We start from the raw sequence: 288,358 nt of genomic DNA, 5'->3' as shown, positions 1-288,358 counted from the left end.
AATATTTCAGTTACATATACTAGATGTAGACAGGATTCACACAACATCATTAACTCATTTTTCACAGAGATGGCGTTTAGGGGATTTTGCATCTGAACTCTTCATATATTCCGGGATATTCGAAGAGCATTCTAAAAATTCTGACTGCATTCCAAACATTCGGGCCCATCCTTGTGGCTGGCCCGAATGTTTTGCTCATGCTCAAAACAATCGAGGTGCATTTGAAGAGGAGAAATATCGAACGGCATTCGAAGTGTATTCTAACTGCATTCTGACTGCATTCTAAATATTCTTACAGCATTCCAACAGCATTCGAAACATTCTGATCATGTTCGCGGGAAAAATTGAAATGGCAAGCCACTTCAAATCCTGCCAGAATGTCCCGAATATGCCTTGAATGAGCCGGAATGCCGTTGGAATGAAAATTCTTCGTATATTCCGGGATATTCGAAGTACATTCGAAGTATTCGAGCTGCATTCTCTTTGAATTCTTAGACGTTCGAGACATATTTGGCGGCTATTCCGGGAGCGTTCTGACTGCATTCGAGATGAATTCGTACAGCATTCGAGGCACCTTCCGACCAGACTTGGGGTGGTATTCGGGCAGCAATCGAACCTCACTTGTACGGCATTCGAAGTGCATTCTTAATATTCTTATTGCATTCTAACAGCATTCTAGGTATTCCTACTGTGTTCCAACTACAACCCTGATTCCAAAAAAGTTGGGACAAAGTACAAATTGTAAATAAAAACAGAATGCAATAATTTACAAATCTGAAAAACTGATATTGTATTCACAATAGAACATAGACAACATATCAAATGTCGAAAGTGAGACATTTTGAAATTTCATGCCAAATATTGGCTCGTTTGAAATTTCATGACAGCAACACATCTCAGAAAAGTTGGGACAGGGGCGATAAGAGGCTGGAAAAGTTAAAGGTACAAAAAAGGAACAGCTGGAGGACCAAATTGCAACTCATTAGGTCAATTGGTAATAGGTCATTAACATGACTGGGTATAAAAAGAGCATCTTAGAGTGGCAGCAGCTCTCAGAAGTAAAGATGGGAAGAGGATCACCAATCCCCCTAATTCTGCGCCGACAAATAGTGGAGCAATATCTGAAAGGAGTTCGACAGTGTAAAATTGCAAAGAGTTTGAACATATCATCATCTACAGTGCATAATATCATCAAAAGATTCAGAGAATCTGGAAGGATCTCTGTGCATAAGGGTCAAGGCCGGAAAACCATACTGGGTGCCCGTGATCTTCGGGCCCTTAGACGGCACTGCATCACATACAGGCATGCTTCTGTATTGGAAATCACAAAATGGGCTCAGGAATATTTCCAGAGAACATTATCTGTGAACACAATTCACCGTGCCATCCGCCGTTGCCAGCTAAAACTCTATAGTTCAAAGAAGAAGCCATATCTAAACATGATCCAGAAGCGCAGACATCTTCTCTGGGCCAAGGCTCATTTAAAATGGACTGTGGCAAAGTGGAAAACTGTTCTGTGGTCAGACGAATCAAAATTTGAAGTTCTTTATGGAAATCAGGGACGCCGTGTCATTCAGACTAAAGAGGAGAAGGACGACCCAAGTTGTTATCAGCGCTCAGTTCAGAAGCCTGCATCTCTGATGGTATGGGGTTGCATTAGTGCGTGTGGCATGGGCAGCTTACACATCTGGAAAGACACCATCAATGCTGAAAGGTATATCCAGGTTCTAGAGCAATATGCTCCCATCCAGATGACGTCTCTTTCAGGGAAGACCTTGCATTTTCCAACATGACAATGCCAAACCACATACTGCATCAATTACAGCATCATGGCTGCGTAGAAGAAGGGTCCGGGTACTGAACTGGCCAGCCTGCAGTCCAGATCTTTCACCCATAGAAAACATCTGGCGCATCATAAAACGGAAGATACGACAAAAAAGACCTAAGACAGTTGAGCAACTAGAATCCTACATTAGACAAGAATGGGTTAGCATTCCTATCCCTAAACTTGAGCAACTTGTCTCCTCAGTCCCCAGGCGTTTACAGACTGTTGTAAAGAGAAAAGGGGATGTCTCACAGTGGTAAACATGGCCTTGTCCCAACTTTTTTGAGATGTGTTGTTGTCATGAAATTTAAAATCACCTAAGTTTTTTGTTTAAATGATACATTTTCTCAGATTAAACATTTGCTATGTCATCTATGTTCTATTCTGAATAAAATATGGAATTTTGAAACTTCCACATCATTGCATTACGTTTTTATTTACAATTTGTACTTTGTCCCAACTTTTTTGGAATCGGGGTTGTATGTTTGAAAGTTTACAAGTGAATTATCTGGAAAGTGATTGATTTTGATAGAGTTTTGAGGTTTTAAGTGAAAGATTACTAGTGAGTGTATTTTGGTCGGACTAAAATTCTGCATTCGAGTGAATTTCTTTGTGGAGTATATTTTGATAGTATGGTAGTATTTATAGTGCCATTTTAAAATTTTGTTTGAAAACTTTCAGTCCAAGTTTGCAAATGAGCAAATTCCTTTGATGCATTCCGACAGGATTTGGATAATATTTCTAGTGCTTTTTAAAAATTCTGTTGGGAAGTGTTTAGTGAGAGAGATGCGTTTTAGTCGTACTAAGACAGTGCAGTATTTATTTAATTGAGTTATTACTATTTTGGTCAAATCTTATTAAAATTATATGATGATATAGTTCTCTGTATTTTTACAGGAGCTTACAGAAGGAAAACACATTTGATGCAATCCAATAATCCTTTCATTCACTGTGACTATTTTAAGAAATGATAAACATTCTTCTAAAGCATCACTTGTTATTTTCTGTGGGTCCCTGTATGTAGACAACATTCAGGCATGAGATTTTTCAGCTAAGAATCTGATTTAAGACTTCCCTTTCATTGTTATATGGGTTGTTTTACAATCAGGGTACGCAAGCTAAAATCACATTTAACACTTATTATCTTCAATATCAAAAGGCTTGACTAAATAAACTTGGTTGTTTATTGTAGCCCTGTGATAGCTCTATTTACCATGCAAAAAAAATTTGGTGATAACGTTATTTTTGGTGAATGTATGGCAATATATGTCATATTTAGCAAAATTACTCGTGTCATTTAGAAAAAGTGCTTTTTTGACCACAGGTAGCTCCAAAAGGGATGCACTTAAATCATTCTTTATACCATAAAACAAATATTTGGTTCCATATCATTGGAAACATAGTTAAGTTTTAATGTTGAACACCAGTAAGTTTTCGGACTATTTTGATCAAATTGATTGATTGATTGATTCCGAACAGTAAAGAAGATATAAAAAAACAAAAAATAAAAATAAAAAATGCAATCATCAAAACAACATCATAAACAGAATAGCGTAGCCACAAGGCAATAACATAATAATGTTCGGAAAGGATTAGGAAGAAGTAAATAACTTATCAAATCTTAACCCTCAGGGTAAATAACTTATCAAATCTTAACCCCAGGGCTTTTCAAAGTGTGGGGCATGCCTCCCCTAGGGGGCGCGAGAGTTCTTCAGGGGGGGCGCAACATGAGGAAAAATAAACCAGAATAAGTTACTATTGCGGACATTTAGCGAACTTCAGCTAGCCTTTACCAGAGACAAAATGGATCGATTTTTAGTACCTAAAGCTACAGTGAGTGAGGAAACAGAGTCTGGGCCAAGCAAAAAAAGAAGGAAGTATGACCACGATTATTTAAAGTTTGGATTTTCATGGACTGGATCTGAAGATGCTCCACTGCCACAGTGTGTTGTCTGCCAAGAGGTGCTAGCTAACGATGCTATGAGATGTTTAAAATGTGTAAAACAAGATGTTTTTTTTTTTTTTTTTTTAAAGCACAGATGTTTAAAATATGTAAAAAAGATGTTTTAAAAAAGCACAGATGTTTAAAATGTGTAAAAAAAAAGATGTTTTAAAAAGCACAGATGTTTAAAATGTGTAAAAAAGAGGTTTTAAAAAAGCACAGATGTTTAAAATGTGTAAAACAAGATGCTTTTAAAAAAGCAGATGTTTAAAATGTGTAAAAAAAATGTTTTAAAAAAGCACAGATGTTTTAAATGTGTAAAAAAGATGTTTTCAAAAAGCACAGATGTTTAAAATGTGTAAAAGGAAAAAATAAAAATGTGTACAACAACCATTTTTTTAAATACGAATGGAACATTAAGTATAGCAACAACAAAAATTGTAAGGGGGGGCGCTGTTGTTTATTTGCTCTCTCCACCATAATAAACTATATATACACAAAAGAAAGCAAAATCAACAACAACAAAAAACATACCAAGACATACCAACATGGTATATATTCCCCAAATCAAATCATATATATACACAAATACTCATGCTATGCGGCGGCACGGTGGTGTAGTGGTTAGCGCTGTCGCCTCACAGCAAGAAGGTCCTGGGTTCGAGCCCCGGGGCCGGCGAGGGCCTTTCTGTGCGGAGTTTGCATGTTCTCCCCGTGTCCGCGTGGGTTTCCTCCGGGTGCTCCGGTTTCCCCCACAGTCCAAAGACATGCAGGTTAGGTTAACTGGTGACTCTAAATTGACCGTAGGTGTGAGTGTGAATGGTTGTCTGTGTCTATGTGTCAGCCCTGTGATGACCTGGCGACTTGTCCAGGGTGTACCCTGCCTTTCGCCCGTAGTCAGCTGGGATAGGCTCCAGCTTGCCTGCGACCCTGTAGAAGGATAAAGCGGCTAGAGATAATGAGATGAGATGAGATGTTATTGTAATTCCTCCTCCCTATACCAAATTAGTATGTAATTGTGTCAAAAAAAGTCCTCTCCGAGACAGCTAATTTTTCAATATAAAATAACATATCTAAAATGATTATTTTCATCCTAAAATGTGATCAAGATATTGGGACATAAATATTAGAGACAACTAACACAAAGCTTACAGCCTTATAATTAAAAGCACTATGGAAGTAGTGGATTCTGAATTGTCAAAAAAAAAAAAGTCCTCTCCGAGAATCACTTCATTTGTTTCTCCCAGCCCTGCTTAAAGCGACACTTAATCTTTATCTTATAGCAGATTACACAAAACTACCATACACATATGTCAAAAAATTACCTGAAATCTGTTCTTTAACTTGTCCTTCACTTAAAAACTGGTACAAGAACCAGTTTGAATCAATTTGAATGTTGGACCGTGACACAAACTTTGTACCCTGATTCTTTTTTTGTATTTTGATTTGTCGTTTTTGTTTGATATTTCAAAAGTATTGTATGAACATTTTGGCACAAAATTGATTCCATAAAACAACCCATATTAAAATTCAAGACTAGTATTATTTTAGATGTTTCACTCTGAGCTCTCTCATGCCTGATGCATGAATCCCATAACCTAGAGTAACTGATAGAACAATATCAACAATTCAAAAACTCTTTAATTGTATAAATTTCAAATGGGTTGCAATTAATTGGGATCCACTGTTTTTATCGTTTCAACCGCGCATCAGACCCTCGGCCAGTGGAAAATGTCGCTCGCGCACTTTTCTCCCCCATGAGAATTTTGAAAAGTTGGCAAGTATGCTAGTCATGTTCATACAATACTTTTGAAATATCAAACAAAAACGACAAATCAAAATACAAAAAAAAGTCAATTTTTTTAGACTGGCAAACAAATTATTCGTGTAATCGTGCAAAATATCAGTCTATTACTCTTCAGAAACCTTTTATTTTTGTTCCGCGTCTTTCTTGGTTTTGTTTGACGTAATTTATTTTGGTTGCGATTCCAGCTTTCTCGTTTGCACTCCCTGACTTTTTGCTTGCAGTTTTGGCACAAACTTCCCGTGTGGGTGGGCTGTCCAGGAATGCATTCCCATTGGCTAACTTGTGTTTGACTGACAGCTATGCTCAGCCATTCCCTACTCGGATTCTGGCGGACTGTTTGACGAGTGACCGATCCATTGACGGTAAACAAGCGGACCCGGCACCGTGGGGGGGCGAAAGGGGGCGTCGCCCCCTCGTGGCTACAGCCCCGCCCCCTCAACGGAGACTCAGATCTCATCTCATCTCATCTCATTATCTCTAGCCGCTTTATCCTTCTACAGGGTCGCAGGCAAGCTGGAGCCTATCTCAGCTGACTACAGGTGAAAGGCGGGGTACACCCTGGACAAGTCGCCAGGTCATCACAGGGCTGACACATAGACACAGACAACCATTCACACTCACATTCACACCTACGGTCAATTTAGAGTCACCAGTTAACCTAACCTGCATGTCTTTGGACTGTGGGGGAAACCGGAGCACCCGGAGGAAACCCACGCGGACACGGGGAGAACATGCAAACTCCACACAGAAAGGCCCTCGCCGGCCCTGGGGCTCGAACCCAGGACCTTCTTGCTGTGAGGCGACAGCGCTAACCACTACACCACCGTGCTGTCCTGAGACTCAGATCATTTAATTGTTTTTTTATGAAAATATAATGTATTATAGACGTATTAATAATTTGCATTTTCAAATACGAAATATTAGAGTGGGGGAAACAGCCCCCCTTAAGGAAAATTCAGTTTTTCTCCAAGTTGAAATGAACCATGTGTTTAGCTTTATCATAGTTTTTGACAACAGTGACATGAACAATAATGCCACCTAAAGTTTGCCTAAAGTTAATACTTATTTTTTTTTTTTTAACAAAAACAAACATTGTGCCAAGGGGGCCTTCCCCCCCCCAGTGGGGTAAAAGGCCCCCTGAGGTGGGGCAATAGGCCCCCTCACTCAAAAAAAGCTGTTTGGATAGCAAATGTGTTTACTTAAGCCTATAATGTGAAAGAAACAAGAAAATATCCCTGAATTAATTAATAGATGCATTATTTTATTATATTTCGCATTTTAATTTCAATATAATTTTGTGTGGATTGAACATGAATTAACAAAGAACAAGTGCATCAATAAATAATGCTAATATTATTTTTTTTTAATATTAAGTTCAAATTACTTGCTTTACTCAACCAGGTAAGCGAGATGTTATTAAAAACTATGTATCTGCTATTCAGAAATGTATGAAATACAGTAATTATGATAAAAGGAAACGATGCCCCCTGGGGGCCATTTACCCCGCCATTAAGGGGACGTTTTACCCCACAGACTACACTTTTACAAAAAAGGGTCTTACTTTCAAAATGTGATTCAACTTTTTATACCTAATGTATTTTTTTAACGTACTGACTTGTCTACTCATACCACATACACAGCTGTGATATCTGATGAAATAGCAGCTATCTAAATACAGTTTTACTGATATCTGAAAATTATATCACTTACCATGAAATTTGATTTCTCTCTGCTGTGTTGCTGATATGCGATCCACAGTGGATATTTGTATATCCCGGTTGTCAAGCCAGTCCATAGCAACAATAGAAATGTAACTTTGCACCATCTGGTGGTTATTTTGGGTAAAACAGGCCGGGGGCGTATTACCCCACGGGGGCGTATTACCCCACTCTACTCTACAAGTGCACTGTCTCTGCAATATCCTGTAATATGCAGTCAAGTTTACGGGAGTAGTCTTTCCCCCACCAAATTAAACGAATTCAATCACAATATTGTGAATCCATTTTCTTTCTTTGTAGGCTAAGTTTATCTCCGTTTATGTTGGTGTATGTGTTCATATATGGTCCGCTTTGTGCGCAAATAGCGTAAGAATATGTGTCGTTGACGTCACCCCCCCATGCAGCGGGGGTGAAAATTCATCACTTCAGAGTGTTTTGTCCCCTACACGCCTAAACTGGGATCGCGGATTAAGTGGTTAGCGTTGACTCGGTGCGAGTCAGGAAGGCTATTACTGGTGCAGCCGCGGGGTCTGTTGATTTTTTTAAATTATGATTTTGGCCGCCGAGCCAAGTACCTTAGACTTGCATTGATGTTTTGTTTTCATGCCGCGGAGCTATTTGTATGTATTTTAAATTTAAAGGACTTGCCTGTAGGTTTGTGTGTGTTGTTTTATGTTTGGCATCTTTCCGGTTGTAACGTGTGTCTGTGAGAAAATTGGAGGGGAGGGTTAACAGGTGGGCACAGGAGTTGATAAAGCGCAACTGCCCTGGTAATATGTCACATGATTTTCCCGTACTAAAGCAACCTTTGGGGCCGTGGTTTTGTGGTTGGCGCAGTTCAGTGGCGTGCACAGATAGACACGAGGTGGTGCTCAAGCACCTGCCCCTCTGCCCTCTGTCCAAAAAAGTGCCCTTTTGAATTTTTTTTTTTTTACAGTTTACTGAGGCCAATGTTGACATGATCTTTTAGAAAAGCCGCGGCATTAAAAGCGTGTGTGAAAATAATGTCCCGATGTGTGCCCCCTCCGCACACACACCGGACCTCTGTCTCTCTTGCTCTGTCACGTGAACAAGCGTGCAGTGCATTCAATGTGAGGTTGCAGCAGCATAGCATCCTGGAAGCCACGGCCTTGTCGTAGCGCAGACAACACATCGGGCAGTCAGTCAGCTCTTCCCCTGCCCCACCAGCCAGGTAACACATGAATCGAGTGAAAATGTATTGTTTGCCCTCTAAGCCCAACCTGTAATTATTTTGTCGTGAAGTAGCCCGTCACATACAGAAACAACTGCACATAAGTATTATATTTTTTGCTAGACCATTTTCAGATTTAGGAAAACAAAAATTTCTTTTTCTATTTTGTTCAACTAGAGATTCCTGGCAAAGTCAAAAAGCCTTGATGTAATAAATTAACATTAAGTGGTTGTTTTACATCTTTAAAAACTAAAACGGGTCAGTGGCGACCCGAACACAAGAGGAGGGTTAAATCTCAGACTTTTATAATAAGGTGTTCCACATGTGCAAAAAAGTGCCCTTTTTCCCCCCAGAGCACTTGCCCCCCAAAATGTCTGTGCACGCCACTGGCGCAGTTAATTGTTTGAAACACGTTGTCAGACCGCCATCGCTACTACACACTATATGAAAAATAATTGCCCCCTTAGTAAACTGTTCCTGGCGCCGGGCCTGTAAACAAGGATCGAGTGGACTTAAGTGCCTACTGTGATATTGAATTAATTCAACAAAGTGTAAGTGTGGGACAAATGTGTTGTATGTGTTGCAGTAGTGCACATTATGCAGGCGTGTTTAACGTTAGCAAGACAGCTATTATATTGGGTGGTGGAGCTAAGGCTAACATTTGACTTGCCACTAAACACCTGCATAATGTGCACTACTGCAACACACAACACATTTGTCCCGTACTTACACTTTGTTGAATTAATTCAATAGAGGGCTCCGAGATGATGCTAAAAATAGTAACACTGCGCATGCGCGGCCATCTTGGAAGTCACTCGCTCCAGAGCGCTCATAGAGTACACATCATAGAGTACACATTTAGCAATTCGTTTCCGCGTTAGAGGGCTTAAAAGCTTGGATTTTTTAAAAAGAATTTAGACATCTGAAGTGATGGAGCACTACTGTGAAAGTTTGGATAAGCAGGCACGGGAGCGTTATGCTGAGAAGGTACTGTGGCGTGTACAAGGTGTGGGTGGAGCACAGAAGACGGCAGGACAGAGATCAGGATGACAACTGGGTTTTATTGCCAAACTTTTCAGTCTAACACACAGAATTCAGTCTAAGAGGCTGACGCGCACACACAGACTGTCGTCTCCTCTGGATCAACACTCCCCTCTGCTCTCACTTTCCCTCCTTAAATAGGGCGCGGTTTACTGGGGAGAACACACACAAAACATAGGTTAATCACACTCAGGTGAAGCGATTCTGCCACTTACCTTCCCTGACTCCGCCCTCCTGTCACAGACCGGCGCTTGACCACGCCCCCGCTGCCACATAGCCCCACCGCCCGACTCAGGCCGGGCGCCCGTCCGGCCCGCAGCCGACTCCCCCCCCCCCCCCCCCCTTGACGGGAGAGGAAGTCCGCCACGACCATCTGCGCCCCCGGCCTGTGGACCACCTTGAAGTTGAAAGGTTGGAGCGCTAGATACCAACGGGTGATCCGCGCGTTGGCATCCTTCATGCGGTGGAGCCACTGGAGGGGCGCGTGGTCCGAACAGAGGGTGAAAGAGCGCCCCAGCAGGTAGTAACGGAGGGCGAGGACCGCCCACTTGATCGCCAGACACTCTTTCTCGATGGTGCTGTAGCGCCCCTCGCGCACCGACAGCTTTCGGCTGATGTATAGTACTGGGCGATCCTCTCCCCCCACCTGCTGGGACAAAACGGCCCCCAGCCCTCTGTCCGACGCATCCGTCTGTAACAAAAAAGGGAGAGAGAAGTCAGGGGAGTGCAAAAGTGGCCCCCCACACAGTGCAGCCTTTACCTCAGAGAAAGCCCGCTGGCACTGCTCCGTCCACTGGACCGGATCTGGCGCCCCCTTTTTAGTGAGGTCAGTCAATGGGCTGGTGACGTCCGAATAATTAGGTATAAACCTACGATAATAGCCAGCCAGCCCCAGGAACTGTCTCACCCCCTTTTTGGTCTTGGGCCTCGGGCAGGCCGCAATCGCTGCTATCTTATTAATTTGGGGACGCACCTGCCCGTTACCCAAGTGGAAGCCCAGATACCGTACTTCCACCCGCCCAATCGCACACTTCTTCGGGTTGGCAGTGAGCCCCGCCCGCCTCAGTGACCTAAGGACGGCCCTCAGGTGTTGCAGGTGCCGCTGCCAGTCATTACTATAAATGATGATATCATCCAAGTAAGCGGCCGCATAAGTGGCATGGGGCCGGAGGACCCGGTCCATCAGCCGCTGAAATGTAGCGGGTGCCCCAAACAGCCCAAATGGAAGTGTGACGAACTGGTGTAAGCCGAACGGTGTGGAAAAGGCCGTTTTTTCCTGGGATAATGGAGTCAAGGGGATCTGCCAATATCCCTTCGTCAAATCCAGTGTCGAGTAAAAGCGAGCCGTGCCTAGTCGATCGAGCAGCTCATCAATACGAGGCATTGGGTACGCGTCGAATTTAGACACCGCATTGACTTTTCTATAGTCCACACAGAACCGGACCGAGCCGTCGGCCTTGGGAACCAAGACCACCGGGCTGCTCCAGTCACTGTGGGACTCCTCGACGATGCCTATTTCGAGCATGGCCTGAAGTTCTTCCCGAACCACCTTTTTTTTGTGTTCGGGTAATCTATAAGGACGGCTACGCACTACCACCCCCGGGGCGTCTCTATGTGGTGTTCTATGAGGTTGGTGCGACCGGGCAGGGGCGAGAACACATCTGAAAACTCGGCCTGCAACTGGGCGACCTCCGTGAGTTGGGTCGGGGAGAGGTGGTCTCCACAGGGGACCGGAGAGGTGCGAGATGCCAATGACCCTTTTTGAACCTCTGGCCCCAGCTCCGCCTTCTCCGGAACTACCGACACCAACGCCACGGGGACCTCCTCGTTCCAGAGCTTCAGCAGATTGAGGTGGTAGATCTGTAGCGCCCCCTCCCTGTCCGTTCGCCTAACCTCATAGTCGACGTCCCCGACTCGCCGTGTGACCTCAAAGGGCCCTTGCCACTTGGCGATTAATTTGGAGCTCGACGTGGGCAACAGGACGAGTACCTTATCTCCCGGAGTGAACTCTTAAGGCGCGTGCCCTTGTTGTACAGGCGGGTTTGGCGTTCCTGGGCCTGCCGCAAATTCTCCTGAGTTAAGTGGGTGAGTGTGTGGAGTTTTGCGCGCAGATCCATAACGTATTGAATTTCATTTTTGCTTTGCGAAGGTCCCTCCTCCCAATTTTCCCGCAGTACATCTAAGATGCCGCGCGGCTTACGCCCATACAATAATTCAAACGGGGAGAACCCCGTGGAGGCTTGGGGGACCTCTCGCACTGCAAACAACAAGGGTTCGAGCCACTTATCCCAGTTACGTGCGTCCTCACTTACGAATTTTTTGATAATATTCTTGAGGGTGCGGTTGAACCGTTCGACTAAACCGTCCGTCTGTGGGTGATACACGCTGGTGCGGATCGGCTTAATACCCAGTAGCCCATACAGTTCGGCCAGTGTTCGTGACATAAACGAGGTGCCTTGGTCCGTCAGAATCTCTTTCGGGATTCCGACCCGGGAGATGACGTGGAAGAGGGCCTCTGCAATACTACGTGCGGAGATATTGCGAAGAGGCACCGCTTCCGGGTATCGCGTTGCATAGTCCACCAGAACCAATATAAAGCGGTACCCTCGTGTCGACCGATCTAATGGCCCGACGAGATCCATCCCAATTCTTTCAAACGGGGTCTCGATTAATGGTAGGGGGCGCAAGGGCGCTTTTGGAATGGCCGCTGGATTTACTAACTGGCATTCGCGGCACGCCGCACACCACTTACGGACGTCGCCGCGAATCCCCGGCCAATAGAATCGGGCCATTATCCGGGCGAGTGTTTTATCCTGCCCGAGGTGTCCTGCCATGGGATTAAAGTGGGCCGCCTGGAATACCAATTCCCGGCGGCTCTTTGGAATTAACAACTGGGTGACACGCTCCTTCGTCTGAGTGTCCTGCGTCACTCGGTATAACCTATCCTTTAAAATGGAAAAATAGGGGAAGGTCGGGGTGGCATTCGGCTGGAGCGTTTGACCATCGATTACTCTCACTTGGTCAAACGCGTGTCGCAGAGTTTCGTCTCGCGATTGTTCCAGTGGGAAATCCGCGAGGGATTCCCCAATAGAAAGAGGAGGGGCCGGGGGCTCCTCACTCTGTCGCGGAGATGACGTAGACGGCTCTGCGACCGCAGCTCCAGCCAAAACGACACCGGGCCCCCCCCCCTGTTAACTGGCAGGACCCACTCTTTACTAGGTGTGCCATCAACCCCCGAAATCCCGGCCAATCAGTCCCCAAGATCAAAGAGTGGGTAAGGCGAGGATTAACCGCCGCCTTCACTATAGATTTTTCCCCTCTGAAATATATGTGGACCGACACCAACGGGTAGCAGTGAACATCCCCGTGCACACACAACACCTTCACCCCTTGTGCTCCCCCCAATGCCTCGTCTTGCACCAGGCTTTGGCGGATCGAGGTCTGGTTGCACCCTGAATCCACCAACGCCTGATATGTCGCCCCTTGTACACTTACCGGTATGCGATACGCTCCGGCCTGATCGAGGGCAGCCTCTGGCGCGTCGGGGATCCGCACCACCGCCCCCACCTCCATCGCGGCACACTGTTGCTGCAGGTGGCCCGGTTCCCCGCAGCGCCAGCAAACCGGCCCGGGCCTCCCCTCTGCAGCTGTGGATTGAGGGTCACTCACCTGAGGGGGGGGAGAGACAGACGCAGAAGGGAGAAACGGGAGGGCACCACGAGTGCGGCGGGCCGGCTGGGGTGGAGCCGGCCCCCGCCTCTGAGGTGGGGGAATGGGGCGAGGACGGGACACAGGAGGAGGGAGGAAAGAGAGAGAAGAGAAGATGACGTCCTCCGTTGTCTTGCCGCCGGGACAGCCGCCAGATGATCCTCCGCCAGTCCTACGGCCTGATCCAGCGACGCCGGGCGGTGGCACTGGACCCACTCTGCGGTTCTGGCGGGTAGGCGGGCGATGAACTGTTCCAGCGCCACCTGGTCGATGATCCCCTCGGCGTCGCGATCTTCGGCCCTCAGCCACCGCCAGCAGGCGTCCCGGAGCTGCTGGCCGAACACGAACGGGCTGCCGACTTCCTCCATTCGTAGCGTGCAGAAGCACTGGCGCTGCTGCTCCGGCGTGCGCCCCACGCGCTGGAGGACAGCCCGGCGAAGGTCGGCGTAGGCCAGCCGGCAGTCGGCGGGGAGCTGTAGTGCGGCTAACTGCGCCTCTCCCGTCAGGAGGGGGAGGAGGCGCGCCGCGCGCTGCTCCATCGGCCACCCCGAGGCTTCGGCGACCTGTTCGAATAACGCGATGAACGCCTCGGGGTCGTCCTGCGGGCCCATCTTAGTCAAGGTGATGGGAGATGGGCCCGCGGCCGGGGCGCCGGTGGATCCCGCCGACGCGAGGAGGCGCCGGAACGCCTCTCGGTCTTCCTGTTGAGCCAGCACCAGGGCTTTGAAGCGGCGCTCCTGCTCCTTCCGGAGCGTGACGAGTGCCTGGTGCTGGCTCTGCTGAGCCGTGGCGAGGGCGTGGACCAAGTCCGCGAACGGGGAGGATTCCATGGGGCTGCAGGACAGGTGCTCCACCTTTCCCGGGTTTCGGCACCACTGTGGCATGTACAAGGTGTGGGTGGAGCACAGAAGACGGCAGGACAGAGATCAGGATGACAACTGGGTTTTATTGCCAAACTTTTCAGTCTAACACACAGAATTCAGTCTAAGAGGCTGACGCGCACACACAGACTGTCGTCTCATCTGGATCAACACTCCCCTCTGCTCTCACTTTCCCTCCTTAAATAGGGCGCGGTTTACTGGGGAGAACACACACAAAACATAGGTTAATCACACTCAGGTGAAGCGATTCTGCCACTTACCTTCCCTGACTCCGCCCTCCTGTCACAGACCGGCGCTTGACCACGCCCCCGCTGCCACAGGTACGTTTCATTGGGAATGTAGATCCATACACGGTTAGTGAGAAGGAATGGAAAGCTGACCCCAGCTTGTTGCCACATGTGACATACATCGATCTTGTGAACTATCTAGTGTTTCACCCAAGTCCATTTTGTGAACTAAAGGATTTCCAGAACTACAAGAGCATGGAAGCATACGATAGATTTGTGTCCGGTTGGGTCCGCGATGTGTCGGTGTTGACTGCTGAAGACGGAGAGACAAAAGTGATCAGAGGGAAAGTGTTACACTCGCAGAGACTATCCCAGCCTAGTTTACACCCCTGGATAATATTTGACAAGAGACATGCTATTTTGTGTGCACATTGCAACTGGGGTGGCACGGTGGCGTAGTGGTTAGCGCTGTCGCCTCACAGCAAGAAGGTCCTGGGTTCGAGCCCCGGGGCCGGCAAGGGCCTTTCTGTGTGGAGTTTGCATGTTCTCCCCGTGTCCGCGTGGGTTTCCTCCGGGTGCTCCGGTTTCCCCCACAGTCCAAAGACATGCAGGTTAGGTTAACTGGTGACTCTAAATTGACCGTAGGTGTGAATGTGAGTGTGAATGGTTGTCTGTGTCTATGTGTCAGCCCTGTGATGACCTGGCGACTTGTCCAGGGTGTACCCCACCTTTCGCCCGTAGTCAGCTGGGATAGGCATCAGCTTGCCTGCGACCCTGTAGAAGGATAAAGCGGCTAGAGATAATGAGATGAGATGAGATGAGACATTGCAACTGCATTGCTGGACTTGGGGAATGTTGCTCCCATGTTGCTTCCCTGTTGTTTTATGTTGAAGCGGCCACGAGACTGAGGGAAAGAACGACGGTCACACAACAGCCGGCATACTGGATGCTACCGGTAACTATGATATTAAAATAACTATTTTAGTAACTATTTTAGTAACTATGAAATTCAAGACAATATTAACCTACCTGTCACAAAGTGATCAGAACAAATCCGGATACAGTCAAGTTGTCCTAAATTTGATCGGTTAATGGCAGCCAACCACTGTCGTCTCCTCCGCTCACTTTTCTCCTGTGCTGCAATTCCCTGGTTAGTCACGACTTTGGGGAGTCTGTGGAAGCTTTTGCCACCCTTTTCCCCTCGGTTACTACAGCCAACAATGACGCACGTATTCGGCATTGTCACCCCTTTTTGCTTTGCTGGACAACAACAATGCACTGATACAGCGACCTTTGACTTCCAATATGGCCGCCGCCGGGTGCGCGCTGACCTCGAAGCACTCTATATCATAGTCGCCACTGAAGTCCACTCGATCCTTGTTTACCGTCAATGGATCGGTCACTCGTCAAACAGTCCGCCAGAATCCAAGTAGGGAATGGCTGAGCGTAGCTGTCAGTCAAACACAAGTTAGCCAATGGGAATGCATTCCTGGACAGCCCACCCACACGTGAAGTTTGTGCCAAAACTGCAAGCAAAAAGTCAGGGAGCGCAAATGAGAAAGCTGGAATCGCAACCAAAATAAATTACGTCAAGCAAAACTGAGAAAGACGCGGAACAAAAATAAAAGGTTTCTGAAGAGTAATAGACTGATATTCAGACCCGTTGCAACAAGGTAGGCAGACTTGACAATTGCCTAGGGCTCCAGCCCTCGAAGGGCCCCCGCTGCCGAACGACTGGTTATGTGTTCAATAGCAATGACAACTTTTTGAGCGCGGCAGCGCAGCGCCTAATGACACTTGTTGAAATACCCTAGTTCCAAGGGGGGCCCCCTAACGGACAACAGCGCCTCCCTACATGCTTTGGCCGAAAAGTGCAATGACAGTCTGTTGTCAACCCCTCAGTGCCCATCTCCGTCCAGTCAAGTGGTTGCAGAGCTCTGCAGCAAAAAAACAAAAAACAAAATCAAATATGAAGCGAAATTACCCCTCAGGGAGCCAGAAGAGAAAGAAGAAAAGGGAAGAGGAAGACAGAAAAAAACAAGACACTGGTAAGTGAAAATGTACACACTCATTAATACCAAGCGGGTCGACAAGCAAATTTCTTACGTTAATGGTAGTTATCTTGTAGACAGTGTTTAACAGTGATGTAAACGTTGTCATGCACAACAGGCTTACAAACTTGCAAGGACTGGCTAAAAATTATAATATGTGCCACACAAATAAGTGAAAGACTGTCAACTTCTCCCAGATTAACTTATTGTGTTTATCAAAATGTCTTGCACTTTTCTGTGGTTCTTATTAAGATTCTTATTCATGTTTGTAATAATTTAATCACCATTTGAAGTTATTTCTACTGGTGTATATACTGTAAATATTTAGTGTTGTGTTATTTGCACATTCATATTACTTTGTCTTATTTTCATATTTGAGATATATATATATATATATATATATATATATATATATATATATATATATATATATATATATATATATATATATAATGTGTGTGTGTGTGTGTGTGTGTGTGTATTTTGTCTATTCTTGTGTTTAATTGGGTTTGATAATTATTTTTAATAATGTAAAGAGTTCATTTATTAAGTAAAAATCATAAGAATGATTACAATATGTGTGATGTTTATTTATTAAGTCTTCAGTGGGTAGGTGGCCATAAGGCCTTTCGTCGAGGGGGGGATAATTATGGGCCCCAGATCCCCCTTTGCCTAGGGCCCCCAAATAGCTTGAAACGGGCCTGCTGATATTTTGCACGATTGCACGAATACCGTAATTTGTTTGCCAGTCTAAAAAAAATTGACTTTTTTTTGTATTTTGATTTGTCGTTTTTGTTTGATATTTCAAAAGTATTGTATGAACATTTTGGCACAAAATTGATTCCATAGTCTACTGAGTAGTGATGTGTCGGTCGCGAACGATCCGGTTCAAAGAGCCGGCTCTTTGAAGTGAACGACGGGAGCCGGCTCTTCGGTGGGAGCCGAGTTGGGGAGCCGAATTAGTTTTTTGTCCTTAGGTGCCTCAGAGAGAGAGAGACTTTCACAAAAAAAGTTGCTGTCCGATTGCATCTTTGTGTTGTCTATTACCATTCAAAGGAAAAAAAGTAGCATGGTGTACGCCTACTTTTTTTGGTTGATGTCATTCACAGCTGCGAAAATACGAAAATTGGTGTAATGCTTAAAGCTGTGGAGCGCAGGGGAGAGGAGTCTGTGAGGCACCTGAGGAGGGGAAAATCAGCTGCGTATTTTATATTGGTAATATAACACAGTTTTGCATTATGTTTGTGAGAAAATAATTTATTAATTGGTAAGTAAGTTTTATTTCTATAGCTAGAACATTGTTACACTGCTATACTTTACAAAGCTTTACAATGGCTACAAAAACTAAAAAAAATAAAATGGAAAACAACCTATTGATAAAATATAAATAATAATGTAATTAATTAACTAGTTAATTGCAGCAGGCGGCACGGTGGTGTAGTGGTTAGTGCTGTCGCCTCACAGCAAGAAGGTCCGGGTTCGAGCCCCGTGGCCGGCGAGGGCCTTTCTGTGTGGAGTTTGCATGTTCTCCCCGTGTCCGCGTGGGTTTCCTCCGAGTGCTCCGGTTTCCCCCACAGTCCAAAGACATGCAGGTTAGGTTAACTGGTGACTCTAAATTGAGCGTAGGTGTGAATGTGAGTGTGAATGGTTGTCTGTGTCTATGTGTCAGCCCTGTGATGACCTGGCGACTTGTCCAGGGTGTACCCCGCCTTTCGCCCGTAGTCAGCTGGGATAGGCTCCAGCTTGCCTGCGACCCTGTAGAACAGGATAAAGCAGCTAGAGATAATGAGATGAGTTAATTGCAGCAGGCGGCACGATGGTGTAGTGGTTAGTGCTGTCGCCTCACAGCAAGAAGGTCCGGATTCGAGCCCCGTGGCCGGCGAGGGCCTTTCTGTGTGGAGTTTGCATGTTCTCCCCGTGTCCGCGTGGGTTTCCTCCGGGTGCTCCGGTTTCCCCCACAGTCCAAAGACATGCAGGTTAGGTTAACTGGTGACTCTAAATTGACCGTAGGTGTGAATGTGAGTGTGAATGGTTGTCTGTGTCTATGTGCAGCCCTGTGATGACCTGGCGACTTGTCCAGGGTGTACCCCGCCTTTCGCCCGTAGTCAGCTGGGATAGGCTCCAGCTTGCCTGCGACCCTGTAGAACAGGATAAAGCAGCTAGAGATAATGAGATGAGTTAATTGCAGCAGGCGGCACGATGGTGTAGTGGTTAGTGCTGTCGCCTCACAGCAAGAAGGTCCGGATTCGAGCCCCGTGGCCGGCGAGGGCCTTTCTGTGTGGAGTTTGCATGTTCTCCCCGTGTCCGCGTGGGTTTCCTCTGCGTGCTCCGGTTTCCCCCACAGTCCAAAGACATGCAGGTTAGGTTAACTGGTGACTCTAAATTGACCGTAGGTGTGAATGTGAGTGTGAATGGTTGTCTGTGTCTATGTGCAGCCCTGTGATGACCTGGCGACTTGTCCAGGGTGTACCCCGCCTTTCGCCCGTAGTCAGCTGGGATAGGCTCCAGCTTGCCTGCGACCCTGCAGCAATTAAATCAAAAATAAAATCTCAGGAGCCGTTTGGGAGCCGAAAGAGCCGGCTCCTTATAGTAAGAAGAGCCAAAAGAGCCGGCTCCCGAAAAAGAGCCGAAATTCCCATCACTACTACTGAGTCCTTCAGAAAACTCCATTTCCCATAAGTCTTTGCAGTGTCATTACGTTACCCATAAGGCTGTTCGGTCCAAGGTTGGTGAGAGAAGCTCAGTGAAGAGACGCGCTCACACTTCCGCTCACATTTGTCCTTAAAGTTAGCAGCAGCTCGAGCAGCATGTTTGGCCAAGCCGTGCGCAGATTCGCTACTTCCGCTGTCCGCGCGGGTCACTACGCTGAGGGCCCGGGACAGGTACCGACTCCTCACGCGCTTTCAACACCACACACCGCCGGTTAGCTTTAGCTACCGAGGCCTGCTCTGAGACCTGAAGCCTGTTTGGAGGTCATGTTTCGGAAGCACTTGGAGCTCGCTTTAGTGAAGCTTTTTAACCGATAATTGATTTATAACGACAGAACATATTAATTAATAACTAACTTTTTACTTACGTAACCAAATTATCTGTATTTAATCCAAATATCGCGAGAAATAACGCACACAGCGAGCTCACTTCCTCATCTACACCTAGCTAGGCGCCTTTATTACTGAAGCTAGCAGCTAATTTTAACGGTTTAAACCCGGCAATTGACTCTTACTCTGCAAGCGTTAACTATTATATCATACCATTTTGTTATTGTTTAACCTGAAAAAAATCAACTTTTGTTGAAAACAACTCCTTGTTATCTTTAACGGAAGTTTTGTTAGAGTTGTATAGCTAGCATTAACAAACCAGTTGTCAGCTAGCATGCTAATTCGCGAAAAAGCTCAAAAGGGACAAGTTAACGTTCGAGCATTATTGAACATTAGACACGAAATGAAATTATAATGATAGTCTAAATTAATAATGTATTCAGGTTCACTTGATTAGGACAGGTTTAGGTTCCCAAGGTTACTCGAGTTAAAGGTTATTTCTGACTGTTTTGCTAAGCCTGTATGGTCATACTAACAATTACATATATGTCATACCTGTCAACTTTGAGGTTTGAAAAAAAGGGATATTTCCCAGATTTTTAACTCAAAATAAGGGAAAATTTCGGAAAGTCATACCCTTCACCAAAAGTGGGTGTGTAGTTGAATGGGGGGCAATTTTCTATCTAGTATTTGTGATTTCCTGGACTCTGGTGCATGTTGGTGATAGCCAAGACCCAAACTCAATATGCTTATGGTTTATAGAGTGCATTTGTGAATAAACTATACATTTATTTTTATTTGCTTTCAGTGGTACCAGTTATTTCCCAAATTAAGGGCTAAAATATGTATCTTGCGTTAAAATAAGAAAGGTCATTATATAACCAGTCAATAAATTAAATTCCATTGCAATTTATTATGGTTTTACCATAGTCATGGCCTCGGAACGATAGATAGATAGATAGATAGATAGATAGATAGATAGATAGATAGATAGATAGGAGAGAGTAATACAAGATATTAAACCAAGAGTGGTTTAAAATGGGTAAGTTTCAGATAGAAAATAAAATGGACAATGAGTGGATAAAACAGTTAATACACCAATTATGGCCCTTTTCCACTACCCTTTTTCAGCTCACTTCAGCCCGACACGGCTCGCGTTTCGACTACCAAAAACCAGCACGACTCAGCTCGTTTCAGCCCTGCTTAGCCCCTAAAACTCGCACCGTTTTGGAGTGGGGCTGAAGCGAGCCAAGCCGTGCCGAGTGAGGTTGGGGGCGTGAGCAGACACTCCCCTGTGCACTGATTGGTGAGGAGGAGTGTCCTCACATGCCCACACACGCCCCGCGAGCGCGCTGGGATCTGTAAACACCGTAAACCCGGAAGGAGAATAATTACGAATTACGAGAATTTCTGAAGCCTTATGCGCCTCGCCTCATCTATACGCTCTTGCCAGTATCTGTTGGCGTTGTCGGTGACAACAAGCCACAGCACCAAGACCAGCAACACTAACGACTCCATGTCCTCCATGTTTATTGTTTACTATCCGGGTCGTGAGACTACCGCTTAAAAGCTCACTGAATCAGTGACATACAGAGCATCGTGGACGAGTTCGCGGAGCGCAAGGCTCATCGTATGCCCTTCAAATAATGCGCGCAGTAGGCTATTGATGTTTTATTATGAGCCATGTACAGTATGTCACCTAATGTTTTTTTGTTTCTGAGTTACATGTTCGTTTGAAGGACTTAATGTACAAAATAACATAGTTGCACCCCGTAGTGTTGAAATTGGTAAACACAGTGCATTCAGTGAGGTTTGCACCGCCCTCCTTTTATTTCTGACTCTTCCTGTCACCACTCTGAGCGCTCATTCGTATTCCCTTCAAATAATGTGCGCAGTATAGGCTATTGCTGTTTTATTATGAGCCATGTACAGTATCCTAATGTTTTTTGTTTGAGTTACATGTTCGTTTGAAGGACTTGATGTACTAAATAACATATAGTTGCACCCGGTAGTGTTGAAATTGGTAAACACCGCAGCTGCGGACATTTTGTAGCCTAAAATGATGTTATGATAAGCTTTAATAAAGGGCCCGGTCATTTGCCCCGCCCCCGGCCCGGCTCTGACTTGTTCCGCCACTGTCACTGATGTCACTGTTTGCGCTGCTTAACGACATCACGTGACGTCCACCCACTTTCGCTAACTCCACCCAATGTGTCCACCCACTTCCAGCCAGCATGGTTCAGCGCGGTTGTAGTCGAAATGCAACTCCAACAGCCCCACTCAGCTCGACTCAGCTCGGCACGGCACGGCTCAGCCGCGTTTGTAGTGGAAAAGCGGCATTAGTTTACACTAGGCTATTTATGAGGTCTTAGCCAGGACATACTTAATGTAAACATGTGTAGCTTACCTTTTGATTATTTGGGAGGCTTTCGTTTTCCCCATGGAAAATTTCTTTGCGATGGAAGAGTCTGGGAACATTCCAGCCACGCACTTGTTGAAATCATCAAAGAAAGAGAGGCTAATGTTTTTCTTAGCTATTAGCATCGCCATCTTCACCTCAGACCTAATCAGTGTTGCCAGATACTGTTGACGTTTTCCAGCCCAAATTATGTTCAAAACCTGCCAAAATGCACTTGAAACCGCCCAACTTGGGCGGGAAACCTCCCAATCTGGCAACACTAGACCTAATCACTTGTTCAGCCTCGCCTCCGGACGTAGTTCTGTAATTACTGATGCCTGAGAGGGCGGGGACGTGAATTCATGGCCCGACTTCCTGCTGTAAACTCCTGTCAGAGGCGCGTCATGAATTCTGGACCTACCGACTTTTTTATATTGTGAAAATACGGGACTTTTATATAATGTCAAAATACGGGATATTTTCGGGAAAATAAAAAAACGGGAAGACGGCGGGAAATAAGTCAAAATAAGGGATTTCCCGGGAAAAACGGGAGGGTTGACAGGTATGATATATGGTATGTATGTGATTTTTTTTTTTTCCTTCATATAAAGGTTTTTACTAATATTGTGTTTTCTTACAGAACCTGCCGTTCTCTGTAGACAACAAGTGGAAGCTGTTGGGGATGATGGTGCTGTTCTTTGGCAGTGGCTTTACATTTCCCTTCATCGTAGTCAGACACCAGATCCTGAAGAAGTGATGCACTTGCTTGTCTAATATGGTACATGTTTTCTCCATCACAGTTATTTCTAAACATGACACTGCAGGGTTCTCCACTTTTCAAAAATAAAAGATGGTGGTGGGGGTTTGGGGGCCACCTAGACCCCCAACGTGGTCTGGGGCGGAGCCCTGGTGAGGTGGGGGCCAGGGAGGGACAAAGTCCCACTGAAGCTGACTGACTGGGCTTTTTTTGACAGTCAGTGCGTTTACATGCACATCCAAATCGAGCTACTGTCGGTAATCGAGCTAAGGGTCCCAGCAGGGGTGCCAGAGAAATCCAATCCTACATGCACACAAGGAAATCGAGCTATTGTGTGAGGTACATTGTGCACCCGAGCCACAGGTGGCGCTACACGCCCCATCGTGTTGGTACACTTCCGGTTCTTGTCATGAAGACGAGCTATTCAAGAGTATAAACAAAGTTATCAGCAGTGTTGCCAGATACTGCTGACGTTTTCGAGCCCAAAACATGTTCAAATCCGCCAAAATGCACTTAAAACCGCCCAATCTGGCAACACTGGCAGTTCCGTGTTCACAAGTTCCGTGCTCAAGCTGTTCGGCTTGCTCTAACAGACTGTATGGCTACAGACTGCCCGGCGCAGACCACTGTTTTGTAAGACAACTTATTTTGCACAATTGTATATTTTTCTAAAGTCCATTTTTTGCTTACAAAAAAATATCTTTTTTTTTGCTTAGAATTTAACTTATGTCTTAATAAACACACAAAGTTCAGTTGTTTTGTTTTTGACATTCTTCAGATGTTGGATATATGTGGCAGATCACAGAATCCAGGGAAACATGTCGGCCCAGGGGCATTTTGAGTTATTGACAGATTCAGAAAGTACAGTTTCTAAGCTTTCCAATGATGCCTTCCATGTGGAGATCTGACAATATTTGAAGAATGTGTGGCCTTTTGAAAGTGTATACTTCTTAAAACAGAAAAGGGAGAAAATCACCCTCAAAGTTTTCCATCTCAGCTACTCTGGCTGCAGGGCGGGCACATAATGCTGCTCATTTACATGACATTAAGGAAAGCCCTACCCCCTACGAGCTAGCACGATACTACTTTCATGTAAACAAAGATCACCACGTCAATTTTCCTTCCATGCAAAGTATGCCCAACACAATTATGAAGTACAAAAATAAGTCCTAAAGTATACTTTAACGTTTTGTGGTTGAAAAATTACTCACACCGTGAGAAAGAAAGATAGCACGATGATGACACAGCTAACACAACACTAGTTTCATGTAAAGCCTCGGTCACAACCGGCCATATGTGCTCCTACAGCCGGTCTACACGCAAAAAACGCAAGAAACGCACGGAGCGCGCGCATGAAACGCACGAGAGCGCGCGTGTGAAAAGCACGAGAGCGCGCGTGTGACGTGCTGATTTTCGAGCCGCAGACCGGCCGCAGAGGTTCTTTGTCATGTCAAACAAACTCTACGGGCGCTTACGTTTTTTTCAGGTTGCAAGACAAACTTACGGCCAACGCGCGTCTTTCTCCACGAACAAAAAAAAACGCAGCGATTTGGGAAACGCCAAAAAATCGTACATCCGGTTGTGACCTAGGCTTAACCAAACCACAACACTCTCCGTTACATGCAAAAATAACCACACAGCCTTAGATTAATAAACTTGCCCCATCAGAAAGAGAAACGGCGCCTTGCACACACCAATGCCTCCGATGGAATGTAATCCTAGAACAGTCTGTGTATCATCCGATCATTCAAGTATTCCATTCAATCTGGAAAACGAGGTTGCGTTTTCTTTTGCTAGAAATGGTTATCTCCGATGTAAATACCGAGTGTTTGCTTCGCGGTGTTTGCTCCTCTGCGCTCTGTTTAGTAACTCATTCCATAGTGAAATCACACGCCTGTATGCAGTTAAGTAGCCATGCGCTCAACTCGGATCATACAGCTGATTCGCGGAAAAAAAAAACAAATGACTTAAATCATCATGTGAATGGCCCATATGGTAATTTACCCACACCCCCCAGCAGGCTACAGTCCTGACAAAAACGAGACAATTTGCAACAAAAATGTATGCTTTTCCAACAAAACAATCTATTATCTGAAATGCTGATTGCATTCTTCAAGATCTCAACTTGCACATGATGGAAAAAAACAAAAATCACAAATTTCGAAAAAAAAAATGCTTCTTTTGTGATTATCTCGGATTCGTTTCGTCCGACATGTGTCCCTGGATTCTGTGATCTGCCACATATATACACACACACAAAAATACAATGACTTGTTTATGTACACAATTCACAGCTATGCAACAGCTGTACAGATGTATTTGGTGATACAGTAAGTGAGCTAAATTTTAACAGTGCAAACAATGCCACAAAAAGAAAAGATGCCGTTGTCATGCCGACCGAGGCTGTTGTGTTTCCCGCTTGTGGTCTCGTCACTTCCGGAAGGGGCAGTGCTGAAGTAAGTAGCTCGATTAGGGTTTACATGCACCAAGTAGCTCGGCTAAAATCGCATAATCTAGGTCGCGTAGCTCGATTACGAGAAATCAAGTTCGGTTCGATTTCAGCCTAGCTAAGGTGTTTCCATGCCATTTAGAACTTCGATTTCAGTCGAGCAACGGCAGAAATTCGATTTTCTCTATGTGCATGTAAACGCACTGACTGTAACTCGCCAGAAATGGATAGGAAATGCTAAGTCATTATTAAAATCATTTTAAAAAATATTAACACGTTCTTACTATACGCATCATTGTCCATGTGAGACTCATTTGACAGTACACAATAAATGTGTACTTTTTTACAATACACACAATGTTAATTGAGCGAAACCATTCCAATCCATGCACGAGCTGGTGCACATGCCCGAGACTGGTGCTACAAAGCCACCCTGGCCTCCGTAGTTCGGGTCCTTTGACCCAGGATCCCGGAAGTCCTGCACAAATCAACCACAGTAAAACAACACAATCACAGATGTGTAAAATAATAGACCTGAACTTGGTGTGTGTGCGCTGTTATGATTACTGTCGCAGTGTATGGTCAGGAAAGACGATAGATGAGTGTAACTGTTGCACAATAACGCTACAAGCAATCTGCATGTGCACCCGAAAAGTTATTTAGCTGCTGGCTAGCTGCAGCTTGTAGCTTCCAGCGTTACTGTGTGTCAGTATAGTGTAATGTGGTGTAGTGTAACACAGGGATGGACCTCAGTCTGTAGAGCTCTGTGTCACAATCTGTATGCAGCCGGCCGGATGTTTTTCCATCACTATCGTGTGGCCACTTCAGGTAGCCCCGTATGCATTCATTTAATGGTCTTCTGCGTGTTAAATAGTTACAAAATTATAATAAAGTGAATACGATTTATTTGGTGTATACTGATCAGGTGGCGGACCAGAATTATAACGTGGTGGTGCGCCACTTTAAAAGCGCCCATGGAGAACACTGCACCTGCGTCATGGAGTTTCTGATAACTAAATAAAGGGTGTAGAAAGATTTTGACTTGTTGCTTTAATGACTGGATGGTGGTTATTCCACAAAATCGAGTCGTACATGAGCTGATAGCTGATGAGGTGCGTAGTGCAGAGTCGGCTATAAGCCACGGACGGTGAGATTGCGTGGAATAACTGTTATTCTATCCACATTGACTGGATTTTGAGGAATGGAGCACTTTTTTGCAAATTTGATAACTAACTTTGACAATCATTTCCACTTAATGTAAGCAAAACGGCGAAATGACGGGAGCAATTTGTGAAAAATGCGATAATTCTTGAAAAAGATATTCGTACCTTCAAATACTTTTTATTCCATGTTTTGTTGCTTTTTTGGGAGGTTTGTTTTTGAGTAGAGTTTTTATATTTCGTTCTTGATTGGTTCAGCGACACGCTCCGCCATTTTGTTTTTCTCTACTCAGTATACTTGCGTGTGACATCAAAGCAAAATAGAAACCTGGATGTCGGCCATGTTGGTGGGTATACAAATGCAGGGTCAAGCGACATTCCGTACAATGCAATCACGTGTCCGCAACTCTGTTTTTCCACTGCTTTCAGCGTTCTTTTAACTATGCCATATCTTTGTGCTGTATATGGTTGTGGTCAGAACAGTACTCATGACTGCCACACGTTCAGGTTTTTTAGAATCCCGTCCGTGATTCGGAAAGAGGGCGAGGAAACTCTAAGGCTTAGTACGGAGAGGAGACGAGGGGATCAGGACACTTCTTCCAGTGACCATTTCGTCCAAAGCCTTTTTCATACGCACTATCAATTATTTTATATTTCTGGTGTTTGTGAGCGAAAGCGCTGCTCCACACCTAAAGATTTAACATGATCCAGCTGGCTTTAAAAATTAATAACTCAGCCAGGAGAGCTCGCAGTGAAGTCAAATTTTACAGGCGCTTCCCTGTTTGAAAAAGCATGGTCTCTGGTCGGTAGGACCGTGCTTCGGCCTGGTATTCGCGAACAAAGCCCCCGTGAGAGCGCTGCTTCGTGCCTGAAGATTTAATATGATCCAGCCGGGAACATAGACATGCAAGCGGGCAGCCTGCAATGACAAGGGAGTTCACTCATCCCAGGGTCAGCAAGTGGCACGGGCCTACGTGGTTACCCCCCCAGTATGCTCTTTAGTGTCGAAGCGCACATACCATGGCACTCATTTGCTTTACAAAATGTGTTGCTTCAGTCAAATTCCATTGAGAATTCCTCCTTTTTTCAAATAAATACCTGAAACATAAAATAATTGATGCATATGAAAAAGGCTTTGGACAAAATGACCTGTATTTGATGGTTGGTAGAAGCATCTTCAGAAAAGTCTGACTTTTTTTTTTTTTTTAAATATGGGTCAAAACCACATGCATCTATCTTTTTGTATCAAATCTTTGCTCAACCGTTCAAATCATGGTCATACTGAGAATTCAGCCTTGGTTACAGACACGCCTTCGGTGGCTGCCATCCTAGTTGCTTTCTATATCCACCATCGTGGCGGATGCTCCTGACGTAGCACATTTTGATCACGTGGTTGCAAGTCATCTACATGAGCTGATAGCCCAGTGTTAGAGTAGCCAATCAGTGAACTGAATGTGGCTAGAATAATGTAGGTTATCCTTCAATCACACCAGCAAGGAGACGTGAGCGACCAGACCAAATGTGAATATATGTCAGTTCACCGAAGGGGACTTGTGACATGAAAAGAAATGTGCTTCTGGTAGTAATTACGTTTGCTTTGTGCTGCCCCCCCCCCTTTTTTTCCTCCCCTTCTAGGTGAGCAAGTGTTTGATCACGTGAGTCAGTAGAAAACAGGAAGGGGAAAAATGTTCTCTGCTTTCTAGAAATTTTTTGTTAGTAATTTTGGCACCTCTGGAGGTCAAGCAACTGTTGGTGATGCAGTGTGGGTGGAAGTGAGGTGAAAGGTTGTATGGACGTGAAATGACAGATGTTGTAAGAGAGAAGAAAAACTACTCAAAGAATCCTGAATAGAAATCTGTGAGGAAAAGCCATAAAGTTGGTAGTTTGCACACACATCCCACCCCTTTTCCCAGAAAGTCAGACATCTGCTTTATAATGTCTGAACTGGGAAATGTGTATTACACCAATTGTGTTTCTGATGCAAGCTCAGTTGTGTATGCCTAATAAACATATTTTGTGCTTGCAACCCCGATTCCAAAAAAGTTGGGACAAAGTACAAATTGTAAATAAAAACGGAATGCAATGATGTGGAAGTTTCAAAATTCCATATTTTATTCAGAATAGAACATAGATGACATATCAAATGCTTAAACTGAGAAAATGTATCATTTAAAGAGAAAAATTAGGTGATTTTAAATTTCATGACGACGCATCTCAAAGTTGGGACAAGGCCATGTTTATCACTGTGAGACATCCCCTTTTCTCTTTACAACAGTCTGTAAACGTCTGGGGACTGAGGAGACAAGTTGCTCAAGTTTAGGGATAGGAATGTTAACCCATTCTTGTCTAATGTAGGATTCTAGTTGCTCAACTGTCTTAGGTCTTTTTTTTGTCGTATCTTTCATTTTATGATGCGCCAAATGTTTTCTATGGGTGAAAGATCTGGACTGCAGGCTGGCCAGTTCAGTACCCGGACCCTTCTTCTACGCAGCCATGATGCTGTAATTGATGCAGTATGTGGTTTGGCATTGTCATGTTGGAGAATGCAAGGTCTTCCCTGAAAGAGACGTCGTCTGGATGGGAGCATATGTTGCTCTAGAACCTGGATATACCTTTCAGCATTGATGGTGTCTTTCCAGATGTGTAAGCTGCCCATGCCACACACACTAATGCAACCCCATACCATCAGAGATGCAGGCTTCTGAACTGAGCGCTGATAACAACTTGGGTCGTCCTTCTCCTCTTTAGTCCGAATGACACGGCGTCCCTGATTTCCATAAAGAACTTCAAATTTTGATTCATCTGACCACAGAACAGTTTTCCACTTTGCCACAGTCCATTTTAAATGAGCCTTGGCCCAGAGAAGACGTCTGCGCTTCTGGATCATGTTTAGATACGGCTTCTTCTTTGAACTATAGAGTTTTAGCTGGCAACGGCGGATGGCACGGTGAATTGTGTTCACAGATAATGTTCTCTGGAAATATTCCTGAGCCCATTTTGTGATTTCCAATACAGAAGCATGCCTGTATATGATGCAGTGCCGTCTAAGGGCCCGAAGATCACGGGCACCCAGTATGGTTTTCCAGCCTTGACCCTTACGCACAGAGATTCTTCCAGATTCTCTGAATCTTTTGATGATATTATGCACTGTAGATGATGATATGTTCAAACTCTTTGCAATTTTACACTGTTGAACTCCTTTCTGATATTGCTCCACTATTTGTCGGCGCAGAATTAGGGGGATTGGTGATCCTCTTCCCATCTTTACTTCTGAGAGCCGCTGCCACTCCAAGATGCTCTTTTTATACCCAGTCATGTTAATGACCTATTACCAATTGACCTAATGAGTTGCAATTTGGTCCTCCAGCTGTTCCTTTTTTGTACCTTTAACTTTTCCAGCCTCTTATTGCCCCGTCCCAACTTTTTTGAGATGTGTTGCTGTCATGAAATTTCAAATGAGCCAATATTTGGCATGAAATTTCAAAATGTCTCACTTTCGGCATTTGATATGTTGTCTCTGTTCTATTGTGAATACAATATCAGTTTTTGAGATTTGTAAATTATTGCATTCAGTTTTTATTTACAATTTGTCCTTTGTCCCAACTTTTTTGGAATCAGGGTTGTACATAGAGAAGTATAACCTGGAGGTGGGAACTCATTTCACACAAAAGTAACAAGACACTCTTGATGTTCTTTTCAATTTTAAGTGTGGAACGTTTTCTTTTGTCCTGGCTTAAACAAAACATGCAAGTGGCTTTTTTGACCATCAGATTATTTTGAATGTTTTGACAACGAAGATTATAATATAAATATTCATTAATCCATTGAGCTTTTCAGTACATTACGGTTCAATGGCCCTTCGACCTGTCGCAAAGGTTAAATTATAACCAGTGTAAAAATGCTGTATTACTGCAGTGCTAATGACCGTGTATTGTTTATCAGGGGTTTCAGTCTTGTGAACTGTGTGTCTGCAAGGAAAAGGTTTACAAGATGAGAGCCAGGAACCTGAGGGTGTGATGATGGGCCTAAACTCAACAATCTGGCATAATTGTTGCATTTTATAAAGAGAGAGAATTTTTATACAGATGAAACGGTTATGCTGATAAACATTTGAGGTGTAACGTTTTCATTAACAGGCTTGACCATTTAAATGTATTACTATGCCACAATTTTGTCTCCTCGCGATACTGAGACAGGGATGGCCAAGTTCTCCTAATGAAGCTTTGTATCTGCTGTTTAAATAATATGGCTGAGTGAGTGAGCAGCTATAACAACTCGTGATCGATTATGCTCGTTATGACGGACTCCATGATTCTGACAGGATTTTACAGATCCGGTATTAGTGAACATAAGCCTCCTTTCTGTTACTTTTTTTTTTTCCTCTTAATAAACATTCAGAAGAATAGCCATGTAGCTCACGTATTTCGCGGATGAGTTTCTCTTCGTTTTTTCGGTGCAGAAATGCAGCACAGAATGGATCCAGGGTGTCCATTAAACAGATGCACCGCCTGTTTTTCTCATTCTCACTCAGTGTTCCTGATGCTGCAGCACTGACCACCAGCTGTTTACACTTCCATTATAGAAGTGCTTTGGAGGAACAGTTTTAATTTGTTCTGATGTGGAAATGAGTTATATTTGGTCCGTCACGCCTGCAAATATTGAATAGTTGTACCTGAACAGGAGTAGGCTTCCCAGAGGCATCGTAGCACAAAGATCATTGTTAAATGGTAGTGCGAGCATCACAATACACACACTCCTAGTTAAGATGCTGTTAGCATTAAGAAACTTTTGGGAAACTCACCCCCAGAACAGTCCCGGGGTGTGTGTGGGTGTCATCTTCCTAATTAAAAAAAAAATCGCAAAGCAGCAGTGATTTCAGTAAGCAGGCTGGTTTATTCTGACTTGGTAAATAGTATAAGTTGACAAGATGCAATAATTTAAGTACTGGAATGAATTCAGTCATGAAACGGTGAGTAGTAATACCAATACAGCTAGCTCTCAAATTAATAATGTTGCTGAGGAACTTTCAGTAGTGTGTGTAGTGGTTATAGGTAAATCTATAACTTGTATAAATCTGTTAGAGTGGGCAACAGGCTAATGCTTTTATTACTAGCAGTTTGGTCTTGTTTTATGTCTTGGTGTAAAAGGACCATTCTATTAAAGTTGATGCCCCTTCTCCACACGTTGACCCAGTCCCCTGAGGTGTTAAGGAAATGTCTGTGACGTGCTTTGGTCAAAACGCAGCAACGACAGCTCCGTTTTCAGCCTGTCTAAACAGCCCTGTTCAGAACGGCAGATTTGTGTGCCTGTTCCTTTAAACGATGAACTACTGCTCATCCTACCCCCTATCTTACGGCTAATCAGGGAGCACTTTGCTTATGAATATTCATTCACAAAGGCAGTTCTCAGGCCATGAGTGGAGATGCTTAGATGAGGGGGTGGGATCTTTTGAATGAGCTCCCCTTGTGACACAAAGGGGAGGCAAATCTAAACATTTTCTGAAAGGGGCAGCCCAAAGGAAACCGACTCGCTGGGGTTTATTTCAGAGTTTGTGGGTTGGAGAGCATTCCTGATATCTAAAACGTACAAGCACTGAAAAAGTGAATTCCATTGCTGAGACCCCATGCAAACTTTGGCTACGGTTCTTCCCTGACTTTCCAGTAAACCAAACGGAGCCATGTTAATGCAGCTAGAAGCGGTGCGTGTCACTGTTTGGGCAAATACAAATATCACAGGATTGTCGCCTATGACTACTTTCAGACTGCACCCTGAAATGACCCATATCCGATTTTTTTTTTTTTTTTTTTTTCCCATATGCGACCTGTATCCGATTTGTTATTGACAATCTGAACGACACAGATCCGATTTTTTTCACATGCGACCCAGGCCGCTTGGATATGTGGTCCTAATTCCGATGCATATCCGTTATTTTCACATGCGACTGCAGTCTGACCGGACAGGTCGCATTCATGCGACCTACACGTCATCAAGAGACAAACGTCACTATTCTGCGTTGGCTAATCCCGCCTCTTTTGTGGAAACTTGAAGAGTGCGCTTTTTTTTTTTTTGTTTACGTATTACATAGATGTGCTTATTACGTGTCAATTTGCGCATGCGGGACACTTTTGGGTCGTTTTCCGTTCATATTGGAGATCGCATACAAGTCTCATAATTGGTAATGTGAACGGCCTAACAAAAAATAGGATTTCACAACAAATCGGATATGGGTTGTTTCAGGTTGCAGTCTGAACGTAGTGCAAGTCACACAACTGTTGTTTTTGGATGATAAATAGTTGGATCAAATCCCAAATGGCTTTCCATTCATTAGGTTTACTCGCTATGTAGGGCATTACAAAAGTGCACTCTATACTTGGTAGTCCACAATCTGTAATTCAGCAAGTTCTTGTGAAAGTTAGTACATCATGTATCCATTGCTCACACTGTTGCATGTCATCTTGTTTTGTGTGTTACAGGTCATTGTGAATACGTGTCCACAGCGGCTCTCCTCATTCTTCAGATGTGGTTCCCTTAATGCTGATTTGTAAATAAAATTATATAATGTTATCCAGTGTGTTCTCTCTTTTTTTTTTTTTTTTTTCTTTTCTCCCCTTCCCTTTATTTAGTCTGCTAATAGAAGTCAGTGCAGAGATTATAAAGAAGGAACTGTCTCACTGAAGTCTGAGCCTTTAACAAACAGGTGAGCTGTTGAACTTGTAGCTCATGTTTTTTTTAAATAAATCTGTGAGGGGTTTTAAGTCAATTTTGCACCAGCGGTGTAAAAGGCTCATGTTTTAGGCACTGGTTTTTAGCATTGTGCTTAAACAAAAGTGAAATCGCACACCTCAGACGTTTCCAGCCGAGCATGTGCGATAACACGTTTCAAAACTGAATAGGATTTACAACACGGGGTGTTTTTAAATATGCCTGTGGTTTCAGTTAAGTCGAGTTGAGAATATGAAACTTTTTTTCACATGGATGTTTTCCAGCTGCATGTTTTGACTTCATTGCTGAATTTCACTGGAAAACAAGTTCACATCCATTAACCTTCGACTGATCTGAGCTAGAAATATATTTAAAAAAACAATAGCAGACAAGAATGCTGCATGCAGTGGCACACAGGTTAGACTTTAAGGCTTTACCGCTGAATAGATCCTTACCTTTTTATTTGCAAGTTGTCTGCACGGAACATTTCTTGGTTCAGTTGTTAGAGGTCGGATTTAACTGTAGCTTGGTGCTGACTTTGAAAGATAAAACAGCCATGAAGTGCAGATGAGAAGTGTCTCTGTCTGTGAGAGAGAGCACGAGCTGGGGGGGATTGCAGTGTAGGAAGCGTGTTAAAGCAAAATTCAGTTGTCCTTTATATTTGGAGCCATCAGAGGAAGGAGACGACAAACGGTATTGCGTTATCAGGAAAGAGCACTGGCCAAAATAGGAAAAGTATTGGAGATTACAGTGCCATGGAACTGTACCTGAAGCAGAGGTTGGGATTAAAAGAAAGAAGCTGATCAATGTCTGGATTGGGTGGCGGGGGGGTGTAAAAGGGGAAGAACTGTGTGGTCCTGAAGTGCTGGAGTCCAGCACAATTTGGTGTTCTAATACCTAATACACTGGATCATCTTTAGCTTTAATTTATGGCAAGTATTCGCCATGGCATTGTCAAGTCAACTTTGTCAAATATGCTATACATGCTCGATATATAGCACAGATGAAATATCAGTCCTCTCTGACCCACGGTGCAAACAGGCAATGTAATCAATAAGAAATTGAATAATTGAAAAAAACAAACAGTATAAACACTCTAGATAAGAACTAGACAGACTAAACACTCAGACAATATTAACAGTGTAAACACTAGATAAGAACAAGACATAGACTAAACACTCAGACAATATAAACAGTGTAAACACTCAATGTAAACACTAGATAAGAACTAAACAGACTAAACACTCAGACAATATAAACACTAGATAAGAACTAAACACTCAGACAATATAAACAGTGTAAACACTAGATAAGAACTACACACAGACGAAACACTCAGACAATATAAACACTAGATATGAACAAGACAGACTAAACACTCAGACAATATAAACACTAGATAAGAACTAAACACTCAGACAATATAAACAGTGTAAACACTAGATAAGAACTACACACAGACGAAACACTCAGACAATATAAACACTAGATATGAACAAGACAGACTAAACACTCAGACAATATAAACAGTGTAAACTAGATATGAACTAGACATAGACAACACTCAGACAATATAGTGTAAACACTAGATAAGAACTAAAGACTAAACACTCAGACAATATAAACACTAGATATGAACAAGACAGACTAAACACTCAGACAATATAAACACTAGATATGAACAAGACAGACTAAACACTCAGACAATATAAACAGTGTAAACTAGATATGAACTAGACATAGACAACACTCAGACAATATAGTGTAAACACTAGATAAGAACTAAAGACTAAACACTCAGACAATATAAACACTAGATATGAACAAGACAGACTAAACACTCAGACAATATAAACACTAGATAAGAACTAAACACTCAGACAATATAAACAGTGTAAACACTAGATAAGAACTACACACAGACGAAACACTCAGACAATATAAACACTAGATATGAACAAGACAGACTAAACACTCAGACAATATAAACAGTGTAAACTAGATATGAACTAGACATAGACAACACTCAGACAATATAGTGTAAACACTAGATAAGAACTAAAGACTAAACACTCAGACAATATAAACACTAGATATGAACAAGACAGACTAAACACTCAGACAATATAAACACTAGATATGAACAAGACAGACTAAACACTCAGACAATATAAACAGTGTAAACTAGATATGAACTAGACATAGACAACACTCAGACAATATAGTGTAAACACTAGATAAGAACTAAAGACTAAACACTCAGACAATATAAACACTAGATATGAACAAGACAGACTAAACACTCAGACAATATAAACAGTGTAAACTAGATATGAACTAGACATAGACAACACTCAGACAATATAGTGTAAACACTAGATAAGAACTAAACAGACTAAACACTCAGACAATATAAACACTAGATATGAACAAGACAGACTAAACACTCAGACAATATAAACAGTGTAAACACTCTAGATATGAACTAGACATAGACTAAACACTCATATACACACACACACACATTGGTTCAAATAACCAAACAGTCAAGGGCACTTGAGGTATAGCAGGTAAACATGAAATAAGCAGTATAAACAAACTAGCAGCTGTTAAGGTGAGGTAGTGCGGAATAGTGCAAATGAGCGAGGAAAAGTGAGATGTGCCGTCCCTGAGTTCAGTGTGTTAATGAACGATGAGATGTGTGTGTTGGGGGGGGAAACTGTGAGGATGACATGTCAGATGCTGAAGGGGGGGTGCGAGCAGAATCTGTGGCAGGGGGCAGAACAGGGAGGGAGTTGAGCCTCCTGACTGCCTGGTGAAAGAAACTGTTCTTGAGCCTGCTGGTTTCAACAACCTGATGCAACATCTCGACTAACATTTCCACCTCAAGTTGCATTAATATTTTGCAAAGCTCTTGTGTTGACGATGGGAGAGTCGAACCACTCTGCAGAGTCTTCTCCAGCACATCCTAAAGTCTTTCAGTGGGGTTAAGGTTGGGACTCTGTGGTGGTTAAGTCATGTGTGAAAATGATTCCTTATGCTCCCTGAACTGTTCACAGTTTGAGCCCTAATTTTATGCCCATGCTATCGGGGGGGGGATCCATTGATGTGATAACCTGATCATTCAGTCCACTCAGGTAGGCAGAGGACTTTATTTTATTATCTCAATGTTGCTGAGTCTCGACCTGCTAACTGAAGTAACCCCAGATCATAACACTGCCTCCAGAGGCTTGTACAGTGGCCACGATGCATGAAGGGCACATCATTTTATGCATTTCCCTTTTTACCCTGACACACTCATCACTCAGGAACAGGGAAAACTTGGACTCGTCAGACCATGTAACCTTTTCCGTTGCTCTAGAGCAGAGGTGGGCAGTAACGAAGTGTACTTGAGTATTTTTTTAGGAAACTTACGACTTTAACTTCACTACATTTGAAAGGCAAATATTGTACTTTTCACTCTACTACATTTCTGTTAAGGTACTCGTTACTATGAAGCAGCTTTGAAAGTGGATGTTTTTTTTTTCTTTTTTCTAAAACATGACTTTTTTTGCAGGTGATACTGAGACAGCCCATCACTAATCACTAGGGTCACGTCACGTCACATCCATAGACTGGATAAAATCAAGTTCAGTGATGGCAGATAGTTGATGGCAGAATGGAAGGAGGCAGTTCTTCTGGGGAATTCACGCACCCAGGGCCATACCTAGAACCCATGTTTCAGTTTTTTGAAAGGATTATTCATTTCATTTTAAATGTTTGCTTTGTGCCCTGTGATGACCTGGCGAATTGTCCAGGGTGTACCCCGTCTTTCGCCCGTAGTCAGCTGGGATAGGCTCCGGCTTGCCTGCGACCCTGTAGAACAGGATAAAGCGGCTAGAGATGATGAGATGAGATGTTTGCTTTGTTTGCCAAAAACGAACCGCATCACGGCCTACAAAAACTCGCAGTCCAACCTGCGGAACCATATTGAGGGATGTAAACATTTTATTCCAAGAGAAAGCTTGCAACGAAGTTGTCTGTGCTTGTAGAGCTAGTGATGGTTACAATAGCTGTGCAGTCTGGTTAGTCAAATGGCTTTCTATGTATTTTCCCGCCAAGTTGCCTTCACCTTGTCCACGACTAACGTTAACACATAGCTAGTTAACTTGGACACAGTTAGCATGTAAAAACAGAGTTATGCTAACATGAATAACGTAAACTTACCTGAAGTCCTTTCAGAAATACGTTTTAGCATAATCTTGCCAAATAAAATGTAGAAATCTTTCTTTTCTAGTAGCATTAGCTACCCAATATGATTTTGAGTTTGAAAAGTGTTTGTTAGCATGTCAGGTAGAGTTCCACTGACTAGCTAGCTTAACGTTTAACCACCATGATGGCACAGCATGCGTTCATTTTGTGAATTCACATTTCTGTTTTTGGTAACGGCGTTAGGTTTTGTAAGCGTTATGGCAATAATACAATGATGCATTGTCAGAAAATGTACTTTTAATACTCAAGTATTTTTAAAAGCAAGTACTTTAAGTAAAAATTTGACTGGACAACTTTCACTTGTGGCGGCACGGTGGTGTAGTGGTTAGCGCTGTCGCCTCACAACAAGAAGATCCTGGGTTCGAGCCCCGGGGCCGGCGAGGGCCTTTCTGTGTGGAGTTTGCATGTCCTCCCCGTGTCCGCGTGGGTTTCCTCCGGGTGCTCCGGTTTCCCCCACAGTCCAAAGACATGCAGGTTAGGTTAACTGGTGACTCTAAATTGACCGTAGGTGTGAATGTGAGTGTGAATGGTTGTCTGTGTCTATGTGTCAGCCCTGTGATGACCTGGCGACTTGTCCAGGGTGTACCCCGCCTTTCACCCGTAGTCAGCTGGGATAGGCTCCAGCTTGCCTGCGACCCTGTAGAAGGATAAAGCGACTAGAGATAATGAGATGAGATGAGAACTTTCACTTGTATCGGAGTAACATTTGACCAGTGGGATCTGTACTTTGACTTCAGTAATGAAGTTGGGTACTTTGTCCACCTCTGCTCTAGAGCCTAATCTTTACGCTCCCCAGCAAACTGAAGCCTTTTCTCCTGATTATCCTCACCCAACAAGTGGTTTTCTTCTGGCTACACAGCTGTTTAGTCCAAATCCTGTGAGTTCTTGTCAGATTGTGTGTGTGGAAATGATCTTACTTTCAGTTCATTTGGTTTCAAATATTTTACGTGATCCCTGATCACACGTCATTAAGATTTTTCTCCAACCAGATTTATTCTGTGAAGTTGACGGTTCACCACTATCCTTCCAGGTTTTAATCACCTGTTGGACAGTTCTTTGCCCAATTCCAGTCATTTCATCAATCTCCTTCATCGTTTGCTTGGTGCAGGCACATCACACCTACGGGACATGTTTTTCCAACATGACTGTTAAATAAGAAGCTACTATGCATACAATGCATCAGTTAGGGTTAAAGGGATTGTTGGCAACTGAAACATATTAAGCATTGCAGTAATTATCCAGTCAAAGGCTCAGAAGCATTTGCTTATTTAAATCCAAATGGCGAATTGTTTTGGGGGGGATAGGCAGTGTCGGAGTTTCGTCCTTAGTTGAACGAGGCATCTGAACAGAACAAACTGCTAGGGCAGGCGTTGTCAACTCCTGCACCATGCAACATGATCAAACTGAACAAAATGCTGTCGGAGAAACAACCGACTTCAGGCATTTGGTTTCCTAAACTTGAACCTGTGCAGATTCTACAGCAGATCCTCTGTGGTCAATCACATGAATTTATATAAATTATTTGCATTTCATCTCAATGGGGAATTTAAGAGATTACTGGTGTCTATGTGACCTCATCTCATCTCATTATCTGTAGCCGCTTTATCCTGTTCTACAGGGTCGGGGGCAAGCTGGAGCCTATCCCAGCTGACTACGGGCGAAAGGTGGGGTACACCCTGGACAAGTCGCCAGGTCATCACAGGGCTGACACATAGACACAGACAACCATTCACACTCACATTCACACCTACGGTCAATTTAGAGTCACCAGTTAACCTAACCTGCATGTCTTTGGACTGTGGGGGAAACCGGAGCACCCGGAGGAAACCCACGCGGACACGGGGAGAACATGCAAACTCCGCACAGAAAGGCCCTCGCTGGCCACGGGGCTCGAACCCGGACCTTCTTGCTGTTAGGCGACAGTGCTAACCACTACACCACCAACCCCATTATTTAAATAATAGATAGATAGATAGATAGATAGATAGATAGATAGATAGATAGATAGATAGATAGATAGAAATATGGCACAAACTTGTAGATTCCTGTGACTCCTGCAGAGACCTTAATGTCTCCTGTGAAGATTAAGTATACACGAAACTTTTCCTCTGGCAGGCAACCAACCTGCAATGCAGTACAATGACTTATAAAAAGTACATGAGCTGGGCCTTATTTTTGGAGGATGTCTGCTGTACAAACTTTAATATGCATTACGAAGACAAATGTCCAAGACACTGACATGGTAGTTTTGTGAATCTTGAGAACAAGTTCGAGGAGCCAATGGGGGAAAAAAAATGTTTTATTGATTTATGTTATATGTTAGAACAGTAAAACAGCAAAGGAAGAAGTTGCTCATGTTTTTTATGTAGTTGCTTAATTTTCAGCATCTAATCAAATAACAAATTTCAGGAAGTTCAGCCGAATGTTTAGAATAAATGATATTAAAAAGTGTACGGGTATTAAAGAACAATTGACGTCCTTTAATAAAACCGTTTTGCTCTTCTTATATGATACGAGGAAGTACGCTGTCTAAGTAGGATGCAATTACCTTTGCCAATACCTTCACATCTGCATTAAAAAGAGACAATGGTCTGTAAGAACCACAGGAAGATGGATCCTTACCCTCCTTAAGAAGGACTGCAATAGTGGCCTGTGTCAGAATGGGTGGTGATCATGGGTGTCGCCACCATTAAATGTGAAGGGAACGTGTCCCTTTCACATTTCATAATTCTTCGTTTGGACCCCCCCACATTTAACATAAAATATTAGTTCACCCAGCGCCGTTTCTATGGCTTCGTGAAAGAATCCATTCTACTTGATTGATAAGAGAATACACATACCACTGAAAATCCACTACGGGTTTTCCGGGCGTTACCTACAACAGCTCACCACACGCAAGTGAAGTGAACCTCAGTGCAAGCAGAGACATTTTGGTGCAAGGTGCAGTTGCTCGAAAGTGGAGGAGGTAACATCCACCCCATTGCCACCTCACAATGTCTAGCTTTTGCTAAAACCTTATTCTTTTGTTATATGCCCTCAAAATTAACCCTAGGCCACGTTAAGTTAATGTTCAACTAAACAATGAAATAGGCTTAGCCTAATGGGGTATTCTTGGTTGATGATGAATTGTTTGCAATATTTGCTCCCTCGGGCGGCAGTGGTTAGCACTGTCGCCTCACAGCAAGAAGGTCCTGGGTTCGAGCCCCGGGGCCGGCGAGGGCCTTTCTGTGTGGAGTTTGCATGTTCTCCCCGTGTCCGCGTGGGTTTCCTCCGGGTGCTCCGGTTTCCCCCACAGTCCAAAGACATGCAGGTTAGGTTAACTGGTGACTCTAAATTGAGCGTAGGTGTGAATGTGAGTGTGAATGGTTGTCTGTGTCTATGTGTCAGCCCTGTGATGACCTGGCGACTTGTCCAGGGTGTACCCCGCCTTTCGCCCGTAGTCAGCTGGGATAGGCTCCAGCTTGCCTGCGACCCTGTAGAAGGATAAAGCGGCTAGAGATAATGAGATGAGATGAGATTTGCTCCCTCCCCAGACATAGTGGACATAAGGAAATTTTTTACAAAGAAGCGGAAAGTAAGTCAAAATTTCCCCACAGGACAGGGTTTTTTGTCCCAATGGAAATGTTAGTGCAGTTAGCCGGCTAGTCAATGTTAGGAGATGTATCAGCTAGCTTAATGTTAGCTATCATTTAATTCAAACCCAGTAGGCCTGCCTTACTGTAATGCCAAGAATGAGGTCAAGTCTGCTCTGATGATATGATATTTATCGATTCCCTGTTGTGATTTGAAGAACTTGTTTTGTCTGGTCTTTGCCAGTTTTCTGGAAAGTAAGATGGGAAATCAGTGTATGGGGAAGGAATAGTAGAAAGGAAAGCAATGGAGAAAGATGGATGTTATTCCAGGTGGATTGTGAAGGAAAGGGGGATAAAAGTTATGAAGTGGTAGAAATTGTGGTGGCACCAATGTAAGGAGTTATATCTATAAATCTATTTGTTATACTCATCTGTAAATGTTACTGTAGTACCACCATTGCATGTAGGTTGACAAAACTGCACTTGTTCATTGTGTGAAGTTCTCTTTTATGTGTCATTGCTTGACCCAGTGTAATTTTGTGTTATGAAGACTGCATGATGCCATGTCATTTTTGTTATGAGTATCACTAAATCGGAAAAAAGTCAAATGCACCCACTAAAGTCACTGTTGGTGGTGAACAAAATTGCACCTGTTCATTGTGTGAAGTTATTTTTTTTCGTGTCACCGTTCTTCGACACAGTGTGATTTTGTGTTATGAAGTTTGCATGATGCCTGTTCATTGTGTGAAATTATGAATATTCTTATTTTTAAACATACAGTTGAGTGTCACTTTTGCTTGGCACAGTGGCATGTTGTGTTACATCTAAAACTAAATAAAAAAGGAAACAAAATAAAAAGTAAAATGCACCCATAAAGCCATTCTTGGTGATAAATTGTGTCACATTCATCTCATTATCTTAGGTATAGCAGTGGGTTTAAAAACAGGATGAATATATGGACTAGTTGAATGAGGACTTCTTGTTGAGTCTCTAAAATAGTCGTTGAATTAAGTGACTTTTGTAGGTAAAATTAGGTGTTTAACAACCTGTTAAAAATACAACAGAATGCAGGAAATGGCATCTAATTAATTAAAAATTTTCTGGGGGGTGGGCGGCACGGTGGTGTAGTGGTTAGCGCTGTCGCCTCACAGCAAGAAGGTCCGGGTTCGAACCCCGTGGCCGGCGAGGGCCTTTCTGTGTGGAGTTTGCATGTTCTCCCCGTGTCCGCGTGGGTTTCCTCCGGGTGCTCCGGTTTCCCCCACAGTCCAAAGACATGCAGGTTAGGTTAACAAATTGACCGTAGGTGTGAATGTGAGTGTGAATGTGAGTGTGAATGGTTGTCTGTGTCTATGTGTCAGCCCTGTGATGACCTGGCGACTTGTCCAGGGTGTACCCCGCCTTTCGCCCGTAGTCAGCTGGGATAGGCTCCAGCTTGCCTGCGACCCTGTAGAACAGGATAAAGCGGCTAGAGATAATGAGATGAGATGAGATTTTCTGGGGGAGGACCCCCAGACCCCCTGCCAGTGTGCCCCCCCCCCCCCCCCCCCCCCACATTAAAAATGCTTCTGACGCCCCTGGTGGTGATGAACCACGTTCCAAGGACTCATTGAACATGGACAAAAGCAGTGGTGCCAATTTATCAAAGGTTTTAAAAAATTCCATCGGAAACCCATCCAGGCCAGGAGATTTACTGGACTGCAATTGCTTAATTTTAAATGGCCAAATTACACAAACCGTTTCATCATAAGTTTATATATTAAGAAAGTTTCAGACACGATACCTTCTTGTCACAGATCCCACATTATAAATTGGCTTTATTCTGGAAGGACATTACCTCCAACTCTTGGTGTTGGCAAAGATGAGCTTGCTCTCATGAATGTCTATACAACTGCCATGTCCTTGAGAAAGAAGATATTATCATATCCATTGAACATTACATTCACAATAAGCCTTGTTGATGAAAATGAACCCCTCCGCAGTCCAAAGTCTGTAGACACACTACTTGTGCATGTTGGCACTACTTCAAAATAATGTGGAGCCATTCAAAACCACAAACCTAATTACTTATGAGTTTTTAATGATTCTGACCTCTGATGCAGCTCTGCAGAGTTAATGTACCATCATATTCTCCTTAAGCCAAAGAAGCAAATGCAATAATAAACGGGCTTTGGCCGATTGATGTCAGGTGTCAAAACCAAGGCCTGCGGGCCAAATATAGCACTCCCTCATTCCATTCGGAGAGAAATGGTTTGAGTACTGGACAAATATTTTCACAGAGGAAGAGTATAACCTCGATTTCGCACCAGATATAACGACATCACATATATATTTTGTTTACACAAACAGCCCAACAGCATGCTTATTTATTATAAAGCAAACTAATGGGAAATAAGGACAAGTGACTTAGAAGTGTGACATAAAATAACGAGACAGTAAAAAAAAAGCATATTTGCATTTAGTTTGATGATCTATAGGCATAAGTATCATCATATACCATACCAGTCATAAGTTTGGACACACCTTTTAATTCAATGTTTTTTCTTTCTTTTTTTATTGATTAAAAGACACTTCATGTCTTAAAGCTAGACTGCCTTTCAGATTTTTCAAGTGTAGGTCATAAAAAGAAATTTTCCCTGACACCCAATTATTTTTGTTTAGTGGACCGAAAGCTACTGAATTCGAATGACGGACTTCCAATTTTATTAGGTTTTTAAAAATAAAACAATTAATGAATTTAAGGCCACATGGCTCTAAATTCTCCGCTATTTTTTCCTGCTTCACCATGACGCAATACAAGATACTACATCATGCATCACGTAGTGGGCTTTCCCCCTTCTTGCAAGGCATTATGGGATACAAATTTGGAACAGGAGAGAACACTGGAGGGCGTGAGTGTGAGAATGAAACGTGAAAGACTTACTACAGTAACGGAAAGCGAGAAGAAAAGACGTTATGTTGAAGGAAAGGAAATGCAGGACCAAACTAATAAATATCGGTGGTCAGCGAGCACCTCGGTGTGATCAGCTGTTCATTGAGCAACAGAATGATGTCACTGTCAGTGCACAGTCAAGGTAAACCTGTAGATGGCAGTAATGCAACACTGTGGATGTCAGCTGCCGTAAAACCCAAAAGAAGAAGAAGGTAAACCTGCGCATGTGCACGCGGACTTCCTCTGTCTGCTTGACTGCGTGAAGTGAGTGATTTCATGCACATTATTTGCTCAGGAATCCCCTCAAATTAAATAACTTCCCAGCCATAGAATGGCCTGTTTTTGTTTGTTTGTTTTTGTTTTGTTTTGTTTGAGACATTACAGAAATAAACATATATCACAATGATCAATTTTCAGAGGGAACTAAATTTCACTGATTTTATGGAATCGAAAGGCCGTCTAGATTTAAACTAATGATGGATGTCGTTTCCCTTTACTTAGTTGAGCGGTTCTTGACATAATATTCAACTGGTGCTTGGAGAGTCCAGTGGTGATGGGAGATTGGCGAAGCGACAGGTACCGGATAGTACTGGTAGTCATAGTCAAGAACCTGCACGTTGGCGGTCTGGAACAAGAAATGCAGCATTGCTGCCTGTGATCTCGCACTGAAAACAGAAAACCATCCACTGTGGAGAGCCACCATCTGAAAGGGGTTATCCACTTTTGAAGGAAAATCGAATATACCAGATAAATCAGGCCCGCCTAAGGAGAAAGGTGCCAGAAACTGCTGCCGCCCCCTTCAGATGCAACATCTGTTCAAGGCCATGTGCATCGGCTGCTGGCCTCGCTGCCCACACTCACACTATCCACCGGTCGTTGTCATCGAAATTACGACATGGTATCCATGATGATGGACTATACAACCCCAATTCCAAAAAAGTTGGGACAAAGTACAAATTGTAAATAAAAACGGAATGCAATGATGTGGAAGTTTCAAAATTCCATATTTTATTCAGAATAGAACATAGATGACATATCAAATGTTTAAACTGAGAAAATGTATCATTTAAAGAGAAAAATTAGGTGATTTTAAATTTCATGACAACACATCTCAAAGTTGGGACAAGGCCATGTTTACCACTGTGAGACATCCCCTTTTCTCTTTACAACAGTCTGTGAACGTCTGGGGACTGAGGAGACAAGTTGCTCAAGTTTAGGGATAGGAATGTTAACCCATTCTTGTCTAATGTAGGATTCTAGTTGCTCAACTGTCTTAGGTCTTTTTTGTCGTATCTTCCGTTTTATGATGCGCCAAATGTTTTCTATGGGTGAAAGATCTGGACTGCAGGCTGGCCAGTTCAGTTCCCGGACCCTTCTTCTACGCAGCCATGATGCTGTAATTGATGCAGTATGTGGTTTGGCATTGTCATGTTGGAAAATGCAAGGTCTTCCCTGAAAGAGACGTCGTCTGGATGGGAGCATATGTTGCTCTAGAACCTGGATATACACTACCGTTCAAAAGTTTGGGGTCACCCAGACAAGTTTGTGTTTTCCATGAAAAGTCACACTTTTATTTACCACCATAAGTTGTAAAATGAATAGAAAATATAGTCAAGACATTTTTCTGGCCATTTTGAGCATTTAATCGACCCCACAAATGTGATGCTCCAGAAACTCAATCTGCTCAAAGGAAGGTCAGTTTTATAGCTTCTCTAAAGAGCTCAACTGTTTTCAGCTGTGCTAACATGATTGTACAAGGGTTTTCTAATCATCCATTAGCCTTCTGAGGCAATGAGCAAACACATTGTACCATTAGAACACTGGAGTAATAGTTGCTGGAAATGGGCCTCTATACACCTATGGAGATATTGCACCAAAAACCAGACATTTAGTAGAATTTAGCTAGAATAGTCATTTACCACATTAGCAATGTATAGAGTGTATTTCTGATTAGTTTAAAGTGATCTTCATTGAAAAGAACAGTGCTTTTCTTTCAAAAATAAGGACATTTCAAAGTGACCCCAAACTTTTGAACGGTAGTGTACCTTTCAGCATTGATGGTGTCTTTCCAGATGTGTAAGCTGCCCATGCCACACGCACTACTGCAACCCCATACCATCAGAGATACAGGCTTCTGAACTGAGCGCTGATAACAACTTGGGTCGTCCTTCTCCTCTTTAGTCCGAATGACACGGCGTCCCTGATTTCCATAAGAACTTCAAATTTTGATTCGTTTGACCACAGAACAGTTTTCCACTTTGCCACAGTCCATTTTAAATGAGCCTTGGCCCAGAGAAGATGTCTGCGCTTCTGGATCATGTTTAGATACGGCTTCTTCTTTGAACTATACAGTTTTAGCTGGCAACGGTGGATGGCACGGTGAATTGTGTTCACAGATAATGATGTTCTCTGGAAATATTCCTGAGCCCATTTTGTGATTTCCAATACAGAAGCATGCCTGTATGTGATGCAGTGCCGTCTAAGGGCCCGAAGATCACGGGCACCCAGTATGGTTTTCCGGCCTTGACCCTTACGCACAGAGATTCTTCCAGATTCTCTGAATCTTTTGATGATATTATGCACTGTAGATGATGATGTGTTCAAACTCTGCAATTTTACACTGTCGAACTCCTTTCTGATATTGCTCCACTACAGGGGCGCAGATACATTTTTTGAACTGGGGGAGATAAAGCTGCCAGCAAACCAACCCCAACCCCACCCCCACGTAGCCTACGTGTGTGTGTGTAAAGTGTAAACCAGTGCATCCTGACTTTCTAACTATGCCTGTGTGTTGCATGAGCGGCAGTCAGTCAACAACTCTTCACAAAGTTTCCTTATGAAACAATATGCTCGTTGAAATTATGGCAGGGAACGCCAGATTAAACATTAAAACTGCCTTCTGAGCACTGTATCTACAGGCTACCACCGAAAGAAGGAGGCTACCAGAAAGGCATCTCTACTCCGTACGATTTTACTTTCACTACGACATTACTTTGAACAGACTATCAAAAAAATTGCAAGGTGATAAGATAAAGTAAGGCACAGTTTACTTACAGTCATTGTTTTTTGAAAAAACGATGCAATCGTTTTCTGCCTTTTCGGTTTGGCACCCTTCATCATGCCGTGTTGGGGTCCTGAACTAGGAGCTGTCCCCGATATGCCTGTCAAACTTGTTGTGGGTAACCATAGCAACCAAGCTCGAGCTCACAACCTGTGCAGTCTGCGCAGCTCAACCAACCAAATATCAGTCTTTGTTTTATGTGAGTTGTTGCAACTATGTATGTACTGCTGTGCACCTCAATAAACCGAATGGTAATTAGTCTTTTGATTTTTCCGTGAGGTTTGCCTTATGCAAAGAAAGACAGTATAGACGTTTTTTCCTCCCTATAAGTGGGGGGGACCGAACGAAGTGAATTTAAATCTGGGTGGGACGAATCCCACCCGTCCCACCCTCTATCTGCGCCCGTGCTCCACTATTTGTCGGCGCAGAATTAGGGGGATTGGTGATCCTCTTCCCATCTTTACTTCTGAGAGCCGCTGCCACTCCAAGATGCTCTTTTTATACCCAGTCACGTTAATGACCTATTGCCGATTAGATTAGATTAGATTAGATTAGATTAGATTAGATTAGATTAGATTAGATTAGATTAGATAAAACTTTATTGATCCCTTTGGGCGGGTTCCCTCAGGGAAATTGAGAAATTGACCTAATGAGTTGCAATTTGGTCCTCCAGCTGTTCCTTTTTTGTACCTTTAACTTTTTCAGCCTCTTATTGGCCCTGTCCCAACTTTTTTGAGATGTGTTGCTGTCATGAAATTTCAAATGAGCCAATATTTGGCATGAAATTTCAAAATGTCTCACTTTCTACATTTGATATGTTGTCTATGTTCTATTGTGAATACAATATCAGTTTTTGAGATTTGTAAATTATTGCATTTGCCTTTTTTTTTACAATTTGTACTTTGTCCCAACTTTTTTGGAATCGGGGTTGTAAATTCAAAATAGCACTAAGACACTACCACACTATTCAAATACACTCATCAAACAAATTCTCTGTCATGCAAAATTTCACTAAACACTTTAGAAGTTGTACAGTTTGTTTCTGAAACGTTTCCTTTGGTAGCTGTGCAAGCCAATCTTGGAGCGGCGTAGTTTTCTGTAAACATTACAAGAGAAGGCACCATCAGCAGATAGAGTTTGCTGCTGTACTTTTTGCAGCAACCTGTTTTCATCTCTCTTGGCATTTCTACTTGTGTCGAAGGTCTTACAACCCTGAGCCAAAGGGTTTCTCCATATCCTTCTGTCGACAGCAAGGCATTCAAAGTTGTCAGGGGATGCACCAAATCTTTGGAGAGAGACTTTGAGATTGTCTTTGTATCTCTTTTTGGGACATCCTCTATTACGAGTGCCTCTGCAGAGTTCTCCAAAAAATACCTTTTTCGGCAAACGTGCATCTGACATTCTGACCACATGTCCTGCCCATCGGAGTTGAGTTTGACTAGTGGCGGCTGGCTCATAGGGGGCGCTCGGGCGCCGCCCTCCCAGATGTGGAGGGGAAAAAAATATAAAATATATCGATATATATTTTTACAAATTTTATTATCAATGTCAGTTTTACTTAATGGGCGGCACGGTGGTGTAGTGGTTAGCGCTGTTGCCTCACAGCAAGAAGGTCCTGGGTTCGAGCCCCAGGGCCGGCGAGGGCCTTTCTGTGTGGAGTTTGCATGTTCTCCCCGTGTCCACGTGGGTTTCCTCCGGGTGCTCCGGTTTCCCCCACAGTCCAAAGACATGCAGGTTAGGTTAACTGGTGACTCTAAATTGACCGTAGGTGTGAATGTGAGTGTGAATGGTTGTCTGTGTCTATGTGTCAGCCCTGTGATGACCTGGCGACTTGTCCAGGGTGTACCCCGCCTTTCGCCCGTAGTCACCTGGGATAGGCTCCAGCTTGCCTGCGACCCTGTAGAAGGATAAAGCGGCTAGAGATAATGAGATGAGATGAGATGAGTTTTACTTAATAGTGTGTGCCTACATGCGATCTGAATTATTTAAACAACATTTCCACCAACTGACTCTCATTCAATGGTGAATTTCCACCGACAGACGCGTATCATTTCTCTTCTTGGGCGCTCGGCAAAGCGCCCCAGAAGTGCAGCGGAATAGCCAATCGTGTATGGTTGCTCGGGAAAAATCATAAATATTTGGCCAATCAGCATCGCCGAATTTAATGGTTTTGGGGCGCTGGAAATTTCGCCCCTGCTACAGAAAATGCATCTCTCTCTCTCTCTCTCTGTCTTTGATGTTCAAAACTAGACTTTTGGTTCATATTGGACAATAATCACACATCTTTCTTGTCATAGTTTGTATTCACAACAAGAGTGTCAACACTGTGTTTCGCTCCCCCTCTCACTGTCTCGTTTCACAGAAATACACCTAGCTCAGAACACACACACACACACCTCATTTCATAGTCACTCTCTCACACAGAAATCTTACACTCACCTTAGAATCAGACACACACACACACCACCTCACTCAGTCCCACACTCACCTTAGAAACCTTCCTCCCTCTCTCTCACTCACTCATTCACACACTCTCTCTCTCTCTCACACACACACACACACACACACACACACACACACACACACACACACACACACACAGTTGATTTGTATAGATTCAGCTGAAATCATACCCTTGCTGTAAACTTCTCTCAAGAACTTGAGTATTGTATTGTATTTGAAACCGTTCCTTTCCAAAGCATAAATGGAGCCTAATATAGCTGTAAATTGTTAATTTACTTTATCTGTGAAACTGCTGATTTTGAGAAGGAAATTAAATTATTATTGTGGAATTGTCATTTTCTGACTGTTCATTTGAATGCTTATACTGGACTAGGCAGGGAACTCTACTGGCACACACCAGCCCCACCAAGAATTTTTTTTCACCAGCCGCCACTGAGTTTGACGTATAATACCTTCAATACTAGGAATGTTTGCACATTCCAGAACTTTAGTAGTGGTTACTGGATCTTGCCATTTAATACCCAACAGCTGTCTCAGATGTCGCATGTGAAAAACCTCCAGTTGTCCCAGATGTCGGTGATACAGCACCCAGGCCTCACAACCATACAGCAGTGTGGATAGTACTACAGCACTACTTGTATCTTCATGTTGGTCTTTAGATGTTTGTTGTTAAAAACTCGGCTACAGAGTCGTCCAAACGCACTGCTGGCTTTCTTATATATACAAGTTCTATAAGATTCCTGTTGGGCGGCACGGTGGTGCAGTGGTTAGCGCTGTCACCTCACAGCAAGAAGGTCCGGGTTCTAGCCCCGTGGCCGGCGAGGGCCTTTCTGTGCGGAGTTTGCATGTTCTCCCCGTGTCCGCGTGGGTTTCCTCTGGGTGCTCCGGTTTCCCCCACAGTCCAAAGACATGCAGGTTAGGTTAACTGGTGACTCTAAATTGACCGTAGGTGTGAATGTGAGTGTGAATGGTTGTCTGTGTCTATGTGTCAGCCCTGTGATGACCTGGCGACTTGTCCAGGGTGTACCCCGCCTTTCGCCCGTAGTCAGCTGGGATAGGCTCCAGCTTGCCTGCGACCCTGTAGAACAGGATAAAGCGGCTAGAGATAATGAGATGAGATGAGAAGATTCCTGTTGTCCTTCATGTTTAGTGCAACCACTTGCTTGTCTGATACCAACATAAAACTGTCTCTGAGGCGATAAAATCAGATTCAGTCTGACAACTGTTAAACTGTTCTTATCAATGTTCTTTTAAAACTCTTCTTTTAAAACTCTTCTTTTAAAGCCACATGCAAGACATATCTCACCTCACCTCTTTCCAGTGTTGCTACATCTTATATATCAAACTTTCCATTCAAGTGCAGGTTGACTTGAAAAAAATCAAGTCTATATACGTCAACCTTTAGTTCCCCATGCCCTTACAAAATCTGTACTTTTCCCTGACATACACCCATGAGCCCTTATACACGAGAAAAAATTTCCAGTATATAATCCAAAGCACTGATTGTTTTATTCCACATTACACACTCCTATTGTAATAGGCATATTTATCACACTGCATCAAGTTAAAGGGATCAAATAATCATGTACTGAATAAAAAGAAATTTTAGATCCCAGAGAAAACAACTGAATTAAAAAGGACTATATGTACAGTCAAGTAAACAATTATCTACTAAAGAGAATGACTGAACTATAAACTTAATTTAATATACATTGTATCAGTAATACCAGAATTATTGATGTAAATTTTGTAAATAAAATGTATGAATATTAAATAGTTCATAAAAATTACACAAAGTTCTATTTGACAAGTGTTGACATCACCTACAATATTACATTCCACCAAAGAAAATTACTTGAAATATAACAGCAGTACTAAGTAGGTATGTTAATTAAAATAGTAGGTTACATGGAATAAATTATATATAATCATGTCAAACAGTAAATGAAGGTTAGTAAAAGTTCCATTTGAGAAAAAAGTGTTGACACCACAAGCAGTGTTAGATCCAACTAAAGATGACGGAACCACATCAAGTATATTATGTAAACAAGGAGAAGTGAAAATATTCATAAATTATGCAGTTAAATTGAAAATCTTCCCAGTAATTTATAACAAGAATTTAAATCTTATTCCTTTTTGGAGTGTTTTTTTTTTTTGTTGCACAAAGATGTTGCAGATTTGGCACTAGCTATAATATCACTGCTTGGGTAGCAGTTGTAGCTCCTCATCACAGTTCATTTTAATTTGCAGATATGCAGTTAATGTGTCTGCAGCCAGATTATTTCTGTACTCCGGATGAATTTTCCTAACCAATGAAAAAGCCCTCTCACTATCTGCATTGCTATGTGGGAGGCACAGCAAAGCAGTAAAAAGCTGTTTCAGCATTGGAAACCTGGCAACACCCAGAGCAGTTTTTACATCGTAGACCTTTCCCCAATATACATCTATTATTTTCCTTGTCAATAAAAAAAAAATCAGAGCACGGCAAACATGTAGATGGTGTTAAATTGCTTCCATCCCCTACTACACATTTTAGAGACAGGTTACCAACAGTCGTTACCACCCTTCAGGCTCTTCATTCAATACTTTTCCAGTTTACTGACGACTGATGGTAGTAACGGGTGTTGGTCATCTGTGTCTACATATAATGTCTCATCTCATCTCATTATCTCTAGCCGCTTTATCCTGTTCTACAGGGTCACAGGCAAGCTGGAGCCTATCCCAGCTGACTACGGGTGAAAGGCGGGGTACACCCTGGACAAGTCGCCAGGTCATCACAGGGCTGACACATAGACACAGACAACCATTCACACTCACATTCACACCTACAGTCAATTTGTTAACCTAACCTGCATGTCTTTGGACTGTGGGGGAAACCGGAGCACCCAGAGGAAACCCACAAGGACACAGGGAGAACATGCAAACTCCGCACAGAAAGGCCCTCGCCGGCCACGAGGCTCAAACCCGGACCATCTTGCTGTGAGGCGACAGCGCTAACCACTACACCACCGTGCCACCACATATAATGTCTATCAGCAATTAAAATGTTTTGGGAAGCGAAACCAGAAATCGCTGGGTAACTACAGTTGCCATTGTATAAACGGTGACTTCCAGTATCGCCTTCCTAAATTATCATGATAATGGAGGAAGCTTTCCTACATGCAAACAGTAAAAACATTTTTAAAAAACCCACAAATGCTTACCTGTGCAGTCTTTGAATCAGGAAATATTTCGCTAGCTGCGAAAAATGGTCTGCCACAGTCGGGGGGATGTTGTGTTCCATGAGAAATTGGCAGAACATAACTTCTGCAGCCGTTACAGAAGTCTGGGCAGTCCGAGCTGATGTACTTAAATGACTGAGAAAACCATGTGCAACTATAAAACCACATAAATCGAAAATAGTTTCGTTTCATTGGGCATGCGTGTTTGAAAAAATAAATGGTGGATGCTAAGAAAATTTTCTTGGAGTAACGGAAAAAATCTCTGATACAAAACGTAATTTTCCCGTATGAAAATCAGTGTACGCCGTATTAGCCAAAAAATTTCATTTTCCCATACAAAATATGGGGAAACCATATAACTTGACATGTATGAGTCTAGGTCCATATGTAGTCTTAGAGAATACTGTCACTGGTTAAAGTACATTGTATATCACTTAAAGGAAGACAGTATATGCAGCTGATCATCCAGTGCATACAAAGTACAAGAAAAAAGTCTGTATTTGAAATTTCAACTCCCAAGTGGAATTACAGGATCATTTCCGAAGTTTTTCAAGCTTGTCCTATCTACCTGTTCAGAGAACACTGCTACTATAGCATCACTATTTTTAGATAGAACATTGTTCATTTATATAGATATCACTGTCCTACTGTCAGAAACCACACTGGCATAACGATACTTAAGAACTGGACATGGCATAATGAGAGTGTGTGAGGATTTGGGTGCGTATTCAGTTAGTTGGCCTCCAGCTCTGCCTGCAGGCACTGTGAGGAAGTCAGTGTCAGAGACGTGGTGCTTGAACCCAGCTCCATCACGGCCTTCGGGGCAATAACAATGAGAGAACTGCAGAATTTCTTCAGGTTTTTTTGGTTAAGAAAAAGATCTAGTTTTGTCAAAGTTTCCTTCAGTAAAGCTGCAAATGCAAGACGTAAATCTATTAACTATCACTTTTGAGCTTACAAATCATTCTTTTGGTTGAAGCAAAATAAAACAAAATGAAAAACGGCTGAAAATATTATTTATGAGTAATTCAGTCGTTGAATCCCCGACACTATGTGAACTGACTCTTAAGTGTGTTTTACACTGCGAGTAGCAGAGTTCAAATCAAATCAAAGTCCTTCCCACGCTATGTGGCGGTGCTGATCTCCATTTCCGTCGCCCTCGGCCTCTCGCCTGTTACATAGCTAGGGTTACAGTGGGGGCCTAGTCCTCTGGTAACCGCGAGAGTTTGACTCCCCACTCACAGCTGTATTGTAGCGTGCCTTGCCAGACAGCAGTAGGTACCATTTTTATGATAGTCTTTGGTAAGAACCGACCGTGAGTAGAACTCGCGATCTCCCAATTGAGAGACGGACACGCTCACCACTAGGCCAACTCATGGTTAAAGCAGCAGAGTTAGCCAAGTTCAAATAACTGACTGTTGTATTGTTTTCTTCAGGTCAGATTCTATAAAAAGGATGCTCCAATGATAGAAAAGCAAGTAATTCAAGAAAATTCTTCTTCTTCTTTCAGCTGCTCCCATTAGGGGTCACCACAGTGGATCTGTTCCACATATTTGATTTGGCGTAGGTTTCATACCGGATGCCCTTCCTGACGCAACCCTCCCCAATCTATCCGGGCTTGGGACCGGTACTAAGTACACACTGTTTCGTGCAACCCCAGTGGCTGGGTATTTTACCTAATCTGCATGTCTTTGAACTGTAGGAGGAACTGGAGCACCTGGAGGAAACCCATGCAGACATGGGGAGAACATGCAAACTCCACACAGAAAGGCCCCCGTTGGCCATGGGGTTCAAACCCAGAACCTTCTTTCTGTGAGGCAACAGTGCTAACCACTACACCATTCTGCTTATGTCATCAGTCAGCCAAAAATGTGGTCACATTAACATAAAGCATTCTTCAGCGTGAGATATTGGACGTAATAAGATTATTTCATTTGCATTTCACCTTTGCCACTATGGTATTTGTCCAGGAAGCTAAGCATCACCCAGTGCAGTCCTATCGGTAGTTTTTAGGCAAGTGACATAGCAGCAGTCACACTTTGAGATATTAATCTGTCATTTCAGACACTGCCAAAGTTTGTCTTTGGTTGTAATGGCTGCAAGTGAATATATCACATTATAAGTTCCAAGACCTAAGACATCGGGTGGCACGGTGGTGTAGTGGTTAGCACTGTCGCCTCACAGCAAGCAGGTCCTGGGTTCGAGCCCAGTGGCTGGCAAGGGCCTTTCTATGTGGAGTTTGCATGTTCTGCGTGGGTTTGCTCCGGTTTCCCCCACAGTCCAATAACATATAGGTTAGGTTAATTGGTGGCTCTAAATTGACCGTAGGTGTGAGTGCAAATGGTTGTTTGTCTCTCTGTGTCAGCCCTGCGATAACCTGGCGACTTGCCCAGGGTGTACCCCGCCTCTCGCCCATCGTCAACTGGGATAGGCTCCAGCTTGCCTGTGACCCTGTAGAATAGGATAAGTGGCTACAGATAATGAGATGAGATGAGATAATGGATGGATGGACCTAAGACATCACATCATTACCAAAAGATTCCTTTATGATGTGCGAATTTTGAGCTGAAAAAAATTGTCCAGTGGAAACCTGGCTTCAGTTGTCAGTAATTGATCTGATAAATAAAGTATAAGGGCTGAAGCTGAGCCTAACATTCATAATGAACAACAGTAAGTAACAGTAAGAGCCATTTTGAGGGATGAAATATGAATCTATTTGTTGCTCAGACGCTGAGCACTGTTGTAGGATGATTTTAGGGGAAATGTGTAATTCTGTTGGGGGATTTACTGCTACATGTGATACAGATGGATGACTAGCAGGCTGGCACAGAAATTATTAGTGGCTTGCTGTTAAATGGCATACAAGTGGCTGATTAGCCAAATGAAATGTCTATGCTGCCCTTAATCATGGAGATAGTTCATCTGTAGGCCTCTGGAAAAGCCTTTCCTTATCATTTATCCTTATCATTTAAGTGTGTGCAAACCAGACCAAGAATAAACATGGGTCTGGAGTTGCAACATCCACCCATCTGCTTCTACAGTATTTGCAAGACAATTAATTACACAACACCGTATTTTAAATCAGGAAGAGTGATTAAAAAAAGTTAAGGTGAAAAGGTAAAACAGTGAGATTCTGAGGGTGCTGCCTGTAAGGCTATACATAATAATAATAATAATAATAATAATAAATAATAATTTGCATATTTTAAAAAATGTGCGACATAACAGAAAACATATTTTAGAAAATTCTGCCAACTGGTAATTATTAGAACTGAATCATAAATCATTATATATTTCTATTCAGATGTACGAGGAAATATCGAGCATTACTGTATTCTTTTATCAGCTTTGGAAGAAGGAAAAAAAACACTGCTAGAAAAGTAGTGCCATACATTTCTCAGATATTTCCTTTATGCTTTGTCATTATAATGTGTCAAGTTTGTTGTTTGCACAGGCAGCTTTGGAGATTGCACTGACCAGGGGTTTTGTTTGTTATTAATCATCCTATAATATCATATAATTCAAATTATTATACATACAGGCCACTTTTTCCATAGAATAAAAACATGTATTCTATTCCCCTCTAGTAAGTTTATTGATGGCATGCAATATTGTTATCATATCGCTTACCCTCCATGTATTACACTATTCTCCCCAATGGAGAATGAGCGTGCAATATTGTTATAATATTGCACGTTGTCAAGACAACATGATGTCACACACACAAATCCAGTGACAAAACTTTTCTGCTGTGCATGCACACAATCGTTTCTTTGTCAGCCGGGAGAGAGAGAAGACGAGGCTAATACAGTGCTCGGTTTAAGCACGAAATAAATAAACTGAAAACTGAAATCAAAGATGCGCTGAACAGCCGGAAGTCTACCAGAACTTCATTATATATTCTTCACGCATATTTACAAGAGAAAAACAGACATCGAAAAGCTGGAAAAAAGACATATCGGAAATGTAAATCTTCTGCACTAGTGAATAACTGACAATTTGTGCACAAACATGGCTGCGAGGTTTGCTTTGTTAAAAGCAGAAGATTTAAAGAGAAAGATGCACTGAACACCTGGATATTCTGGATATTCTTCACGCATATTTACAAGAGAAAAACATACCAACGGACATCGAAAAACTGGAAAAGAGATCAATAGAGGAAATATTGTCAAAGTTCTACTTGGAGGTGAGGAAAAGTGACGGAGACTTTTACAAGAGGACTTCACTCGTGGACTTCACTCAGCAAAGCCCTTTTGTTCTGAACAACTGCAATGTAACAATTAACTACGACCAAAAGTAACTTTGAACTTGAACTGTCAACCTGTATATAGCTTGTATATAAGTTGCACTGTTGTTCAGGCTTTTTGGACTTTTGTACCATTTTTATTGTTAGAACTTTGACAGAACATTGAATTACATTCAATCAGAATCAGCATTCAATATTGGTAAGTTACCGCCCTGTTCTTAACTTTTTGTAAAAGCTATAATTGTTCCATCGATTGTGTATGTATAATAATAATAATAAGATAGCGGCGGCACGGTGGTATAGTGGTTAGCACTGTCGCCTCACAGCAAGAAGGTCTGGGTTCGAGTCCCGGGGCCGGCGAGGGCCTTTCTGTGTGGAGTTTGCATGTTCTCCCCGTGTCCGCGTGGGTTTCTTCCGGGTGCTCCGGTTTCCCCCACAGTCCAAAGACATGCAGGTTAGGTTAACTGGTGACTCTAAATTGACCGTAGGTGTGAATGTGAGTGTGAATGGTTGTCTGTGTCTATGTGTCAGCCCTGTGATGACCTGGCGACTTGTCCAGGATGTACCCCGCCTTTCGCCCGTAGTCAGCTGGGATAGGCTCCAGCTTGCCTGGGACCCTGTAGAACAGGATAAAGCGGCTAGAGATAATGAGAGATGAGATAAGATAGCCTTTTATTATCCCACAAAGAGAAATTTACATTGTTACAGCAGCAAAATATATAAAGAGAAAGAGAATAATCATAATATTGGCTGACTTTTTTCATGGTATATCAGATATATTCCATTCAGCTACCCTTTCGTCCTCAACTCGTTCAATATCATGCTAGCTGAATGGAATAGATCTGATATACCATGAAAAAGCCAGACAGTATTATTTAATTATTCAACAACTGTAGCCATCAAATTGCTTGAAAGCTGCAGGCTCATTATAAAACAGGCCTAAGCACTTTGATAAATTAACCTATTGTATATATTCATACATTTTTTTTTTGCTCTTTAAAGTCTCACCTGTTCTTGGTTTTCAAATGACAATGAGTTTATTGAAATACCACACAAAATCATAGGTACTGAAGAAAAGAACATAAAAGTCATGTTTGGAATGAATTCCCAAATGAGCTTCGAAAGCTGTCATGTTTTCAGATTGCCCAGTCACATCGTAATCTGACATGCCATACTTCTCAATAGTGTCGTTAATTACTAAGTCATCATTATAACACATCCCAGATATGCAATTAATTATACAGTCATAGAAAGTTTCACTTTTTGTAGAACTTGTAGGGTTTTTTTTCTTCACTCTGTTGCCTACATCTGTTGTTGTAAAATCCAAAAAAGTGCAGGAAATAGGGAAAGACACTCTCTCTCTTTTTTTTTTACTCTTTCCTCACCTGTAATGCTGTGACCATCTGTCTCTGGCAGTCTGTGCGTGACCTGGCTGAGGTCACTCTGAAGCCTTCTGAGAAGTTTTTTAAACTTGCCTCGGAGAGTTCATCTAAACTGCCATTTCTCAGACAGAGATAATAATTCATGCACATCACAACAAATTCATTGTCATATACTTGACTATGTTTTCAACACTACACTATAGACCCTTTTCACGTGACGTCACGACAAACGCGGCCGCCATTTTGGACATGTACTACCAGTAGTTTACCACAGCCAACATTGAGGAATGGCAGCAAAGAAAGTTTTTACTTTCAGCAAGACTTCCATCATGCCACTATATTGTTGTGCACCTGGATGTAGTAACCATCAACAAACAAGGCAAGGTTTATCATTTTATCGGATCCCGACAGATGCTGACCGACGGAGAAGATGGATAGCGGCCGTTAACAGGAAAGATTGGCAGCCCTCGGCATACCAACGCTTGTGTAGTGACCACTTTGTTGGAGGTAAGACGAATAAAATTAGCCAGAAAAGGCATTACATTGCTGTTAACATTCTGTGGCGGCGAGTGTGTAACCAAATAGGTTAAAATAACCCATTGTAACCTCTTTGTTCTTCTGTAGTAGCTATTAGCTAATGACATTAGCTAACGTTGTGTTCCTTTGCTGTTGGTAGACTGTAGGACAGATCAGAGGTAATGTCCTACAAACAGGGCTTAATTTGAGGGGGAGCAAGCTGGAGCGCGCTCTGGAACCTCGGACGTTGGCTCCGGCAGCTATTTACACTGGATCCGGTGTAAATAGCTGCTGGATCATAATTACAGTAAACTAGTAAATCCAGTAAAGGAAAAACTTGAGACTGAAAGGTTTTAACAGTCATCCAAATGACTGAACGTAAACATTGCTACAGTAACATACTAGCTACTATGTTGTTGACATTAGCTAGTGCTAACAGCTAGCTGCTAGTACACTGCTACAACACAGACACTGACCCTAATAATACAGTTCTTGGTCATTGCCTGGTAACAGCAAATTTATAACGGGCCATGTCTCAACAGACTAAGAAGTTATTTCAATGACATTTAATAACATTTTGTTTATCCTGAGGACCGAAAGTAAATGAAAATGTGAACAAACCTTAGCTGTAATAAGATGGCGACCACCGGCTCCAGGGACGACCCGCTGATGTAGGCATGTTACCCAGCCTGACACAAAATATTTGTAGGCATCCAAACTCTTATACGCTTTCAGATCAATACCTGTGTATGGCGATGGGTTTTTAACGACATAGGTATACAGATCATGTGGGCCGAAGTCAGGTAAAGGCGAGGGCTTCGTGTACTTCCGTACATCAGTGAACAATCCTGGTGGAAGCAGGTAAACGTCGTTCTCTAAGCCTGCTAACTTCAATATTTGCAAATACCTCTCCCTCTGCTCGCCCTGTAAATGCCCTACGTCGCTGGATAGTGAAGGTGTTTTCTGCATCTCGCTCCTTTTTCTTTTATGTTTTTCGTTTGTCGGCTTCCTCACATTCAAACCGATTCGAGCCGAAGTCCACTACGTGTCCAAAATGGCGGTCGCGTTTACGAAGGTCACGTGACTGAAAAGGGTCTATACCAGCAACAAAATTCTGCACTGAGAGCTGGTGAAGACAAACCAGTATAAATGGGCCACTGGGCCAGTATAAGTTGCCTTTCAACTCAATGAACCTGGTTTACATGCAAAAGTCAAATGTCATATAAATCTTCAATCCGATCAATAAATTGTGCCAGGAAAATAGATGGACACAGTGGTCCAAAAACCTAATTATTAATCTGAAATAGTGTTGTAGTACTTGAGACCAGTCTTGGTTTGAAGATCTCGGTCTTGTCTCAGAATCGACTGCATTTTTACACGGTCTTGTCTCGGTCTCAGATATAGAGGACTTGGATTTTATTTCAAAACAGGTCAAGACCACAACTGCAGGGATTTCACTAAATTGTCTGTGCATTGTCTGATTTATTTGTTACAGTGTCATAGTCAAGTCACTAAACCTTGAGTCTGAGTCCAGTCTCGAGTCCCCACTGTTCAAGTCCAATTCAAGTCCAAGTCATTAAAGAAAATTTCGAGTTGAGTCCGAGTCGAGTCCAAGAAGAAGACTCCACCTGCACAATTTGACGATGGCTGTTGCTGCCTTTATGTGACCGTCTCTGTTACTGTGTTGGATTAACGTTACTGCTCGACTGCTCCATTTTAGTTAATAGACTACAGATAAAAAGCTTGTTCATCGCTCAGCAAGCCCCGCCCACTATCAACAGGGCAAATAACATGAGAGAGGGTTAACACTAGTTAGTTCATTGGTCAGCAAGCCCCACTATCAACAGAGCAATGAACGTAGCATGTCACTTTCTTCTCTGGGTGGAGTCTTGCCAAACGATGATTGAAGTTCGAGGTTGTTCCCGTCATCTCCTCGATAGTTCTTCTACACATGGAACACATAGCCGTGCATTTTTTCCCACTGCACAAGAAGTCTGTATAAGCAAAGTGGACAATCCTAGGGGCGTTCTCTCCAGGCATTTTAGCGCCATTAACGTTAGTTTGTTCCTGAACATGATGTATGTATGAACAGGTGAATGTGCATTCTCTTGCACAAAATTAGTATAAAAATTAATGTAGATATAAATACCTTATGCCAAATTATTATGGCATGTTAAAAAAAAATTAAGAAAAAAATCAGAGTCCTCGTCTCCAATTTATGAGTCCTAATGCAGTTAATGCATGAGTCTGAGTCCAAGTCCGAGTCATCAGTGCTCAAGTCCAAGTCAAGTCAACGAGTCTTTAAAATTAGGGCATGAGTTAGACTCGCATCCGATTCCCGGACTCGAGTACTACAAGCCTGATTTGTTAACATCGTTACTGTAATTGGATGTAAAATTTCCTACTTCAAATGCAACCAATAACATGACTCATTGCTAATTTGAAAATGTTCTTCCTGTTAATGGCTGTCACCCCTCCCCACCCCCCTTCACACACCCTGGTCTGGTTCTGGTCTTGACTTGGGCTTGCCCTGCCTTGGTCTTGTTCTTGACTTGATCTCAGCCTTGGTCTTGTCTCAGTCTCGATACACTCTGGTCTCGGTCATGATTTGTTTTCAGTTTATGGTAGGTAGTCCTCAACAGTTATTGTATGGAGAGCTATGCCAAGGCAAACGCTCATCTGGGGAGCAGAAGAAACGCTTCAAGGACAATTTCAAAGTGTCCCTCAAAACCCTAGAAATCGATCTCAACTCCTGGGAGTCACTTGCTCAGGATCGTCCAGCACGGCGAGCAAAGCTCACCAGTGGCGCACATGCAGCAGAGATGAAACGCATCGCCGAGGCCCAGAAGAAACAAGCTATGCAGGAAGCTCAAACTATCGCCACCCACACTACAGCACCTATCCACATGTGCCCAACATGTAGGCGCACCTTCAAAGCCCGGATCGGCCTCATCGGTCACTTCTAGACCCACAACTGCCATCCACGAAATTGTAGTCATGATCATCTTCGACCCCGAAGGATGAACATCATTAGGTGGTCTTCACTGCAACACTAACCTGAAGGTCTCTGAATCATATCTAAGCTATATAACATACTGTGCAAAAGTTTTCAGCATACAGTATGTACAAAAAAAAAATCTGTTAATTAAACTTGCCTTTTGAAAAGAATGAATTGAAACACTGCTATGTATAAAATGTGATTAGAAATAAGAAGAAAAACTCAATATTTGTCTTAAAGGTCCCATGGCATGGTGGTTTGTTGATGCTTTAAATGGGCTCGTGGAGGTTTCCGGATGTTATATCCGCAGCCTTTCTCGAAATGAACCCTCGGCACGTAGATATAGCCTCCTGGGAGAAAGCCCCATTTCAACGCTTTTCCCAGTGCGTCGTTTTGCTAATGAGAAGCAGGAGGCGGGGAAGGGTAGAGGGTGGGGGCGGGTCTTATCATTAATATTCATGACATGTAAACGTGTTACCTCTGATTGGCTAACAGCACTGTGACGCTACCTCCAGTGGGTCAGAACAAGCGGATGTGGGTGTCTTACTATGGCGAGAGAGAAGGAACAAACCGCGAAGGGAAAAATACCGTGCGCTGATGTCATTAAGGTGTGATGCGAGGAAATAAAATAAATTCAACAAATGTTTGGGTTTTTACTGAACAAACAAACAAATAAAATGAACGAGTGACTTAAAAAAAAGAATGTGGGTGTCTTTGTAAAAACTGTTTTGATTGGCTATTATAACAGAGCATGCTGCATGCTTTTTGGTTTTGTAGCGCAGAGTACCTGGCTAACTGCAGGAAGCGGTTAGCTGCACAGCTAATGTAGCCATTGCAAGGCTAACGTGGCACCGATTTTAAAACACGGCAAAACGACTTAACAGTTATACACTTACTTGTTCGGTGTTTGTTGCTGATGCGGCAGGGATGCTTGGTACGGACCCAGGCTTCAGTGACAGTTGATGTGCAAAACCTGCCCTGTACTGTCCCAAGTTGTGGAAACATTCCTCAGGAAAATGCTTCTGACAAACATACACCGTCTTAGGTAGACTCGACGGTGTATTATTGGAGTAAATAAAATTAAGCCACTGCGTCTTCAGGGGCTCTCCCGTTGGCAGTAAAAACAGACTCCTTTCTGTGTTGTCACATCCATGTACAGCGCAACTTCCATGTTTGGTGGCAACTTTTGAGCTGGGCGGGCAATCCATACAGTGGGTGGGAATCCGGGGGGGGCATGGGGATCATCTCCCTTGCTGACGTAGGCAAGGGAAGAGTTTATCAACGCGCCGTTTTGACGCGCCATTCTCAAATGTTGGGCATAGTTTGGTTTACACATTATGAAATTTCTAGCCACTGGGGTGACTTAAGAAGGTCAGAGGAACTCATTTTAACGTTAAAAAACCTCAGAAAGTGAAAATTTCATGCCATGGGACCTTTAAACCCTATATTCACAATCGCATTATCACTACTCGCTTGTAGTTTTGCCCTCTTGTGGGTGTATAACGACTGCTACTGTTATTTGAAAGAATCCAGTGGTTTTCATTTTTGTTTGTTTGTTCGTTTAGTTCAGATTACAAATAGTAGTAGCTGGATATAGCTTCTAAAGCTATCTAGTCAAACTCGTATTAAATATTGCACTAACCAGTGTGAAAACTGATTGGTGGATTTCCGTGCTAGCTTCGTTGGCAGATTAGCATGGCAAGCTACATGTAGTAGCTACACACGCTAGGCAGAGGCACTAATCTCTACCACTTCCTTCATAATGTCTCTATGAGGGTACATCAAAAAGTTCTCAGCCTCACCCGGAAACAAGGGGCGTAACTCCCATTTTGGGGCATAACTGTATACTATAAACCCTTATATCACTGTCCACAAAAACTCAAATGAATGAAACAATCGCAGAAAAAAGGACAAGAAAGCTTCGAGCTGGTGTGCTGTTACTCCAGGACAGTGCACCCATCCACACAACGCAGGTGACAGTGGCAGAAGCAGCCAAATTTGGCTTTGGACTGTTGCCTCATTTACCTTACTCATCCGACCCGGCACCGCCTGACTTCTATCCGTTTCCCAAACCAAAATCCAACTTGTTTGGTCGTCATTTCCAGAGTGGTGATGAAGTCATCCATGCTGCTGAGGACGATCTGGAGGCTCAAGACGTGACCTTCTTCTGTGAAGGGATAGCGAAATATGAACATCAGTGGACCAAGTGCATTGAAGTTAAAGGAGATGATGTTGAAAAATAATGCAAGAACAATCTTTGTCCTGTGACGTTTTCTGGGTGAGGCCGAGAACTTTTTAAAGTACCCTCGTATACACATTTAATGAGAGGTTATATATGACAGGATAAGATGAAATCATGGTTATATACGTTTTTGTTCCATTGTTATGAGTTTAGCAGATTTAAAGTTATAATTGAACGTAGGAACTAAAGTTATAACCAGGGAGCTGAAAGTGTCACTGAAATTGCAGCTCTGTATCACACACACAGAGGACATTGAGAAGGTTTGGTTATCAGTCACTTTGTCGCTTGCTAGTTAAGGCACACTCGTGCAGTTTTGTAATACTGTAAATTTAAAGTGTTGTGTTTTTTCAAGCGTGTGCTACAGTTCTTCTGGATATATTTGTCTCACTTCTTGTCTCGCTTCTCTTTATGTGGTTAGTACCAGACAGTCTCTGAGATGCTTTTATCTTTAACAGCATACTACTGGTGCAGTTATGTAGAAATCTATCGAAAAGATTTATGGTTCCTGAGACATGCACAGAACACTATATACAAGGAAATCCACCAACCATGTCAATAAATGTATCAACCAGAGGGGATTTCAAAATGTGATTGTTCCCATCTGTCAGTGGTCTCAAGGAGAGGCTTGTCCTGTGTCAAGCATTCATCTCAGGATAATAAAAAAATAATTTAAAAAAAAAACGTTCTGTGCTTGCGATACAAACCAATTAGGTACAATTACCACAAGCAGAGTGGCCCAGCAGGTGCATCAGATATTATTCAGCTAAGATTTATAAAGGCCCTTTTGTTAAATTTATTGCTCAGCACCAATAGTTCACTTACAATATCTTTCAAATGGTCTGTTAAACATTTTGGTTTGCGGCTGTAAAGAACAAAACAATTACAAATTGTTTATCCTTGACTAAGAAACCCGGATGTCGGCCATGTTGGTGGATATACAAATGTGGGGTCAAGCGACATTCCATACAAAACATAGTCACGCATGCGCAACTCTCTTTATTTTTCCACTGCTTTAAACGTTCTTTTAGCCATCTTTGTGCTGTATATGGTTGTGCTCACAACAGGACTCGTGACCGTGGCATGTTCCGATTTTTTAGAATTCCGTCCATGATTCAGAATGACGGCGAAGAAACTCTGAGGCTTAGTACGGAGAGGAGACGAGCACGGCTGAACAACATCGGCAGGGCTGATCTAACAGAGGCTAAAACCAAAACAGCTCGTGTTTACAGTAATCATTTTATCTCAGCTGAGGTTCAAAAGCTTTCTCGATAATATCATGGAAGAATTTTATTTTGTGTTGTGCTAGAATTTTGCTATAAAATGAGTGTTTTGTCGTGGTTCACTCGGTTGTTGTTATACTTTTAACATGTGTATTAGCATTTCACTTCTAGGAGCGCCAGCAAAATTATATGATAGAAACAATCCACACTGGGCACCCACTCAGAAAATGGGCTACGTTTTGTCCGAAGTCGGACTTGATTCTTCAGCAGCCAAACCAGATAGAGCACGATATCTGGGTACTCGATGGTCGGTAGAAGCATCTTATCTTCAGAAAAGTCTGACTTTTTTAAATAATATAGGTCAAAACCACACACATCTATCTTCTCTTTGTATCGAATCTTTGCTCGACCGTTCAAATCGTGGTCATACTGAGAAAATTCAACATTGTTTACAGACACGCTTTCAGTGGCTGCCGTCCTAGTTGCTTTGTAGATTCACCATCATAGCAGACACTCATGACATAGCACGTTTTGATCATGTGGTTGCAAGTCATCTATTGTGTGTACAATCTTGAAGAATGGTGACTATTGGAGAAAATTGTGGCACAATTTGTAGCAGTAAATAGATGTCAGATAAATATCTGTAGGTGAGGCTGGAAAATGGTTCAGTTTTTAACCTGGTTATAGCTTTAAACTTTCTGCAGGGTTTTCCCTGACGCATGATTCGTATGGAAATATGTCCAAAAAATAAATGATTGCGTCAGCTTGATGTGTAAAGAAACATACATTAGTTTTTATATATTAGTCACATTTATGTGTTTGGGTGTCTTTGTGTCATTATCTTTCACAAAAATCAGTAAATATTGCTTGAAATACTAATTCCGACATGGTGAGTTTGGCCATCTAGAGGGGTTTTCCCGTAACCTCATATTCAAATTAAGCCAAGTGACGACCAAACAAATTGCACAACTATATATAAGAGCCAATCAACTTGCACAGTGTGGTAGCCGGTGATCTCATTACTTCCTAGAGGGGTGAAAGAATTACTCGCACTGATTCAGTCAAAAAACTCGAAATGCAAAAGAACTTGGCGGCAGCTAAAGCTAAAGTTTGTAAGATGGACGAGTTGACTCGAACCAATGGACATGTCAAGCAACTTCGGACAGTTTATGTTATGGCCAAAAGAAACTGTATCTCAGTCATTTTCAACAATTTAATGGACTTATAGGTTCTAAATGGCATTACCAATCGTTTGCAAGTGAGATTGTCACTCATGAAGTGACTTTGGAAAGCCTCCAGTACACTACATGTATGCATCCATCCATCCATCCATCCATCCATCCATCCTCTGTAGCCACTTATCCTGTTCTACAGGGTCGCAGACAAACTGGAGCCTATCCCAGCTGACAAGTGGGGTACATCCTGGACATGTCACCAGGTTAACGCAGGGCTATTCACACTCACATTCACACCTACAGTCAATTTAGAGCCACCAATTGCATGTCTTTGGACTGTGGGGGAAACCGGAGCACCCGGAGGAAACCCACGCAGACACAGGGAGAACATCCAAACTCCACACAGAAAGGCCCTCGCCAGCCGCTGGGCTCGAATCCAGGACCTTCTTGCTGTGAGGCGACAGTGCTAACCACTTACACCACCATGCCACCCCTACATGTATACAGTGTAAGGTTATTTAACTGGTTATTTCAGTAGTATCTGTGCCATTTCTGCATCAAAAATGATCACAGTATTCCTGAGTTTTGCTAGAATACTAAGCTGGAAAAATAAAATTTATACAATGGTGTTTTTCAGAAGTTAGAAATTGAAATAAGAGAAACAAAGAACTCATGATTTTTCCATTCTTTGTTCAATATAATGAAATAATAACACAGAATAAACTTCTGGAATCATGACTCTCAAAAAAATTGGCTCTCAAAATAAAAACTTGGGAGTCATGTGGACTCTCACATAAAAATATCTAGGAGGAACCCTGTTTCTGGAATCTTGAGTAACCACTTGGATCCTGTGTGGCAGTGGATCAGAACCAGAACCACACTTTGGATAAGATGCTGGTCCATTTCAGGCCAACACAGAGAGAGAGAGAGAGAGAGAGAGAGAGAGACAGACAGACAGACAGACAGACAGACAATCTGTCTACCAGCATGTTTGGGGATTTGGGAGGAAATCAGAGAACCTGGAGGAAAACCACATGAACACAGGAAAACATGAGTAACTCCACACAGATTGTAACCCGAGCTCAGGCTTGAACCAGGAACATGGAGCTGAGTCAATTATGCTACCTGATGAACCCCTGGGGCATTCTGGGGAGAGCAAACATCCATAATTCTCTTTATTTGCAACAAAAAAACAGGAAAACATCCAACTCCACAGTTTTGGCAGGAGAGCAACACAGTAATTGGGTATGGGTTATATGTCAGTGGGATAATCAAGGACACAAATAACTTTTCCCTGGCTTTATTAAAATTGCAACTCAGGTTAACACCATTTATGGTTACTTTAAGTTATGGAGCAACTGATAAGTAAATTAATAAATTCCAAAGAGACTACCGCATTAGTATAACCTCATCTCATTATCTCTAGCCGCTTTATCCTTCTACAGGGTCGCAGGCAAGCTGGAGCCTATCCCAGCTGACTATGGGCGAAAGGCGGGGTACACCCTGGACAAGTCGCCAGGTCATCACAGGGCTGACACATAGACACAGACAACCATTCACACTCACATTCACACCTACGGTCAATTTAGAGTCACCAGTTAACCTAACCTGCATGTCTTTGGACTGTGGGGGAAACCGGAGCACCCGGAGGAAACCCACGCGGACACGGGGAGAACATGCAAACTCCGCACCTCGCCGGCCCCGGGGCTCGAACCCAGGACCTTCTTGCTGTGAGACGACAGCGCTAACCACTACACCACCGTGCCGCCCGCATTAGTATAACCAATATAACTAAATAACTACACTACCGTTCAAAAGTTTGGGGTCACCCAGACAATTTTGTGTTTTCCATGAAAAGTCACACTTTTATTTACCACCATAAGTTGTAAAATGAATAGAAAATATAGTCAAGACATTTTTCTGGCCATTTTGAGCATTTAATCGACCCCACAAATGTGATGCTCCAGAAACTCAATCTGCTCAAAGGAAGGTCAGTTTTATAGCTTCTCTAAAGAGCTAAACTGTTTTCAGCTGTGCTAACATGATTGTACAAGGGTTTTCTAATCATCCATTAGCCTTCTGAGGCAATGAGCAAACACATTGTACCATTAGAACACTGGAGTGAGAGTTGCTGGAAATGGGCCTCTATACACCTATGGAGATATTGCACCAAAAACCAGACATTTGCAGCTAGAATAGTCATTTACCACATTAGCAATGTATAGAGTGGATTTCTGATTAGTGATCTTTATTGAAAAGAACAGTGCTTTTCTTTCAAAAATAAGGACATTTCAAAGCCCATGTTTACATTAGACCGTATCAGCGGATCATCAGATTAACGTTTTTAAAACGATTAGCGTGCACACAGCAACACCAATACACGATTTGCGTGCACACAGCAATACCAATACACGGATACGCTCGGCTCTGCAGGCATCCTGCGCTCCAAATCACTCCGCCCTGAACAGCGAGTGCCCTCTGGAGGGTGCGCACTCTGGCCCTGCGCAGCTCACACAGCATGCGAGTGAAGTGAACAAGCAGTGATTCGGGACTGAGCCGCTGTGTGTGTGATCCCAGCGCACATCACTTACCACTTGCAAGTGGAAGGATGGCAAGCCTAAAGACAATCATAACTACACAATGGGCAGTATTTGCATCAGTATTTACAGTATTTTCATACTTTTATACTCTTTAATGAAAGGTGATACAAGGCGGAAGTCCGCGCCGTTTTTCAGCAGTCGCGTCACATGACCAACGCCAGCGAATCAGGAAGGTGGATGTCACAGTGACGTTGTCCAATGAGACGCCAGCTAGAGCTCAGCACAGCGTATCCGCGTATTCTGAATGTTTACACAGCACCGGAGCTGACACGATCTGGATTGAATACGTGGACGCTGGCGGATTCCCGTTTCCCGGCGTTTCCAGGTGGTTTAATGTAAACGGACAGTGCATCCGCGAAGAAAATGAGACAGATACGGTCTAATGTAAACGTAGCCAAAGTGACCCCAAACTTTTGAACGGTAGTGTAGTTATATGAGTAAATAAACAAAATAAATCTACAATAATTTTAGTAAAGATTAGTTGATAATGATCTTGCCATTACATCATTAAAATGATAATAATAATGTTTATATTGTACATGTCAGAGACTTCTGGTATTCCTGAATCCCATTTTCAGAATCCTCTCTATGTAGACTGCAAATTGCGTTACGTTCACGGCATTTGGCAGATGCTTTTATTCAGAGTGACATATAACATAGAGCAGCCTGGGGAATAGTTGGTGATTAGGGGCCTTGATCAAGGGCACTTCAGCCATTCCTGCTGGTCCAAGGAATCAAACCAGCAACCTTTTGGTCCCAAAGATACTTCCCTAACCATTAGGCCATAGCATTCCCCCATCCATCCATTATACATAACCGCTTATTCTGTGCAGCGTCATGGGCAAGCTGGAGCCTATCCCAGCTGACTATGGGTGAGAGGCAGGGTACACCCTGGACAAGTCACGAGGTCATCGCAGGACTGACACATAGACACAAACAACCATTCACACTCACATCTATGGTCAATTAAGAACCACCAGTTAACCTAACCTGCATGTCTTTGGACTGTGGGGTAAACCAGAGGAAACCCATGAAGACACGGGGAGAACAGGCCAACTCCACACAGAAAGGCCCCCATCGGCCACCGGGTTCGAACCCGGAACCTTCTTGCTGTTAGGCAACAGCGCTAACCACTACGCCACAACACAGCATTCCCCCATTACCCCTAAATGTTAATCTTTTATGTAAAAAAAAAAAACTTTTACATTGCACTCAGCAATATTATGCATGTGTCAATACACTACACTAAAAAGTCTCTTTTTAATCCACTTCTTTACGACACCCATGATAAGACACCTATCCCGAGGCATATAAGCTCTTGCGCCTACACATACACAAAGCACATAAGCTCATTTTCTCAGACTGAGGTCCTGAAGTTCCTGCTTCAATCTAAGTCCTGCTCCTGCCAACATGAGGCTTATATGCTTCTGTCTAATTCAAACCTTACTCCTGTCTCCCTGCTCTTATACCACCCAAGATCTCCCCCACCATTCTGAGGCTCACAAGGTTCTGCTCATCTCCTACGAGCTTCTGTCTTATTTGGGTTCTCCTACTTTTTGGATGCTAACTTATGAAGGTCCTGCTTCTCGCTTCCTGTTTCTCACTATAACCAACCCGTCTCCTTTACCTCCCTGATGCCAACTTGTATCTTTGTATCCTTATCACTAAAAATTATATTCCACATCAATATAAATATTTTCTTAGACTGATATGAGTCTTCTATCATAATGGAATGCCCCACCATACCCCCTTGCTCAGGCTTGGCTTCTTTCTTTCTTTCTTTCTTTCTTTCTTTCTTTCTTTCTTTCTTTCTTTCTTTCTTTCTTTCTTTTTACATCTAAGGTTATTTTATCCTCATCACTATAGCCATTGGTTTGCTCTCAGTGTTGTCAGTGAAGCTGCCTCATGAAATCTGTATTACAAAGAGAACTGTACAACATCAATATTTATCTATTCTTGAATAAATATTTCAGTACATTGATGTACTTTTATGATGTGATGTGTTTGATGACCATGTCACTCTTATTTATTTATTTATTTATTTATTTAAGAGTTATTCCATGAAATTGAGTCATACATGAGCTGATAGCTGATGAGGTGCATAGCACTGAGTTGACAATAAGCCATGTACGACGAGATTGAGTGGAATAACTGTTTTATTCTATCCACATTCACTGGATTTTGAGAAACAGAGCATTTTTATCTTTTGCAAATTCGATGAATAAAAACTTTATACAAAACATCCGACAAAATAATTTCTGCTCAGAATGTAAACAAACTGGCGAAATGACAGGAGCAATTTGTGAAAAATGCGATAATAATTCTTGAAAAATAAAAAGGATATGTTCTTGCTGTCAAATACTTTTATTCCATATTTTGTTGCTTTTTTGTGAATTTTTGGGGTTTTGTTTTCGAGTAGAGTTTTTATTCCATCCTCGGTTGGTTCAGCAACACGCTCCGCCATTTTGTTTTTCTCTACTCATGGTATATGCGCTGATAGCCTAGTAGTAGAGTAGCCAATCAGAGTGTGCGATTGCTCATATCCAGTGAATGTGGATAGAATATATATTACACTATATGTACTAGGGAAGTAAACAAATATTAATTTATTACTTGGAATAAACAGATTATTCTTCTTAACAAGTACAAATACATATATGAATAGGAGGTGCACTGTTTTTCGCAGAAAGCTTGTCAGAAAGGTTTACAAGGCATCTGGTTGAGACCAGACATGTTCAACAGGACTAGGATCCTGCCAGATGTAACAAAAAGACTGTATGAATAAGAGGTTTTTATTTTCAGATATAAAGCCTGCCGGACAAAGAAAGACCACATTCATTAACATGCATTTATAGCGTACATTCGTTCATCCTTAGTAACTTCCTGGTTAGGGATGTTGTGGCTTAAATTGGGATACTAGTTTGTTTATATTTTGGAAAATAGAACCAACTAAATTGGTTGGAAAATATTGTGGGCGGGTACAAACCAAAAATAATAACCGTGTGAGAAGAATTTCCAAAGGTCGCACATGCATCTCTCGTTAAGAATTTGTTGAACTCAAGTGATGTAGTTGAGGTTGAGGAACTGTCAGAGCCAGAAATTACAGACAATGCTGACAGTGTTTCTACTTCTGGGGGGTTTCCTCATTTTTCCAGGTGCATTATGGAGCGTTCATATTTAATTTAATTTAAGAGCTTCATTTAAAAATGAACCTTCTGGTGAAAGTCACACCCATTTCTGTTTTAAATCCAAATACGGATACAAATTTTGGTATTGCATTAACCTCCTTGTGTATATTTAGCCTTCTTTGACTTGCTCGAACAATCTTCAATATTAGCACATAACATATTTGTATAGTTGAGACTTCGTCGGTGTCTCAGTGTGAGTAGGCTGTATGTGTAAACATTGTATTCTTCCAGTTAATGTTAATTTGGTGAAAATTCTCTGCTTGTAGGTACTTCGGATAAAAGACTTGAATAAATGTCAAGGTTAATGCATATTATAAAACTTTTGTGCATTCTTCTTTCTGACAAAAACTACGTATGATGCTCGACTTCTAATGTGTTGAGGTGAAGGAAGCCATCATAACACCATCAGATGAGTGTGAAAACACCTTTCTTTTCACTTATTTCTGATTCTGTTTTTTCTCAATTAACACCAGGTCTCTTGGGAACCACTGTTTCAAATAAGGTGCGAGGGGATCTTAATTGGTGTCTGTGTAAGTAACCGTGAAAGTGAAGGAGAGTTTAGTGTGCAGAAATGTAGTGCTTTTTCCCATTTGATATATGACATTTCAATGTTAATAACAAGCTTAATGTATCTTTGAAACATGCCAGCCATTATATTTGAAATGGGCTCGATTTAGCAACTGTTCCCAGGCTGTGTTTCAATCATGTAATACTTCTCTTTCTTAGTGAAAAATCCTTCTGATTTTAAATAAGCGAGCTAATTTGGGCTTCCTATAAAAAGCTATGCAGGTTATATCACTCTGCACAGCTGCATGTGAGTTTCCCGTTCTTATAAAAGGCACGTGTTGCTGAAAAGGTGCCATATTCTTATTAAATGAAGGGTTTGGATTTCATTGTGCATTAAAATAGCAACTCACAGGATGCAGCATTGTGTGTTCAATAAAAGATAACACTTATAGGGTGACACTTTACTAAAGGTAGAGTTCATAGGGATAAATTACATCTATATCAACCATTCTTGACAGCCAACATAAACATAACTTTTATTCTATCTACATTCACTGGATATGAGCAATCATGCGCTCTGATTGGCTACTCTACTACTAGGATATCAGCTCATATACAGTACCATGAGTAGAGAAAAACAAAATGGCGGCGCGTGTTGCTGAACCAACCGAGGATGAAATAAAAACTCTACTTGAAAACAAAACCCAAAAAAATACAAAAAAAAACCCCCAAAACAAAACATGGATTGAAAGTATTTGATGGTAAGAGCATATCTTTTTATTTTCCAATAATAATAATAATAATAATTATCTCATCTCATTATCTCTAGCCGCTTTATCCTTCTACAGGGTCGCAGGCAAGCTGGAGCCTATCCCAGCTGACTACGGGCGAAAGGTGGGGTACACCCTGGACAAGTCGCCAGGTCATCGCAGGGCTGACACATAGACACAGACAACCATTCACACTCACATTCACACCTACGGTCAATTTAGAGTCACCAGTTAACCTGCATGTCTTTGGACTGTGGGGGAAACCGGAGCACCCGGAGGAAACCCACGCGGACACGGGGAGAACATGCAAACTCCACACAGAAAGGCCCTCGCCGGCCCCGGGGCTCGAACCCAGGACCTTCTTGCTGTGAGGCGACAGCGCTAACCACTACACCACCGTGCCGCCCATAATAATAATAATTATTATTATTATTATTATAGCATTTTCACTAATTGCTCCTGTCATTTCACCGATTTGTTTACATTCTAAGCGGAAATGATTTTGTCGGACGTTTTGTATAAAAAGTTTTTATTTATCGAATTTGCAAAAGACAAAAATAAAAATGCTCTGTTTCTCAAAATCCAGTGAATGTGGATAGAATAAAACAGTTATTCCACTCACTCTCATCGTACATGGCTTATAGCTCATTTACGACTCGATTTCGTGGAATAATTGTTAAAGGAAATACCTTCCAAATAAACAAATTGTGCTGAAAGTTGGTCTTTATGTCTGTCCTTTCTAAAAAAGCTGCATGTTGAATTTGTTCTTAACAATATAACTGCTAAAGTGATGAAAACAGACAGGACTAGTTTTTGTCAGGGAGGCTGCCATAACTCCATCGTGCGTGATGTTTATTTTCTGCGAGCGCAGCAGAGGTGTACAAGTGCATGCTATAGTAGACTATAGTGTAATATTATGATCTCGCGTGACTTCTCGGTCAATTTGTTTGCATATGTACACAAAAATTATGGCAATACAGTATTAGAAAAGGAATCAGAATAAAGTAGTGGCTAGTTTATTGCCTGTTTATTTAAAAATATATATATTTAACTGCTTATCTTCCATCCGTTTGATGTGTGACATGGCGGTATGCTATCGTGCTGCCGGTGTTTTGTGGTAAAACAAAGTCGGGATCGCGTCTGGCTTCAGTTATCGTTTCTGCCTCGTGTCTCGCTTCTTCCTGGTGATTTTTTCATACAAGTCCTCCACAAAACAGTCTTCTGTAAAATGCTTACTGCACAATTTGCTGCTTTTTCCAGGAGTAAAGTTTTCTCACTTTACTTGATGAAGCCACTCGGCCAAACGTCTCGGATCCAGGATGGAATGAAGATGACGTGCGGAATCCTATGTCACGCAGCGCCATCCTCATTTTCATCTCCTAATACATCCATGTATCTGGCTAATCCAGTATGGCCGCGCCCAGAGAAATGGCCGAACGGACTGATGTTCCAACTTTAACATGTTTTTTAAGTGAAAGTCTGCTTAATTTTTTTCATCTAGAACATCTTGTATTAATGTATAATGATGACCCCCATGATTTCAAAATTTCCTTGTTAATCACTTTAAATGTCAACAAAAATCTGTCAGGATTTGTCGGAATAAGCCTCTCAGATTTTATTATATAGCGTCAACAGTTTCGCATGTTCTCCCCATGTCCATGTGGGTTTCCTCTAAGGGTTTTCTTTTCCCTCCCTAAGAACATGCTGGTAGTTAAATTGGTAAGCCTAAACTGTCCCTAGATGCGAATGAGTGTGTGCACGGTGCCCTGTGTATTCTCACCTCACACCCACCATGACCTTGACCAGGATAAAGCAATCACTGAAGATGAACATTACCCTTTCATAACATCCTGACAGGAATCCATTCATACAGCATGTGGTGAAAAATAGTGGATTATATAGTAAAAATGGTCTGAAATGCAGCGTTTGGGGATAGATTTTCACCTGGGGTGTCCAAATTGCTGCAGGCGTAATGTTTAGTACATTTGTCATAGATCATAAAAGCTCTGGCAAAAACCTCCTCATCTTGCAATGTGCAATTTATATAACTTACCTACAACTTACTTTTTTTTTTTTCATGAGCGCCCCTGAGAAGGTCGAGGCACTTTTTCTTTCAGCAAGTTCCTCTATTATGGCTTTTCTCAGTTTTCAGTGCTTATGGATCTTTATTTGTTTTTCACCATGGCATATTTCTTCTGTATTTTTATGCCCAGACACAAAGACTTGACTATTAAAATCCAGCATTGAGATGCCTCCACTGAGTTCTCACCTACTAGCTTTTAAAAAAAAAAAATAACACCACACTTGTCTTTATAATGATGCTAGCCTCTGAGATGTTCCTGGGATGAAAAGAAACACCAGGGAAGTGCTGGATTTATTGGCTGGCTCTGACCTTTCAGTTGAAACTGAGCTCGGTTTACAACAATTTGTCGGTATGTGGGATTTACTGAGTTCTCAAGCTGCGGGGGGATGTGTGTGTGGGGTGCGGGGGGGGGGGCGGCTGAGGGTTTTAAAATCTTTTGAGAAAAACAAAACGTCTTGTGCTTCAAGATCCATCCTGGAAGCAGTCTCGACGGCTGTATCAGTTATCACCGCAAACTCTGTCCTTTTAGAGGGTGGTACAGTATGCGTTGGGTGTTTCTTCAGTAGTTACTCCTGTTACGTTCATTTCTCAGGAACAGCAATAATGCTCCTGGGTCAGTTTGATCCGAGGCATCTTTAATTATCCAAAAGTGTCAGAAACCAAAAAATCCCAATAAACATTGTTTATATCTCATTATTAACTCCACTACTAACAATTTCAGTCAATATTTAGTGCACTGGTCTTCTTTACCTCTCACAGATCGTGGTTCAATGAGGATAATTCACTCATTTTTCCAAAAAATGCATGTTAAAACTTTGTTTAATGTACACTGGAAAGACCTACATATAAAATACAATAGTTTTACATGAGGGCGGCACGGTGGTGTAGTGGTTAGCACTGTTGTCTCACAGCAAGAAGGTCCCGGGTTCGAGCCCAGTGGCCGGCGAGGGTCTTTCTGTGCGGAGTTTGCATGTTCTCCTCGTGTCTGCGTGGGTTTCCTCCGGGTGCTCCGGTTTCCCCCACAGTCCAAAGACATGCAGGTTAGGTTAACTGGTGACTCTAAATTGACCGTAGGTGTGAATGTGAGTGTGAATGGTTGTCTGTGTCTATGTGTCAGCCCTGTGATGACCTGGTGACTTGTCCAGGGTGTACCCCGCCTTTCGCCCGTAGTCAGCTGGGATAGGCTCCAGCTTGCCTGCGACCCTGTACAGGATAAGCGGCGACGGATAATGGATGGATGGATAGTTTTACATGACATTGATTTTTTTTTTATTTTATTTTACATTTTGAATTTTTTTTCTTTTTATGGAGTGATGTTGATAAATTAACACGAGACGCCTCTTCTGTTCAGGGTCCAATTGACCTGCTGATTTAAAATCAAGACAAATGAGTCATGAGGATTTGTATTGAAAGTAAACTTTATTTAAGCACTGTTTTTGAATCAGAAATGAACAAAACAACAAAATAAGAGATGAGCAATATGAACACGGTGCGTGTGTCTGTGAGTCTCCACAGCACACAAGTGACATGTCATCATGTTGTGATAGTAAGCGCTATGCAATGTTTAGAACCAGAAATACACAAAAATTAATAGGTGGAAATAAACCATTTTCATTTTATTTGTTGATTTCACTTATTAAAACCCTTTGGTGACTGACCCCTTGAAAATGGTTCCTCCAGGAACTATGACTTTTCAGTTGTCAAGACAACAGAAGAACTAAAATACAAAAACAGAAAGATACATCACAATGCTCTTGTGCACAAAACAAAATGCTCTTGTATTTTAGTTTTTCCGTTGTCTTGACGACTGAAACGTCATCGTTCCTGGAGGAACCATGTTCAAGGGGTCAGTCACCAAAGGGTTAAAGGTCCCATGGCATGAAATTTTCACTTTCTGAGGTTTTTTAATGTTAAAATGAGTTCCTCTGACCTTCTTAAGTCACCCCAGTGGCTAGAAATTTCATAATGTGTAAACCAAACTATGCCCAACATTTGAGAATGGCGCGTCAAAACGGCGCATTGATAAACTCTTCCCTTGCCTACGTCAGCAAGGGAGATGATCCCCACGCCCCCCCCTCTGGATTCCCACCCACTGTATGGATTGCCCGCCCAGCTCAAAAGTTGCCACCAAACATGGAAGTTGCGCTGTACATGGATGTGACAACACAGAAAGGAGTCTGTTTTTACTGCCGACGGGAGAGCCCCTGAAGACGCAGTGGCTTAATTTTATTTACTCCAATAATACGCCGTCGAGTCTACCTAAGACGGTGTATGTTTGTCGGAAGCATTTTCCTGAGGAATGTTTCCACAACTTGGGACAGTACAGGGCAGGTTTTGCACATCAACTGTCACTGAAGCCTGGGTCCGTACCAAGCATCCCTGCCACATCAGCCACAAACACCGAACAAGCAAGTGTATAACTGTTAAGTTGTTTTGCCGTGTTTTAAAATCGGTGCCACGTTAGCCTTGCAATGGCTACATTAGCTGTGCAGCTAACCGCTTCTTGCAGTTAGCCAGGTACTCTGCGCTACAAAACCAAAAAGCATGCAGCATGCTCTGTTAAACTGAGTTTAGTCTGGAAATTGACTGTAACTTATGAGCTTATGTTTTGCCGTGTTTTAAAATTGGTGCCACGTTAGCCTTGCAATGGCTACATTAGCTGTGCAGCTAACCGCTTCCTGCAGTTAGCCAGGTACTCTACGCTACAAAACCAAAAAGCATGCAGCATGCTCTGTTATAATAGCCAATCAAAACAGTTTTTACAAAGACACCCACATTCTTTTTTTTAAGTCACTCGTTCATTTTATTTGTTTGTTTGTTCAGTAAAAACCCAAACATTTGTTGAATTTATTTTATTTCCTCGCATTGCACCTTAATGACATCAGTGCACGGTATTTTTCCCTTCGCGGTTTGTTCCTTCTCTCTCGCCATAGTAAGACACCCACATCCGCTTGTTCTGACCCACTGGAGGTAGCGTCACAGTGCTGTTAGCCAATCAGAGGTAACACGTTTACATGTCATGAATATTAATGATAAGACCTGCCCCCACCCTCTACCCTTCCCCGCCTCCTGCTTCTCATTAGCAAAACGACACACTGGGAAAAGCGCTGAAATGGGGCTTTCTCCCAGGAGGCTATATCTACGTGCCAAGGGTTCATTTCGAGAAAGGCTGCGGATATAACATCCGGAAACCTCCACGAGCCCGTTTAAAGCATCAACAAACCACCATGCCATGGGACCTTTAAGCCAAGCAGAAGTTTCATCCTGAAAAAAATACTTTTAACTTTTTTTTATTTTTATTTTTTAGATTTTTTTAACTTTAAAATGGGTCAATTTGACCCGCAACATAACTGTAAGTAATCTCCAATGTAAAATGTGTAAAAGTATTCACAGTGTATTTCTGCTTCAAGGGAGCGTATCATGGGCATTTCTAAATGGCAGGTTTTAAGCTGTGAAACCCTTACTCGAAAAAATGAGTCTGTGGTGAAGGCTAAAACCTGATGCATGCTTGTGGAAGAAAATTGCCATTCTCCTCCTTTATGCCTTATACATACTCAAATACTTGAGCAATTTCTTGTTTACCTTGTGGTGGAAAAGTGTAATAAAACCCAAGGCTGTCAGGAAGAAACAAACAGAAACTATAAGTTTACTGTAGTACTTCTTGCAAGAGGACTTCTCTGAATGAAAAGAATTTCACCCAGAGAAGTGTTCTCTATTTTCACACGCACTTTTTTTTTATACTTGTCAAAATAACAATAGCATATCAGGTCTCTTCATAATCTCAGAGCATTCAGCCTTGGCATCGTCTCGATCCAGTTGTTTCTTGCAGCACATGAGTTTTTTGTTAATTGGAAAGGAACTGGCGATGGCAATGGAAAGGTACTTATTAAAAATGTAATAAAAATCTGTGTGAGTATAGTATTTTTTCACCAACTGAAAACTCCAACGTGTACCAGCAATGACAGCCGCAGTGAAATGAGGGAAACAACAACAACAGCAACAACAACAATGCAAATGTGCAGGCTCAGAAACGCAATCCTGGATTAATGTATGTATTTGCCTGCCAAGTGAGTTATTGAGAAGTAGTGAATATTTACAGAATTGATAATAGCGAGGCCTTGGGCTCTCTGCTGCGCACGGGAAAACAGGAATGCGGCTTGGTTGTCTGAATCTGCATTATTTATGCAACGTGGAAAACATCACTGATGAATTCTAGACCATCAGACCCACAGCACCTCTCAGGTGAACCAAAATATCGGTGGGAAGTTTTACAGCACTGTGAAATGAGGATGCTGTGAATGTGTGTGTTTTTCCAGTTTGCCTTTTTTCCCCTAGAAAGATTTCTAATAAAACCTTTCTGACTGACAGCTTTCGAATTCAAAAGAAACCTTGTCATAAAGACCAACAACCTTCTTTGTGTACGCCAATATAATTATTGTATTAAAGCCGGAATATTCATGTTGAGGTCGCGAAAACGTTGCTAGTATTATTTTGCTTGTGTATTCTTAGTAATATCCAACTAAATAAAATCCTGCTGCATTTAAAGTCTTTTGGGTAACACATTGGATATTGGGTCAGCGATATCCTCCTGAGATGATGAAAAAGAAACCGAGCTTGGTTTCCAACTATTTTTGATTATCTGAGATTTACTCAGTTCTAAGTATTAGGTGTCTGGTTATTCTACTCCAGGCTGTCTGCTTTTGAAAAATATTTCTGTAATTGTGATTTTATACCTCAGTTCATTTATCACTGGGACATAGTTGGGAACAAGTAGCGAGGGGGTAAGCAACTACAAAAAGGAAGAAAAGTCTCAAAATAATATGAATGATTATCTTCTGGCCTGCTGAAGTCTGTCTGAAACTTATTCATCATCTACACATTGAAACCAGTGAGCTAAAACATTCATTTAGGTGTCTTACGTGAGTAACTTTTCAAAAATATTTCATGAGATTACGAAGCCTTGACTATGAATGAATATCTATCAGATGATCAGTCTTAAGGGAGATTTCACTAAATATCATTTTCTCAATCATTTTTGTGATTAATGTGTGTCACATTTGATGTGTCATATTTGACTGATGGGTGTCATTTTTCATAAACGCTGGAGTGTTATTTCATCAGCATCGACAAGCCTTGTCTTGTCCTTCCACTGGTGAAAGCCAGCTGAAAAGTACATCGGTAAAACAGAAGGAGGAAATAAGTGTTGTGCCCAAACGTCCAAATATATAATTGGAGATAAAAAATTTACATTTTCGCCACAAACATTTAGTCCCTTCAATCATCGAGGTGAACTCAAACAAATGCTTGTCTAACAGTTACGCATTTCCTATCAATGCACAGTACATCTCACGCATGCGCTTACAGAAAATCATTCCATCACACAGGTCAGGTTTAATTTAGACTCAGATACAGGGAATGAAGATTATTGGAGAGATCAAATTTACAGTATATTATAGTACAGTGAAATACAAAAGTATTCATCCCCCTTGGTGTTTGTCCTGTTTTGTTCCATTACAAGCTGGAATTAAAATGGATTTTTGGAGGGTGAGCACCATTTGATTTACACAACATGCCTACCACTTTAAAGGTGAAAATTGTTGTTTTATTGTGACACAAACAAGAATTCTCATCTCATCTCATTATCTGTAGCCGCTTTATCCTGTTCTACAGGGTCGCAGGCAAGCTGGAGCCTATCCCAGCTGACTACGGGCGAAAGGCGGGGTACACCCTGGACAAGTCACCAGGTCATCACAGGGCTGACACATAGACACAGACAACCATTCAAACTCACATTCGCACCTACGGTCAATTTAGAGCCACCAGTTAACCTAACCTGCATGTCTTTGGACTGTGGGGGAAACCGGAGCACCCGGAGGAAACCCACGCGGACACGGGGAGAACATGCAAACTCCGCACAGAAAGGCCCTCGCCGGCCACGGGGCTCGAACCCAGACCTTCTTGCCGTGAGGCGACAGCGCTAACCACTACACCACTGTGCCGCCCCAAACAAGAATTAATATAAAAAAAAAACAGAAATCTGTAGTGTGCATAGGTATTCACCCCCTTCCGTATGAAACCCCAAAATCAGAGCTGGTCCAACCAATTACATTACATGGCATTTAGCAGACACTCTTATCTAGAGCAACGTACAATGAGTGCAAAAGTCAGGTACACAAAGTGCTGAATTTCTAGACAAGAAAGTTCTAGTGCCAACTGAACAAGTGACAGCAATACCCATTGTAATATGCTGTTGAAATACCAATACTCAAACAGCCAAGGAAACAAACCAACCATATAAAGTACAACTAAATAGAGAACTCAGATGGTTAAACCCATGCTAGAGAGTACACAGCCTGGGTTGGTCTAGACCGAAACACAGTTACACAGTGGGCAGGGAAGAAGGGGAGAGATGCAGCCTGAAGAGGTGAGTCTTCAGTCTGAACTTGAAGGTGGTCAAGGAGCCTGCAGTTCTGACCTCAATGGGAAGGTTATTCCACTAACAGGAAACCAGGACAGACAGCAGTCTTGAGCGGGCTGGGCAGGAACAGAGAGGAGGAGGGGCCAGATGACCAGTAGTAGCAGAGCGTAGGGATCTGGCTGGCATGTGGGGCAGATTGGACTCTGGAGGTATCCTGGCCCTAAACCCTTGGAGCCCGGTAAGCTAGCACCAGTGTCTTAAATATGATGCAAGCTGCAATAGGTAGCCAGTGCAGGTCAGCAAGCAGAGGGGTGACATGGGAAGAACAAGGGAGGTTGTAGACCAGGTGAGCTGCAGCATTCTGGGTGAGCTGCAGGGGTCTGATGGCAATTAACTTCATAAGTCATATAATTAGTTTATTAAGATCCACCTGTGTACAATCAAAGTGTCACATGATCTGTCATATGATGTCTGTATAAATCAACCTGCTCTGGAAGGACCCTGACTCTGCAACACTACTAAGCAAGCACCATGAAAACCAAGCAGCACTCCAAACAGGTCAGAGACAAAGTTGTGGAGAAGTATAGATCAGGGTTGGGTTATAAAAAAAAATCCCAATGTAGCAGTTCATAGGAGGGGGAGGAGCACAGAAAGATGGCAGGCCAGAATAAAGTTCCATACTGTTTTATTTTGCTCTTTTCAGATGCACAAAATCCACTCTCCCAGCCATGCACGCACACACACACAAACACACACACACAAGTCGTCTGGTTGGGGAGAGAGCTCACTTCCTCTGCTCTCTCTCCTTATATAGGGCATGGTTGCTGGGAAGACACACAAACACAGGTTAATTGACATCAGGTGTAGTGATTCTGCCACTTACCTTCCCTGACTCCGCCCTCTGGTCACAGACCGATGCTTGACCATGCCCCCGCTGCCACATACCCCCACCGCCCGACTCAGGCCGGGCAGCTGTCCGGCCTGCAGCCGACTCCCCCCGATGGGAGAGGAAGTCCGCCACGACCATCTGCGCCCCTGGCCGGTGGACCACCTTGAAATTAAAGGGCTGGAGTGCCAGATACCAACGGGTGATCCGCGCATTGGCATCCTTCATGCGGTGGAGCCACTGGAGGGGCGCGTGGTCCGAACAGAGGGTGAAAGGGCGCCCCAGGAGGTAGTAGCGGAGGGCGAGGACCACCCACTTGATCACCAGGCACTCCTTTTCAATGGTGCTGTAGCGCCCCTCACACACCGACAGCTTCCTGCTTATGTACAGCACGGGGCGGTCCTCCCCCTCCACCTCCTGGGACAGAACGGCCCCCAGCCCTCTGTCCGACGCGTCCATCTGCAACGTAAAGGGGAGAGAAAAGTCAGGGAAGTGTAACAGTGGCCCCCCACACAGTGCAGCCTTCATCTCAGAGAAAGCCCGCTGGCATTGCTCTGTCCACTGGACCGGATCTGGTGCTCCCTTTTTAGTGAGATCAGTCAGCAGGCTGGTGACGTCTGAATAATTAGGTATAAACCTACGATTGTAGCCAGCCAGCCCCAGGAACTGTCTCACCCCCTTTTTGGTCTTGGGCCTCGGGCAGGCCGCAATTGCTGCTGTCTTGTTAATTTGGGGACGCACCTGCCCATTGCCCAAGTGGAAGCCCAGATACCGTACTTCCACCCGCCCAATCGCACACTTCTTCAGGTTGGCTGTGAGACCCGCCCACCTCAGCGACCTAAGGACGGCCCTCAGGTGTTGTAGGTGCCGCGGCCAGTCATTACTATAAATAATGATGTCGTCGAGGTATGCGGCCACATAGGTGGCGTGGGGGTGGAGGACCCTATCCATCAGCCGCTGAAACGTAGCGGGCGCCCCAAACAGCCCAAAAGGAAGTGTGACAAACTGATGTAAGCCAAACGGTGTGGAAAAGGCAGTTTTTTCTCGGGATAATGGAGTCAAGGGGTTCTGCCAATAACCCTTTGTCAAATCCAGTGTCGAGTAAAAGCGAGCCATGCCTAGTCGATTGAACAACTCATCAATACGAGGCATTGGGTACGCATCAAATTTAGACACATGTTGACTTTTCTATAGTCTACACAGAACCGGACCGACCCGTCGGCCGTGGGTACCAAGACCACCGGGCTGCTCCAGTCGCTGTGGGACTCCCCGACGATGCCCATTTCGAGCATGGCCTCAAGTTCTTCCCGAACCACTTTTTTCTTGTGTTCGGGTAGCCTGTAAGGGCGTCTACGCACTACCACCCCCGGGTTTCGGCACCACTGTAGCAGTTCGTAGAAAGACGGCAGGCCAGAATAAAGTTCCATACTGTTTTATTTTGCTCTTTTCAGATGCACAAAATCCACTCTCCCAGCCATGCACACGCACACACACAAGTTGTCTGGTTGGGGAGAGAGCTCACTTCCTCTGCTCTCTCTCTCTCCTTATATAGGGTGTGGTTGCTGGGAAGACACACAAACACAGGTTAATTGACATCAGGTGTAGTGATTCTGCCACTTACCTTCCCTGACTCCGCCCTCCGGTCACAGACCGACACTTGACCACACCCCTGCTGCCACACCCAAACTTTGAATATCCCAGGGAGCACCATTAAATCCATTATAGCAAAATGGAAAGAATATGTCACCACTACAAATGTGACAAGAGAAAGCCACCCACCAAAACTCACAGACTGGGCAAGGAGGGCATTCATCAGAGATGTAACAAAGACACCAAAGATAACACTGAAGGAGCTGCAAAGATCCACAGTGGAGATGGGAGTATCTGTCCATAGGACCACTTTAAGCTCTACACTCCACAGAGCGGGACTTTATGGAAGAGTGGCCAGAAAGAAAGCCATTGCTTAATGAAAAAAAAAATATGAGAAAACACCTTTGGAGTTTCCCCAACAGCATGTAGCAGACTCCCCAAACACATGGAAGAAGATTCTCTGGTCAAATGAGACTAAAATTGTACCTTTTGGCCATCATGGGAAATGCCATGTGTGGCGCAAACCCAACACCCTGAGAACACCATTCCTACAGTGAAGCATGGTGGTGGCAGCATCATGCTGTGGGGATATTTTTCATCTGCAGGGACAGGAAAGCTGTTCAGGACTGAAGGAAAGATGGATGGCACTAAATACAGGGCAATTCTGGAGGAAAAACTGTTTGAGTCAGCCAGAGGTTTGAGACTGGGACGAAGGTTCACATTCCAGCAGGACAATGACCCTAAACATACTGCTAAAGCTACACTGGAGTGGTTTAAAGGGAAACATTGAAATGTCTTGGAATGGCCTAATCAAAGCCCAGACCTCAATGCAATTGAGAATCTGTGGGATAACTTGAAGATTGCTGTACACCAACGCAACCCATCTAACTTAAAGGAGTTGGAGCAGTTTTGCCTTGAGGAATGGACAAAAATCCCAGTGGCTAGATGTGCTAAGCTAATAGAGACATACTCCAAGAGACTTGCAGCTGGAATTGCAGCAAAAGGTGGCTCTACAAAGTATTGACTGGGGCGGGGGGCTGAATACCTCTGCACACTCCAGATTTTTGTTTTTTCATTTTAATTATTGTTTGTGTCACAATAAAAAAAAATGCGCCTTTAAAGTTGGAGGCATGTTGTGTAAATCAAATGTGCTAACCCTCCAAAAATCCATTTTAATTCCAGCTTGTAACGCAACAAAACAGGAGAAACGCCAAAGGGAATGAATACTTTTGCAAGACACTGTATGCCATATTTACTATTGTGACATTGTAAAATTCAAAACAAGACCCCTGGAATCAATTTGCATATCGTGTATCACGTGTTACGTCGGAAATTAACCAGCTGATGGCAATTGCTGTGTGACAGTCTCCTTGTGTGTGTGTGTGTGTGTGTGTGTGTGTGTGTGTGTGTGTGTGTGTGTGTGTGTACTAACAGAAATGATAATACTGTCAACTTGTGGAGTATTGGTCCCCTGCTGTGTTCATTGCCCTTTATTCTCACGTTACGCATTTTCCCATCAAATTGTTCTTTCCATATAAACTCAGCCTCCATTTGAGAAATCTGAGGCAATGTTGTTTTATTTCTCTCATATCTAATAAAGCCCTATGTGCACTATGTTCTCTGCTTTCTCACTATATAGCTTTACTTTGTAGTTAAATTGAATTTATATTATCACAGTCGCTATCGCCCATAAAGAAATAATTCAATCTGTTGCACAGTACGTAGTCTTGTCAAGGGAACATCACTGGAGTGTTTGAAATGAGGTTGACTTGCTGTCTCTCTCGCTCTGCTGACAGAGAACAACAGCATTGCTACAAACTCACTGCTCATTTGAGGGTTTTTTTCCTTCTGTGTTTTCTTTGTTTTTCTGTCTAAAAAGTGATTTCCATACCAATCATTTTGCTGACTTCAGCATTTGCATCCCAAATTAAGGCTGCTGTTTTTTGTATACTCAATTCAGATGGCCCTAGAGAATCATAACTTAAACAAAATATTTTCAAAATATCAAAATACTACATCCAGTGTATATATATATATATATATATATATATATATATATATATATATATATATATATAGACCCAAGTCTTGAAAGTACTGACTGAGGCCCTCTGGGCCGAGGTCAATATTCAAGGCCGAGGTCACGGTATTTCACCATACGGACCGACCTTAAGCTGGTAAATAATATATTTATTTTTTTCTTTACCAAATTCTAACAGAAAACGAGAGCGCCCAAAAGGGAAAACCAAGCCGAGGCGAGCCGCGCCACCATTTTGAATCCTCATTTACAGCTGTAATGCAAATGGTTTCCTCCTTGGTATACAAGTGCACTTCCATGGCAGGAAAAAAAAACTACGTTTTGCCGTCTATGTAGTCCCCTATTTGACTCCTATTTATATATTCAGGATTCAGCCATGTTTTTGCTCAGCGTTAGCAAGTTAGAGGTTTTTAGCTTTCTCCTGAAATGTTTTATTTTATTTCTTCTTCCTCAGGGTAGTAAAACTCACTTTCGCTGTGAACACTGTCGTTATCACTGTCCATGCTGTAAAATTAATGCTATTCTCCTGAGAAATGCTGGCAAAAATTTATAAGATTTTTGATAATCTTATAAATAAATCTTATAAAAAAAGATAAATGTTGACAAAAAATGCTACTATGTTTGTTGTTGTTGTGAACAAGCGAGTCGCCAGAGGTCTGTAACCAGGGTCCGTATTGTAGGATATGGACCCGCTCGCCAGCCAATCAGAGTGCAGGATTTGATGGAAACCGGGCCGCGAAAAAAAATGTATTATGTTACCATCTACGGTGGATATGAAAAGTCAACACATCTCAGTTAAAACTGCAGGATTTCGTGATGGGGGAAAAAAATGAAACCAAGATTAATAATACCTTAACTGAAAAACAAGTGGAAATATTTCAGGGGGGAAAAAATTTTAAATTAAATGTACAATAACCTGATTGCATAAGTGCACACCCTTTCATAATGGGGCGTGTTACTGTGTTCAGAATGAACCAATCACATTTAAACTCATGCTCAAAAGTAATATTAACCTATAAATAAAAAATCAGCTCAAATTGTGATTGCACATTTGTATAAAAATAGCAAAGTTGTCATTACAAGTTCTCTCCCTGTGCTGTATTAGTTACAGTTACCTCCATATTCCACTCACTTAAACTCATTGTCTTTGTATGTGTTTATACAGTATGTTTGTGCATATAAAGCGGTGAATAATAAAAGCTATACAGTACCAGTCAAAAGTTTGAACACATCTTCTAATTCAATGTTTTTTCTTTATTTTTATTAATTAAAAGACACTTAATGTCTTAAAGTAATGATCGATATCATTTCTCTTTATGTAGCTGAGTGGTTCTTGACATAATATGGATTCCTAGTTGTCTAATAGGGCTTTTTACTGTATTTTTATTATTTACTATTTACTATTTACTGTTTACTGTTTTGATTGATTGATTGATTGATTGATTGATTGATTGATTGATTGATTGATTACTTTATTCTGAACAATAAAGAAGAAAGATATAAAAATAAAAATTTAAATAAAAAATACAATAATCAAAACATCATCATAAACAAACAGAATAGCGTAGCCACAAGGCAATAACATAATGTTCAGAAAGGATTAGGAAGAAGTAATAACTTATCCAATCCTAACCCTCTATACCACCGCTAATCAAATGTCACTTTCCACCATAATAAACTATATATACAAAAGAAAACAAAAGCAATAAACAAAAAAGAAAACATACCAACATATCAAAACATACCGACATGGTATAATATTGACCAAATCAAATCATATATACAGATACTTATGTTATGCATATAGACACACATACAATACATATATACAGTACATACATATACACATACCTATAACTATACACTAAATACAAGAAGACCAGTCACAGACTTACTCTCAATTTCATCATCACCTATATAGTCTGCCTGTCCTCATTCTCATATATTTTTATTAACATGTTTTTATATAATTTTTTAAACAGTTTTATGTTGGTGCTATTTTTGAGCTCATTATCCAGACCATTCCACAATTTCACCCCACAGACTGTTATGCACATACTTTTCAGAGTTGTTCTAACATTTACTCTCTTAAAATTCATTTCCCCTCTCAGGTTATACCCACCCTGCCTTTCCATAAACGTATTTTGTACCTCACCCGGAAGAAGGTTATGTCTTGCTTTATACATAATTTGTGCAGTCTTGTGTTTAACCAGATCAGTGAATTTCAGAGTGTGTGCTTTTACGAATAATGCGTTTGTATGCTCAAGATATCCCGTATTATTGACAATTCTTATTGCTCTTTTTTGTAATGTGCATAACGGCTGCAGGTTAGAGTTGTAGGTATTACCCCATATCTCCACACAGTAGCTCAAATATGGAAGTATGAGTGCATTATACAGAGTATGTAGTGATTTATAGTCCAGAATGTGTCTTGATTTCCCCAAAATTGCAGTAATCTTTGCTATTTTTGCTTTAACATGATTAATATGCGGTTTCCAGCAGACTTTATGATCAACAATCACACCCAGAAATTTTATTTCATACACTCTTTCTATGGTTATGTTGTCAATTTTCAATTCAACTTGAGGGTTCGACTTATATTTTCCAAATAACATAATCTTTGTTTTACTCAAATTCAATGACAATTTGTTTACGTTAAACCACCTTTTTAATTTATTCATTTCGGTTGTGATTGTTTCCATAAGCTGCTGTGCATTGTCCCCGGCGCAAAAGATGTTTGTATCGTCAGCAAATAATATGCATTTCATTATACTTGATACATTACATAAATCATTAATGTACAATATAAACAGTTTAGGACCTAAGACAGACCCTTGCGGTACTCCACATGTTATGGGCAAATACTCAGATGTGTGATCTCCGATTTTTACAAATTGTTGCCTGTTACTTAAGTAGCTCCTCACCCAGTCCAAACCAACCCCTCTGATACCATACCTCTCTAATTTTTTGAATAGAATGTCGTGATTTATTGTATCAAATGCTTTCTTTAGATCTATGAAAATTCCCATAACATGTTTTTTATTGTCTATACCATTTGTGATTTTCTCGATAAGTTCCATTAATGCCAGGGTTGTTGATCTGTCTTTCCGGAATCCGTATTGACTGTCAGCTAAAAGTTTATATTTTTCAATGAAATTGTTTAGTTTTGCTGTGAACAGTTTTTCAAGGATCTTGGATCTGTTTGATCTCAAATGCATTAAAAAGGCAAGAAATTGCACTAATTAACTTTTGAGTTGGCACAGCTGTTAACTGAAAAGCATTCCAGGTGACTACCTCATTTATGAAGCTGGTTAAGATAATGCCAATAGTGTGCCAAGTGTCATCAAGGAAAATGGTGGCTACTTTGAAGAATTGAAAATATGAAACATTTTGTTTTGTAACACTTTTTTTGTTTTTCCACATAATTCCACATACACCGATCAGCCATAACATTGATTATCTCATTATAATGGCACCTGTCAAGGGGTGGGATATATTAGGCAGCAAGAAAACAGTCAGTTCTTGAAGTTGATGTGCTGGAAGCAGGAAAAATGGGCAAGTCTAAGGATCTGAGTGACTTTGACAAGGGCCAAACTGCTGAAAAAGTTAATGCTGGCTAAAACAGAAAGGTGTCAGCATGAATTTTTTCAGCAGTTTGTGCTACAGTAGCTCTTCTGTGGGATTGGACTATATGGGCTAGCCTTTGTGCCCCGTGCGAACCAACAAGCCTTCGACACCCACGACCCTGTCGCTAGTTCACCGGTTGTCCTTCCTTGGACCATTTTTGGTAGGTACTAATCACTGCATACCGGGAACACTCCATAAGATGTGCCATTTTGGAGATGCTCAGACCCAGTCATCTAGCCATCACAATTTGGCTTTTGTCAGAGTCACTCAGATCCTTACGCTTGCCCATTTTTCCTGATTCCAACACATCAACTTCAAGAATTGACTGTTCTCTTGCTGCCTAATATATCCCACCCCTTAACAGGTGCCATTGTAATGAGATATTCAATATTAGTCACTTCTGTCAGAAATGGTGAGCTGAGGTGAAGTGAGGACCCAAGAGCAGACTCAAGACAGGCAGTATACAAAAAGAAACTTCTTTAATGAAGTACAGGGCAGAGGTACAATAGGGCTCAGGAAAAAATCAATGGTCAAAGAACAGGCCAAGAGGTCAAAACATAGAAGAGCAGGCAGGCACGATCAGGGACAAAAACAGGACATAAAAATCTTCACAAAAATTGAAGCAAACAGGGACAAGGGAAACCCAGGCAGAGGAACCAAAAAACACAATCCAAAGGGACAGGCAGGTAAAACAGGGGCAAAAACTGGACAGAAAACTAGACAAAAAAACATGGAACGATACAGGCAGGGGGAATCGAGAAGTCACAATACCAAAGGGCTGTAGCAAGGCAAGGAAAGTCTGTAAGAGACAGTCTGACAACTGGAGTAGTTCCAAAAAGCTCTTAAGAAGGCCCTGGCTGATGGGAGAGGAGTGGTAGCAGGTGTGGGAGTGCCGCTTCCGGGAAAATGGCCTACAGCAGGGCAGGACTGAATTCCTGCCCCGGATCTGGCCTGGAAGTCCCACAAACTCAGGCATGGATGGACTGGACCGGACTGTGACAACTTCAACTGTCAGTGGTCATAATGTTATGGCTGATTGGTGTATGTTCCATACTGTATATTATTTCAAAGTTTTGATGTCCCCAGTATTGCTCTACAATGTAGAATATACTCAAAGTACAGAAAAACCGATGAATGAGTAGGCATGTCCAAACTTTTGACTGGTACTGTATATATCGAGTTCTTTGGCCTTTTCCTTCACCTACACAACATTTTGACACCGACATACTGTATATCCAGTCCATGTTACTAACCTTGCACTACCCCTCCAGGCTAGAGCTCAATCTTAGCAGGGATGCAAAAGGTTCTTTTCTCTTTATCACACTGAAACACATGGTAAAGCAGCAAAACGAAACAGTCTATAATCTTTGTAGGCTTAAAAGAATTAGACATGGCTTCTATTAAACCATGCTGCCATGCACATGCCATATCATATACTGGAGACACCATGTGGCGAAAACATAACACTGTATTTATATAAGTTGAACACATGATGTTTATTCAGCACAAGCCTGGTGTGAAAAACACTCCTTGTCAAACGAGACTTGTGTCAAGGAAAGACAAAAGTCTCATCTCATTATCTCTAGCCGCTTTATCCTGTTCTACAGGGTCGCAGGCAAGCTGGAGTCTATCCCAGCTGACTACGGGCAAGAGGTGGGGTACACCCTGGACAAGTCGCCAGGTCATCGCAGGGCTGACACATAGACACAGACAACCATTCACACTCACGGTCAATTTAGAGTCACCAGTTAACCTAACCTGCATGTCTTTGGACTGTGGGGGAACCCGGAGCACCCGGAGGAAACCCACGCGGACACGGGGAGAACATGCAAACTCCGCACAGAAAGGCCCTCGCCGGCCACGGGGCTCGAACCCGGACCTTCTTGCTGTGAGGCGACAGCGCTAACCACTACACCACCATGCTGCCCAAATAACAAAAGTACTGTGCCTAATTCAGCATCCCAAAGGGCTACTGAAAGAGACTGCTTAAGGATGAGCATGCTTGGTTAAACAGCAGGAGGCCCAGTTCCTCAAAATCACCGAATCAGATCACCAGTCCAAACAGTAAAAAAAAAAAAAAAAGATATAGATGCAGCAGTGTGTGGAAAAGAGTTCCTCTTGATAAAGGCCTCAAGTGAACAACAGGGTCCCAGTGCAGCTTCTATCTGTGTGCATCTTATAGCCCGAGGGAGATCAAGCAAGAAAGAAAACCAGTGAAAGCTGGCAGATAAACTGAGGATTGAAGCCACTGAAAAGGGCACTTCACATTCAGGACACTTCTTACAAAAGCCTGAATAAGCTATCTGGATAATAAAATGTAGCATTATCATGTACTTGGTTAAATGTATTAGAAATAGTACGATCCAGGAAAAATGGCTGCAGTACATGGCATATTGTGAGCAGAGTTTAAAGCACACTTAGTTCTCCCTTTATTAGCACACCCTCATGTGGTAGACTTTAAATAGAGGAAGATATTGATGGCAGGTCTGAGGGATGGCTCAAGTTCAGACTGCTGTTAAAGGCCCAGTTTAATCTCCCAGTTCTGCAGAAAGAACTATTTTTGTAAGCAGTAAATTTATGTTTCAACAGTGAACTTTAAGCATTTAAGCATTTCATATTGAGGGATCAGATTTTTGGGGTAAAATAGGCATTAAGGTGCTTTTAAGCTAACTGCCTAACTGAACGAGTATCCTAATGAGTAGCCTAACTGAATAACAAGCCTGTAGAAATCATTGGGATGTTGTTGTGTTTTGAATGTTTCATTTAAGATTGTATTTTGGTTTCAAGCATAAATGTTCTGTAGACTTTAATGGATTGAGGACGTATAAACGAATTTGGCTGGAGTTGAAATTTGATCCTTGATCTGAGCCCAAGGGCGCATGGTGGTGTAGTGGTTAGCACTGTCGCCTCACAACAAGAAGATCCTGGGTTCAGGCCCAGCGGCCGGCGAGGGCTTTTCTGTGTGGAGTTTGCATGTTCTCCCCATGTCTGCGTGGGTTTCCTCCGGGTGCTCCGGTTTCCCCCACAGTCCAAAGACATGCAGGTTAGGCTAATTGATGGCTCTAAATTGACCATGAGTGTGAAAGGTTGTTTGTCTCTGCGTCAGCCCTGTGATAACCTGGCGACTTGTCCAGGGTGTACCCCGCCTGTCTCCCATAGTCAGCTGGGATAGGCTCCAGCTTGCCTGCGACCCTGTAGAACAGAATAAGCGGCTACAGATAATGGATGGATGGGTGGATCTGAGTCCAATTTGCTCGCAAAATATAGGTGGGCTAGCTAACTAAATGAGACCGTCAATAACAGTGTAGCTCATTCCAGCCCCATCTAGTCCAGAAGGAACAATCTAAAGTGGGCCACCTTGCGCAAAAAATGTTGCAATCTATAGCCGCTATATACAAGCTATATATAGAAGCTATATACATCCTAGGAATACCTACCTATTTGCCAGAAAGAATCCAAAACGGTGAGGAATTGACTGAGAATAATCAATTTTTGTTGAACTGCTTATTAAAGCTTAATTCAGGGGTTTTCAAAGTGTGGGAGAGTCAGCCCCCCCTCAGAGAGCAAATAAACAACAGCGCCCCCCTTACAATTTTTGTTGTTGCTATACTTAATGTTCCATTCGTATTTAAAAAAATGGTTGTTGTACACATTTTTATTTTTTTTCTTTTACACACTTTAAACATCTGTGCTTTTTGAAAACATCTTTTTTACACATTTAAAACATCTGTGCTTTTTAAAACATCTTGTTTTACACATTTTAAACATCTGCTTTTTTTAAAACATCTTGTTTTACACATTTTAAACATCTGTGCTTTTTGAAAACATCTTTTTTACACATTTACACTGGCAGTCAATGAAAAAGTCCAGGTCAATAATTCAACATATTATGCAATACGGAGTTGGGGAAATGTTTGTTTTGAGATGTTTCTATTGAATAGCGTGCACAGAAGTCATTAATGAGTTCTCCTCAATCCAAACATTTTTCAATAGTCTTCAGGGAGTGGTCTTTAGGAATCAGCTCAAAGTGCTGTTTTGGAGAAAAACAAAAATTTGTACACGGTTGAAAGGATGGGTTGGATAGCCTTTATTAAGGCCATGAAAAAGCCGACTTTTGTATTCCTTATGTCCAAGATGCCACGGTTAAATCCAGATGACAGATGGCGGGCCCTCGGCATGGTGCAAGCCGGCCTAAGTTTTTCAGAAGTTGGGCGTCGATTGAATGTCCAAACCCTGCCATGGCCTGCGTATTCACCTGATCTCAATCCCATTGAGCATTTATGGGATCACCTTGGTGTTCAGATCCAGAACCGTGTTCCTCGTCCCATGAACAGAGGTCAACTGATCCAGGCTCTTCAAGAGGAGTGGCAGGCCATTCCACAAGACAGGATTCGCCGTTTGATACGCAGTATGCGTCGCAGAATGACGGCTTGTATTGCTGTTGGTGGGGACAATACTCGGTACTGAAGCTGCAACTTTCCAATTACAGGGTATCCATTTTGTTCGGACTGTACATTATCAAAGCTCACAACAATTGTGATTTTTTTGTTTATTCATCTCGAGTTAAATGTCAGTATATTGATCTGTAAGCTTCTAGTACATGATTTCATAGCTTATGAATAAAATTATTTTCATAAATGTAACCTGGACATTTTCATTGACTGTCAGTGTAAAACATCTGTGCTTTTTTAAAACATCTTGTTTTACACATTTTAAACATCTGCTTTTTTTAAAACATCTTGTTTTACACATTTTAAACATCTGTGCTTTTGAAAACCTCTTTTGTACACATTTTAAACATCTGTGCTTTTTAAAACATCTTTTTTTTTACACATTTTAAAGATCTGTGCTTTTTTTTAAAAAACATCTTGTTTTACACATTTTAAACATCTCATAGCATCGTTAGCTAGCACCTCTTGGCAGACAACACACTGTGGCAGTGGAGCATCTTCAGATCCAGTCCATGAAAATCCAAACTTTAAATAATCGTGGTCATACTTCCTTCTTTTTTTGCTTGGCCCAGACTCTGTTTCCTCACTCACTGTAGCTTTAGGTACTAAAAAGCGATCCATTTTGTCTCTGGCAAAGGCTAGCTGAAGTTCGCTAAATGTCCGCAATAGTAACTTATTCTGGTTTATTTTTCCTCATGTTGCGCCCCCCCTGAAGAACTCTGGCGCCCTCTAGGGGAGGCGCGCCCCACACTTTGAAAAGCCCTGGCGCAGGGTAGCCGCGGGTCCTTAAAAAGTCTTAAAAAGTCTTAAATTTAATTTTCCTAAAATAAGGCCATTAAAAAGTCTTAAATTGTCTTAAATTTCAAACCCCGTGGTCTTAAATTTTCAATCTTAAATTTATGGAGATTTTACTCAGTCATATCGTTAAAATGTGGTACACTTTGGATGGGGGAAAAGTTTAATCGTTTTTGATGCTGACAATTATACCGCGCAGGCTCCGAATCCACCGGTTGCTAGACACACGCATGCTTGACAACCACTCAGTGCCTGATCTGTTGATGGAGGGTAGTCCGAGCCACAATGGGTAAATGTAAATTTAATGATAACTGGCTGCAAGATGCAAAATACTCGTGGTGGCTGAAAGCTGTACCCAAAGATGCCAACGAGGCATACTGTGTAGCATGCTGTAAGACTTTTAAGTTGGGCACAATGGGGATAAGAGCGGTGGACTCTCATATGAAAAGCGCCAAGCACGTTGCTTTTGCTAAAGGCCGCGAGCATCAGCCTCAAATATCCGACTTCAGCGCTGCCACCACTAACGGTCGTGGAGAAGAGGATAGATCTACGAGATGTAAGAGAATATTGTGTGTGTGTGTGTGTGTGAGAGAGAAAGAGAGAGTGAATATATTCTATTGCGTGCATGTGAGAGAACAGTATTGTTTGTGTGTGGGTATCGTTCCAAGTGTTTTAAGAAGTGCAAGTGAGCATACCTTTCAAGTGAGTGAGCCGAAGTTTCAGGTGTATGTGGATTCACATTGTTTAACTGTTGTTTTCTGCATTGTTGTTTGACCAAAGATGGAATTGAACAATTCTGCTTACAATGTGACTCCCCAAGCAAAGAAAATAATAATTAAAAAAACTGTTGCATTGGATTCTGTGTGACTTCATTCACATTTTCACACTGTTACATTGGATTCAAACGTTGTGACTGCATTCTGATTGTCACATAGTTACAAGTTTATCCGATCCTTATATTGTGTTGTGAGTGTGTGAATGCCTGTTAAGGAAAAGAAATTAAGTACTTCTTCTAGAATAATGTTTTCTGGTGAATGTTTACAAGAACAATAAGTTACATTAAATTATATAGGTTTTTTTTCAAAAGAGTAAGTTTTTGCGTGACTTTAGATTTGGTCTTAATTTTTTTTGGAACATGGTATGAAAGTCTTAAAAAGTCTTAAATTTAACTTGGACAAACCTGTAGACACCCTGGTTCATAACTTTGGGTGGCACGGTGGTGTAGTGGTTAGCGCTGTCGCCTCACAGCAAGAAGGTCCGGGTTCGAACCCCGTGGCCGGCGAGGGCCTTTCTGTGTGGAGTTTGCATGTTCTCCCCGTGTCCGCGTGGGTTTCCTCCGGGTGCTCCGGTTTCCCCCACAGTCCAAAGACATGCAGGTTAGGTTAACTGGTGACTCTAAATTGACCGTAGGTGTGAATGGTTGTCTGTGTCTATGTGTCAGCCCTGTGATGACCTGGCGACTTGTCCAGGGTGTACCCCGCCTTTCACCCGTAGTCAGCTGGGATAGGCTCCAGCTTGCCTGCGACCCTGTAGAACAGGATAAAGCGGCTAGAGATAATGAGATGAGATGAGATCTTCGTTATTAATTGCAATTATGCAAATTTGTGTTGAAGCTACTGTATATGCACCCCAGGCAGATCTACCTTCCTGACAAAAAGAATAAAAATTGGTGAAAAATTGAAAGAGAAGAAGCGATTTTGTGAAATGTGGATGATGACATACAGATGACAAATGACAGACAACACATGATGGCATAAGTTCATCGCCTGTTGGCTAGATGAGCTTATAATATGAATGAACTCTGATGGCCATGGAAGATTTTATTACCTCTTGACTCTGGGGTCATTCCACAAGAGCTAAAAATAACTTGTTTCTCATCAATCCTCAAAAAAACCTTGCCTGGACCCAAATAATTTCAATAATTATCGACCCATTTCTAACCTACCTTTTACTGCAGAATTTCTTGCGAGGGTTGTCGCTTCCCAGCTGCAGCCTTATCTTGATCTAAATAATGTTTATGAACCATTTCTGTCTGCTTTTCAGCCATTATGTTGTACTGAGACAGCACTTCTTCAAGTTGTTAATGATCTTCTCCTCTCTCCAGACTCAGGCTTACTTACAACTTTATAATATATTACTCCTCCGTGATCTTAGTTCTGCATTTACCACGATGTCATCATATGCTTCTTGCTTGACTGTGAGCTATTGAGATTACTTGTTCAGCTCTGGCTTGGTTTACTTCTTATCTTGAAGACAGGAAGCAGTTCATCTCACTAAAACAATGTAAATCTTTTGTTTGTCAGGTTATGTAAGGTGTTCTGCAAGGTTCTGTCCTTGGGCATATTTTTTTGATAATACACAAGCTGCCACTTGGTCAGATAATTTACTGCCATGGTCTGGGATTTCAGAGTTTTGTTGAAGATATGCAGATCTACTCGTATATTATTACTAGGTGCAACTAATCTCTCCCCCTGCTTCATTATCTGGCTGCATCCATCATGTAAAGGCTGGGTTGAACACAAATATAACAGAAGCTCTCCTCACTGGTATTAAATATCTCTTATCTCGGCAGCCTTCTCTTAAACTTAATATTGATGGTAATGATGGCTGTTGAGTTGACATAAACCACGTGGAACCTCTATGTAAACGATCGAGTTAAAACAGCATTTTCCCACCTTCAAAATATGGCACATCTTTATAACTCTCAACGGATGAGGCTGAAATGCTTATCCATGCCTTCATTACGTCACAAATGGACTACTGTGATGCCCTTCTTTTTGGCCTCTCAGTTAAAACACTTGCTCATTTACAATACATTCAAAATTCTGCAGCCAGACTTCTCACTCACACTAATCGTACAGCTCACATCACTGCAATTCTATATCATCAACATTTTAGTTGACGGTTTCCTTTCACATCCAGTACAAACCAGTGGCGGCTGGTAGTCTTTCAAACAGGGGAGGCTGGTCAGTTACGATATTTCCAGATTTTAAAAGAAAAAAGAAAAAACACATAAATTTTGCCCATACTCTTGCCTCTGATCTGGCTGATTGTTGGCAGGGTCACAAACTGTGAAATAACAGGTTCTTTTGGCCCATTAGCCTACTGTCCAATATACACGATGGTGGTGTTGGGCCACAATATTTTAAAATTGTGGCATGTTGTTTAAAAATTGGTCATTATTGAAAGCAGCTCTTTGTCAGGAACCTCAGCAGTAACAGCAGAGTGTTCTGGAATAGGCACAAGCACTGACCTTGGGGAGCCAAACATACAGTAGAGCTGGGTGCCACACATTTCATTCAGTGACACTTTCCCTATATTTTACTTATTTTGACTGAGAAATGTTTTATTGACAATTTTGATAACCCTTCACTTTTAATCCAGGTCTGTAGTGTGAAATGTTCTCGGCTGTGTTTTTGTTTAAAAATGTTTTCCAAATTGTAGCTGTGTTTAATTCATATCCAGAGAAATATATATTCCAATATAATATACTCAGCATAAACATTTTAAATAGACTCTATATTTTTGGTCCATCCATGACATATTACTAAAGTAGCCTATTTACTGTTGTTGATGTGGGTCACTTGCTGTTAGCCAATTCACTTTCCCGTACCAGGAGAGCTGAAAGGAACGAGTATTATTCCCTACCTTTTTCACCAAGTCAATTTGAGGCGTTGGTCTACCCTGCTCTTTAATTTTAATTTTTTCCTCGAAAGGAAGACTGGCAAATGGCTTCGCCAAAATTAAATCAGCAATGCTTGGTATCCGTGCGCAGCTTTCTTGCTAGCTGACTTGCCCCCTCAAGTTCAAGTTCATTCACTCAAATAAACGAAATTTCTGGAATTAAGATAGCAAACTTGACAACACTATATTTACACTTTATTTACAATGAAAATATATACAAACTAAAAAAGCTGGTAGAAACCGTATGTAATGAATGAAATCGAAATGTAAGCTGATCTCTTACAATACACCACAGCACTAGCGAATCCGCATGGGACTGAACTGAAATTCACCGCTGCCTGTCTATATTTGAAACGAGCTGTCAATCAAAGAAAATATCCGGCCGCTTTCACCAATCACCAGTCTCCTCGCGGAAACTGCCATGTCCCTCCCACTGTGAGGCTGGGAGTCCGGTGGGCAGGCGTTTTCGCAGTATTTGTCCAATAATCGTCTTGCATTTTGAGATTGAAAAGTGCATAATGCATAGTGCTCCCAAATGCCATTGAAGTCCACTGAGGCTGGGAGTCCGTGGGACTCCGTGGGGCGGGCGTTTTTGCAGTATTTGTCCAATAATCATCTTGCATTTTGAGATTGAAAAGCGCATAGCTCCCAAATGCCATTGAAGTCTACTGAGGCTGGGCTGCATCGCGCTGTCACGAGGGGGAAAAACTCACGCACACATTAGGTGAACTGGGGAAAGTTATAACGGAATGATTTCGCACTGTAGTTGGGTTGAGCACATATATTTCTATGATTCTGGATCTGAAATAGCAATGTTATAAGGTCGGCTATAACATAAGCCTAGTGCAATTCATCCTACACGATGTTCGTCATTTTTAGAGGAGGCTGAGCCTCCCTCGTTGTCTTAGAGCAATCGCCCGTGGTACAAACTCCTGCTTTATTCTTTTAAGGCCCTTCATGGCATTAATCCCACCTACCTACAAGATGTGTTATATCCTACCCCACTTCCTGTATCTTAAAGTCAACTGATTCTGGATAATTAGTGATTACCAAGTATAGACTTTCCTAAAAATTTTGTCCATCTTAAAATTTAAAATTCATCTTAAATCTCACCTTTTATCTTTGTTATTACTCTGTGACTGTCTAGTTGTGTTGTCATGTGGTGTCTATTTTGACAGAGGTAGGGGTTTGCTTGGGTTTTTTTGTTTGTTTTTTTGCTACCCTGTAAACGTCCTTGAGTTTGAGAAAGGTACTATATAAATTAAGCTTGTGTTCAAATTCTAACCAAGGGCTATTTAACCTCGTGAAAGGTTACAACCCCATTCACCCAACCTCACACAAGTAATGCTAAGCAGGACTGGGAGATTTTGGGAGATTTTCAGATAAGTTGAGCCTCTTTGTGTGTGTGTGTGTGTGTGTGTGTGTGTGTGTGTGTGTGTGTGTGTGTGTGTGTGTTACATTAACCAGTGGACTTCTGCAAGTCCTGAAGTGCTGACTGCTCATATCTGGTTTTTGGCTGGTACTACACAACACTATTCAGCAAAAACATCAAGAGATGGATTATGAGAAATGTAGCATTGTGTCCCCCTCTATCTGTCAGTGCAAAATACTTTTAATCTGTTTTTGTCAATATTCTGTTTCACTGGATGTCATCTTCACTCTTGCTGAATGTCATAAATTCAGTTTTCAGGGTCACTGAACTTTCTGAAGAGTCTGTGTCGTGTTTCTGTATAGCTGACAGCAAAGGTTAGGGGGAGAACAGGGTAGATGGGAAACTGTCAGAGTGCAGGCACTTACAGACACAATTGCAGGGCAGAGCGGGTGCATCACAAACTGGTGAACAAAGCCAAGTTGTGAGATGAGAATCGAGGTCAGGTTCGTGCCAAAGGTTGGTCAATGTGCAATCAGAGTGTTTGAGGAAAACCAGAGCCTCAAAGTCGGTAAATACGTAGCGGGAGTCAGAATACACCAGAGTCAGGTCAAAGAAACAGGAAGGCTTGGTATGATCAGGTATGAGAACACAGAACAATACTTTGCAATGAGCTGGAGTATTTGGCATGCTTATATTGGGAGAATGATTAGAAACAGGTGTACTCCCAATCAGAATTCAGGAGAGGGAGGGCGCTGTGGCACTTGGGAGTTGTAGCCCATGGCAGCCATGTTTGAAGGCTGCCATGTAACTACACTGTCACTGACAGAAACCTGATACAAATATTTTTATCAAATTTACACTACCGTTCAAAAGTTTGGGGTCACTTTGAAATGTCCTTATTTTTGAAAGAAAAGCACTGTTCTTTTCAATGACGATCACTTTAAACTAATCAGAAATCCACTCTATACATTGCTAATGTGGTAAATGACTATTCTAGCTGCAAATGTCTGGTTTTTGGTGCAATATCTCCATAGGTGTATAGAGGCCCATTTCCAGCAACTCTCACTCCAGTGTTCTAATGGTACAATGTGTTTGCTCATTGCCTCAGAAGGCTAATGGATGATTAGAAAACCCTTGTACAATCATGTTAGCACAGCTGAAAACAGTTGAGCTCTTTAGAGAAGCTATAAAACTGACCTTCCTTTGAGCAGATTGAGTTTCTGGAGCATCACATTTGTGGGGTCGATTAAATGCTCAATATGGCCAGAAAAATGTCTTGACTATATTTTCTATTCATTTTACAACTTATGGTGGTAAATAAAAGTGTGACTCTTCATGGAAAACACAAAATTGTCTGGGTGACCCCAAACTTTTGAACGGTAGTGTGTATATATATATATATATATATATATATATATATATATATATATATATATATATGATATTACATGGTTGTGAGAAGATATGAAGTTTATCTTCAAGTGGTGAACATTTTCACGAGTGAAGCAAATGAGTGAAAATATTTTCAACACGAGAAGATAAGCTTCATATCTTTGTGCCATGTTCTTTATATTATATGGACACATTCACAAAAGAAAGAAAGAAAGAAAGAAAGAAAGAAAGAAAGAAAGAAAGAAAGAAATACACAAGTTAATCAAAAGAATTTAAATTTTGAACCGGTTCACCATTTTCACAACGCATGTCAAGTCAGCGGGAAAACACTGGGAATGATGTCATCGGAGTGAAATATCAGAAAATATGTCACTCAGATCCGCAATGTATTGCGTATGAAAAATGCAAGTTTTTCAACACGAGAAGATAAACTTAATATCTTCAAGCCAACATATGATGTTCTTTTTATTATCTAGACACATTCACAAACAAAAAGTACCCAAATCTATCAAAACAATTCATCAATTTCCTCATGAGTGACATATATATATGTTGTTTACCAGCTGGGAGGTCCGTATCGTGAAATATCGTGACCGAGGTCTTGAAAGTACTGACCAAGGCCCTCTGGGCCGAGGTCAGTATTTAAGGCCGAGGTCACAATATTTGGATCTGAGCAACTTTGACAAGGGCTAAATTGTGATGGTTAGATGACTGGGTCTGAACATCTCCAAAATGACACATCTTGTGGGGTGTTCCCAGTATGCAGTGGTTAGTACCTACCAAAAGTGATCCAACAAAGGATAACCAGTGAACCAGCGACAGGGTCATGGGTGTCGAAGGCTCATTGATTCACATGGGGCACGAAGGTGAGCGTATATTGTCCAATCCCACAGAAGAGCTACTGTAGCACAGACTGCTGACAAGGTTAATGCTAACACCTTACTTTTTTAGTCAGCATTCACTTTTTCAGCAGTTTGTGCTACAGTAGCTCTTCTGTGGGATTTGATCATGTAAGCTAGCCCATATATTTCGCACTCTGTATTACTGCATGTCCAATATTGTAGTGTGTATTATATTGTATTGTCTTTCACTCTTTATTACTGTCTCACTTTTGCAACTGCACCCCTCCGTCCAATATGCTTGCATTGTGCACTATTGTATATACAGTGTATGTTGCATTCGAGAGAACAGTGAGAAAGCTTTTTATTGTGATGTCCTGGTGTAATGACTACAAAGTCAAACTGAATTGAACATTCTAGGTTTCTGTGGGCAATGCAAATGAAAAATGGGTGTTCAGCTTCCTCAAGCCAACAACACCTTTGTTTTAAGGTCAGTTTAACCTCTAATAACTCTAATTGCCTATTTTATATTTACTTTCATACGGTTAGAGTATAAAATGCTCTGTGATAAAACTAAAAGGGATTTCCATGACTCTGGAAAAGCACAGCTCTCACCCCATCTCTGAGGTATCTACTTGAAAAATGTCTGCAGATCTTTTTCCCTGTACAAGTCAGCCACTCAATGATGGTCCACACTTTGGATTCATCCTTGAGAACGCCCTCCTTACTGATAATACAGCTGAGAAATGCTATATGATGGACATCATCTATATAAGCTATAATGAACTTTCCAAGCTTGTCCCTGAGAATGTAATTAACTTGGGAAGGCTTGGAACACGAATGGGGCATTGGCCAAGCCATATAGCATGACCAGCTATTCATAATGTCCAGAAGTGGTACGCAAGGCAATCTTCTGTTCATTGCATTTCAAGTACGATTACAGCCTCTTCTGAGGTCGAATTTAGTGACTATATGAGCTAAAGTCAATGGGTCTAGAGCTGATGGGACCCAGGACAATATTTTGACTGGGATTTAGATCAGACCTTTACAGTCAATACATGGAATGCTTTTGGATGAAGAAAAAAAAACAGTGACATGGAGGATCTGCTATAGCTCCATTTAAGGACTCTTGGTACAGTATGTATTCTGTCATGATCTTGTTTTCTGCAAGCAATAAGGCATATCCTCAGGATTGAGGTCAAGTGGTGTTTGATAAGTCAATCACACAGTTGAAGGGTTGATGAGAGGGAAGAATATTTGACTTGACTTTATTTAAAAAAATGTAAGATAATATGAGGATGAGGCCAGGATTTCTGTCAACTGTTCCACCCACAGGACCTTCATTGTGAGTGCATGTTATGGTAATTACAGAGTGAGAGATACAGGATCTGTAGCAATGTCAAGATTTTTGCTCGATCCAGGAGATTTGGGGATTGTTTGTCTGAAGCCAGCGGAGTCCCAGGACTTTGGGATAATTGGATGATATGGTGACAAGCATACAGACGGTCTCACTGTGGCAGGGGCATGTATTCAGGTATATAAGCAGAGTATCATGGGAGATAGTTTTATCTCTTATGGGTCAAGGGCCTGCGCATACATGGGTGATTCCAGTGTTTGAGTCTCAAGCTGAAGGACAGGGTCACAGTCTAAGAAGTTCCCAGTTGCTCCAGTGTTGATGAGTGCTACAATAGACTTTGTGTCTGAATGATACAAAATTACTGGTTTGTTTCAAAATGACTGTAGCGCACTCTCTGCATTTGATCACTTTCTGCCTTGGTGGGCTTCTTGAGCACTGGGGCATGTAGGAAACTGAACAATAAGATTAATCAATGAGATGAAATTAAGGTCCATTAACATGGTTAATCTGGTGTGCTGATTTGCACGGGCTCATGGGCTTGATTCTCCTCAAATTTACTCAAAGCAAAGGCAGGTTGTTGTGTCTTCATCAGCAGTTTATATACAGTAAGTAAATACCAAAGTCAATGAGGAAATCCAATGAGGAATAGCTGTCCTTGTCATCTAATCCCTGTCAAAAACTATCTGGTTCTTTCCATACACTGCCGACTGCTAATGATCTGAAGCTTGGCCCATATTCTGCTTCAGTATTTTGGGCCGCTATTTAAGCATTAATAAACACTTACTAGCTTCTTTGTCCTTGGGAGGGTAATTGTAGACACTACAGATGACCATTAGAAATGATCATAAGACTGTATGATCTCACCACCATTGGATTTTATGGTAGTAGCCCAAGCTAATATCAGTGAACTTGGTACTGGATGATATCAGTCATGTATCATGTATGGAGAAATACAACAAGCAATGCAAAAGAAAAAAAACTCATGCAGCTGGGTCTCTATCATGCTTATCAAGCAGTGACAGGGTGATTTGGGAAGATCAGCATGGTCAGAGCTTTTGGAAGCAGAATTAACCTCTGAAGTAATTTAAAACCAGATATTATTCATTGTTGACAAATGTCTAAGGAATAACACATGACAGGCTGTTATATGAAAATAATCCAAAATAATCCAAGTGCAAAGTGGGACATATAATAGTTTCATATAACAACACAGAATGAGCATGTTGTTCTTCTTAATTACAATTATGCTTCAAATTTTTAATTTATTGATGAATGATGCATCACACTTTTTAACTTTTTAACTATGTATGGTTACTTTTAAATTACAGAAGTGAGTTCCTATTAGGGCAGCACGGTGGTGTATTGGTTAGCACTGTTGCCTCATAGCAAGAAGGTCCTGGGTTCGAGCCCAGCGGCCGACGAGGGCCTTTCTGTGTGGAGTTTGCATGTTCTCCCCATGTCTGCGTGGTTTCCTCTGGGTGCTCTGGTTTCCCCCACAGTCCAAAGATATGCAGGTTAGGCTAATTGGTGGCTCTAAATTGACCATAGGTGTGAATGTGAATGGTTGTTTGTGTCTATGTGTCAGCCCTGCAATGATCTGGTGACTTATCCAGGGTGTACCCCGCCTCTCACCCATAGTCAGCTGCTTCCCAAGCCCAGCTGCATAGTCAGACTATAGGATCTCGCCCATAGTCAACTCCAGCTTGCCTGTGACCCTGCACAGGATAAGCGGCTACAGATAATGGATGGATGGATGGAGTTCCTATTATCATTACATTACATTACATTACATTACAGGCATTTAGCAGATGCTGTTATCCAGAGCAATGTACAGCATACCCAGAGCAGCCTGGGGAGCAGTTGGGGGTTAGGTGCCTTGCTCAAAGGCACTTCAGTCATTCCTGCTGGTCCAGGGATTCGAACTGGCAACATTTTTGTCCCAAAGATGCTTCTTTAACTATTAGGCCATGGCTTCTCATGTTTGCAGTTACCTTAGAGCAGCTGTAAACAGTCATTTCGTCTCCAGACTTTCAATTATTCTCTCTGTTAAAAAAAATGCAGCTTGTCCTGTTACCAGAAAGTCCTCTGTCCTAATAACACTCCTGTGTTGGAAAGTTTACTGACTGTTACAAAGCACTGAATCCCGAAACTCCTTCTATAACTGTTATTTAAACATCTCCTAATAAAAAGTTTCACATCAACAATTACTTGCTGTACACATTTTTTGGGGAATAAATCTGTTTATTATTAGGCTTACATAGGCTTATGTAGACTGTCTGCCATGCAAGTCCATGAGAATGAGCTATTAGGATAAAAATCCTAATATATTCAAGAGCGGCGGCACAGTGGTGTAGTGGTTGGCACTGTCGCCTCACAGCAAGAAGGTCCTGGGTTCGAGCCCAGGGGCCGACGAGGGCCTTTCTGTGTGGAGTTTGCCTGTTCTCCCTGTGTCTGCGTGGGTTTCCTCCAGGTGCTCCAGTTTCCCCCACACTCCAAAGACATGCAGGTTAGGTTAACTGGTGACTCTAAATTGACCGTGAGTGTGAATGGTTGTCTGTGTCTATGTGTCAGCCTTGTGATGACCTGGCAACTTGTCCAGGGTGTACCCCGCCTTTCGCCCGTAGTCAGCTGGGATAGGCTCCAGCTTGCCTGCGACCTTGTAGGACAGGATAAAAGCGGCTAGAGATAATGAGATGAGATATTCAAGAGCATATTACTATTGTCATGGAGATGCTGTTATAGAAATCTTCTTTATAGAAATATATCGATCTTCTGATTTGAGAATTCAACTGTGCTGTGGTTTAAAATAAATTAAATGTGCAGTTTCAGAATTCCATTTAATATTCTATCATTATGCATGGGCAGCACGGTGGTGTAGGGTTAGCACCGTCACCAGAAGGTTATGGGTTCGAGCCCAGTGGCCAATGGAGGCCTTTCTGTGTGGGTTTCCTCCGGGTGCTCCGGTTTCCCACAGTCCAAAGACATGCGGTTAGGTTAACTGGCTACTTTAAATTGTCCATTGGTGTGAATGTATGTGTGATGGTTGTTTCCCAAGCCCAGAAATGGAAGGGTTGTGGCAGGACGGGCATCCGGCATAAAACTATGCTCCAATCAATATGATGTGGATCAATAGGGTCCACATGGACCCCAACCTGGCAAAAGTGCTGGAGAAGAAGATGATGATGACTCCATTGTCATGCACTGTAAATAACTTATTAGTCTGCATTATCAACAATGTTAGCCATCTTTTCCTCTCTGTATTGTTTGTATATGAAGGTTTTCCAAGCACTGTGATGACATGTACTGGATCTCTTAAAGCTTTTTACACAGCATGACAAATCTGTCCCGACTATAGAAGCTCTAATCCTAATGCTAGGTCACCGTGCTCTGCGTAATTATGAGTTCTAACCTCTCTAACACACAGTATATAGAGTAATTAGCATTCTGTTTTGAATTAGCAAACATGCTCACTTCTCTTGCACCTCTTCATTACATTGGACTATCAATATGGGAGATTCTTCAGCTGGATGAAATGATGTAGAGTGAATAAGTCATGGGCTTTGGGTGATGAACTGAATTTTAGCCCTGGCACACCTTGACAAGTTCTATTCTTGGCACTAGGCTGCTACAGTGTCTGGAAGTGAGGCCCTTCACATGTACATTTTCAAGGGCTACAGTTCCTCACGCTGAATAATTAACAGCCCATGAGATTTTGTAAAAAATATGCCGAATTTTCATCTTGACAAACTGTGGGTGTGCCACGGCGGATAAAACTGCTGTTTGACTAGGAAATCTATAGTAATTTCTCCGAGACCTAAGCTGAAAGACTCATCGCTGTTAAAGCATTTGCATGTCATGGAGCAAATGAACTGTGCATTGGGACATTCCTCACATTTGCACCGCATGACAAGAGGTGCGAAGGTGTTGTCTGTGTTGTCGGGGCATGACGAATGCATTTCGCCACGTTAGAGCACACAATTAGACAGGTTTCATTTCCTCGATCCTAGGCATCACTGCTTTGAAAATGCAGTAAGGTATCTTGCCTCATGGATCCCACTTAAATGAAGTAACAACAAATACTAACAGCTGACAATGAAGTCTGCTGATACACTCACTTGTCTGGTATAAAAAAAAATGGAAAATGACCTTTGTGAGCCGAAAAAGACATCTTGAGCAGTTAAGCACATGAGTGGGATGTAACAGAAGATGACAGTTGCATTTTTTCAACCGCATTTCATAAAAGCGTTATGAAAAAATAACTTAGGGGGCTTGGAAGGAGAAAAACCCTTGGATCCTAATGAATTGTGGGTGCATTCAGATTGCAAACCATTTCATTACAGGAATAATATATGAACATTAGGCTGTTGGCAATGTTGGCAATTTGTCTTACTGAATGCAGCTATTGGCATGAAACATGGTACATCAACCCGGCGGAGTTCTTCTGTTATTTTGGAAGCTTCTGTAAAGAAATTGAAGCACAATCAGATATGTAATCTTGAAGAAAGCACTGGGTTGGATTCAGTAGCGTGCTCATCAGCACCCCAATTTATTAGCAATCAGTCAGGTTTAGTGACTGGCCTTAAAAGAGCCAGTGGTGGGGAGAGTTATTGAATTAATATCTGACTCTCCATCACTGTCAAATAGCGAGAGAGAGCGAGAGAGAGATCAAATCAATAACCGAAATGTATGCTATGGGGGATTTGCATTTTCTTTTCTTTTTTTTTCTTTTTTTTTTATGATTTGCACATAATGGCCCATCAATCTTTGTTTGCACTTGTGCTCTACATTATTAATCACATTAGGGACTCCTAATGGTGCAGAAAACTCCAAACAAAACAACCAGTCACCCTCTATGAGGCTGCTTCTTAATTTAAAGGGCAGTGTGCGCCCCTTGTGCTTTTCACTTCCCACAGGTCTCGGGTCAGCTGGGGAGTAGTTTCATGCAGAAGTTGCCGGTTGCTTGCTGTTGTGGGTTTCTTGTAAATAAATCTTCCTTAATTACAAGTGTCAGTAATATAAGTACGTATAAGTGATATTCCAACAATGACTATCAGAGTAACAGCAGGCAAAATAAACCGCTCAACAGCATGGTTTCTGAGTCGAATGGTGTGGGCTGTGGGTCATCCAACAGTCCCGTTCTGTAAACTAGGTCAAATCTGTAAAATGAAAACAGTAAATCATCACTGCTGCTATCAGGAAGCATAACAGCACCACCGCAGCATGTAGCATTGTCACTTCACTGCTCCAGGCTCTTCAGATCAATCCTGAACTTGGATTACTGTCTGTGTGGAGTTTTTCTCTCCATGTCTGCATGGGTTTACTTCAGAGTTCTTCAGTTTCCTCACACCTCCCCAAAACATGTTCAGATATGGGTTTTCAATGTTAAATTGTCCCACGTATGAATGAGTGCTTTATTCATGGCGCCAGAGGGGAACCGTGAGGGCCTTCTAGGCCTTCAGAAAAGGCCCAAACATATCCGCATTTCAAATGTCATATTTAATTTCTTTCATTTGGCCTCATTTTCTATCAAATTTGCTTCAGAAATGAAAGGGTTACTGTCCTGAAAACATTAAAATAGAGTTATCCAGTGTCGGAGGGGCTGCCATGCCGTAGCCATAGTAACCAATTCCCTGCTTCACTTTATGAACCATCTTCTCCCTTTCACTGTACAGCATTGAACACTCCAATCCCTGTACTCGATGCCATGTTCTATCTCTGCCCGTTCTTCTGACTCCCTGTAATGGTATTGGATACAGAGATGATACCGGATACCAAATACAGTGACGTTACGACTGTGCTTAAAACCCGCAGCGAAATCGAAATTCCCTGTCTCTGGCGGTGGGTTTCCACGCGTGAAAGAGACGTCGTTGCATCTGTGTTCAGGAGAACAAAGGACAAAGAAGCTATTGATACCTGACCTTTAGCCAAAGTTCAATGTATTTGATCTTCACATAGTTGCAATAATAACTGAAACGGTTAGTTACTGCAGCCCACGCAGTATTTTAAAGAGAAAAGGCGACCGGATCCCTTTTCCCTTTCGCAACATCGATGAACTACAAACAAGATTCCTTCCAGATCATCAGACAACCGATGGGACACCGAAGATCTTCAGCTGACAAGCTGTAAAAGCAAAAGGAACAGAACTGTTTTCTCCCTGGACCTGCATTCCACGCTGTCTTCAGATAACAGACTGCGCACTTTCAGTCGCCAAGCAAGAGCGATCTCAAGTAAGGCTGGCATCCGGGCAATTGTTAGTCTTAGTTGTGGCTAGTTAATGTGAAGAGTGTTGTTTATTTGAATTCATTCATGGTTTTAATGTACGCTTTTTGATTCACATGAAAGTCGGTCTTAGACTGTGTGTTGTTTGATTTGCTTCGTTTACTATCTGTACTTAGTGAGATTGTGCATGCATTTTCTCTCTCTCTTTCTCTCTCTCTTTTTAACTCCCTCCATCACACTACACCCCTCAACGTTGGGATTTCAGGAGTAGTTAAGGTTAAGTAGAAGTTTGGGTTTGAGGCCTAGCACAAAGGCTTGCGCATTACATTCACATACCACACCTATCTCGCCCGCATGCGCACACAGCCTCACTCCCCTCCTCCTTGTTGTGCGCCTGCACACGCCCTCTCTCCCTAGCTCCTCCTCATCTCGTTAGTGCGCAGCTGCACACACGCACGCACACACCTATGCTCACACACACACTCTTACACACACACACACACACACACACACACACACTCTCACCCAGACACACATAAACACGTTATTTCCCTCTCACATTTTAACATTCACTCACCCCTACACTGTAAACTTGCATATAGCCTATTACTTCTGATCACCATTAGTGCCTTAGTTATCATTATATTCACTGCTGGTTTCTTACTCTGTTTACTACTGGTTATTATTCTACTTACTACTGACTATTGCTTTATACACTACTGATTATTACCTGTATACATTGTATCACCATTTATATTGAATTATTCCTTGGCTGCTATTGTTGCTATATCTGATCAGTATTAGTTTGCTAATTCGTGTCAGCTATTTCAATAAATGCTATCTTTGGAATAAACTGTGTCCTGTCTATTGCTACAACATTCACTGAACGCCAACCTCTGCCAAACAAGTATTCTAATTGCCTTCGCCCATTTGGTTGTTTTATGAATGTTATAGATCTAGAGTAAATGTATTACATTAGAGCTACAATACTCACTAAAACTATAGCAGCATCACCACTAAGTTATTCCATTGATTTTAATAGTTTAGCTATAAACTATTAGACACTTGAATTAATGATTAATTAATTTATGAGACTGATCCCTTTTTACATGAGACTGATTCGATAAGCCTATTGCACCTACACCAGTGAGAATTTAGTTTGTTGTCTCTAGGCTGAGAAGAGTTTAGAGCTGACTCACTCATTGGTTAGGACTTCATTGCCGGGACAGAAAGCCTGTGGCAGTGTCTGTTTATGTCAGAAGTGACAGATGAATTAACCAATCAGATTTTGAGTTATAGTGAGAGGGACCAAAAATTTATCGCCCTCGGCCTTCTCAAAGACCAACACAAGCTTAACCATGAGTCAGCGCCGTCAGCGCAGCAGTGAAGTCACCTTCCAGCCAGTGCAGCATTCATCAGTAGTGTTAGCAAATGGTAATAAAGTGGTCAAGCCAGTGCTATCAAGAGCAAGTAGCACAGGCTAATGACTGAGAAAATAAGATTTCTGTCTCCAGACTCTTCTTCGATGCAGCTCATCACAGTATTTTTCACTCAGACTTAATTATTGATTTCTCTATGTAATTTACTTAGTTACTTTTAAAATCAACATCGACAACTACTCACAACAGAGTGACCTGGCAGCCTGCCACTAATCTCTTGCAAAATCCTTTGCTCCATTGCTTTTTTGTGTGTCTGGCTAAGTTTTAGCTGAACTGAAGTCCTAATAATGAACAAATCATTTGTTTTGAGTCTCAGATTTTATTTTTACGGAGACATGGCTAACACACCTCATACCGGATGCTAACGTGGACCTGCAGGGATTCACTGCGATGAGAGCTGACAGAGACACTAAAGCATGCAGGAAAAGCAAAGGTGGGACACTCATCATTTACGTGAACAACCGCCGGTGTAACCCGGGACATATCTCCGTAAAGACAGTTTTTTATGTTGCCCAAACTTGGAGCTGCTAGCCATTAGCCTGCAGCCATATTATCTGCCGAGGGAGTTCAGTCACGTGATCATCATCCGTGTTTACATCCCTCCGAGGGCAGACGCAGACGCTGCATATGAGAGGATTCACTCTGTCATAGCAAGGCTGCAGATACAGCACCCTGAGGCATTTATGATCATTTCTGGGGACTTTAATCACGCTACTTTGGACTCTACTTTGGCTGCTTTTTACCAGGCTGTGGACTGTCCAACTAGGAACAACAGGACAATTGACTTGCTGCATGCTAATGTGAGGGATGCATAAAGAGTCACACCCCTCCCCCAACTAGGGAAGTCTGACCACAACCTGGTTCGTCCACAGCCAAAGTACACCCCCCTAGTCCAAAGGCAGCCTGTAACAACTAGTTTCATCAGGAGGTGGTCCCCTGAAATGGAAGATGCCCTCAGAGACTATTATGACACCACAGACTGGGATGTGCTGCTTAGCCCACACTGTGAGGACATAGAGGGGCTGACACACTGTCTGATCGATTACCTCAACTTCTGTGCAGACGTGGTTTCCCCCGCTAAGACTGTACAGTGTTACCCTAATAACAAGCCATGGGTAACACAGGAAGTCAAGGCTGTCCTCAACAGGAAGAAGGCCGCCTTCAGGAACAGGGACAGGGAGGCAATGAAAGCAGCACAGCAGGAGGTGAAACGCTGCATGAGGGAAGCTAAGGACAGCTACAGGAGAAAGGTGGAGCAGAAGCTGAAGGAGAAAAGCATGAGGGAGGTCTGGGAAGGCGTGAAAACCATCACAGGCCACAACACAAATTCCAGAGCCGTTGAGGGGACAGTGGAGAGGGCGAACGAGTTGAATGACTTCTTTAACCGGTTCAACCAGCCCACGTCACCCCCACCCTCCCCCTCATTGCAGCCATCTCTCCTTCTTCCCTCAACACACCTCCCCCCAGTCATTGCAGCAGCCCCCTCCTCCTCCACCTCAACACAGACTCCTCCATGCATTACTGCAGACCAGGTCAGAGGTCAACTGAGGAAGCTTCACCCCAGGAAAGCAGCAGGCCCGGACAAGGTGTGTCCCCGACTACTGAAGACCTGCGCTGTTGAATTGGGTGAACCACTCCAGTGCATTTTCAACCTCAGCCTGCAGCTGGGGAGAGTGCCCACCCTCTGGAAGACATCATGCATCGTTCCAGTTCCCAAGAAGAACCGGCCCAGCGAGCTGAATGACTTCCGACCAGTGGCACTCACTTCACATCTGATGAAGATGTTGGAGTGGCTCTTCCTCAGCCTCCTCAGACCCCAGGTGCAACATGCCCAGGACTGTCTGCAGTTTGCATACTGGGCAGGTGTTGGTGTGGAAGACGCCATCCTCTACCTGCTACACTGAGCCCACTCGCATCTGGATAAGGGAAATGGCACAGTGAGGATCCTCTTCTTGGAATTCTTGAGTGCCTTCAACACCATCCAGCTCCTTATGCTTCAGGACAAACTGAACAGGATGCAAGTGGACCCCTGCCTGGTCATCTGGATCTCCAGCTACCTCACCGACAGGTCGCAGTACATCAGGCTGAAGGACATCTCATCTGACACTGTGATTAGCAGCACCAGAGCACCCCACAGCATGGTGCTGGCCCCTCTTCTCTTCACCCTGTACACCACGGACTTCTGCTACAACTCGGAGCTGTGTCACATTCAGAAGTTCACCGTTGACACAGTCATCGTGGGGTGTATCAGGGACAACAGAAAGGAGGAGTATAGGAGCCTGGTGAGGGACTTTGCCGTTTCGTGCAACAGGAACCATCTGCAGCTCAACACCTCAAAGACCAAGGAGCTGGTCATTGACTTTGGGAGGTCCAGACCAAGGTCACGACCAGTTCTGATTGAGGGAGTCAAGGTGGAGGCTGTGGATTCCTACAAGTACCTCAGGCTGTGGCTGGACAGCAAGCTGGACTGGACTTGCAACACCAACCACTTGTACAGGAAGGGACAGAGCAGGCTATAATTCCTGAGGAGGCTGAGGTCCTTTAACATCTGCAGGAAACTCCTGTGGATGTTCTATCAGTCTGTGGTCGCCAGTGTCCTGTTTTACACCGTGGTGTGCTGGGGGGGCAGCACATCCAAGAAGGACACATCCAGGCTGGACAAACTGATCAGGCGGGCTGGCTCTGTGGTCGGCATGAAGCTGGACTCTCTGGTGACGGTGGCAGAGAAGAGGACTAGGGACAAAATACTGAACATCATGGATGATGCCAGTCACCCTCTGCACACCATCATCAGCAACCAGAGGAGCCTGTTCAGTGACGGAATGCTCCTTCCCAAGTGCAGGACGAACAGACTTAAAAACTCCTTTGTCCCTCACACCATCAGACTGTACAACTCCCCTCTGGGGGGGAGGGGTAACAGGAGGACAGAGGACAGGAAGGAGCAGTAGCCTAGCCTGACAATAAGCAATACTGGACAATGTGCAATATAATGTGCAATACCTCTTCCACTGGACTTTTTTTCCCCTTTTTTCTCTCTCTCTTTCCCTCTTCCCCATATCTTACTCTTTTTTATATTTCATTCATCTCATTATCTCTAGCCGCTTTATCCTTCTACAGGGTCGCAGGCAAGCTGGAGCCTATCCCAGCTGACTATGGGCGAAAGGCGGAGTACACCCTGGACAAGTCGCCAGGTCATCACAGGGCTGACACATAGACACAGACAACCATTCACACTCACATTCACACCTACGGTCAATTTAGAGTCACCAGTTAACCTAACCTGCATGTCTTTGGACTGTGGGGGAAACCGGAGCACCCGGAGGAAACCCACACGGACACGGGGAGAACATGCAAACTCCACACAGAAAGGCCCTCGCCGGCCACGGGGCTCGAACCCGGACCTTCTTGCTGTGAGGCGACAGCGCTAACCACTACACCACCGTGCCGCCCTCTTTTTTATATTTGTATATGTAAATACCTAATTGAATTGAATTTATCTAGAAGTTTTTCTCTATTTCTATTCTGTTTATCCTGTAATGATGCTACTGGAATTTTAATTTCTCTGAAGGAACCCTCCCAAAGGGATCAATAAAGTTCAATCTAATCTAATCTAATCTAATCTAATCTAATCTAATCTAATCTAAGTTAAACAAGATGGAGAGGTCATCACAGCACATTGTAACTGTATGGCTAGGTAAGAATTTTGTCGCAACCTTCATGCATATGGACTTTGTGAGGAGTAAACAAAGAAACAGCTGTGGACTTTAGTGCTTTGTGACTAAAAAAAGTACCATAAAATAATGACACATAGCAAGAAAACTACTTGGAAAACACTAAGGACATAGCTGAGAGGGAGATACAAACCTTTCACCAAGTGATCACTGCAAACTCGAGCAGGCTTTCACTCGGCTCCCTTCAATTTCAGTGAGAGGTTCAAAAGCCACTTTTCTTAACGTCTTTTTGTGAAATCCTGTGTTCGTTCACCCTTTTTTATTAGTTCACGGGGAACCCTGAAGAAACTTTTATCAGTTTCATGGTTTGATCGATTCGAACAAACTAAAACAACGCAAGCGTAAGGCATTTTTCATGCGAGCAATGCACCTTCTCTGTACAAATGCTTTGTCAACTGAGCTTTGGTAGACCACCAGCTAAAGTTTTGAATAACTAATGAGGCAGATGTGACGTCACATGAAACTCAGCAATATGATAACTGACTTTGTGTCATGGTTGTGTCCATACAGCGCTGGACCGCATCATCCATTAGCCATTGCACGTCACATATTCACTGCAAGCACCATGTCGTATGACCACAAGCACCTGTACCTGCTGTACAATACATTGGTATTTAAGTCACGTATTGTACAGCACTCTTTGTTGGCATTTAGTCACTGTCACCTTGATTCATGTCATGTTCTTGTTTTTAGCCTTGCTATTTCTCATTTATGTTTCATAGTGATTGTGTTTCATTTATTTCAACATCAATAAATGTTTTCTTGCACTCCATCTCTACAACCCATTCCTGACACTTTGTCATTCAGTGTACTGGTATGTCAGAGTCATATGATAGTGATGATGTTCAATGTGAGATTGAAAATTTTTTTTTTTGGCTCTTGTCAGTGGTTTGGGTCAGTCGTAAACCACTTATTATCAGCCCTAAAATTTACAAAAGACAGTCCATGTAGCACTCAGCGGACACAAGGCAGCATTTCTCTGCTGGGGTCTCGAGAAAATAATTTAAAAATGAACTTGTACATTGCACATAGTTATTAGCATAGTCTTCATTGTTATTAAATGAAAATATTTAAATGAAATTAAATGAAAAACCCCGCTTTAACTAGCAACAGCACTGAGTTCACAGATGTTCCTGGAGGCATCGTTTTAAAGTTCATATTTTAATTTAAAACAAACAAACAAACAAACAATAAAATTTTCTGGTTTAGGCTACACCCACTTCCAGTTCATATCTAAACACAGATACAGATAATGGAAATTTGGAGCATTAAATAGACACTGCTAAAAACAGAAACAGTGGCATTGCATTAGCCTGCAGTGTGCGTTGAAATAAATTTATTCAGAGAAAAAAAAACAATTCCCTCGTCAGGAAATAATTATTTTCCACAAAAACACATGTGCCACTATTGTTGGCAGCCCTGAAAATTATAGTGAACATGATGTAACTGAAGCATGTTTCCCATTTAAATTGCACAGTATTTTTTGAGTTGATTGGAGTGTATCGGAACTTTCAAGCTGTAATCCATGACTTCCTGATTAACTGGGGTACAAATATGAGGTGAAATATGAAGGCCAAATTCCCTTAGTCATCCATCCATCAACATGGGAAAGATAAGAGAACACATAAACCCAATGTGGGAGAAGTGTGTTGACCTTCATAAGTCAGAGAACAGTTATAAAAAATAGCTGCTCACATGAAAATGTCCATTTCTACTGTTAAGGCAATAAAAAAAAAAGGGAACACCAACTGGAACTGCTATAAACTCTCCTGGAAAAGGAACCAAGTTTATTTTGCCCCCATGTACAGTGAAGGGGACTGTAATAGAGGCAGAAAAAAAAATCCCCAAGGATAACTGTTGGTGAATTACAAAAAAAAAAAAAGGAAAATCTAAGGTTTCCAAGTCTCCCAAACCACCCTCAGACTCCACCTCCATGCCAACAGGTAATGTCAAAGGTTTGCCAGAAAAAAAAGCCTTTTCTGTCAGTTAACCACAAACATAAGCACCTGAAGTTTGCAAAACGCAACTACAACTTTGACTGGAACCTTGTTCTTTGGTCTGACGTAACAAAAATGGAGCTTTTTGGCAATAAACACTGAAGGTGGGTTTGGTGTAAAAAGAAGGATGGCTATAATGAAAAGAACCCAATCCCAACTCTAAAATATGGTGGAAGTTCTGTGATGTTTTGGGGCTGTTTTTCCTCCAAAGGCGCTGGAAACGTCGTTAGGGTACATTGCATCATGGACTCCATGAAGGACATTTTAAATCAAAATCTGGCTGCCTCTGCCAGGAAACTAAAACTGAATCATCTTTGGATCTTCCAGCAGGACAATGATCTGAAGAATATGTCCAAATCAACACAAAAATGGTTCACTGACCCCAGATTCAAGCTTCTGCCCTGACCATCTCAGTCCCCTGACCTGAACCTCATTGAAAATCTGTGGGCTGAACTGAAGAGGAGAGGGGACAAGAGAGGGCTGAGGACCCTGGATGATCTGGACAGACTGTGTAAAGAGGAATGGTCTCAGATGCCCTGTTCAACCTAATAAAATTTTATAGGAGAAGAATTAATGCTGTTTCTGGAAGGGAGGTTGTACAAAGTATTAAATGCAGGTGTGCCAGTAATAGTGACACGTGTTTTTGTTGAAAATAATTATTTCTTGATGAGGGATTTGTTTCTGTGCTGTCAAGGATCAGCACACCCAGGCTCCTGCCTTTGCCTGTAACCCGGCTCACAACTGGGAGGAGACCTTGGGTAGACCCAGAACATGCTGGATAGATTATATATCTCATCTGGCCTGGGAGCACCTTGGGATCGTCCCCGGAGGAACTGGAAAGTGTTGCTAGGGAGAGGGACGCCTGGAATACCCTGCTTAGCCTACTGCCACTGCAACCCAACCTTGGATAACCAGAAGAAGATGGATGGATGGGATTTGTTTCTCTCTGAAATAAATTTATTTCAATTAAAGGTTGGATTTTTTTCAGTGTGAGATGAAGCTGCGACGCACACACACACACACACACACACACACAAGCCATAAGTCAAAGTCATAAGTCAACTGAGCTACAGTGTCAGCTGTAATGATGCAATGATGTTATGATGTAGGTCAGGATGGAAAATAAAATGCCACAACCTTCTGTTCATAAAAATCTGTGACTGAACATCAAAATTGGTGAAAGCTGTTGAAATAAGCCATGATTAATAGTTATGTAGCTTTATGGAGTAAAAACAGGCAGTGGGTCCACTGCAGTCAGTAAAACACAGACATATGATATGATATGATCTTGTAAACGCAGGTTCACATCCTTCTCCATGGCGAGAAATAACACAGCAATCTACACATACTGTATACAAAATACACATTCAGAGAGGTGAGGTTGTTCCTCCAGTACACCAGTGTTCAGTGTTCAGTTAAATGAGGCAAAACATTAGGAAACTAATGTTAAACAGTCGGCATGTACATGCTTACAGCGCATTCTGTCTCAGACCTACAGCATGTTCTTTCTATTCCTTTTACTGTCACGACTGAATAGTCTATGAGATGAAAGGCCCAGTCCCACAACACCGATAACTATCACTATACCTATAACTACAACTATAACTATACTGATGCCTGTCTGGAGCAGTCACACCACAACTATAACCCCAACTATAATATCGCTTGGTCCTGACACTCAGGTAAATAAATGCATGCAACTTAGGAATAGTCATGGAAGTTTTTTCCAAGAAGTAGCATCACATTATTCTGGGTCATACTGTACAGCTTGGACTTCAAAACAACCCATGGTGGTTACGGATTTTAATACGAATGCATCACAGATGCTAATAATTTATAGATTCGTCACGGACGTTCCAGTATAATACAGATTGGTTACCGATTTCATACAGATGATGCATCACAGATAAAAAAATTAAGAAGTCAAAAACAAATGTTTGGCCTGCCGAAGTTCTCATCTCATCTCATTATCTCTAGCTGCTTTATCCTGTTCTACAGGGTCACAGGCAAGCTGGAGCCTATCCCAGCTGACTACGGGCGAAAGGCAGGGTACACCCTGAACAAGTCGCCAGGTCATCACAGGGCTGACACATAGACACAGACAACCATTCACACTCACATTCACACCTACGGTCAATTTAGAGTCACCAGTTAACCTAACCTGCATGTCTTTGGACTGTGGGGGAAACCGGAGCACCCGGAGGAAACCCACGCGGACACGGGGAGAACATGCAAACTCCGCACAGAAAGGCCCTCGCCGGCCACGGAGCTCGAACCCGGACCTTCTTGCTGTGAGGTGACAGCGCTAACCACTACACCACCGTGCCGCCCCTGCCGAAGTTCATAATTAAAATATCTTACCTGCATTTATGTTTACTTTATTAATTTACTATTAATATTTCACAGAAAAAAATCGCATATCCGTGAATAAAAGATCTGTGCTTTGTATTATATTATTTATTTTCCGTGAATCCATATTCCTTGACTTCATGATGCAACAAGGATGTACAAAGATGCCTTGGGAAAAATAGCATGCGCTCAGACAACGTCACATGTAAACAATTCCCTGACTGGTCAGATGTTTTATCGGATCAGGTCCAGGCCTGGAAAAAATTGCTCCAGAAGCAATCTCACCGATACGGATAAACCCAGGCCTGGGCTATAGGGATCGTTATCGGTCTGGTGTGAGCACCAAGCACATAAACTGTAAGGGACTGATTTATTTATAGTTATCGTTATAGTTGTAGTTATAGTTATTGGTATTGTGGGACCGGGCCTTAATACCTGACATGCATATTTCAATAGATGTTGTGCATCAATAACATTTTTGTTCTAAAGATATAATATAAGCGGCACGGTGGTGTAGTGGTTAGCGCTGTCGCCTCACAGCAAGAAGGTCCGGGTTCGAGCCCCGGGGCCGGCGAGGGCCTTTCTGTGTGGAGTTTGCATGTTCTCCCCGTGTCCGCGTGGGTTTCCTCCGGGTGCTCCGGTTTCCCCCACAGTCCAAAGACATGCAGGTTAGGTTAACTGGTGACTCTAAATTGACCGTAGGTGTGAATGTGAGTGTGAATGGTTGTCTGTGTCTATGTGTCAGCCCTGTGATGACCTGGCGACTTGTCCAGGGTGTACCCCGCCTTTCGCCCGTAGTCAGCTGGGATGGGCTCCAGCTTGCCTGCAACCCTGTAGAAGGATAAAGCGGCTAGAGATAATGAGATGAGATGAGATGAGATATAATATAATGTTAATGGTATAATTATTACAGATTTCCTTGTTATGGTACACTGTGATTTCGTTATCGTCCAGAAAAAGTGTTAGAGCGAGTGTGAGATAGAGAAGTGAATCTGGGTGAAAAGAAGGCTGTGTAATACCATTATCTTCTTCAGCAGCAGCTAAAAAGGCTTCTGGTCCCTAGCGACTGTAAACAGGATTTATGTAATTTAATTAAGAATTTGTAGAATTAAGCATATTTATGATTGCAGCAATTGGCCCGAGCTGAAAGAAAAGCAGCATGTTGTTTGTTTCTGAAGGCTTATAATTCTCCTCCTATTGCTCTCATTGTTGGAGACACGGCATGTATGTGTGCGACCACGTGTTTACTTCCGAAAGCCATTGATCTGCTCAAGTGATTACTCTTGTAATCAATTCTGTAGATCAGGTAATTTAAAATACCCTCCAGAATTGGAGAGAACGTAAACAACTTTTGTGTGTGTGTGTGTGTGTGTGTGTGTGTGTGTGTGTGTGTGTGTGTGTGTGTGTGTGTGTGTGTGTGTTTCAACATTCAGTATAAATCACAACTCTTGCAGTGGTCTTCATCAACAATTCTCCATAGCAAACCACAGAGGTTCTGGTGCAGCTTCGTGACACTTCTATATAATAAAAATCTCACTATGAAATACAGAAAATCACATGAGGGCTTCCAACTTTTCTCTTTCACTGAGAATACGATTCAAAGCACAAAAACATACACTCAAGTACAGTACTTTCAAACTGTCTGTCTCGCTTATATTAAAAGACATTTTTATCTTCCTGAAAGAAGTCATAGCCAGATGTGTATTCCAGGAAAATAGAATGATGATGTGTGATTTGTTTATTAGCAGAAAAGCTTTCGCGTCTGTATGACGACGCCTTTGTGAATAAGCTTCTCACAAGGATTATATTAGACCAGACCACCTCTTTGTCCTTCGTAATAAAGTGTTCATAAAATAATTGTGGCATCACATTAAGGAGGCTCATAATCATAGCAAGTGTCGATGGTTTCAGTGGGAATATATTTGTCCTCACAGAAATGAATAGCAGCTCCCTTTACAGTGACTCATGCCGGTTAGGAACATACAGCAGAGTTCTGGATGATGTAGTTAGAGCAGCCCCTGCTGGAGTAGAGCATTGATTCAATTCGGCTGGTCCTTAAGAGGAAAAGTGCACCTCCATTCATCCATCCATTATCTGTAGCCGCTTATCCTGTTCTACAGGGTCGCAGGCAAGCTGGAGCCTATCCCAGCTGACTATGGGCGAGAGGCGGGGTACACCCTGGACAAGTCGCCAGGTCATCGCAGGGCTGACAGAAAAGTGCACTTCTTTATGTAAAATATTAAAGAGCAAAAAGGTTTCCTTTTAGTTAGTGAGGTGAAGATTTAGGTATAGCATTGCATTAATTAGCTGCATGAATAATTACTAGTAGTTATTGCCCGTGAACCTGATTTTTTCTGAATGGCCCAGTGGAGAGTTCAGTGGACACGTATGATACTTGTGTTTTCACTGTGTTATGTTAAAATGACGTAAATTGCTCCCCATGTCTCCTCAGTGACGTAGACTCGGTCCTAGCGGAAGTCTCCAGCAAGGAGCACTGAGGTCCTGTCCAATCGAAACTCTCAGGCGAGTCGGGGAAGGGATTCCCACCGAGGCTGCGCACAGTGTGTTAGCGCAAGCATGTAGCCTATGGGAAATGAATAGCATGTTGGATTAGCACTAATCCCATGTTCTGGAAAATCAAAAATGTTGTCTTGGGCCCCTCTGAGGTGTCACCAATCCATGTGCCAAGTATGGAGTATGTGTGTCCAACCATGTCGATTTGCACAGGTGAACAGACAGAGAGACAGACAGACAGCCTTCCTTTAGTAGTATAGATGTCAATGGAAGGTCCTTTGGTAGTAAGGATAGTCAGACAATATATATATATATATATATATATATATATATATATATCATCTCATCTCATTATCTCTAGCCGCTTTATCCTTCTACAGGGTCGCAGGCGAGCTGGATCCTATCCCAGCTGACTATGGGCGAAAGGCGGGGTACACCCTGGACAAGTCACCAGGTCATCACAGGGCTGACACATAGACACAGACAACCATTCACACTCACATTCACACCTACGGTCAATTTAGAGTCACCAGTTAACCTAACCTGCATGTCTTTGGACTGTGGGGGAAACCGGAGCACCCGGAGGAAACCCACGCGGACACGGGGAGAACATGCAAACTCCACACAGAAAGGCCCTCGCCGGCCATGGGGCTCGAACCCGGACCTTCTTGCTGTGAGGCGACAGCGCTAACCACTACACCACCGTGCCGCCCCTATATATATATATATATATATATATATATATATATATAATATAATTTTTTTTATTCTATCCACATTCACTGGATATGAGCAATCGCGTGGTCTGATTGGCTACTCTACGACAAGGATATCAGCTCATATACCGTGAGTAGAGAAAAACAAAATGGCGGCGCATGTTACTGAATCAACCGAGGACAAAATAAAAACTCTACTTGAAAACAAAACCCTAAAAAATACAAAAAGAAAAGCACTAAAATATGGAATGAAAGTATGTGATGGAAAGAAAAAAAATTTTCCGAGAATTATTATTATAGCATTTTTCACAAATTGCTCCTGTCATTTTGCCAGTTTGTTTACATTCTAAGTGGAAATTATTTTGTTGGACGTTTTGTTCAAAGTTTTTGTTTACTGACTTTGCAAAAAATAAAAATGCTCTGTTTCTCAAAATCCAGTGAATGCGGATAGAATAAAACAGTTATTCCACTCAATCTCATCGTACATGGCTTATCGCCAACTCAGTGCTCCGCGCCTCATCAGCTATCAGCTTATGTACGACTCGATTTCATGGAATAATTGTTAAATGTGTGTGTGTGTGTGTGTGTGTGTGTGTGTGTGTGTGTGTGTGTGTGTGTGTGTGTGTGTGTGTGTGTGTGTGTGTGTTCATTCGTTCATCTTCAGTAGCTGATTTATCCTGGTCATGGTCACGGAGGATCTGGAGCCAATCCAGATCAAAATCCCAATACCAGATGAAAAAAAAGCCAATACGAATCAAAAGTTTAGACACCTATGCATCTATGGTAAACAAAAAAGTATTACATATTTTACATTCTTCAAAGGTCATTCTTTATATTGATGATGCTTTCCACACTATTGGCATTATCTTAACCAGATTCATGAGGTAGACACCTGGAATGCATTTTAATTAACAGGCGTGTCTCGTCACAAGTTAAATAGTGCAATTTCTTGCTTTCTTAATGCGTTTGAGATCTCATCTCATCTCATTATCTCTAGCCACTTTATCCTGTTCTACAGGGTCGCAGGCAAGCTGGAGCCTATCCCAGCTGACTACGGGCGAAAGGCGGGGTACACCCTGGACAAGTCGCCAGGTCATCACAGGGCTGATACATAGACACAGACAACCATTCACACTCACATTCACACCTACGGTCAATTTAGAGCCACCAGTTAACTTACCTGCATGTCTTTGGACTGTGGGGGAAACCGGAGCACCCGGAGGAAACCCACGTGGGCGTTTGAGATCAAACAGTAAATAGTGAATAATAAAAATACAGTAAATAACTTGATTAGACAACTGAAATAATCCATATTGTGTCAAGAATCACTCAACTAAGTAAAGAGAAACGACATCCATCATTACTTTAAGACATGAAGTGTCTTTTAATTAAATAAATAAAAACCATTGAATTAGAAGGTGTGTCCAAACTTTTGACTGGTACTGTACATCATTCATCAGAGTTAGCTGGCTAGCATGTTGCTCCCAAAGATGAACATGGAGGCATCCATTCTGACCTGCAAATTACCACTTGCGTGGTAAGCTGAATGCAAAATTATGTCTTATATCCGTAGGACCCTGCCTCAAGGGGCATTCACTGCAAGGCAGGTGAGCTGCTTGTGGCTGTTGGAATCCAATGGGGTTGAGCTAAAAGGTGCCATACAAACAGTTCACAAGTCATGTTGGCTTTGTGATTCTGATATCTGCCCCCTCCTATCCAGGGCATCTTTTGAAGCGGGTTTGAAGAGTGACTCAGTACTATGTTAAGTTCGCAGAGAGTCACCCCAGATACAGTACCAACCCATGTGTCCCACCACCATCAGGAGTTCATTGGCTCATGAAGACATGAAGTGTCTTTTAATTTTTAAAAATAAAGAAAAATAATTGAAAAAGAACATATGACCAAACTTTTGTCTGGTACTGTACATACAGTGGTGCTTGAAAGTTTGTGAACCCTTTAGAATTTTCTCTATTTCTGCATAAATATGACCTAAAACATCATCAGATTTTCACACAAGTCCTAAAAGTAGATAAAGAGAACCCAGTTAAACAAATGAGACAAAAATATTATACTTGGTCATTTATTTATTGAGGAAAATGATCCAATATTACATATCTGTGAGTGGCAAAAGTATGTGAACCTCTAGGATTAGCAGTTAATTTGAAGGTGAAATTAGAGTCAGGTGTTTTCAATCAATGGGATGACAATCAGGTGTGAGTGGGCACCCTGTTTTATTTAAAGAACAGGGATCTATCAAAGTCTGAGCTTCACAACACATGTTTGTGGAAGTGTATCATGGCACGAACAAAGGAGATTTCTGAGGACCTCAGAAAACGTGTTGTTGATGCTCATCAGGCTGGAAAAGGTAACAAAACCATCTCTAAAGAGTTTGGACTCCACCAATCCACAGTCAGACACATTGTGTGCAAATGGAGGAAATTCAAGACCATTGTTACCCTCCCCAGGAGGGGTCGACCAACAAAGATCACTCCAAGAGCAAGGCATGTAATAGTCAGTGAGGTCACAAAGGACCCCAGGTTAACTTCTAAGCAACTGAAGGCCTCTCTCACATTGGCTAATGTTCATGAGTCCACCATCAGGAGAACACTGAACAACAATGGCATGCATGGCAGGGTTGCAAGGAGAAAGCCACTGCTCTCCAAAAAGAACATTGCTGCTCGTCTGCAGTTTGCTAAAGATCACGTGCACAAGCCAGAAGGCTATTGGAAAAATGTTTTGTGGATGGATGAGACCAAAATAGAATTTTCTGGTTTCAATGAGAAGCATTATGTTTGGAGAAAGGAAAACACTGCATTCCAGCATAAGAACCTCATCCCGTCTGTGAAACATGGTGGTGGTAGTGTCATGGTTTGGGCCTGTTTTGCTGCATCTTGGCCAGGACGGCTTGCCATCATTGATGGAATAATGAATTCTGAATTATACCAGTGAATTCTAAAGGAAAATGTCAGGACATCTGTCCATGAACTGAATCTCAAGAGAAGGTGGGTCATGCAGCAAGACGACGACCCTAAGCACACAAGTCGTTCTACCAAAGAATGGTTAAAGAAGAATAAAGTGAATGTTTTGGAATGGCCGAGTCAAAGTCCTGACCTTAATCCAATCAAAATGTTGTGGAAGGACCTGAAGTGAGCAGTTCATGTGAGGAAACCCACCAACATCCCAGAGTTGAAGCTGTTCTGTACGGAGGAATGGGCTAAAATTCCTCCAAGCCAGTGTGCAGGACTGATCAACAGTTACCAGAAATGTTTAGTTGCAGTTATTGCTGCACAAGGGGGTCACACCAGATACTGAAAGCAAAGGTTCACATACTTTTGCCACTCACAAATAGGTAACATTGGATCATTTTCCTCAATAAATAAATGACCAAGTATAATATTTTTGTCTCATTTGTTTAACTGGGTTCTCTTTATCTACTTTTAGGACTTGTGTGAAAATCTGATGATGTTTTAGGTCACATTTATGCAGAAATATAGAAAATTCTAAAGGGTTCACAAACTTTCAAGCACCTCTGTATAGTACATGCATGTTTTTGGGAGGTGGGAGGGAAAACGGAGAACCCAGAGGAAATGGGGAGATCGTGTGCAAGTCCACACAAACAGTAACCCAGGCTCAGGATTGAACCAGGGACACTGGAGCTGTGAGGCAGCAATGCTCATTCATTTTGTTACATATTTTGCTTGACAGTTTTACCGCAAGTAAGTTGTATTGAAATTGTAATGTTAAGAATGTCACCAGGAAAAGTGTAAAAAAAAAACCTCTTCTGTGAAATTATGTATAATTCTGAGTTGTTGTTTTTTTCTTGCTTTATTAACGTGAGCACCACTCCTCTTCACAGGACCATGACGTCTTTGTTAAGGGTACATGTTGAACTGTACAAAATAATTAAAGGCAGGGTACATAATTTTGGAGAATTTTATTGGAATTTAATATTGGTAATTTTGCTGGGGGCGGCACAGTGGTGCAAGAAGGTTCTGGGTTCGAGCCCAGTGGCCGACTGGGGCCTTTCTGTGTGGAGTTTGCATGTTCTCCGCGTGTCTGTGTGGGTTTCCTCTGGGTGCTCTGGTTTCCCCTACAGTCCAAAGACATGCAGTTAGGTTAACTAGCTACTCTAAATTGTCCATAGGTGTGAATGGGTACAGAAAGGAACTGGCCACCGTACTGCTGCAGTTCTGGCCAAGTCAACCAAACATGGTTCGCCTCAAGCCTGGATCGGGTTCGGCAGTGATGGTGAATTTTGCTGGTGGGCGAGTCCATGAGCGAGACTGTTGGGGGGTAACATAGCACATCATTTTCATATCCAACTACCTCATGTCACGTTTACATATAAGAAAACACCTAACATTATCATAATTAATGGAAACAACAAACATGGCTATTGTTAGTATTCACAGCTGTCGACTAACCCACTAGCTTTAGCAATATGTCTGCTTAGCCTTGTGGAGAACTCCGGATAGGTGCAATGAGTGCAGGGGCAACAATTTCTCTTTTGTTGTGATTTCCTTACTAGGAATTTTCCAGCAACCCTCCTTGTCACATGATATATCATTGGAAAGCCCAGGATGTACTCTTTACAAAACACCAGGATTCAAGTGAATAACTTGAAAGAGTAAGAGAGTGTGCACGTAAAACAAATGTCAACTACAGAGGACACAAGTCTATGGGTTGGTTCTCAAGAGGATATAAGTAGACAGATAGGTGGGCTGTCCAATCATTTCATTTGGATGGAATAAAAATATTTGGACGCACTTTTTAAAGCCCTTCAAATGCTACAGATGACAGATTTTTTTTTTATTTTCAGGGCATTTGAGTTCTTCATTACCGTCAGGATGTAAAGAGAATTTCAAGAAATATAACGAGAAATGTTTCTAAAACATATTACTTACCCTGCCTTTAAAGAAATATGGCCTTTCAATTTCATAAAATCGGTGAAATTTAGTTCCCTCTGAAATTTGGTCATTGTGATATATGTTGATTTCTGCAATATCTTAAAAAAAAAGGCCATTCTGTGACTGGGAAGTTATTTAATTTGAGGGGATTCCCGAGCAAATAATGTGTATGAAATTGCTCGCTTCGCGTAGTCAAGCAGACAGAGGAAGTCCGTGTGTGCATGCGCAGGTATTCTGTTTCTTCTGCTTTTGGGTTTTACTTTAATGCATCCACAGTGTTGCATTACTGCCATCTACAGGTTTATCTTTGACCGTGCACTGACAGTTCCATCATTCTGTCGCTAAACGAACAGCTGGTCACAGCTAGGTGCTCGCTGACCGCCGATATTTATTAGTTTGGTCCTGCGTTTCATTTCCTTCACAACATAACGTCTTTTCTTCTCACTTTCCTTTACTGTAGTCAGTCTTTCATGTTTCATTCGCACACTCATGTCTTCCAGTGTTCTCTCCTGTTTCAAATCTGTATCCCACAATGCCTTGCATGAACGAGGAAAGCCCACCACATGATGCATGACGTAGTATGTTGAATTGTGTCATGGTGAAGCGGGAAAAAATAGTGGAGAATTTAGAGCCATGTGGCCTTAAATTCATTAATTGTTCTATTTTTAAAAAATTATAAAATCGGACGTCTGTGATTCGAATTCAGTTGCTTTCGGTCCACTAAACCAAAATAATTGGGTGTCAGGGAAAATTCTTTTTATGACCTGAACTTGAAAAATCTGAAAGGCAGTCTATCTTTAAGTACTTCTGCTGAAGAAGGAAAGAAGGCACACAGAAGTAAACAGTGAGAAGAGGTTAAAGGTTGAGAGTTTAACTGATTGTAAATTAAATAAATATATTCAGTGATCTATAAATTAGGTATAAATCTATACATTATTGATTTCTCATCAGAAGGGTGTCTGTGGCAGCGGGGGCATGGTCAAGCGCTGGTCTGTGACAGGAGGGCGGAGTCAGGGAAGGTAAGTGGCAGAATCACTACACCTGACATCAATTAACCTGTGTTTGTGTGTCTTCCCAGTGACCGCGCCCTATTTAAAGAGGGAGAGCTGAGAGCAGAGGAGAGCTCATCCCTGAACAAGACGCCAGTCGTGTGTGTGTGTGTGTCTATTCGAGTTTCAATTGTTAAACTGAAAAGTGTAGCAATAAACACTATTTTGAACCTGATCTCTGTCCTGCCGTCCTCTGTGCTCCACCCACCAATACTGACCCGCTACAGTGGTGCTGAAACCCGGGACATTGTGGAGCACAGCAGCCGATCAGCCCCATGGAGTCCTCCCCGTTCGCCGACCTTCGCCATGGCCCAGCAAAGCCAGCACCAGGCACTAGTCACCCTCCACAAGGAACAAGAACGGTGCTTCGAGGCCCTGGTGCTGGCCCTGCAAGAAGATCGGGAGGCGTTCCGGCACCTCCTTGCATCGGCGGGGTCCACCAGCGCTCCCACCTCGGGCCCATCCCCCCTCACCGTAACCAAGATGGGTCCGCAGGACGACCCCGAGGCTTTTATCATGCTCTTCGAGCAAGTCGCAGAGGCCTCGGGGTGGCCGATGGAGCAGCGCGCGGCGCGCCTCCTCCCCCTGCTAACAGGAGAGGCGCAGCTGGCCGCGCTACAGCTCCCCGCCTGCTGGCCTACGCGGACCTCCGCCGGGCCGTCCTCCAGCGCATGGGGCGCACCCCAGAACAGCAGCACCAGCGCTTCCGCGCCTTGCGCTTGGAGGAAGTCGGCCGGCTGTTCGCGTTTGGCCAGCAACTCCAGGATGCCTGCTGGTGGTGGCTGAGGGCCAACAACCATGACGCCGAGGAGATCATTGATCAGGTGGTGCTGGAGCAGTTCGTCGCACGCTTGCCAGCAGGAACCGCGGAGTGGGTCCAGTGCCACCGCCCGGCATCGCTGGATCAGGCCATCGAGCTGGCGGAGGACCATTTGGCGGCTGTTCCGGCAGCAGGACAGCAGACAGCCTCTTCTCTTCTCTCCTCTTCTCTCTCTCTCTCTCTCTCTCTCTCCTCCTGTGTCCCGTCCTCACCCCATTCCCCCACCGCGGAGGCGGGGGCCGGCACCACCCCAGCTGGACCGCCGCACCCGCGGTGCCCTCCCGTTTCTCCCTTCTGCGTCTGTCTCTCCCCCCCCTCAGTTGAGTGAGCCCCAGAATACCGGTGCAGAGAGGAAGCCCGGGCCGGTTTGCTGGCGCTGCGGGGAACCGGGCCACCTCCAACAGCAGTGCACGGCAATGGAGGTGGGCGCGGTGGTTCGGATCCCCGATGCGCCAGAGGCCGCCCTCGATCGGGCCGGAGCGTATCGCATACCGGTGAGTATTCAAGGGGATACATATCAGACGTTGGTGGATTCTGGTTGTAATCAGACCTCAGTTCACCAAAGCCTGGTGCAAAACGAGGCATTGGGGGGAGCACAGGGGGTGAAGGTGTTGTGTGTGCACGGGGACGTTCACAGCTACCCTTTGGTGTCGGTCCACATTTTTTTCCGAGGGGAAAAATTATAGTGAAGGCGGCGGTTAATCCTCGCCTTACCCACTCTTTAATTTTGGGGACTGATTGGCCGGGATTTCGGGATTTAATGACACACTTAGTAAAGAGTGGGTCCTGCCATTTAACCGGGGGAGGTCCTGGTGTCGCTTTGGCGGGAGCAGCTGTCACAGAGCCGTCTACGTCATCCACATCAGAGTGAGGAGCCGCCGGCCCCTCCTCTCTCTGTTGGGGAATCCCTCACAGATTTCCCATTAGAGCAGTCACGAGACGAGACTCTGCGACATGCGTTTGACCAAGTGAGAGTAATCGATGGTCAAACGCTCCAGCCGAACGCCACCCCGTCCTTCCCCTACTTCACGATTATGAAGGATAGATTATACCGAGTGACGCAGGACACTCAAACTAAAGAGTGAGTCACGCAACTTTTAATTCCAAAGAGCCACCGGGAATTGGTATTCCAGGCGGCTCACTTTAATCCCATGGCTGGACACCTAGGGCAGGATAAGATACTAGCCCGAATAATGGCCCGATTCTATTGGCCGGGGATTCGCGGCAATGTTCGTAGGTGGTGTACGGCATGCCGCGAATGCCAGTTAGTAAATCCAGCGGCCATTCCAAAAGCGCCTTTGCACCCTCTTCCATTAATCGAGACCCCGTTTGAAAGAATTGGGATGGATCTCGTCGGGCCATTAGATCGGTCAGCACGAGGGTACCGCTTTATATTAGTTCTGGTGGACTATGCAACGCGATACCCAGAAGCAGTGCCTCTGCGCAATATCTCAGCATGCAGTATTGCAGAGGCGCTCTTCCACGTTATCTCCCAAGTTGGAATCCCGAAAGAGATTCTGACTGATCAAGGCACCACATTTATGTCACGGACACTGCGCGAACTGTATGGGTTATTAGGGATTAAGCCGATCCGCACCAGCGTGTATCACCCACAAACGGACGGTTTAGTGGAACGATTCAATCGCACCCTCAAGAATATCATTAAAAAATTCGTAAGTGAGGACGCATGTAATTGGGATAAGTGGCTTGAGCCCTTGTTGTTTTCAGTGCGAGAGGTCCCCCAAGCCTCCACAGGGTTCTCCCCATTCAAATTATTATATGGGCGTAAGCCGCGTGGCATTCTAGACGTGCTGCGGGAAAATTGGGAGGAGGGACCTTCACAAAGTAAGAACAAAATTCAATATGTTATGGACCTGCGCGCAAAACTCCACACACTCACCCACCTAACCCAGGAGAATTTGCGGCAGGCCCAAGAACAGCAAGCCCGCCTGTACAACAAGGGTACGCGCCTTAGGGAGTTCACACCGGGAGATAAGGTACTCGTACTGTTGCCCACGTCGAGCTCCAAATTGATCGCCAAGTGGCAAGGACCCTTTGAGGTCACACGGCGAGTCGGGGACGTCGACTACGAGGTGAGGCGAATGGACAGGGGTGGGGCGCTACAGATTTACCACCTCAATCTGCTTAAACTCTGGAATGAGGAGGTCCCCGTGGCGTTGGTGTCGGTGGTTCCGGAGAAGGCAGAGCTGGGGCCGGAGGTTCAAAAAGGGGCAGTGGCATCACGTACCTCTCCGGTCCCCTGTGGAGACCACCTCTCCCCGACCCAACTCACGGAGGTAGCCCAGTTGCAGACCGAGTTTTTGGATGTGTTCTCGCCCCTGCCCGGTCGCACTAACCTCATAGAGCACCACATCGAGACGCCCCCGGGGGTGGTAGTGCATAGCCACCCTTACAGGCTACCCGAACACAAAAAAAAGGTGGTTCGGGAAGAACTTGAGCCCATGCTCAAAATGGGCATCGTCGAGGAGTCCCACAGTGACTGGAGCAGCCCGGTGGTCTTGGTACCCAAGGCCGACGGGTCGGTCCGGTTCTGTGTGGACTATAGAAAAGTCAATGCGGTGTCTAAATTCGATGCGTACCCAATGCTTCGTATTGATGAGTTGCTCGATCGACTCAGCACTGCTCATTTTTATTTGACACTGGATTTGATGAAGGGATATTGGCAGATCCCCTTGACTCCATTATCCCAAGAAAAAATGGCCTTTTCCACACCGTTTGGTTTACACCAAGTTGTCACACTTCTGTTTGGGCTGTTTGGGGCGCCCGCTACGTTTCAGCGACTGATGGACAGGGTCCTCGGCCCCCACGCCACCTATCCGGCCACTTATCTCGACGACATCATCGTCTATAACAATGACTGGCCGAGGCACCTCAAACATCTAAGGGCCATTCTTAGGTCGCTGAGGCGAGCAGGCCTCACAGCCAACCCGAAGAAGTGTGCGATTGGGTGGGTGGAAGTACAGTATCTGGGCTTCCACTTGGGCAATGGGCAGGTGCGTCCCCAAATTAACAAGACCGCAGCAATTGCGGCCTGCCCGAGGCCCAAGACCAAAAAGGGGGTGAGACAGTTCCTGGGGCTGGCTGGCTATTATCGTAGGTTTATACCTAATTATTCGGACGTCACCAGCCCGCTGACCGATCTCACTAAAAAGGGGGCACCAGATCCGGTCCAGTGGACGGAGCAATGCCAGCGGGCTTTTTCTGAGGTAAAGGCTGCACTGTGTGGAGGGCCACTTTTACACTCTCCTGACTTTTCTCTCCCCTTTATGTTGCAGACCGACGCGTCGGAAAGAGGGCTGGGGGCGGTTTTGTCCCAGGAGGTGGAGGGGGAGGACCGCCCCATCCTGTATATCAGCAGGAAGCTGTCAGTGCATGAGGTGCACTACAGCACCATAGAGAAAGAGTGTCTGGCCATCAAGTGGGCGGTCCTCGCCCTCCGGTACTACCTGCTGGGGCGCCCTTTCACCCTCTGTTCGGACCACGCGCCCCTCCAGTGGCTCCACCGCATGAAGGATGCCAACGCGCGGATCACCCGTTGGTATCTGGCACTCCAACCCTTTAATTTCAAGGTGGTCCACAGGCCGGGGGAGCAGATGGTCGTGGCGGACTTCCTCTCCCGTCAAGGGGGGGGGGGGAGTCGGCTGCAGGCCGGACGGCCACCCGGCCTGAGTCGGGCAGTGGGGGTATGTGGCAGTGGGGGCGTGGTCAAGCACCGGTCTGTGACAGGAGGGCGGAGTCAGGGAAGGTAAGTGGCAGAATCACTACACCTGACATCAATTAACCTGTGTTTGTGTGTCTTCCCAGTGACCGCGCCCTATTTAAAGAGGGAGAGCTGAGAGCAGAGGAGAGCTCATCCCTGAACAAGATGCCAGTTGTGTGTGTGTCTATTCGAGTTTCAGTTGTTAAACTGAAAAGTGTAGCAATAAACGCTATTTTGAACCTGATCTCTGTCCTGCCGTCCTCTGTGCTCCACCCACCAATACCGACCCGCTACAGTGTCATAACCACATTGTAAACTTGGTCATGTCATACATTCTCCTGCTGTCATTAGTCATGTCAGTTGAGGTTCATTTCTACTGTATATGTTGTAATGCTAACTGGAGTGCACTTGAGTAAGATTAGCATGTGACATTTATGCTGTCATGGCAATCATACATTATGGCAGCAGTCATAAGACTCCTGGATCACTCGCTCGGTGGAGCCTGTCACAGTAAGTCATGAATATGTATGACCTCTTCCAAGACATTTAAAATGCAGGCGTTAAATAAATTCCAGTGTTTATGATTGACACAGATTACAATAGTAGTGGCCTGTATCCAAAAATCCTTTGGATTGCATTACACAGTTTTACCAGACGGGGACTTATTTATTTATTTATTTTAAGTTGGCCCAACAGTATCATTCTGAAAATGCATTGTGCACCAACATGCAGCCATCATTCAGTGAATGATGACTTACATTAATTTAGTCTTTCAGTTCAGGCAACAAAAACAATGGTGCTTTCAAAAGGGATTGTAGTGAAAGAACTTTACCTAAAATACATATATATTCTTTACCAGCTTAAGGTCGGTCCATATCGTGAAATACCGTGACCGAGGTCTTGAAAATACTGACCGAGGTCTCTTGTCCGAGGTCAGTATTTTCAAGGCCGAGGTCACGTTATTTCATGATACGGACCGACCTTAAGCTGGTAAATAATATACTTCTTTTTTTCTTTACCAAATTCTAACAGAAAATGAGAGTGCCAAAAGGGAAACCATATTTAGAACAAACCTGCTACAAGCTCGTTTTCGGCTTTCTCCTGAAATGTTTTCTTTTATTTCGTCTTCATCAGGGTAGTAAAACTCGTTTTCGCTGTGAACACTGTCGTTATTGCTATCCATGCTGTAAAATTAATGCTGTTATACTGAGAAATGCAAAAATAAATGTTGACAAAAAATTGCTAATATGTCTGTTGTTGTTGTGAACGAGCAAGTCGTCAAAGGTCTGTAACCGGGGTCCGGATTGTAGGATTCCAGACCGCTCGCGAGCCAAACAGAGCGCACGATTTGATGGAAACTGGACCATGAAAAAAATAAGATTTACTCTCATGGTTTATAATTTCTCACAGATTAGATTAGACACCATTTGGAAACATCTCTCTCTCTCTCTCTCTCTCTCTCTCTCTCTCACACACACACACACACACACACACACACAATTCACCGCTCGTGAATCGTCTGTAGTCACTAGTCTCTTGCCTGTGTACTCTTTTCCAACACACTGAATAAGTCAGGGCTCAAAAACCCACAGGAAAAAAGGAACTCCCTGGGGCTTCTGGCTGAATATGAGTTCTTTTGATCTGCATTATGGTCTCTCCTAAAGGAGCGTTTGGGCATGGGACCGCCTAGAGTGAAAGCTAATGAAAGATGGGGGCCACAAAGCTACATGGCAGTGATTCAGTCCAGAGTGCACTTATTATAGGCTCAGAATGGAGCACCGGGCCAGCCGCTGTCCTTAAAACAGAGTGAGACAGAGGGACATGGTGGTGGGACATTAAGCTGCAAAATGAAACATTACTGTTTGCTGACACAACTGGACTCGTTCGATATATGTTTAAAACCACAGTATGTCTTTCTGTTATCAGACTGAGTGTGACTCCATGCACCCATCTGTGCATCTGTTTGTGGATGTGCGTGTCTATCCATCTGACTGAGTGTGTGTGTGTGTGGCAGAAGGTTCAGACAGCAGTACTCTCAGAGGGCTCCAGAGTGGGGGCGAATCACAGATGGGCAATGTCAGCTAAAACCGAGTTCAGCCATCACATCTCCAGTGCTATATTCTAACCCCTTACTCATTCACACCAGAGCTCAACAGCTCACCCTTTTAAACACGCACATGCACATTTTCACTTGTCACAGCTTTGCACTTTGTTACATCACGGTCCTGCAGGCATAATATTTTCTATACTGTACAGTTGAGTGCAAAGGTTTGCATCCCCCATGGTTTTATAGAATGGGAAAATCGGAAATGTGTTTCTATCTTACAGTTCAGAGCAAAGATTTACATCCCCTGTGGTTTTTGAATTAAAAAAAAAATCTCTGAAATGTTCCTTTTTTTGTATAGAAAGGAAATGTGGATGTGTCCTGTAACAAGGCAGTAACCTCAAACATAAGGGAAAAGCAACCGAAAATAATTTCCAGACTTGATTTGAAGAAAACAGTGCGTCATCTGACACAGATATAACTGACTTTTAGAAAGATTTGCTAAACGACGTGGCAGAGTTTGAACAGAATTTTAAAAAAGGATTCTCGAGCAGTGAAAATTACAGCTGAGAAGGTTCAAAAGCGATATTTTTTCTAAATTTGTCTACATATATTAGTCTTCTCAGCACTGTATGCATGAAGCTGACTATACCAATTTGCCATATTACTTGTGAAAATATCCAGCGTACAGCTGTCAGAATGAATTTCACTATTCAAACTATAGTTACGTTTTTACGTTTACTTATTTAAATGGAAAATAAATATATGTCACCTAAATTAAATCCATCAAAACCAGTGACTCCTGGTCCATGATTCCTAAACCATCTGGTTAAATAAACCTTGTCACTTGATGTATGTAGGAAAAGGGGTCTCACTAAATCCATGCCATTTTTGGCATACATTACCTTCTGTTTTCTAAATTGGATACCAATTTTCAAATTGAAGGTGAAACAGTTTAAATTTAATTCCCCCTTTCTAACTGCGACAGCTGGCCATGAAGTGATATATGACAAAGTGTTTGCAATAAATCAAATCAAATCAAGCTTATTTGTATAGCGCTTTTAACAATAAACATTGTCGCAAAGCAGCTTTACAGAATTTGAACAACTTAAAACATGAGCTAATTTTATCCCTAATCTATCCCCAATAAGCAAGCCTGTGGCGACGGTGGCAAGGAAAAACTCCCTCAGACGACATGAGGAAGAAACCTCGAGAGGAACCAGATTCAAAAGGGAACCCATCCTCATTTGGGCAACAACAGACAGCCTGACTATAATATTAACAGTTTTAACAGGTATAACCCTCAACTGTCCTCATGGGGCCGTCCTTCACAGGAGCGGTGCGATAAAACTCCGACCAGACACAGGGCACCAGGATGGATCAAGCAGGTCCGAGGGGCAGAAGAGGCCAGCATCTCAATCCCAGGATCAACATGTAACTCAGAGGGACAGATTGGGGGGGAGAGAGAGAAAGAAAACACAGGTTGAAAACACAATAAATGCTGTCATATAGCCATCTTTTCTGTCTTCTTCTTGCCTTGTACATGTCAGACCACAAGTACACCATATATACTCACCAGCCACTTTATTAAGAACACCCATACACCTGCAGTTTTATGCAGTTCTCTAATCAGTCAATCCCTTGACAGTAGCACAATCATGCAGATACAAATCAAGAGCTTCAGTTAATGTTCACTTCAAACATCAAAATGGGTAAAACTGTGATCTCAAGGTGTGACTTTCTTTCACTGTGGCGTGGGTGTTGGTTTGAGCCAGATGGACTGGTTTGAGTATTTCAGAAACTGCTGATCTCCTGGGGTTTTCACACCCAACAGTCTCTAGAGTTTACACAGAATAGTGCGAAAAACAAAAAACCTTGAGTGAGCGACCATTCTGTGGGTGGAAACATTTTGTTGATAAGAAAGGTCAGAGGAAAATGGCCAGATTGGTTTGAGCTGCCAGGAAGGATATAGCAACTCATAGCAACTCTTTGCAACTGTGTTGAGCAGAAAAGCATCTCAGCATACAACAGCAGAAGGCCGCATTGGGTTCCACTCCTGCCAGCCAAGAACAGGAATCTTAGAATCAAGAACAAGTTCATATTAAAGTGGCCGGGGAGTGTAGAGTCTGTCACCAGCTTATGGCTACAGCTATCCTGTCCTCCAAAGTTGGCAAAAGATAGTATATCATCTATCTTCTCTTCTCTTCTGCTGCGGTGAATGTATTTTTTTGTACATTGTAGCGCCCTTTCTGGAGAACACTCCGATTGAGTTGGTTTCTTCCCTCATTGGTCTTGTTAGCGCCATTCACCATTATGTTCACAACTTGGTCACTATCGTCCAGCGTGTTTCACTAGATTCTAGCCTAAAGCATGTCAACTATGATTAGCCTCACTTGCCTCACTAAAATCTATGGCCATAAGCTGCTGTGGGTGGCATGGTGGTGTAGTGGTTAGCGCTGTCGCCTCACAGCAAGAAGGTTCTGGGTTCGAGCCCCGTGGCCGGCGAGGGCCTTTCTGTGTGGAGTTTGCATGTTCTCCCCGTGTCCGCGTGGGTTTCCTCCGGGTGCTCCAGTTTCCCCCACAGTCCAAAGACATGCAGGTTAGGTTAACTGGTGACTCTAAATTGACCGTAGGTGTGAATGTGAGTGTGAATGGTTGTCTGTGTCTATGTGTCAGCCCTGTGATGACCTGGCGACTTGTCCAGGGTGTACCCCGCCTTTCACCCGTAGTCAGCTGGGATAGGCTCCAGCTTGCCTGCGACCCTGTAGAACAGGATAAAGTGGCTAGAGATAATGAGATGAGATAAGCTGCTGCTGCTGCCGCCAGCAAAGCAACCTGAATCACTTTCCCTGTGTATGAACAACCTGGAAGCAGATGGGACTCAGCTGAAATAAACGATTCAGAAACTGAAACTGCACGAAGCCTTTCTTATAGTCCAATCGCCAGCCTTCCTAATATTAACAATTTCATTTGCCAGTCATGCTGAAATTCACTACTAGGATTTTCTCAAATGCTTTAACTCTTTCACCATGGCATAACTTCATATACACACTGCTATATACACATGATATAACTTTATATAAGAAATACCATTAACACCAAATAACTGTGAGAAATTTAATATAAACCAGTACACAATTTTAAAAGATAATATAGTGAACTAGAATGTGTGCCATAGTGACATATTTGGAACTGTTGGATATGAGAGGAATTCTGCTTCGAGAATATGTAACATTTATGATAATAAACTGAACACAGGTACATCTGTGTTTTATCCACTTATATTTCTCAAAAGAAAGATGTGTAACCCTATCCATCCATAGCCGCTTATCCTGTGCAGGCAAGCTGGAGCCTATCCCAGCTGACTATGGGTGAGAGGTGGGGTACATGCTGGACAAATCATCACAGGACTGACACATAAAGACAAACAACCATTCAAATATATGGTCAATTTGTCACCAATTAGCCTAATGACTTTGGACCGTGGGGGAAACCGGAGCACCCAGAGGAAACCCACACAGACACAGGGAGAACATGCAAACTCCACACATACCCCTTTTCCACCAAATCAGTTCCAGGGCTGGTTTGGGGCCAGTGCTGGTGCTGGTTCACAACTCGTTCAACTTGCGAGCCAGCTGAGAACCAGTTTGCTTTTCCATAGCTCGCAGTGCTAAGCGGAGCCACGTCATTACGTCACTGTATACGTCTGTTATGTCGCTGTATACATCAGTTACGGCGCTACGTTTACATAAACCTTGGCGCGAATATCAAAGCAAAAACAACACAGAAGAAGCAGCAGCAGCAACAACAACAATAATAATAATGGATGACTTCGCGTTTGTACAGCTGCTGCTTCTCATCGCTTAAAAATGGCGATCTTTCGCGGTCTTGTTATTGTTGTTGGTCTTAACAACTCCGTCCCCCCGCTGACGTAAGCGGTTCTTTCCTCTGGCCCAGCAAAGAGTTGGTGCTAGCCTGGAACCGGTTTTTCTGGCCCCAGAGCCAGTTCTTTGTCAGTGGAAACAGAAAACCCGGTTCCAAACTAAACACTGGCCCCGAACCAGCCCTGGAACTGCTTTGGTGGAAAAGGGGCAACAGAAAGGCCCTCGTCAGCAGCTGGGCTCAAACCCAGGACCTTCTCGCTGTGAGGCGACAGTGCTAACCACTACACCACCATGCCGCCCTGTGTAACCCTAATTAACATAAAATAACATTGTGCTTGTCCTCTCCCCTGCTTCCTTGTCCATTGTGTAATTGCATAACGGTCTTGACCAGCCCAGGCTGTGGAGTTTTATTTTTCTCCATTTAATTGTACTTCGTCAGCTTGGGCGGCATAGTGGTGTAGTGGTTAGCATTGTTGCTTCACAGCAAGAAAGAAAGAAAATGAAAATGCAGAGAGGAATTTCACAAGTGTGTGATGAATAAAGTCATGCACAATTTTATTCATCACATGCTTGTGAAATTCCTCTTTGCATTTAACCCATCTGAAGCAGTGAATATGTGAGCAATGAGCACACACACATACCAGAGCAGTGGGCAGCCATGCTAACAGCACCCAGGGAGCAGTTGGTAGTTAGGTGCCTTGCTCAAGGGCATCTCGGCCCAAGGCCGTCCCATGTTAACCTAACTGGAGCTGGAGCCTATCCCAGCTGACTACGGGCGAGAGGCGGGGTACACCCTGGACAAGTCGCCAGGTCATCACAGGGCTGACACATAGACACAGACAACCATTCACACTCACATTCACACCTACAGTCAATTTAGAGCCACCAGTTAACCTAACCTGCATGTCTTTGAACTGTGGGGGAAACCGGAGCACCCGGAGGAAACCCACACGGACATGAGAAGAACATGCAAACTCCACACAGAAAGGCCCCCGCCGGCTGCTGCTGGGCTCGAACCCAGAACCTTCTTGCTGTGAGGTGACCGTGCTAACTACTTACACCACCGTGCCGCCCACAAGAAGAAGGTTCTGGGTTCGGGACCAGTGGCCGACAGGGGCCTTTCTGCACTGCAGAAAAACTGAATTTGAGGAGAAAATGACTTAATACCAGTGAAATTGTCTTGCTGCATGGACAGATATTTTTTACTTGATAAGATGTCTTAGAATAAGTTGGTTGCAATGTAGAACTCGGTTTAATAATCTCAGAATTGGTGTCTTGTATTCTTCTAATAGGAAATGCTAGATCGTTTGAACTATTTTCAAGATATTTTCACTTGCTAAGATATTTTTTTTGCAGCGTGTGTGGAGTTTGCATGTTCTCCCCATGTCTTTTTGGGTTTCCTCTGGTTTCCCCCACAGTCTAAAAACATGCAGTTAGGCTAATTGGCTACTCTAAATTGTCCATAGGTGTGAATGGTTGTTTCCCAAGCCCAGAAATGGGAAGATTGCAGTAGGAAGAGCATCTGGCGTAAAACTATGCTCCAATTAATAAGACATGTGGATCAGTAGAATCCACATGGACCCCAACCTGGCAATAGTGCTGGACATGGAAGAAGAAGTTGTACTTCGTCAGCTCATTTGTATGGTTGAATTGTTCTCCTTGGTTGTTTACTGAGTATTGGTATTTCAACAGAATATTACACTAGGTATTATTCTGTCACTTGTTCAGTTGACACTAGAAGTTTCTTGTCTAGAAGTTCAGCATTTCTTATATCTGACTTTTGCACTTGTACATCACTCTGGATAAAAGAGTCTGCTAAATGCCATGTAATGTCATGTAATGCTTAGCTAAATTACGTCACAGGAAATCCCAGGGAATCCGAATTCTCAACCAATCAGCAAATACAATACATAGGGGTTTCCCTATTACAATGAGGCAGAATAGCGATCTGCCGTGATAATGGCGACCAATACATGAGACCGCTTTTGTGTTGAAAGATTCCCTATTTTCTTGACCAAAATAGCAGTTTGCAGTGGTGAAGGGATTAAATAAGGTTTTGGACTGACAACTAGGTCAACCTGGTTTGGTGGCATGAGCTTTAGCTCCTTTAGCTAACTTGGTGACATGCCTACAATCGATACCCATCACTTATAGTCTCACGAAACAAAACTCCATGTTTTGGTGTGTGCTGCATAAGCAGTGAATGCAGACACACAGATGACATGTTGCTGATATCTTATTACATCATTATGTATAGCACAGCCTGCCAAGACATTTTCGGTTCTACTGCTATCATTGGGACAAATACTCCAATTGATCCATCTGCAAGGGAACTGATCAACAGCTCACTCCTAGCAGTGAGACATCTAGGCCAGGTCATGAAGTGGCTCTCTGTCAACTTTGGTTACACACAGGGGTGTAGTGGGTGTGGTACGCGGGGGTACGCTGTCCACCCACTTCTCCCAAGGTGAGATTCAAAAAAAAAAACTGTCATTCAATGGCCTGAGTTTATACGCTCTACAGTAAGTGACACGTGCCTTTGTGCTCATCATCAATGCTCCCCCCCCATCGAACGTTACGTAAAACGTAGCGACGCAAAGTAGAATGCATTCTAAACGCAGCCGAGATATTAGAATTATGTAAACGGTTGACTCTGCCATCTGTCGGTTTAATGCTTTATGATCTTTGAAGTTCTAATGCGATTTTTGCTCAGTATAGGCCTATGATTTTCATCTCATCTCTAGCCACTTTATCCTTCTACAGGGTCGCAGGCAAGCTGGAGCCTATCCCAGCTGACTACGGGCGAAAGGCGGGGTACACCCTGGACAAGTCGCCAGGTCATCACAGGGCTGACACATAGACACAGACAACCATTCACACTCACATTCACACCTACGCTCAATTTAGAGTCACCAGTTAACCTAACCTGCATGTCTTTGGACTGTGGGGGAAACCGGAGCACCCGGAGGAAACCCACGCGGACACGGGGAGAACATGCAAACTCCACACAGAAAGGCCCTTGCCGGCCCCGGGGCTCGAACCCAGGACCTTCTTGCTGTGAGGCGACAGCGCTAACCACTACACCACCGTGCCGCCCCCCTATGATTTTGAATAGCCTAATAATAATAGTAGGGTCTCTGTGTGTGTGTGTGTGTGTGTGTGTGTGTGTGTGTGTGTGTGTGTGTGTGTGTGTGCGCGTGTGTGATTTCCGGGCGTTCATGGTAGCAGCACCGAGAGGGCAACAGAACTGATATAATCGCCTGCCTGGTCATCCTTACGCGGATAATTTCACCACATACTGTATTATATGTATGATTTGAAATTCATAATCTTTGTGGCCTTCCTGTTTAGTGTTTTGTTGTACATCCAAAAATGTGAAATGACAATAAATTTAAAGAAATACTCAAGTCTTTAAGAAGGAGTGCATGGTAGGGCTTAACCCAATGGCTGCATGTCATGTATTTTGTATACGCAGGTGCCTCAATCGCGCCAGACTAAATGCTTGATTTATTCGATTGGTGCCTTTTATAATAAATTTCAGCCCATTGCTGGTTTGTATGCGATGTGAGTGAGTGACGTGACTTTTTTGAACTTCTGGACACATGCTGTAGCTGTTGCCACGGCAGTAAGTAGGCTAGTAAAAACATCGAATTCCGAATGCAGCTCGGCTCAAATGAACATGAATCGAACATGAACAAAGGTGTTTGTGTATCATAATTTCCAATATTTTGGCTTCACGCCTGATAGTCCATGTTAAACCTATGCAAGGTTTATGTTGAGTTCCAGCAGCAGAGTGGTGCTGTCTACGACGATGCATTCGGAAGGAGAAGGCGAATTTGTTCCTCTTTAGCCATTTCGGCATATTTATTGGAGACAAAATAAACCGCGGCTTTTCGCCATAACAGTTGGGCTGTACTGACAAACACGAATGAAAATTGCACACATAAAAATGTCTGAAAAAAGTGTCTTCCTGTGCCCTCTTGTGTTGTTAAAAGAACGTAACATTTATACAGATCATTCATACCAAACATAGGCGACCAAACAAAGGCTACCGCTTCTGACATGATATCAAATCGATGACGTCACGAATCGCGTACCCCCACTTTAAAAATCTCCACTACACCACTGGTTACACACCACAACGAGTGTGGTTAGCATAGTCCATCTTGCCGGATGTGTGTAAATCAACCCTGTGTAATGTGCTCTGTGTGCCAGGAATCCTCTTTCAACTCGCTGCAGGACAATGAGTACAGGTTTCAGATTCCTGATATAAACATGGTAGACAAGCCATGCAATGCCTTTAGGTACTACATTCTGACATCCATAAAGGCCCTGTCAACCTCATACAAGCCCTAGACAAGGCAAGTCATATCTTGACACTCCTATGTAGACCCCACAGAAAAAAAGATTATACTTAGAGGGATTGCTAGTCAGTGACAGGTCTCCATCTACCTTAAAAGTGGATGTGGTAGTCGCTGCAACATGTCACAGCACCTTGAACAGCATTTATTCAAGAACTTAATGTGACCTTTCAGAAAGTGATGAGGCACCTCTGTCAGCCACGATTACCCAAGAGCCTGACTTCAACCAATCCAGAGATCAACTGTTCCTCTATCTGTAAGGAAAGACGTGAGGGACTCTTGAGTCTAAACAGACTGGCCTAGACAAATAACTCAAACTTACACTCACCGGCCACTTTAATAGGAACTTATTCTTGATTCTAAGATTCCTGTTCTTGGCTGCAGGAGTGGAACCCAATGTGGTCTTCTGCTGTACACTGCAAAAAATAAAAATCTTAGGAAGTTTATTTGTCTATTTTCAAGTCAAAACATCTAGCCACCCTTATTATAAGACATAATTGCCCAACAAGCAAAACCTCATTTAGCTAGAAAGGCTAGTTTTTAGACAGTCCATCTTGAAAATCTTGTATAGACAAAATGTCTTGAAAAAGTCTTATTTGGAGCACCTTTGAAAATAAAACAAGTTTTTTTAAAACAAGTAAGTACATTTTGGACATTTGTCAAATGCGGTTCATCTTGTTTCAAGAAAAAAAAAACAAAGTATGCTTGTTTTGGGAATAAATTAACTTTTCTGAAATCTTTGAATCTTTCATTACAATTCAACTCCACCTTACAGATCCTAAGTTTACTGCGACTGTTTTCTCAGTCATTCAGATTGAGCTCCTTCTAGATACTGTACAGACTCTAGACCAGACAAGTGCCTTCAAAAAGGCTAGGAGTGAGTGGAGGGCGTTTTAGTGAGGTCTTTTTGGAATGCTGTGAGTTAAGTTCAGTGTTTTTGTTTGTTTGTTTGTTTGTTTGTTTGGTTGGTTGGTTGGTTGGGGTTTTTTTTTGTGCCTGATCTTGTAAACCCCTCGTACACATGAATAGTCAGTGCCTCCAAAATGCACTGTTGCTTTGGCGTTGTGTAAGCACTGTAAGTCAAAATGCGTAGACCTTTTTATTATTATTATTATTATTATTATTGTTATTATTATTATTTTGGTGCCTGAGGTCCTGGGGAAATGGAATCTTAAAAGATGTTTTAATGTTTGAATGTTGAAGTGGGAAAAAAATAAACTTGTTGCAATGCTACACGTGTCGTCAACTTGATTCAAGATAGTCTCTGGTCTCATATCTAGAGTATTTTACTAATTACAGGTCACAAAAGGAGAATCTTTTAAGCTAGCAATGCTTAGTTGTAGAATTTAACAATCCTAATATTAGTATATTTATCTTAAATTCAGTTTTTACTGCTAAGACTTTGTCATGAATTTAAGTGAAATACCCTTAAAATGAAATAAATAAAAATGACTTGAATGGCTAAATGTAAGAAGTACGATCTTGTTATAAGAACTATTTTGATTATTTTGAGTTAATCAGATCTCGCATAATAAGTTCCCCAATCTTATTTTGGAATTATTTAATCTAAAAACAGGTTAGATTTTCATCTTACTTTAAGAAATCTTACCAAGTCAAATTTGACTAGTTCCATTGGCAGATTTTTTTCACCCGATTCAAGCAAATATGCTTTGTTTTAATCTTTTATTTCTTATTTTTGAAAGGCCATTTTTTGCAGTGTAGCATGCTGTCATGCTTTTCTGCTCGTCATGGTTGTAAAGAGTTGCTGTGAGTTGCTACGGTATATCCTTCCTGGCAGCTCGAACCAATCTGGCCATTTTCCTCTGACCTCTCTTATCAACAAGGTGTTTGTTTCCACCCACAGAACTGACGCTCACGCAACTCAGTGTTTTCTGTTTTTTTGCACCATTCTGTGTAAACTCTAGAGACTGTTGTGTGTGAAAACCCCAGGAGATCAGCAGTTTCTGAAATACTCAAACCAGTCCATCTGGCTCAAACCAACACCCATGCCACAGTGAAAGAAAGTCACACTTTGAGATCACAATTTTTCCCATTCTGATGTTTGAAGTGAACATTAACTGAAGCTCTTGATTTGTAGCTGCATGATTTGATGCATTGTGCTGCTGTCAAGAGATCGGCTGATTAGAGAACTGCAGAAAACAGCAGGTGGATGGGTTTTCCTAATAAAGTGGCTGGTGAGTGCGAGTGGTTTAATAAGTATTATTCCTGCATGGACAAATGGATCTTGTGTAGTATAAGAAAAGGTCAAATATAGTTATATAAAATAAATTAGAATTACTAGAGAACAATTCTCGCCAGTTTTTATATCGCAAAACAAATTTTCATCTTTCATGGTTTATCATAGACAAACCCATAGCCTACTGCTTCAGGGACGTTTAACAGTCTGAGTGCATGGTATAAATCTTACAAACCCTGTTCTGAGACCATTCACAGTTCGACAAAATGAATAAATCCAGTTCTCATGAATGCTTCATTGGAATCAATAGTGATAATATGCATAATGGCCAGTACTTTCCCTGGAGCGCAAGACTTTTATTCAAGGATTAACAGCATACAATGCTGCCTTCGCAATATAAGCTATTTGCATTTATGCTGATAAACTGAGGTCAGCAAGGGCCATGTTATTACTATTCTGCTGTATCAATATTAGACGTTACTGTTCGTTTTCATATCTCGGGTCCGTCAGAAATCATCCACAGTAAATATAACATCTTCAAACAGATAAGGCGTGCTTGCTTTCTGCTAATGAACTCATATACAGTATACAGCACCTTGAGGGCTAAGAGAAAGCATTACATGCATGAGACCGACACCAGTAAATCAGCATTACCTGTCCTTTTACAGAGCCTTTCTTTAATTAAAAACACCATATCAACAAAGCATGTCCAATGCTGTAATTTAAAATTCATGGAATATGAAGGCGTATTTCTGTCTCCTGTAAGACTACAAAAATATACCTTTTAATGGATGTAAACTGCTTTGGGCAAGGTTTTTAATCATAATTCTGAAGAAGCTGTGGACATTTCGAAGTATAATATGAACCAGCAGAGTATGGTTGGATGAAAGTAGGCTCTTTCTTGCCAGTAATGACAAAACCATGCCTACTGATCCACAGGCGAACCAACATCTTCTTTCAGATGCACAAGCCAAGACCAGTAACAAGCCATTTTCTTCCACGGAGTTAGTTCAGCACAAATGATTGGAACTGACTGAAAGGAGCAGGCAATAGAGTTTACATTATACACTAATGCACTTTTCAGTCAAAATGGTCTATGAAAATATAACTCTGCATGTGTATATCGCATGTGTGTGTATCCACTAGACCACAATGCATGTAGGACTGACGGGTGGGGACGGTTGTAACACCTCATAAGAAAGTGTTACAACCATCCCCATAATTACAACTCGCATAGAAGAAGGTTTTTGCATTATGTGCATGGAGCCCTTTGGAAATTCCAAACCTAAAGAAAAGTGGCTCAGATGTGTAAATTGCAAGTTCTGGGCCCACAAAAACTGCACCCCTGGTAGACCTACAGTGGGTACGGAAAGTATTCAGACCCCTTTAAATTTTTCACTCTTTGTTTCATTGCAGCCATTTGCTAAAATCAAAAAAGTTCATTTTATTTCTCATTAATGTACACTCAGCACCCCATCTTGACAGAAAAAAGATAGAAATGTAGAAATTTTTGCAAATTTATTCAAAAAGAAAAACTGAAATATCACATGGTCATAAGTATTCAGACCCTTTGCTGTCTCATCTCATCTCATCTCATTATCTCCAGCTGCTTTATCCTTCTACAGGGTTGCAGGCAAGCTGGAGCCTATCCCAGCTGACTACGGGCGAAAGGCGGGGTACACCCTGGACAAGTCGCCAGGTCATCACAGGGCTGACACATAGACACAGACAACCATTCACACTCACATTCACACCTACGGTCAATTTAGAGTCACCAGTTAACCTAACCTGCATGTCTTTGGACTGTGGGGGAAACCGGAGCCCCTGGAGGAAACCCACGTGGACACGGGGAGAACATGCAAACTCCGCACAGAAAGGCCCTCGCCGGCCACGGGGCTCGAACCCGGACCTTCTTGCTGTGAGGTGACAGCGCTAACCACTACACCACCGTGCCACCCTACCCTTTGCTGTGACACTCATATTTAACTCACATGCTGTCCATTTCTTCTGATCCTCCTTGAGATGGTTCTACTCCATCAATCAAAAGATTGATGTTGCAAAATGTCACCAACTTGTTCATTCCATGCCTAGAAGACTTGGTGCTGTCATTAAAAATCATGGAGGCCATACAAAGTACTAGATGTAGTAGTTTTTGTTGTGGGGTGTACTCATTTTTGCACCACCCTAATTTGAGTAAAACTGAAAAATGTGTAATCTAAGTTTATATTATTAACCTTACTTTCCCATTATAAGTTAAACAGATGTTATATTAAACTTTGTCTTGTCAACATTTTGGAAATTGTTTGTGTTCATTGAGATATTGTTTAAAATGTTACTTTTCCAAGGGGGTGCACTCATTTACGCTCAGCACTGTACATACCCAGTCTCCCCTACTCATGGAGTAAAGTATAAAGTTGCATGAAATATAAATACACAAGTAAAGTATAAGTACCTCATATTTGAACTTTAAGTGCAGTACTTGAGTAAATTACATTCCACCACTGGCCTTCACACACCGCACACGATGAAGAAGAAGAAGAACTTTATTCATCACACATATACTTATGAAATTCCTCTCTGCATTTAACCCATTTGAAGCAGTAAACACACACTTGAGCAATGAGCATACACACATCCCCAGAGCAGTGAGCAGCTATGCTACAGTGCCCAGGGAGCAATTGGGGGTTAGGTGCCTCAATCAAGGGCATCTCAGCCTAAGGCCGCCCCATGTTAACCTAACCACATGTCTTTGGACTGTGCACCCACATACAGACACGGGGAGAACATGCAAACTCCACACAGAAAGGCCCTCGTCGGCCACAGGGCTCAAACCCAGAACCCTCTTGCTGTGAGCCAACAGTGCTAGCCACTACACTACCATGCCGCCCAATGTTGTCACTGTCTGCAATGTAGTCTAGCCACTATCACTCTTTGAACCAGGCGGGCTTGCAGGAGTGAGTGAAGCTCTCCCTGGTGAATTTTCAGACAGGGAATGCATAATTCTCTGGTGGTCGGAAGGGCAATGTATCTGCTGTAGGAGTAGCCTCAGGAGGTGGGGAAGAAAGAGTAGTACTACCAAGTGGGGTGGACTACACTCTGTCTGTCTCGATCTCAAGAGCTTAGCTGGCTCCGAGGGAGGTATACAGTTTTGAAAAGTAATCAAATATGCTTTTGTGACATTGTGCTTCAAGCTGCTAGCCAAATTTGACTTCACTTATTTGCTAATTAGGTCAAAGTGTGGACGCATGCAACACATGACGTCTACACAAGGCTTATCATTTTTGACAATCACATCGCTAAGCTACAAAAGCATATATTTTTATGTTGTAAATAAATTTAAAAGACAACAAGATTGGTGCAGTAAAAGGAAACTGTTGATTATGGGGACTGTCTGGAGGAGGGGCACCCTTACTTCCAACATCTCTGCACAACAGTCTCTAGAGTGTGAATATGCAGGTGTACAAGTGTTCTTAATAAAGTGGACAATGTGTATGTAAGTCTGTGTAGATATTTTTTATAAAATACTAGTTATATGAGGGCCTTTCTGTATGGCATTTGCATGTTCTCCCCATACCTGCATGGGTTTTATCCTGGCCCTCTGGTTTCCTCTCAGTCCAAAGGCATGCGCATTGGGTCAACTGGCTCCTCTAAACTGCCCATATGTGTGAATGTGAGTGGTTGTTTATCTCTGTGTTAGCTCTGTGATAGAGTGGTGACCTGCCCAGGGTGTACCCTGCATTTCGCCTGAAGGCAGCTTGGATTGGCTCCAGCTTCTCCTGCAGCCCTGACAGATAAGCAGTGTAGATAAAGGATGGTAAATTGGGACACTGTGGCCTTCCAAAACTGGACCTGGGGACCCCTGGACAAGACATTATGTGACATTTGCATGCAAAGAAATTCCTTGCAGTGTTATATACCATTCATTGTTGTCCTGTTTTAAAAGACAGTCCTGGAAGCAGATACGAGTTCTCAGAAAATGAGCCAATGAACTCCTGATGGTGGTGGGACACATGGGTTGGTACTGTATCTGGGGTGACTCTCTGTGAACTTAACATAGTACTGAGTCACTCTTCAAACCTGCTTCAAAAGATGCCCTGGATAGGAGGGGGCAGGTATCAGAATCACAAAGCCAACATGACTTGTGAACTGTTTGTATGGCACCTTTTAGCTCAACCCCATTGGATTCCAACAGCCACAAGCAGCTCACCTGCCTTGCAGTGAATGCCCCTTGAGGCAGGGTCCTACGGATATAAGACATAATTTTGCATTCAGCTTACCATGCAAGTGATAATTCGCAGGTCAGAATGGATGCCGGGTGGCATGGTGGTGTAGTGGTTAGCGCTGTCGCCTCACAGCAAGAAGGTCCTGGGTTCGAGCCCCGGGGCCGGTGAGGGCCTTCTGTGTGGAGTTTGCATGTTCTCCCCGTGTCCGCATGGGTTTCCTCCGGGTGCTCCGGTTTCCCCCAAAGACATGCAGGTTAGGTTAACTGGTGACTCTAAATTGACCGTAGGTGTGAATGTGAGTGTGAATGGTTGTCTGTGTCTATGTGTCAGCCCTGTGATGACCTGGCGACTTGTCCAGGGTGTACCCCGCCTTTCGCCCGTAGTCAGCTGGGATAGACTCCAGCTTGTCTGCGACCCTGTAGAAGGATAAAGCGGCTAGAGATAATGAGATGAGATGAGATGAGAATGGATGCCTCCATGTTCATCTTTGATAGCAACACGCTAGCCAGCTAACTCTGATGAATGATCTACAGTACCAGTCAAAAGTTTGGACACACCTTCTAATTCAATGGTTTTTAATTAATTAATTAATTAATTAATTAAAAGACACTTCATGTCTTAAAGTAATGATGGATGTCATTTCTCTTTACTTAGTTGAGTGGTTCTTGACATAATATGGATCAGTACAGTTGTGGAATGGGACTATTTACTGTATTTTTATTATTTACTATTTACTGTTTGATCTCAAAATCATTAAGAAGGCAAGAAATTGCACTAATTAACTTTTGACAAGGTAGGCCTGTTAACTGAAAAGCATTCCAAATGACTACCTCATGAAGCTTTAGACTGGTATTGATATGTTTTCCTCCTCAACAGCAGTCTGTATAGTCAGTGTTATAGATGTAACGTGATGTCTGTATGTTGATTTATTGAAAGCAAACACTTGTACATACAGCAAAGCTCATTTAAAGCTAAGTAGTGCTACTTTGTTTACTCCTGATAGCTATGATGATTTGACGTCACTCTGTAAACTGGGAAGGAACTCATCACTGACGAATAGAGGTTTCAGTTTGAAAGGGGTTTCCTTTGGCTTTTCCTGGTTGGAGGTTGGGAATAACAAGTTGTGACCTCAAGTTGAATGCAGCATTAGTCTTTCACTTTGGCCTCTTACTAGCAATGTGGGTGTCTTCAAGCAGCCTTGTCTCCTCCAATGGAGCACTCCCAGAAAATAAACTACATTGTTAAGAAGAAGAAGAAGAAGAAGTTGAATTTATATAGGGCGGCACGGTGGTGTAGTGGTTAGCACTGTTGTCTCACAGCGAGAAGGTTCTGGGTTTGAGCCCAGTGGCTGACAGGGGCCTCTCTGTGTGGAGTTTGCATGTTTTCCCTGTGTCTGTGTGGGTTTCCTCTGGGTGCTCCGGTTTCCCCCACAGTCCAAAGACATGCAGGTTAGGCTATTTGGTGGCTCTAAATTGACCGTAGGTGTGAATGTGAGTGTGAATGGTTGTTTGTCTCTATGTATCAGTCCTGCGATGATCTGGCGACTTGTCCAGGGTGTACCCCGCCTCTCACCCATAGTCAGCTGGGATAGGCTTCAGCTTGTCTGCAACTGTGCACAGGATAAGCGGTTACAGATGATGGATGGATGGATGAATTTATATAGTACTGTACCTTTTTTATACCCAAGGTCACTTGACAATTAAAATAAAAAGTCCACCAAAAGAAGGTCAGGATGTCATTGTGGTGTAGCTGCCACAGTCCCACCAAAAAGCACACGAAGATAAGTCCCACACCGCCTGCACAGCCGCCATGACAACGCCGGACAACATCACTCAGAACATTGCACCATGGATCCACAAAGCAAGCACAGACGCACTGCCGCGCAGAGCGCTGGTATGTCCCAAACCACCTGCACAGCCACTGCAACGCCACTGAGCAACATCACTCGGAACACCGCACCAAGCACAAAAGCACTGCCGCACAAAGTGCTGCCAGGACAACCATGATGTTAAAAGAGCAACGAGCTTACTGCAGTCCATTGCTAGGAGCACAGGCATCACCAGTGACGAACCAAGGCCTGGAAGGAACCAACGCCCAAAACTGGGTCTGGAGCTACACCACAACCGGCAGACAAAACACTCAAACAAAAAACAAACATCAAACTACACAAACACAAAAAAGAAAAACAAAAGGGAAAATAAAATTAAAACCTCCGGTGAGAAGCAGCAGCCAGAATGCGTACAGCATACTCATTGTTGTACCTTTAGGGGTACAATGGCTTGTCACTTGGGCAGTACCCTCTAAAGTACTTATTTGTACCTTTTATATACTGCTTTGGAACATATATGTACACTACCATTCAAAAGTTTGGGGTCACTTTGAAATGTCCTTATTTTTGAAAGAAAAGCACTGTTCTTTTCAATGAAGATCACTTTAAACTAATCAGAAATCCACTCTATACATTGCTAATGTGGTAAATGACTCTTCTAGCTGCAAATGTCTGGTTTTTGGTGCAATATCTCCATAGGTGTATAGAGGCCCATTTCCAGCAACTCTCACTCCAGTGTTCTAATGGTACAATGTGTTTGCTCATTGCCTCAGAAGGCTAATGGATGATTAGAAAACCCTTGTACAATCATGTTAGCACAGCTGAAAACAGTTGAGCTCTTTAGAGAAGCTATAAAACTGACCTTCCTTTGAGCAGATTGAGTTTCTGGAGCATCACATTTGTGGGGTCGATTAAATGCTCAAAATGGCCAGAAAAATGTCTTGACTATATTTTCTATTCATTTTACAACTTATGGTGGTAAATAAAAGTGTGACTTTTCATGGAAAACGCAAAATTGTCTGGGTGACCCCAAACTTTTGAACGGTAGTGTACCTTTTTGGCCCTAAAACGGTGCACACTAGGGTTGCCACCTGTGTCTGACAAAAATCCTGGACATTTCGACCATCCAATCGACCTTTTTGCTTGTAAGCAACGGCGCCCTTCACACATCTAACCCAAGACAAAAATCGCCCTTCTACGCTGAAACTGTATTGCTCTAATTAGTAAAAATGACGCTTTTGCTAGTTATTTGTTTAGTTAATTGCTTTACATAATATAGCAGGTCTTCATTAGCCTGGCAAGCCAGACTAAATGTGAATATTTATTCTGGCCTCAATCCGTAGACATTTCCGAAGCGGGTAGGAGGAACAAACCGCTGTCTTTCAAACTGTCTCTGTGCGTATAGGCCAACGCTCTGACCAATCAGCGCAACAGTGACTGTGACGTAGTCAGAGTGACAGAAAGCAGTGGGGGAGGCCTTGAAATAAATAATTTTTCAAAATGCGTATTAATTAATAAACATGTTCTAGATATTAAGAAGTTTGGAGATAATGACCACAAGTTTGGAGTCTGTACCACATACATAACATACACTCATTTTTTTTCCCCAAGTGTTTTTCAAGGGTTTGCTTAAACTGTTTTTGAGAGTTTTTATTTAGTGGTGTTTGGTGAAATAATTTCCCTTAAATTTAAAATGACGGGAAAATAAGAAACAATCAAAAAGTAATGTTTCAAAGCTGTTTATTAATTCTTCGTACTGCACAAACTAGCCCCATCCTTTTGGCTACGAGCGGAGCCAGCTGGTAGATCAGACTTTTGCCATAGCCGGTCGGCAAAACAGCGAAAACGTCCTTCTTGAAAAGGAACGAGCGGAGAGCCTCTTCCTGCTCATGTTTCAACGGAAACTCCAAGTCTAATTCTTCTAAAACTGATTCCAAAGCGGAGTCAAACGCGCGCTGTTCACTAGCCGTAGCCATCTTTCCTGTTGTGCTTTCTCCAGCGTCACGCAGCTTTGTCGTCACTCCTGCAAAAGCCCGCCCAAAGAATCCAAACAAAAACCTTGCGTTGTGATTGGCGGGCACGATTTGATGCCCGGGGTGTTTTTGTTTACATGGTGCGAGGCTAGACCCACTCGCTAGGCAAAAATATTTTTGGCCGCTAGGCGGGTGGGTCTAGTTTACTAGGCTAGGTCTTCAGTATTTTGGTTTATTTCCAACAGTTTTTGGTTGTGGACAACTGGGGGCAGTAGTGGGCACAGGTAAAAGGGAAATACATAATTAAGTTCTGTTTGTTTGCTTATGTGGAATAAAAATAAATAATCTAATTTTTCATTGTATCTAAGAATACCTGAATGTAACAGTGTAAGGTGTAGTGTCAAACAGCTTACCTGATTGCTTAGAGTGTGGTGTGTGCTTTGCTTGTGCTTGCCTGTGCCTCTGCTGCTCTTGGCTAAACAAATACATAGGAGGACATGGAACTGATATAACTGGGCACATACAGGAGTATGTACTACACTACACTATTTCATTTAATTCACCAAAACCTTACCTAATCTTCCATTTATATTTGGTGTTTTTCTTTGCTGCTGCTATGAGTCCTGGCTGATTTTCAATGAATGTCTTGAACTCAGTACAGGACAACTGAAAGTTTAGCCTGACTTGAAGCTCAGCCTTCACCATTGCAACAGAGAGTCTGTTTCTTTTATCAGTCCAAGCCGGTTCCAGGCTAGCACCAACTCTCTGCTGGGCCAGAGGAAAGAACCGCTTACGTCAGCGGGGGGGGGCGGAGTTGTTAAGACCAACAACAATAACAAGACCATGAAAGATCGCCATTTTTAAGCGCCGAGAAGCCGCAGCTGTACAAACGCGAAGTCATCCATTATTATTATTATTGTTGTTACTGCTGCTTCTTCCGTGTTTTTGCTTTGATATTCGCGCCAAGGTTTATGTAAACGTAGCGCCGTAACTGACGTATACAGCGACGTAAGTGACGTATACAGCGACGTGATGACGTGGCTCCGCTTAGTGGCGCTTAGCACGGGCGAGCTATGGAAAAGCAAACTGGTTCTCAGCTGGCTCGCAAGTTGAAATACACATTTTGCCCATCATGTACAAAAAAACGGGACATTCAGTGTCCCGGATTTTTTTTTTTTTTTTCCGGGACAGACCATGAAAATCCGGGACAATCAGGAAAAACCGGGACAGGTGGCAACACTAGTGCACACAGTTATCTTGAGGTCCAATAATAATCCCTGGGGGTACATTAGCGTACACTGTACCTTGGGGGACAGAAATGGACTCCTACTGTACCTCTGTTTTTGACAGTGTGATCAGGATACTGGCCTACCTGGACTACTGTGCTCCCAACTAGGAGCAGACAATCCAGGACACATTGTTGTGTTGTGTCCAATCCATTCTCACCCTCACTAAAACCTGGCAGTTACCCAGGGCTTATAATACGACAGCACAAGGACAGGATACTGTTGAAGTGGTGAGTAACAGGCTGCTGGTGATTCTTATACATTGGTGTCACTGGCTGTAAATACAGAAAGTCTGATGGAGGCACATTAATCCAGCTATCTCACCAGAAACCTTATTGAATCATCTCAAGGCTTGTGATAGATTGTCTCCACAAGTTGCTCATGGTAATCGCAAAATATTTTTCAAGGCCACGGAACCTGTTGTCTGCTTGCCGACTAATTCTGTACATTACAGTAAGCATGCTAGCATGCACCTCCTGAGCCAACATAAACTTGTGTATATGACATCATGCTTTAAATCACAATTAGCTTGTTAGCACTGACTCAGGCTGTGGTTGAACTTCAGAAGGGAAATTAACATGTCAGGATCTCAGAGTTTCTATTATTAACACCCTGCTTCTGTGTTCACCCAATGTGAGTTGACAGAACGCATACGAAGCTTATGAATAAACTAGTGGACCCTTAAAAGCAGAAGGAGGATGCACAAATTGTTCAAGCAGTCAGCGATGTGGTGCTGGTCTTACTGTCCTGACCAGCTGGACAGGATGATGAACTCAGCTAATATGTCAGATAAGAAAAGATGACATCATTCTCAGTCTCTCTCTGCCCTAATCGGCTGTTGAAATTGCACGGTCCATGTTGTCAGCTGCCTCTGATAAATGGACTACTACACTGAGGCCGTGCCACGTTGTCTTGAATGAGGGTTTCTTCTCCCCCTGAAACACTTTCTTCATGCATGCTATACACACAAGTCACTGACTCCAATTCGAACCTCTGCGGATATCTCATATTATTCTATCCACATTCACTGGATATGAGCAATCGTGTGCTCTGATTGGCTACTCTACTACTAGGTTATCAGCTCATATACCGTGAGTAGAGAAAAACAAAATGGCGAAGCGTTTTTGCTGAACTAACCGAGGAAAAAATTCTACTCGAAAACAAAACCCCCAAAAATCCAAATAAAGCGACAAAATATGGAATAAAAGTACTGGATGGCAAAAATGTATCTTTTTTTTATTTTTCAAGAATTATTATTATCACATTTTTCATAAATTACGCCTGTCATTTCACTGGTTTATTTACATTCTTCATCTTTAAGGATTAAAATGTGTTGATTTTTTTTAGACTGGTTCAAGAGCTCAAAGAAGTTTGAAAATTACAAAACTGAAATGTCTAAATAAATGTCTAAAGCTATTCTATACCTCAGCACAACAGCAAGACGGCACTTTCTCCACAAAAAAACAAAAAAACACTCGTCAATTCGTGCAGCCATCGATAGGTTTTTAAGAAGTCCGCCTAAGCGGAAATGATTTTGACGGATGTTTTATGTAAAGTTTTTATTTATGGAATTTGCAAAAACAAAAAAGAAAAAGAAAAACAAAAAGAAAAATGCTCTGTTTCTCAAAATCCAGTGAATGTAGATAGAATAAAACAGTTATTCCACTCAATCTGGTTGTACATGGCTTAGGGCCTACTCGGTGCTACGCGCCTCATCAGCTGTCAGCTCATGTACGACTCGAGTTCATGGAATAACTGTTAATTATTCAGTTGTGTATTTTAAAGCATACTATTTAGTGAAACTATTTCTTTGTAGTTATGACAGGGAAGAAATATAAAAGGACCTACTGGCAAGTTCTTAATTAAAGGTGTTAAACCGAGCATCCAACCAGAGTATCTGGTCCATTTTATCAATAAATGTAGACAAGAACTTTGATACAAAGAGGCAATATGAGTAACAGATCACAAAACCCACAGATATTCTCCCAGAGCTTCTGCGCAAACACACAAGATAATCTTGTTTTCTGACTACTACTGTACCTGCTCCAAACCAACCACTTTAATAATCTTAAAAACATGATTCTATGGGTGGCACGGTGGTGTAGTGGTTAGCGCTGTCGCCTCACAGCAAGAAGGTTCTGGGTTTGAGCCCAGCAGCCAGCGAGGGTCTTTCTGTGTGGAGTTTGCATGTTCTCCCCGTGTCTGTGTGGGTTTCCTCCGGGTGCTCCGGTTTCCCCCACAGTCCAAAGACATGCAGGTTAGGTTAACTGGTGACTCTAAATTGACCGTAGGTGTGAATGTGAGTGTGAATGGTTGTTTGTCTCTATGTGTCAGCCCTGCGATGACCTGATAACTTGTCCAGGGTGTACCCCGCCTCTTGCCCATAGTCAACTGGGATAGGCTCCAGCTTGCCTGCAACCCTGCACAGGATAAGCGGCTACAGATAATGAATGGGGCGGCACGGTGGTGTAGTGGTTAGCGCTGTCGCCTCACAGCAAGAAGGTCCGGGTTCGAGCCCCGTGGCCGGCGAGGGCCTTTCTGTGTGGAGTGTGCATGTTCTCCCCGTATCCGCATGGGTTTCCTCCAGGTGCTCCGGTTTCCCCCACAGTCCAAAGACATGCAGGTTAGGTTAACTGCTGACTCTAAATTGACCGTAGGTGTGAATGTGAGTGTGAATGGTTGTCTGTGTCTATGTGTCAGCCCTGTGATGACCTGGCGACTTGTCCAGGGTGTACCCCGCCTTTCGCCCGTAGTCAGCTGGGATAGGCTCCAGCTTGCCTGCGACCCTGTAGAACAGGATAAAGCGACTACAGATAATGAGATGAGATAATGGATGGATGATTCTATGGAAGTTTTTCAGTCCAGGTACTATTATATATCTTTCTCTGAAAAGCTGACAGAGTCATGCATCAAAAGTTTGTTTAAAAATTAAATAAAAGGGTCACACTTTAATGCCAGTCAGTTCTGTAACTCTTGTATAAAGACTGCTTAGTCGTTTTTCATTGCTTTTTTGATTTATCTTTTTTTTTTCCTAAGGGAAAGACTCTTAATGATAGTAGGCACCCAAAATGCTCCAGTTTGTCTGGCCAGGGCAACATCATACAGGAACGGAGGTGGCCTGATCCTGGGATGTTGGGATAGAATTATCTGGAAATGCCATTAAAAGCTGCTCCATTGTAGGCACCAGGCCACAAAATGCATTTCTCTGTGACAAGGCTTTCCATTTATGCGTCTCTCTCTCTCTCTCTCTCTCTCTCACACACACACACACACACACACACACACACACACACACACGTGTTTCTGTTTTGCAGCTCTTGATATTGATCGTGTACAATAAATTGAATTAGTTTGCAACAAGATACAAATCATGCCCGAACTAGAAATGGCTACTGAACTTAGTGAGCCTGGACACAGTGTGCACAAGGTCAAGTACCAAAACTGCATTCTTCAGTGAGCCGTTCTGTTTTCACTGAAGCAGGAAACCAAGTTAACACACTCACGCCCTTTTTGAATCACTATTTCTCTCCCAATTTAGCCCAATGAGGCACATTCAATTTGCAGTAATTTACTATGACAACTCTCCATTTAGCGTAATGACTCTCATAACACCATGCAAGTGAGGTGGCATTATACGCACAAGTGGCTCCCGGCAGAAATTAGATTACCACACGTATCTTGTTTCCTTTATTCCCTCTCTGCAACAGCACCCAAAAGAAATCCAGACAAGAGAAATGTTCTCCAGTGAAATGGGCTGGGTTTTTTAGCACTTTGGGGGTGGACGTAGTTTTTCATGTTGTCTGTTCTGTTTTTATGCAGAAACACTATATTTAAAAAGTTTATATTGTCAAATATTTTCATTAGAGAAGTACAGGCTTGGGCGGCACAGTGGTGTAGTGGTTAGCACTCTCCTCACAGCAAGAAGGTTCTGGGTTTGAGCCCAGTGGCCGATGGTGGCCTTTCTGTGTGGAGTTTGCATGTTCTCCCCGTGTCTGTGTGGGTTTCTTCCGGGTGCTCCGGTTTCCCCCACAGTCCAAAGACATACAGGTTAGGCTAATTCGTGGCTCTAAATTGACTTTATATGTGAATGGTTGTTTGTCTCTATGTGTCAGCGCTGCGATGATCTGGCGGCTTGTCCAGGGTGTACCCCGCCTCTCGCCCGTAGTCAGCTGGGATAGGCTCCAGCTTGCCTGCGACCCTGTACAGGATAAGCAGTTACGGATAATGGGTGGATGGAGTATAGGCTTCCATCTGGCATTTCTTGTTGTGGTCCATCCGGGATTTACTGCTTGCCAACTGTTGGTTTATTTATAAAGTACTTAGAATGACTTCGAAAGTCTTTTGTTGTTCATTTAGTTAGTTCCTGATTCATCTAAACACTCCCAAATGAATTAATAAAGAGCTCGTTAAAGAAGGTTCATCATTCAGATTCAAACTTAGGGATGTCATTCTCAGAGAATGAACCAATGCAATTTAAGTGTCATGTATAATATAGTTTATATATTGAGCTGTGTATAAATTCTTCATGACGTGACCTTGCCTTGGCCTTAATTGTGCAAAGGGCTACATGTTAAAAAATCCATGACACTAGATTGTCCAGTGCAAATATACTTCTATATAGTATTATATCCCTCATCAAAACATTCCTGTGCAGGGATTGGCCAAGGATGGCTCACGTGACATAAAATAGTTCCACCACTGGTTAAAACTAGACTGCGTTTCAGATTTTTCAAGTGTAGGTCATAAAAAGAATTTTCCCCAACAGCCAGTTATTTTTGTTCAGTGGACCGAAAGCTTTTGAATTCGAATCACAGACTTTCAATTTTATTAGTTGTTTTAAATAGAACAATTAATGAATTTAGGGCCACGTGGTCCTAAACTCTCCGTTATTTTTTCCTGCTTCACCGTGACGCAATACAAGATACTACGTCATGCATCACGTGGTGGGTTTTCCCCGTTCACGCAAGGCATTGTGGGATACAAATTTGAAACAGGAGAAAACAATGGAGGATGTGAGTGTGAGAATGAAACGTGAAAGAATGACTACAGTAACGGAAAGCGAGAAGAAAAGACGTTATGTTGCGAAGGAAAGGAAACGCAGAACCAAACTAATAAATATCGAAGGTCAGCGAGCACCTCAGTGTGATCAGCTGTTCGTTTAGTGACTTTAACTGTTAGTGCACGGTCAAGGTAAACCTGTAGTGGCAGTAATGCAACACTGCAATATGGCCAGCTGCCGTAAAACCCAAAAGATGAAGAAGAAGAAGAAGAAGACGACGACTAAGGTAAACCTGCGCATGCGCATACGGACTTCCTCTGTCTGCTTGACTGTGCAAAGCGAGTGATTTCATTCACATTATTTGCTTGGGAATCCCCTCAAATTAAATAACTTCCCAGCCACAGATTGGCCTGAAGATTTTTTAGATATTCCAGAAATAAACATATCACAACGACCAAATTTCAGAGGGAACTAAATTTCACCGATTTTATGAAATCGAAAGTCCGTCTACTTTTAAGCAATGTATCTCGTGATGTCAAAAAAAATTAAAAATGGATATGGTGTGAGTCAGTCATGGTATATCCTAGATATACCATGAACTGACGTCACAGTTTCAAGCTATATGGCTGACTCGAGTCACAGCTGCGGCTCCTCAAGCATTTCTGTGTGTGTAGATCTATGTATCATGATCATACCTAGCGAGGCAGGTGATAAGATGGTACATTGCACATGCGCAGGTCAAAGGTCACTCTGATATAAACAACAAACATGGCCGCCTCCAGTGAGTTTATGCCAAGATTCAATCTTAACACTTTTAAGCTGTGTTCACATATATACCGGTACGATAGTGGTATAACTGTATCGATCCAAAGTATACCGGTACAGTTTAGTGCATCTGTCCACACTAGCGAAAAATGTTTGCGGTTTTCTTTCATGGTAGTTGAAATGCGCGTGCGCGAAATGTTTCCGTGGTTACCGAGTAACTTCCTTCCGAGAATATGGCGGATGAAACAACGTGTGTGTGCTTTTTGTTGTCAATGTACAGTCTGTATTTCTGGTGGTCATTTATTCAGTCGAATCGTATAAAACGCGCGAGGCAGTTGAGAAAGAAACAAACGAATCTCCGTTCTTCACTATATTATTCAGCGAAGACATCGACTGAGGTGTGTGACTTTGCGCATTATATTTGTATAGATACAGAACCGCTTCATCTGTCCACACTACAGCGAAGCGCTACAGTACCAATACTGTACCGGTACGAAACCCATACATTTGTGGGTTTCGTACCGATACAGTTATACCGCTACAGTACCGGTATAGTTGCTAGTGTGGACAGGTGTTGCAGTACGAAAGTAGTGTTGTATCGGTACAAAATCCCTAGTGTGGACAGGGTATTAGTTTGGAATTTTTGATGAAGGGTATAAATCTAATATACCATCCACTGAGAGGCTCTGGTAATTATGGAGTCTCTTCGGTGACTGGCATAGCACAGAGACTGGCATATTTGATTAATATCTCATTTTACTATGACAGTATATTACTTACAGTTTGCTACAAGCGATGATATTCCTTTCAACACTTACCACAAAATCTACGTTAGAAATTCAGGTCAGGGGAAGATGGAAATTTCGACCAATACTATAAATCTACTAACTGTAGCTTCAGGAAACCCAGTTAAAGCATCCTAGCTGCATGCCCGTTTGCTCCCCTTCCCCAAGGGAACTCGGGGAAGATGAAGCAGACATCCCATGGCATCCCGTTCTATTTTCAGCACATCCTGAATGAAGATGAGTGTGGCTCACTGTGTAAAAGAGCACACACACATTTATACATGTTTCTGGAGAAACAAAATCCAAATTTATATATTTATTACATATTATTTTCATAGACTACAAAAAAAAATATGTGAAATCCATCTTTCACAAATGGATTTAATTTACATTTCAGGTAAAACTCACATCACATTTATATTTAAAGACATGCACCATGACTGGAGAAACACGATGACACAGCGTTTCTCCTTCCCAGCTCCTTGGATTGATCCTGAGCTCGGGTTACTGTCTGTATGGCGTTTCAGATGTTCTCCCTGTGTCTGGTGGGTTTCCTCCAGTTTCCTCCGACCTCCCAAAAAACAGGATTTGGCGCATCTAAATGTGTCCTGTAATGGCCTTGTTTCTGGGATAGTCTCCAGATCCATCTTGACTGAGCAAGATAAAAGCATTTACTGAAGATAAATGAATCACCATGTTTGGACATGTCACACTTTTCTTTCTTATGGTCCTATTAATATTAAAAGAAAAGAAAACCCATTTTTAAAATACAGTTATGAAGATAGATTATGATATAAACTAACGATTCATGTGAATAATTGAAAATAAGGAGCTCACCCAACTAAGATATCCATCTCCAAAAGTCAAGTTTCTATGCAGAATGGATGATTTCATGAAGGCCGCCATTGAAAATATTTTAACCCATCAGAAAAATCCCCAGGCGGCACGGTGGTGTAGTGGTTAGCGCTGTCGCCTCACAGCAAGAAGGTCCGGGTTTGAGCCCCGTGGCTGGCGAGGGCCTTTCTGTGCAGAGTTTGCATGTTCTCCCCGTGTCCGCGTGGGTTTCCTCCGGGTGCTCCGGTTTCCCCCACAGTCCAAAGACATGCAGGTTAGGTTAACTGGTGACTCTAAATTGACTGTAGGTGTGAATGGTTGTCTGTGTCTATGTGTCAGCCCTGTGATGACCTGGCGACTTGTCCAGGGTGTACCCCGCCTTTCGCCCGTAGTCAGCTGGGATAGGCTCCAGCTTGCCTGCGACCCTGTAGGACAGGATAAAGCGGCTACAGATAATGAGATGAGAAAAATCCCCCCGGCAGTGTTCTGACCTCATTTGGGTGCAAGACACTTGCGCCCAACCGTCTACTATGGTAATTACAGTAGGCTAGCCTGGTGATGTCTTGATGAGGAAGTTTTTCATGAATGAGTCGCGAGCATGTGAATGAGTAGTATAACGCATAGTTTCAGCCTCGTTTTACAGGTAGAGTTCAGGTTTGTCCATAAGTCAGGGTTGCAGCTCATTAATACACTATTTCAGATGTATAGTGAAAAAATCAACATTGTCACCTTAGTAGACCTTTCACTTTGCCCCTTCAGTACTGAAGTATACACTCAGCCTTGCGCCCAAATGACGTCATCTCCCTTCCAGCAGGCAACATGGCAGCGTCCTGGTGACGTTAGAGCAGCGATACAAAAACGCTCACAACTAACTTATAAATGGTCAAACATGCCTGAAACTTGTCTTACGGGCTCTCAGTTGAGGTTTTTCACCCACGTGACCAAGTCATGTGATGCATCGTTAGGCTGCCATTTTGGACGTCACGGCTCAAATCAGTTTGAATGCGAGGAAGGCGACAAACGAAAAACATAAAAGAAAAAGGAGCGAGATGCAGAAAACACCTTCACTATCCAGCGACGTAGGGAATTTACAGGGCGAGCAGAGGGAGAGGTATTTGCAAAAATTGAGGTTAGCAGGCTTAGAGAACGACGTTTACCTGCTTCCACCAGGATTGTTCACTGACGTACGGAAGTACACGAAGCCCTCGTCTTTACCTGACTTCGGCCCACATGATCTGTATACCTATGTCGTTAAAAACCCATCGCCATACACAAGTATTGATCTGAAAGCGTATAAGAGTTTGGATGCCTACAAATATTTTGTGTCAGGCTGGGTAACATGCCTACATCAGCGGGTCGTCCCTGGAGCTGGTGGTCGCCATCTTATTACAGCTAAGGTTTGTTCACATTTTCATTTACTTTCGGTCCTCAGGATAAACAAAATGTTATTAAATGTCATTGAAATAACTTCTTAGTCTGTTGAGACATGGCCCGTTATAAATTTGCTGTTACCAGGCAATGACCAAGAACTGTATTATTAGGGTCGGTGTCTGTGTTGTAGCAGTGTACTAGCAGCTAGCTGTTAGCACTAGCTAATGTCAACAACATAGTAGCTAGTATGTTATTGTAGCAATGTTTACGTTCAGGGCGGCACGGTGGTGTAGTGGTTAGCGCTGTCGCCTCACAGCAAGAAGGTCCTGGGTTCGAGCCCCGGGGCCGGCGAGGGCCTTTCTGTGCAGAGTTTGCATGTTCTCCCCGTGTCCACGTGGGTTTCCTCTGGGTGCTCCGGTTTCCCCCACAGTCCAAAGACATGCAGGTTAGGTTAACTGGTGACTCTAAATTGACCGTAGGTGTGAATGTGAGTGTGAATGGTTGTCTGTGTCTATGTGTCAGCCCTGTGATGACCTGGCGACTTGTCCAGGGTGTACCCCGCCTTTCGCCCGTAGTCAGCTGGGATAGGCTCCAGCTTGCCTGCGACCCTGTAGAACAGGATAAAGCGGCTAGAGATAATGAGATGAGATGAGATGTTTACGTTCAGTCATTTGGATGACTGTTAAAACCTTTCAGTCTCAAGTTTTTCCTTTACTGTATTTACTAGTTTACTGTAATTATGATCCAGCAGCTATTTACACCGGATCCAGTGTAAATAGCTGCCGGAGCGCGCTCCGGAACCTCGGCCGGAGCACTCCGGGAGCAAGCCGGAGCGCGCTGCTTAATTTGAGGGGGAGCAAGCCGGAGCGCGCTCCGGCAGCTATTTACACTGGATCCGGTGTAAATAGCTGCCGGATCATAATTACAGTAAACTAGTAAATACAGTAAAGGAAAAACTTGAGCCTGAAAGGTTTTAACAGTCATCCAAATGACTGAACGTAAACATTGCTACAGTAACATACTAGCTACTATGTTGTTGACTTTAACTAGCTTGACCTTCAAAATGGCGGACACCGGGGTGTCATGTGACTCTGTGACGTCAGGTGAAATACCTCAATATTACAAGCTACCAACCCATGCATGTATTTATGTTACATTTTCCATTCCTTTAAAATCACCCTCAGAAAATGACCATAGAAGAGAGATGTAATAGTTTTTACTGATGCTTCTGCATAAGATTCAGTAGCATGAACATGTTACCTAGTGACCTTCAATGAAGACCTTTTTTTAATAGATAAGGATATAAAAATATCAGTCATTTGTGTAATTGTATGGAACAAGTGTATAATGAATGAAGTGTATACAGTATATTGAATAGTTATTCCACCAAATCGAGTCGTACATGAGCTGTTAGCCAACGAGGCGCGTAGCACGGAGTCGGCTATAAGCCATGTACAACCCCGATTCCAAAAAAGTTGGGACAAAGTACAAATTGTAAATAAAAACGGAATACAATGATGTGGAAGTTTCAAAATTCCATATTTTATTCAGAATAGAACATAGATGACATATCAAATGTTTAAACTGAGAAAATGTATCATTTAAAGAGAAAAATTAGGTGATTTTAAATTTCATGACAACACATCTCAAAAAAGTTGGGACAAGGCCATGTTTACCACTGTGAGACATCCCCTTTTCTCTTTACAACAGTCTGTAAACGTCTGGGGACTGAGGAGACAAGTTGCTCAAGTTTAGGGATAGGAATGTTAACCCATTCTTGCCTAATGTAGGATTCTAGTTGTTCAGCTGTCTTAGGTCTTTTTTGTCGTATCTTCCGTTTTATGATGCGCCAAATGTTTTCTATGGGTGAAAGATCTGGACTGCAGGCTGGCCAGTTCAGTACCCGGACCCTTCTTCTACGCAGCCATGATGCTGTAATTGATGCAGTATGTGGTTTGGCATTGTCATGTTGGAAAATGTAAGGCCTTCCCTGAAAGAGACGTCGTCTGGATGGGAGCATATGTTCCTCTAGAACCTGGATATACCTTTCAGCATTGATGGTGTCTTTCCAGATGTGTAAGCTGCCCATGCCACACGCACTAATGCAACCCCATACCATCAGAGATGCAGGCTTCTGAACTGAGCGCTGATAACAACTCGGGTCGTCCTTCTCCTCTTTAGTCCGAATGACACGGCGTCCCTGATTTCCATAAAGAACTTCAAATTTTGATTCGTCTGACCACAGAACAGTTTTCCACTTTGCCACAGTCCATTTTAAATGAGCCTTGTCCCAGAGAAGACGTCTGCGCTTCTGGATCATGTTTAGATACGGCTTCTTCTTTGAAGTATAGAGTTTTAGCTGGCAACGGCGGATGGCACGGTGAATTGTGTTCACAGATAATGTTCTCTGGAAATATTCCTGAGCCCATTTTGTGATTTCCAATACAGAAGCATGCCTGTATGTGATGCAGTGCCGTCTAAGGGCCCAAAGATCACGGACACCCAGTATGGTTTTCCAGCCTTGACCCTTACGCACAGAGATTCTTCCAGATTCTCTGAATCTTTTGATGATATTATGCACTGTAGATGATGATATGTTCAAACTCTTTGCAATTTTACACTATCGAACTCCTTTCTGATATTGCTCCACTATTTGCCGGCGCAGAATTAGGGGGATTGGTGATCCTCTTCCCATCTTTACTTCTGAGAGCCGCTGCCACTCCAAGATGCTCTTTTTATACCCAGTCATGTTAATGACCTATTGCCAATTGACCTAATGAGTTGCAATTTGGTCCTCCAGCTGTTCCTTTTTTGTACCTTTAACTTTTCCAGCCTCTTATTGCCCCGTCCCAACTTTTTTGAGATGTGTTGCTGTCATGAAATTTCAAATGAGCCAATATTTGGCATGAAATTTCAAAATGTCTCACTTTTGACATTTGATATGTTGTCTATGTTCTATTGTGAATACAATATCAGTTTTTGAGATTTGTAAATTATTGCATTCCGTTTTTATTTACAATTTGTACTTTGTCCTAACTTTTTTGGAATCGGGGTTGTATGACGAGATTGAGTGGAATAACTCTTTTATTCTATCCACATTCACTGGATTTTGAGAAACAGAGCATTTTTATTTATACTTTTTGCAAATTTGATAAATAAAAACTTAATACAAAACATCCGACAAAACAATTTCCGCTTAGAATGTAAACAAACTGGTAAAATGACAGTAGCAAGTTGTTAAATAAGCTAGAAGAAGAAGAAGAATTCTTGAAAAATAAAAAAGACACATTCTTACCATGAAATACTTTTATTCCATATTTTGTTGCTTTTTTGTTGTATTTTTGGGGTTTTGTTTATGAGTAGAGTTTTCATTTCGCCCTCGGTTGGTTCAGCAACACGCTCTGCCATTTTGATTTTCTCTACTCATGGTATATGAGCTGATATCCTAGTAGTAGAGTAGCCAGTCAGAGCACGCGATTGCTCATATCCAGTGAATGTGGATAGAATAATTATCCATATGCACATGGAGAGAGAGAGAGAGAGAGAGAGAGAGAGGCTAAGCCTTTTAATAGGCTATTTTTAATGAATTAATGTGACACTGATTGTTGATTACCACCGTATAAAATAAATCATCATTCATTCACCTTCAGCATCCTGGTCAGGGATGTGATGAATCCAGGAACGCTGTCCACAAGCTTGGGACACGACACACCATGGATGGGACACCAGTCTATCACAGGACACTATGCACACACATACAGTTCATTCACAACTAGAGGCAATTTATCATCGTGAATCCACCTCCCAGTATATTTTTGGGAAGTGGGAGGAAACTCCAAACTTAGGACTCAACGAGGAATCCTGGAGGAAGGTGAGGTTACGCTATCTGCCGCAGCACCATGTTGCACCTGCTTAAATAAACATGGCATTTTGACAGGGTTAAAGTGCACACATCTCGGCAAATAAAAGGAGCAACACCTCAATATCTGCTTGTGCATTTTGCCCTCATTCATTCATACTCTCTCTCTCTCTCTTTCACTCAAACACAGCAGGTGTCACTGCTTTCTCACTGAGCTCATATTGTATGAATGACAATTAGCACCGTGCTGCTTTGATTCTCATACCCAGCATGGCAATCACAAGGAAGTGAACAGGCCCGAACAAAAGACCCAGAAATGACCCCCATTGTGAATACTGGTGTCTGAGTGTGTGCTCCAATAAAACTGCAAGTCAAAGACTTTGGAAACCACAATGCCCTTTCTGTTTTATAAACAGCAGATGTGACTGTCATACTGATCTAAAGTTTTCATGATGTAATGTACGTAACAGATAATTAGTGGAAAGAAACTGCAATGCACCAAACCATTCAGCGTTTTGAGGTTTTCTTATCTGATACAAGCAGTCATTTGTCCCGAAAGCAAACATAATCTGTACCAGATGTTTCTGTTTTTTAATGTTGTCACGAATGATATTTTTGTGATATTGAGGAACAGTATGTCTCTATGATTCATTCATTCATTCATTTACTCATCATAAAGCTGAAACATGTCACAGTATGAAAAGTGGTGAACGCTGATAAAGAGGATGGACTACATGCAAGCTTACAACTGACTTATGGTCGCATTTACAGAAAAGTCACATGAAACTCATGCATGTCATTTTTAGATGCCATGTGTTTCATACGTTCTTTTTTTTCCATGTAGTGGATTTTCAACAGGTTTTGTTTTCCTATTTTTGGTTCATTTTGACCTGGCGACTTATCCAGGGTGTACCCCGCCTTTCGCCCATAGTCAGCTGGGATAGGCTCCAGCTTGCCTGCGACCCTGTAGAAGGATAAAGCGGCTAGAGATGATGAGATGAGGTTCATTGTGTGTGTGTGTGTGTGTGTGTGTGTGTGTGTGTGTGTGTGTGTGTGTACAAGAATGTCACATGTGAAAGATGTCTCTTGCATTTCACATGTGAGTAATATGTGATCACATGGAAAATGTGTGGAGGTGTATTTCAACATGTTATGCCCTGAAAGTGCGCAAGTAAGCACAAATATGTGATGACGTGAAAAAAACAAAACGTATGATCACACATTTATGATGTAAAAAATATACGTAATCTGATATGATCCAGTCTGAACATCTCATCTCATTATCTCTAGCCGCTTTATCCTGTTCTACAGGGTCGCAGGCAAGCTGGAGCCTATCCCAGCTGCGGTACTGGTTAGCGCTGTCGCCTCACAGCAAGAAGGTCCGGGTTCGAGCCCCGGGGCCGGCGAGGGCCTTTCTGTGCGGAGTTTGCATGTTCTCCCTGTGTCCGCGTGGGTTTCCTCCGGGTGCTCCGGTTTCCCCCACAGTCCAAAGACATGCAGGTTAGGTTAACTGGTGACTCTAAATTGACCGTAGGTGTGAATGTGAGTGTGAATGGTTGTCTGTGTCTATGTGTCAGCCCTGTGATGACCTGGCGACTTGTCCAGGGTGTACCCCGCCTTTCGCCCGTAGTCAGCTGGGATAGGCTCCAGCTTGCCTGTGACCCTGTAGAACAGGATAAAGTGGCTAGAGATAATGAGATGAGATGAGTCTCAAATGCTACGTTCACACTGCAAGGCTTAATGCTCAATTCCGATTTTTTGTGAAATCTGATTTTTTTGTGAGGTCGTTCACATTAACAAATATATGCGACTTGTATGTGATCCTCAGTATGAACGAAAAGCGACCTAAAAGTGTTCCGCATGCGTATTGCAGGATACGAGACGACGTCACACGCAGTGAGCATGGCCAGTGTTTACGGAAGTAAAACTGCCCGGTTGCGGTATGACCCATCCAATCTAGCTTGAATAGCTGTATCCCCCCAAATGGAAATCAGCTCCCTAACCTCTGCGTCCTTCCATTGAGAAGATTCAGAACCTTCACAGCCCGAAGCGTCCCTCGCATTGATGTCATATGCGCCATGTTGTTGTAACTTTTTTTGAGAGACCCGCTGCCTACTTCAGCGCAGAATAGTGACGTTTGTGGCTTGTTGATGACGTGTAACGCTACGTTCGCACTGCAAGGCTTAATGCTCAATTCCGATTTTTTTGTGAAATCCGATTTTTTTGTGAGGTCGTTCACATTAACAAATATATGCGACTTGTATGTGATCCTCAGTATGAACGAAAAGCGACCTAAAAGTGTTCCGCATGCGCACTGCAGGATACGACGACGTCACACGCAGTGAGCATGGCCAGTGTTTACGGAAGTAAAACCGCCCGGTTGCGGTATGACTCATCCAATCTAGCTTGAATAGCTGCATCCCTCCAAATGGAAATCAGCTCCCTAACCTCTGCGTCCTTCCATTGAGAAGATTCAGAACCTTCACAGCCTGAAGCGTCCCTCGCATTGATGTCATGCGCAGGGGCGCAGATACATTTTTTGAACTGGGGGGGACAAAAAACTGGGGGGGACAAAGCTGCCAGCAAACCAACCCCAACCCCGATATGCCTGTCAAACTTGTGGGTTACCATAGCAACCAAGCTCGAGCTCGCAACCTGTGCAGTCTGCGCAGCTCAACCAACCGAATATCAGTCTTTGTTTTGTTTTATGTGAGTTGTTGCAACTATATGTATACACTGCTGTGCACCTCAATAAACCGAATGGTAATTAGTCTTTTGATTTTTCCGTGAGGTTTGCCTTATGCAAAGAAAGACAGCATAGACGTTTTTTCCTCCCTATAAGTAGGGGGGACCGAACGAGGTGAATTTAAATATGACTCGTCCCACCCTCTATCTGCGCCCGTGATTATGCGCCATGTTGTTGTAACTTTTTTTGAGAGACCCGCCGCCTACTTCAGCGCAGAATAGTGACGTTTGTGGCTTGTTGATGACGTGTAAGTCGGATGAATGCGACCTGGCGGTTCAGACTGAAGTCGCATATGAAAAGAGCGGATAGGAATCGGAATTAGGACCACATATCCAAACGGCCTGGGTCGGATTTGAAAAAATCGGATCTGTGTCGTTCATATTGTCAATAAAAGATCGGATACAGGTCACATATGGGCGAAAAGATCGGATTTGAGTCACTTCAGCCTGCAGTGTGAACGTAGCTTAAGTCGGATGAATGCGACCTGGCGGTTCAGACTGAAGTCGCATATGAAAAGATCGGATAGGAATCGGAATTAGGACAACATATCCAAACGGCCTGGGTCGGATTTGAAAAAAATCGGATCTGTGTCGTTCATATTGTCAATAAAAGATCGGATACAGGTCACATATGGGCGAAAAGATCGGATTTGAGTCACTTCAGCCTGCAGTGTGAACGTAGCCTAAGAAGCTCAAGCCTGAGTGAATCGAGCTCCTCGTCCTGAGAGCGGATCAGATCGATGCACGCAGCGCTCGGTTGAGTTGGTCTGCGCACGGGCACGCGCAGGGGAAAGGAGTGGGACTGGGAGCAGCTGTGGTAAATGTTCCAGCAGCGCACTCAGCTCACAAGAAACGGGAAAGTTGGGCAGAAGGTTCGGCCTTAACGCGGTCACCGAGTCGGAATGAAGAACCAGAGCAGTGTCGGATACTAGGAGGCAACTGCAGGACCGAGTCCGATAACAGCTCGGGGCCTTTTCTGGAACTCTTTGGAAACAAAATAAGAGCCCACAGAAAAGCCTGGCGCACTCACTCACTCACTCACAATAAAGCCACACACTCACTCAGACAGACAGACATTCCCGTCAAGTGGACCGACTGCGAGCGAAAACTGGCGCTGAGGCAACTCGGGAACTGATTTATTCTCCGGGTTCTGTTTTTTTTTATTTGACATTATTTCATCTTCGTGTCATTTTCCCCGTCGAAACCTCGAAACTCAGGAAACAATGAAGACATAACTCATCCAGAGTACCGTCAGCTAGCTTTGGCTAGCTCGCTAGCTAGCTATCGTGTGTGGACTACTAGCCAGTGCTAGCTAGCTAGCTAGCTAACGGGAGGCGTGCGGTGTTTACTGTGAAAAGTTTTGGGCGACGCTTGAGAGATCAGACGAGCGTTCTGAAGAAGAGGAGCAGGTTCTCCTGTTGGGTCGCGTTTTAATGGACGCCGAGGTGCGGAACGAAGGCAGGAGCACAGTGGCATCGGACGGTCGAGGCCCCGAATCGACCCAGTTTCCGTTTTATGCCAAACCGACTCGAGTGCGCGTGAGTGAGCTGTGCCAAGCCGCAGTGCCGAGCTACCGGCCGCCGTCCGCCCCGTCTCCTGACGCCCTCAGCAGCGCTATGATCTACCCTGTGCCCGGAGAAGAGCTCACTCGAGCCGGGTCGAGCTCAGGACCAGGTGGAGGCTGCTGTTCTCCGGGCTCGGAGGGACCCGAGAGCCGCACATCACCCAGCTCAGCGGCTCCGGACGGGCCTTCAGGATTCCCGCCGCTTCCGCCGCCTCCTCCGCCGCTGTTTCCCGGTTCCGGAGTCCACGGCAGCATGGATGAAGGCGACCAGCAGGACGGAGCGGAGTACGAGGAAGAGGAGGCTGTGTTTCCCCTCTCCGCGCCACCCACGAACCAGTAAGGATGTTTCCCAGTTCACATCTAACAACACGATCATCTTAAAGTCCTCTCTAACTTACACAAGCAAAGGTCATCCTTTACATCCACACACTTCACTAATCAATTAATGCATTTTTTTTCTACTTGGGATGTAGCTAGACATTTTTTTTTTCGAGAAATCTTATTTCCAAGAAAACATCTAGATTTTTTGATGACTCATCCTGTACTAATCTTGTATTCGTCCAATCAGATGCTGTCGTGTATACAGGCCCCGCCCCTGGCTGGGTGCAGCTCAGCATGGCCAGCTTTTTCACAGTAAACATGGTTCATCACTGTTTTTTTTTTTTTTGCCTGCATGTCTTCCTCCCTTTTCTGATCATCCGTCCGTCGAGAAAACTGGTTGTAGTTTATTCATTTTGAAGACAGTGAAATTTGTGCAGTTTCGCAGTTATGCGACATGAGATTTGTTTTACCAGTTTCAGACTAACCAAGAACGTGATTTTTGTTGTTGTTATACCCTTTTGGAGCTTCTCCGTCAGTAGAAGTAATATTTTATCAAGTAGAGTAATAATTAACTAACCATATAACTAAAAGATTAAAAATGCCATGCAGATGCATGTGAGTTGTGACCCTCCATTACTATAGGCACCGCGGCTCTTGGTTCAGACCTGTATGACAAACAAACTCCAGAAGCATATGTGTGACGTCATCCAGGAAATCTACTCCTTTAAAGTGCATGTTCTGGACCAAAATTTTTTATATATATATTAAATATAATATATGAAAGTACGTCTCTTTACACACTCATCCAGAAGGGTAATTTTGCACAAGGCCATCTGTCTACAGCAGAAAAAAATAAAATAATAAAACGCGTCTGGAAAAATCCCAAGGGAGTCTGGAGCCAGATTCGTGACGTCACCTGCGGAAGCCCCAGCAGGCTGTGAGAGTTTTGCACGGTTTCAGTGCACAGCCTGTGTAGACCAAGCGCTCCCATTTCTCTCTCATTGTCCGGTCTTTTGGGAGATGTTGATGATAATAATAATAAACAAGTTTATTTGCCAGGTATGTGAACACACACGAGGAATTTGACTCCGGTTTCACTTAGCTCTCTTAGTACAAACAGATAAAAAGCATAGACAAAAACAAAAAGCTATGTACATGTAGAAGGGTAAATGTATGTATAGACAGCATAGTGCAAGGATGAATTAGTAAATGAGTACTAATCCCATCATGATTGGTGTTGCTACACCCTCCTATGATACATCTGTTAACCATTTTAATAATTACGCGATAACGAAGAAATTTGCAGAAAACCACCAGGTCATTTTCTCATAAACAAACCAGCCCTGACGTAGGATTCAGAGGGAGGCGTCCCGCACGCGACGTCACGAAAATCAATGTTTGCTGGGAAATTCAAATGCCAAGTTTTTTCAGAGGCGGACCAATTCACCTCAAATGGCTTGATTTCAACTGAATTTTTCTGGTATTGCACAAGGTAAAAAAATTGCACAAAATGCAGAATGTGACAGATATTTGACCAAAGTTTAATATAAAATAGGATAATTACATTGATCTTGCTCCTGAATTTACCTGTGATATGCACTTTAATGTTGACAGGAAGTGAAGTGAAGGTGCCCATGACGCGGGGAGGGAATCTTTTTACTTTTCTCCATATTTAGTGAGTTTGCTGAGTTAGTCACATTTTTGTTTAGATTCAGCAGGGGTATGATGTACCTTGAACCTTATATTTGTCGTGTGCAACCACGTGACAAAAGTGTTGACGTGCATCCGCTGCCATGTTGGACGATACGCAAATCCGAAATGCCGTCTCCTGCAAACAATAATTGTGATGCATCTCTGACTTTCTCGAAATATTATGATTCTCTGGAGTCCTCTGCTGAGTTAGGATTCAGAGAAAAGGTTGAAATTTGTTGCTTTGGCCTGTATACATTAAAGCCGTCCGATTATACCAAGGATTTAGCCTCATTACTGGCGATTGAATACCCTGAGATTGTGAACTATCTCATTCTACTAAAAAAAAAAAAAAAGTGCATAAGTAAAACAGTTACTGGATGACTAGAGCTGCTAATATCGAATATCTCACCTGGTAAAGTTGACCCATATGTATTCTCCTCCTTGTGTATCCAAACTCGCTAAAGTTTGCGCTGCTTCTAATCTGGATTTCTCAGCAGGTCTTTGATTTATCCTGTTGCTTCTTGATACTGCGAGATGAGTTGTGTTTTTTTTTTTTTTTTCTTGACCTTATCGTGTCCTAATTTGAGCATTGGTGCCCGACCTGGATTTATCACGTAGGTTTGCCGGTGCTCCTGCAAAATGAGAAGCAGAGTGTTCACGCTAAAGCTGAAGTTCAGTTTAATCTGCAAAAAACATCGCTTTAATTAGCAGTGAACTCTTACCAGATATAAAGCTTTAGCTTTTTACTTAGTTAAGTCCTTACGATGTATGTTTTTTGAACCACAGCATACGCACGGCATTCTCTTCATCCGTTTTGTTACCGTTTTTAATTATTTTGGGAGTTCTGAAGAACCTCTTTGTCATGAGTAGCATTATTACCACGATTATATCCCACACACAAAGTAGGCATTGTCTTTCTTCAAAGGCAAAGAAATCAAAAGAGAACCATGAAGCCATGCAGCAGCTCTTACGTGAAGCGCTGCTATCTTGGTGGTTGTCATCATCCAACATGTCGGACTTCCAGTTTGGACAATAAGCATGACGTTACATGCACACGAAGAATCCAACAACATACGGAATCAACTCGAGGCTCTCGAAGCAATTTCCAGTGGATTTTAAACACGATTCATGTGCAGGACACGTTTACATAATGTAACCCTTGACTTCGATGTCACCCAGCGCGCTGCAGACTTCAAAAACTTGCTGACTTGTTCCTTAAATGTGAGCTGCAGCCTCATATTTGGTCACAAAAAGCTTAAATTAACCTTTATGCTTATGACTCATTATTCATTTCCCTTTCAGAAAAACATTACAGGCTCACCTTCCTCAAATGGTATAGCTACAAAGCAGACCCTCCCAATTAGTGTGCTGAGTGAGTGATAAATACACAGAGACTGACACGGCATGCGGTTCATCAAAGGTTGTGTACGACATCGTGGTTAGAAACGGATCTGTCAGAAGCTGCAAAATCCCCTCCGATTCACGTCAAAACCGGACTCGTTTTACTCTTGCCAAACAATGCTTTGACAAAATGTAGATGTTTAATTTTAAAGGGAAAATATTACCACTTGATCAAAACCAGTGTTCTGTAAAGTTATCCTACCTCTTGGATTTGTCCTACCAAGCCTACTGCACATGCGCAGAACACATGACGTCATATCTTGGAATTTGGACCGAGTTTTGTCCTACTGATCAGCTGGGCGCCGATTTTTATGTTTTGTACGTATTGGTAGAGTCTTTGGCCGAGTCAAATAATTTGTAATGACTTGTTTTGAATAATAAAACGGTCTGTATGAGAACTTGCTAATTCTGTCACGCAGTGGGCACCGTGCAGTCAAAGTTATGACGGGGCATCGTTTCGTTTGTTTATAAATACTGTATTTTAAACGATTCTGAATTGCAAATATGCCTACATTACGCATTACAAATGCGTGAAATACTCACCGATTTTCTATCAGCCCAGCTGATCAGTAGGACAAAACTCGGTCCAAATTCCAAGATATGACGTCATGTGTTCTGCACATGCGCAGTAGGCTTGGTAGGACAAATCCAAGAGGTAGGATAACTTTACAGAACACCGGCATGTCTTATTCCTACTGTTAAAGCCAAGTCCTGACGGTTCATGCCATTGTAAAGCGTGTGTGCTGAAAGCGTATGTGGTGGATAACCCGAGCTTACTATCTTGTGGCAACTTGATTTTTGAAGCTTGACTCTAGGTGATCTTGATGTAGCTGATGCTTGCACACCTATGACTGCATGTTTTTCCACATCATTACAAGCTGATGGTTTCACAGAATGTACTATTATTCTTCCTCTTGACCTTTGAGGCCAAAGCTATATTGACATGAGAAATCATAACGCAGGCCAATAAAATCTAGTGATAGTTCATTTTGCATACTCACTCGAGTCATTTATTTATTTAAATTTACATCTTCATCTCATTATCTGTAGACACTTTATTCTGTTCTACAGGGTCGTAGGCAAGCTGGAGCCTATCCCAGCTGACTACGGGCGAAAGGCAGGGTACACCCTGGACAAATTGCCAGATCATCACAGGGCTGACACATAGACACAGACAACCATTCACACTCACATTCACACCTACGGTCAATTTAGAGTCACCAGTTAACCTAACCTGCATGTCTTTGGACTGTGGGGGAAACCGGAGCACCCGGAGGAAACCCACGCGGACACGGGGAGAACATGCAAACCACGCATGGAAAGGCCCTCGCCGGCCACGGGGCTCGAACTCGGACCTTCTTGCTATGAGGCGACAGCGCTAACCACTACACCACCGTGCCGCCGATTTACATCTTATAAAATGTTATTTCTTTGCACATAGGTGAGAAATTCTGTTTTTACCAGTATCGGGGTCTTTTTAAATCTGTTGATCAAAATTGGAGTACGTTTTGCTTTAGTTAACTTTTTTTTTTTTTTTATTTTATTTTTGGACAAGACTACGGTGTAACAAATGTAGTAAAAGTGTAGACAATAAATAAAATGTAGCATGGGTTTGTAACCCATACTGTTCATCCCACTTCTGCCAGCTCCCTCGGTTATTTCTGTTCATACCTGCGCACAATATTATGTCCCCCCCCCCCCCCCCCCCCCCCCAAAACAAAAGAGCCTGACCAGGATAAAAGAGCTACTGAAGATGAATAAATAAAAAGGGTATGAGAATAAAACCCGCCCACTGCTGCGACGTACAAAAATATATTTTTAGCAGGACCAAATCTCTATGTGTAAGGAAGGAAGCAGGTATGTATCGTGCGTGGAGGTTCGCTGTGCCTTGCAAGTAATCTGATTTTCAAAGCATCACTGACTGAGCCTTTGTCAACTTAAAAAAAAAAAAAAAGGCCCTTTCTCCACCAGCAAGGTGCAAGTATACGAGTACCTTTATTAAGAATCGTTCATTTTGACTGGTTTATGAGCCGAACAGATAAGCATTCAGACGTGGAAGTTTACTAATGCACGGAGGAAGGATTATAACACTTGCTTCCAACTTTTTTTTTTTAAACCACCATCCAAAATTGACAAGTGCACATGCAGCAACACTACATATTTCTGATACAGGGCGAAGAGCTTTAACTGTCTCGTTCTTTATGCACAAGCTCACAGATGCACAAGATTGGTTCGGGTAATGAGTTCTACCCCAGCCGCAGGACACTTCGTCATTGTGGCGTCGTCACAGGAATCTCCAGATGATGGGACGAATGCAGTGAAGCTCCTGTTTAGTTTGTTACAAATGCTGATTTTTTTTTTCCTTTTTCCTTCCCTCCTATTGGTTGCTTTTAGTTAATTCTTTTAGATCTCAAAACCCTCTGGAATGTATGCTACTTGGTGGATATTAAGCTAACTGGTCAAGTTGTTACCATGTTGATGACCATTATACCTGGTTCTTGGTTCCAGACCAGCAACATTTTGGTGCTGGGAACAAATTGATTTTGCCAGCTGCCTTTTACCGGGACTGCCTCATCTGTGGGGAAGGGCTACAGGGCAGAGATATTAAATTAAAAACCTACATATATTGTGCTATAATCTGATGGATTTTGTGTGCACGTGTTTAGTTTGCTGATTCGAGGCTCTCCATGTGCTGCACTTTTAGTGCTGGATCGTACAGCTGTGAATGAGAGGTAATACCCGGTTAGTTTCTCCTATGACTGAAGCCTCGCCAAATATAGATTTAAATAATAATTAAAAAAAAAAATCCTGAGGGTTTACACAGGATTCTTGCTAGAAATATTTGTTATTCCATGAAATTGAGTTGAAGCCATGTACGATGAGATTGATTTTGGAATAACTGTTTTGTTCTATCCACATTCACTGGATTTTAAGAGAGCATTTTTTATTTTTTGTAAATTCGATAAATTAGTTTTATACAGAATGTCTGACAAAATCATTTCCGCATAGAATGTAAACAAACCGGCGAAATGACAGCAGCAATTTGTGAAAAATGCTATAATAATAATTCTTGGGGAAAAAAAATTCTTACTATCAAATACTTTTATTCTATATTTTGTTGCTTTTTTGGGGAGGAGGTTGTTTTCGAGTAGAGTTTTCGTCCTCGGTTGGTTCAGCAACACGCTCCGCTATTTTGTTTTTCTCTAATCACGGTATATGAGCTGATAGCCACGTAGTAGAGTAGCCAATCAGAGCGCGCGATTGCTCATATCCAGTGCATGTGGATAGAATAATCATTAGTATTTGGTCTTTTTCCACACGGAGTCCATTGCCATGCTTTCCATGTAATAAATGATAAAAATAGTTATCTTCCGGAGTGTAGCGCTCACCTCCTTCCTATAAACGAATCTCGAACATCTACTGGTCTTTCCGTAATCCAATCATAACAGTATGTGTAGTCCTCACGTTACCAGATTCCCTTGGATCCTGTGCTGCAGCGGAAAAAGAGAAGCTTCTTTTGGATGTGCAGATCTGTTCCTTGAACTGAGGTTAGATGGGGTGTCTTGTTTGCAGCATGTGTGACTAAACATTGTGCTTTAGCACACCACAGACAGCCACAAGCGTTCATGCTTCCGTACAACGCAGCTCATTCATAAACAGCAGTGCCAGCAGTCGGGATAAATATTTCACAGCTGCTAACCAGGCTGCGACTTGATCGTGACTAAATGGGAAACCAGCGAAAGAGGTCAAACAACCGGTGCACTGGTTGATTTTCGAGCTTCCTATACAGATTAGAGTGGATTTTGAATTATAAACGGTTTCAGCTGGGCCCAGGGAAAATGGTTGGACTGTAATGTCTGTAACGTTGTTAATGTGTTTGCCAGACATGCCTGGAAGAGTTAAATTGAGTGCCTTTGCTGATTTAATTGACTTTATAGAAATATGGGACCAAGTGATGCAGGATCTGCAATGGATAAAACAGTTTGGACTCTTGAAATGGCCTTGATTTTTGCTTTTTTGTGTAATTCATTGTGTGCTCATTAGCTCAGTCTTCAGTAGGCTTTTGCTGTGCATCGTTTTAGAAATCGTCATGTTTCTTCAGTCCTGGCCAAATGGTATGGCATGGTTTTAATGTCGAATGATGATTAAATGTTTTGGTCTTTTCTGAAAGGTTTTGCTTTTTAGCCTCCTGACAGCAGGACATGTCCGTGATGCACTAATAAAGTGTTTTTTCCTCTTCTATCTTGTTTAGCCCGGATGTGAGGAGTTCTCTTCTTTATGACTTGAGGAGTAAAGTTCATGGGCATGATTGCACCTTGTCTGTGAAAACATCAGTGTGATCTGTTTGAAAGCAAACCCAGCCACATGGTGTACTCTCGAAAGATTCATTCTTATTTTCACACCAGTGTTTCCACAGCGTACACTGACTGTGTGTGTAGGCTGGATGTCTCGGTCCACAGGAAGCTGTGAAAATCATCCGGTGTTCTTCAGTTTGAAAGAAATAGTTATGATGCACTGGATGGCTGATTTACATCCTCTTCTGCTGTATGTAAACACACAGACAAAACGTTCAGCGGTGAATAACATATTTAACTTTTTTTGTTTCTCTCACTGCCTGTTGCACTGAATCGGAAGCGCACGGTTCTGGTCTCTTTGCTTATGACTCTGTACGGAATGTACATACAAATGCACCTGCATGCGTTTTAAACCATGATTAAACCCTTATGTTTCTCCTTCATATATAAGTAAATTGTGTGTGTTGGGTGTTTCAGACTTTTATTTATTTATTTTCTAATTTTTTTTTTTGGGGGGGGGGACAAACTGAATGAACTACTAGTAAACTCTCAGCTTCTTCATTTAGGCTCATTTTAATAAAGGATAAAAGCTTGGTGGCTATATTTTGGGGGGAAAAAAATCCTAATTTTGAAGATGTGTATATATATATAAAATGAGTGATTCCACGCTTATGGGTACTGAAATGGGGACATGAACTTATTCACCTAAAACCATTTCTTTTTTTACCATCAGGTCACAAAACATGTAATCTTTAATGAATGATATGTTAAAAGATAACTTTAATTTTCTGAGATGTAATAAAAACATATTTATATGCCAAAGTCAAGCCTATGAGTTCCAAAATGATGTCTGTTCCATTACTTCTGTTACGATTGTCCATCTCGCGTCTGTTACAAATTAATTACAATCTAGCTATATACCATGTTAATCTTATTGAAAGAATGTGTATGTTTATTCTACTACACATGTTTATTAATTATATTTGCTAAAACATCACCTTCCTATGTTTCAAAAAGTAATTCTACATTGTTAAAATTGAGAATATATATGTCCACAACACTTCTGTTACGTTCTGACTTTGGCATATAAATGTTTTTATTACATCTCAGAAAATTAAAGTTATCTTTTAACATATCATTCATTAAAGATTACATGTTTTGTGACCTGATGGTAAAAAAAGAAATGGTTTTAGGTGAATTTTTAAAAATAAGTTCATGTCCCAATTTCAGTACCCATAAGCGTGGAATCACTCATATAAATAAAATATTTTATTTATATATATATATATATATATATATATATATATATATATATATATATATATATATATATATTTAAATATAAATAAAATATATAATTTTTTTTTTCCCCCAAGCCCATGAGTAATTAACAAAGCATTTTGTGCAAAATAAATAAACAAAACTGGGAGTTAATCCAGAGGCAGAAAAGAGAATACACTCCAATCTAAACACATGCACTGGATATGAGCAATCCTGCGCTCTGATTGGCTAGTCTGCTGCTAGGATATCCGCTCATATACCGTGAGTAGAGAAAAACAAAATGGCAGAGCATGTTGCTGAACCCAACCAAGGACGAAATAAAAACTCTACTGGAAAACAAAAATTAAAAAAGCAACAAAATATGGAATAAAAGTATTTGATGGTAAAAGTGCTTTATTTTTTAATTTTTTTTTCCCCAAGAATTATCACATTTTTCACAAATTGCTACTGTCATTTCGCTGGTTTGGTTACATTTGTCTTTAAATGTTAGTTTGTCGAATTAAAATTAAAAAAAAAAATGTTTTATTTTTTTAAAGACTGGTTCAAAAGCTCAAAGAAGTTTGAAAATTACAGAACTGAAATATCCAAGAAAGAATTAAATAAACGTCTAAAGCTATTCTATACCTCGGCAAGACGGCACTTTCTACAAAAAAAAAAAGTGTCAATTTGTGCAGCTGTCGATGGGCTTTTAAGAAGTCCACCTCAGCGGAAATGATTTTGTTGGATGTTTTGTATAAAGTTTTTATCAAATTTGCAAAAAAAAAAAAATGCTCTATTTCTCAAAATCCAGTGAATGTGGATAGAATAAAACAGTTACTCCACTCAGTCTGGTCATACGTGGCTTATAGCCAACTCATCTGTCTTCTCATGTACGGCTCGATTTCGTGGAATGATTGTTAAACGTCCAGAAGCTATGAAGATGATGCACTCTGTTGACCCATATGTGGTTATTCCCAATAATAAAATCTGTAAATGATACTGAACTGGCCTGTAGAAGACTGCCGCTCAATATTTTCACATGATTCAGAATTCATGGCAGATCTGTAATGTAATGATGACCGTTGTGCAGTGCACGAGTTCAGTTAAACACTATGAAACCAACAAGCGGAAGCCGTTTTCTCCCCCCCCCCCCCATTCAAAGGGTAGGTATCATAAACCGCCATATATGTGCACGCTGGTTTCTGCCACAGCTACCTTGACCACTGTCTGAAATGTGGGTTAACAAATGAGCGCCTCACTTGATGCAAGTCAGACATCTAGAAATGATTCAGAAGCAGGCTGTGTGTGTGTGGTGTGCTGGCAGTGACATAACCAGAAATGAATTTCAGTGGGATGAGTTAATATACTGCAAAGAAAACGGTTATGATTTTAAATCTGTTATTAAGTGTGATGCTTCAGCTGACATCAGTGCAGATGGATGCCAGACAGCAGTAGAAGTATTGAGGAAATAACCCAAATTTATTATTTGATCGTTTAAGGCGTAATCTACTCTCAAACGATCTTTAATATTATTAACATTTCTATATTAATAATACTGCATAAAATACTTTCAGTTCCACTGAAATTATTAAAATAACAGTTGGACATGTAGAGGAAAAGTATATTTTGTGTTATAAATTCTGATCTACTTTTCTTTCGTATGAAACTCCAGCAGTCTCCTTTGAGCTCTTCTGGCTCTCACCGCCATCTCTTGTGCTTATCATGTCACTATCTGGCTAGTAGCTTCCAGTCATAAGCAGAAAAATGTTTCTATCCCAATTAGCTGATCCTGTTTCTTATTAAAGTAGCTGGTTTTCACTAAATTATGATTATACAGAGTGATGTAGCCTATACATTAAAGTGTATGCACTGTTCAGTAATCTTTTCTGTTGGCGCTTATTTTTCAGCAAGCATCCTATTCTAGTTTCAGAGTCATGTTAATATACATACTTTTGGTCTCTATGGTAACAATAAGCATTTAGAGTGGACTCCGACTAGGCATTCCATACCACACCCGCGTGCCTTTGACCCCCAAAGTCTGGTTCGTTTGTCTAGCGTGATCACAGTGTACTGCGCTCGGGTCCGGCAGGGATCGAAACGGGAATTTGGGAGCACTGGTCCATTTGGACCAGTGCCTCTCAGAGGTACTGGTCCGAATGGAGTAGCACTGGTCCGTATTTATAATTACAAATTTCAAGCCGATTTTATATATTTATTCATATAATACAACCATATTATACATGAGTGATCAATTTCAACTGTCTATAAACTTCTTCCTCAGTCATCTCATTATCATCACAATCTTCGAAACCCTCATCCAGATCTTGAGCGATATCCGTTTGTTTTGATAGCTGTCAGAAATGTCAAGCCAAGGACTTTTAAACTTCGCGGGGGTCTAATCTATCTGACCAATAGCGGTTCAAGTTACATTTGTCTTCACGGGCAGCAACGAAAATGAACGGGAAGAAACGAAACTTCGCACAGCCATGCTGCATGTAGCGGTGTATATTGCGCACGTAAACAATATGGCGGTGCCCGCATCTATGCCAACTTGACAAATGGCAGATTCTACCATAATGGAGGCCAGTTAAGTCCCATCTCCTTAAATTGCTGAATTGATTATTTTGATCATTCTATTAAGTTTTTCTAGTAGCATTTGGGGTCTTGGACAGTCACAGTAAATTTTAGGACAGTAGTCCTGGTAACTAATTAATAAAAGCCTGACATGACAGACATGCTAAATGACAATAGAAACACATCGGTTTCTATCATCAAAATCTGACAGACAAACTAACGTCTACCATCATATTCTGACAGACACTCTAGATGACAATAGCAACAAAACTGTTTCTTACATTATTAATCTGACAAATTTAGTAATAATATTAAATACCTCATCACTAGAACCAAATAAAATAAAATATTGAAAGAATTTATTTTCAAAATTGAAATATCAATAATTGTCAGAACAGTGACGATAGACACGACTGTGTCACTTTCGCGGGGAAATAACACATTGAAATGGCCTGTCGGCTGAAAGGGTCGCAAGTGGCTCTGATTTATCTCAACTTACGATAGTTTTCCTCCAGAAAAATTTAAATATGAATGCACAAATATATTCTCAATGTTTCTATCGTCAAAAATTTCTGTCGTCAGGATAGCTGACTGAAAATCTTACCTTGATTTATTTGATGAAATCTAGCTGTCAGAACTCCAAGTCTTGCCCGGAAGTAAATGTCTGCTGTCACAAAAATCACACGCAGTAGAATTTCCTCTTTGCATCAGTCAACATGTGCGTGGTGAGGGCTTGAATTTTGCTATCGTCAGGTGCATTTGACTGACAGACTGACGCTAGCATTTTTTAAAAATAACTGTGGGCTTCTCTCGTGAACGAAATTAGTTTTTTCGCTGTTAATCTATTTCAACTCTATCTGTTGACACCCAAAAATTATAAAGCCTGCTTCCACACGATAACTACCAAAGATCCATAATGGCCGAGTCTATCGTCAGGTCATCTGACAGAAATTCACTGACGATAGCAACAGGGATAATGAAAGTGATTTCTAAAATGGGAGTTATGTCTGTCAGATATGTCAAAGAAATAGAACTTTATTCTTTAAAAATCTTTTATTGATGTACTCGGTGTATTTTTAAATGACGTGCTGTTTTAGAAGACCAAATACCATATTTTCAATCTTGAAAATATTACCTCACTGAAAAAAGGACAAGAAAAATTTCTTATTTTGTGGGCAAGTGATTAATGGATCCAGTTACGGTAGACTCTGCCAAATGTCTCTCAAAATCTATTGAAATTATCGTAAAAAATGGTAAAATAGACCAAGTTCTGCTTAAAATGGGTGAGAATCGTTGATAGAAACCATCGAGGCAGTGAGTAGTTTGATATATAGCGTGGCGAGCCAGTCGCCCACTCGGTCGAGTACATGTTGTCACTAGTCGCCCGTACCCTTTCCAACTCGCATTGGCGAGTGGGCAACCGCCCGTTTCGATCCCTGGTCCGGTTCAGTTGGCTCGTTTGGAAGAGGTGCGCTCGGGCGCAGTTCAGTTCGGCTCATGCACGCCGTGATCGCGAGTGGGCAACCGCCCGTTTCGATCCCTGGTCCGGTTCAGTTGGCTCGTTTGGAAGAGGTGCGCTCGGGCGCAGTTCAGTTCGGCTCATGCACGCCGTGATCGCTTACTGCGCAGAACTCGGACACTTTCACGTACACTTCAATTCCTTGGAGAATATTTGGGTTAAGAACAGATCTGGATCTCATTTTATTGGTGAACGCGAATTGCAGTTGGCGAGTAAAGCTGCATCGTGATGACGTAAGCGCACTCAGGACCAGAATATAAAAGCGCAATATGAGTGCAGAGGAAGGGGGCAGTCGCTCTCAAGAGTGGTACAAGGCAGTCGTTCTTAATGTGAGTACACTCTTAAAAACAGTACCTCGATAGCTTTTTATATATTTAAAAAAAAAAAAAAAGCAATAACTTTTCCAATAAAAGATTAATGCAGTACTGTTGCATTGGTGTTCCTGGGATTGGCTCCAGATTCGCAGCTACCCTAACTGGGATAAAGCACTTCCTGAAGATGAACAGTGACGACTCTACACTATTTGCCCACACAGGCAAGTTATACAGTACAAATGAACTGCAAATAATATCCGTGAATGTTACACGAACAGTAAACGCCTTCCGCAAGCTGAACGTTGCGTTTCAGTTTAATTGGTTTTCTTTAAGATGTGCACGGAATACAAAACCTCGGTTGATCTCAGATACAACCGGCTACACGAAACACTCCAAGCTGTTTGAGTTGACTCCCATCCTAATCCGAATTCTTTAGTAAAATTATTTAAATTATTCCCCAGGTCTTACCGACTGATGGATGGACACGATTTGTGAAAACCTCAGATTTCATGACTGTTTTCGTATGTATGTGACCATTTTTTTTAAATTTATGCCTCCATTCACTGAAGATGGGCTTTTATCCCTACATCAGTGCTCATGCGCCGCTAATCTTTGCCTCGGAGTCGAATATGCTATGACACTTTATCATGTGTGAAGGAAAATGAGCCTGATTCTCAGCTGTTCCTGCACATCATCTCCGCGTTACCTTTTTCAAGCACAGAAACTTCAGGAAAACGGCGCCGTGAGCTCAGGCAATCTGCATAACGGTTCGCTGTCCGTTAACTTGAGAGAGATTAAACCTCTGTCATGAAATTTCCAGTTGTTAAGGAGAAATACTTTGACAGATATGACCTCAATCAAGTGTTTGATTAGGAAAAGTGCTAGCCGTCTAGATATGTTCCTTGAACAGCTAGTTGTATGAATGAATCCATAGTTTTGTCGTCCTCAGAAGGCTTACTAAACGCATTTATAAGTAAAACATGATATACACCGCCTTTATCAGAATATTAGCTCACTAACTGACCTCACCAGTTGACGGCTGCGTTATTCAAATTCACAAGTGGTAGCGGGGGGAGTGTGTGATTGAGGCAGTTGCGTGCACACATGCGGTACCACTGCATAGTGGCTCTTTTCCTGCACACAGTGGCTGTTCTCCACCCAGAGCCTCTTCTCTCTCACACTCGGCTTTATTCTCCTTCCACGGTAATAATACGGACATGACCTAATTCTAAACATCTGGAATTTATTTTTTTTTTTAAACTACTCTCTTTCTCTGATGGAAACTTCTACCGTCTTTTGGAAGCAAGTGAAGTTTGCATTTTACTGCAGTGCACACATGAGCTTCAGAATCACTTTTTGATCAAGTAGCTGTAGCAGCTGCACTGGACCGGAGAACAGAGGGTGAGCTTAGCGCTGCCGCAGTTCCATGGGATCATGCCAGAGATCGTGTTGGACTTGTGTCAATCATGTCCAGCGAGACCGAAGAGCCACATGCTGGAGATTCAGCAGCTGGGCGACTTTAGTTCATGAGTAAGAGAGAGTGGGACCGGCAAGGATGCAGCAAAAGATGAACTCTGTGTAAGTGTCATTTGGATCAGAAGAAAATTGTGCTTTCGTTTAATTGTGTTCATGTCGCTCAACTAGTCGAGTACGTCTGGGTATTCTGGTTGAGGATTCCTTTACAGTAATGAACTAGGGATGCCCTGATGATTTTCAGACGGAGTATGAATACATTTTTTTTTTTTTTTTTAATCCTTGCCACTACCAGTATTGACACTGAAATTACTTTAATCATATGTCAACAGTCGGAGGCATCATGAAATGTTTAGTTCTGTTTGTTTCCCCGGTTTAAAAGTACACGCATGTTTATGCACTTAAGTTACTCGGCTCATTGTTTAGTGTTTTAGTGAGTTTTGAATGAAGTGCGTTAGCTCGCTCCGTTAGCTATCTCTGATCGAGTTGGGTTGTCGTGGCGAAATGAGGATCTTATTTGAGCAACTTGCTGTCAGTGACCGATCGTGGCTCATTATGGCGAATAATATACTGGGTAAGAGCTGTTCTTACTCACCTAATGTTTTCACCCCGTTAGAAGTTGCTGCGGGCATTAACCCCGTCATGCTTTTCATGTTTATAAACGTGATGATGACGGAGTTGCTGTTCCAGATTTATTTTGTGTTGCCTATTCATTAGTGTACGTTAGGCTTACGTCACACAGTTTTGGATGCTTATTTTTGTTAAAACAAGCTGAGCATGGTATCAGGCTCATGTAGATATCGGTATCTGTGCATTACTAGGTCGTGTCTTATTCTGTGGTTATTTTGCAGCTTTGCTGATCAAATTTTGGTATCCATGGTTACGTGCATGTGACCAACTTCAGTGTGTCGTTTGAAACAGCTTTTCTTGCTGCTGACGTATTACTCTCCTAAGTTGTGGTGTAGAATTTCGTATCAAGATCGCAACTTCTGGGAGTGTTTCCAAGATGCTCTTTTATTTATCAGACACACTTGTGTTCCACTTCAGGGTTCTAACTAGACCAAAGTATCAGCGTAGTAGCACCAGTTGTAACGACTGGGGACTTGGGGGCCGCCTTAGGCCCCCGAAAGCTCTCCGGTTCTACATGCTCAGAGATGCGTTCTAGTGCATTTCCTGTCACTTGTAAGCCTCCCTGAAAATCACCCTTTTTGGTAATTTAATGTGTCTTTGCCTTTTTTTTTTTTTGCCAAAAGTTGCTGTGATTTAGTTTTTGATTGAGGGTTATTCCATGTCAAATCTCCGAATGCTCCCATTCGACCATCTCAGATTTGGCTGAAAAAATTCCAGGAGGCTCACACACTTCCCAATAGGAAAAGTCCCAAATTTTAGCTCCCAACTCCTTATAGTTTTGTCATTAAAAAAAAAAAAAAAAAAAAAATATATATATATATATATATATATATATATATATATATATATATATATATATATATATTTTTGCGACTAACCTCGGACCTGTTTTGAGCAGAGTTTTTTGGGGAGCCGCTTTGAGATTGCTGTATCCAGAAAAAGTATTTAAGCTAGGTCCTTCACATTTTCAAGGGTCAAAATCTGGCACCAGTACTTGTAGAATATGGACTTTTTTTTTTTTTACATGTGTGCTTTTGGTTTATCATAGAATTCTGGGGGCTTGAATTTGCTCTGAAATTCTACACTACGCTCTGTGGCAGCATATTTGAAGGACTGTGGAAAGTGCAATTTCAAAGACAGAGGCTTGATATTGCACATACACACCTTCCCATATATACTGTGCACTTTGTATTCTAAAACTGCCCCTCTGTGATGAGCGGTTTGGAAGATATTAAAGTTTAAAAATGGAAAAAATTAATTTGGTGACGTTTTTGGCATGTTATAGCAAAAAAAAAAAAAGACAGCATCCACCAGCATAAAATTGACTGTTTTAGAAATATTAGATGTCTGTTTTTAACATATCCAAAATTTGTGATGGTGCTCTGCCTTATTTTTGCAAAATTATTTTTTAAAAATGTGGTGTTCGCATACACGCACAGCGTTCACGGCCTATGAAAGCATTTTCAAATGCTAACAGAATGCCCTGAGTTTATGACACACAGCTTAAACTCAACAAAATGCTTCATTTGGTTCATGGTAAACGATACCTGAAGGATAACCTATATGCAACCTTTCGGTACTGAAATATTGGAGCTCCAATATGGGTGAAAACTGAAACTTGTTTTCTTTACAACATTTCTGTTGTACCATAATTTAGAAGAAAAAGCAACCTGTATGCTTCAGCTAGTATTTATCCATGATGAAAAGTCTTGGACAGTCCAGTAGAATTATTGATTATTATGATTTATTTATGACATTTATTAAATTTATTATAAAGCTGGTAACTTTGGGACAACTCTCCAAATTTATCTGCATCAGTAAAGAAAGTGTGAAGTCCATGGCTGACGAGCTGGAAAGCAGATTTGCAAAGGCAGTCACAGTGTTGGGTACAAGAGATAATCACTGTTTTTCAAGCCAGTCAATGCAACAACACTTGAGGTCAGCAGAGTGTCTGGAATTCCTGGATTTTTAGTCAACTATTACCCTGTCCACACTAGGGATTTTGTACCGATACGAAACTACTTTCGTACCGCAACACCTGTCCACACTAGCAACTATACCGGTACTGTAGCGGTATAACTGTATCGGTACGAAATCCACAAATGTATGGGTTTCGTACCGGTACAGTATCGGTACTGTAGCGCTTCGCTGTAGTGTGGACAGATGAAGCGGCTCTGTATCGATACAAATATAATGCGCATGCGCAAAGTCACACACCTCAATCGATGCCTTTGCTGAATAAAATAGTGAAGAACGGAGATTCGTTTTCTTTGTTTCTTTCTCAACTGCCTCGCACGTTTTATACGATTCGACTGAATAAATGACCACCAGAAATAGACTGTACACTGACAACAAAAAGCACACACACGTTGTTTCATCCGTACGGAAGCCAAGAGAGGCCCTTCATATAATCCTTTTTTTAATTCACCTTGTTATCCCGAGATAACGACATAATTAATTCAGGATCTCGAGAAAACAACACAACTAATTCGAGATCTCGAGAAAACAAAATTATTTCATGATCTTGAGTAAACAGCTGAGAAATGGTTCATTCAGGTGCGCCAAGAGACTTGTGATATGCTGACTTTGGGGCCATTTCTCATTCTGTATAGACGCAACTTTGGTCATTAGAATGTCTGGAATAATCGATCACCTAATAAGGCAATATTTTGATCAGGGGTTGACACAGGGAGAGATTGCATTAAGCCTTTTATTAAGGGATGATTTCAAAATTTAGTCCGCGGCACCTCCGCAGAAGACTGGCCCGGCTTCGTCTCTACCGACGGAGATACAGTGATCCAGCTGAGATCACGGAATAATTTTGTTTTCTCGAGATCACGGAATAATTGTTTTTTCTTGATCTCGAAATAACGGATGCCATATATTCTCGGAAGGAAGTTACTCGGTAACCACGGAAACATTTCGCGCATGCGCATTTCAACTACCGTGAAAGAAAACCGCAAACATTACTCGCTAGTGTGGACAGATGCACTAAACTGTACCGGTATACTTTGTATCAATACAGTTATACCACTTTCGTACCGGTATAAGTGTGAACACAGCATATGAGGTAGAACATGTAGATGAAGAGGTTTCACAGGGCTTCCAGATCAGTGACATGATACCTGGCCAGTATATAACCTGCGTTTACGACCATCACTGGTGGGTTGGAAGCATCAGAGAGGCATCTGAAGCCCAGCAAGATGTTCTGATACAATTCATGCATCCACACAGCCCAGCAAAAAGTTTCTTCTGGTCCAGGAGAGATTTGTGCTGGGTACCTGTGCAACACACAATTTCTAAAATAGATGTTCCTAGCACTACAACTGGATGTGTATATACACTTGAGGAATGTGACATCAAAGCATCTGAAAGTTTAATGAAAAAGTTCAAATAATTTACAAGAGTTGTCCCAAAGTTACCAGTTTTATAATAAATTTAATAAATTCAATAAGTGTCATAAATCATAATAATCAATAATTCTACTGGACTGTCAAAGACTTTTCATCATGGATAAATACTAGCTGAAGCATACAGGTTGCTTTTTCCTCTAAATTATGGTACAACAGAAATGTTGTAATGAAAACAAGTTTCAGTTTTCACCCATATTGGAGCTCCAATATTTCATTACTGAAAGGTTGCATATAGGTTATCCTTCAGGTATCGTTTATTATGAACCAAATGAAGCATTTTGTTGAGTTTAAGCTGTGTGTCATAAACTCAGGGCATTCTGTTAGCATTTGAAAATGCTTTCATAGGCCGTGAACGCTGTGCGTGTATGCGAACACCACATATTTTAAAAATAATTTTGCAAAAATAAGGCAGAGCACCATCACAAATTTTGGATATGTTAAAAACCAGGGCTTTGAACCGGTTCAAGGAACGAAAATGAAAACCGGGAACTTTTTCTATTTCACATGGAACAGAAACGAAACCAGAAACTTTATTATTTTTTATGTTCCGGAACAGAAACGCTTATTAAAAATAATGGTAACCGGTTAATACCGGTTTTTATTTTGTTCCTCAAAGTTTCCGTAGCCTACAAATAAAAGTCATTCTTCTCCTGCGCAAGTTTCTATGACCCGCTGGGGTTCACTTCCTGTGTGACGTTCGCTGACTGAATGGAGAGAGCGGGAAGGTGGACTGCTATCACGTCTCCATTACTGAGTGTCTGAGCAAAGGAGAGCCTGAATGATGCAACCTCCCTATTGGCTGTTTGTAAAAATGTATCAGTTGTTGCCCTTCCCACGGGAATCATCGCGGGCTCGAGAGACGAGACCTGACGAGTTAGTTCGTTGGTAGCAGAACAAAATGTCTGGACACAAATCGGGTTTTCAGAAAAGGAAAGAAAATAAACGGAGGGTTGAAAATACAAAAAAGGAGGCAGAAAATGCAAAACGAGTTTTAAGGTAGGACAAATGGTTAGTTTTTAAGGCAGCCCGCCGTGGCTGCAGGCTTTCAGTTGCGTCATTGAATGGTTACTTTTCTGAGGCAGCCCGCCGTGGCTGCCTGCAGGCTTATTTATTATAGCCCATTTAGTTAAAATAGTTGATATAAAATGTTTATAGTTATGTGATGGTTGTCCTGATTTAGACTGGTTTTTTTTTTTTTGGGGGGGGTTTGCGCGATGTTGCACCCGGGTCCAGATTAGGGCAGAACCGGCCCTGGCTACATTTCAGGTGTAGTTTGTTTTATGTATGTATGTACTTGCATAGATGTGTACTTGGTCTTCCAATATGGCGCCTAACAAAATCTCACGGCGCGGTGACGTCATGCGGTAGCCCTCTATAGGGCCTGACTAGCCTTTGGTAACACACTAAACGAATTATCTTTCATTTTTGGCACTTTTTCTGTTTGTGTAGATGGGAAGACATACTGAGAATCCAAATCGCCAACATTTGAAATAATAATTATTTTGAATTATTTCTTGTCTTATTTAATGAAGGTTGTAATAGAATTAGCCTACATTTGGCTTAAGCTGGATGAGACAGAGACATAATTTTATAGCCATTTGTTAAACAGCTGACAGGGAACGTAATTAACCGTTCCGGGAACGAAATTTTTTTTGTTCTAACCGGTTCGGGAACGTCTATTTAATGGTGGAACCCAAAACCGGAAACGTTAAAATTCCGTTTCTGTTCGGAACGAACCAATAGGAAAAAAATTCTGGTTCAAAGCCTTGTTAAAAACAGACATCTAATATTTCTAAAAAAGTCAATTTTATGCTGGTGGATGCAGTCCTTTTTTTTTTTTTTTTTTTTTTTTTTTTTTTGCTATAACATGCCAAAAACGTCACCAAATTAATTTTTTTCCATTTTTAAACTTTAATATCTTCCAAACTGCTCATCACAGAGGGCAGTTTTAGAATACAAAGTGCACAGTATATATGGAAAGTGTGTATGTGCAATATCAAGCCTCTGTCTTTGAAATTGCACTTTCCAGTCCTTCAAATATGCTGCCACAGAGCGTAGTGTAGAATTTCAGAGCAAATTCAAGCCCCCAGAATTCTATGATCTAAACCAAAAGCACACATGTAAAAAAAAAAAGAAAAAGTCCATATTCTACAAGTACTGGTGCCAGATTTTGACCCTTGAAAACGTGAAGGACCTAGCTTAAATACTTTTTCTGGATACAGCAATCTCAAAGTGGCTCCCCAAAAAACTCTGCTCAAAACGGGTCCGAGGTTAGTCGCAAAAATATTTTTTTATGACAAAACTATAAGGAGTTGGGAGCTAAAATTTGGGACTTTTCCTATTGGGAAGTGTGTGAACCTCCTGGAATTTTTTCAGCCCAATCTGAGATGGTTGAATGGGAGCATTCGGAGATTTGACATGGAATGACCCATTGAAGACTTACCCTGTGTCCGAAATCACTCCCTACTCATTATATAGTGAGGAAGCCATTTTGTAGTGCTGTCCGAAACCTTAGTGAGGATTATTTACACCCTATATAGTGCACTCAAAGTATCTCACAATGCATCATGAAAAGTAGTGAACAACCGATGGTTACTAACCAAAGCAATATATCCCATCATGCATTGTGGTCGTGCTGAAAAAAAAAATCAAAAGTCTCAAATTTGATTTAATAAAAGGCAGTGGCAAAAGAAAATATTCAGCCTAGATTTAAAAAAAAAAAACTGAAAGATGCAGGTACTTCGTATTGATTAATGTGGGAAATGCGCTCAGTATAATATGTATTTATCACTAAAATAAATGCATGTATTTATTATTTTGAAAACCCGCAAGCTTGGCACGTTTTAATTATGCAACAGTAATGACGTAAATACCGGCGCGATGGACTAGTGTCGGAAAGGGTTCCCCTCCCCGTTTTGCCAATGAGCTCACTATATTAGTCCTCCTATATAGTAATTCTCTATAGATAGGGAGTAGCGAACAAGTGAGTGATTTTCAGACACAGGGATATTTAGAATATTCAACTATATATTAGTGATGTAGGTACACACAGTCCATCTAAGAACTACAACAGCCCGTCTCTTTAAGAAACTACATTTTCCCATCAGCCAACTTCCGTGTTGACCTACGTCACGCCTGGGCGGGATCACCAACGTCACATCCTCTATGAAAGCATAAGAAACGGAACAACGCTTCCGTCTATCTCTCTCTCGTCTTGGATGTCAAGCCATCTGGACACAGAGATACCCTACACCAGAAAACCCAAGAAAAGACGTCTCTTTCTTGCAAGATTCACGATTCAGCGCGATTTCTTTGTTTACCCCTGGCCACGGTAAAAATCCAAAATCGCGCGATCTAACTCAGATGAGTTACAACCAGTTTTTATTTGTATTATGAGTAACGTTATAAAACTGCCGCCCAAAGTTTATTTAAAAGTTAGAAGCGACTGGAATTCCTTCTAATTAAAAGCGCTGTGCACATTATTCTGATCAGAGACTCTCTTCATCACGAGCAACCACGTGTCGGACCAAGAAATCCTCTGCCTTCACGGACGTGACTCACGTGCTCCACAACGGTGAAACTCCTCCAAAAGTCTCGGAACATCATCTCATAATCTCGCGTAGAGACGAGATACTGAAGTAAGACTGGCATTTGGGCAGAAAAACTAGTCTTAGGAATTAGTTTTATGAAGCAGTGTGAATTTAAACTCAGGAACTGTAAGTGTGCACACTGATTTTTGTGTTCCATAATTGTTCTATTTTGTTTTAATCTCTCAATTGTTTAATAGATAGGCTTTGCATGCTCTCTGTTCCTGTCTAACACTTTAATTTCATTATTGCACGTATCTTGACCGCATCAAGATTTCAGTGGATTTAGTACTGTTATAAGCTAGTGAAATTAGCCTACGGCTAATTCTTTTGTCCCATTAGCATCCAGGGCTAAGTGTATTGTCTCAAGGGAACACGTGGTGGCCCTCCTCCACACTCACATACACACCTTTTGTCTTAACTCCACGAGGTAGGATCCTTGGGCCTTAGCTAGCCACATACGGCTAATTCTTTTGTCTAATTAGCAACCAAAGCTAACTCTCGTGTTTTACTTAAACACGTGGCCTCACACACAAACACATCTTAGCTAGCCACACGGCTAATTCTTTTGTCTCGTTAGCAAGCTAGGCTAACCTTTTGCTTAAGCCACAAGGCCTACAACACGTGGACACAAACACATCTTAGCTAGCAACTCAGAGCTAATTCTTTTCCACGTGGTGACACACATACCTCAGATAAAACGCACACGTTCACACACCTGCTCATCAAGTATATGAACATACCATATCATATTTGTATATAATGATTCCAACTGCCATTATTCATTTTTCTTTGTTATAATAAATTCAATTATTATTGAAACTGTTTATTTGCTTCCATATTCTTTGAAGTCACACAATCTCAAAGAATTCCAAGGTGCATATGAGTTATGTAATATGGTAAGTGATCATAATAATTTGGAATATACCATAATTTAGCTGTTTGATAATTTATTATTAAGCATCAAAATTAATGGTATGATTCAATGAGACTGATTCAATTTAATGAGGCTGATTTAGTGAGATTGATCACTTAATTACCAATTGCACCTACAGTGACGTTTATGGAATAAGAATAAAACAACCAAGTGTCCGCTTTATTTTCAGCTTTCATTCAATTACAATACATGACATTTCAAACCTGACTCGTATCTATACGGCGGTTTTTCATCAGTTTGCTGGGGACCGGCACATATTACGTGCGTGGCATGTAAGCTCCTCTTAATACGGATTGCACTTTACCGTGAACACGGCATAAGGAAGGAGGTAAACCAGACTAACATGATTAGTGACAATCTCCCCACGGAACTACTCCGGCAGCTCTGCACTAGGCGCTTATGTGGACAGGGAGTGGACTATGTCCAAATGTGTGGGGATAACAAGAGAAAATTAAACAAAAGGCCACATTTTCAAGATTGACAAGTCTTTTTATTAGTGTAACGGCAACTTTCACAGGCATGTCAGCGATATTGTGGGCGTAGCGGTAAGGAAACCTTGCGTATCGGCCTGATACGCTGAAAATGCTGAGTTAGAACCCTGCACTTATAGTGGTGTGTTTAAAATGCATTATATACACTAATTTATAAAAGCACCAAAAACCTGGCACTTTAAGCTCATCGATTGTATGTGGGAGTTTTGAACCTGAAGTCCTGAATGTGAGATCCACACAGCTTCCCTGATGACAGCTGGCGTGATACAGAGGCACGTTTCTAATGTCGAGTGGTACAGTCTGCTTCATGTGGATGCTAATGAACAGTGACGGGAGGTTTTGAGAGTTGCGTTTTTTAGCAGGAAAAAGATGGGTAAAAATGTCCTAATGGAGGATGGAAAAGGGAGCGGGAGGGAGGACATGCATATATGAGAGTGAGAGTGCACGCAACCCCTCAGTCAAATCTCAGTAAGCCAATGCTACCACCACTTCCTCTGAGAAAGGTCTAAATCCCTGAGACACTATTTTAATATGCTAATAGAGACCATACAAGAAGTGCCAAGACTTTTGTGTCTTTCACAGATGTCTGAAAAATGAGTGTATGGGCAAAATGCACGTTTTTTGACATTTAGGGCCTTCAAGTTACTTTTAAATGGTTGATCGTTCATATATTTGTGTGTATCTGTTCCTTATAGGGACCTTTTCACATGACGTCATCGTAACTGTGGGTATGTTTATGCAGCCATGTTGCCAGGCAAGCTTTGTGTTTGACAATGAGTGGCGCAAGTGTACACGAGTGATTCTAAGCCCAATTCAGTAAACATCTACAGATAAAATTGAAGTTGCATCTAAAAGAACAATGCCGGAGACCTGTAGTGGTTTTGGATGTAATAACAGACGTGGAGGTAAGCCTGGTTTAACTTTTCATCGCTTCCCGGCAAACCCAGAAAGAGAAGAAAAATGGCGAGCTGCAGTTACATTAAGACTGGACACTAACAAAACATTCCCATGTGTATGGAGAACATTTTTTATATCTGGTTAGCGTGAAATCTCTGTGCACCTGTTATTTCTCTTAACCCCCTTTTTTTTTTTTTTTCCCCCTCCCCTCACCCCTAGCTCAAGGCCATTCAGTTATGAAAATACCATAGATCTACATCGAGCCTTAATTTAACATTCAACAAGTCAGTAAATTGGCATAACATAGACACAACTTTGGTTGAGATGGTGACGCTTTTAGCAGGTTGCATGGGCTGGCACTAATTATAGTCTAGTGATGCATATACAAGCGTGTCATACTTAGCAGCTCTACTGCATTATAAAAAATCATGGCAGATGTATGAATATTAAACTGTAGATCTGGATGTGGGCTTTGGATGTGATTTTTATTAGACCTAATGCTTGGCTTGACTAGCAACATGTTTATGTACTGCTAATGTAGATTCGGCTAAACACTATAAAATGTGTGAGCTCTGGGCCCTGGGCCATCCTTGAAAAAAAAAAAAATCCGTTTCCTGTCCACTGGGTGAGCAAAAAAAATTTTCAGTCGGGAGGGAGGGATTTTTTTTTTTTTTAATGGATGGGTAAGAAATCGCAATGCTGTGTTTTGCTTTTTCTTTCAGTACATTTTTTTTTTATTACGAAAGCGGACACATTTAATAAAATGAGTTTAATCAACTGAAACTTGTACAAAAACTTTAAGTTAGCATTTTAAATGCTGACTGCAACATTTGCAAAACTTTTACAAAGGTACTTAAAATGTCCGACACATGGACTTTTTGTAGTTCTAAATCGAGCGTTAGGCCTAGTTCGGATGAAATTACACTATTAAAATGATCACTGAATGATTCTGTTTTTCTGAATCTTTACTATTTTGTTGTTCGCTAGAATACCATTTTGCGATTTCACACTTAAGCAAATGTTTGAAAACTCCGGATCTCCTTCCTTCATGGTGGCTGCCATTTTTTTGTGCCGCACGGCGCATGCGCAGAGCTGATTCAGTTCAGAGTGCGCGCGCACTCGGCGGACGCAGTAGTGTGTCGGAGGGAACAGAAGCAGAGATGACGCTTATTTTGTCTCCGGTAAACCAGTCTTCTCTCGTTCAATTACGTGCTGGCATCAAAAGACACCGTTGGTTGTAAATGAACCCAAACTGAGTGGTTGGAGTGTATTTTCATACACAAATGGAGAAATGTTCGCTGAGTGTTTAATTGTGTAGCCCCACTGCAGACCGTTGTCATTGTTAATTCATAGCATGCTCAGCTGCGTGAATGTGTCATGCACCGAGAATGAGAGATTTACAAGCCAGGAACGCCTCATGATGCAATACGCAAGAAAAGATGATTTACTGCCGATTTACTTTGTATTTGAGTAAAGTGAATAAATAAATGGTCTGTGGAAAATACATTTAATCCTGGGAACTGCGTGCACAGGAGTTTATTTTGTGTTTACTCCCCCCTGGCTGGCTACTTATGTCATGGCTGGCTAGTATGAGCCTTAGTGGAAAGCCCTGGGAACGCGTAAATGTCGAGTTCGATTTTAGATTTACGAACCTGAAAAAAAATGTCGAAAAACCGGCGTTAAACAAAAATTTCAACCGCACAAACGGCACTCACCCGGCCGGTGGACCGGAAACAGAACATTTTTTAATAATGGCCCTGGCTTGTTTATTATTATTATTATTATTATTATTATTAAGTCCACATTTGAGCTTACCTTTGTCATAAGATATTTTTCTTTATCAGGAATTTCTCATAACATTCCGACATGAAACCTGCCTTGAAATAGCAGGAGGCATCTGTACTTTTGTCTGCCTTTGAGCATCTCCAGTGTATTTAGAAGTCAAAATGCTAAATTGTTCAGGATGTCGTAGTGTCCCAAATCCGGTAGCTGGTTTGCCCAACACTCCCCCCCCCCCCCCCCCCCCCGAGTGGAATAAATACATCTGTGGGTAAATTATCTGGATCTGTGATGCCTGCATGTTTCAGCTTTTGGATGTAACATGATCTGCTGGTATAATCAATTTTTAATAATTTCAGACAGATTGTACTGACTGCAGTTGTCTCGATTTTCATTATTAACTGTCGTGGCCGTGTTTCTTTGTTTGCCCGGCAATATGGTGGATGCTGTGTCATAAACAAAAATCTGTGATGTCAGTGAAAAGCCCCTATAGCGACCAAGTCCGATGCTCTTTTGAGGACATGAGGTCTACCTTTTGAAACCTGAGTATGAGTTTCTAAATATATAAATCAATCTCTTAAAAGGAGTCTGAACTCACTGACCCTCAAAAGCTGTCATAAAAATAATCTTGCTTACAAAGTGTACATTGGAATTTATCAGCCAGTGTGATGCAAGCAATACTTATTAATGTGCAAGTGCATTATTAACACGGAAAACCTTTTCAGCCTGAATGAGCTGTTCATAAATGAAGAATAAAATGAAAGTTCAGTGAGAGATAGATAGATATATATAATATAAAATACTGTCGTGCATATCCGCTTACGCTGAGAAAAATGGTTACACATGAAGCGTTCATGCATCTATGGGGGAGGCAGTTGAGTGTAATCATGCACGCACGGATTGTAAAAGTGCAGTTGGTCCAACCCTACATGCTTCCTGTTGCTCGTTTAAGCCAAAGCTGAATAATGCAGTCAGCAATACTGTAAGGATTTGCTTTCAGTCGTGGGATTAATTCTATATGTACTACAACAACAAAATAACCAGTGCCCAAATCTTTACAAAAGCCTGAACTTTCTCATGATGTTCACTTCCTGTGGAGGTTAATCTAGTGAAGAGATAGGCACATTGATATTCAATGTGACTTCCTTTGCTGCTAATATTTTTAAGCTGGTGTCAGATGATTTACCTCTTAAAAGATTAAAGACTTGCATTGTATGCTAAAGGCCATAACTCTTGTCGCAGGCACAGAATCTATTCATCGTTGAAGGTGTTTGTGTGAAGATGTCACTACGGCTCAATTCTGTGAAACAACTGAAAATCAAACGTTTTGACCACAATTTGTAGATACTTCCTGCTTATAACCTTTTTTTGATTTTGATACCTCTACTTTAAGAAAAGTTAATTTCATCAAGCCAGTGAACAAATGTTATTTTATTACTTTGTCCTTACCTACGCTTTCTGCAAAGAGGCCAATCAGTAAACAAGGCACCAGCATAACCCAGGCAGCTGTAAAATGCCTAAAGTATTGTGAAGTGGTTTTTTCTTCCTTTTTTTTTTTTTTTCTCTCTTCTGGTGCCAAGTGTGTGCGAATGTCAGGCTTTATTAAAATAGTTGTGCTGTAACGAAGCGCACAAACCAAATAGTTTCAATATGTAAACTTTTAAATACCAGCAGTCATGATTGAAGAGCCGAATAGTTGTCAATCAAGTTACGAGTGAAAATAAGACCACTTTTTCAAAAGCTGTAACTGATATTTAAATATCACTCAAGTACTTAAAAGCTAGACGGCCTTTCGATTTCATAAAATCGATGAAAATTTAGTTGCCTCTGAAATTTGGTCATTGTGGTATGTTTTTATTTTGTGAGATATTACAGAAATATCGGGCCATTCTGTGGCTGGGAAGTTATTTAATTTGAGGGGATTCCTGAGCAAATAATGTGCATGAAATCACTCGCTTTGTGCAGTCAAGCAGACAGAGGAAGTCCGTGTGCGCATGCGCAGGTTTACCACCTTCTTTTGGGTTTTACAGCAGCTGGCATCTACAGTGTTTCGTTACTGCCATCTACAGGTTTCCTTTGACTGTGCACTGACAGTTATATCATTCTGTCGCTAAACAAACAGCTGATCACACCGAGGTGCTCGCTGACCGCCGATATTTATTAATTTGGTCCTGTGTTTCCTTTCCTTTGTATATAACATAACGTCTTTTCTTCTCGCTTTCCATTAGTGTAGTCGGTTTTTCACGTTTCATTCATGTCCTCGATTTTCATCTCCTGTTTCAAATTTGTATCCCACAATGCCTTGCGTGAAAGGGGAAAGCCCACCATGTGATGCATGTCGTAGTATCTTGAATTGCGTCATGGTGAAGCGGGAAAAAATAGCGGAGAATTTAGGGCCATGTGGCCCTAAATTCATTAATTGTTCTATTGAAGAAAAAAAAAAAAAACTAATAAAATTGGAAGTCTGTGATTCAAATTCAGTAGCTTTTGATTCCCTAAACAAAAATAACTGGGTGTCAGGAAAATTCTTTTTATGACCTAAACTTGAAAAATCTGAAAGGCAGTCTACCTTTTAAGTAAATACTTAAGGAGATGAGCCTAAAGAGACTGATTGATTGTGTTTTGATTAAAGCAATCACTAATTTTCTATTGTGAGCATAAGCCTCGTCGCTCATGATGTTTTTCCATGAATAGATTAGATTACTAATGTCAAGGTAGGCAAGGTGTTTTTCTTGTTCTAGCCAGTCATATCAGGATGATATTAAATCACGTTTCGATAATTCCGCCTGAGATAAGATGTAGATGGCAGCAGGGTTTTCCAGGACTACAAGCTTGTTTTTCTTTTTTATATCAAGTTTAACTACTTGTATGTGTTGTTACCTGGTAGCCTTTATCGGCACTATACAAAAAAAAAAAGCCAGCACTTTTGACAGAAGTTTGCTGTGTTGTGTAGAATTGCATTGTTGGGGAAAACAAAAATATGACTTAATCTCACAGGCATGATCATCAATAATTTTTATATATATATATATATATATATATATATATATATATATATATATATATATATATATAAAATTTTATAAATTGAAGAATTAAATTTAAATTGATTACTAAATGTAATTTTAATTCAAATTTTTATTAACATGGAATGACTGCTGGATGAACAGGTTTTGGATGGTATAAAAAAAATACAGTCATGGTTGTTTTCTTATTTTTACATTTTATTTATTATGTTTAAGCAAATTAAATCAGTAATTTGAATCTGTTGCTTTTCAACCAATACTGAAATTGGCGTCTTTCACTGAAGAATCTTTACATTTTTCTCCCTTTTCACTTTTGGTGTAACCAGTGCTGGAACTCTTAAAAACCGCAGGTTTTCAAAACTTCATTTAATTGAAGATGTAAGAATTTCAGCAGGTGAAGGGTTTTCCCGGGCCGTCGCACATCTAGTTGCTGAATATCTTCATAGTGAGCACGCAGCTTGTACACACACGTATGCTAACACGGGTAAACCTTGTGGACTAAGACAACAATCGTGTACAGTATGTACTTGTGGTTTTGTGTAACGTATAGCAGATTAAGATGATAAAGGCATTATTTTAATCTAGTTAGCGCATCATATCAGAAAACCGGTCCATAAAATATAATGAATATTATTGTTTCTGGTTCTGCTTTTTGGTGTTTCCACATTTCATGCTGTGACATGATCAAGTGCTTTTTCTCAAGATGATGAAAGTTCTCACCCCTTTTCATGTTACCCTTTTCTCAGGGGTAAGGGCAAAAATTACCTCAAGAGTTGAGGAACTGACAACCTCAAGAGCTGTGAGGAAGTTTGAGGCCTGTTTGGTTTGAAGAGCTATGTATAGCTGATGGCTGAACTGGAGTAACCCTGTAGCTGTAAAAGACTTTCATTAATCTCTCACTAACTGGCTGCATCAGAGGATTTATTTTGAAGTGGAAGTTTTTAATGGAAGTACAGTAAGAGTATGGTCGCAGTTCTCCGACAGGCCTGTAATCATGGTTTTAATAGGAAAATATAAGCAGATCTGCTAATCGCTGGTGTCATTTTTATTGCAAAAATTTGTTCGAAGGCAGCAGGCTGTGACTCAGTTCTCAGAGACCTTTCATCTGCTGGCTGAGCATTTTTTTTTTTTTTACGCTTTAAAAGCCGCATAGAGGCTGGTCTTCATTGTATAAATCTTTGGAACAGTGACTGTCTGAAAGCTACAGTCCCACACTTGAGCTGCTTCGGATAAAGTCTTCTGTGGATGATGGTGAATGATGAGTACTCGGATGATCAAATTTCTTCATCTAAAGAACAATATTTCAGTCCCTGATTTGTTCGAATCACCTGGTCATGTGATTATAAATTGTCTTCTTTCTGTTCTTTCATCCAGACACCTTCTTTATGCAGAGCATTTCTGCAATGTATAGCATTTTATACATGTGCATGCATGCACCACCACCACCACACCAACTCCACTTCCTTTACACAGACACATGACTTCTCCCACACATCATTAAAGTTGAGATCATGTTTTTAAGAATTTTTTTTGTGTGAAATGTGAGCGGGCTCCGATCATGTTGAATGAACATTTTAACGTCGTTCTCCTCCCAGTGTTTTAAATCCATTTCAGTTGTGTGTTAAAGCCAGGAAACACAAGTGTGTAAACTCGTACAGAATATTATTGACTTGTCAGTCTGCACATTTATTTTAAGCTGAAATGTCAACAGCATAAACTGTTTGCACCACTTGACATTTTCACTACTACTTACTTTTCTTTCTTTGCGTCGTCTTATTCTCACGCCATCTTCCCGCTGTAACCATGTTGTGCTGTTTCTCGTTTTCTCACTTTTTTTCTTTTCCTGTACTTATGCTTTACCACCTTTTGCATAGTGCTAAATCAGAAACGAGTGTTAATTTTTATTTGCTTCCATCGGAATCTAAATCCACTGAAATTTTAACCAGTGTTAAAACAGTTACTCTTTAATTTATAGCAATGGCCTGGGCTTTGGTGTAAAAGCTTTTTTTTTATATTTCATGCAATGCTGAGTCATGTTCTTGGTGCAAAAAATTCACTTGCGATGCATTTGGGCAGTTCAATCACAAGACATGGTGCCTGATGAGCTGAATGTGGTTTCAGGAATGTTGTTTCTAGAAACATTGAGCTTTTTGTTGGTTGTAATGACAGGCCATTTTTAAATCTAGTTGTGATCAAGTGTGGCATATCAAGAGAGTATGAAGTTCTGAATTCAGCACTGGTTTTCTTGACCCCCGAGGTTGAATAGAACAGAAGTTACAGCTGTTTGAATTTTTTTTTCCCCCCCCCAGCAGCCTTATTTGGCCACTTGCAGCAATATACATCCATCTTGAGAAAGTAAATTAAAGCACCTTCAGGAGCAATTCTTGTGCCCAAAATATACATCAATTGCTCAGAGTTTAAAAATAACCTTTTGCGCTGGTATTTTTTAAAATTTATTTTGAAATTTAATTGCATTATTTGCATAGTGAGATCGTGTAAACTACTCAAATCAATTTCAGCAACTGAGCAATGGCATGACCCGCTGATTGTAGGTACTTTGCTGGCCATTATACCGAATCATTCAAACCCAACTAAAGATCGTTAAGGATAATAACGATCTACATAGATTCCTATTAAAGTGCATATCCTGGACCAATTTCGATATATATTAGGCCTAGAAATTCATATATTTTTTTCACCAGCCAGCTGGACTAGTTGCCTTCCAAAGTAACTAGCCAAACAGAAAATCAACTAGCCAAAATTTATTCATGTATGAATTTTACTTCTGTCAAAAATAACGAGAGTAGTTACCATTGTTCATGACTACTGTGCATTTATTTCAAGACCCGAGTATTTTGATACTGTTGTTAAATACATAAATGAGAACAACACAGAGCACCATAATATAATATCAACAAATAATATATTGGAAAACTTGGCGTATGAGTATTGAAAACAAATATATTTACTATCATGACTATAGCACCCAAAATATGTCCAACGTGCTTTCTGTATTTAACCATTTATGAGAGAGAAAGCATTAGGAGCTTCATATTGACTAGGAATCAACTTGAAAAAAATTAATTATTCCATAAAAATCGTATCGCAGCCGAGGCCTACCCTGCTCCCACGTTTGCTTAGAAGTCCTTTGTCGTTTCTCCTTCTCGTACGCTTTATCGGCGGCCTTTTTCTCCTCTTCAGACCGAGGTCGCTTTGTCCCCGTCTCTGGCGGTTTCTGTACACCTTTCAGAAAATTCCACATCACAGCATAGCTTTGGCAGATGTAGATGTAAACAACAACAAAAAACACGTGTTTAAATGGGCGATAATGTGGCCACATCTATTGAATTTGATAACGTGATTACCGCGATTGTGGCAGGATAGCCACAGCAGCAGAGAAGATGGAGGAGACCAAAAAGTTTTCAACGAAAAGGCTTCGTTTCTTTTTTCTTTTTTCTTTTTTTTTTTTGACAAATGTGCAAATATTTACCATAAGTGTGCATGAAAAAAATATAAAAAAAACTGTACAAAACGAAAATAAACAAGCATAAATAGCCAGGCTAAGTCCTCAGACCCTGAACTACTATCAAGAGCAACTTCAATTAACAAGACGCGTTCAGTTCACCAGCAACCCTCACCTACTGAGGCTCTTGGGCCTAATATAGAGCATTGCTAACTGTAGCCCCACCCACTGGATAGCCCCACTGTCAAAAATAATCAACTAACTAAACAACATAATTATTACCAAATAATAAATCAAATAAGAAAACATATAACACAAATACATACAATAACTGACATGCACAAAAATACCTTATTGAACCCTCAAAATGGCTTTTAAGTCATTACCCCTAAAACACCCCCATCACAATGGGCTGCCCCACAAAGAACCCGGGAAACCCCTCTATTTTTCCCCCCCAGTGGAACAGTCCATCTGTTTCCCCAAACGAGACCCGGAAGAACGTTTTGAATGCCTGGTGAGTGAATTGCTACCAGAGTTGTAATAAAAGTTTTAACCAATAAATGAAGTTTTTAACAGCCAGTGTGAATTATTTTACTTTTTGATACTAGACAAAGATTATACAGATGAAGAATGAAAATGACGATATGTTTCAAGCGAATATTTTGAATGAGTCAGATGCACAAACGATAGCCATCTAGAAGTGCTGGTAGGCCTTTCCCTGCACTCTAAACACTAAGGCTACGTTTACATTACGTCGAATCAGCGGATCATCAGATTAACGTTCTTAAAACGATTCGCGTTTACACTAAAACCATTAGCTGTGCACACAGCAACGCCAATACGCGGATACGCTAATCACATGACTTTAGACGGCGCGTAACATGATCCCAGTGCATTTCAGATGGCGCGTAACATGATCCCAGTGCATTTAGGGCATGCGCAAGGCTCACCACTTGCAAGTAGAAGGATGGCAAGCCGCGCAAGGCTCACCACTTGCAAGTAGAAGGATGGCAAGCCTAATACACGGATACGCTCGGCTCCGCAGGCATCCTGCGCTCCAAATCACTCCGCCCTGAACAGCGAGTGCCCTCTGGAGGGTGCGCACTCCGGCCCTGCGCAGCTCACAGAGCGCGCGAGTGAAGTGAACAAGCCACGATTCGGGACTGAGCCGCTGTGTGTGTGATCCCAGCGCATATCACTTATTACTTGCAAGTGGAAGGATGGCAAGCCTAAAGACAATCATAACTACACAATGGGCAGTATTTGCATCAGTATTTGCAGTATTTTCATACTTTTATACTCTTTAATGAAAGGTGATACAAGGCGGAAGTCCGCGCCGTTTTTCAGCAGTCGCGTCACATAACCAACGCCAGCGAATCAGGAAGGTGGATGTCACAGTGACGTTGTCCAATGAGACGCCAGCTAGAGCTCAGCACAGCGTATTCGCGTATTCTCAATGTTTACACAGCACCGGAGCTGACACGATCTGGATTGAATACATGGACGCTGGCGGATTCCCGTTTCCCGGCTTTTCCAGGGGGTTTAATGTAAACGGACAGTGCATCCGCGAAGAAAATGAGACAGATACAGTCTAATGTAAACGTAGCCTAAGTTTGGCCCTGCGTAATTAATCTATTGCAAATGGTGATTAATGACAATATGAAAGAGATCTTAAACAGTACATATGATGGTGGCAATGAGAATAGCGACAGGACAGCAGTGATTTAAAAATGCCGGCAAATGGCTGCCTGCGCGCTATGTCAGTGCCACGGCTCAGCCCGTGACTGCGATATTCAACGAGATGCGTTATATGCATGCGCAGTAGTGAAAAAACCGACAGCCTGACTCGTACACGATATGATTCGGAATTCTTCAGTATTTTCCGTCCTGCAGATAAACACATCGATTAACACAGACACAGCACATGCTTAATATGTGGCGGCTTTAGTTGACGGTGTGTCTGAATCTTCGCTTCATATATATTGTTTATTTTCAACTAGCCAGCTGGGCTGGCTAGTGACAGGAATTAACCACCTAATGACTAAGTTGCCTCGGGTGACCGGACCACCGCGAATTTTGAGCCCTGATATATGTATATGAGAATGAAAGAATGTCCGTTTACACACTCATCCAGAAGGGTAATTTTGCACAAGGCCGTCTGTCTACAGCAGAAAAAAATAAAATAAAACGCGTCTAGAAAAATCCCAAGGGAGTCTGGAGCCAGATTCGTGACGTTACCTGCAGAAGCGCCAGCAGGCTGCGAGAGCTTGCACGGTTTCAGTGCACAGCCTGTGTAGACCAAGTTTAGCAGCGAGCGATTTTGCATTGAAATATGGAATTGTCACCTGAGCGCAATGTTACTTCACCTTTGGATGAAGAATATAATGAGATGTCGGAATCGGGGCTTCATCTGTTTGGATTTGATGATTCAAGTAGTGAAGACGACGGAGAAAACACCGGGGATGTAAATAATACGGTTGTTTTCTCATAAACAAGCCAGCGCTGACGTAGGATTCAGAGGGAGGCGTCACGAAAATCAGTGTTTGCCGGGAAATCCAAATGCCAAGTTTTTTCAGAGGCGGACCAATTCGCCTCAAATGGTTTGATTTCAACTGAATTTTTCTGGTATTGCGCAAGGTAAAAAAAATTGCGCAAAATGTGACAGATATTTGACCAAAGTTTAATATAAAATAGGAGAATTACATTGATCTTGCTCCTGAATTTACCTGTGATATATGCACTTTAAATCTGTCCTCTGACTGTATTCTCTTCTCTACAACTTGCCTAATTGGCACACCAACGCCCTTTATTGCATGTGATGGCACAACAAGGCAAAAGGTGGCAGCACAGTTTGACACTTTACTTTCCAGAGGGTGGCGCTCTAATGTTTCTAATCAAATATGACTTCTTCAATATGATTAACATCCCTGAACCTTCTCTCTTCCTCTACCCTCCAAAAGCCAGTGTTTTGTTTCCCATAGAAGGATACATATCTGTTGACCGTGACTAGAACTTCCGCTGTCTCTGGCCAGCTTCCAGTTTGACTGAAAGTACTGCAAAAAGGCCCACGAGAGGTCATGATTGTTCCCAACGTCTGGTATCGATTTCGGCCAGTGTCGACCAATAGAAAGCGAGCTAGAGTCTAACGCCATGGGGTGGCACGTCATTGACTTTAGACCAAAATCTAACGTGGCCGCGCCCAGCGGTTTCACCGTCAGCGTTCAGAGAAAAGATCATGTGTCGTGCAAATCTGAGTGCATATTCTGAAAATTCAGGGGTTTTCCTATAAAATACTCAACTCTTGTGAAGCCGAATGTACTTTTTATGTTGGTGCACGGTGATCGAAATTTGAAGTTCACTATGTAAACGGATAGGCGGATATCAAGAAGCATATCTGTGTTGAGTATAGCTAATCACGTCCTGGACTATAATTCACTCCGCATTCTTTACTGTTTCCTGGTTTTACCGTACTTAAATTACTGCTCAGTGGTGTGGGGAAATACGTATAAATGTTCACTTCATGCAATAACTATACTTCAAAAAAGAGCTATAAGAATAATTCATGGGCGGCATGGTGGTGTAGTGGTTAGCGCTGTCTCCTCACAGCAAGAAGGTCCGGGTTTGAGCCCCGTGGCCGGCGAGGGCCTTTCTGTGTGGAGTTTGCATGTTCTCCCCGTGTCCGCGTGGGTTTCCTCCGGGTGCTCCGGTTTCCCCCACAGTCCAAAGACATGCAGGTTAGGTTAACTGGTGACTCTAAATTGACCGTAGGCGTGAATGTGAGTGTGAATGGTTGTCTGTGTCTATTGCCGCTTTTCCACTACAAACGCAGCTGAGCCGTGCCGTGCCGAGTCGAGCTGAGTCGGGCTGAGCGGGGCTGTTGGAGTTGCATTTCGACTACAACCGCGCTGAACCGTGCTGGCTGGAAGTGGGTGGACACATTGGGTGGAGTTAGCGAAAGTGGGTGGACGTCACGTGATGTCGTTAAGCAGCGCAAACAGTGACATCAGTGACAGTGGCGGAACAAGTCAGAGCCGGGCCGGGGGCGGGGCAAATGACCGGGCCCTTTATTAAAGCTTATCATAACATCATTTTAGGCTACAAAATGTCCGCAACTGCGGTGTTTACCAATTTCAACACTACCGGGTGCAACTATGTTATTTAGTACATCAAGTCCTTCAAACGAACATGTAACTCAGAAACAAAAAACATTAGGATACTGTACATGGCTCATAATAAAACATCAATAGCCTATACTGCGCACATTATTTGAAGGGAATACGAATGAGCGCTCAGAGTGGTGACAGGAAGAGTCAGAAATAAAAGGAGGGCGGTGCAAACCTCACTGAATGCACTGTGTTTACCAATTTCAACACTACGGGGTGCAACTATGTTATTTTGTACATTAAGTCCTTCAAACGAACATGTAACTCAGAAACAAAAAAAACATTAGGCGACATACTGTACATGGCTCATAATAAAACATCAATAGCCTACTGCGCGCATTATTTGAAGGGCATACGACGAGCCTTGCGCTCCGCGAACTCGTCCACGATGCTCTGTATGTCACTGATTCAGTGATCTTTTAAGCGGTAGTCTCACGACCCGAATAGTAAACAATAAACATGGAGGACATGAAGTCGTTAGTGTTGCTGGTCTTGGTGCTGTGGCTTGTTGTCACCGACAACGCCAACAGATACTGGCAAGAGTGTATAGATGAGGCGAGGCGCATAAGGCTTCAGAAATTCTCGTAATTCGTAATTATTCTTCTTCCGGGTTTGCGGTGTTTACAGATCCCAGCGCGCTCGCGGGGCGTGTGAGGACACTCCTCCTCACCAATCAGTGCACAGGGGAGTGTCTGCTCACACCCCCAGCCTCACTTGGCACGGCTTGGCTCGCTTCAGCCCCACTCCAAAACGGTGCGAGTTTTAGGGGCTAAGCAGGGCTGAAGCGAGCTGAGTCGTGCTGGTTTTTGGTAGTCGAAACGCGAGCCGTGTCGGGCTGAAGTGAGCTGAAGCGAGCTGAAGTGAGCTGAAAAAGGGTAGTGGAAAAGGGCCATATGTGTCAGCCCTGTGAGGACCTGGCGACTTGTCCAGGGTGTACCCCGCCTTTCGCCCGTAGTCAGCTGGGATAGGCTCCAGCTTGCCTGCGACCCTGTAGAACAGGATAAAGCGGCTAGAGATAATGAGATGAGATGTACAAAGTAAGGATTTATAAAGTACCAAGGAATATCCAAACAATGTTCTTGGATAGAGAGGGGGGCTATAATTTTAGGGGGAAATTGAAATTTAAAATTCGCAGTGCTAGGACAATGTTAAAAATGCTCAGTATATCAATTTGTGGAGTAAAGCTATGGAACAGTTTGAATGTGGAGCTCATGAAATGTACAACTAATAAACCAGTTCAAAAAAAGGTATAAGGAACAGATCATTATGAGGTATAGGGAGGAGGATGAATTACAATAACATGCTATTGATATAAGTGTATATATGTGGGAATGGGTACATACAGGGATATATTGTGTGCGTGTGTGTGTGTGTGTATATATATATATATATATATATATATATATATATATATATATATATATATATACTAATATAATGTGTGTATAATTGTATATAATATATAAGCATCATATGCATAATTATGATATGGGTGTCTGTGTACGTATGGATGTGTACATGTATGTACTGTAGATATGTATTGTGTGTATGCATAAGTATCTGTATATATGATTTTGATTTGGTCGATATTATACCATGTTGGTATTTCTTGGTATGTTTTTTTTTTCTTTTTTTTGTTGCTTTTGTTTTCTTTTGTATATGTAGTTTATTATGGTGGAAAGTGATGTTTGATTAGCGGTGATATAGAGGGTTAGGATTTGATAAGTTATTTACTTCTTCCTAATCCTTTCCGAACATTATTATGTTACTGCCTTGTGGCTACGCTATTCTGTTTGTTTATGACGATGTTTTGATGATTGCATTTTTTATTTTTGTTTTTTTGTTTTTATATCTTCTTTACTGTTCGGAATAAAGCAATCAATCAATAAATAAATGGGTGCTTCCTGCACGGCAAGCGCTGCTGGCATTGCTGCTGTTAGGTTTGAGTGCCTCACATGTCGAGTTCATTAGTTGGTACTCCAAGGACCAGCTGGCAGAAAGGTGTTAAGTCAGAATGTTAGTTTTATTGATATTGTCCAGAAAAAGTACTTAAACTAGTCTGTATTCTTTTTACCTTAGATGGTACCATGGGAAACTGGACCGGACCATTGCAGAGGAGCGGCTGCGCAAAGCCAAGACACCAGGCAGCTACCTGATCAGGGAGAGCGACCGGAGGCCTGGCTCCTTCGTGCTGTCCTTCCTCAGCAAGACCAATGTGGTCAACCACTTCAGGTGAGCCTGGAGAAATTCACTAAACTATAGCAAAAGCTTTAAGCGTTTAGGTTGATGCTGAAGCCGCCACCAAATTTTCATTTAAATTTTAATTACGGTTATGTTCCACTGCTCCAGACAGAGCTTTGTGACTTCATCTTGCACAAACTACAGTAGGTGAAAACCATGATCAGTGACGGTTTTATTGTAAATTTCATCCATGTAAAATCCACAGCCATACTTGCTGAGCCTCCCGATTTTAGCCTCCGTCTCCCGCCTCCTGATCGTGTTTGTTAAAAACTGGATAATCTCCCAGTTTTGGGAAGTCCCTACCGCCAAGTTAAAAATGCTCCCGATTATGTCCAATCAGAATCGTATGAGAAACACTGCTGACATCAACTGATTGTTAACCAATCAGCGAACAGAACGACCGTCACTTCTGTAATGTAGGATTCACCCAGGCTGTCCGACATTTTTTACAAGCAGTCATTCATCATGGCCACTAAACCTAATACCGCACGGCAAAAATATGAATGCAAATACGAGGTTGCATGGGAGAATGAATTTCCATGGATAAGCAAATGTTCGACCAGCCAGAGCAACGCATTTTGCAAGGTAAGCGATTCACTGACTGCACAGGTCAAAGTTTAGAAGTCTGTATGTTTACATCCGGGTCTCGCAAATTTATTTCAGTTGGAAAATGTTTAACGCTGGGTCGGGTGGCCGTAACTATCGAATTTGTTTGGTGAGCGTATTTGAATAGTGTGGTCGTGTCTTAGTGCTAGTTTGAATTTGTTTGAAAGTTTACAAGTGAATTATCTGGAAAGTGACTGATTTTGATAGAGTTTTGAGGTTTTAAGTGAAAGATTACTAGTGAGTGTATTTTGGTCGGACTAAAATTCTGCATTCGAGTGAATTTCTTTGCGGAGTATATTTTGATAGTATGGTAGTATTTATAGTGCCATTTTAAAATTTTGTTTGAAAACTTTCAGCCCAAGTTTGCAAATGAGCAAATTCCTTTGATGCATTCCGACAGGATTTGGATAGGATTTCTAGTGCTTTTTAAAAATTCTGTTGGGAAGTGTTTAGTCGAGAGATGCGTTTTAGTCGTACTAAGACAGTGCAGTATTTATTTAATTGAGTTGTTACTATTTTGGTCAAATCTTATTAAAATTATATGATGTGATAGTTCTCTGTATTTTTACATGAGCTTACAGAAGGAAAACACATTTGATGCAATCCAATAATCCTTTCATTCACTGTGACTATTTTAAGAAATGATAAACATTCTTCTAAAGCATCACTTGTTATTTTCTGTGGGTCTCTGTATGTAGACAATATTCAGGCATGAGATTTTTCAGCTAAGAATCTGATTTAAAACTTCCCTTTCATTGTTATGTTAAAATTCAAGACGAGTATTATTTCAGATGTTTCACTCTGAGCTCTCTCATGCCTGATGCATGAATCCCATAACCTAGAGTAACTGATAGAACAATATCAACAATTCAAAAACTCTTTAATTGTATAAATTTCAAATGGTTTGCAATTAATTGGGATCCACTGTTTTTATCGTTTCAACCATGCATCAGACCCTCGGCTAGTGGAAAATGTCGCTCGCGCACTTTCTCCCCCGTGAGAATTTTGAAAAGTTGGCAAGTATGCACAGCACTGAATCTGACTTTCTGTTCACTGTACACAGGGTGTAACATTACTACGGTATACACTGTCTCTCTCGCAGGGAGCTGTTTGCAATTCAGCCACACAATAACTCCAGTAATGGTTTTTGGAAATTACCTACTTGTCTGTTCAATTTATCATTTTATCTTCAACATATTGGATTATTCAAAGAAATAGACGAAGCATTAGAGGATTAATGTATAGATGTGAAAATAAAGCAAAAAAAAAAAGATATTTCTGTACATCAAGGAGGAGGTTGTTTCCTAAATGTTTAGAAAACTTTTCAGAAGAGTAAAATCGAAAGGTAGAATGTGAGTATTTTTTGTGTTGTGATGCATAAAGATTTTCGAAATGGTTAAATTTGTTATTCCATGCCAAACTGACATTTTAGTTCAGAGATTAGTTGAAGTTGTGTGTTTTTGTGTGTTTTTTTTTTTTTTTTTAAAGGTATGTGCATCTGTTTTTTTTTTTTTTTTTTTTTTTTGCTCAAATGGTAACTGAGGAGCCATAGCGTGGGTGGGTCTTAAAAAAAAAAAAAAAGCGTGTCAGCTCGAACATGAACAGTCACCCTCCTCTGCAGTCTGAATGAATTTTTTTTTTTTTTTCACACCAGTTGACATTTTAAAGTGACACATACCTAAAAATAGGCTATTGGTGTTTATGATTAAAAAGTGACATTGCAAGCACAAAACCTCTGATAGTGTGTCCATATTAAAAAAAAAAAAATCCTCCGTGTATTTCAGACTTATTATTATGTCCACATCACCTGAATGCTCATGTAGGTGATGTAAAATGTAACACTGAGTCTTGGGTGTGTTTGTGTTCTAGGATCATTGCCATGTGTGGGGATTATTACATTGGTGGGAGACGTTTCTCATCCCTCTCAGACCTCATTGGTTATTACAGCTATGTGTCTTGCCTACTGAAAGGTGAAAAGCTGCTATCACCAGTGGCTCCACCAGAGGTAATGCTGTTGTTTCAGCCACAGGAAATGTCTCGCTCATGCATCACAGATGAGAGACTCAGAAAACAATCTTATTTGCTATAATTTCTGTTTACCTAACTGTCAGATACAGCAGCACACTGCTCTACAGCTTGCAATATGAAAGAAAATATATAGTTCTATAGCCATGTTCACCCTTCGTCATTTCTTCAGCGTTTTAAGACTGAGTTGGCAGTAATTCATGAAGGGCTTGTGTTTCAGTAGATTTATGCTGACGTTAGGTGTGTGTGGTGTGTTTTTTTTTTTTTTTCCCTCCCCCCACCCCACCCAGCCTGTGGAGGATCGGAGAAGAGTGAGGGCTATCCTTCCATACACCAAAGTGCCAGATACAACCGAGATCAGGTATATTTTTCATGAATACTCCTGGGGAACCACATTGCAACATAAACCAAATGTGGCTCGTTTATGCCTGAGTCAGTTATTTAGCCTGGTCACGTTACATAAACCACCATCTAACACATGCTTATCTTTTACTTTTTAAAACCAGTAACTAGTTATGAGCATTCAAAGAAGTTGAGATATCAGATGCACTCACACAAAGTTGATTTATTTAACATATGATTAAAAGTTTGTCTTGGTGAAATTGTTTTGCTTTATATAAGAAATATATTTTCATCTTTAGGTGAAAATTGAAAACGTCCCTTCTAAAGCCTTTTTAAGGAAAGTGAATCACAAGTTGAATTTGTATCATGTATCATCTTGTGTGTTTTTTGCATATTTTCCTGTACACTGGAGGGGAGGGGGGGGGGCATCTAAATAGTTCATTATACTGAAAAGTTTGTAATACTAAAATGGGCCCAGTTGTCACACCTCTTGCGTTATATGTGAAATTGTAGGCACGTTCTCCTTCCGTGTCGCTATCGCAGTTCGTTGATGGAGTTAAAAGATCATGAATGACTGCAATGATTTCTTCATCGGTTATGGAAATGAAATGATCGTGTATCATTGTCAGTGTCCACCCACAGACTCGCTATGTTTTCTAAATCTTCACCATTCAGTTCATTTCATGTGTTGCAAGTCACAGATGAGCTCGTTTATGTTGCGCCGCTGGACTGGGCAGGGGGGTAATAAAATGCCGTCGGTACACTTTAATTAGGTGTTGAGTTTAGTGGTATCAGCAGCCATTTCTTTTATCAATCCTTTAATCACAGTTCTCAGTAATTGTTAGTGATCGATACCTAAGTTACGCTAGTTAAGCGTAGCTTAACTTAACATGTTTTATAGCATTAACACGAATTATTGATTGTGGATTTGATTACTTATTGTTCGTCTCTGGTGGGAAGAGGAGCGCATGGCTCAGTGCGTCATGTAAGCAGGCAAATGACTGATGTAATTGCAGGAAGTGTTCATTTACAAACAGGCAGACAAACAGTTTAAAAATGTAAGACACAGGGAGGGTTGTGAACCAGGCAATGGTCACATGAGGTACAAACAGAATGGCAGAGGCAAAGACGAAAGGCAGAGTCCAAATACACAAAACGAAGTCAAAACCGGAAAGGCAACACAGTTACAAGGCTTGGTAATGTGAGACACTAGGTACAGCGCGTATACTTCACCGATTCCTTCTATATGTGCATGCTGTGATTGCGCTCTAATCTGGAACAGGTCATAGTAATTCAGTCTAATGGCGCTGTAATCTTCAGTGTGTGTTCCGAGCACCAGCACACTGGTGTGTAGTGGTTTTATTTATTTATTTATTTTAAAGGCACTGACTCGTTCCCTGTGTCTGAAATCACTCACTTGTTCACTACTCCCTATATAGGGGATTGTTATAGAGAGGACTATATAGTGAGCTCATTGTTAAAATGAAAAGGAAAAAAAAAACACTTTCGGATACTACTCCGTCGCGCTGTTTTTTACGTCATTACTGTTGCACAGTTAAAACGTGCCAGATCAGTCGGCTGGTGGGTTTTCAAAATGATAAATACATGCATGTATTTTTGTGATAAATCCATATTATACTGAGCGTATTTCCCGCATTAATCAATGCAAAGTACCTGCATCTTTCAGTTCTTTTAAATCAAGGCTGAATACTTTTTCTTCTTTGCCGCTGCCTTTTATTAAATCAAGTTTGAGGCTTTTGATTAATTCCTCACTGTGCAGTGTAACTTTTGTTGTATTTTAGCTGTATTGTTCTATTTTAGCTTATTTTCTATTCTTACGGTTTTTTTTTAATTGTACATGAATGTCTGTTTGTTTCTTCCTCCGTCCATTCACCCCCCCCCCCCCCCCCCCCCCAAGCACGACGGTATATATTGCTTGATTTAGTGACCATCGGTTGTACACTACTTTTCATGATGCATTGTGGGATACTTTGAGCGCACTATATAGGGTGTAATAATTCTCACTGTGCATTCAGACAGCACTACAAAATGGCAAACTCATAATATAGTGAGTGATTTTGGACACGGAACATCACAAAACGGGGTTTGGGGACACGAACTTGGTTTGTTCCATGTGAAAGTTCATAGTAAGAGTTTGTTATATCCGGGTGTGTGTTTATATTAATCATGTGACGGGTACTTATTCAGAGACATTACTGACCTCACGCAAGCAGTTGTTTAACCTAAAATTAGTAAAGACCTCTTTGAATGTGTATGGAGTGGGTGGTTTTTTTTTCTTCCCCCTTTTATTCTTTTTCTTTTCCATTTTTCCCCATTTGGACAGCTCAGTGGGAAGCTGACTTCTATTCCTTCCCCCCCCCCCCCCCCCCCCAAAAAAAAAAAAATAAAAAAATATATATATATATAATATATATATTTTTGATGAGTCGACTACTGATGCTCATTATTGTCTCTTGTGGTCCTTTATGAATGTGTGTGCGCGCGTGTGTGTGTCAGTTTCCTCAAAGGAGACATGTTTATTGTTCACAATGAACATGAAGATGGCTGGATGTGGGTGACCAATGTCCGAACAGATGAACAAGGCCTTATAGTGGAAGATCTGGTGGAGGAGGTGGTGAGTGTCTGAATCTCTCTCCCCTAACAATACTCTCTGAAGAGTTGTCTATTATCCTCTTTTCCTTGATTGTAAGAGCTCTTCCAAAGACTAGGTCACTCTCTCTTTAGTACCGTTGTCTTCTGAAGTGGTACTTACTATGATTAATGGCTGACTTTGTTTGCAGGGACGAGAGGAGGATCCCCATGAGGGCAAAATGTAAGCCACCAGTGTTTTTTATCATGTTTTGTATTGGGAGTAGGCTACAGAATCAGCGTGATGAAACCACAGTCTAACAGTTTATTTAGGGAAACCGCTGAACAGGTTCTTTCAGGGAAAATGATTAACACCAGTGGCCTACTTGTACAGTGTGGCTAGCGTTTGTGAAGAGGCCACTTTGTTTTAATTAATTACCTTTCTGCCTTACTCTTAGCTCAGGCTTTTACAGGACACTTATGTGCTGTTTTGCTGAAGCGAGAACATTTTAAGACCTTGACCCAGCATCAGGTTTTCTACACTGATGAAAACGATAGAAAATGTTGTTGAAAAATTTCTATCAAATAAAGAAATGTTTGTTTCTGGTTGTGATTAGATTTTGATTTTGTGAGCGTCGGTTAGTTTACGCTAAAGAGACATTCTGAAGACATTGAATGCTTTGTTAAAAGTGCACGTTTCCATGAGACGTGTAGCCGCAGGCCGAATCTGACCAGACAATATAAACTGATTAGGACAGACTGGCAGGAGCCTCTGCTGGTTTCCTTGAGTTCAGATGTGTCACGAACTGAGTAATCTATACTTTGATTCAGTCCTGACTCATGCACTAATGCTGCTTTTGCCACAGTTGCATGGTTTATACTTTCCTGTTCATGCTGTCTCTGTCTCTGTAGCTGGTACCATGGGAAAATCAACAAACAAGAGGCGTACAATTTGCTGATGACAGGTATATATTTGATATTTATTGATGAACACATGCAGTCAGTTTCCTATACTGTTGTACTCAACGCTACACTATAAAACTTGCTGTTTTTAAAACAGTTGACCGCTCAAGGTAAACTTTTTTTCATAAATATTTCATCCATGGTGCAAGATGCTCTCTCAAGCTGGATGAAATTGAATACTGAAGCTTTAAATATAAAGCATTTATATTCATAGCTGTGTGTTCAGAGATTGCATCATCTTAATAAAAATGATCTCCTGCAGAAAGTGTGGGAAATAATAAACTTGCATAAGTGCGTAACCTTATTCCATTGCAGCATGAAATTAGCATTTGTCTTTGTCCTTACTACAGTGGTGTTTGTCTCATAACTGTTTGTGGCATTATGCGGACGGCGCAAAGGGAAAATGGTGTTTTTCGTCTCCTCCCCCCACTAGCAGGCCAGGTGTGCAGCTTCCTGGTGCGGCCGTCGGACAGCACACCGGGAGACTACTCGCTTTTCTTCCGCACTAGCGATAACATCCAAAGGTTCAAAATCTGCCCCACCCCTAACAACCAGTACATGATGGGCGGCAGATATTACAACAGGTATGTCTGGAGGCTACGGTTTTAATGTGCAGTGGCAAAGCCTGAGGGCAGACAATTACCCCTGTATTCTTTGACTTGACTGGGAACCGCTGCTCGTTCATATTTAATGTCATGCCGAACAGGCAGCACACCAGACATCTGCAGAAGATGGTCATAGACAGCATTTACCTGTTTGTCACCCATCCTGTAATGGGCTGCAAGAACAGATTTGACTTTTTTTGGTTCTTGGTATAAGTGTGTTTATGTAGATCAGAAACGGATTAAAAGTTTCATATTGTAAATTTCTCTCACAGACGAGTCCTGTTCTATATGAATGAAAATCTGCTAATGGGTAATAATATGTAACAAATCATGTCAAAATTCGTATTCTTTTATTGAAAAATTAAACTACATCATATTAAACTTTTTTTATTATTTTATTAAACATATTAACAATTGAAAAGATAGTAATCACACTGGATTTTCAAAAAAATCATCTGCAAAGTTATCAAATCTACGCTTATGCATGTTATTTTTTGACGGAAAAAAATGAAGTATTTTTAGGTTTTTTTTCGCCTTATTTTACAAAACTCCATGCATATAAGAATGAAATAATCAGGTTTTTACAATACTTAATGGAAAATATCAAAGATCTTTCCAGAAAATGAGAATATAATTATTCAAGAAACAGGTGAAAAGATTCACGACCAAGAGCCAAGGTGATAACTTTTCTGTTATCACTTATGAACCGACATAACACAAGAATTCATTGTGAAGAAATCCTCATAACATAACAGTAGTAACTTACTATTAACATTAAGGATTGGAAACAGGACTCTGTGGAACAATACAGTATTAAACACATGTGGGTTAGTATACTTATGCATGTTACTTTTGACGGACATAAATTACCAAAGATGAATTCATTGAAATGTACTCTAATTGCACTATAAGATCTGACTAGGGAAAGGGGATTATGAATATTTAAGTAACAGGAGAAATCTAAGACTAAAATTATATTGTAAAATTCATATTAAATTTTTGTTTACATCCATTATGAAGTATTTCAGCCAGTTCCCCGATCGCTACGGTTCATTTTTAGTGAGTGAAGAACAAATCTATACTTACGTGCGTTACGTATTATGCACGTTAGCTTTCCTGACAGACTGCAAACACACGCTGCTCAGGCGGCCATCTTCTCGGAAAGCGATGATGTCATCAAAACTTGTGGTAGTGTGGATTTCCTGGAGGTTTGTGTATCATGCGGTGCTATGCCGGTCAGAGATGTACGATACAGTCTTGTGTACGTTATTTTCTGACAGACAGCGATCCTTTGATTTTACCATCGATGTATTTTGAAAACGGGCAGATTCCAAGGTGAGAATTAATTATAAATCAATTGGTGCTTTTATATTAAAATGATTGATTACATATATTGTTCTATATTAATGTTTTTAGTTGGAATATTCTTATTCACAAATTGATGTTGACTTCTGACGGACACAGTAACGTGCATAAGGGTCTTTTTTTTTAGAATGATTTTTTCGTGTTTAGAAAATGTGCAGGCCCATTGTATGTGGTTTTTTAAACACTTCAGTAAACCTGTTTTATGGAGTGTAGTTGATTTAATTCCGACAATAAGTTGTATAGCAATCAAACCTTGTCGAAGTTGATTAGTCAGAACTGTTACGGTCGGCTGTCTAAAATTCACCAACTTCAAAAAATTAATTCATGATTTTATTGGGAAAATATAGCTTGTGATATCTGAAGTTGTCAACATTATTTCTTAGAGCAATATTTTATTTAAACCAAAAAATATCCAATTTATGTTTAAAATAGTGGATGGAGATGATTTTTTTTTATATGTGTCTCACCATTATTACCCATTAGCAAATTTTGACTCGTATATTTCTAAGTGTACTGAAGAAGAATAATATGCAATAACAGCACTGGACAATTATGGAGCTAATAAGAGTCTGAAAATGTGTTTTATGAAATACATTGTCACTCAATACCAGAGTGGAGCAACCAAATAAGGGTCTATTGTTTTGTTTTAAAATGATCCATTTAACTGAAGATGAGTAGTTAATGAAGTAATACTTATAGCCATCAGTAAAATAATACATTCAACAATGTATTTGCTAACAAAAGAGGCACATAAATGTACAGATTCAGCAGAGCAGAGGGAATATTCTGCAGAACATTTCACCTGTTCTGGGCAAGCTAAAAGAAATGGAGTAATCGGGCCTTTCAGTTACATAATTTGGGCTTTTTCCGTCGTGATGCAGGGTAATTTGGGCTTTTTCCGTCGTGATGCAGGGTAATTTGGGCTTTTTCCGTCGTGATGCAGGGTAATTTGGGCTTTTCTGCACGCGCAAAGTGCTGTTTTCCCAGCGCTCGGTGTTTAAACCTGCTGCTGCTTTTTTAGCTACAAAGCTATGACTAAATAAAGAAATCTATGAATGTTATTTTTACCTTTATTGCAAAATTAATCCGTCTTGATATACATGTACATGACGACAAAAATAATTAGAATACAGTTAATTAGTATTTAAAAGATGTGTTGGGGCCCGAGGAGAGCCTGGAGGAAAGGATCCTGGGAATGAAAAAGCAAGTTCTGCACTGTTACACTACCGTTCAAAAGTTTGGGGTCACTTTGAAATGTCCTTCTTTTTGAAAGAAAAGCACTGTTCTTTTCAATGAAGATCACTTTAAACTAATCAGAAATCCACTCTATACATTGCTAATGTGGTAAATGACTATTCTAGCTGCAAATGTCTGGTTTTTGGTGCAATATCTCCATAGGTGTATAGAGGCCCATTTCCAGCAACTCTCACTCCAGTGTTCTAATGGTACAATGTGTTTGCTCATTGCCTCAGAAGGCTAATGGATGATTAGAAAACCCTTGTACAATCATGTTAGCACAGCTGAAAACAGTTGAGCTCTTTAGAGAAGCTATAAAACTGACCTTCCTTTGAGCAGATGGAGTTTCTGGAGCATCACATTTGTGGGGTCGATTAAATGCTCAAAATGGCCAGAAAAATGTCTTGACTATATTTTCTATTCATTTTACAACTTACGGTGGTAAATAAGTGTGACTTTTCATGGAGAAAACAAAATTGTCTGGGTGACCCCAAACTTTTGAACGGTAGTATACCATCAAAGAGACAAACCTGTAGCAGGCCTGCAACGCAAAAGGTTTTTCAGTCCCGTCACAAGAATTGGCAGCGTGATTCACATTATGTAGTCGAGTAAAAGAGTTTAGCTTAAATGAAAGGCCAGTGTTTAAGATGATGATTGTCAACAAGAGCACCAAGCTCCAAGTCACTGATTCCACCCACACTTGCACAACTGTGTGGATTTAAGATGCAAGCTGTATCTAAGGCCCTGTCCACACGGCAACGGATTCAGGTGACTCCGATACAATTGCTTATCGTTTAGGCCTGGCGTCCACATGGCACCGGCGTTTTGGGTGCCCAAAACGCAGTCTTTGTGAGAACGGGTTCCAGAGTGGAAAGATCTGGCAACGTTGCCGTTGCGAAGTCATCTGGATGAGTAGAACGGATTTGTTTACGATGACGTCACAACCACATGACTGTGAGTGCTTCACGCCGGGTAGAAGTGTAACGAACTCGATGCGAGTTGTCAACAAATCCTATAACTTGGTTCATGAAACGCGCTTACAAAATATTTTCACTGTGAATATTTATTGTGTAATGGTGCAAAGTGAGAGAGAGTGAGTAAATAGCCCTTAGGGCAGAGTCAATCCCGCCAGCAAAAATAGGGAAAAAAAGGAGCGATCTCACCTCTTCAGATGTTGGTTTAAGTCCTACAATACATTCCTCAAAAAGGGTGTAGAAGAGCAAATTAATCCATCAACGTGTAGCATTCAATTTATTCCGGACCATTAAAGACGCCGCCTTCCGCGTAGAATCATACGTCATCCTCGCCGCCATATTGGATAGGTCAAAGCGGAGAATAAAGATCCCAGTTTACTGTCCAAACGAGATCACATGGGATTACCTTTCAAAGGTGAGACTGGAAAAATACTTTTCATTATATTTGGTCATTATAATGTAATTTTACGAACAGATTTTTATGACTTTGTGGCTAATATGAAGTCTCGCGCATAATAGTTTATGCGCATGCGTCCTTACTACTTCTATTGTTCTGGTGTCTCCGAATGGACCGTCTTACAGCGCCCCTAGAGGTGTGGCATGTGTATTGCATCGTTTTCAGCAAGCATTGCGTTGCCATATGGACCTGATATTTTACTGATCGTTGCCCATTTGGACGCGATACATTTTTAAATAACATCTCGTTGCTGTTGTCGTGTGGATGTAGCCTTAAATACACACAGTTGTGTCCTGAATGGCTCTCTTTTATTCAGTCTTTTACCTCGTTTCCCTAATGTGGAAATTCCACTCTGGTCATTGGTACGCGAGTCTTGCTCCTCCACGAAATCATGGCGTGCTGATCGCCGTTGATGGAGAATCCGTGCTCTGCGTGAGGCTTACGGCTAGTTCGACGAACCCGGAACAACGTGGGAATGGTGTGGATTTCGCGTCAATTATGAGAAATACATGCTAATTCTCGCTAATTTTGGTGTTTTTAAAGAAGAAAGTCAAGACGTTGGGTTTTATGCAGCTACTTTTGGTAGCATTTTGCGCGCTTGACCTTAATTTGGGTGCCTACGACGTTATCCGTCGCAGGTTTCATGTAATTGAAAGGCCTGCTAATAAAGCTTTAAGAGTAAAGCATTACATTTATAACTATGTACTGTGCGTGCTCAGAAATTGTCACTTACCGCGATTAAAACGTATGGTATCCATGTTTCCTTTTTTGAATTTCCTTTTGTACTTCATGCACCCTGAATTTGAATCTCCAAGATAAATCTCAAAAGATTCATTCTTTAACGCAGCGTATTTTATCCAAGTGAAAGTAACCTTCAGTACTCTAAGTTCATGTCGTAGACCTATTTATTGTAATCGGTAATAAACCACACAGATGGTCTTAATGTTTTCAAATTGCCTTTTTTTGCAGTGTTGATGATATCATCGAACATTACAGAAAAGAGCAGATTGTCGAAGGCTATAACTTGAAAGATCCAGTTTCAAATCAGGTAGGTGAAAACTGAATAGCAATAATATAATCACACATTGTGAATCTGTATTTAATATCCATTTTTTTTCCTTCCCCCCCCAAGCAACAAGAACAAGTACTCTGTAACGCCGTCGATGAGACTCGAGAAATTTACAAAACTATTCGGCGAAAAACAAAAGATGCGTTCTACAAGAACATTGTCAAGAAAGGATACCTCTTGATTAATAAAGGTACTGAAGGAGAAATAAAAACTGCATGAGTTATCATTAAGCAATAGAAACTTAGAAATGCTATGTAATGTGACCAGATTTGAGATAAAGTCGCAGTGCTTTTGCAGATATGCAAAGCCATTATACCGCTCTTACTTACTAACTGCATTGGTAGCCGTGTAGATGGGCATTTTTCATCATTTCAATCCGTGATGGTTTATTCAGGCAAAGGAAAGCGCTGGAAGAATCTGTACTTCATCCTGGAGGGCAATGATGCTCAACTTATCTACTTTGAGAGCGAGAAACGAGCCACCAAACCCAAAGGGCTGATCGACCTCAGTGTGTCCTCAGTGTACTGTGTGCATGACAGTCTGTTTGGCAGGTAACCAGCGTGTGCTGTCTCGTAGCACAATTTCATCCTTAAGCAGGATGAGCTATAGACCCTTTTCAGTCACGTGACCTTCGTAAACGCGACCGCCATTTTGGACATGTAGTGGACTTGGGCTCGAATCAGTTTGAATGCGAGGAAGGCGACAAACGAAAAACATAAAAGAAAAAGGAGCGAGATGCAGAAAACACCTTCACTATCCAGCGACGTAGGGCATTTACAGGGCGAGCAGAGGGAGAGGTATTTGCAAAAATTGAGGTTAGCAGGCTTAGAGAACGACGTTGACCTGCTTCCACCAGGATTGTTCACTGACGTACGTACGGAAGTACACGAAGCCCTCGTCTTTTACCTGACTTCGGCCCACATGATCTGTATACCTATGTCGTTAAAAACCCATCGCCATACACATACACGCCAATGTCCGAGGTTCCGGAGCACGCTCCGGCTTGCTCCAGGAGTGCTCCGGCCGAGGTTACGGAGCGCGCTCCGGCTTGCTCCGGAGCAAGCCGGAGCGCGCTGCTTAATTTGAGGGCAACCTCGGCCGGAGCACTCCGGGAGCAAGCCGGCGCGCGCTGCTTAATTTGAGGGCAACCTCGGCCGGAGCACTCCGGGAGCAAGCCGGCGCGCGCTGCCTAATTTGAGGGAGAGCAAGCCGGAGCGCGCTCCGGAACCTCGGACGTTGGCTCCGGCAGCTATTTATACTGGATCCGGTGTAAATAGCTGCTGGATCATAATTACAGTAAACTAGTAAATACAGTAAAGGAAAAACTTGAGACTGAAAGGTTTTAACAGTCATCCAAATGACTGAATGTAAACATTGCTACAGTAACATACCAGCTATGATGATGTTGACATTAGCTAGTCAACAATAGCTACTACAGAAGAACAAAGAGGTTACAGTGGGTTATTTTAACCTATTTGGTTACACACTCGCCGCCACAGAATGTTAACAGCAATGTAATGCCTTTTCTGGCTAATTTTATTCGTCTTACCTCCAACAAAGTGGTCACTACACAAGCGTTGGTATGCCGAGGGCTGCCAATCTGTTAATGGCCGCTATCCATCTTCTCCGTCGGGATCCGATAAAATGATAAACCTTGCCTTGTTTGTTGATGGTTACTACATCCAGGTGCACAACAATATAGTGGCATGATGGAAGTCTTGCTGAAAGTAAAAACTTTCTTTGCTGCCGTTCCTCAATGCTGGCTGTGGTAAACTACTGGTAGTACACGTCCAAAATGGCGGCCGCGTTTGTCGTGACGTCACGTGAAAAGGGTCCATAGAGAGGAGTCCTTTAAATCATTGGGCCAGACAGAACATCACAGTATCGTTTGTTTTTTTGCAGGCCAAACTGTTTCCAGATTGTGATTCAGCACTTTAGTGAAGAGCAGTGCATTTTCTACTTTGCGGGAGACACGCCTGATCAGGCCCAGGTACGTGTCCTCACCACATCTGTTCATTCAGTCCCTAACGTTAAAGTTGACTCTAAAGCGCTCTCTTTAAAACTCACAGGACTGGATGAAATGCCTACAAACCTTCTGCAGTAACTTAAGGAAGCAGACACAGTCCACTTCAAACAAGCGTCTACGACAGGTAACACGCCGCTACCTGAGCCCTGATGCACCAAGCTGACAGTCGAGCTAATTATTATAATATTTATTTTATTTTATTTCTGGCGGTGTGGTGCTACTTGGCATTTGCCAGCACCCATCACTGATAATTGTGCTTTATAATAGCGCCCCCCCCCCCCCCCCCCCCCCAAATATTTCCTTCAGAGGCAATTACAACCCTGATTCCAAAAAAGTTGGGACAAAGTACAACTTGTAAATAAAAACGGAATGCAATGATGTGAAAGTTTCAAAATTCCATATTTTATTCAGAATAGAACATAGATGACATATCAAATGTTTAAACTGAGAAAATGTATCATTTAAAGAGAAAAATTAGGTGATCTTAAATTTCATGACAACACATCTCAAAAAAGTTGGGACAAGGCCATGTTTACCACTGTGAGACATCCCCTTTTCTCTTTACAACAGTCTGTAAACGTCTGGGGACTGAGGAGACAAGTTGCTCAAGTTTAGGGATAAGAATGTTAACCCATTCTTGTCTAATGTAGGATTCTAGTTGCTCAACTGTCTTAGGTCTTTTTTGTCGTATCTTCCGTTTTATGATGCACCAAATGTTTTCTATGGGTGAAAGATCTGGACTGCAGACTGGCCAGTTCAGTACCCGGACCCTTCTTCTACGCAGCCATGATGCTGTAATTGATGCAGTATGCGGTTTGGCATTGTCATGTTGGAAAATGCAAGGTCTTCCCTGAAAGAGACGTCGTCTGGATGGGAGCACATGTTGCTCTAGAACCTGGATATACCTTTCAGCATTGATGGTGTCTTTCCAGATGTGTAAGCTGCCCATGCCACACGCACTAATGCAACCCCATACCATCAGAGATGCAGGCTTCTGAACTGAGCGCTCATAACAACTTGGGTCATCCGTCTCCTCTTTAGTCCGAATGACACGGCGTCCCTGATTTCCATAAAGAACTTCAAATTTTGATTCGTCTGACCACAGAACAGTTTTCCACTTTGCCACAGTCCATTTTAAATGAGCCTCGGCCCAGAGAAGACGTCTGCGCTTCTGGATCATGTTTAGATACGGCTTCTTCTTTGAACTATAGAGTTTTAGCTGGCAACGGCGGATGGCACGGTGAATTGTGTTCACAGATAATGTTCTCTGGAAATATTCCTGAGCCCATTTTGTGATTTCCAATACAGAAGCATGCCTGTATGTGATGCAGTGCCGTCTAAGGGCCCGAAGATCACGGGCACCCAGTATGGTTTTCTGGCCTTGACCCTTACGCACAGAAATTCTTCCAGATTCTCTGAATCTTTTGATGATATTATGCACTGTAGATGATATGTTCAAACTCTTTGCAATTTTACACTGTCGAACTCCTTTCTGATATTGCTCCACTATTTGTCGGTGCAGAATTAGGGGGATTGGTGATCCTCTTCCCATCTTTACTTCTGAGAGCCGCTGCCACTCCAAGATGCTCTTTTTATACCCAGTCATGTTAATGACCTATTGCCAATTGACCTAATGAGTTGCAATTTGGTCCTCCAGCTGTTCCTTTTTTGTACCTTTAACTTTTCCAGCCTCTTATTGCCCCTGTCCCAACATTTTTGAGATGTGTTGCTGTCATGAAATTTCAAATGAGCCAATATTTGGCATGAAATTTCAAAATGTCTCACTTTTGACATTTGATATGTTGTCTATGTTCTATTGTGAATACAATATCAGTTTTTGAGATTTGTAAATTATTGCATTCGCGTTTTTATTTACAATTTGTACTTTGTCCCAACTTTTTTGGAATCGGGGTTGTATTTGAAATTATAACCCCACTGTTTTAAGAATTCAGTGCGTTACTGTAAATCAGTGCCCGAGCCATAGAAAGATGTGTGTGTAACGTTTCATATTTGACTGTTACAAGTCAACATAAATGGAATAAACATTTTGTCAAAAGGGGTGTTCATACGACAACTTTTTTTTTACTCCGGTGTAGCACCGGGGCTGCCCCGGTAGAGCGTTCACACGGTACAAAGTTATACCGGTGTAGCCCCTGAAAGCTGCTTAAACCGGTGCAAATCTAACCCTGCTCGGGAGGGGGTTTAAGAAATTTACTCCGGAGTAAATGCTAGTTTGCGGGGCAGCACCGATATAAAATGGGACGTCTGAACGCTACAGGGGTAGACTCGCTACGCGTGAGGAGAGTTGATTACATACGGGCATTGCATAATTTGCATCCTGATATTTTGTGCTTCCAAAATGGCGAATATCAACAACAACAGAACTGTGTCTTCCAGTGTTGCCAGATTGGGCGGTTTTAAGTGCATTTTGGTGGATTTGAACATATTTTGGGCTGGAAAACGTCAGCGGTATCTGGCAACACTGGTGTCTTCATCCACGTTGTTTTCCCGGCGCTTGGTGATGCCATGACAACCGGGAAAAGGAAGTACATTTTCACGCATGCGCATATTTCATTTCCGCATTATTACTATCGTATAGCACGGTCGCAAAAACTGCCGTGTGAACGCAAGTGGGGCTGCTGCACCGGTGCTAACACGCTTCTCTCCAGTAAGCAGGTTTGTGACGTGTGAACGCTCCACAAAATTTACACCGGTGTAAGATATATCGCAACAAAATACATCGGTGCAGCATCGATGCAAATATGTGCCGTGTGAACACCCCTAAATATAACGTATAAATGAAATTGATGCAGTAGGCTACAGTCAGAAATATCACCTGTGCGCTTTTTAGATTTCAAGCGTACAATGATGCAAAATATAGCATGAATATTAGGATGAAACAACAAACATTTCATACAAAATATGCTAATTTATATTTCCTTCTGCACACCACCAGTGTCCAGTGCAGGAGGCGACTTTGATTAAGGTGAAAGCATGTTGGATGTGGCTTGTTGCAGTCTGTTGTAAAATGGGTATAAGAGGCGCTCCGAATTGATTTAAGGCTAATATAATATGACATTTTAAATATATCAAAAAACAAGTTTATGTACATAAACTATCCTGCGACCCCCATCTGCATCTCAGGTGGCCCCATAGCAGCAGCCTAGCTAATCCGTACAAGAGACGAGAATGCTTTTATGGCTGAGGACTACAGTTGACTTGCTAACTTTAGGACTGCAGTCGTCATGAACAGTTTTGCACTCAAGTTTCCATCAATGAAGAGTTTATAACATCAACGAAACTGACTTAACGTTAAAACTGTTAATGTTATAATCATGATGTCTGTTGTTGCCCAAATGAGGATGGGTTCCCTTTTGAGTCTGGCTCCTCTTCATATGTCGTCTGAGGGAGTTTTTCCTTGCCACCGTCGCCACAGGCTTGCTCATTGGGGATAGATTAGGGATAAAATTAGCTCATGTTTAAAGTCATTCAAATTCTGTAAAGTTGCTTTGCGACCATGTCGGTTGTTAAAAGCGCTATACGAGAAACCATAGCTAACAAAGCAAGGAAGCAACAAACTTCAGCGCATAAAGCATCTTAATTTTTATCCCCCGCTGGCCGAAAGACACGAAGGGGGATTATGTCGTGGCAATGTCGGTCCCGGGAAGGGTGCTCACCTTCTGAAATCAACTCCTCTCAGAATTTTTGGAGGAATTTAATGAAACTTGACAGGATTCTTTGTTCTATGTCGGTAATACGCATATTGCACTTTCAGTCACATTTCACCAGTGTTATGGCGCTTGATTACCAAACTTGTACTTTGACGATTTCATGGGGGTGTATTAAGTACTTCTAGCATAGACATAGTTGCCAGCAGGGGATATTGTGCTCTCCGAGCACTCTTGTTCAATATTTGCTGTTGCTACCAATATTTTTTGCACAAAATAGCACTAGTGCTAGTTTGTGTCATGGCCCTCATATATGTGAACTTCTCACTAAGGCCACCCATTTTTTTATCTTTAGGTTCACGGATTTTTTCAACATGTTTTTGATGTCGGTCGAAATAAAAATAAGTGTCCTTGGCCAATTTTTTTTTTTTTTTGCATGACAATTTCATTGGATTAAGATGATAAAATTTAAATTCAAGAGACACACTTTATATATACACACATACATACATATATGTGTGTGTATGTATATATATATATATATATATGTATATGTGTGTGTGTGTGTATGTATATATATATATATATATATATATATATATATATATATATATAAATATATATATATATAAAAAAAAAATATATATATATATATATATATATATATATATATATATATATATATATATATAAAGTGTGTGTGTGTATGTATATATATGTGTGTGTGTGTATATATATATATATATATATATATATATATATATATATATATATATATATGTATATATATATATAAAATGTATGTATGTGTATATATATGTATGTGTGTGTGTGTTCTTGTGTATAAGTTTATAACACGGACTAGCATTCCAGTACTTACTTCTCTGAAGGTATGTGGTCATATGACCGTTGAGCTCTCATGAGCACATTGAAGGCTGATGCGTTCGTGCTACTTGATTTGATAGGACTCTCTGCGGCACCATCCTCTTCTAATTCCACAGTCAGATACTTGCAGGCATATTCAGCATCACGCTCGTTACATCACCACCTTCTTTCTGAGAACCAAAGATCGTTTTGATCTTTTCATTGTTTACTTTCAACGCTTGAGAGACGAAATCGCCCACGTTTTGGTTAGTGAGACAGTGAAAAGACTTTTCTTTACCACACTTTATGCTTACGTACAGTTGAGGCGATAGCTCGGAATCCATGCCGTCAGCCATGGTCAGCACGAGTTTGAGCCCATGTTTACATTAGACCGTATCAGCGGATCATCAGATTAACGTTTTTAAAACGATTAGTGTGCACACAGCAACACCAATACACCATTCGCGTGCACACAGCAACACCAATACACGGATACGCTCGGCTCCGCAGGCATCCTGCGCTCCAAATCACTCCGCCCTGAACAGCGAGTGCCCTCTGGAGGGTGCGCACTCCGGCCCTGCGCAGCTCACACAGCGCGCGAGTGAAGTGCACAAGCCACGATTCGGGACTGAGCCGCTGTGTGTGTGATCCCAGCGCATATCACTTACTACTTGCAAGTGGAAGGATGGCAAGCCTAAAGACAATCATAACTACACAATGGGCAGTATTTGCATCAGTATTTTCATACTTTTATACTCTTTAATGAAAGGTGATACAAGGCGGAAGTCCGCGCCGTTTTTCAGCAGTCGCGTCACATGACCAACGCCAGCGAATCAGGAAGGTGGATGTCACAGTGACGTTGTCCAATGACGACGCCAGCTAGAGCTCAGCACAGCGTATCCGCGTATCTCAATGTTTACACAGCACCGGACCAGACACGATCTGGATTGAATACGTGGACGCTGGCGGATTCCCGTTTCCCGGCATTTCCAGGCGGTTTAATGTAAACGGACAGTGCATCCGCGAAGAAAACGAGACCGATACGGTCTAATGTAAACTTGGCCTGACACTGTCGTAAAGCGGTCATAAATACCATAACATTCAAGTGAATACTCAATGTCGTAAATAGTTTCTTTTTCGGACTCGGCTGAAGTAGATATATACAACACGCATTGCCGTTTGTATTTGCAATTCTAATACTTTTTACTTAAAGAAATCTGACCTAGTACCAGGGATACAGTGCTGTTACAAGAAAAATGTGACTTTTTTTTTTTTACATTTCTTTTTGTACGTTTCGGCGGTTAAAATAAAAATAATACGCACAGACTTTTTATTTTTCTAGCGGTAGTATTTAACTGCCGTCGGCGGATCCGTGATCCGAAAAATCTAAAATGAGTCGCCTAATTATACCAATATAATTTGTATCAATACATTTTATTTTCATCCTTCTATCTCAGGTGAGCAGCTTAGTGCTGTATGTTGAAGAGGCGCACAAACTTCCCATTAAACATTTCACAAACCCATACTGTAACATCTACTTGAACAGCGTGCATGTAGCCAGGACTCACCCGAGAGATGGCCAGAACCCGGTCTTCACCGAGGAGTTCATCTTTGAGTGAGTAGACGCGTGTATTGCACATAATAGTGAAATATTTTACTTGCAGCCTTAACTGATAGGTGACTGAACGATGCATTCATGAAGAAGTTATTCCTTTTCGCTTCCTTTCAGTGACTTATCCAGTGAAATAAACCGATTTGAAATCAGCTTAAGCAACAAGACTAAGAAGAGCAAAGAAAGTGATATTTGTAAGTATACTTTGAAAGAAAAACTCTGTACTCGGTAGAAAATTAATGCAAATTACACACGTTCTGTAAAAACAGTTGAGTTGCCTGGATTACTGTATAAAGCAACATGGTAGCCTTTGGTTTAAGACCATGTTTGTTTATTTGTGCTGTGGCACCCTCTGCTGTCCACATGAATGGAACTTAATGGACTTTATTTAAAGCACCATGTTTTAAATGTGCACGTTCACGTCTGTGCAGTGTTCATGCGCTGCCTTCTGAGCCGGTTGCAGAGGGGACAGATGATTGACGAATGGTTTCCGTTGAGCTCTCATGTGCCTCTGAAGGGAATTGAGCCAGGCTCCTTGCGTGTGCGAGCACGCTATTCCATGGAGAAAATCATGCCAGAGGAAGAGTATAATGAATTCAAAGATGTAAGAATCTCAAACATGAGTATTAAAGTGCTAGTCTTATGAAAATGGCATCACCCCTGGAAATTATACCTTATAAAACCTTATAAAATTGTATTTTAATACGAGCCCGAGAACATGTTCTATTTAGCCGGTAAAGTTTGGCTCTTTGAGTCCGCCATTACACGAATGCGTTCCTGCTAAGTTATTGTTGATTCAAAGGAAGTGACGTCATGCGTGGAACGCTTGAAAGTTTGTGGCATTTCTGGCTTCGTCTATGTAAATTAAAAGCAAAGCATGCTTCCTAAGGGGTGTCTTGTTCAAGGCTGTTCAAGTGTAACTGATTTTTATTTTAAAAAAGGTGGAATTTTGATCCATTACACCCCAAAGTCGGCAGGACACTTATGCCGCTTTTCCACTACCAACGCGGCTGAGTTGGGCTGAGTCGAGCTGAGCGGGGCTGTTGGAGTTGCATTTCGACTACAACCGCGCTGAACCGTGCTGGCTGGAAGTGGGTGGACACATTGGGTGGAGTTAGCGAAAGTGGGTGGACATCACGTGATGTCGTTAGGCGGCGCAAACAGTGACATCAGTGACCTTTTAAGCGGTCGTCTCACGACCCGGATAGTAAACAATAAACATGGAGTCGTTAGTGTGGCTGGTCTTGGTGCTGTGGCTTGTTGTCACCGACAACGCCAACAGATACTGGCAAGAGCGTATAGATGAGGCGAGGCGCGTAAGGCTTCAGAAATTCTCGTAATTCGTAATTCTTCTTCTTCCGGGTTTACGGTGTTTACAGATCCCAGCGTGCTCGCGGAGCGTGTGTGGGCGTGTGAGGACACTCCTCCTCACCAATCGGTGCACAGGGGAGTGTCTCCTCACGCCCCTAGCCCCACTCCAAAACCGTGCGAGTTTTGGGGGCTGAGCAGGGCTGAAGCGAGCCGAGTCGTGCTGCTCTGAGGTAGTCGAAACGCGAGCCGTGTTGGGCTGAAGTGAGCTGAAAAAGGGTAGTGGAAAAGGGCCAGTACAGACTGAATGGGTTCGATTTGTACAGACAAAAAGCGGTAACTTCAAGCCATCAGGGCGGTTTGGTATCTGCTCCGTGCGTTTTGAAAAAGATATAAATTTGTGAGGTAAATTCACATAGAAGGATTTGAGTGATGTTTGGTACATGGAGCAGTTCCTACGATCTGGAAACAAAAGTCAGAAGCGCCGTCCCAAAGAGCTCACCGCCGCACAGGAAGTGTCAAGCTTGTGTTTTTAGCCTTTTGCTCGAATTTATTAGTTGTCCTTAGTCGGATCAATAACGTTCTAAGGTATTTTCTATGCGGCCAAATATAATACTTAGATAGACGACAGACAATTACTGATCTAAAAACAAACCGAAACATGCTTATTCACTCTGAGTCACTTCTTTGTCCTTGTTGTCATAAAGTTGTGTAGAGAGCTTTACAAAAGAAGGCAGTGGCGCACATGATGTCACACACGCAGCACCGCTGACCAATAAATTGCTCCGATCGAATGGCAGACAAGCTTTTAATGATTTTGGAACAGAATTCAGGCGTAAATTTTTCTTTTTCAAACCAATTTTTTATTTCTCGGTGAACTTTACAACCTATTTGATCATACCACGCACAGAAAACCCAGGATTTTATGATGTCGTTTTTGTAAGACGAGCACTTTTAAAGAACTTGTTTTTATATATGAAATTACATGGCACTGATTTATGCACAATATGCTTCAGGTTTGCATGCTGCTGACATATTTTTGTTTGCAGTCTCGTTCTTTATTGTGGTTTTCACTTGACCACCCTTTGGTACTCAGGTGATTCTGCAAAGAGATTTCCACGTGATCTATGCGCTGGCTCATGTGTGTGGGCAGGACCGCACTCTACTGGCCAGCATCCTGCTCAAGATCTTCAGGCACGAGAAAGCCGAGGCTCCACTACTCAGGACTTTAAATGACCGAGAGATTAATATGGAAGGTAAAGTTTTCTGATCCTTTTCTGTACTATATATGCAAAACTCCTCCATTAACAGTTGTACCTTTTTAAGCAAACAGCATTACAAGTCAGCATATGTAACAAATGGAGTCAGACTGTTGAATGTTATAAGTATGTTGTAATTTTCGCCAGATGAAGCCACCACTCTGTTCCGTGCCACCACGCTGGCCAGCACACTGATGGAGCAGTACATGAAGGCTACAGCCACGCCCTTTGTCCATCATGCCCTCAAAGACACCATTCTGAAGATTATGGAGAGCAAGCAGTCCTGCGAGGTCTGTTACGTGTTTTTGTGTTTTGTTTCTGATGTACGGTGGTATGCAAAAGTTTGGGCACCCCTGGTCAAAATTGCTGTTACTGTGAACAGTTAAGCAAGTTGAAGATGAAATGATCTCCAAAAGGCATAAAGTTAATGACTCGTTCCCTTTATATTTTAAGCAAAAACTATTTTTTATTTTCATCTTTTGCATTTTCAAAATGACAAAAAAGGAAAAGGGCCCGAAGCAAAAGTTTGGGCACCCTGCGTGGCTAGTACTTAGTACCACCCCCTTTGGCAAGTATCACAGCTTGTAAACACTTTTTGTAGCCAGCTAATAATCTTTCAGTTCTTACCTGGGGGATTTTCACACATTCGTCCTTGCAAAAGGCTTCCAGTTCGACAAGTTTCTTGGGCTGTCTTGCATGCACTGCTCTTCTGAGATCTATCCACAGATTTGCAATGATGTTTAGGTCAGGGGACTGTGAGGGCCCGGGCAAAACCTTCAGCTTGGGCCTCTTGAGGTATTCCATTGTAGATTTTGAGGTGTGTTTTGGATCATCGTCTTATTATAGGACCCATCCTCTTTTTAACTTCAACTTTTTTACAGATGGTGTGATGTTTGTTTCCAGAGTTTGCTGGTATTTATTCGAATCCATGCTTCCCTCGACCAATGAAATGTGCCCTGTGCCACTGGCTGCAACACAACCCCAAAGCATGATCGATCCACACCCATGCGTCAGAGTTGGAGAGGTGTTCTTTTCCTGGAATTTGGCACCATTTTTTCTCCAAACATACCTTTGCACATTGTGGCCAAAAAGTTCTATTTTGATTTCATCAGTCCACAGGACTTGTTTCCAAAATGCATCAGGCTTATTTAGATGTTCATTTGCAAACTTCAGACACTGAATTTTGTGGCTAGGATGCAGGAACGGTTTTCTTCTGATGACTCTCCCATGAAGGTCATATTTGTTCAGGTGTCGCTGCATAGTAGAACAGTGCACCACCACTCCAGGGTCTGCTAAATCTTTCTGAAGGTCTTTTGCAGTCAGACAGGGGTTTTTATTTACCTTTCTAGCAATCCAACGAGCAGTTCTTTCAGAAAGTTTTCTTCATCTTCCAGGCCTCACCTTGATCTCCACTGTTTCTGTTAACTGCCATTTCTAATAACATTACAATCTGAGGAAACAGCTACCTGAAAACACTTTGCTATGTTCTTGTAGCCTTCTCCTGCTTTGTGAGCATCAATTATTTCATTATTCAGAATGTGAGGGAGTTGCTTAGAGGAGCCCATGCCTGTTGATTTTAGGGACAAGTTTGAGGAGTCAGAGAATTTATCCAGCTTTGAAATCTGCATCATCTGACCTTTCCTAACGAAGAATTTGAACAAGCAACAGCTCAATAAGCTAATTAAGGTCTGGAACCTTGGTAAAAGTTACCTGAGAACTCAAATGTATTGGGGTGCCCAAACTTTCGCATGGTGTTCCTTTTCTTTTTTCACTCTCCAATTGTATAAAACAAAAATAATACACAAATCTTGCAGAAAACGCTGAAAAGAAATGTGGTCTTTACCTTTATGCCTTTTGGTGATCAGTTCATCTTCTGCTCACAGGGTTCCCGTGGGGTCTAAAAAAGTCTTAAAAAAAAAAGTCTAAAATTCAGAAAGTTAAATTTTAGGCCTTAAAATGTCTAAAAACACTTTCATCCCAGGTCTAAAATTTTATTTATCCAAGTCTAAAATTCTTACATCCGCTCAATCCGTTCCTAGAAGTGCCTGCAAAACATTAATAAAAAATGTGCCGGTTGCGTTGTTGTCTGCCTGCTAAAAAACTTCAATCACCGGTGATCGCGGCAAGTATGCAACGGTCCGGTTTGTCCACTACGCTTACCGTAATTCTACCTTCTAAGTTCCCGCCGAGTTTATGCAGTCTGTGGCAGTCAGAGAAGGTTAGCGGTTGTGTTGGCAGTGCGATGAAGAGTGTGGATAGCACGTCGAATAATAGTGAGTAAAGAGGTTCACGTACTTTTGCCACTCACAGATATGTAATACTGGATCATTTTCCTCAATAAATAAATGACCAAGTATAATATTTGTGTCTCATTTGTTTAACTGGGTTCTCTTTATCTACTTTTAGGACTTGTGTGAAAATCTGATGTTTTAGGTCATATTCATGCAGAAATATAGAAAATTCTAAAGGGTTCACAAACTTTCAAGCACCTCCGTAAGTATGAAAAATGAGTGTTCTGCGAGCAATAGGCTGAAGCACACTACCGCTAAAAGGAGCTGTGTTGGGCTGGAACGGTTGGTTAAATAGCCGCTCACATTAGCGCGGAGAGCTTTCACACTGTAGACCAAGGGTGCCCAATTTGGGGCCCACGGGCCAAGTTTGGCCCATGTTCCGTTTTTTTTGGCCCGCCTCATTTTTCCCATCTGTGCCCGCCCGTCAGTGCCAGGTCTGTGCCAGCCGCTGGGAATTTCTGTCCCAGCGGCTCGGAAGAGTTGCCTGCAGTTCACTTTCTGACCACAGTTTTATAAGGGGGGACAAGGGGGGCGCTGTTGAGTTGCTGGCTCTTCTGCCTGTCAGCAGGCTCATGACACAAGCGAGGAGCAGAGGTTACGATGGAGCGCTGTGTTAGGCAGTGGCACACGGATAAAAGAAAATTCAAAAATAGTTGGCAAGATTATTTTTTTTCACGGAAATCGATTCCTCGGCAGTGTGCCTTGTCTGTAGACAGAGAGTGGCAGTTTTGAAAGAATACAACATCCGTAGACATTATGAAACAAAACATTTACCTCAGTTTGCGAAATACAGTGGTGAAATAAGAAAGCAGAAGGCTAGTGAACTGTTAGCCAGGCTCAGTGCCCAACAACGCACATTACTGCAGCCGTCATCTGCTCAAGAAAATGCAACTCAGGCCAGCTATAAGATCAGCGCAATGATAGTGAAATCTGGGAGATCTTTGTCATGTGGAGAGTTTGTTAAAAGTTGCCTGACTGTGGCTGCAGAGACTGTGTCCCCGAGCCAGACACGGGCCTTTTCGCAAATTAGTTTATCATGGAACACAGTTACCTGCCGCATCGAGGACATGGCTGAGGATCTCGGAGAACAAATCGTTGGTAAAGCATCCAGATTTACGGCCTTTTCTATTGCTTGCGATGAGAGCACCGACATATGCGACTATGCACAATTGATGGCATTTTTGCGCGGAGTCGGTGAGGATTTTGAAGTGACACAGGAGCTGGCTGGCCTTGAGACACTTTCAGGTACAACACGAGGGAAATGTTGTGTTGTGTTCTATATTGCTCAGTTCACATTGTCCAATTCCATACCTAATACTCAATCTAATTTCACATTCCGTCTAAAGTAAATTCTATCTGGTTTCATATGGCTTAAAAGGCACAGTGTTACAAGGGCATGTGTTATTGCTCAATTCACATTTTAGTTAATTTTTAAATAGAATTGTATATTTGGTTGTCCTGGACCCAGGGCTTTGAACCAGAATTTTTTTCCTATTGGTTCGTTCCGAACAGAAACGGAATTTTAACGTTTCCGGTTTTGGGTTCCACCATTAAATAGATGTTCCCGAACCGGTTAGAACAAAAAAATTTCGTTCCCGGAACGGTTAATTACGTTCCCTGTCAGCTGTTTAACAAATGGCTATAAAATTATGTCTCTGTCTCATCCAGCTTAAGCCAAATGTAGGCTAATTCTATTACAACCTTCATTAAATAAGACAAGAAATAATTCAAAACAATTATTATTTCAAATGTTGGCGATTTGGATTCTCAGTATGTCTTCCCATCTACACAAACAGAAAAAGTGCCAAAAATGAAAGATAATTCGTTTAGTGTGTTACCAAAGGCTAGTCAGGCCCTATAGAGGGCTACCGCATGACGTCACCGCGCCGCGAGATTTTGTTAGGCGCCATATTGGAAGACCAAGTACACATCTATGCAAGTACATACATACATAAAACAAACTACACCTGAAATGTAGCCAGGGCCGGTTCTGCCCTAATCTGGACCCGGGTGCAACATCGCGCAAACCCCCCCCCCCCCCCCCCAAAAAAAAAAAAAAGCAGTCTAAATCAGGACAACCATCACATAACTATAAACATTTTATATCAACTATTTTAACGAAATGGGCTATAATAAATAAGCCTGCAGGCAGCCACGGCGGGCTGCCTCAGAAAAGTAACCATTCAATGACGCAACTGAAAGCCTGCAGCCACGGCGGGCTGCCTTAAAAACTAACCATTTGTCCTACCTTAAAACTCATTTTGCATTTTCTGCCTCCTTTTTTGTATTTTCGACCCTCTGTTTATTTTCTTTCCTTTTCTGAAAACCCGATTTGTGTCCAGACATTTTGTTCTGCTACCAACGAACTAACTCGTCAGGTCTCGTCTCTCGAGCCCGCGATGATTCCCGTGGGAGGGGCAACAACTGATACATTTTTACAAACAGCCAATAGGGAGGTTGCAACGTTCAGGCTCTCCTTTGCTCAGACACTCAGTAATGCACTTACTCACTTTATCACGTGGAGACATGATAGCAGTCCACCTTCCCGCTCTCTCCATTCAATCAGTGAACTTCACACAGGAAGTGAACCCCAGCGGGTCATAGAAACTTGTGCAGGAGAAGAATGACTTATTTGTAGGCTACAGAAACTTTGAGGAACGAAATAAAAACCGGTATTAACCGGTTACCATTATTTTTAATAAGCGTTTCTGTTCCGGAACATAAAAAATAATAAAGTTTCTGGTTTCGTTTCTGTTCCATGTGAAATAGAAAAAGTTCCCGGTTTTCGTTTTCGTTCCTTGAACCGGTTCAAAGCCCTGCCTGGACCTTATCCAACTGTTTTCAACTTGTTCAAGCTACCAAAGCACTTTTTGTAATATAGTCTGAAATGTTGCTTTCCTTTCAAATATGTTTCTACCTCTTAAAATAAGCCATGTGGATGTTCTGTCATCATCTGAAATTAATAAAGGTAGGCCTACTATAAATATACAAAATATGTTTAATTGCTTTAAACATTTACATTTGAGTTTAATGATCTTAGCCTATATAAAAATGACACGTTTCAATAAAATGTAAGGTAACATAACGTGGACGTTCGTTTTTTTTGGCCCGCGGCCCACCCACAGAATTAATTTTTGGCCCATTGTAGAGAAGAATTTGGGCACCCTTGCTGTAGACAATCTTAGCGTGCACATTACATGTCGTCAACGTTACCATGACAACATGGAGCGCATGAGTCCAGTCAGCGTATTCAGCTTTCTAACAGTGCTCTTTTTTTTTTTTTTTAAATATATTATTCTCTCCCCAATGGTGTGTCTTTCCTGGCTTTATTATTTAGTATTTATTAATTTTGCATTCATATTTTGCAATGATTTTACACCTCTGTCTCAAATGGCCCCTGTTTGCTCCGCTACTGCTTAAAAACCTGCTGTCTCCCTTGTATACCTCTCGCAAGGTATGACTTGATTTCATTGGTAAATCGCTGCCGCCTTGCGTGAGTTTGCTGTTTAACTGGAAGCAAGTGTGCTACGGGGCTACTACGTATGTTTTAACTATTAGTTTTAAAAGATGTGTATGCATTTTTACTGTTAATATGGTTGAAATGGTTGCTACAGCCAGTGGAGGTCTGCGATGCTGTGGTTTGCAGCATGGGGTTCACATGAGCAATCAAGAAAGTCATCATCTGACAACAGTGCATTATATAATAACGCTGTTTTATTACCAGAACACCACTAACCAAAAGTTTAAATGAGTTCTGTTGCAGTTAGGGGAAAAAACCAAACCCCTACAGACTGCATTTACTGCACAAATGCCCTTTATCACTCTATTGTCTTGTACTTTTGTTGCTATGTGACATAATGTACTAATGTTGCCATATGACATAAATAAGCACACAATCAGTTTGTATCCCTGATAGTCAGTTTACCAATACAAATGACTTTGTTTTGAGAATTGAACTCGATTGTCTTTTTTTGGGAAGGGCGAAGGTAGGGCAGGTTGTAATGCTTTGTGTTGGTCTAAAAAATTTTTCATAATGGTCTTAAAGTCTAAAAAAAAAAAAAAAGTCTAAAATTTAACTTACTGAATCCTGCAAGAACCCTGTGCTCACTTAACTATTCATAGTAACACATTTTCAGCAAGGGTGCCCAAACTTTTGCATGCCACTGTAGATAGTCGTACTTCAACTGTGAAAGTACAGTACCAGTCTAGAGTTTGGACACACCTTCTAATTCGGTGGTTTTTCTTTATTTTTATAAATTAAGACACTTGATGTCTTTTAAGTAATTGTATTCTGTTGGTTCTTGACATAATATGGATTACTACAGTTGTCTAATAGGGCTACTGACTGTGTTTTTATTGTTTACTGTGATCTCAGACGCATTAAGAAGGCAAGAAATTGCACTAATTAACTTTTGACGAGGCACCTGTTAACTGAAAAGCGTTCCAAGTGACTGTCTCATGAGGCTGGTTAAGCTAATGCCAATAGTGTGCAAAGTGTCAACAAGGTAAACGGTGGTTACTTTGAAGAATCTAAACATACTGTTTTGTTGATCAGATAATTCTATGTGTTATTTCATAGTTTTGATGTCTTCAGTATTGTTCTACAATGTAGAAAATGGTCAGAATACAGAAAAAAAACAAGCTATGAATAAGTAGAGGTGTACAAACTTTTGACTGGTGCTGTAGTCTGTGGGTATAACTTCCATTAGGGCTGTCAAAATCACCTCATTTTTAATTTTTATTTTTACTAAATTATACCCCCGCTTTGGAGCAGGGGTGGATACTGGTTTACCTTTGTCCGTCTGTATTTCCGTCCGTCTGAAACTCCCTTTTTCTCAGCAACCACAAATCATAGCCACTTGGTACCGAACTTCAGCTTGGGGTTCTATACCGTGTATACCGTTTTCAGGTCTGTCGCACATCGACTTCCTGTTTACCGACTGAATGTATTTACGAAACGTATAGCGTGGATTTACAAAATTTTCGTAACATTTTTCTCAGCAACTACAAATCACAACTGCTTGATATTCGGTAGCAAGCTTCAGCTTGGGGTTCTGTACCACGTATACCATTTTCAGGTCTGTCGCACATCGACTGACTGAATGTATTTATGAAACACATGGTGAATTTTGATGCTATTTCAAGAAGCTAAATGACAGTTTAGCAGGATGCTATTTGAAATCCCTGGGGCGAACACTGCTCTTTACTTGTTTCAGGGTTAATTATTTGTTGAAGTCAGCTTTCATAATAAGTGTCCTATTGCTTGCATTCTGCTATAAGGCCATTATTAAAAAAATGTTCTGTTTCCGGTCCACCAGCCGGGTGAGTGCCGTTTGTGCGGTTGAAAATTTTTTTTTTTTACGCCGGTTTTTCGACATTTTTTTTTCAGGTTCGTAAATCTAAAATCGAACTTGACATTTATGCATTCCCAGGGCTTTCCACTAAGGCTCATACTAGCCAGCCATGACAAATAAGTAGCCGGGGGGAGTAAACACAAAATAAACTCCTGTGCACGCAGTTCCCAGGATTAAATGCATTTTCCACAGACCATTTATTTATTCACTTTACTCAAATACAAAGTAAAATGGCAGTAAATCTTCTTTCTTTTCTTGCGTATTGCATCATGAGGTGTTCCTGGCTTGTAAATCTCTTATTCTCGGTGCAGGACACATTCACGCAGCTGAGCATGCTATGAATTAACAACGACAACGGTCTGCAGTGGGGCTACACAATTAAACACTCAGCGAACATTTCTCCATTTGTGTATGAAAATACACTCCAACCACTCAGTTTGGGTTCATTTACAACCAACGGTGTCTTTTGATGCCAGCACGTAATTGAACGAGAGAAGACTGGTTTACCGGAGACAAAATAAGCGTTATCTCTGCTTCTGTTCCCTCCGACACACTACTGCCTCCGCCGAGTGCGCGCGCACTCTGAACTGAATCAGCTCTGCGCATGCGCCGTGCGGCACAAAAAAATGGCAGCCACCATGAAGGAAGGAGATCCGGAGTTTTCAAACATTTGCTTAAGTGTGAAATCGCAAAATGGTATTCTAGCGAACAACAAAATAGTAAAGATTCAGAAAAACAAATCATTCAGTGATCATTTTAATAGTGTAATTTCATCCGAACTAGGCCTAACGCTCGATTTAGAACTACAAAAAGCCCGTGTGTCGGACATTTTAAGTACCTTTGTAAAAGTTTTGCAAATGTTGCAGTCAGCATTTAAAATGCTAACTTAGTTTTTGTACAAGTTTCAGTTGATTTAAACTGTCATTTTATTAAATGTGTCTGCTTTTGTAATAATAAAGTACTGAAAGAAAAAGCAAACACAGCATTGCGATTTCTTATCCATCCATAAAAAAAAAAATCCCTCCCTCCTGACTGAATTTTTTTTTTTTGCTCACCCGGTGGACAGGAAACGGATTTTTTTTTTTTTTAAGGATGGCCTAAGCGAGAGCGGGGGAAACATAAGTGAGCAGTAGCTCACAGCTGATCTTGTTATGCATCAATTTTTAAATTGTATAATTTTTTATACATTGCATGAATAATGTGTACTAAAAGGTGTATGCAAGTACATGTCAATAGTTGACACCCTGCTCTTGAGTTATTGTTGTAGTTGATTTGGGGTGCTTTTGGCGATATAGTTTACTATTTGTCTCTTTCGAATGCCATTATATCTTCTGTAGTGAGTGTATTAAGTGAAAAGGAAGTGGGTTCTCATTCAGTCTTACTGCACGTTTAGAAAGGGCATTAATAAAAAGGGACGTTAATAAATGATGAGCCAATATTTTACAATTATGATTCTCTTTGCTTCAAATTAACACACAGTGGCAGTGCGTACAAACATTTCAACACCACGTTATTTCAGTAATTAAAAATTAATGTGATTTTATTGGTCCTTTTTTTTCCTCTCTCCCCCCCCCCCCCCCCCCCCCTTAATGCAATTTGACATCCCTTGTGATGAATATGCGTGACCTACTTTTTTTTTTTTTGTAGATCTGTAGTCACTAAATAGATCTATTGATCCACTAGTTTGTCAGAATGCTACCCCTGTTTTGACCGTTTCCTGCTTTCTGCTGTAAAGCTGAACCCATCTAAACTGGAGAAGAACGAGGATGTAAATCTGAACCTGAACAACCTGCTCTTCATCCTCTCTGAGCTGGTTGAGAAGATCTTCATGGCTGCTGAGATCTTGCCTCCGTAAGCAGAATAATACTCGAAGGTTTTGTGCTGATCTGATTTAAATTTGACATTTACAGACTTTTTCTCCCTCCCTCCCTCCCTTTTTTTTTTTTTGGTTGTTTGTCAGAACTTTGAGGTTTATATACGGGTGCCTTCAGAAGTCCGTGCAGCAGAAATGGCCCACTAACACTACAATGCGGACCAGAGTTGTGAGGTAGGTCACCACAACGCTGCTGTTTTTCTGTTTGTGCAACCCTTCTCAGGTGTTAGGTCGGTGTTTTCAGCTGAGCAAAGTGCTTGTTTGTCTGTGTAGTGGTTTCGTCTTCCTGCGATTGATCTGCCCTGCGATTCTCAACCCCAGGATGTTCAACATCATCTCTGGTGAGTACACAGCTGACATAAAAAAAAAAGAGCTACTGCTTAAAGGTACAGGATGTCATCAGGTTTTTGAATTTCACCCTCAGCGGTAAAAAAAAAAAATACTGCTGCATGCTACCTGTGAAAAATGTTTTTAATGTGGGTTGTGACGCAATCTTTCAGCACTGAGCAGATTAATCTCACAACTCTGAGTGCAAAGTCGGTATGCATTCTGAAAGAATTTAGGGCTCCATCCCAAACCGCAGTGTGTGTGTCAGTTAATCTGTTACTTTCTCTTCACTCTGTGTTGGTCACTGCGATTGCGTGTTCTCTTGGTAAAACAAACTTCAATGAATAATATATAAATTCTACAAAGAGGATAAATCAGTTGATGATTCACTGGATTCCCATCAAATAAGAGGGAAAAAGAAATCACGTTTGTATATAACTTCACATTCCTTATTATTATCTTACTCTTTAACTCTCATTTAGTTTATTTACTCTCGCCTGAGTGGCTTCGGATTCAAAAGAGTCACTTATTTTGTGTCTAAAGCTGGTTGTTATTAACCTGAAGATTCTAACCTGACGCTCTTGGACTATGATTGATTATTACTAGTTTAGGATTGTCAGAGTGACACACTGCAGCTTTAAAGATGGAGAATATGAAGGTCAAGTGGTCACACTCTTTATTTGAGGACATTAGATGAAGAGTAAGGCCAAGAAAAAAAAAAAAGTGTGTTTCCGGTAACCCGACCGATCGAGAATTTCCGCGTCGAAATTGCCGACTGTAAAGTTATTACAAATTGCCCTCGATATTTTAGTGTAAGCGGCGTTAGTTTGTCATAATTTTTTGTTTCAACGCATTCAAGTTGTGAAAGAAACGATAAAAAGTAAAATGTTTCGCCACTTCTATCAGCCCTCGTGCATAAACATGGAAGCGCACTTGTATACTGAAGGAGGAAGGGAAAACTGAGCCGAGCCGCCATTTTGAATCCTCATTCAAGGCTGTAATGCAAATTGCTTCCTCTTCAGTATACAAGTGCACTTCCATGGCAGGGAAAAACACTACGTTTTGCTGCCTATGTAGTCCCCTATTTATACAAATAGGAGTCATTCAGGATTCAGCCATGTTTTTGCTTGGCGTTTTTGCTCGACCCAGGCTAGGCCGTCTGCTTTTAATGGAAGTAGCCTAGCCTAGGACGTTATTTTCACATTATTTCTTGATAAGGTGTTTTCACGTTATTCAGGGTCTCCGCGGATCCTTAAAAAGTCTTAAAAAGTCTTATTTTTAATATGTGTTTTTTAAGGTCTTAAAAAGCATTATATTTCGCTATTTTTTGAGCTATGGTATTAAATTTCACATGGGAGGTATTAAATTTCATCCGCGTAGCCTACGGTAAATGAAAAAAAACCATATGTCTGGATTTTTTTTTTCCGCGCTTACGTTATTTATTCAACCAGCGTCGTTTGTTATCAAGATGCTGAACAAGTAGCACAAGAGCCGTTGTGTGTCTAGCACTAGTTCTAATAGCGCAGGAACCACGCCACTGGGGGCAGTGTGTTCTTTTATCCATGTAGTAGACAGTGATGGGAATAACGGCGTTAGAAATAAACGGCGTTACTAACGGCGTTACTTTTTTTTAGTAACGAGTAATCTAACTAATTACTTTTTACATCGTTATAACGCCGTTCCCGTTACTTACAATAAAATACTATGCGTTACTTTATTAAAGCTGTTCTCATCTGGCACGCTGCTCGTTCAGCCTTTCTTTACTCTGCTTTCGTGTGGGGCGGGGAGACACGAGACAACGGCACAGTAAGCCAATCAGAGTACATTTGGACAACATACGTAGGTAGGCCACGCCTACTGCACTACTGCGCGCTCTTTCAATCGGAAGACACAGCGATGGCGAGCGGTCAGCCCAGCACTGCGCTTTCACACTGGAAATACAGCCAGGACTTTTCATTACTTGAAATAAAAGGCAAGAGTGTTTACGTGCAATGCACATTATGTCGAGGAACAAAGCGTTTGTCCTCGTCAGTGGCCAGTAATTAGTAACAATTTTAATAACTACAGAAATATATTACATTTGATAGATGTCTTCTCACATTGTCCCACAAAAATATTAATATAGTGTAGATAACATTACTAATTGGTTCTGTTAAGTGTCCATTTCAGTCATTAAACACATTTAACATTCACTTTTATTATGATTACACTAATTGAATTTGATTTTTTTTTTTGAGGGGGAACAAAATGTAACGGAATAATTACTTTCTCTGGTAATTAGTTACTTTTATGACAAAGTAACTCCGTTACTAACTCAGTTACTTTTTGGGAAAAGTAACTAGTAACTATAACTAATTACTTTTTGAAAGTAACGTGCCCAACACTGGTAGTAGAACCATTGAGAGTAGAGCAGACGAGGAAGAAGTGGTTGAACTTGAACATGAACGGAGATGGGGAAGTGTAAGTTTAGTAACAAGTGGCTTGAGGAGCCAAAATACAAAAGTTGGCTAACAACAGCAACTTCAGAATATGAAGCGAGATGTAAGGTATGTCGGAAAGACATCAAGTTAACAACAATGGGCTGTAAAGCCCTTGACGCTCACTCGAAAGGGGAAAAGCATATGCGCTGTGCTGCTAGTCGGGCAACAACAGTCCCCAGAGGCAGTTCGATCAGTAGTCAAACTTCCTTGTTTCCTCACTGTTTATGTTCATGGCAGTACCCTACTATTAAAATATTGAGAAAGCAGTTAATGTTCTGTTTTGTTAACTGAAGATCAATTTGTTTCCTCACTGTTTGTTTACAGCAGTACCCCACTATTAAAATATCGAGAAGGCAGCTAATGTTCTGTTTTGTAAACTGAAGATGCACATTTTTTATAAAAAAATGCTTTGAACTTAACCTAGAGTGTGCTTTTTTTTTTTTACTGTACGTATTTGTTCCGCGGTAGTAGTCTTATTTTTTATACTCAGTGGTCTTAAAATGGTCTTAAAAAGTATTATTTTTGCTGGTCAGAAATGTGCAGAGACCCTGTTATTACATGAAAATATCATGAAATAACGTGATAATTTCATATCATGAAATTACGTGACGTTATCACATGATAAATATATTGTAAAAACGTGAACTTTGTTAACAATATCTTTTCACGTAATTACTTGATTCTAAGCCAATTTTTTTGAGTGTGGCAGCAATACGCTTCCGTAGATCATAACTCGAACTCTCGCGATTTTTTTTTTTTTTATTCGTTTAAAGATTTAAAACACTTATTTTATGATGTGTGGTATAAAGGATTCTGTGCCAAAATACTATTTTGTAAGATGTTTACTTGTGTTTATTTTTTCAAACAAAATAAAAAAAAAAAATTAAGAAAAAAAAAAAACTTTTTCCTACCTACCGACCTTATTTTAGTATTTCATGTTACTAGAGAAACACTTTTTTTTTTTTTTGGCCTAATAAGGACGGTTAGTATAATAAATGACTGCTTCTTTGCAGATCCTCCTTCTCCAACTGCAGTGAGAACACTGACGCTTGTGGCCAAGTCAGTCCAGAACCTGGCCAATCTGGTGGAGTTTGGGGCCAAGGTTTGTTTTGCTGCATGTGTGTGTGTGTTTTCATGTTGACTGACATCGTAATTAAAAAGAGAGAGTTATGTGGTTTTTTCTTATTTATGGTCTAGGAGCCCTACATGGAAGGAGTGAATCCATTCATCAAGAATAACAAACAACGCATGATCATGTTTCTGGATGAGTTGGGAGTGAGTTGGATAAAATTTTGAACATAGAAGGCTGGATTCTGCATACTGAACAAAACTCAACCATACACTAAACTGTCGTAACGATTCAGCACTGTATGTGTAATACACACGTTAAAATCTGCTCGAGTTGAGACAAAGCGCGACAAGAAATGAAAACAGGACAAAGCCTATTAATGTGGATGTGAAAACATTAGAATGAGAAATTTCTTCTTTCATTCAGAGCCAGTATGCTTTATTATAATTAAGCTTTATCGTCTCCATATTTTTAGAGAGAGAAAACGTGCAGCTGTCACTTTACCCGAAGGTAGTGTCAAGACTCGCTTTTCTCTTCAGTGAACAGTTCTCTTCTTCCTGCCAACGATCATGCCGCCGCTCACCGCCAGAAGACGCTGGCTTTCATAGAAAATGAACGACTTCTGGTTGTTTAGTGTGAATGTAGGGGAAGTCCAGGCAACTGTAGGGTTATGATGCACTTTGGTAGCAATCAGTCAGAATTTAGAAGTGCTCTGCTTTTAAGAGAGAAAAAAAATACCAGAGCGCAGTCGTATAAATTTTGGTCCTGTTCAAACCGTTCTTCAGTACAGTGGAGGATGGATTAATAATTGCAGTAGTGGGTTTCTCCATTATTTATCATGTGTTCCTGTTTCATACAGGGACCGAAATAAAACTGTGCAGCTCTGAGCTCAACCTTTTTCTAACCGAGAGAGAAGCTACGGTACATACACTACCGTTCAAAAGTTTGGGGTCACTTTGAAATGTCCTTATTTTTGAAAGAAAAGCACTGTTCTTTTCAATGAAGATCACTTTAAACTAATCAGAAATCCACTCTATACATTGCTAATGTGGTAAATGACTATTCTAGCTGCAAATGTCTGGTTTTTGGTGCAATATCTCCATAGGTGTATAGAGGCCCATTTCCAGCAACTCTCACTCCAGTGTTCTAATGGTACAATGTGTTTGCTCATTGCCTCAGAAGGCTAATGGATGGTTAGAAAACCCTTGTACAATCATGTTAGCACAGCTGAAAACAGTTGAGCTCTTTAGAGAAGCTATAAAACTGACCTTCCTTTGAGCAGATTGAGTTTCTGGAGCATCACATTTGTGGGGTCGATTAAATGCTCAAAAAAATGTCTTGACTATATTTTCTATTCATTTTACAACTTATGGTGGTAAATAAAAGTGTGACTTTTCATGGAAAACACAAAATTGTCTGGGTGACCCCAAACTTTTGAACGATAGTGTAAACAGGAAAAAAAAAAATAGGCTGCTCAGAAATACGTTGACGCCAGGATTCGAACTGATGTTGCAAGAGCTATTCCTGTCAGACAGTACGCTAGACCACTTAGCCACAGCTCATGGTGTAATTCTCTGTGGCTATGTAACAGGGTGGTTACATTGTCAGAATGCAGCAGCACCACACCATGACTGTAGACTCGCTACCTGAGGCTGGCACGCCAATGACCATCTTACATTCTTAAAGTGCATATCTCGGGTAAATTCAGGAGCGAGATCAATGTAATTCTCCTATTTAATAATAAACTTTGGTCAAATGTCACATTTTGTGCAATTTTTTTACCTTGAGCAATACCAGAAAAATTCAGTTGAAATCAAGCCATTTGAGGCGAATTGGTCCGCCTCTGAAAAAACTTGGCATTTGGATTTCCCGGCAAACATTGATTTTCATGACGTCGCGTGCGGGACGCCTCCCTCTGAATCCTACATCAGCGCTGGTTTGTTTGAGAAAACGACCTGGTGGTTTTCTGCAAATTTCTTCACTGTTATCGCGTAATTATTAAAATGGTTAACAGATGTATCGTAGGAGGGTGTAGCAACACCAATCTTGATGGGATTAGTACTCCTCGTTTCCCACATTGCGATCAGGTGACAATTCCATATTTTAATGCAAAATTGACAGGCTGTGCACTGAAACCGTGCAAGCGCTCTCAGCCTGCTGGCGCTTCCGCAGGTGACGTCATGAATCTGGCTCCAGATGCGTTTTATTTTATCTTTTTCTGCTGTAGACAGATGGCCTTGTGCAAAATTACCCTTCTGGATGAGTGTGTACCCTTCTGGACATACTTTCATATTAAAAAAAAAAAGAATTTGGTCCAGGATATGCACTTTAAACATGCTCGAACTCTGTTGAACATACAGACGGGTGTCTCTATAATCTTTAACCAAAGGCTGAGCCAATAAATTGCATGTTGAAATTTGATTCTGCACTTAGCATCAACACACTAGCCTGGCAAGCCAGACTAAATGTGAATATTTAGCCTGGCCTCGATCCGTAGACATTTCTGAAGGGGGTGGGTGGAACAAACCGCTGTCTTTCAAACTGTCTCTGTGCGTATAGGCCAACGCTCTGACCAATCAGCGCAACAGTGACTGTGACGTAGTCAGAGCGACAGAAAGCAATGGGGGAGACCTTGAAATAAATAATTTTTCAAAATGCATATTAATTAATAAACAGTAGTGATGGGAATTTCGGCTCTTTCGGCTCCCAAATGGCTCCCGAGATTTTATTTTTGATTTAATTGCTGCAATTAACTAGTTAATTAATTACATTATATTTTATCAATAGGATGTTTTCCATTTTATTTTTTAGTTTTTGTAGCCATTGTAAAGCTTTGTAAAGTATAGCAGTGTAACAATGTTCTAGCTATAGAAATAAAACTTGCCAATTAATAAATTCTCACAAACATAATGCAAAACTGTGTTATATTACCAATATAAAATACACAGCTGATTTTCCCCTCCTCAGGTGCCTCACAGACTCCTCTCCCCTGCGCTCCACAGCTTTAAGCATTACACCAATTTTCGTATTTTCACAGCTGTGAATGACATCAACCAAAAAAAGTAGGCGTACACCATGCTACTTTTTTCCTTTGAATGGTAATAGACAACACAAAGACGCAATCGGACAGCAACTTTTTTTGTGAAAGTCTTTCTCTCTCTCTCTCTGAGGCACCTAAGGACAAAAAAATAATTCGGCTCCCGTCGTTCACTTCAAAGAGCCGGCTCTTTGAACTGGATCGTTCGCGACCGACACATCACTAATAAACAGGTTCTAGACATTAAGAAGTTTGGAGATAATGACCACAAGTTTGGAGTCTGTACCACATACACACTTATTTTTTCCAAGTGTTTTTCAAGGGTTTGCTTAAACTGTTTTTGAGAGTTTTTATTTAGTGGTGTTTGGTGAAATAATTTCCCTTAAATTTAAAATAATGGGAAAATAAGAAACAATCAAAAAGTAATGTTTCAAAGCTGTTTAATTAATTCTTCGTACTGCACAAACTAGCCCCATCATTTTGGCTACGAGCGGAGCCAGCTGGTAGATCAGACTTTTGCCATAGCCGGTCGGCAAAACAGCGAAAACGTCCTTCTTGAAAAGGAATGAGCGGAGAGCCTCTTCCTGCTCATGTTTCAACGAAAACTCCAAGTCTAATTCTTCTAAAACTGATTCCAAAGCGGAGTCAAATGCGCTGTTCACTAGCCCGTAGCCATCTTTCCTGTTGTGCTTTCTCCAGCGTCGCGCAGCTTTGTCGTCACTCCTGTAAAAGCCCGCCCAAAGAATCCAAACAAAAACCTTGCGTTGTGATTGGCGGGCACGATTTGATGCCCGGCGTGTTTTTGTTTATATGGTGCGAGGCTAGACCCACTCGCTAGGCAAAAATATTTTTGGCCGCTAGGCAGGTGGGTCTAGTTTACTAGGCTATCAACACACAGGACTCCCCACACAAATAGCTTTTTTTTTTTTTCCCATCATTAGTTTTTCTTTCCAGTCATAATTTTTCATTATCTTCCTTCACTGATTTGATTTCTTACCTTCACATTTGTATTAATGAGGTTAATTTATACCCTACTTTTGGTCATTCAGCACAAAGATACCAGTTGACACTTCTGTTTGCTTTGCGGCCCCTTTAAATAAAGCTAGTCAGACTAAGCTTTCCGAACGCCCGTGATGCTGTCCGTTTCATCTCCGTCACAGTCTGTCCACAAACCTACCGGCATCGTTGGTCGGACGGCCAAAGCGGCTTTTAATGCCCTCAGCAGGTTCGGTATGAACGTACCAAAACTCTGAACTTTACAGTGCATTTCTGTGAGATCCCCGGAACTGCCACTCTGAAATTATGTATAATCATAGATTGTGGTGTGGGTTCTTGCGATTTAAAAAAAAAAAAAAAAACACCTCTATATCCGTCATTTCTGTTGTCTCCCCTGTTTTTAAAATTGGGTTAAGAGTTGAAAATCTAGTGTGTACCAGGCAGCCCATGTCGATTAACCCCCCTACTGTCATGTAAAGTGACCTTGGGGTTGTGAAAGGCACTATATAAATGAAACTTGGTATTGTGAGCTCAAAAAACCAGAAAGATGCTCCTGCTATTTACTAACAAGTATTACGATGCATCACAGCCATGCCATGTTCTACCATAGCAGCACTTAAAAAAAAAAAAAAGAATTTTCTAAAGTGAAAATTAGTGCTCTCTGCAGCGACATACTTTTAAATTTAAGCAATTGAAATAAAAACTCAGAAAAGATGGAATTATACAACTCTTGAGTATTTATTTATTTATGTACACTACAAACTGTACACCACCCGATGTAACTTCATTTTTAAAGGTGTAGTGTGTTCTTCCCGGTTCCTCCAGAATGTCCCTGACTTGCCTGATGCTTCAGAGCACTTTAGGACCGATCTGTCCCGAGACCTCGCTGCCCTGCACGAGATCTGTGCTGCTCACTCGGATGAACTCCGCACCTTGAGCAACGAGAGAGGAGCACAGCAGGTGGGTGGAGCTAAAACATACATACACTTTTTTTTTTTTTTCCATAATAAGCACACAGAGCGGTTCTCCCCAGTACATACGGTGTCTGGCGCATAAAACATTCTCCAACTGTGTCTCCGCAGCACGTGCTGAAAAAGCTGCTGGCCATCACGGAGCTCCTCCAGCAGAAACAGGTGCACTACGCCATGTCCAACAGCAACAGGTAGTTCCATTTCCCGCTCTCTTTGTCACTCCATCTGTCTCCGTCTCCATGGAGTAGCCAGTGGGATCCCAGCATGCTCCACCTTCATCACCATGGCAACCTCTATCCCTGACTATTTAGCCACTTCCCCCTTCCCTTCCTTTTCCACCATGCCAAGATAACTATGCAACTACAGCAGTGAAACAAAAAGCCTGGGGCTCGAGTCCCACACTGACAACTCTTAAGCTATTCCCACAGCAACTTCAAGTTTGACTGTGCCCCTTAATATGGGTACTTGTTTGTTTGGTTTTGCTTTTTCTTCAACCTAAACGGGTCCCAGTAGCGACCCATAAAGCTCAGCGTACCATTGAACAGCCATTGCCAAAGTGTGTGTTTGTCTGCTTGATAATAAAACTCAACTGACGAGGCTGCAGCGATATCTATAACTGGATTATGAGCTATAATGCTTTTTATACTGTAATTTGTTACTGATTTACAAGGTTATGAATATACAAAATTGTGCTCAAACTAGTGTTTTTGTTTTTTCTTTTTTCCATTTACTTACGATTGTGGTGTAGACAGGATTTTTTAAAGAGATTATGATTATTTTATATCAGAACAATAAATTCTCTTGCTGGAATCATGAGTATATAATTTGAGTTCTCTCCCCTGCTTCTGTGTATTATTATATATTTTTTGATTTGGTTCACTCTTCCCTAAGCTAGGGAAGAAGAAATGAGATGTTTACAGCCGTAAAATTTACAATAGTACAGACTGTATGAGGAATGCATGCACTTATTAAAACTTTATAAAGTACTGACTGATTCAGACTGGACTGTGGCGTGATTAACATTGATCAGGCATGAAGGTTCCTTTGCACTTTTTTTTGGTACCTGTGTGTTTGTATTCTTTCACAACCAGAAAGGATACAAAAATGGTTTAATTTTCAGCAGTTTATTTTTCAGTCCCTGTTGGACAGTACAACTCAAGCAGACAATTATTGCCTAGTTATTTACAAAAATAGAAAGCACTGGCTTCTGTTTCTCACCTCGACTAAGGCGCTAAGTGAATCTGTACATTTAATGAACCGTATGTACTAGCCATGCTACAAAACATCCAGGTCTTCATCGGTCCACTCCTACAACGCAATAAAGCTTTTATTAGATTCCCTGAAATGAAGCCGATGCTCCAAAGGAACTGACGGAAATAAAGGAGTCATCGCTTACCTCTTCAGTAACCAGGGGCTTTTTCACAACGTGGTCGTCATCTTCATAGCCATGCTTCCTTTTCCTGGAAAACATGGCCAGAATGCATCCTTTAAACCAAACTCGTAGAGGCTAGTTTAGATTTACATCATTGCTGTACATCTCTGAGCATGCAAGTACATTCCTTCCATGTGTAGGCTTAAACTCATGTCCATGCATCATGTAGATTTACCGTATTTTCTGGACTATAGAGCGCACCTGTATATAAGCCGCATCCGCTCTATTTTTTAAAAAAATTTTTTTAAAAAGATATACAAGCCGCACCGGGCTATAAGCCGCAGATATCTATGTTGAAAAATTAGATATTTACTGCATGTACAGAACGATTTTGTACTGTACATGTATGTACCTGAACAGATTCTTTCCGAACAGTGCCTTTTAACACGGCAGCAAAGCAGAACCAAGAGAAAATAACCGGTATTTATTTACCTTTATTTCTCCTGTGTTTGAAACCACAAGTCACTTTAATCATCTTCGCTGGATTTGAAAATAATTACCAGTTAGTAATTTGTCGTGCGTGTTCTATCTGCTAATTCTTCTTTGCATTGATTTTTCGTCTATCTTATTTTTGATTCTACTTCCGGTTAGAGCGCCCCTAGCGGTGGAAGAAAAATCCACAGAATAGCCGCACCTTTGTATAAGCCGCATGGTTCAAAACCTAGGAAAAAAGTAGCGGCTTATAGTCCAGAAAATACGGTATTTAGCTGATAGCCATCTCGTCAGGACAAGGTAGGTAGTAAAAGATTTTAAACTTGAATACAGATGTATAAACGGCAGAGAAATGATTAATAGCGAAGCTGAACAATAATTTAATTTGTTTCTTAGCTGACCAATAATCTTCAGTCCTATGTTGCCTTGACATTTCTTTATTTTCCAGACCTGAATGTACCATCATGGCTGCTACAATTCAGGTGCTCTGAGGAACATCCACTACACATGAGTTTATAATGAAGACGTTTCCGTTACTGAAGAGGCAGGGTATAGTCTACTACCGTCCCCTCAATAAACATGAATTGTTGCTGAACCTCAGTCAGGGTGAAATGCTTTAGGGACTCTAGTGAAGTCTTCTGAACTTTGAGGAATTGCATTATTTTCCAGCCTCCACTGGAGTTGTTTTCCCCCCCCCCCCTTCAGCAAGCCCTTTGGAAATATGCTGAGCTCTGGAAATTCAGCCAGAGAACAAGCGCCTGAACTACAAGCCTTAAGAAACCTGCACTCAAAAGCCACTGTGTAAACCTCTTCCGAAGAGTTGTCCTGATTTAAAAAAAAAAAAAAGACCGCTGATCCTATCGTAGCTCCTCCTGAGCAGCTTTCCTTGACGAAATGCTGCACCTCGGCGTTTATCTCCAAACCAGGCATGTGTGATGGACGAGGTTTGCCGAGACGGAGAAAACTTTTGAAAGGACAGATAGCTGTCGTTCCTCTGTGCATGTGTTTACACTTGATAAACTGCCCCCGGATCACATCACATCACTTTCTGCCGCTGTCGTCCCAAAGGAATGCAATACTGACTGGGAGTGATGGTTCAACTCCAACACCCAGTGCTCACCAGTTCATGGACACTATTTAATCAATAGTAGTGTGTTTTGATTTATGCAAGAAATTACACTTAATATACATTTTGTAACACCTCTGTATGCTTCCTGACGTTTTGTAAATATTGTGTGAAACTGTTTCGAAACAGCTTTGCCAATGAGTCAAATCATTTGATTTGTCCAGTTTGATTTGTACTCTGAGAAAATTAACTTCTGCGCAATTAGCCATGTACTTACCTCCACAAACTTGATTTCATGACGTACCAAAATGTTTCAATGACTGAACGTATTCTAGTTTAGCTGTGGTCGTCTGTGATTGAAGCTTAGAAGCAGCATGATGCTGATTGTTTTATGTCTCCCTTGAATTTCTGAAAGCTATTGGGCTTTTTTTTTTTTTAATTATTATTTTTCTACCTGATGAAAGCTACAACTTTTGCATCTAGGATACATGAGACAAAAAAAGTGACTGACCAGGCTCAATAAAACTGTTTATTATCATGTGGGCTTCATGTTTTCAGAATTTCAATACAAGTGATGACGCTGATGTGTGTGTTTGTACTCACAAACTTGTGTTGCTGCTGAACTCTGCATGAATCCTTTCCAGTTTCTGTTTGCAAACGTTTACTTCTTCGGATTTGGGAAGCTCGTATTCCTTCAGGAGAGTTGTGATTCCTAAAATGGCAAAAGACCGTCCCAGTCATTACTTTTATATTAGATGTTTCTACGGGTTGACCTGAAAGCAATTTCAAGAAAGCCATGAGAAAAATCCTTACGCCTCATTGCATCGTACATCTTGGAAAGTGTCTCCTTGTCATCTTTTAGCCCCATGCATTCAGTCAGATACCTAAGTAAGCAACAGATTGAAAGAAACGGGGGACAAATATGAAGAACATCATTTATCTGTGTGGCAGTGATTTAGTTTTCTAATTAGTTTGGATGACATGACAGGGTTACAACTGAAAATGAACTCCAGAAGCTGAATGTTAATCGATTTTAAAAATGTAGAAACTTATGGTATATGCAAAATACAGTACAGGTTTAAAATAAACAAGATTTACCTTTAACTGTTCTCATTGGGACATATGGAGAATGTCCATTCTTACCGCTAACGTGGTTAGCATGGTCGCTTCACTGCAAGAAGGTTCCGGGTTTGAACCCAGTGGCCGGCGAGGGCCTTTCTGTGTGGAGTTTGCATGTTCTCTCCGGGTGCTCCGGTTTCCCCCACAGTCCAAAGACATGCAGTTAGATTAACGTGGGGCGGCCTTGGGCTGAGGTGCCCTTGAGCAAGGTACCTATCCCTGACTGCTCCCCGGGCGCTCTGGTGTGTGTGTGTGTGTGTGTTCACTGCTTCAGATGGGTTAAATGCAGAGGATGAATTTCACTGTGCTTGAAGTGTGCATGTGACAAATAAAGGCGGCTTCTTCTTTAGTTACAAGTTAAGTCAGTTTATTATCCCCTGCTGACCGAAAGGCCCGAAGGGGGATTATGTCGTGGCGATTTCTGCCTGTCCTGGGAAGGGTGTTCACCTTCTTAAATCAACTCTCAATTTTTGGAGGAATTTCACAAAACTTGGCAAAAGGCATTATGTTGGTAGTATGCGCATTATTTTGTTCAAGTCGGTTGCATTTTACCAGAGTTACAGTCCTTGATTAACTATGGAATCAATTTTGTGCCAAAATGTTCATACAATACTTTTGAAATATCAAACAAAAACGACAAATCAAAATACAAAAAAAGGAAAATTTTTTTAGACTGGCAAACAAATTATTCGTGTAATTGTGCAAAATATCAGTCTATTACTCTTCAGAAACCTTTTATTTTTGTTCCGCGTCTTTCTCAGTTTTGTCTGACGTAATTTATTTTGGTTGCGATTCCAGCTTTCTCGTTTGCGCTCCCTGACTTTTTGCTTGCAGTTTTGGCACAAACTTCACATGTGGGTGGGCTGTCCAGGAACGCATTCCCTTTGACTGACAGCTACGCTCAGCCATTTCCTACTCGGATTCTGGCGGACTGTTTGACGAGTGACCGATCCATTGACGGTAAACAAGGATCGAGTGGACTTCAGTGGCGACTATGATATTGAATTAATTCAACAAAGTGTAAATTCAATATCATAGTCGCCACTGAAGTCCACTCGATCCTTGTTTACTGTCAATGGATCGGTCACTCAAACAGTCCACCAGAATCCGAGTAGGGAATGGCTGAGCGTAGCTGTCAGTCAAACACAAGTTAGCCAATGGGAATGCATTCCTGGACAGCCCGCCCACACGTGAAGTTTGTACCAAAACTGCAAGCAAAAAGTCAGGGAGCGCAAACGAGAGCTGGAATCGCAACCAAAATAAATTGTCAAACAAAACTGAGAAAGACGCGGAACAAAAATAAAAGGTTTCTGAAGAGTAATAGACTGATATTTTGCACGATTACACGAATAATTTGTTTGCCAGTCTAAAAAAATTGACTTTTTGTATTTTGATTTGTCGTTTTTGTTTGATGTTTCAAAAGTATTGTATGAACATTTTGGCACAAAATTGATTCCATAATTAACAACCTTGTACTTTGACAATTTCATGAAGGTGTGCTTGCCTTCTGACATCAACTCCTCTCAATTTTTGGACGAATTTCTCGAAGCTTGGTGCAAAAGGCCTTGTTATATGACGGTAATACGCATATTGCGATTTAATTTAGTTTGTGAAAATTTTACCAGCGTTTTGACCCTTGATTAAATAACTTGTACTTTGACAATTTCATGAGGGTGTACGTTCTTCTGAAATCAACTCCACAATTTTTGGACGAATTTCACCCAGCTTGACAGGATTCTTTGTTCCATGTCAGTAATACGCAGATTGCAATTTCATTCAGTTCAGTCACATTTTACCAGCGGGGGCCATTGTGCTCTCAGAGCGCTCTTAACAGGCATTGTTGCAGAGCAGCTTTACAGAAAATTAAAGCCTTTTAAACAAGCTAATTTAATCCCTGATGAGCAAGCCTGAGATGATGGTGGCACGGAAAAACTCCCTCAGACGACATGAAGAAACCTTGAGAGGAACCAGACTCAAAGGGCACCCATCCTCATCTGGGTGATAACTCGCTTCCATAACTGTGTCCTATATAGTCAATGCACAACTGTGTAGCCTGGAAATTCGTTATAGTTTTCATATGAAGTCTGTTTTGTTCAAGTAATCAACTGTTCGTGACACCTGCAGTCGCCAGCCATCATAGAAAAACAGAGTCCAAAGCCAGCCAAGTGTGATTTTCAACTGTCCATGGGGGCCAGCCTCTACAGGAGCGACGTGATCAGACGTAGGGCACCAGGACGGATCAGACAGGTTGTATAGTTCACCATTTCCAGGGGTGCCATCAATCGTAGCACGTGTTTTTGTTGAAAATAATTATTTCCGCAGGGATTTGCTTTTCTTTGAATACATTTTTCAATTGGATTTCTCTCCATGCACGATGAAGCCATTGCACCAGAAGGTGGATTTTTCTCTTAACACTTTATTAGCCTTTACAAGAGGTGCCAATAATTATGGAGAGCACAGATATGTATAAAATATTATGTATAACAGTGCAGTCACATCATATCTACCACAGTGCTGTTGGATACTTTATTCTGACTGATTAGGTGGTGTTTAGTTTTCTATAACAGCAGCTTTGACAGCAGCTCGAGCTGTAAGGAAAAATCACCAGTTTATAGTAATGTGCTCATTCTAATGTGTTGTTTCTATGGTAATAGTAAACTTTGGGACTTGTGTAGAACATGCTTCTCAAATGGATTTAAAAACGTTTAATTGTGGGTATGGTTACTCTATATATAAAATGGTGCCTACAGACAGATTTCAGAAACTAAGTTTAGTGTAAGTCACACTATGTGACATGGATCTAATAAACTTGGGTACGACATCAGGTTTGACGTAGGTCGATTGTCCGACGATGACACCTACTCAATCGTAGGATACAAGAATAAGATATCAGCATGCGTCCTCCATCTGCACCGCTATGGTGGTGAACAATGAAGCAGAACAAGATTCTGGGTTTGGCACCAGTGTCGCGTTGATCCTTTCATGCTGCGTTCCTATTGGTTGGTTAGTAGACGTAGGTTGTAGCAGCAGTCTCAGTGCGAGATGGTCATCCTAAATTTCTGACACTGCCAGAATTTTGTCCCAGGCTATCTTTGGGTGCAAGACGGTGACAACGGCCGTCTTTGAACCTCTTGCGCCGTGTCAGGTAGGACCACCGGTTTGGAGCCATAACCAAAGATATACATCACCACGTTTCTTTGACGTTAGTCATCTTTCATCTAGGACAACCCAAAAATCAGTGTATACCTGTCATAAGGTGCGTGTGGTTTTGTTCATTTAGCATGTTTGGAAGGAGTCTCCAGTGTTGGCGCTTTGCAACAGTTAGAAGTAATGCTAAGTTTTCTGATTACTGGAAGCAGGTTTTTTTTTCCTAGAAACATTTAGTATGAGGGCGCTCACCATGGCGAGGAGATGGTGCCCGTTGTCCCCCCCGCCGTGCAAAGCCTTTGAAAAATGCTCCAATGGGACATTCTGAGGCTATCTGAGAGGGAAATTGTAACAAATTGTCAACATTGAAAAAGAAAGAAGTAATCATCTTCTGCCCCGGACAGTCTTTGGCTTTCTTCTGCTTCGTGCCGCAGGATGACATCTTTAAATGCCCAAGTGTCAACAAAAACAACTCGCGAACTACTACTATCAAAAACTCCCGCACCGGTGGGTGAAAGGCCATTCAGTCTCGCTCTACAAGTCAGCTGACCTTGTATGTAACCCATGTCAAATCTCGCGAGAGCAGCCGCGACAACTAAACAACATGGCGCCTCAGTCTGGAAACCGCCAATTCGGATTGTTTTGGCGCCGTCTGGCGGTGTATCTACTATGATTGGAATATTTTTGGAGCAATTATAACGTATTTGATGATCAGACACATTGTCAAGTGGTGTTGCTGGGATGTTTTCACGGAGTCGGTAAGGGGGCGCACGCCGAGAGTAAGAGGGCACAGCGCCCCTGTTCCCCCGTTTAGACGAAAGCCTGCTGGAAGGTTTTCAGGATAGAGGTTTTTTGCAGCTTCTCAGCAACATGATTAAAAAAAAAAAAAAAAGAGAGGCTGGTGAGGGGACGACGGATTACGGCTAGTATGAAGCAAATGATAAGAGGAACTTTTTTTTTTCACGCTTGAGCCACAGCAAGAATTGTACCCATCCATGAATAAAGAGAAGAGCTTGGTTCCAAAATGCAATAAATCCACTGTGATTATTTTATTAAAAATAATCTTTACCAAACAATTGGTAGCATGAAAACCAACATTTTCTGTTTGAAACTTTAACATAATACTGAGGTTGTAATAACATTAAAAATACAAAATCATTTAAAAAAAACCCCGATTTATTAGCGCTGTCGCCTCACAGCAAGAAGGTCCGGGTTCGAGCCCCGTGGCCGGCGAGGGCCTTTCTGTGCAGAGTTTGCATGTTCTCGCCGTGGGTTTCCTCTGGGTGCTCCGGTTTCCCCCACAGTCCAAAGACATGCAGGTTAGGTTAACTGGTGACTCTAAATTGACCGTAGGTGTGAATGTGAGTGTGAATGGTTGTCTGTGTCTATGTGTCAGCCCTGTGATGACCTGGCGACTTGTCCAGGGTGTACCCCGCCTTTCGCCCGTAGTCAGCTGGGATAGGCTCCAGCTTGCCTGCGACCCTGTAGAACAGGATAAAGCGGCTACAGATGATGAGATATGAACAGAGGTAAGCCAGTAGACCCCTGGCACAGGGGTATTTATTTAAAAAAAAAAAAGAAATTGCTGTGTGTTAAAGGAATAAAACACTTCAGGACATGCTACTACAAGAACATAATAAACTTCAGGATATAAAGTCATTCACACTACCCAGTCATTGATTATTTTCTTGTAACCGCTTCCCTCCAAGTGTTTTTTTTTTTTCCTGACATCACAGATTATCAGCACATACCTCAGGCTCGCCATTTTGTTACATACTTTAAAATACAAGGACAAAAAAAAAAAAATTCAGCGTGACTGTACAGCCCATCAGCATGCGTTTGTTAGAACTTACGTTTCTATGTTGAGACCTGCTCGTGCTGCACTGTTGAGGACGGCGGTGAGGGCGATCTGGGACGGAGAGAACAAAAGACCTGCGTCTGTCATTGCTGCTCTGTTCAGGAAGTCGTCTGCGCTTTTTCTCAACATCTCTGGATTCTCCAACAGCGGATACCTTGTCTGGGGGGGCGGGGAAGGCATTTTCACAATCCATGATGGGCATCACAGTAATTGTTTGCTAACAGTGTAAGAGCAAAAATACTTCTACGTTTATAATACTTTATAAATTTAACAAGGAAAAAAAAAAAAAAGGTACTTGTAATAATGGAGGGTCATCTAAAAAAAAAAAAAAAGTCTAAAATGCATCTTGTGAAATTATTATACTGCCATCAGAGACTCAGACACTACGTCCACACTGCAGGCTGAAATGACCTCAAATCCGATTTTTTCGCCCATATGTGACCTGTATCCGATCTTTTATTGACAATATGAACGACACAGATCCGATTTTTTTCAAATCCGACCCAGGCCGTTTGGATATGTGGTCCTGATTCCGATTCCTATCCGATCTTTTCATATGCGACTTCAGTCTGAACCGCCAGGTCGCATTCATCCGACTTACACGTCATCAACAAGCCACAAACGTCACTATTCTGCGCTGAAGTAGGCGGCGGGTCTCTCAAAAAAAGTTACAACAACATGGCTTTGATGTTCCTTTGAACGGAGGTTGCAGTCACTACCCCGCAGAACGCCTGAGCCAAAACCCTTGCCCTCTTCCTTCTCAACCTCCTCCTTAACATCAGGCTATTGTGCATGTTCTGGCTCCGTCGCAACAACAACTGCATCATCGCCAGGTACTCCATGCTGGCTACTGTCATACACAGGTAACTTTAGGTTAACTTCCGTAAACACTGGCCATGCTCACTGCGTGTGACGTCGTCGTATCCTGCAATGCGCATGCGGAACACTTTTAGGTCGCTTTTCATTCATACTGAGGATCACATACAAGTCGCATATATTTGTTAATGTGAACGACCTCACAAAAAAATCGGAATTGAGCATTAAGCCTTGCAGTGTGAACGTAGTGAGATTGTTTTGCAGGTCAAGGGGCCCATAGGGCCCCTCCGGGGAAAAAACGGGCCCATTTCTACAATGGGGGGCCCAGTGATTATCCTTCAGTTGAAGTGAACTTAGTGAGCGAAGCGAGCCCAATGAACAGCTGGGCAGCCCAGGGGCTGTTTTTTTTTTCTTCTCAATTCTGGGGTTTTTTTTTTTTGGTATTAGAAGCCATATGAAGCAATGTAGATGACAAAAATCAATGTTTCAACCAAATATATTGAGATATTGTTTAATCAGTGGCAATATTTTGGAATTCAACCACAGGCCACTATACATCACATCTATATTATCTCCTCCTTGTAAATTATAGCACAAGAATGGGTTTGTTTTTTGCATGCTGTGACGGTCTAATTCTGCTAGTCTCTAATCATCTCTACTTCTAATTTCATTAATTTTATTAACTTGTTTTCAGTTTGGTATAGGTCTATAGTAGTAGTGGTTGCTGTTCTCATCTCATCTCATTATCTGTAGCCGCTTTATCCTGTTCTACAGGGTCGCAGGCAAGCTGGAGCCTATCCCAGCTGACTACGGGCGAAAGGCGGGGTACACCCTGGACAAGTCGCCAGGTCATCACAGGGCTGACACATAGATACAGACAACCATTCACACTCACATTCACACCTACGGTCAATTTAGAGTCACCAGTTAACCTAACCTGCATGTCTTTGGACTGTGGGGGAAACCGGAGCACCCGGAGGAAACCCACGCGGACACGGGGAGAACATGCAAACTCCACACAGAAAGGCCCTCGCCGGCCACGGGGCTCGAACCCAGGACCTTCTTGCTGTGAGGCGACAGCGCTAACCACTACACCACCGTGCCGCCATGGTTGCTGTTGTAGTTGTAAATCTAGTATGACTAATTACCTTGGGTATCAGTTTTTCCAGGTGAATGTACTCTTTCTGCCAAAGAATAACAAAATGGATGTATTTTTTCTTTTTTTTTTTTTTCTTATCCATGTTTTCTTGTCTCTTTCGAATATTCATACATAGACCGTAAGACGCCACCTAGCGAAAGACTTGAATCAGGTTTTACTCGCTTGGGACGCTACAAACAGGGCCGACGTATATTCAATATGGCGGCGGTCAAAACAAATTCATCCGATGCTGAAATCTGTTGAATATCCACATAATTATGTTGGAAGTTGCATATTTGTGCAAGAGTTTCAATATTGAGACCATGAAGTCTAGTAATACGCCACGAAACGTTCCAAATAGGGTATAAAATACTCGCGTCCATATTGGCCCCTGCCCCTCTCGACAATGCGTTCATTATTCGAAATAGTGCATCTTAGACGCGGGCGCGCCAACAATCCGAGTCTCTGTGCCATGATGTCCAACCTTACTTCAGGGTCATGGTAACTATTACCAGGGCTCCAAGCAGACACTTTTTCTAGAACTGTCCTAAAACTTTGCACCAGCTATCCAAAATAAATATTACATTCCTGATTCCTCAAGTTAATCTTTTGTTGCCATAACACCATCTGCTGTTGGATTACGGTATGTTAACTACACTATATGGCCAAAAGTTTGTGGACACTATAGCATTAGAATTTCCCTTCGGTGGAATTAGAGCGCCCAAACGTGTTCCAGTATGACACTGCCTTTGTGCACAAAGCGAGCTCTGTGTAGACATGGTTTGCCAAAGTTGGAAAGGAAGAACGAAGAACTATAGTGTCCTGCACAGAGCCCCGACCTCAACCCCACTGACCACCTTTGGGATTAATTTGAAATGGTGACTACATGCCAGGCCTCCTCACCTGATATCAGTGCCTGACCTCAGTAAAGCTCTCGTGGCTGAATGAACACAAATCCCCACAGCCCTGCTCCAACAGCTAGCAGAAAGCTTTACCGGAAGAGCTGAGATTATTAGAGCAGGGAAAAGGGACTGCATCTGGAATTGTATGTTCAAAAAGCATTCATGGGTGTGATGGTCAGGTGTCGACAAACCTTTGGCCATATAGTATACGTCACCAAGGGGGGAGTATGAAAACGATTAAAATGCTACAGTATAGTCCAGAGTGCGTCACAAAACATCGTCCTGTCCGTTATTTTTATTGGTGACAGGACGGTGCTATTCGAACGTACAGTATATTACCTTCAGGTCTATGAGAAAGCCTTCGAGTGGCCGATACGGGTTGTGTATCACCAGGTGGAAGTTGAGCTGCTGAATGAGGAGCAGCTCGTACTCCAGGATCTGCTCCAGAGCTTTCTCCTGAGCTGCTGGATTTTCCTGAAGATTTCCCACAAACTGAGTGCTGGAAACATTAAACTCATCCACCTTACAGGACAGGTACACACACGTCAACCTGGTGAAGACAAGCAGAGGGACTGAAAAATCCACAAGTTTTAAACGATAAACCACAGTTTGGAATAAAACAAACAATGCAAGCATCAAAACTTTTTGAAGAAATGGCAAGAAACCAATTCGAATGTCTGCTGCTTTGACAATACAAACGACAGTCAACTCCAGAATTACTGGCACCCTTTACCCAGGACTGTATAAAATAAAACGCAAAATGATTACCTTTTCAAAGCAATTAAAGAAATGGCTTATTATCTAACAAAAATATTTTCCTCACAAAACATTTGTCCTGCAATGGGCGGCACGGTGGTGTAGTGGTTAGCGCTGTCGCCTCACAGCAAGAAGGTCCGGGTTCGAGCCCCGTGGCCGGCGAGGGCCTTTCTGTACGGAGTTTGCATGTTCTCCCCGTGTCCGCGTGGGTTTCCTCCGGGTGCTCCGGTTTCCCCCACAGTCCAAAGACATGCGGGTTAGGTTAACTGGTGACTCTAAATTGACCGTAGGTGTGAGTGTGAATGGTTGTCTGTTGCCCCTTTTCCACCAAAGCAGTTCCAGGGCTGGTTCGGGGCCAGTGCTTAGTTTGGAACCGGGTTTTCTGTTTCTACTGACAAAGAACTGGCTCTGGGGCCAGAAAAACCGGTTCCAGGCTAGCACCAACTCTCTGCTGGGCCAGAGGAAAGAACTGCTTATGTCAGCGGGGGGGCGGAGTTGTTAAGACCAACAACAATAACAAGACCGCGAAAGATCGCCATTTTTAAGCGATGAGAAGCAGCAGCTGTACAAACACGAAGTCATCCATTATTATTATTGTTGTTGTTGCTTCTTCTGTGTTCTTTTTGCCTTGATATTCGCGCCAAGGTTTATGTAAACGTAGCGCCGTAACTGATATATACAGCGACGTAATGACGTGGCTCCGCTTAGCACTGCGAGCTATGGAAAAGCAAACTGGTTCGCACCTGGCTCGCAAGTTGAACGAGTTGTGAACCAGCACCAGCTCTGAACCAGCCCTGAAACTGATTTGGTGGAAAAGGGGTATGCGTCAGCCCTGTGATGACCTGGCGACTTGTCCAGGGTGTACCCCGCCTTTCGCCCGTAGTCAGCTGGGATAGGATCCAGCTCGCCTGCGACCCTGTAGAACAGGATAAAGCGGCTAGAGATAATGAGATGAAATGAGACATTCAAGTCAAAACAGTTTTTTTTTTTTTTTAACTCCACGGAGTTAAATAGAATTGTGGTTGAAGACCACTGAGCTGAAAATGAATTCGCAAACCTGAGAATATAAAGGAATTTGAAACGTACTGTATGAAGAAGTGGTCCAACAACTCTCTTCATAGTTGTTAGTCAGTTCTGTTATTTTCCTTCAACAAATTGTAAATGCAGGGGGTGCCAATAGTTTAATACCAGGCTTTTGCACAGTACTGTATACATGTCCAAAAGTCTTAGGCACATGTAAAGGAACACTGTGGACCAAAAATTGCTTAAAGATAATGAAATGAAATGTTTCAACATTTATTTAAAAAACACAGCATAATAAATTAAACAAGGTCAATATTTGGTGTGAGACAACCATTTGCTTTCTAAAAATATATGTCGTCATCTCAGGTACAGTGAGTGCAGTTTGATAAGGAAATTAGCTGTAGGTTTTACTGAGCATCTTACAGAACCAGCCACAGTTCTTCTGGACACTGTCACACTCGCTTCTTCATTTTGCACCAAAACCCAGCAGCCTTCATTATGTTTTCTTTTTTAATCTGAAAATTGGCCTCTTATATAATACGCCGCTCAGATACAAACTTTTTTTTTCTGTAACATTTCATTTTATGCTGGAAAATGAACATTCGGCAATCTAAAATGTTTTTGTACCGACTCGATAATGTAGAGGTCATAAAATAGAAATCTATAACAAAGCTCATATGGGGGAAAAAAAATAGGGGGCCAAGACTTTTGCACAGTACTGTACATTTAAGCCTAATACACCATCTCCTGTCCAATAATTCTGGGGTTGACTGCACTCGTGTCTCCTAAATAGGAGTTTGATCCAGAGGAACATTCTCAGAGTTGTTTTTATAAACGTATTGTGCTCGTAACGTTCGCTAGAACTTCACATATTGTTATTTTTAACTGAATGAATTATTGTAATATTAATGAATGACACAATACCTTCATGTATATTTGTTCAGATCAGAAATTAAAGCTTACATGCCCAAACAGATTATATGACCATGAGATATTTTTATATACTGCGCATGGGCTGGTGCGCATTCAGTAATTTTTAATACTTACATTATTATCCTTGGGTGGTACTCCATTAAAGAGTTGTTTAAATAAAACCTTCGGAAATACATGCAAGCCGTGCCCTAAAAGAGAGAAATCCAACTTTTAAATTCATGAAATTTATTGGCAAGTCCTAAACAAATGCTCGGATCATGTGCCCTCATTCGGCTGACTGAAATAAAAACATTACGCCTGTACGTGTGGGAGTAAAATCAGTGTGGTGGATGAAGGAGAAACTCTAAAGCAGCGTTTCTCAACCTTTTTTCAGTCACGGCACCCTTCAGAAGGATGCAAATTCTCAAGGCACCCCCATATAAAATATACGCAGTCACGCTGACCCCGGCAGTGATGACGTGACATGGGAAAGGGGGCCGTGAGACAAATTTTGATGATACGCGAGGCGGCGATGATCTGTATTAGTGTAACTTCCTTTTATTTCAATGTTAGAATATATAATTTTTTGACGGCACCCCGGTTGAGAAAGGCTACTCTAAAGCATCAGGACTCTTACTGAACGTGTACGATTGTGATTCAGTGCTGGTGAGTGAGTGGGATGCAGCTTTAATAATTACCACGACAGATTTGGGCATCACAGGTTTGAACACTGCACAGAAGTCAAGCAGTCTCTTCTCATAGTGTCTAAAGAGCACGTTCTCTTCACGGGGATCAAGAAACATGGACTCACTTATTCCAGGCTGTGAAAAGCAACACACCGTTACAACACTGACAGTCAAGCCACAGCCCTCAAAGTGCCACAAGATATAAAACACGGGTAATATTCATTAGCCATTCTCCCTTCCTTTGCCTTTATTAAATCTATATAAGCTGGACGTCGACGTGAAACTACACAAGCATGCTTAGCAGTAACAGCAGGTTATATCAGACATTCAACAAGTGTTAATCTTGATAAAGTCCTCATTCGCAACTCCATATAATCACCTTTCTAAATGCTGCAGAAACATGGGCAAGCGTACTCACTGACCCATTTAACTGCAGAAAGTTATTAGCCCACCTAGTGGTCAAAAATGGGAGCAGCAACAAGTGGGCCACTGGGGCAGGTATCATGCTGCCCCGTGCTCATGGGAGCAGCAGCTGACAGATTCAAGATTCAAAGATTTTTATTGTCAATTCACTATATACCCAGGACATGTAGGAGAATCAAAATGCCCTTCCTCTCTCACCTTACTTATAAAATCAAGTAAAAATATTAGACAATATGGATAAAAATACAGGCGGCACGGTGGTGTAGTGGTTAGCGCTGTCGCCTCACAGCAAGAAGGTCCTGGGTTCGAGCCCGGCGGCCGGCGAGGGCCTCTCTGTGCGGAGTTTGCATGTTCTCCCCGTGGGTTTCCTCCGGGTGCTCCAGTTTCCCCCACAGTCCAAAGACATGCAGGTTAGGCTAATTGGTGTCTCTAAATTGACCGTAGGTGTGAATGTGAGTGTGAATGGTTGTTTGTGTCACTGTGTGTCAGCCCTGCGATGACCTGGCGACTTGTCCAGAGTGTACCCCGCCTCTCGCCCATGGTCAGCTGGGATAGGCTCCAGCTTGCCTGTGACCCTGTAGAACAGGATAAGCGGCTACAAATAGTGGATGGATGGATAAAAATGCACTCTAAAGTCAAACAACGTACAAATACAATACAATAACTGTAATGGAGAAGGTGCTTAGAAGAGCAGCTTATGAGGTGTACACGGACAGTAGTGCAAATGACCAATAGCAGCAGGTACAACAATGACAGGCTTTCGTCTAAACGGGGGGACAGGGGCACTGCGCCCTCTTACTCTCGGCGTGCGCCCCCTTACCGACTCCGTGAAAACATCCCAGCAACACCATGTGACAATGTGTCTGATCATCAAATACGTTATAATTGCTCCAAAAATATTCCAATCATAGTAGATACACCGCCAGACGGTGCAAAAACAATCCGAATTGGCGTTTTCCAGACTGAGGCGCCATGTTGTTTAGTTGTTTACTTGTCACGGCTGCTCTCGCGAGATTTGACATGGGTTACATACAAGGTCAGCTGACTTGTAGAGCGAGATTTCTCGAGACTGAATGACCTTTCACCCACCGGCGTGGGAGCTTTCGACAGAAGTAGTTCGCGAGTTGTTTTTGTTGACACTTGGGCATTTAAAGATGTCATCCCGCGGCACGAAACGGAAGAAAGCCAAAGACTGTCCGGGGCAGAAGAAGATTACTTCTTTCTTTTTCAATGTTGACAGACAATTTGTTACAATTTCCCTCTCAGACAGCCTCAGAATGTCCCATTGGAACATTTTTCAAAGGCTTTGCACGGCAGGGGGGGGACAACCAGCACCATCTCCCCCCGCTTCGCTCCCTCGCCTAGGTGAGCGCCCTCATACTAAATTTTTCTAGAAAAAACCCTGAATGATGCAAATGATTGTGGTGTGATGTGCTGAGTTCTTGTGTAAATGAATGTGTTACAGTCCAGGGGCAAGGGGTAGGTAGTGGACAGAGTTCAGCATCCTGGTGGATGAAGCTGTTCAGCAGTCTTGTGGAGCGGGCCTGGAGGCTCCGGTACCTTTTCCCTGAGGGCAGGAGGCTGAAGAGTTAGTGTGAAGGGTGGCAGGTGTCACTAGCGATGCTGATGGCTCTGCGGGTGAGACAGGAGCGATAGATGTCTGTAAGGGAGGGCTGAGGGGTACCGATGATCTTATTGGGCGTGTTCACGATGCGTTGCAGAGTCTTCCGGCAGGAGGCATTGCAGCCTCCGTACCACGCAGTGATGCAGCCAGTGAGGACACTCTCAATGGTGCCCCTGTAGAATAAGCACATGATGGGGGGTGGGACCCGTGCACTCCTCAGTTTGCGGAGGAAGTAGGGGTGAGTTTGAGCCTTCGTGGCCAGCGATGTGGTGTTGTTGGACCAGGAGAGATCCTCAGCGATGTGCACCCCCAGAAATTTGGTGCTCTTCACCTTCTCCACTGCAGCACCGTCAATGGTCACAGGGTTGCTGTTTTTACACTAAATTGGGCTGGCCACCATGTTACTGTTATATAGCAAATAATAACATTCCTGCAAAAGGTTAAATCCAGACAGTGTGTCTGGTAACAATTTGGATGGTCCTTTTTCCTCTTTAACCTGGAGGACACAACGTCCATGATTTCCAAAAACAATCTGAAACGTGGACTCATTAGACCACAGTACACTTTTCCAGTTCTGTGCCCAAGCTCATCTGACATGAACTTACGCAAATTGGAAAAGTGTACTGTGGTCTAATGAGTCCACATTTCAGATTGTTTTTTGGAAATCATGGACATTGTGTCCTCCAGGTTAAAGAGGAAAAAGGACCATCCAAATTGTTACCAGGAGAAACTTCAAAAGCCAGCATCTGTGATGGTATGGAGGTGTGTTTGTGCCCATGACATGGGTACCTTGTACACCTGTGAAGGCCCCATTAATGCTGAAAGGTACATGCAGGTTTTGGAGCAAAAATGCAACCGTCCAGACAATGTTTTTTTCAAGGACGTCCCTGCTTATTCCAGCAAGACAATGCTGCACATGTTCCAACAGCATGGCTTGTAGTCAAAGAGTGTGGGCGCTAAACTGGCCTGCCTGCCTCCCACTGAAAACGTGGTCCGCATTAAGCACAAAATATGACAACAGAGACGCCGGACTGTTGAGCAACTGAAGTCATACATCAAGCAAGAATGGGAAAGAATCTCACTTTCAAAACTTCAACAATTCCCAAAAACTTGTTGTGAGGTGTAACAGTGATAAACATGCCCCTGTCCCACCTTTTTATGGTTACTCTTTAAAAAATAAAATAATCACATGATAAGTCAAGCATGAAAGCCTCTCAACTTCATTTTGTTTGAAGTTTGTCATTAATGAGGTCTTCCTGCTCCACTGAAATTCATGGTCACAACTATGCGGTCCAGAACAAACAGTAACGGTTGGATACATTTTAAACAAAAGACTTCTCTTTCGAGCTAATGCTTTTTCTGTACAAACTTTATTACACAAGTTTTGTTTTTAAATAGCTTATGTAAGACATCCTATGTCTTAGCAAGAAAATCGAAACGTTTTAGCCATTTTTGAAAGTTTAGTAATAGTAACTCAAGGCGACTGTACAACCAACTAACAAACTCCTCCCACATGCCATCTGAAGGCATTGGGAACATGTTTACTAAACACATACTGTAGACTTCATCCTGCTTTTTTTCACCTCTTACCTTTCGGAGACTTCGGGCTTTTGCACGAAACTTCTGATTCGCCTCAAGTCTTAAATTTTCCAAGTTGGCCTCTTTATTGAAAGTCCAATATTTCTTCTGGGAGCTGTTGTGGTACATGGCTGCGGTTGCTTAAAAGTAGAAAAAGGATTTATTTTATTAGAGCATGAATGATATTTGGATGTGCTGTGCCAATGCTTTCAGCTTCAGTCAGTAGAGCACTCGCTGGGTGTCCCCCCCCCAATTATCAATTCAGCCTCATTCATAACATGTAGACTATCCAAATGTACTATGTATACAAGTATGTACAGCTGAGGTCAGAAGTTTACATGCGCTCATCATGAACATGAATGTCGTGGCAGTATTGGGATGTCAGTGAGTTCTCTGATCTGTTCTTTTTCCTGTGGCAGATTGATTGTACAACATATTTAACAGAAAAGAAAAAAAAAGAATTTGGTGCACAAGTTTTAATTTATTTTGGGTTTTCTAAAATCAACACAGGGTCAACATTATACCTACAGAATAAAAAAATATACATACACCCAATTAGATTATTAATTACGAACGACTTATTATTAAGAACGACTTATTGGGGGGCGGCACGGTGGTGTAGTGGTTAGCGCTGTCGCCTCACAGCAAGAAGGTCCGGGTTCGAGCCCCGTGGCCGGCGAGGGCCTTTCTGTGCGGAGTTTGCATGTTCTCCCCGTGTCCGCGTGGGTTTCCTCTGGGTGCTCCGGTTTCCCCCCACAGTCCAAAGACATGCAGGTTAGGTTAACTGGTGACTCTAAATTGACCGTAGGTGTGAATGGGAGTGTGAATGGTTGTCTGTGTCTATGTGTCAGCCCTGTGATGACCTGGCGACTTGTCCAGGGTGTGCCCCGCCTTTCGCCCGTAGTCAGCTGGGATAGGCTCCAGCTTGCCTGCGACCCTGTAGAACAGGATAAAGCGGCTAGAGATGATGAGATGAGATTAGACTTATTGGGAGATGTAGCCACTTTGCCAATGTCTGTAAGAAGACCCAAACGGTCACTTTTTGCTGAGAGGAAATTGGTTGGATGGTCAGGAACCACCAAAGCACAGGCCTGCCATGAACTGGAAGCTTCTGGAATACCTTCTACAGTCAAGGGAGTTTTACATCACCATAGATTGAGGGGCTGCCATCAAAGAAATAATCCCCTGCTCCAAAATTGACATCTTTAAGCTTGACTAAAGTTTGCAACTGACCATATGGACAAAAAAAAAAAAAGCCTTCTGGAGGAAAGTTTGACCACAATGACCAGAGTTATGTTTGAATGACTACAAGTGAAGCATTCAACCCCAATAACTCTGTACAAACTGCTTCACATGGTGGTGGTAGCATCATGCTCTGGACCCATTTTGTTGCCAGTGGAACTGGTGCATTGCACATGGAATAAAGAAAAAGGAGGAATACCTCAGAGTTCTTCAACAGCAGAAACTTGGACATAACTGGGTGTTGCAACAGGATAAGGACCTCAAACACACATCAAAAGCTGGTTGTGGAATGGATGAAGCAGGATAATGTTAAGCTTTTGGAATCACCTTCCCAAAAGGCCTGACCTCAACCGTATTGAAAACATGTAGAGACTGCTTAGACGCTGGGTCTGTGCCAAGAAACTTAATAGAATTCTGCCAAGAATAGCAGTCCAACCAGAAACTGCCTGAAACTTTTGGCTACCAAAAGCATCTGGTTAAGGTAAAACTTGCTAAGGGACATTTAGGTGAATTTTTGTCGATGTATGGATTTTGGAAAACCTAAAATAAATTTGTGCAGCAAATGATTTTTTTTTCTAGTAAAGATGTCTGTTGTGCAATCATTCTGCCACAGAGGGGGAAAAATAAAAAATAATAATCTTTGAAAGTCCAATATCGCCATGACATTCAAGTCCATAATGAGAGTATAAAAACTTCTGACCTCAACTGTATTTACAATGCAAGCAGTTGTTGTTGTTATTATTAATAATAATAATAATAATAATAAAGGCTACAGCAGCACGGTGGTGTAGTGGTTAGCGCTGTCGCCTCACAGCAAGAAGGTCCAGGTTCGAGCCCCGTGGCCGGCGAGGGCCTTTCTGTGTGGAGTTTGCATGTTCTCCCCGTGTCCGCGTGGGTTTCCTCCGGGTGCTCCGGTTTCCCCCACAGTCCGAAGACATGCAGGTTAGGTTAACTGGTGACTCTAAATTGAGCGTAGGTGTGAATGTGAGTGTGAATGGTTGTCTGTGTCTATGTGTCAGCCCTGTGATGACCTGGCGACTTGTCCAGGGTGTACCCCGCCTTTCGCCCGTAGTCAGCTGGGATAGGCTCCAGCTTGCCTGCGACCCTGTAGAACAGGATAAAGCGACTAGAGATAATGAGATGAGATGAGAGTGAAGAAATTCACATTCCTGTTAGTTTTTGTGACAAAATGAAAAACGTTCCTGAAATCCATGTTCACTGGAACTCCATTACAACAGGGTCTAAATATCAGACACAGAGTTAAGAGTTATCTGAAAAGTCTGCACACAAACTCAACCAATGTAAAGAAAACCAGCATGAATATCTCAAACAAACAAAAAGTAGAGATCCCTGTTGAGTTTGTATGTGTATTAGGTCGGGAGGGGGGAAGTGTACATGGCTGTGAGTCCTAAAACAGGAGCACAGTTCAAGACTAAGGCCAGGAATCCCTGCCTGCATCCCAAATCCGCCTTCCTCCTCTCCACACACTGCATGATGGAGCACGAAATAATGGAAAGCACATTAACATGTTACTATTGTGTATATATTTCCTGATAAATCAAACAGCCTCTCTACTAACACACTACTGAACAGATTCTCACTTCTGAGATAAACAGAGTTTCTCCCTAAACTTTTATCAGTTCAGTTACGAAAGGAAATGTTTTTACCGTCTCCCGCACGCCACCACTCACTTCTTCTCTAACAGAGTATAAGCTGAGTGGGTATTACACTTACACACTGCCACCTAGCGTCTCAGTTGCGGTGTCAAATAAAACGCAATATATATAAAAAAAAGGGGGGAAGTATATGATTAAAAATAAAATAAATCAAAGTTGTTATCGAAAATAAGAATAACATCCAAATCGAAGCAAATTTGTCCGGTGTCACGGTCTGATCGTGCGCTGGTATAAATTTACCATGCGCATGCGCAGACCGATTCCCCCCCCCGGTAAACTTCCGGGAAGTCTATTTACCATTTCTTGCTGCGGTTTTGTACCGAGCATTTCAACACGTTTATGGACTAATAGAACGCGAATTGTGACTACAATTGTGAGATTTGATTGTCAGTAGACAAGAATGGTTTGGATTGAATTTTATTAGTATAATGTGTAAATGAAGTTAATAAAGTTGTTCAAAACACTTTACATTCTGACTTCGTTCTTTCATATATACTTAATAAACAAATCAATATTCATGAAGATAAAGTTCATCATTCCTGGCTGCTCCTGATCAGCCTACTTAGTGCATAAACTGGAACTAAAACACGGGTCATTCATTCATTCATCAAGATAAAGTGAAAATAATTTATTTGTGGATCAAGTATGAACATAAATCCCATATCATATTGGGCTGGTAAATTCTGACTAGGCCGAATGACAGCAGTCTAATTATACCAAGTTGGTAAATTTGAGAGAATAACTAAATTATTATAATCATGAGGAGTCTTACTTAAACGAATCAATATTCATCAAGATAAAGTGTAAATAATTCAAGTATGAACATAAATCTCATTAAGCTGGCAAATTCAGACCAGGCCAAATTATACCAAGTTGGTAAATTTACATCGCTCATTTGCACTATTCCGCACTACCTCATCTTAACAGCTGCTAGTTTGTTTATACTGAACCAATTTATGTGTATATATATATATATATATATATCATCTCATCTCATTATCTCTAGCCGCTTTATCCTGTTCTACAGGGTCGCAGGCAAGCTGGAGCCTATCCCAGCTGACTACGGGCGAAAGGCGGGGTACACCCTGGACAAGTCGCCAGGTCATCACAGGGCTGACACACAGACAACCATTCACACTCACATTCACACCTACGGTCAATTTAGAGTCACCAGTTAACCTAACCTGCATGTCTTTGGACTGTGGGGGAAACCGGAGCACCCGGAGGAAACCCACACAGACACGGGGAGAACATGCAAACTCCGCACAGAAAGGCCCTCGCCGGCCATGGGGCTCGAACCCAGGACCTTCTTGCTGTGAGGCGACAGCGCTAACCACCGTGCCGCCCTATATCTATCTATCTATCTATCTATCTATATATATATACACACACACTGAACAAGAATATAAACACAGCGGTCCATATTTTATGAAATACAAATGTTCAGATAGAAATTCATTTTCATTTTTTATGTGCCCGAGCCCAGTCCAGATGAGAACGTCGTCGCCCAGCAGTCAGGTCCAATCCTCGATGAGGTCTACGTGCATGGAGGCCAGCTTCTCTGAGTCGGTTTCTCACAGTTTGACTGCTGACCCTGCGATTGTGTCTCCCCATGGTCTCATCTGCGGTCCGTGTTGCAGTCCGGCACTGATCACGCAGGTGGGTCAGACGGATATGCCGGTCTTGTGCTGGAGTGGTGACACGTGGCCTGCGTGCATGTGGCATGTTGTCTGTGGTGCCATGCTGCTGAAATCGTCGTCGGAGGCGGACAATCGTGGAATTATGCACCCCCAATTGACGCCCTACAGCTCTGATGGACATTCCAGCCTGCAGCATGCCAATGGCTCGTTCCCGGTTGATTCTGGTCATCTGTGGCATCTTGACATTTGAACATTTTTGTCATTTTAGGGTGGCCTTTTATTGGCCCCACATAAAGGATGGTCATGACATGCATTACTCAGTGAAATTTTTGTCTGCAATGGTCACACCCGACTGGATCATGGATTATCTCAAGTCTGGGCACTGCTCAGAACTTGAGTAGAGGGACATTTTTTTTTTTCAAAAAATGTTTACTGGTATGCTATACTATCATTTGATGTGGGCAGAAAAAAAATCAGTATCGGATGTACAAAATAAATAAAATCTTTAGGTGCTGCGTTTATAATTTTGTTCAGTATATATATATACACGAGTGTTTAGTCTACGTCTAGTCCATATCTAGAGTGTTTACACTGTTTATATTGTCTGAGTGTTTAGTCTGTGTCTTGTTCTTATCTAGTGTTTATACTGTTTATTTATACTGTATATATTGTTTGAGTGTTTAGTCTATGTCTAGTTCCTATCTAGAGTGTTTATACTGTTTATATTGTTTGAGTGTTTAGTCTATGTCTAGTTCCTATCTAGAGTGTTTATACTGTTTATATTGTTTGTTTGTTTTTTCAATTATTCTATTTTTATTTTCCTGTTTGCACCGTGGGTCAGAGAGGACTGATATTTCATCTGTGCTGTATGTCGAGCATGTATAGCATATTTGACAATAAACTTGACTTATACTGTGGTAAATTCAGACCGTGGCTGCTACGGTTTAAATTTACCTGGTAAATCCAGACCGTGACACCGGGTTGTTGAGAAACGTCGCATGAAATCTACGTCACCAGAAAATCCCGCCTCCTGAACTAGGATTGGTTGATCCCGGTGTTGTGATTGGCTGCATCTTATCGCGTACCCAATCATCGAGCAGAAAAGGAATTTTCCGGAAGTAGTAGTAACAAGCCGCGCGATCAGGTTCAGGCAACATGGCGGCGTTGAAAAGAAGGTTCACAATAGAAGACAAACGGCAGATTCTTGAGCTATATGACCAGCTTCCTCGGATGAGCCAAAGAAAGGCGGCTAAACGACTTAATATCGCTCCGTCTATGCTTTGGACGATCCTGCATAATAGGAACTGCATAATCAAAGGAGAGAATATTAAACGTGAGAAGAATAAGTGGGCGGGCTGCGGCAGGTCGCCGAAACTCGAGGCGAATATCTGGAAATGGATCGATCATTCGAGACGAAACGGAGTTCACGTTACTGATCTGATGATTCACCGGAAATCAATGGACATCGCGGCGCGGATGGGGATCGTGAGCTTCAGGCCGAGCCCCCGCTGGTACAGCAGCTTTAAGAAACGAGAGGCGGTCGTGCGCGCCAGGTATCACATCTACCCGGAACTGGATGTAAACAATCAGCCAGATGAGTTGAGATCTCACACCATGCCGTGCTCTGCGTCTCCTGCTGATGCTCAGACTCCTCAGGAACACGGCACATATGAACCCCAAGAAGAAAGTGTTCCAGTTATCCAGCCGGAACAAGAAAAACTACTTCCTGTCCAGAGCAAACCCACACTCCTGAGTCGCATAGTGAACGGTGACATGCGGACAGTCACTGTGCCCTCAGTGCACCAGATGCAGGAAGCTATGAAGACTTTAGCCACGGGCTTGTTATATCGAGGCTTTTGTGACTTTAATCTCCTTCATCAATTTGAAAAAGAAGTTGCAAATGTTGTCAAGAGATCAGTGGTTCAAGGCTGCCATGACAGTTTTGTAGCCTGAGTGCTGTGTCCATGTGTAACCTGTCTCATCTCCTCCTTATTCCCTACTCAGAAAGAGTCAACTTTTTGTCTCCGTCGCTCCCTAAGACACGTCCTCTCTCACCACATCCTTCAGCGTTTTCATGTCCCTGGCAGCTCCAACATCTTCCTTCTCAGGATGTGCCCGTACCATCTCAGTCTCATCTCTCTTAGCTTAATTCCCAAGCTCTCCACATGTGCTCCGAGTGTGTCTGATGTGCTTGTTCCTTATCCTGTCCAACCTCGTCACTCCTGTAGCAAACCTTAACGTCTTCAACTTTGCCTCCTGTCTTGGTATTTATACCCTGTGCCTTCTCTGTGGTGTATTATTTGGGGCACTATTCTACTGAAGTGCATTGTGAGATTAAACCAACACACTGGATCTGGATCAACAACTCTACTTCACAATGTTTTTTTTTTGGACAACAAGTGCACTGTATAGTTAATAGGACATGGGTTTGGAAATGCAAGGAAACCGCTTGGATGGATTTGACTGACCATGTTGACACTAATAACTGAAGTTTGGAGTTCATGTATGAATTCGTCAGCCTAGTTTGGCTGCTGCCACTAAGCTGTCTTTTAAATGAGTTTTCCAAATATATGCTCTTGTTTACAGTAATGGAAAATTGAATGCCTACTTTATGATGTATTTGATGCCTGACATTTAAAACATCATATACACACTGCGACCAAAAAGCCTATATTAGGTGGATTTCTCTTTTCAGCTTTTGTTTCAGATTGCATTCCAAGGACAAAATCGCACACTGCTGCTCCATAGCTACATACACTATATCCCTTACTGTCTGTTAAAACACACGTCACTCCTTGTATAATATGATACACTCTCAGAAAATAAAGTCCCTTATTATACTTTTAAGGTTATACTGGCTTGTCACTGGGGTAGTACCCTCAAAGGTACTTATTTGGACCCTTTATGTACTGCTTGGGAACATGTATGTAGCTTTTTGGCCCTAAAAAGGTACACAGGTACCGTGAGGTTCAATAATGAGCCTTCGGGGGTATGTTCGTGTAAATTGTACCTTGGGAAACAGAAATGGACTCCTCCTGTACCCCTATGATAGTATACAGTGAAAGACTGGCATGCATACTGTGAAGTTCTCTGGTTCTATCCTATACGTAGTGTTTTCACATCACATCCGATTAATCAGCGAATGAACAACCCTTCCTCGTTTGAACTAGGTGTATTGGAGAAGGGAAAACCCAAACATGTGCAGGACATGAGGTTGGGAACCTGCACTGTAGATTATTGTGTATAGAGTATAATTGATCGGAGGCCTTACTTTTATAATGCAGCTTTGAAATGAGATCATTTTCATGAGGTCCAGGTTTCACTGACTGTGGTTTGGAAAACTTTTTCATTTTGGGCATGCAGCATTAAAGCTAGACTGCCTTTCAGATTTTTCAAGTGTAGATCATAAAAAGAATTTTCCCCGACACCCAGGTATTTTTATTTAGTGGACTGAAAGCTACTGAATTCGAATCACAGACTTCCAATTTTATTATTTAAAAAAAAAATAGAACAATTAATGAATTTAGGGCCACATGGCCCTAAATCCTCTGCTATTTTTTCCTGCTTCACCATGACCCAATTCAAGATATTACGTCATGCATGACGTGGTGGAATTTCCCTGTTCACGCAAGGCATTGTGGGAGACAAATTTCAAACAGGAGAGAAAAATGGAGGACGTGGGTGTGTGAATGAAACATGAAAGACTGACTACAGTAACGGAAAGAGAGAAGAAAAGACGTATGTTGTGAAGGAAAAGAAACGCAGGACCAAACTAATAAATATTGGCGCTCAGCGAGCACCTCGGTGTGATCAGCTGTTCGTTTAGGGACAGAATGATGGAACTGTCAGTGCACGCTCAAAGGTAAACCTGTAGATGGCAGTAATGCAACACTGTGGATGCCAGCTGCTGTAAAACCCAAAAGAAGAAAATAAATCTGCGCACACGGGCTTCCTCTGTCTGCTTGACTGCATGAAGTGAGCAATTTCATGCACATTATTTGCTCAGGAATCCCCTCAAATTAAATAACTACCCAGCCACAGAATGGCTTGATATTTTGTGCGATATTACAGAAATAAACATATATCACAATGACCAAATTTCAGTCTCGCTTTAAAAGTGTTTCCTTCTTTGCAAGTTTAATTAGCAGGTTGTTATTACTGGTTTTTTTAGTCATGATTTTGAGTGACTACTTTGTAATTTACCAAATTTCTGAAGTTCTTTCCTGTGCAGAAATATAGAAACATTTTGCCAAACCAGCTGTAGGCCTGTTTGGTTTTGTTTTATAAAGCAGATGGTTTTGGCTTTTGGGTGGCACGGTGGTGTAGCGGTTAGCACAGTTGCCTCACAGCAAGAAGGTTCTGGGTTCGAACCCAGCGGTCGGCGAGGGCCTTTCTGTATGGAGTTTGCATGTTCTCCCCGTGTCTGCGTGGGTTTTCTCCGGGTGCTCTGGTTTCCCCCACAGTCCAAAGACATGCAGGTTAGGTTAATATAGGACGGCCTTGGGCTGAGGTGCCCTTGAGCGAGGCACCTAACTCCCAACTGCTTCCTGGGCGCTGTTAGTGTGGCTGCCCACTGCTTTGTGTGTGTTCACTGCTTCCGATGGGCTAAATGCAGAGAGGAAATTTCACAAGTGTGTGATGAATAAAGTTGTGCTTTCTTTCTTTTTGTGTTGTACAGTATTTAAAAAAAAAGCTTTTTCATATGTGGCCACATGGGGGCGCTGCTTTTCATATAATTTTGTTTTTCCCTCACTGATATGAAAAGCTCCATCAACATGTTTATAAACTATGGTGTATTAGTAGCAGTGAACGATTTTCATTGACGTACAGTTTTATTTGTATTGTTAAAAATGCAAAAAAATTGCTTTGGAAAGATTTAGGTGTACACATTGAACCATGCTGTATTTAAAAGAGGGTCACAATATTGAGGTTTAACTTTTCGTGCACTTTCTTCATTACAGTGTGAAGGTTTGCAAACCATGAATACAGGTTGTTCAGACCTTCTCCATGTCTGTGATTTGCTCGGGCGCTCGCTGGTAATTGGAGATTGTTCAGCATGTTAAGAGCGTACACTGGAAATATGTTTGGATTTGATGTATTGCAGGAGTTATAACGGGATGCTTTAAGCCCGGTGCTTTCTCAGAGATCAAACTCGTGTCGTGGCCTTTTTTGGCTCACATTCCAGACCCTGGAGGTTTCGAGTGTATATTTAAATCTGTAACGATGTTAAGCCACTATACGGAATAATGTTGTTGTTTTTTTATTGCAGATAAAAATGGATTTTCACACAGCAGAAAAGATGAATTGAAGGCCAAAGATTTTCTTTGATTATAGTTAATTAAAATAAACTGAATCATAAAAAATCTCTTTAAAAAAAATAGCTGAGCATATGCAATGCTCACAAGACAATAAACCCTGAGTGCTAGGAGCTGCATGTTGATTCTGTCTGCAACAAGACAGAGGAATTACCAACCCCCCATTTGAGTAGCTCTGTGTAGTCTAATTTGCATAAACATGAGTAATTTATGAATAATAAATGCACCCCTATTCGGCATGATCCATTAATTTGCATATCACCATGCCACTACAGTTATTTTTTCTCTGTGCTGTGCTATCATGAAGCACTAAGATCCTGCCTTTAACAGAATCAAACAGAAGGACTGAAAAGGTGAGTATTTAAAGCTATTTTCCTTCCCTCTTCTTTTTTTTTTAACCCTTCTCTTAAATTGTACCATTTGTGGCCGTTTCAGTGTGCAGTGTTGTATTATTCTGGGTCGACGGGTGTGTATGTTTTGCAGGCTTGTCAATCTGTACAGTTCCTAGGATGCATATGTGCTCCATTGCATAAACATGAACTCATGCTGCATTATTGATGAGATCCTGGCTCAGCTGTATGGATAGCCAAGAAGGTGTCCGGACAGACAGAATGATGGCTTTGGTTTATTATTTGCTCATGTCTCGCCCTGAGATTCTTCAACGAGGGTGTCAGATGCGTTATTTTCTGGATCCCTGGTGCTTGCAGCTGTAGCTCTGTGTTTTAAGCGACCTTTTGATGAGTGGCTTCCCCACCAGGAAACCGTGCTCGGACAGAGCAATTGCTGATGGATAGCGTTTACCTCCTGCCACCTTATGTGGTCGCTCCTTTCCAAATTCACGCGAGGTCATTTGCATGATCTATTTGTCATGCGGCTACGGTTTCTCTGGTGTCAGCAAAGCCAGTGTAGATTTGATGTAATAGCAGCTATTGGTGATGTGGATGCTGATTGGGGCCAGAAAGGTCTCGCTGATTGTGGCGTCGAGGAGACGACTGACTTTGATTGGGTGACTTTGGATGTTATGTTTTAATAGTGTGTTGGGTTCGGTATCAAATTGTGTCTATCATCCTGATCCCTGCTCACTCTCATTGACGTTTAAGCCTTCTTTCATTTCTTTAATGGCACGCCATCTTTCCTTGTTATTTAATGCGTTTATGTGAATCGTAGTAGACCAGGGGTGGAGGCTGAACGGAGAAAATGCAGAACGCAAAAGCTGCATTACTGTCTCTGTGATGAACAGCTGCGTGTATGTGCACAGACACGCCAGGAAAATCAAAGACAAGCATATTGTGACAGTGCTGGATCTGGCAGTGGGTTCTAATCAAATCAACACCGCTATGATAAACTTGCGTAGTTGGGGCGGTGTGTAGGTTTTTCTCTCTTTCTTTCTTTCTTTTTCATTTCCTTTCCTTAGCGTAAATATGTGTTGCGCGGAGGTGGACTAAACGTGCCTCCTTTTATCAGGCGAAATTGACATATCTAGTTTGATGCCAGATCTTCAGATGAACTGATGAGCCAGTGCAGTGTGTGAGCGGTGATTGCTGTGCTGTCTGTCTGCGTACTCGACCGTGTTTGCAGCATCCTGAGACATCATGGCAGCAGCAGCCATACTGCCTGAATGCTTGACTGAGGGAGGTGGTTATTTTTATTCCGCCCGGTCCCTAACTGTCATACCCGACTTCTCTGAAGTCACTTTCTGATGAGTTAATTTGTGATGTGATGTTTCATAACGGATTACACTCACTACAATTCAGAAATCACGACGCTTCAAAATACAAAATGGATGCCACCTTTTCCTGTTTTCTCCCCGTATAATATTTGAATTCTCGATTCTGATTGGTCAGAAGGTGTTGATTAATTTTCTATAACAGCAGCTCTGGCAGAAGCGCCGGCTCTAATTCAAGTCAGATATTAATAATACAGTACTGTACAAAAAGCACCCTACATATTTTTATTTATTTATTTTTACCAACTGTGTTTTCGATTTTTATTTGATGACTTCTACGTTATCGAGTCCGGACCAACACATTTTAGATTTCCAAGCGTTCGTTTTTCAGCACAAAATTAAAAATTTGTAAGTTAGTAAAGAAAGCAGCATATTACATAAGAGATCGATTTTCAGACAAAAAAACATAATGAAGGCTGCTGGGTTTTGGTGCAAAATGAAGAAGCGAGTGTGACAGTCAAAGTGTCCAGAAGAACTGTGGCTGGTTCTGTAAGATGCTCAGTAAAACCTACAGCTCATTACATTTCCTTATCAAACTGCACTCACTGTACCCGAGACTATTCTTTTATGGAAAAAGGTATCACACCAAATATTGACTTTTTCCATTTATTACTGTTTACTGCTCTTTATAGTGTTTTGTTTAATGCCGAAACATTTAAGTTAATTATTTTTGAAGGCATATTTGCTCGACAGCATTTATCTGCATGTGCCGAATATGATACCGTTATCGTTTCTATAGTAACAGCTCATTCAGTAACAGTTCATTTACAGGGACTTGTTTAATAATAATCTGTTTATTTAATATTTATAGAAGGAGTCTCCAGTGTCAGAGTAGCGGTAGTGTTGTGCTACGAGGGACTTGAGGAGTTTCTGCTGTGTTTTTTTGGGGGGTTTTTTGGGGGGGGAGGTAACATGACGATGATATTTTGTTGTAAGCGCTAACAGTATTAAAAACATCAAATGTAATGTAAATGGAAAAAAGTATGGCATGTCTTCCAGTAATAAATGAAAAATTGTAATCATTGGCAAATTGCTGTGGTACAAGAGGAGTAAAACACTTCATTCAGGGAATGCTGTTATTGGAAAATAATCACACCATCCGGTTGTTCATTTTTCTGTAAAAGCACGTACCGAGGTTTTTTATATATATATATATATATATATATATATATATATATATATGCTTGATATAATTTGTGAATGAAAAGCTGTTTGGCGAGATGAAATTTTATATATATATATAACAGAACGCCCCATAGAAGGGCCTTATTATAAACATATAAAAAAATCATGCAGTGTGCTGATGGTGGTTATTCATTCCTTATTTGGTGAAATTTTCTCAGCTCGAATTTGGCACAGATCCCAGCGTGCACGTTTTGCAGGAACAAAAGCAGCCCCGTCCGCGTGCCGTGCACTTCACCCACTCTTTATGCAAAATTAATGCCTCGGCCCCACCGACGGTGTGATTTAATTTCTGCCTCTCATTTTCTGTTGCCCGTTGCCATGGTGAAGGAGGAGCTGGGCTGGCGTGACATTAGCGGGGACGAGTGCAGCTCTCCCCATGAATCCCAGCGCTGCTGAATTACACCACCTCATCAAGCCTCCATTCTGCATGCGCACGACACTGGTGCCAAGGCTGAAAAGGCGCCCGGCGTGTATCAGGCATCATATATTAATGTAGCATATTAAACTCCTAGCCACTAGCAGGGGATGGATGATGATTAATTTGCAGACATTTCATCATTAGACACGCTCAAACTTGCATGAAAGTGCCATCGAAATGCAAGTGATCATTTTTATTATTTTCAAAGAAAGCAGGCAGGTTTATTTATGGACACCGGAAGCCTGGAAATCCAGTGAAGTAAAAAAAAAAGAAAGAAAAGAAATAACAAGGAGTCTTTTTGCCACAGGATGCCATTTCAGTGTAATAAGGCAGATTGCACAATAGTGTCACACTTCCTCCATCAATGACCCTGTTACCCGTCATTTCACACTGACCATGATGAAAGTGTCTATGTGTTTATTTTACTCCACTTTGTCTGGCAAGTGTAAGAGTGGGTATATCTCAGGCTGGCATTCAGTATACAATGGGCACGTGCACACATACACACACATCTCCTCACTATCCTCAGCATGTGCTCTCCTGCCCCCCTTCCTTCATAATTGAGCTTTGTGTCTGCCTCCCTTCATTCTCAGACGTTCTCATTTGCATCCCACGTTGGCACAATCTCCAGCTGCACCAAGCACGGTTTAAATGAGAAACACAGACCCAGTTTATGTGACTCGCATTTTAAACACACCGCTTACCAGCAGCTCCTGTGTCAGCTCTACACACACACACACACACACACACTGTTCAGCGAAATTAAACAACTGACCACGCTGCATGACTGCTAAGCCTCTGTTCCATTCCAACTTAGAAGTGAAGTAGCTTAGGGGCAAGATGCTATAATAGTATAACAATATATTGTAATGAAACCAGAAATAATGTTAACGTTAATGTTAATGTAATACACTACCAGGGTGCATAAAAGTGTCAGAAACAGTATTTTAGAGCGAGGCCATAGCAGAACCATTTCATAGAAGTTGCATGGACTCGAAGACTTCAAATTATTTCCCAGAATAAACACAATATTGTCATTAACTTCCATGTAGTTACTGGATATGACAGAAATTATAATGAACATCATTTAAGGGAAATAATTATTTCATTCACTGATGAGACAACACACTGGAATGTTATCTAGGGAACCAAGAATGGTTTTAAGAACCATGGGGTGAATTCAGATGAAAGTCGAACAGATAAACTTGGCAACATTTTTTTCTGACCTACAGTGTGAAAGATAAAACCTCAGCCCTTGCAGTGGAACTTCTTAAAATAACACGACTTCATTCATATTTCATCATTTTAAAGGGGCGTGGTCAGCGTTAAACAGGAAGCTGACCCCAGAAATCTTGATGTAGGAATAATCTCAAATGTAAAACTTTTTTTTTTGCATTGTTTAATGTAAGCAGGTGTCAAAAGTTCATTTTTATACATAATCTCCATTACGCTCAGTGTAAGTGTTCCAGGGCTGATGAGTATCCTGAGTCCTTTAGAAAAGAACTTTAATTTATGTCATACTTTTAATGTTTTTATTTGACTTTTGTATATATATTTGGCTAGTTTTTTAACAAGCTTAGAGCATTGTCATGAATAATATATCACATATTTATGATGCATAAATACCTACTAGTAATAGAAGTACTATTGCAACATAATAATAATAATAATAATAATAATAAAGCTATACTTTAAATTATGAACACATGCTTACAGTTGAATCATTTTAAATTTGTGAATTACGAAATATGGTTTGGTAATTCAGGACCGTATGTTTCATGTTAACTGGGTCTTAAAAGTGGTGAAAGGAAAATCGACAAGATACAGGAGAATCAGATAGATTGGGAAATATGGAACAATAAGAAATATGCAGAGATTTTTTTTTACTTATTGTACATGTACAATTGTATAGATTGGTGTGTGTGTTTTAAATTTTATTTATGCTAAGCTGTTCATACAAGAAATTAATTATAAAATATTACTTCCCCTTTAGTGAAGGTTTTCTCTTGTAGTTTTTTACTTCATCTGTTCAAACTGAATTTTAGAAACTGAAATTGAATTGAATTTTTTTTTCCTAAGCCATGTTGCTGTTAAATAAATTGGGCAATACGTTTTGTCAAGTCCTGTGATTGAAATTTGATTTATTTCAATAAATAATAATCAATAAATATACTAAAAACAACATTATTAAATGTGTAACTGAGGATAAAAAAATAAAAGCATGAACCAGTGAAATGATGTCTGTTGTTACCATGCAATTAATTTTTTTTTTTTTCCCAGTCAGATTCGGGTAAAAAGTCCTTCATTAGAAGGTGATATAAACATTTTTCCTTTACATGTGGATAGTGAACACCTTGAGGATATTTGGTTTGTTGGGTATTCTGTCTTACAAAAGCTGAGAAAATTTTGAAATTCGAAAACTGTCCCAATATATCTGAACTCACCTGACTGTAAGAGGGTAAATAATCATGTAACAACAAAAAACATACTTTAGTGCAGTACATTCTTTGAAATAGATTCTAGATCTAAAAAAAAAAAATCAAAGAAAAATCTAGGGTGAAGCATACAACAGTCCGAGATCACATTTAAGTATTTAAGATTTAATTTATCTTATTTATTTTTTTGCATGTTTGCATTTATAAAGTTACACCTTTAAAGAACTGCAGCCCAAGCTAAGGTTCACGTTTCATTCACATTACCACATTTCATAATCTCAGACATCTGATTATCTGTGCCATCTATCAGAAAACCGTGCTGGTAAAATCCATATCCTGCTGTCAGTTCTGGATGCCCTTTCCAATCGCCTCCCAATTTTTTTTTTCCAATTGAACAGCAATCAGAGATTGAGTTCTGCCATTCAGAAACTATCTCGGTATGGAAGTGTGGCAGGATGGAAGGAACGGGAAAGTGCAGGCATTCATGTGTGAATCCAATCCACCACAGTACACAGCTCCTGCCAAGTCTCCACAATGACCCTTTATATCAATGTAGCATGTCCACCGCTCTGTGCCTCGCCAGCCTCAACTTGAGAAATAGATGCGTGTCCGGCCATGCTGGAGTAATGTATGACCTGTCGGATGGCTGTTCTGTTTTTTTTTTTTTTATCCTGTGTGTGTGTGTTTATATCTTGTATATCCCCATAAGTATAAGAATATCTGACAGTTTTGACCTTGTGGGACATTTGGTAGGTCCCCATGAGGAAACTGCCTTTTTACAATTTAAAAAGCTGAAAGAACTGAGACATGAATGCTTGTAGGGAATTGGTCCATGCATGATCATTGTGTAATGTGTCTTTGTATATGCAATGGATCATACTCATAACCCTAGATTTTGGTGTTGCAGGATGACATTAATAACGACGTAGCGTCAAACAAAATTAAGTCCAGAGGCTATGACACTTGGCTTATGCTATAGGCCACTGGTTCTCAATCTTGCTCCTGGGCCCCTGCTCTG

General features: G+C 42.0%; 4 protein-coding genes and 2 long non-coding RNA genes across 7 annotated transcripts; 3 read left to right on the top strand and 3 right to left on the bottom strand.

Annotated features, from left to right (window-relative positions):
• Window positions 1-19,087: 19,087 nt before the first annotated feature.
• LOC132872333 (cytochrome c oxidase subunit 7C, mitochondrial) lies at window positions 19,088-32,758 on the top strand. Its single transcript, XM_060907101.1, has 3 exons — window positions 19,088-19,274; window positions 22,469-22,606; window positions 32,668-32,758. The coding sequence occupies exons 1-2, from the start codon at window positions 19,200-19,202 to the stop codon at window positions 22,583-22,585; spliced, it is 192 nt and encodes a 63-aa protein (XP_060763084.1). The 5' UTR covers window positions 19,088-19,199; the 3' UTR covers window positions 22,586-22,606; window positions 32,668-32,758.
• A 120,091-nt stretch (window positions 32,759-152,849) lies between these two features.
• LOC132872846 (uncharacterized) lies at window positions 152,850-154,639 on the bottom strand. Its single transcript, XR_009651497.1, has 3 exons — window positions 154,316-154,639; window positions 154,155-154,216; window positions 152,850-154,003 (listed from the first exon to the last, which is right to left on the bottom strand). It is a non-coding gene; the product is annotated as an uncharacterized LOC132872846 (long non-coding RNA).
• A 7,346-nt stretch (window positions 154,640-161,985) lies between these two features.
• LOC132872332 (uncharacterized) lies at window positions 161,986-175,156 on the bottom strand. The gene is made up of 4 exons (XR_009651427.1): window positions 174,685-175,156; window positions 174,372-174,594; window positions 167,426-167,524; window positions 161,986-163,240 (listed from the first exon to the last, which is right to left on the bottom strand). It is a non-coding gene; the product is annotated as an uncharacterized LOC132872332 (long non-coding RNA).
• Window positions 171,151-256,259, top strand: rasa1a (RAS p21 protein activator (GTPase activating protein) 1a). Of its 2 annotated transcripts, none has more exons than XM_060907098.1 (25): window positions 171,151-172,285; window positions 211,264-211,416; window positions 213,901-214,036; window positions 214,347-214,417; window positions 216,916-217,033; window positions 217,200-217,231; window positions 217,900-217,952; window positions 218,387-218,534; window positions 223,557-223,635; window positions 223,720-223,846; window positions 224,051-224,207; window positions 225,559-225,646; window positions 225,726-225,806; window positions 231,672-231,829; window positions 231,944-232,020; window positions 232,258-232,430; window positions 234,231-234,390; window positions 234,541-234,683; window positions 243,774-243,889; window positions 243,999-244,085; window positions 244,185-244,252; window positions 247,732-247,820; window positions 247,916-247,993; window positions 252,646-252,780; window positions 252,903-256,259. In XM_060907098.1, exons 1-25 carry the CDS (start codon window positions 171,819-171,821, stop codon window positions 252,984-252,986), a joined length of 3,078 nt encoding a protein of 1,025 aa, XP_060763081.1. In that variant the 5' UTR covers window positions 171,151-171,818; the 3' UTR covers window positions 252,987-256,259. The 2 variants fall into 2 exon arrangements, with proteins under 2 accessions (XP_060763081.1, XP_060763080.1); XM_060907097.1 differs by having other exon boundaries at window positions 218,384-218,534.
• On the bottom strand, window positions 253,900-274,655 carry ccnh (cyclin H). Its single transcript, XM_060907100.1, has 10 exons — window positions 274,613-274,655; window positions 271,716-271,843; window positions 268,091-268,213; window positions 267,528-267,601; window positions 265,041-265,251; window positions 261,841-262,004; window positions 256,535-256,605; window positions 256,325-256,433; window positions 254,188-254,251; window positions 253,900-254,099 (listed from the first exon to the last, which is right to left on the bottom strand). Exons 2-10 carry the CDS (start codon window positions 271,830-271,832, stop codon window positions 254,067-254,069), a joined length of 966 nt encoding a protein of 321 aa, XP_060763083.1. The 5' UTR covers window positions 271,833-271,843; window positions 274,613-274,655; the 3' UTR covers window positions 253,900-254,066.
• A 2,749-nt stretch (window positions 274,656-277,404) lies between these two features.
• LOC132872845 (uncharacterized) lies at window positions 277,405-279,108 on the top strand. The gene has a single exon (XM_060907946.1). The coding sequence runs from the start codon at window positions 277,417-277,419 to the stop codon at window positions 278,212-278,214; it is 798 nt and encodes a 265-aa protein (XP_060763929.1). The 5' UTR covers window positions 277,405-277,416; the 3' UTR covers window positions 278,215-279,108.
• The last annotated feature ends 9,250 nt before the right edge of the window (window positions 279,109-288,358 follow it).

This window comes from Neoarius graeffei, chromosome 24 (genome assembly GCF_027579695.1).
Source record: "Neoarius graeffei isolate fNeoGra1 chromosome 24, fNeoGra1.pri, whole genome shotgun sequence".
Taxonomy (NCBI): domain Eukaryota; kingdom Metazoa; phylum Chordata; class Actinopteri; order Siluriformes; family Ariidae; genus Neoarius; species Neoarius graeffei.
This window is presented reverse-complemented; position numbering and strand designations above follow the sequence as displayed.

Bases quoted from the DNA above. Each gene is read 5' to 3' on its own strand.
- LOC132872333 (XM_060907101.1), top strand. From the start codon at position 19,200: ATGTTTGGCCAAGCCGTGCGCAGATTCGCTACTTCCGCTGTCCGCGCG. The intron at 19,275-22,468 runs GTACCGACTCCT...GTTTTCTTACAG, and splicing joins ACGCTGAGGGCCCGGGACAG to AACCTGCCGTTCTCTGTAGA.
- rasa1a (XM_060907097.1), top strand. From the start codon at position 171,819: ATGGACGCCGAGGTGCGGAACGAAGGCAGGAGCACAGTGGCATCGGAC. The intron at 232,431-234,230 runs GTAAGAATCTCA...TTTGGTACTCAG, and splicing joins AGTATAATGAATTCAAAGAT to GTGATTCTGCAAAGAGATTT. The intron at 247,994-252,645 runs GTGAGTTGGATA...CGGTTCCTCCAG, and splicing joins TGTTTCTGGATGAGTTGGGA to AATGTCCCTGACTTGCCTGA.
- ccnh (XM_060907100.1), bottom strand. From the start codon at position 271,832: ATGTACCACAACAGCTCCCAGAAGAAATATTGGACTTTCAATAAAGAG. The intron at 265,252-267,527 runs GTAAGTATTAAA...TGTCTTCACCAG, and splicing joins TACCACCCAAGGATAATAAT to GTTGACGTGTGTGTACCTGT. The intron at 254,100-254,187 runs GTAAGCGATGAC...ATTGCGTTGTAG, and splicing joins AGCCCCTGGTTACTGAAGAG to GAGTGGACCGATGAAGACCT.
- LOC132872845 (XM_060907946.1), top strand. From the start codon at position 277,417: ATGGCGGCGTTGAAAAGAAGGTTCACAATAGAAGACAAACGGCAGATT.